Raw genomic sequence first — 217,865 nt, 5'->3', positions numbered from 1 at the left:
TCACAGGTGAATGAAGTCCATGAAAAAGCTTTTGTAACATTGAAGATTTTTTAAACCCAGCTGAAACATAACTGAAAATCCACAAGAGGGAGATGCTTGCTAAGTCGCCAGAAGAAAACTCCCACGAGGGACCAGAGAGAGCTTTAGGAGGAGTCAATGGGTTGGCCTGGACTCAGGTTGGGAGGGAGCAGGTGTATATAGTGCCTGGGGGCTGGAGGGGGGACTACAGTTGAAAGGAAAAGCAAGCTGGGCTCCGCGTCTCTGACGGCGAAGAGTGTGTCCCTTCTAAAACCACGGGGGAAAGGTACGAGGGTGTTTCCAAAAAGGTAGCCCCTCCGAGCTACCTCCTGGTAGTTTCGGAAGAAATGGGGTTGGTTGTCTTTGAAGGCACTTCCGCTTAGCAACCCCACGCGGTTGCTAGGGAGGGGCAGTAGTGGGGATGACCCGGAAGTGGTGGTGTCCCTTTCTCTTTGCCTGCTTTAAGTTTGTCCTATCAGGAGCGCCAGGGTGCTCTGCGCCGGGCCGAGGGTGGGGCCAGCGCTAGTGGTTCCGGCTCGGCTCTTACAGCCCTCCGCTCCTCGCTTTCCCCCTCCCCTCCCGCCCCTCTCCTCCCTCCCGCTCCTGGGAAAGAGAGAAGCCACCCCTGCGGGTGGCTGGAGAAGCACTCGGCGCCTCCGGGAGGGTACCGCGCCCGCCCAATCTGAGCCTCGGAGCACTGCCGGACCAGGTACTCACTCCGGCTTCGATGGGGTCCGGGAGGCTGGAACCTGAGAGTGTGTGTGTCTGTAGGGACTGGTCGGGGGGCCGTTCTCCGGGTTGGGGAGGGGGCCGCGGAGATCCTGGGTGGGGCGCAGGCCGGCGTGTGTTTCTGTGGCGGGTTGCGGGGGTGGAATGGAGGGTTTGGGCGAGACCGCTTGGGGGAGTTTCGGGTGGCCAGCTCCAGGTTGCGGGGGAGGCGCCCCTTCGGATGCAGAAGACTTCGGCTGAAGTGGACCGGGAGTTTGCCACCTGGAGGATTCGCTCTGAAAGGGGGAGCATCCTCCCGGGCCAGAAGGGGAGAATGGACCTTGTTCGAGTGGTTGGGGCAGTCCCTTGCTTCCCCTGCCTACCCTTCTGAGACAGAGCAACGGGTTGTGGGGGTTGTGAGTCGGCTGGGCACCACGGGGAGCCGCCCTTGGCGGAGCTAGGGCAGAAGAGTGGGTAAGGAGACCTCCCTCCACCCAACTTCCGTGTGCTTCCCCCACTTCTTCCTTTACTGCACTCTCGCCCCAGAGTCCTACCGGAGCTGTACCCATCAAGTGGGCAAGCATCACAGAGTAAAAAAGAGGGTGAGGTTCTTTGCCCTTAAATGATACTTGAGATATTTGGAAAGTGCCAGAATGGCACATTCAGCCAGGTCTCCCAGTTCGATGTTAAATCTCGTATAAATTGTCTTCGAAAAGTGCAACACGGAAAAGCATCAAACTACAGGCTAGTCGGTCATAGCTTTGTTTGGTAGATATGCATGTTTATAAAAAATAGGCTGGGGGGGGACCATATAGATGTAGAGGTCTAGGCGAGACATGTTGAGGCAAGCCTCCTTTTCCAATCTCTTTCTTACCTGTCAGTATGCCTGTCCTAGTTTAAATGAAGCAGAAAGATCCTCTTCATTTATATTTTAATTAGCGACTGAATTGTAGGTACTGTGTGGTGATAGATGGCTCAGAATAGATACATGAACGTTCATAGAGACAAGATCCTCAGCTTTTGAGCCTGTCTCTTAATCTTTTAAGGAGATAATTGTGGTCAAGTGGAAGTATTGGCTTTGAGATAGGTAAATCTGGGATTGAACCCAGACTGTGCCACTGGCTAGTTGTTGACCTTGGGCAAGTCATGGGACCTACTGGAGATTTAGTTTCTTCCTAAGTAAAATGAGTTAAAATTTTTACCAATATTGTAAGTGTGTGTGTGTGTGTGTGTGTGTGTATTGTATTTAAATAACAGTCCACTCTAGGGGCACCTGGATGGCTCAGTGGCTCTTGATCTCAGCTCAGGTCTTGATCTCAGGATGGAGATCAAGCCCGGAGTGGGACTCCACTCACGTGGAGTCTTCTTTTTTTTTTTTTTTTTTTTTTTTTAAAGATTTTATTTATTATTTATTTGACAGAGAGAAATCACAAGTAGGCAGAGAGGCAAGCAGAGAGAGAGAAGGAAGCAGGCTCCCCGCCGAGCGGAAAGCCCGATGCGGGGCTTGAACCCAGGACCTGGGATCATGACCTGAGCCGAAGGCAGCGGCTTAACCCACTGAGCCACCCAGGCGCCCCACGTGGAGTCTTCTTAAAAGAAAAAATTAAGTAACAGTGCACTTTAAATGGAAGTGCCTTCATTTTTTAAAAAAATAGTCAGTCTGCAGTCCCTTTCCACAGTGTTTTGTTTTTGTTTTTGTTTTTGTTTTTTTTTTAAGATTGTATCTATTTGTCAGAGGGAGAGAGAGGGTGCATAAGTAAGGGGAACAGCAGGCAGAGGGAGAAGCAGACTCCCGCTGAGCAAGGAGCCCCATGTGGGACTCCTCCCAGAACCCTGGGATCATGACTGGAGCTGAAGGCAGCTGCTTAACGACCAAGCCACCAGGTGTCCCTAAATGTACGCACCTTCTTTTTTTTTTTTTTTTTTAAAGATTTTATTTTTTCATTTGAGAGACCGAGAGACACAGAGAGCACACAAGTAGGGTTGAGGCAGTGGGAGAGGGAGAAGCAGGCTCTTTACTGAACAGGATGCCTGATGCGGCCCGATCCCAGAACCTGGAGATCATGACTTAAGCCAAAGGCAGACGTCCAACCATCTGAGCCACCCAGGCACCGCTGTAAACACCTTCTAATTGAAAGATCAGTTATTATTAATCTCCACAGTCAACATAGCCCAGGATGGGAAGGGAACTGGATAATATTGCAAAAACATATGTATACAATAGGACTTTCAGTGGCTTCTAGAAATTTACCATAAGTGGCGTGAAATTCAGTTATTAGTAGGTGCTTTAAACTCTACAAAAGAGAGAACAATATGTGCATTTATTGAAGTGACCATTGTTTCAAAGGTTTTTCTCGGATTTGTAGTTTGTATAGTGTAGATTGATTAAAAGAATTTAAATAGTAATGTATATATATTTTCTTTTAAGTTTTTAATTCCAGTTAACATACAGTGTTATATTAGTTTCAGGTGTGCAATATAGTAATTCATGACTTCCACTCATATAACTTATATAAAGTTTAATTAACTTCATATGTCTCTTAAGAGAATTAAAATTGGGGCATAAAATAGAAAGTAGTTGTAATAGATTAACATCAACATCAGTAGCATGACTCATCTTAATTAGGCTTAAACTATTAGCAATACTTACAGAATTTTTTTTTTAAAGATTTTATTTATTTATTTGAGAGAGTACAAGCTGGAGAGAGACGCAGAGGGAGAGGGATAAGCAGACTCCCTCCTAAGCAGGGAACCGGATGTGAGGCCCCTGGGATCATGACCTGAACCAAAAGCAGATGCTTAACCAACTGAGTCACCTAGGTGTTGCTACTTGCAGAATTCTTTTGTATAAAATTCTGTAAAACAAATGAAAATGGAATGAATTTCTGCTTTTAAATCATTCATGATGAGAATATAGAACTAAATCTAAGAATAATAAGTTTTTATATTCATTCTATAAATTATTTTTTAAAAAGATTTTATTTTTATTTATTTATTTATTTATTTGACAGAGAGAGAGAGAGAGAGAGAGAGAGATCACAAGTAGGCAGAGAGGAGGCAGAGAGGGGAGAAGCAGGCTCACTACCAAGCAGAGAGCCTAATGCGGGGCTTGATCCCAGGAACCCATACCATAACCTAAGCCTAAGGCAGAGGCTTAACCCACTGAGTCACCCAGGCGCCCCTCATTTTATAAATTTAAAATGATACAGTTATATGTAACCTATTATGTCAGATTATCAACTAATAGTGTTTGCTTTTTTATGTAACTTGTAGCCAGTAATTTTTAATTTTTAAATATACTTCATACTCAAAATATAAGTCATGGGCGCCTGGGTGGCTCAGTGGGTTAAGCCTCTGCCTTCGGCTCAGGTTGTGATCTCAGGGTCCTGGGATCAAGCCCCGCATCAGGCTCTCTGCTCAGCAGGGACTCTCTCTCTCCCTCCCTCTCTGCCTACTTGTGATCTCTCTCTCTGTCAAATAAATAAATAAAATCTTTTAAAGAAAAGTCAAATAACTTTAATAAGATTTTTTTCTGTCAAAAGTGGGAATAAAGTTTGTAATTCAGTATCGCTTTTTAGGGAGGTTTATAGGTTTTGCATATTTTGAAAGAAATTTCAAATATATTTCTTTCCCATATTTCTGTCTTTTACACAGAGTTGAACTTTCTTTTTTTAAATAAAACTATCCAACTATATTGCATGCTCTTTGAGGTAGAGATACTATGTTAAATTTTATTCACCACCGCAGCTGCTTAAAACAGGCACCAAGTAAATATTGGTCAAATTAATAAATGGGTATATTTTGAATTTTTTTTTTAAAGATTTATTTATTTATTTGACAGAGATCACAAGTAGGCAGAGAGGCAGGCTGAGCAGAGAGCCCGATGTGAGGCTTGATCCCAGGACCCTGGAATCGTGACCTGAGCCGAAGGCAGAGGCTTGAACCCATTGAGCCACCCAGGTGTCCCTATATTTTGAATTATTAAAGAATATTATTGGGGCGCCTGGGTGGCTCAGTGGGTTAAGCCGCTGCCTTCGGCTCAGGTCATGATCTCAGGGTCCTGGGATCGAGCCCCGCATCGGGCTCTCTGCTCTGCGGGGAGCCTGCTTCCTCCTCTCTCTCTACCTGCCTCTCTACCTGCTTGTGATCTCTCTCTGTCAAATAAATAAATAAAATCCTTAAAAAAAAAAAGAATATTATTATTATTATTTTTTAAAGATTTTATTTATTTATTTGACAGACAGATGCCACAAGTAGGCAGAGAGGCAGGCAGAGAGAGAGGAGGAAGCAGGTGCCCCACCAAGCAGCGAGCCCGATGCGGGGCTCGATCCCAGGACCCCGAGATCATGACCAGAGCTGAAGGCAACTGAGCCACCCAGGCGCCCCAAAGAATATTTTTAAAGAGTTGAAATTATATTTTTGCTACACTTAAACAGATTTTTTGGTAAGATTATTCAGGTTTCTAAATGGCTTTTCTAAGAGTATAAAGTTGTTTTTTTTTTTTTTTTTTTTGTATAAACCCTTCAGTGTATACGTAAGCTTTTAGCTGTGTTTCTCTGGATCATCATTTTTAATCGTCTTTTGGACCTTAAAATTGAGGCTGTATTATCTTGCTTTGGTAAAGCTATCAGAAGCTCCCATTTCCCCCCTATATTCTGATAGAACTTTATTACTAAATTAAATTTACTTTGGGATATGAGGTAGGATACTAGCTGTTAGAGGAAAAATGTCTACCTAAATAGTAGGCAGCATTAGAGACCATTGGGGCACTTTTCTCAGTGACCTTTTCCACTCAAAGTATGTGGCCCTTCTAGGGATCTTTGCAGTTGTTAGTTTTGGAATTTGTTTGTCAGGAAATCTAAAAATGACTAAATGTTTCTTTACTATTGCATCTCTTGAATGATAAAAAAAAAATTTAGGAAAAATTGGAAGATTTATATACCATATGCTGGAAACATATAAGGAACAAAGTACAGTTAATTTTACTGTGTTGCCAAATTGGTAGTGAAAGAGTTACTGTGGAAATGTTTAAAAAATGCCAAGTAGTGCTTTATTCAAACCAAATGAGTAGTCTTCCAGAGCTTGTTGCTTTTTTACAAGTATATTGCTTTCTGAAGATATGATTTGGTCTCTATTAAGGATAAATAATCACTGTAACTGTATAAAGAAGAAAAAGGCTGATATCACAGACAGATTTTAATATCATCAGTCTTGGTAGAAATTGCTTTTCAGTGGCTTTAGATAAGGAAGTAGATTTTCATGAAAGAACTTCAGAATTTGTGGCATGATAGTTTTTCTCTTTTTAACATCTAAGTTATCTGTACTCATTTCTGCCTAATTAGAAACTTTGAGAAGCTGGGAGGGTAAAAAAATGAAATTACTTCAGAATTACAATTTTAAGTTTTTGTGGATTACTTATTTGGAGAGCTAAATTGGATCTTGACATTATTGGGATTGTGTTCAAGATGGACTCAGGAAAAAAATCAGATGCCATCTGTTTCAGATTCCTTATTCCCTCACCCCTTCATGTTTTATGGCTTTGAATTCATCAGATTATTTTAAAAAAATAAAGATCCTCAGTAGATTTAGATTATGTAATTTCGGCTGTATCAGTGAACATGTAACTAAAAGAACTTGAATTTTTATATTTTATATTGTTACACAGACAACGGCTAAAAGTAAGTCATTTTAAACTATATGAACATTAGGGAGTCATCTTTGTCATCATTCACTTAAACCATTTTTGTCAACACTTGTTGCTGGAAGTTGCTTTAAAAATGGATTATGGAGGGGCGCCTGGCTGGATCAGTGGGTTAAGCCGCTGTCTTTGGCACAGGTCATGGTCTCAGGGTCCTGGGATGGAGCCCCGCATCGGGCTCTGCTCAGCAGGGAGCCTGCTTCCCTTCCTCTTTCTCTGCCTGCCTCTCTGCCTACTTGTGATCTCTCTCTCTCTCTAAATAAATAAAATCTTTAAAAAAAGGAAAAAAAAAAGGATTATGGAGATACAGAATAAATCTTTTATTCTCTCGTGTTATATCTAGAAGAGAAGCTTTTGCTGAGGATTTTTTGTATTTAGTGGTAAGTCCACTTAAATTTAATCTTTCAGTAGGGAGTTTTGCCTTACCATATGCCATTTGCTATTATTTTCATCTAAATGGCACCATATAGTTCATAGGCCACATACTTGGATTTTTCAGTTTGGATCTTAGTAAATCCTGAGAATAGGCTTTTGGGTTTACTGAGCTGGAAAAGACCATTATTTGTTCAGGTTACAGTAGTTGGCACCTGGCATAGACTAGAAACACTCAGGCATCTTTGAGAAACTATAAAATACTACTAGCGTGGTCTCTTAGAAATGGACTGAAGAGAGAGCAATCTGGATAGAAGAGCACCATGCTTTGTCTGCAGCAGAAATGTTCTGATATTATAGGAAGACTAATGGCCTGTCCTGATACTCCTGTAGTCTCTTCCTCACCAGAAGCTCCAAGTGGGCAGTGTAGTTGTGGCAAGGGCTGGGGTGTCAGGGATGGGAATTGTTCTTTAATAATTGCTCACCCATCACAATGGAGGCATACACATACTGGGGAAAGGAATATTCTCTTGGATTTTGCCTTGGCCAGAGAAGCTGAGTGAACAGGTAGCCTTTGCCTTTGCCACCAAAGACAACTTGGTGCTACACCTCTGGGTGCTGGGTAAGCCTGTCAAAATGCTATAGTTTCTTCATTAAAATGACATATAAAATTTCCAAGGAATAATATAGCATTGGATGCACACTGATTTCTGTAGTTTACGTTTTCTAATGTAGAAAAAGGGGTGTTGAGGACTTATGGGCCTCTGAATGAAAGTACTGTACATTTACATTTTTCTTGTTTATACATATATATATATACACACACACGTACATACACATATACATATATGTATGTAGATACACACATATACATATATACATATACTGATACATATTGTCTGCTGGCATTAATGAGTGGTGTGAAAATGTTTTTTAAGTTTTTTGGTGTGTGTGTGTGTGTGTGTGTAGTGTCCATGGTAATCACCAGATTTCATTTTAGTTCTTCAGGCTGAATTGCTAACCATAGCTGTGGTCAAGCAGCTTCTTAGCTGGATTTTTTTCCATTTCTTAGATGTTACTCTTTCATGTAGGTGGTAGTGAGCAGGGGTATGACTAATGCCAGGAAAAAGGCAAGGGGTTTAAAGTTAATTATTTAAAAAATTTAAATAGATTTAAATTTGATTTAATTTAATTTCTTTCACTGTTCTCAAATTTCTGTAGCCTAAAGTAATAATATCTCCTATCCACAGATACCTGTTGTTTTTTTTTTTGAAGATTTTAAAATTTATTTTATTTGACAGATAGAGATCACAAGTAGGCAGAGGCAGGCAGAGATAGAGAGGAGGAAGCAGGCTCCCTGCCGAGCAGAGAACCCGATGTGGGGCTCGATCCCAGGATCCTGGGATCATGACCTGAGCCGAAGGCAGAGGCTTTAACCCACTGATCCACCCAGGCGCCCCCCAGTTTTTTGTTTTTTTTTTTTTAATTAAGACTTTATTTTTTTTAACAGTTTTAAATTTACAGAATAATTGAGCAGGTAGAATTCCATATTTCCATATCCACAAAACTACATCCCATCCATTTCCCCAATTATTAACATCTTGTGTTAGTATGATACATTAGTTACAATTAATGTATAATATTGATACATTATTATTAACTGTAACACACTATTTCTTATTAAGGTTTACTCTTTGTGTTGTATGTATTTAAGGTTTATCCATGTCTTTTTGTGGCTTGATAGCTCCTATAGGTAAATGCCTAGGAGCTTGATTGGTGGATTATATGGTAAACATATATTTAATTTTTTTTTTAAGATTTTATTTATTTATTTGACAGAGAGAGATCACAAGTAGATGGAGAGGCAGGCAGAGAGAGAGGAGGAAGCAGGCTCCCTGCTGAGCAGAGAGCCCGATGCGGGACTCGATCCCAGGACCCTGAGATCATGACCTGAGCCGAAGGCAGCGGCTTAACCCACTGAGCCACCCAGGCGCCCCATATATTTAATTTTATAGGAAACTGCCAAACTGTCTTCCAAAGTGGTTTTATCATTTTGCATTCCCATCAGCAATGAATGAGTATTCCTATTGCTCTACATCCTTGCCAGAATTGGTATGATCAGTTTTTTGTACTTTAGCCATTCCAATATGTGTTTTATTTTTATTTTATTTTTTTAAGATTTATTTATTTATTTATTTGACAGAGAGAGAAATCACAAGTAGGCAAAAGTAGGCAGAGAGGCAGGCAGAGAGAGAGGGAGAAGCAGGCTCCCTGTTGAGCAGAGAGCCTGATGTGGGGCTCCATCCCAGGGTCCTGGGATCATGACCTGAGTTGAAGGCAGAAGCTTAACCCACTGAGCCACCCAGGTGCCCTGTCTGATACGTGTTTTAATTTGCAGTTTCCTAATGACATAAAATGTTGAGCACCATGCTTATTGGCCATCTTCATATCTTCTTTGGTGAGGTGACTGTTCACTCTTCTGTCCGTTAAATTGGGTTGTTTTTTTCTTATTGTTGAGTTTTAACTGTTGTTTAATTTGGATACACATTTTTATCAGATACGGTTTTTTTTTCTTTGTAGACACAATACATCAAACATTTATTTAGCACCAATTATACAAGGAAGAATTCTCTTTAAGAAAATTGAAAACAATGTAGTGAGTGATAAGATGTTTCTCCTACCTCTCTTTACACACAAGTACGTACACGTGTACAGGATATAATTAATTTTTATAGTTCTCTAAACAGAAAGATGGAACTGTTTCCATAAATAAGATTTAATTTTAAAAGCAATCATAAGCCTTAAGGGTTGTATTAGGGAAAATCCATGCTCCTTAAACTGTTGAAATAAGACTATTGCCAGTTCCCATCTAAAGGGATCCATACTCCATATTAAGTTCCACACAATTGGTTGGTCTATCACAGAGTCCCCAATTTAATTTTTTCTTCTAAAGCAACAAGATGGGGGCATCTGGGTGGCTCATTCAGTTGGTTAAGAATCAGATACGGTTTTTTGCAAATATTTTTATAGATGTTGTTTTTTGCAAATTTTTTTTTTTTTTAAAGATTTTTATTTATTTATTTGTCAGAGAGAGAGAGGGAGAGAGAGCGAGCACAGGCGGACAGAATGGCAGGCAGAGGCAGAGGGAGAAGCAGGCTCCCTGCTGAGCAAGGAGCCCGATGTGGGACTCGATCCCAAGACGATGGGATCATGACCTGAGCCGAAGGCAGCTGCTTAACCAACTGAGCCACCCAGGCGTCCCGCAAATGTTTTTTTTTTTCCAATCTGTGGTTTGTCTCTTTATTCTCTTGTCTTTCGTAGTATAAAAGTTTTAAATTCTAATGAAGTCCACCTTATCAACTTTTCTTTCATTGAGTATGAGCATCTAAAAACTCATTGCCAAACTCAAGGTTATATACATTTGTTCTATGTGATCTTCAAGAGTTTTTATAGTTTTACATTTTACACTAAATTCTCAGGTCAGTTTTTTAAAAAGATCCATTTTGAGGGCACCTGGGAGGCTCAGTTGGTTAGGTGGCTGCCTTCGGCTTAGGTGGTGATCCTAGGGTCCTAGAATTGAGTCCCACGTCAGGCTCCCTGCTTCTCCCTCTGTCTCTGTTGCTCCCCTTGCTTGTGCTCTCCTGTTCTCTTTCTCCGTCAAATATATAAATCTTTAAAAAAAAAACAACAAAAAAGATCCATTTTGAGCTAATTTTTATGAAAGGTTTAAGGACCGTGTGTCTGTTGATATTTTTGCACAAGAATGTTCAATTGTTTTATAAAAGTGTTTCTACTCAAAAAATGTTAATGTGGTATTTTTAAGAAAGACTTTTTCTAAAGATTTTATTTTTAAGTAATCTCTGTACCCAGTGTGGGTCTCCAGCTTACAACCCCGAGATCAAGAGTTGCATGCTCTATTGACAGAGCCAGCCAGGTGCCCCCTAAAAAGATTTTATTTTATTTTTTAAGGATTTACTTATTTATTCAAGAAAGAGAGCATGTACATGTGTAGTAAGCAAGGCTAGGGGCAGAAGGAGGGAGAGAAGGAGAGAATCCTCAAGCATACTCCCCGCTGAACACAGAGGCCTACTTGGGGCTCCATCCCATGACCCTGAGATCATGACCTGAGCTGAAACCAAGAGTCTGATGCTTAACCGACTGAGCCACCTAGGTGCCCCCAAAGACTATTGTTTAAGGGCAGTTTAGGTTCACAACAAAATTGAAAGGAAGAAAACAGATTTCCCATAAACTTTCTGCACTATATGTGTATGGCCTCCCCCATCCTCTCCACCAGAGTGGTACATTTGTTACAGTTGATGAACAAATTGACACATTTAATGAACTCTATTGACACATCATAATCACCGGAAGTCCATAGTAGCTTAGGGTTCATTCTTTGTTTTATACAATCTATGGGTTTGTAAAAGTGTATACTATCCATCATTTAATATACAGAGTGTTTTCATTTTCCTAGAAATCCTCTGTGCTCTGCCAGTTCAAGCTTCCCTTTTGCCCCGAGCCCCTGGGTGCATTTTTTTTTTTTAAGAAATAAAAATGAGGGCGCCTGGGTGGCTCAGTGGGTTAAGCCACTGCCTTCGGCTCAGGTCATGATCTCGGGGTCCTGGGATCGAGTCCCGCATCGGGCTCTCTGCTCAGCAGGGAGCCTGCTTCCCTCTCTCTCTCTCTCTCTCTCTGCCTGCCTCTCCGTCTACTTGTGATCTCTCTCTGTCAAATAAATAAATAAAATCTTAAAAAAAAAAAAAAAAAAAAAAAAAGAAATAAAAATGAGGGGCGCCTGGGTGGCTCAGTGGGTTAAGCCTCTGCCTTCGGCTCAGGTCATGATCTCAGGGTCCTGGGATCGAGTCCCGCATCGGGCTCTCTGCTCAGCAGGGAGCCTGCTTCCCTCTCTCTCTCTCTCTGCCTGCCTCTCTACTTGTGATCTCTCTCTGTCAAATAAATAAATAAAATCTTTAAAAAAAAAAAAGAAATAAAAATGAATAAAATAATGTGGGAGTGGTTTTGAAAAGAGATTTTCCTTACATTCTCAGATGTAATTAGAAGCATTGTTCAGAGTCTGAATTTCCCTTTCAAAAAGATTATGTTAGATCATTAGGTGTTAATCGACAGGTGCTTAATTCTTTGAGATATGTAATTGGGCATTAAGAAGTGTGAGCTAAATGTGGTCCTGGCCATATGACAGTTGCATGTGATAACGGGTCTTGAGGGAGATCTAAATTCAGAATTTTTGAACTATTACTAAAGTTAAAGTCCTTTGCCACTTGCCTTTTATTGTTGTGCAGGGAATTATGTAGATTTCTTGATGCCCTTTCGGTTTTTGCTTCTTTCTGTTATACTTGTTGAAGACTATCCAGATGCTTGAGCAGGCAAAGATCGTAGTTGCCTAATTATTTTTAGTTTGCACTCAGAGGGAATAGCTGTTCTTTTTTTTTTTTTTTTTTTTTAAAGATTTTATTTATTTATTTGACAGAGAGAGATCACAAGTAGACGGAGAGGCAGGCAGAGAGAGAGAGAGGGAAGCAGGCCCCTCGCTGAGCAGAGAGCCCGACGCTGGACTCGATCCCAGGACCCCGAGATCATGACCCGAGCCGAAGGCAGCGGCTCAACCCACTGAGCCACCCAGGCGCCCCGGGAATAGCTGTTCTAAACGTAATAAAATGCTTTCCTGAGACACTCTTTCTTATATAGCCTAAGTAGTAATTGTTAGCTAGAATCCACTTTTATTTGGTTTTATTAACTATCCTTTCCTGCACTTCTAGGGCACCTTCTATTTTTCTAGAACATCTTAACCTTAATTGGTATTTTGACCTCCAAATATTCTGGCCATCTAAGGTATGATGTAAAAACTGTTTAGTAGGGGCTAAACATGGGTTAAAGCCTCTGCCTTCAGCTCAGGTCATGATCCCAGGGTCCTGGGATCAAGCCCCGCATCAGGCTCTCTGCTCAGCAGGGAGTCTGCTTCCTCCTCTCTCTCTCTCTCTGCCTGTCTCTCTGCTTACTTGTGATCTCTGTCAAATCTTACAATCTTAAAAAAAAAAAAAAAACTGTTTAGTAACTCCATGTTTGGTGGGTTTTATTTGCTTTTTCACCTAGTTAGTTAACAATAGACACAAGGAATGGTCTGTTTGTGTGAAAGCATTTAGGTTTTCCAGAGATAGATACTTTCCAAATCTATCAGTGTGTAAGCTTACTTTCTCTTTAATGGGATTCATCTGGTTAATGCTTGTGTTTCTTGAGTTCCATAGATTATGGAATCATAAAGCTAAAAGAAAACATAGAGATGGTCTAGGTAGACCCTTTGGTTTTACAACTGAGATTACTGAAGTGTAGAGAGGCTAAGTGATGTACTCAAGATGGAATAGCAAATGAGTGAGACTGGAACCCAGATCTCCTGACTCCCAGTCCAGTCCTGCTTCTCTTATAAGAACTCATTCATTTTAGCTTATGGAGAAATCATGATTTTATAAGAGGTACATTTTCCAGAAAATTTAAGTGGACTATTAAGCTACAGTTACATGGGATGCCTAGGTGGCTCAGTGGGTTAAGCCTCTGCCTTCAGCTCAGGTCATGATCTCAGGGTCCTGGGATCGAGCCCCACATCGGGCTCTCTGCTGAGCAGAGAGCCTGCTCCCCCCCCCCACTTGTGATCTCTCTCTGTCAAAATAAAATAAATAAAAATTAAAAAAAAAAACTACAGTTACAGCAGTAAACCTAATTTCTGATGTGTCGAGTGAGTTATTGTGTATTTCTTGTAAAGTGCCAGGTGTCACTTGGTCTTTAGTTACAAGCAAATTTGTCATTTTTCACATTCTAGATAGAAATTGGCTAATTAAAAATAATGAAGATATTATAGCCTATATTTTGTAAGCACACATTCCACTGCATTAAAATGAATCTTAACGTATTTTTTTTTTTGCACAGTGGAAATAATCTGTTAATATTTAATGTCGGAAAGCAACAGTAGAATTCTGCTTTATATGGTGGTGTATTTATAAAACTGGAGTGGAGTGTTACGTAAAACTAAAAGTACGGATTAATTTAATATGCATCTGGTGAATTCAGGGCTTGAAGGATGCACATCTGTTGAGAAAACAAATCATAGAACTATTCAGAGCTTCAGCATCTTTAAATATGTGTGCTTTGATTCTCTTTAACTGTTTTGAAACAGTCTTTAATGGATTTCGACAAGGCTATTTGCTCTAAGGAAGCAACTGTGAAGTGATTTATGATGCTATTAATCATTTTATTATTTCCCACAGCATTTTGATAATTAGTATTTTTCTTTTAAATTTAGTTATTGGGCATGGAAGGAGTTAAATGATCACCATAACAAAATAAGCTTGTTGTAGAACTGTATTTAAAAAAAAAAAAAGAGGAACCATAGTTTGGATAAATTAGAAATACTTTAATATTCTAATTCTAATATTCTAACTTGAATCCATTATCAAATGAAGAAATAACCACAGAGTTCCTACAGTGTATTCATCATGCTAGGGCTGTAGAAATACAGAAATTGAAGATAAGATTATTTATCAAGTTGGAGAAACAAGACTTAAAATGGTAGGGTGACAGTAGTACAATCCAATAAGTAAATGAGTGCAAACTTGTTAATATAATCTGGGAATACTGTAGGGATTTTAAGGGGAGAACATTCAGTTCATAGTCCTGATGGGAAGGAGATTGAAGGTAAAGTAGTGGATCTCAGCTCTGCAGCTCTTTAGAATCCCTTGGGGGAAACTTTTCCCAGGATCATTTGAATCAGAATCTTGGGAAGGTGCTTCCATAGTTTGTGAAAAAGCTTTTCCATTGTAGTGTGCAGGGAGTGCTGGGAACCACAAGCTTAAGAGAGGTAGGATTTAAGTAAGCAAGGAACTGTTTGCAGGCAGCTAAACTAAGCAGTGAGGGAGACCTGGGCACAGCCCGTGAAAAGATTAATCCAATCAAAGCTGTGTGTGCCACTTAGAGAGTAGGCAAAAATAAGCTTAAGGAGGCAGAATGGGGCCATACAAGAGTAGTACTTCTCAGAGTGTGGTTCCTCAAGCAGTGTTAGCATCACCTGGACATTTATTATAAATACAGATTTTGAGGCCTGCTGTAGATCTACTGAATTGGAAACTAAGGGTGGGTTCCACCAATCTGTTTGAACAAACACTTCAGATGATTCTGATGTACACTAAAGTTTGAGAAACAGTTCTTAAGAGGATAATGAATGTCAGGTGGAGGAAGTTAGATTTGATGTTGGCATTAAGTAGAGACCCATAAAGGTTTTGTAAGCTGGGGAGTTAACAGCATGCATTTGTATGTCTGGTAAATGCAGATGAAGGTAAATCTGATGGCGATGTGCAGTCCTTTGGACTCCTAAAAGATAGGAATGAAGAAAGCCAGGTGAGGCACAGACATAATCTAATGGATATAATCAAGCAGCCATGAGGGTTTCTTCTAGGGAATTATTAGTGAAAACACAGAATAGTAATAATAGTGATGGTAGTTTGAGTATTTATGAAATGGTCAGTATGTTAAATGCTTTGACCATATTATCTCACTTTTTTTCTCATAATATGCTCCTGAAGTGTGGCCATTACTACAATTTTACAGATTGAGCAATCAGGCCAAGAATGGAAGCTACTTCTGAAGTTCATGTTGCTGGTAAGGGGTAGACACGGGATGTCAAGTTCAAGTATCTCTACCTCTAAAGCCTCTTATTTTTTATTTTTTTAAAAAGATTTTATTTATTTATTTGACAGAGAAATCACAAGTAGGCAGAGCAGAAGGCAGAGGGAGAGGAAGAAGTGGCTCCCCGCTGAGCAGAGAGCCGGATACAGGGCTCTATCCCAGAACCCTGGGATCATGACCTGAGCCAAAGGCAGAGGCTTAACCAACTGAGCCACCCAGGCGCCCCTAAAGCCTCTTTTTAAACAAACAGCTAGTAATATCTGGAGACCAAGAAATAAAACTGACTCAAAAAATTTTTAATCCTAGGTGACAGATAGCAAGGGGAAGTCACTGTCAGAAGGGAAATAGTGCTCACAGTAGGTAACAGGGCAAGTCAGACTGTTGGGTCCCCAGTGTTGGGTACAAGACCACTTGAATCTATTTTGTAAAAGTGATTGTGAAAGATAACCAGTGGAAATCTTTGTATTGTGATTTTTAGATATAAAATTTGAAGTAATTTGTGGTAGCTGAGTTTTCAGGTTTTGACCTTTTTGTTCATGGTGACTAAATTAGAAGAGCCACCTCATCTAGCTTTTAAAAATACCTTTTATTAGATTTCAGAGTGTATAAGTCCATGAATAAATTATGCTTGAGAAGCTTTGTATAATACTGCTTTTCTCTCTCTAAAGAGATACTGTGATTTAGAAAAATGTCAAGAGCATATTTTCTTTTTTAAAGATTTTATTTATTATTTATTTGAGAGAGAGAGAGCGAGCGCACAGGCAGCGGGGAGGGGCAGAGGGAGAAGGAGAAGCAGACTCCCCACTGAGCAGGGAGCCTGATGCAGGGCTTGATCCCAGGACTCTGAGATCTGACCTGAGCCAAAGGCAGCTGCTTGACCCACTGAGCCACCCAGACACCCCTGTTAGGAGCATCTTAATCTTAAAATGGTGTGGGGGTTTTGTTTTGGTTTGTTTTTGTTGTTTTTTAAATTCAAGTTGGTTAACATAGAGTGTAGTATTCGATTCAGGAGTAGAGTTTAGTGATTCATCACCTATGTGAAACACTCAGTGCTCATCCCAACAAGTGCCCTCATTAATCCCTACCCCCCATCCACCTCCCCTACAGCAACCCTCAGTTTGTCTCTAATGGTTTGCCTCCTTTTTGTTTGTATTGTCTTTTTCCTTCCCTCCCCTGTGTTCATCTGTTTTGTTTCTTAAATTCCACATATGGGTGAAATCATGGTGTTTGTCTTTCTCTGACATATTTCGCTTAGGATCATACACTCTGGTTCCATCCATGTTGTTGCAGTTGCAAGATTTCATTCTTTTTGTTGGCTGAGTAATTTTCTGTTTATACACACACACACACACACACACACTCTCTCTCTCCCCCCCCCCCCCCCACATCTTCTTTATCCATTTTATCCATTCATCTGTTGAAGGACATTTGGGTTCTCTCCATAATTTGGGTGTTGTTGATAGTGCTGCTATAAACATTAGGGTGCGTATACCCCTTCGAATCAGCATTTAATCTTAAAAAGATTTAAGAAAAACTTCAATGTTGGAGTCCTTGGCTGGCTCAGTCAGAAGAGCATGCTGCTCTTGATCTTGAGGTCATGAGTTTGAGCCCCACATTGCGTGTAGAGATTACTAAAAAAAAATAAACTTAGAAAAATATTTCAGTGTTATTTTGTTTTAGTTTGGAAGTAGTAAGTAGTAGAGTAGCTTGACCTGTTTGGATAATTGTTTTCTTTTTTTTTTTTTTTTTTTAAAGATTTTATTTATTTATTTGACAGAGAGAGATCACAAGTAGATGGAGAGGCAGGCAGAGAGAGAGAGAGGGAAGCAGGCACCCTGCTGAGCAGAGAGCCCGATGCAGGACTTGATCCCAGGACCTGAGATCATGACCTGAGCCGAAGGCAGCGGCTTAATCCACTGAGCCACCCAGGCGCCCCATGGATAATTGTTTTCATAAGACATTATCAGTTCTAGCACCCTCTTATTTTACATACTGAGGTAAAATTCACATGGCATAAAATTAAGTATTTTGAAGTGTATAATTTGTGGCATTTAGTATGTTCATGATATTTTGCAAGTATAACCTTTATCTAGTTCCAAAACATTTCATCATCCCCAAAGGAAAAACCCCAAATCTATTAAGCAGGTCCTCCTTGTTCCTCTTTCTCCATAGCCCCTGGAGAACACTAATCTGTCATTCTATCTCTCTGGATTTATCTTTTCTAGGTATGTCATATCATATAAGTGGAATTATGTAACATGTGATATTTTATATAACATGTGATGTTTTGTGTCTGCTTCTTTCACTTAGGATGTTTTCTAGGTCCATTCATGTTGTAATATGTATCAGTACTTCATTTTTATTTATTATTATTATTATTATTTTTAAAAGTCTTTTTTTTTTAAGATTTTATTTATTTATTTGACAGAGATCACAAGTAGGCAGAGAGGCAGGCAAAGAGAGAGGGGGAGGCAGGCTCCCTGCTGAGCAGAGAGCCCAATGTGGGGCTCCATCCCAAGACCCCGGGATCATGACCTGAGCCGAAGGCAGATGCTTTAACCCACTGAGCCACCCAGGTGCCCCTCATTTTTATTTTTAAGGCTGAAAAATATTCTATAGTATGGATATACCACATTTGTGTGTTCATCAATTCATAGTGTTTTTGGTTGTTTCCATCTTTTGATTATTATAAATAGTGCTTCTATGAACCTTCATATACAAGTTTTTGTTCAGATACAGGTTTTCATTTCTTTTGGGTATGTAGCTAGTAATGGAATTGCTGGGCCATGTGGTAATTTTATATTTTACTTTTTTTTTTTCCTTTGTTAAGTTTATTTTTAATTTATTTTTGTGGTCTCTATGCCAAGTACGAGGCTTGAACTCATGACCCTGAGATCAAGAGTCGCATGCTCTACAGACTGAGGCAACCAGGCCCCCTATATTTTACTTTTTGAGTAAAGTGCACCGTTTTATTTATTTATTTATTTATTAAGGTTTTATTTTATTTATTTAGAGAGAGCTTGTGTGCATGAATACATGAGGGGCAGAGGGAGAAGGAGAGAGAGAATCTGAATCAGACTCACTGCTGATCATGGAACCCAAGGCGGGGGGTCTTGATTCCATGACCCTGAGACTATGACCCAAGCTGAAATCAAGAGTTGAACGCCCAGCTGACTGAGCCACCCAGGCATCTAGGCTGCACCGTTTTAGATTCTTACCAGCAGTGTTCAAAGGTTTTAATTTTTCTACATTCTCACCAACAGCTGTTATTTTGTACCTGTTTTGTTTTGTTTTGCAATTACAGCCACCCTAGTGGGTATAAGGGGTACCTCCTGAGATTTTGATTTGCATTTCCCTAATAGCTAGTGATGTTGAACATCTTTTCTTGTGCTTTATTGGCCATTTGCATATACTTTTTTGGTAAAGTGTCTGTTCAAGTTCTTTGCCCATTTTTCTTTAAATTTGATAGAAAGTTTTCACTGTATTTGTTTATAATTGGTCAGATTTCACATTTTAAGTGGTATTTCCATTAAATGTAGCTCACCTCAAGGTGCCATATTTCCAGGTGATTAATGATTCCACAGATTAACATGGTTCCTTTTCTTCCATACTTTTTTTTTTAATTTAAGTTCAAATTAGTTAACATATAGTATAGTATTGGTTTTAGGAGTAGAATTTAGTGATTCATCACTTACATATAACACCCAGTGCTCATCCCATTCACATAGAGTGAAATCATATGGTATGTGTCTTTGAGTAACTTTTTTGACTTAGCATCATACACTCTAGTTCTATGCATATTGTGGCAAGTGGCAAGATTTCATTCTTTTTGATGGCTGAATAATATTCCGTGTGTGTGTGTGTGTGTGTGTGTGTGCGCGCGCGCGCGCGCGCACGTGCATACGCACATATATATACACTTAAAATGTGAAATCTGACCAATTATAAAAACTTTCTATCAAAAGGAAAAATGGGCAAAGAACTTGAATAGATACTTCACCAAAAAAAGATATTCAAATGGCCAATAAAGCACAAGAAAAGATGCTCAACGTCACTAGTTATTAGGGAAATGCAAATCCAGGAGTGTGTGTGTATGTGTGTATGTGTGTGTATACACACACACATACACCATGTCTTCTTTATCTGTTCATCAGTTGATGGACATTTGGGCTTTTTCCATAATTCGACTATTGTTGATGGCTGCTCTGAACACTGAGGTACATGTGTCCCTTCAAATCAACATTTTTATATCCTTTGGATAAAAAACTACTATTACATTTGCTGGGTCATAGCGTAGTTCTGTCTTTAGCTTTTTGAGGAATGTCCATTCTGTTGTCCACAGTGACTGCATCGGTTTGCATTTCTACCAACAGTGCAAGAGAGTTCTTTTTCTGCATCCTCACAAACACCTGTTGTTTTCTGTGTTGTTAATTTTAGCCATTCTGACAGGTGTGAGGTGGTAGGTATCATAGTTTTGATTTGTATTTCCCTGATCATGAGTGATGTTGAGCATCTTCACATGTGTCTGTTGGCCACCTGGATGTCTTTTTTGGAAACCTTTATTTGCTTTTTAAAAAAAAAGTTTTGACGGGGCACCTAGCTGGTTCAGTCAGTGGAACATGTAACTCTTATCTTGGGGTTGTAAGCTCAAGCCCCATGTTAGCTGTAGAGGTTACTTAAAAATAAAATCTTGGGGCACCTAGGTGGCACAGTTGGTTAAATGTCTGACTCTTGGTTTAGGCTCAGGTCACGATCTCAGGGTTGTGTGATCAAGCCCCACGTTGGGCTCCATCCTCAGGCTGGAGTCTGCTTGGGTTTCTCTTTCCATTTCCCTTTCTCCCTCCCTGCTTGCTCATTTACTCTCTCTCAAATAAATCTTTTTAAAAATTTTTTTAAAAAATTAAAAATTTGTGGCATATGTACATAGAGAATATTCCATTTTAACCATTTTAAAATGTACAGTTTTTTTGCTTTAAGTATATTCACATTGTTGTGTGACACATCACCGCTATCACCAGACTATTTTGTTTTCCCCAACTAAATGCTATTGAACATGGGTGTACAAATATCTGAATTCCTGACTTCACTTCTTTGGACATAAACTCAGAAGTAGAGCTGCTGGGTTATGTGGTGATTCTGGGTTTAACTCTTTTGAGGAAGCAAACATGGTTTTCTACAGCTGCTGTATCATTTCACATTCCCAGCAACAGTACACAGGATTCTAATTTCTCCACATCCTGGCCAACAGTTATTTTCTTTCTTTTTTTTTTTTTCCCCTTTTATTTTTTTAGTATAGCCTTGGTATTAGGTATGAAGTTGTATCTTGTGGTTTTGGTTTGCATTTCCTTAGTGATTAGTGATGTTGAGCATCACTTTGTGTGCTTTTTGGTTATTTGTGTATTTTCTAAGAGTGTGATACTTTTAGCTCTTATATTTTGGTCTTTGATCTACTTTGAGTTGTACATTGTGAGGTTAAGGGCCAGCTCCATTCTTTTGCAGGTGGGTGTCCAGTTGTCCCAGTATTATTTGTCCTTTGTTTCCCCAGTGAATGCTCTTGGCATTCTTGTTGAAAATCAGTTCCTTATAGATGTATGGGCTTATTTCTGGACTCTTTTATTCTCTTGATCTGTATATGTATCTTAATGCCAGTACCACACTGTTCTGATTATTAAGCTTTGTGGTAGTTTTAGAATCATAAAGTATAAGCCCTCCAATTTTATTTTTCAAGATTTTCCAAGGTTGTATTTTGGCTGTTTGTTGTCCCTTACAACTGTGTATGAATTTTAAAATATTTTTAGTGGTTGCCCTATGGTTTACATTATACATTTATAACTAATCTAAGTCCACATCCAAGTAATACTAGATTGCTTCATGATTCATACAAGTATCTAAAAACAGGATTCCCATTTCCTCGTTCCTGTTTCTCATAACATTTTTTTCCCCTCATAACATTTTTGTGACTTAATTATCCAAGCTATAGTTACCAAATAAATTGTTGCTGTTATTTTGGACCAATACTTACCTATTAGATCTGTTAAGAAAAAGAAAAAAAAATTATTTTACCTTCACTTATTCCTTCTCAAATGGTCTTCTTTCTGTTGATCCAAGGTTTTGATCTATGTCCTCTTCCTTCTGAAGAACTTTTTTTTTTATATTTCTTGCAAGGCAGGTCTACTGATGACAAATCCCCTCTATTGTTGTTTGGGAAAGCCTTTATTTCTCCTCCACTGTTGAAGGATAATTGCACTGATAGAGAATTCTAGGTTGGTTTTTTGCTTTCATCACTTCATTTTTTTACTTTTATTTTTTATTTATGTATTTGATTAATTTCAATTTTTTTAAAAAGATATTTTAAAAATTTATTTATTTGACATACAGAGATCACAAGTAGGCAGAGGGGCAGGCAGAGAGAGAGGAGGAAGCAGGCTCCCTGCCGAGCAGAGAGCCCGACATGACGCGGGGCTCTATCCCAGGACCCTGGGATCATGACCTGAGCCGAAGGCAGAGGCTTTAACCCACTGAGCCACCCAGGCGACCCTAGTTATTTTTTTAATGTTTGGTAGAATTTACCAGTGAAGTCATGTAGTCCTGGACTTTTCTGGGTGGGAAGTTTGACTAGTGATTTAGTCTTTACTTGTTGCAGGTCTATTCAGATTTCTATTTCTTCTGGAATGAGTTTTGTTACTTCGTGTGTTTATAGGACCATGTCCATTTCATCTGCATTATCTGATTTGTTGGTGTGCAATTACTGGTGGTTTCCTTTTATAACCCCTCTGTTTTTAAGGTCTGTAGCCTTGTCACCACTTTCATCTGTGAAGTTAGTATTTTGAGTCTTCTTTTTTTCATAGTCAGTCTGATTAAAAGTTTGCCAGTTTCGTTGATCTTTTCAAAGAAATAGCTTTTGGTTTTGTTTCTGTTGTTTATTTTCTTTTTTACCTTCACTTGAATCTTTATTATGTCTTTTCTTTTGTTAGCTTTGGATTTAGCTTATTCTTTTTCTAGTTCTTTAAGGTGTATTCTTTAAGGTGTAAACTTCAGAGTATCAATTTGGGATCTTGTTTAATGGAGCATTTTTATGTATAAATTTACCTCTTCACACTGCTTTCACTATACGTCATAAGTTTTGGTATGTTGTGTCTTTGTTTTAATTTGTCTCAGGTTATTTTCTAATTTTTCTTGTAATTTCTTTTTTTTTTCCTTTTTTTGGTTATCTCTTCTTTGAACCATTTGTTGTTTAAGATTATGTTGTTAAGTTTTTACTGTTTATGGATTTTCCAATTTTTCTTCTGTTAATTGATACCAGTGTCATTCTGTTATCATAAATGATACTTTGTATGCTTTCAGTCTTTTAAAATTTATTGAGAATTGTTTTGTGTTCTAATGTATTATCTCTCCTGGAGAATGTTCCATGTACACTGGAGAAAAATATGTATTCTGCTTTGTTGAGTGGAGGGTCTATGCATGTCTGTTAGGGATATAGTTTATAATATTGTGCACATACTCTATATCCTTATTTGTCTTCTCTCTGATTGTTCTCTCCATTGTTGAAAGTGGAGTGTGAAAGTCTGTAATTGTTATGGTAGAATTGTCAGCATCTCCCTTCAGTTCTGTCAGTTTTTGCTTCCTATATTTTGTGACTCTGTTATTAGACATGCTTGTAATTGTGAGGTCTGTTTTCATCCTTTTACTTTTAACCATTGTGTCTTTTGATATAAATTGAGGGTTGTGTAAATAGCATTTAGTTGGGATTGTTCTCCATTATGCCAATCTCTACCTTTTAATGGGAGAATTTAACCTATTTACATTTAAAGTAACTGAAAAGGAAGGCGTTATTTCTGGTATTTAGGACTCATTTCTGCTATTTAGCTATTTGTTTTCTGTTTTATATATATATATATATATTTTTTGTTTCTCAGGTCCTTTATTATTGCCTTCATTTCCAGTTAGTTTTGTATTGCTTTGTTCTCCTCTCTTTTTTTTGTAAAGGTTTTCCTTAATATTACTCTGGGGATTATAGTTACATCTCAATCTTGGGACAATCAAGCTTGAACTTGAATATCAGCTTAGTTGCAGCAGGTATACAGAAACTTTGCTCCTGTATAGCTCTGCCCCCTCCCCATTTTATTGTTAGAATTACAACTTATACATTGTGTTGTCTTTATACATGTGTTCCTGTTAAAGAGGTGTTTAGTTATAAATGCATATTATTACTTTGGGCATTTTTCTTTCAAATTACTGAAGCCAAAACAGAATTAAAAACCACTGATGCTGGGCACCTGGATGGCTCAGTAGATTAAGTGGCTGCCTTCAGCTCAGGTCATGATCCTAGAGTCCTGGGATCAAGCCCCACATTGGGCTTCCTGCTCAGTGGGGAGTCTGCTTCTCTTTCTCCCTCTGCCTGCTGCTCTGTCTCTTTGTGTGCATGTGCTTTCTCTCTCTCTCTCTCTGTCAAATACATAAAATCTTTAAAAAACCTTTGATGCAATAATACTGGTTTGTATATATATTTATATAGCTATCTCTTATTCTTTATTTCTTTATATGATTTTAAAGGTACTATCGAGTATCCTTTCATTTTGGCCCAAAGAACCCTCTATTAAATTTCTTGTAAAGTGGCTCTTCTTTTTTGTTGTTGGGGTTTTTTTGTTATTGTTGTTGTTTTCAAGATTTTATTTATTTATTTGACAGAGAGAGAGACAGCAAGAGAGGGAACACAAGCAGGGGGAGTGGGAGAGGGAAAAGCAGGCCTCCTGCTGAGCAGGGAGCCCAATGCAAGCCGATCCCAGGACCCTGGGATGGTGACCTGAGTTGAAGGCAGATGCTTAATGACTGAGCCACCCAGGCACCCCTAGAGTAGTTCTTCTTGTGTTGAAACTTTTACCTTTTGTTTTTCTGGGAGCATCTTTAATTTTTTTTCATTTTTGAAGAAAAGTTTTGCTGGATATAGAATTTTTGGTTAACTGTTACTTTCAACACTTGAAATAAGTTACCCACTGCTTTCTGGCCTCCATGATTTCTTTTTTTAATAAGATTTTATTTATTTATTTATTTGCCAGAGAGATAGAGAGCACAAGTAGGCAGAGTAGCAGGCAGAGGGAGAAGGAGAAGTAGACTTCCTAACAAGTAGGGAGCCCAATGCCGGGGTTGATCCCAGAACCCGGGGATTATGACCTGAGCCAAAGGCAGACACCTAACTGACTGAGCCACCAGATGTACCTCAGTTACTATACTTTGAGGTCCTGAATTTCAATTTGATTCTTTTCTTTTTACCCTTCCCCTCAATTTGATTTTTTTTTTTAATAATTTATATTTCTTTACTGATGTTTTCTTCTTGGTGAGATACTTTTTTCTTGTTTTCCTTTCATTCTTTCTGGTTTCCTTTGCCTGGGTTTCCTCAGGGACATTTTCTTTCCTTTTTTTTAATTTAATTTAATTTTATTTATTTATTTGACAGAGAGAGAGAGAGACCACAAGTAGGCAGAGAGGCAGGGAGAGAAGTGGGGGAAGCAGGCTCCCTGCTGAGCAGAGAGCCTGATGTGGGACTTGATCCCATGACCCTGAGATCATGACCTGAGTGGAAGGCAGAGGCTTAACCCACTGAGCCACCCAGGCGTCCCATCAGGGACATTTTCTATATTAATTTCTTTATTCCTGTGAATGAGCCAGACTAGTTTTTCTTTGCGTGCCTCATAATTTTTTTGTTGAGAATTGTACATTCTGGATATTATTGTGGAGTACCTCTAGACATCAGATATCCTTCTTGTCACTGCTCATTGTGGGTTGTTACTTTTTGTTTTGTTGTTTTGTGTCTTTTCTAAACTATTTTTGTAAAGTATGTATTCTTAGTCATGTGTGATCCTTGGAGTCTATGTTTCATTATCTTAGTCTTCAACTAACATTTTGACCATATTTCCTTGAATACCTGTAGCCCAAAACAGGAAATAATACTCTTTCAGTTTTGACTAAATGGTTCTGTGTTTGAATATTCCTTCAACACTAAGCCAGGCTACTTACAACCCTGCCTTATCCTTCACTACCGTTTGTGTGGAGCCTGGCGGTGAGGTAGGGGTGAAAATTTAGGGTCTTTTTTTTTTTAAAGATTTTATTTATTAATTTGACAGAGAGAGAGAGAGGGAATACAAGCAGGAGGAGTGGGAGAGGAAGAAGCAGGCCTCCTGCTTACCAGGAAGCTGACATAGGGCTCGATCCCAGAACCCTGGGGTCATGATCTGAGCTGAAGGCAGAGGCTTAATGACTGAGCCACCTAGCCACCCCAACTAGGGTCTTCTTTCTGTGCATATATCCAGACTTGGGCGTATATGTATCGTTTTAGAATCCTTTTTATGTCTGAGAGCTTACAAAGCTCATTTCTCCCTACCTACCTCCTTTTTCAGTCTCTCCCTTCCCTGTTTTCTCTTACCCAGACTGCTTGACCTGGAAGTGCTCCAAGTCAGGCAGAACAAAGGCAAAGTCCTTGTGCCAGTCCTCCAGGAAGCTGCCAGTCAGGTCCTAACTTTCAGTCACAGTTCTTGGAGACTAAGGTTTGTATTGCTCCCTTGGGACTATCAGCCTGTACCAGGAGTGCAACTGCCATGCTCACTGCCCCTGCTGAACTAGAGAGTAGTTGCGTGTGAGGCAGGTGATTTAAAACCCCGTAACATTTTATTTATTTATTTATTTATTTTATTTCTTTTCCGCATAACAAAATTCATTGTTTTCACACCACACCCAGTGTTCCGTGCAATACGTGCCCTCCTTAATACCCACCACCTGGCTACCCTAACCTCCCACCCACCCCCCCGTCCCTTCAAAACCCTCAGATTGTTTTTCAGAGTCCATAGTCTCTCATGGTTCACCTCCCCTTCCAATTTTCCTCAACTCCCTTCTCCTCTCCATCTCCCCATGTCCTCCATGTTATTTGTTATGCTCCACAAATAAGTGAAACCATGTGATACTTGACTCTCTCTGCTTGACTTATTTCACTCAGCATAATCTCTTCCAGTCCCGTCCATGTTGCTACAAAAGTTGGGTATTCATCCTTTCTAATGGAGGCATAATACTCCATAGTGTATATGGACCACATCTTCCTTATCCATTTGTCCGTTGAAGGGCATCTTGGTTCTTTCCACAGTTTGGCGACCCTGGCCATTGCTGCTATAAACATTGGGGTACAGATGGCCTTTCTTTTCACTACATCTGTATCTTTGGGGTAAATACCTAGTAATGCAATTGCAGGGTCATAGGGAAGCTCTATTTTTAATTTCTTAAGGAATCTCCACACTCTTCTCCAAAGTGGCTGCACTAACTTGCATTCCCACCAACAGTGGAAGAGGGTTCCCCTTTCTCCACATCCTCTCCAACACACGTTGTTTCCTGTCTTGCTAATTTTGGCCATTCTAACTGGTGTAAGATGGTATCTCAATGTGGTTTTAATTTGAATCTCCCTGATGGCTAGTGATGATGAACATTTTTTCATGTGTCTGATAGCCATTTGTATGTCTTCATTGGAGAAGTGTCTGTTCATATCTTCTGCCCATTTTTTGATATGACTATCTGTTTTGTGTGTGTTGAGTTTGAGAAGTTCTTTGTAGATCCTGGATATCAACCTTTTGTCTGTACTGCCATTTGCAAAAATCTTCTCCCATTCAGTGGGTTGCCTCTTTGTTTTGTTGACTGTTTCCTTTGCTGTGCAGAAGCTTTTGATCTTGATGAAGTCCCAAAAGTTCATTTTCGCTTTTGTTTCCTTTGCCTTTGGAGACATATCTTGAAAGAAGTTGCTGTGGCTGATATCGAAGAGGTTACTGCCTATGTTCTCCTCTAGGATTCTGATGGATTCCTGTCTCGCTTGAGGTCTTTTATCCATTTTGAGTTTATCTTTATGTACGGTGTAAGAGAATGGTCGAGTTTCATTCTTCTACATATAGCTGTCCAATTTTCCCAGCACCATTTATTGAAGAGACTTTTTTCCACTGTATATTTTTTCCTGCTTTGTCGAAGATTATTTGACCATAGAGTTGAGGGTCCATATCTGGGCTCTCTACTCTGTTCCACTGGTCTATGTGTCTGTTTTTATGCCAGTACCATGCTGTCTTGGTGATCACAGCTTTGTAGTAAAGCTTGAAAACAGGTAACGTGATGCCGCCAGTTTTATTTTTGTTTTTCAACATTTCCTTAGCAATTCGGGGTCTCTTCTGATTCCATACAAATTTTAGGATTATTTTCTCCAGCTCTTTGAAAAATACTGGTGGAATTTTGATTGGAATGGCATTAAAAATATAGATTGCTCTAGGCAGTATAGACATTTTAACAATGTTTATTCTTCCAATCCAAGAGCATGGAATGGTCTTCCATCTTTTTGAGTATTCTTCAATTTCCTTCATGAGGTTTCTGTAGTTCCTCGAGTATAGATCCTTTACCTCTTTGGTTAGGTTTATTCCCAGGTATCTTATGGTTCTTGGTGCTATAGTAAATGGAATCGATTCTCTAATTTCCCTTTCTGTCTTTTCATTGTTAGTGTATAAGAAAGCCACTGATTTCTGTACATTGACTTTGTATCCTGCCACGTTACTGAATTGCTGTATGAGTTCTAGTAGTTTGGGGGTGGAGTCTTTTGGGTTTTCCATATAAAGAATCATGTCATCTGCAAAGAGAGAGAGTTTGACTTCTTCATTGCCAGTTTGGATACCTTTTATTTCTCTTTGTTGTCTGATTGCTGTTGCTAGAACTTCTAATACTATGTTGAACAAGAGTGGTGAGAGTGGGCATCCTTGTCGTGTTCCTGATCTCAACGGGAAGGTTGTGAGCTTTTTCCCATTGAGGATGATATTTGGTGTGGGTCTTTCATAGATAGATTTGATGAAGTTCAGGAATGTTCCCTCTATCCCTATACTTTGAAGCGTTTTGATCAGGAACGGATGCTGGATTTTGTCAAATGCTTTTCTGCATCAATTGAGAGGACCATGTGGTTCTTCTCTCTTCTCTTATTGATTTGTTCTATCACATTGATTGATTTGTGAATGTTGAACCATCCTTGTAACCCAGGGATGAATCCCACCTGGTCATGGTGGATAATCTTTTTAATTGTAACACTTTAAAAAAAAAAAGATTTTATTTATTTTTTGAGAGAGAGAGAGCGTTGCGTGTGAGCAGGTGGGGGAAGGACTGAGAGAGAGAGGAAGAAGCAGACTCCTGCTGAGCAGGGACACCAACACCCCCTCCGCCGCCCCCGATGCAGGACTTGATGCAGGACTCGACCCCAGGATGCTGGATCATAAGCTTAGCTGAAGGCAGACACCTATCCGACCTGGCCACCCAGGAGCATCCCCTGTAACACTCTTTTATTGCAATGTCACGGGTTCTTTCTTTGCTAATCTTCTCTTGGTTGTTATGAGTTTTGGGGTTACATTCAAGGTTCTGCAAAAGTTGATTCTGACAGTTTTTTTTTTTTTTAAAGATTTTATTTATTTATTTGACAGACAGAGATCACAAGTAGACAGAGAAGCAGGCAGAGAGAGAGAGAGGGAAGCAGACTCCCTGCTGAGCAGAGAGCCAGATGCGGGGCTCGATCCCAGGACCCTGAGATCATGACCTGAGCCGAAGGCAGCAGCTCAACCCACTGAGCCACCCAGGCGCCCCGATTCTGACAGTTTTTACCAGGTTATTTGTTGCTTGTTTTTGTGGAGAGATGGGGCCCAGAGAGTTCCCTACTCTGCTATTTTTGATGATGTTCTCCCTCCGCTCCCTTCGGTTTTTAGTTTTCCTACTGAATCTCTTCAGAGCATCCAACTTAACTTTTATAACATTTTTTCAAGGAGTACATAAAGGGTTTACTGCATAAAGGGTCATGTATAGTTTAAAGACTAAAAGTGAACACTGCATACACATCACTCAAATAAAGAAATAGGACATTACCAGTACCTAAGAAGACTCTTATGTGCACCTTTCTTTTTCTGACCTTCTAGGAAACACTATTCTGAATTTTGTGTTATTTAGTTATGCAAATAGGTAGGAAAGTATAACTAGAAGAAAAATCAGTCAATAGAAATAGACCTAGAAATGATGAGATGATAGAATTAGTACAGAAGATCTTTAAAAACATTAGTAAAAAGTTGAAGGATTTGGGGCGCCTGGGTGGCTCAGTGGGTTAGAGCCTCTGCCTTTGGCTCAGGTCATGATCCCAGGGTCCTGGGATCAGCCCTGCATGGGGTTCTCTGCTCAGCAGGGAGCCTGATTCCCCCCACCCGCCATGCCTCTTTGCCTACTTGTGATCTCTGTCTGTCAAATAAATAAATAAAATCTTAAAAAAAAAAAAGTTGAAGGATTTAAAGGTAGATGGGAAAATACTGAGGAGAGAATGGATATAAGAACCAAATAAAACTTTTCAAGTTAATAGATACCTGAATTTTTGCTTTTTTTAAAAAGATTTTATTTATTTATTTGACAGACAGAGATTACAAGTAATTAGAGAGGCAGGCAGAGAGAGAGGAGGAAGTAGGCTCCCAGCTGAGCAGAGAGCCTGATGTGGGGGCTCGATCCCAGGACTCTGAGATCATGACCTGAGCCGAAGGCAAAGGGTTTAACCCATTGAGCCACCCAGGCGCCCTGCTTTTTTTTTTTTTTTTTTTTTTTAAGATTTTATTTATTTATTTGACAGAGAGAGAGATCACAGGTAGGCAGAGAGGCAGGCAGAGAGAGAGGAAGGGAAGCAGGCTTCCCACTGAGCAGAGAGCCCGATGCAGGACTTGATCCCAGGACCCCGAGATCATGACCCAAGCCGAAGGCAGAGGTTTTAAACCACTGAGCCACCCAGACGCCCCTATTAAGTGTTTTCAATATGACTTATAAAATGAAGAGTGTCATAATACTGCTTTTTCAGATAATAAAAGATGAAAATACTAAGATCTGAAAAATGAGCATGTAACCAAGATGATTGTTTTTATATATTTTTTAAAGATTTTATTTATTTATTTGACAGCAAGAGCAGCAGCAAGAGAGGGAACACAAGCAGAAGGATTGGGAGAGGGAGGGGGAAAGCAGCGTTTCCGTGGAGCAGAGAGCCCAATGTGGGGCTTGATCCCAAGACCCTGGGATCAGGACCTCACCTGAAGGCAGGCAGACGCTTAATACCTGAGCCACCCAGGCACTCCTGGTTTTTTTGTTTTGTTTTGTTATCATTTTATTTATTTGTCAGGGAGAGCTTGACCACAAATGGGGAGGGGGCAGGCAGAGGGAGAAATATGGGACTCGATCCTAGGACCCTCGGATCATGACCAGACCCAAAGGCAGATGCTTAACCAATGGAGCCACCCAGGCATCCCACCAAGATAATCATCTTGAATGATGTAAGGACTAATATGATTAAAATAAGAGCTCAGTATTTACTGTAGAAATATTTGAGAATGATTCAATATAAATTGTATTTCATGAAGTATTTATTTAATATAAATTAAATGTTATGACTTAACATATCTTAATTAATGTATGATAAGTGCTAAATAACATTTCTATTATATAAATACTTAAGCATTAATCTTTTTTCTAAAACTGCACATTTTCAAGCATTTTGTAGGTAAGTCTGTGCTGTATCCTTCTTGTTAGGACGGTACTGACAGCATAAACCTCTTTATGCACTCAGCCATGATTAAACTAAGGTTTACATCCTTAGTATTAAAATACCACAGTCCAGGGCACCTGGGTGGCTCAGTGGGTTAAAGCCTCTGCCTTCAGCTCAGGTCATGATCCCAGTGTCCTGGGATCGAGCCCCGCATTGGGCTCTCTGCTCAACAGGGAGCCTGCTTCCCCTTCTCTCTCTCTCTCTGTCTGCCTTTCTGCCTACTTGTCATCTCTGTCTGTCAAATAAATAAATAAAATCTTTAATAAAAAAAAAATACCACAGTCCAGTTACTAATCATATTTTTAATCTTTCTAAGTTGCCAGTCGTACCAGGACTGATCAGGGCCGTTGGGATTTGTCTTAATGTGGAGCAGGTTAGGACAATGAATTCCTTTTCTTTAGTTAAAAAATTTAAGTTTTAATTCTTTTTTTCCCAACATTTTATAATTTACTTTTGAATAAGTCTCAATTTATGGTTGCGAAGGTTTAGAAGTATTAACTTGGGTCACTGGCTTATATATGATTAGAATTCAGAATTTTTAGCCTTTGGTTCGATTCTTATCTTCAGTTTCTGTATATGACATGTTCTTCCATGTTTACGAGAGTGTGTGCCATTGGTTTTCTTGCATTAATTTTCTTTTGGTACTAAAATATTTTAAGGTATTGAGTTGGTTATTCAGAACCATCAAGTATTTTTATATTTGGGGGGAAGCTGAACATTGAGTCCAGTTGATCCTTTATATTAAAAATATTATTTATTCTCCACATTGTTATACAATCCTGTGTCCAGGACTTCCAATTACAGGGTTGAGAGGATTTAATTTTGTCTTTGAGTAGCGTGACCAGATAGTTCAAATCTCTGACTAGAGAATAGTCTCTCGTGTGCCCAAGAGGAAGTAAATGTATGCTGTGCATGAAAGTTTTAGTTTTGTTTTTTTTTTTAAAGATTTTATTTATTCATTTGAAAGAGAGAGGCAGAGAAAGCTCAAGCAGGGAGCAGGGGGAGAGGGAGAAGCAGGCACTCCACTGAGCAGGGAGCCTGATGCGGGGCTTGATCCCAAGACCTTGGGATCATGACCCGAGCCGAAGACAGCGGCTTAACCCACTGAGCCACCCAGGTGCCCCAAAAGTTTTAGTTTTTAAATGATCAAAGACCTCTACTGGACGCAGGTCACTCTGCAACTTAAAGCAATTTTTGGAGGACTACAATATATATAACATTAGCATACATAGGATTGCTAGTTTTATAATATTCTGCATCCAATGTAATTTAATTGCAATATCATAATAAAGTATAACAGATAAAATATTGTTAACTTTGACATAATGTGTACTTCTAATTAGTAACTACTTGGTTTTGTGGTGACAGTGTCATTAATCTCTTGGATTAATTGTGTGTGTGTGTGTGTGTTTTGCAAATGTTTTTAATTTAAACAGTATTAATAAGACTTTCTGTTACTGTAAGTTGTTTACAGAGGTATTCTTTTAACACAGTATAAGTGCTTTGTAAGGGTGATTTTAATCTGGATAGAAATTGGGCAGTTTGGTGTGTATTCCTGTAAATTCTTTTTCTTTATATATGCTAGCATGTGTATATATATTCAGTTCCCTTGTTTGTTTTAAAGATTTTTATTTATTTGAGAGACAGAGAATGAGCACAAGCAGGGGAAGGTGCAGAGGAGGAGGGAAAAGCAGATTCCCTGCTGAGCAGGGAGCCTAAGGTGGGGCTCTGTCACTCTGGTATCGTGACCTGAGTGGAAGGCAGATGCTTAACTGACTGAGCCACCCAGGTACCCCTTCAGTTCTCTTGTTACAAAATATGCTGTACTATTTATTGTTTTCCTACTTAAAAATTTTTTCTTAGCATTATCTCAATATTTTGTCACAATTTTGAGAATATGGACAAGGTATTTGGTTTGATTTATGTTTTAAAATAATTTATGTGAGGGGTATGTGGGTGGCTCAGTCAGTTAAGCATCTGACTCTTGATTTGGGCTCAGGTCATGATCTCAGGGTCATAGGATTGAGCCCTGCATTGAGCTCTGTGGTCAGCATAGAGTCTGTTCTTCTCCTTCTGCTCCCTCCTGCTTGTGCTCTCTCTCTCTCTAAAATAAATTAAATCTTAAAATAAAATAAAATAATTTATGTGGTTATTTCATATGGGAGCATTGTAAAAAAATTTGAACAGTATAGGAAAGTTATAAAGAATAAAATAAAACCACATGTAATACCTTCTAGATAGTAATCATTATTAGCAGTAAAATTATCTTTCTAATTTGTTCTGATTGTATGAGTATATATAAAATGCATGTTTTAAATAAAATTTGAAAAAAAATTTGGATTATATAGGTTAGTGTTCTTTTTTCACTTAACATTGAAAAAAATTATTCCATATCATCAGATAGTTACGTAATGGCTATAGAACACAGAAGTCATTTACACCTTTATTATTTCTGAGGTTATTTCAGATACTTGCTTCTATGTATCCTGAAATAAACATTTTTATTATTTCTCTAGGACACTTATTTCTTTAGGGCTTAATAGATGAACATTATTATTTATTCCTTGCTATTCAATAAGTGAACATTTTACCAGATGGTCTTCCAGAGAGGTGATGCAGTCCTTTTAACAAGGCATGAGAGTCTGTTTCTCTAGATTTGGATAACATTGGGTAACAAGATTTTTTTTTTTATCTTTACCATTTTTATACATGAAAAATATTTTTGTATAATGTCTTGAATGTGTACTTCATATGTGTAATAGAACAGTGCTTTGTGGCCTTTGGAAATTGTATATATTTAGCAACTAACTGTAAAGTAAAAAGTAAAATAAAATTTATGTAAAAATAAATTGGTACAGTTTGAGTCATATCAATATTGTATTAATTTCTGAAATGTTAGAGGACAATGAAAATTGCAAAGGACCTGTTTTTTCTAGTTTATATTGTCATGTGTGTAAGACTTGGTAGAGTGCTGATGAATCCACCTTGAGTTTTTTTTTTTTTTTAAGATTTTATTTATTTATTTGACAGAGAGAGATCACAAGTAGGCAGAGAGGCATGCAGAGAGGAGGAAGCAGGCTCCCTGCTGAGCAGAGAGCCCGATGCGGGGCTCCATCCCAGGACCCTGGGATCATGACCTGAGCCGAAGGCAGAGGCTTTAACCTACTGAGCCACCCAGGCACCCCTCACCTTGAATTTTGATGTGGTGCAGTTGTTATGTGAGGGTTGTTGGCTGATAGCTACTAAGAATCATCTCCACCCATAGCTAGAAATGGTCTTTGGAAGGTAGTTTGTTAAGAAAATTATTGGTGGATTAGAATCATGATCAGTGGCTAATCTAACAAAGAGCAAATTGCTTTAGAGGCATTTTATTTGACATTTTGATTGTAGATTCTTCCTATTTATTTGTATTAGGAATGTACCCAAAGGACTCTTGATTAGAAATTTTTGGGGGGTGCCTGGGTGGCTCAGTCAGTTAAGCTTTGGACTCTCGATTTTTGCCTCAGGTTATGATCTCAGGGTCATGAGCTCAAGCCCCATGTCAGGCTATGTGCTCAGTGCAGAGTCTGCTTTTCCCTGTCTTTCTGCTCCTTCCCCTGCTCATGCTCTCTCTCTCTCTAAAGTAAATAAATAAAATCTTTCAAAAAATTGGTTTTTTATTAGGGTACCTGGGTGGCTCAGCTGGTTAAGTGCCCAACTCTTGGTTTTGGTTCAGGTGTGATCTTACGGATCCTGAGATTGAGCTCCCTGTTGAGCTCTGAGCTCAGTGGGGAGTCAGCTTGAAGATTGTCTCCCTCTGCTTCTTCCCCCACTGCATGCTCACTCTGTCTCAAATAAGTAAATCTTTAAAAAAAGAAATTATTTTTTATTAACTTCATTGTTTGTATTTATGCACATAAAACAGTATTTCTTTTTCCTTTTGCTTTAATGTTTTAAAAATATTACAATTCATAACTTAAAGACATTAGTTGCATTGATGTTCAGATTAGTCTGTGTGTGAGAACATGTGTGAAAACAACCTAAACATAAGGAAATTTTTAATGAATTAAAGAAAAATGATGACTTTCAGTACACAAATTGTGTCTTTACCCACTGCTCCTGAATCTGCTCTGTTTGACTTAATTATGAAATGAACTGGCCCTTGTTTAATCCAATCACAGTTTCTTTGTTTAAAAAAATTTTTAAGTAATCTCTACAACTAATGTGAGACTCAGACTCACGACCCTGAGATTAAGAATTGGATGCTCTGCCTGTTGAGCCAGGCAGGTGCCCCTGTCCAATCTTATACCCATAGAAACTCTTGTAGTTTTATTTTCCAAGGAATATCATATATGCAGAACTGAGAACTTGAGAGTAGGTTAGGAAGTCTGTATTATAAAAGCCTGAGTCCTAAAACTCATGTGTTTTTCTTCAGAGTATACTTTTGAAGCTTCTAAGAGCATACTCGCTTGACTTTACTAAGTCACCTGACTTTACTATTGAGTTTGGTTGTAGTGCATACCAAATTAAAGGTGCTGCTAGAACTGAACACACTCTGGAAGATGTGACTTTTGATACAAAAAAAAGAGAAAAATATATAGTTTTAAAACTTAGTAGCCTGGGGCCATTTAGTATAGTAACAGCATTTGACCTCATACACTTCATTAGTGCGGAATGACATAATTGTTCAAAGAAGAATACTTTGGTTGTTCTCAGTCATCAAAAAGGTTGAATTCACATAATGTCATGTGTTTGGCTGCCTAAAGAGTCCATGTGTGAGTCCGTTTCATGCTCTGAAATAATTATAACTTGCCTTTTTTTCTCTTCCTTTCCAATATTTATATCTTACTTCTTTTTGACTTGGCTAGGGCCATTGTTTAAGTTATTTTTGCAGTGGCTTCTATTTAATTGTAAAGTATATATGTCTAAATTGAGCTTTAGGATTTAAAAGGATAAGCTTCCAATTTTCTAGTAAATTCATGCATTGAAGACATAATTTCTTAATGATTAGCTGAGTGAGGGATTATTCTACTTAAAGATATTTACATCTGTATATATTTTAAAAGATTTTATTTATTTATTTATTTATTTATTTATCGGAGAGAGAGAGAGCGAGCGAGCGCACAAGAAGGCAGAGTGGCAGGCAGAGACAGAGAGAGAAACAGGCTCCCCCCGAGCAAGGAGCCCGATGTGGGACTTGATCCCAGGACCCTGGGATCATGACCTGAGCTGAAGGCAGCAGCTTAACCGACTGAGCCACCCAGGTATCCCGTTATATATATTTTAGAAGTACTTGGTTAGAAGGAATTGTGGTTGGTAGGGGCATGAATAGATAAAGAGGTAGGACAAGATCTGCTAATTATAGAAAAGATTAAAAAGTTTAAGGTAGGTATGAAAGATAGTTGGGGAAGAGAAAACAATTTGAAGATAAATGTGTTAATAATTTAATCTTGGAATTTCATTAAAAGGAAATTTTTCATTTTTTTGTTTTAATGTCACATTGACCCTAGGAATTTTATAAATAATCAGATATTATCTTTTAGTGTTTAAGACTGAAGATTTTATGTAACCGATTAAAATTATTTAATATTAATAGGTAGTAAAAAAGGAAAAAGGGCAAGTAAAACTCACTTATCCTTGGAGTAACAGCATTTTTTCTGTTCAAGGATTATAAAACATTGTTTTAGACATGAACTTTTATGCAGCCAAATGTACGAAATTATGTGTTTTACTACACTGTCTTGATAATTGAATTTGGCCCAGACTCATGGGAATCCTGTAGGCGTGTGTATGTTTGACTTCTGTGCAAGCTACTAGAGAAGGGTTGGTTTTAATTAAAGCTTCATAAAGCAGTGGCAAAATATGGATTTTTTAGGTGTTTGTTGTTTGCTTCTTTGTCGTGAGCCTACCTATTGTTTCTTTTCCCATTTTGCCTTTCTTGCCTTTAAAGAAACACCCTTCTTGCTCATGGCTTTTAAAATTTCAGAGTGAAACCAATATGTACATATCTTACTTTATTTATTATTATTATTATTTTCTTTAAAAAAGATTTTATTTATTTGACAGAGAGAGAGAGAGAGTACAAGCAGGGGGAGCAGCAGAGGGAGAAGCAAACTTGATTGATGTGGGACTCAATCCCAGGACCCTGGGATTATGACCTGAGCCGAAGGCAGCCACTTAACTGACTGAGCCACCCAGGAGCCCTATTTTTTATTATTATTATTTTTTTATGTTTCTTACTTTAATGGTACTGAATACAGAGCAGCACTTTTTCTCCTTTGAGGTGACTGGCAGGCATTTCCTCCTCTGCTTCTCTCAAACATTATCTTTTGAGTATTTTCACTGGGTTTTCATTTGAGGGTTTATTTCCCAGTCAGAGGTTACTACTACTACAGGTAGATCCTCTCAGAAGACTTAATGGATTATTATGAATTCAGTATGGAGTCAGAGGAAGGAAAGGAGAAATTTCTGGGTCTCTCTGCAATAGGAATAAAATAAATATAAACTGTCAAACAAGCCAGGACAAATTCAAGTTCTTTTCAGGGTTTTGTTGTTTGGTATGGAGGCTCAAGAAGAACAGGAGAAACTTCTTGGCTCTCTCTGTGGATATGAGAGGTTATGGTTGTATTTTGTCTACTCATTTTCCTTACTTTAACCACTTACCTTTGCTCTGAAGGTGTTTACAGAAAGCATAGGGATGAGGGGGAAAGAGCTCTCTTTGTGGCTTGTCTCACATCTCTGATCAATTTTTTTAATTTTAATTTTTGTTTATTTTTGCTTTTTTTAACTAAGTTCTGTGTCCAACGTGGGTCTTGAACCCAAGACCCTGAATCAAGATCTCATGCTCTACCATGAGCTAGCGAGGTGCCCTCATCTCTGATCAGTTTTGTTGTTCTTTTCTGTGGTGGTCATTCTTATTTTAGCAGTAAAGAAATTGAGGCATTGTCAAAGGTTACCGTTTCCCTATATTCTCTGTCCATTGTTTATCATTGAACCCTTTTGTGAATCTGTGTGTTTTCCCCACCTTTGAGTTATGAAGCCATCCTAACTTCCTTCTTTATAGAGGAGATGCTTTGAAATAGTCATTTACCAGTTTGTGATTTTGGCTTTTCTTCATTGGCAGATTGTAATACTGGGGCTGCTTTGACCATAAAATACATTTCTGGCTGATCTGACAGCCACAAAGAGTGAGGTGTCTTTCTCTAGCTTTGAAATAAAAAAATGCAGCTTGACGGATTTTTTGCTAGCTGTTGCTTAAGTTTGGTTGCCTGTAGAAATTTACCAACATCCTGAAACAATTACGTGAGAGAATGGCTGATAGCACTAAGTAGCATATTTGTATGAATAATTTTTCAACCAGATGTTGAAAAGGGGAGCTAATTAGTTTAAAGTGATGGTGATATTCATTTTATTGCATAATTAATATAATGGAAAATAATTAAAAATGAAAAGAAAGTGAGAACGTCACAATTCTAACAGAATTCTAACACAGAATAAGTCACTTTTATTTTCTATTCTTGCACTTGTATTTGTTGTAAGTATACTATATTTAATTTTTATTATTTGGTAATATCATAAATACATATGTATAATCTATAAGGCCATGTTTAAAAATTTTTTTAGTTTTATTTATTGAATTTTGGTGCCCAACATGGGGCTCAAACTCACAACCCCAAGATCAAGAATTATATGCTTCTCCAAATGAGCCAGCCAGGTGCCCCTGTAAAGCCATGATTCAAAAATTAGAGATAGGGGGAAGTTTTAGGGGTCTTAGAAATGGATGGTAGGAGAGCTTGGGTGGCTCAGGCAGTTAAGCATCTGACTCTTGGATTGTCTCAGGTCCAGATCTCATGACTCATTAGATTGAGCCCCACCTATTGCTCCAAGCTCAGGAGGAGTCTGCTTCCATATTCTCTCCCTCTGGCCTTCTCCCCTATTAGTGCATGTGCCCTCTCTCTTTTTTCCTCTCTCTCTCTTTCAAATAAATTAAAAGGAAAGAAAAGAAAGAAAGATGGGATGCCTGGGTGGCTCAGTTAAGCACCTCTCTTCTACTCGGGTTGTGATCCCAGGGTCCTGGGATCCAGCCCCACATCTGGCTCCTTGCTCAGAGGGGAGCCTGCTATTCCCTCTCCCTCTGCCTGCCCTGCCTGCTTTTGTGCATCCTCTCTCTGTGTCAAATAAGTAAAATCTTAGAAAAGAAAAGAAAGAAACAAAGAAAGGGATAGTAAAGACTGGGAGGTAGGGTCACCTAGGTGGCTCAGTTGGTTAAGTGGCTGCCTTCCTCTCAGGTCATGATCTCAGGGTCCAGGTATTGAACCCTATGTCAGGCTCCCTGCTCAGTGGGGAGTCTGCTTCTCCTTCTCTGACACCCCCCCCCACACTTGTGCTGTCTCTCTCTCAAATAAAGTCTTTTTTTAAAGAAGACTGGAAGGTAATACTTTCCTATAGTTACTTGATACAGGACACCCCTTAAAAAGGAACTTTGAAGGAGTGAAGAAAGATAAGGATATTAAATATACAAGGAAGGTGTTTCAGAATTTCAGAACTACTGGTGTAACATAATCTTATATTTACTATCAGCTTAGAATAAATATTGCATTTACCTTATTTCCAATGATAAGGGAGACTATATATTTTTCCCCAAGATACACTATCTTTAAAAGAAAATAAAATCTTTCTACCATAAAACACCTAAAAATGATGGATTTTTTTGTTTATTTTATTTTTTAAGATTTTATTTATTTATTGGACAGAAAGAGATATAGCGAGAGAGGAATACAAACGGGGGAGGGAGTGGGAGCGGGAGAAGGAGGCTTCCCGCTGAGCAGGGAGTCCAATGCAGGGCTTGATCCCAGGACCCTGGGATCATGACCTGAGCCAATGGCAGATGCTTAGCTGACTGAGCCACCCAGGTGTCCCTATTTTATTTTTTAAAAGATTTTATTTATTTGTTTTTCAGTGGGGAGGGGGCAGGTAGAGGGAGAAGCAGTCTCCCCACTGAGCAAGGAGCCTGTTTCGGGACTCAGTCCCAAGACCTTGGGATCATGACCCCAGCCGAAGGCAAACGCTTAACCAACTGAGCCACCCAAGTGTCCCGGACTTTTTTTTTTTTTTTTTAAACCAAACAAATGAACAAAAACCTCAAAGTTGATCTAGCAAAAAAGATTAAAAAATGAAACAAATCAAAACACAAGAGAGCCCAAATTCAAAGAAGTGTAGAAGCATTTGATGACTGCTGCCCTGAAGTCATCTATTTGTTCCACATGACTTATACTTTCAGTTTTTAAGAGGTACGCATGGCGGGGGGGCATCTGGGTGGCTCAGTGGGTTAAAGCCTCTGCCTTCGGCTCAGGTCATGATCCCAGGGTCCTGGGATCGAGCCCCCTATCGGGCTCTCTGCTCAGTGAGGGGTCTGCTTCCGCCCCACTCCTCTGCCTGCCTCTCTGCCTACTTGTGATCTCTGTCTGTCAAATAAATAAATAAAATCTTTAAAAAAAAAGAGAGATACGCATGGGACTCAGGAGACAAAAGAATAGAAGCCATGCCTTATAGGAAGTCAGGCCAGAGATCCACCTTCCTAAAATGAGAATCCACAAAAAGCTATATACCCACTGTGAAAGGGAAGAAGCAGAAAAAAATCACCCTAGCAAGGAGAGGAAACTTATCCTTCTTAGCTTTGTCTATAAATAGAGGGAGAAAAAAGTTTTCCCTGAATGTTTATAATTAGAAACATGCCCTCATAGAGAGGTTTGGGACCCCACTACCTGTGTAACTTTAAAAAAAAAAAAAAAAAAATCTCTGAACTGAGACTCATTTTGAGTGATTACAGCTTGGTGTTATGCCCAGGCAAAGATAGAAATGAATACAAATTCTTTCTGGAGGAGTATCCTCTCAAAGACTTCCAAGAATCACCAAATGTAACATTCCAGAGAGTGCGAACTCCCTTACACAAAGCACATGAGGAGATAATTCACCAAGAGCAAAACAAAACACCTAAATCAGACCCACAGAAACTTCAAATAGTGTCATTACTAGACATTTATAAAAATAAATGTGCTTAATGTATCTGAAGAAACAAATGGAAGAATTGAAATTAAGATTCAGGAACAAAGGATTGTCCAAAATAATTAGAATCCAGAAACAAAAATATATATAATAATTAAAATGAAAAATTCAAGGACGGGCTTAACAGCATATTGGATTGAAAAGAGAATTAGTGAGGTAGAAGAGAGATTTGAAGAAATAATTAGGAATGTTATACAGGGAGAAAAAAGAGAAAATATCAATAAGGTGGAGACATGGAAGAAGAATTGAAAAGTACATTTGTACTTTTGTACATGAATGTACATTTATGGTAAGCAGAATAACTGGCCCTCAAAGATATTCATATCCTAATCCCTAGAACCTATGCATATGTTACCTTCAATGGCAGAAGGGACTGGCAAATAATTAAATGATTAAATCAAGGATTTTTAGATGGGGAGATTATCCTGGATTATCCAGTGAGCCCATTGTAATCACAGCATTCCTTATAAGGAAAAACAGTAGGCAGGAGAGCCAGAGAGAGATTTGAAGATACTACATCCTTTGCTCTGAAAAGTAGAAGAAGGAGCTATGAGCCAAGGAATACAGGTGGTCTCTAGGGGTTCGAAAAAGACAACAGATTCTTCCTTAGAACCTCTTCCAGGAACATAGCCCTGTCAACACCTTGAGTTTAACCTAGTGAGACCCAATTTTACTTCTTACCTCTGTTGTTCTAGGCCACTGAGTTTGTGGTAATTTGTTATAGCAGCAATAAAAAAAATAAACATCTAATCAAAATTCTACATGTAGACAGATGAGAGAAGGATAAGAAACTTATAACTTTAAACTTTAAATTATATGTGCATTTAAAAGTTTCCAGAGCAGCGCCTGAGAGAATAAAAATAGAAGGCAAATGGAATGGTAGAGGGGGACCTCAAATAATGTAGAAAAAGAGGAGAAAGGAACAAAAGGGTAGGACAAAGGTCTGGTAGAACTAATATGGTACAAATAAGGCCAAATAAACCACTAATCATAATGAATATAAATAGATCAAATGCGGGGTGCCTGGGTGGGTCAGTTGTTAAGCCTCTGCCTTCAGCTCAGGTCATAATCCTGGCTTCCTGGAATCGAGCCCTACATCGGGCTTCCTGCTTCTCCCTCTCCTACTCCCCCTACTCGTGTTCCTTCTCTTGTTGTGTCTCTCTCCATCAAATAAATAAATAAAATCTTAAAAAAAGGATCAAATGCTGTACATAAAAGACAAAGTTTGTCAGATTATATGTAGAAGCCAAAACCAACATGTGGTTTTTTGGTGGTGGTGGTTGTTGTTGTTTTTTTAAGATTTTATTTTTTTATTTGAAAGAGAGAGAATGAGAAAGACAGCATGAGATGGGGAGGTCAGAGGGAGAAGCAGACTCCCCACTGAGCAGGGAGCCTGATGCAGGATTGGATCCCAGGACTCCAGGATCATGACCTGAGCTGAAGACAATTGCTTAACCAACTGAGCCATGCAGGCGCCCCCAACATATGGTTTCTAAGAGATTAAAATATTGGGATAGGGGCAGTTGGAAGGTAAAGGGAATGCAAATGTTATACCTGGCAAAGTAATAACCAAAAGAAATTGGTGGTTATATTAATAAAATAAAATTACTTCAGGCAAAGGAGTACTACTTTAGTGTTTCAAATGAGAATTCGTTTTTGACACAGAAACTAACAATGGCTTAAAGAAAGCAGGTATTTATTTTTCCCCCACATGAAAGAGCCTAGAAGTTGACATTTCTAGGGCTGATCATGGAAGTTTCATTTTATCATCAAGGTCTCAGAATACTTACTCTTGTGTTTTTTGTACTGCCATCTTTTAGCCTGTGGTTAACCTTGTGGTCCAAGATGGCTGATGGCTGCTTCCGGCACCAATTCTCACAGATTCCATGCAGAAGGAAGGATGGGGGTTGGGTATGGAGCCCATGAAAGCTATTAGGCCATCTCTCTCTCTCTCTTTTTTTTTTTTTTTTTAAAGATTTTATTTATTTATTTGACAGAGAGATCACAAGTAGGCAGAGAGGCAGGCAGAGAGAGAGGAGGAAGCAGGCTCCCTACTGAGCAGAGAGCCCGATGTGGGGCTGGATCTCAGAACCCTGGGATCATGACCTGAGCCAAAGGCAGAGGCTTAACCCACTGAGCCACCCAGGCGCCCCTATTAGGCCATCTCTTAAATGTCGTTCATGGAAGCCTACTTAGCTCTTCACTGCAAGACTTATGAAATGTGGTTTAGGTGAGCATATTGATGCCTAGAGTAAACTTGGATTTTACTTACTGAGGAAAGAAGAAAGATTCAGTATTGGTACAGGTCACCAACAGTCTCTGCCACATTATATAAAGACTGTGTTTACTAGAAGTTACTGGTTGTTAACTTTATTTTTACCATATAACAAAGGATCAACATACATAAACCAAAAATGACAATTACAAGGATAAATGTACAAATTTACCATCATAATAGTTTTTAACTCCAAACAAAAATATTTAGTAAGGAGATAGAAGACTTGAACAACCCCATGAATAAGCTTGAGTTACTGGGTGAATATAGAACATTGTATTCAAATTTTAAAGAATTAGTACCATAGCATTGCTACTATGTGCATATATAGTACTTTGTGGAATCCACAATTTCAGATAATGCAGCAGATAATTAACCTTAAAAAGTGCCCGGGCACCTGGGTGGCTCAGTAGGTTAGGCCTCTGTCTTTGACTCAGGTCATGATCTCAGGGTCCTGGGATTGAGTCCTGCATCGGGACTCTCTGTTTGGCAGGGAGCCTGCTTCCTCTACTCTCTCTCTCTCTCTCTGACTACTTGTGATCTCTCTCTCTGTCAAGTAAATAAATAAAATCTTTAAAAAAAAAATGCCCCTGGAAATCTCAACAGATTTCAAAGATTGTGTGTCATTCAGACCATTTTTTCTCATGACACTCACTGCAAGCTAAATTAGGACTTAGTTTTTAGAAAGATAACTTTTTTTTTTTAAAGATTTTATTTATTTGACAGAGACAGAGGGAGAGCACAAGCAGGGGTAGCAGCAGGCAGAGGGAGAGGGAGAAGCAGGGCTCCATCCCAGGACCCTGGGATCATGACCTGAACTGAAGGCAGATGCTTAACTGACTGAGCCACCCAGGTACCCCTAGAAAGGTAACTTTAAAAAATGTTTGAAAATTTGTAAATACACTTGTAAATAACTGAGGTTCCAGAAGAAGTTATGTTGGAGGTTTAAGAATACTTAAAACTTGGGGCACCTGGGTGGCTCAGTGGGTTAAGCCGCTGCCTTCAGCTCAGGTCATGATCTCAGGGTCCTGGGATCTAGTCCTGCATCGGGCTCTCTGCTTGGTGGGGAGCCTGCTTCCCCTTCTCTCTCTCTGCCTGCTTGTGATACCTCTCTCTGTCAAATAAAATAAAATAAAATAAAATAAAATAAAAAGAATACTTAAAACTCAGTAATAATGAAAATGCCGTATCAAAATTTGTGGTTAACTCTTGGTGGCTCTTGACCATAGCACTTAGGTTTCTTAAATATCCCATGAGAGCATGAAGACAGTGCATATGCGGGCAATGGTAATTAAGAGAGGAAAAGAACCTCACAGATTGGGAACTGTCAGTGGCTTTTCAGGTCTTAATGTTAGTGTACAATGCCTTGTGCAATTTGACCTTCAACAGTTGTGAGCTTTCTTTGTTTTAATTTTAATAACATAATTACAGTTCCCTGATCAGACTAGATCAGAGTTACCTGGAAGATTTGTTAAAACGCAGATTGCTGGGCCCTACCTCCAGAGTTTCTGATTTAATGGATCTGGGCTGGGGCCCCAAAATTTCTATTTATAACAAATTCCCAGGTGATGTTGATGCTCCTGACCAAGGGACCATGCTTTGAGAACAGCTGTGTTAAAGGCTGCATTCTTTTGGCTCCATTTGTGTGTGTGTGTGTGTGTACATTTTTTTTTTTTACCCCTGCAATGCCTTTCTCTCCCTTGGTATACTTTTTCAGGAACTCTTAGTCTCCCCCGCTGCTTTCCTGCCCCCACAGTTAAATCTCACTCTTTAAAGTATTTTTAACCACTAAATTATTAGATGTTCCTTGTCTATACTTCCTTATACTGCCGAATACCTCTCACATATCTGTAAGAGCCCTTGTCATATTTATTAAAGCCATTAAAATCTGTATTTTGTGTTTATATCCAGTGTATATCCTCATACCTGGTAATAGAAAGCAGTAAGTTAATACTTAATAATAAATAAGTGAGCTTTTGCCATTCATATTTTGATTGAATATAGGTTAATATATATATAATATATATAACCTATATATTATAGGTTTATATATATAATATATATATATATATATATGATGATTATGGAGATTTATCCAATACTGTGTGTAGCACAGTGTTAAAATTCTGTGTTGTATATTTAGAAATATATTGGTAAAATACACTTTGGAAGGTCACCTGAATTTGGAAAGGTTTCTTTTGTCTTCCTGCTATTTCATGTCTTGACTGGAACAAAAGGGCACAGGAATAAAGATGGTGAAATGAGGAACTACTTGCAATGGATTTAATAAGGAAGGATAAAGTAAGAACTAGGCCAGTGGGTCTTCCTTGATTCATTGTATCAGTTCAATCTGAAAGCAGGGTCACTAGGAGATTATATATATATATGTGTGTGTGTGTATACATATATATTTTTTTAAGATTTTATTTATTTATTTGTTAGAGAGAGATGAGTACGCAAACACGGGGAGTGGCAGGCAGAGGGAGAAGGAAGCAGGCTCCCTGCCGAGCAAGGAGCCCAATAACACACCAACCAGAGCTGAAGGCGGAGGCTTAACTGACTGAGCCACCCACGCGTCCCTATATGTATATATTTTTTAAAGATTTTTATTTATTGGGGCCCTGGGTAGCTCAGCCAGTGGTTAGTTGGGTGTCTGCCTTCAGCTTAGGTTGTGATCCTGGGGTTCCAGGATCGAGCCCCGCATCGGGCTCCCTGCTCAGTAGGGAGCCTGCTTCTCTCTCTCCCTCTGCTGCTCCCCCTGCTTATGCTTTCTCTTGCTCTCTCTCCCACTCTGTCATTAATAAATGAATAAAATCTTTAAAAAAAGATAATATATATTTTCTTGGGGCTAGAAATATTTGTTTGCTTTTTTTTTTAAAGATTTTCTTGTTTTTAAGTAATTTCTGCACCCAGTGTGCAGCTCAGATTCACAATCCTGAGATCAAGAGTTGCATGCTCCATGGACTGAGCTAGCCAGACGTGCCCCCCAATTTTTGATTTTATAAAGAACAGCAAATGCATGAAATTTTTAACTGCTGTTTGTTATCAACATTAGAGAAATGTTGATAACAAATATTATGGTAGCATAATGGATCTCAATCTAACTGCATATTTTATTTATTTTATTTTATTTTAAAGATTTTATTTATTTGATATATATAGAGAGATATCAAGTAGATAGAGAAGCAGGCAGAGAGAGAGGGGAAAGCAGGCTCCCCACTGATCAGAGAGCCCGATGCGGGGCTCGATCCCAGGACCCTGAGATCATGACCTGAGCTGAAGGCAGAGGCTTAACCCACTGAGCCACCCAGGCGCCCCTAGCTGCATATTTTTTTTTTTCAAAGATTTTATTTATTTATTTGACAGAGAGAGAGATCACAAGTCGGCAGAGAGGCAGGCAGAGAGAGAGGAGGAAGCAGGCTCCCCGCCGAGCAGAGAGCCCGATGCGGGGCTCGATCCCAGGATCCTGAGATCATGACCTGAGCCGAAGGCAGCGGCTTAACCCACTGAGCCACCCAGGCGCCCCCTTAGCTGCATATTTTAAAAAGTTTTAGTGTCCTACCCATCTTTATCCTATTAAATCAGGATATTAAGGGGGGTGTGGTTCCTGGTTTCATTAGTGACTGCTATGCAGCCACAACTGAGAACCGCTGTTTTTTGTTTTTTTTGTTTTTGTTTAATTTTTTATTATTATTATTATTTTTATTTTTTATAAACATATATTTTTATCCCCAGGGGTACAGGTCTGCGAATCGCCAGGTTTACACACTTCACAGCACTCACCATAGCACATACCCTCCCCAATATTCATAACCCCACCCCCCCCTCCCAACCCCCCTCCCCCCATCAACCCTCAGTTTGTTTTGTGAGATTAAGAGTCACTTATGGTTTGTCTCCCTCCCAATCCCATCTTGTTTCATTTACTCTTCTCCTACCCCCTTAACCCCCCATGTTGCATCTCCTCTCCCTCATATCAGGGAGATCATATGATAGTTGTCTTTCTCCAATTGACTTATTTCGCTAAGCATGATACCCTCTAGTTCCATCCACGTCGTCGCAAATGGCAAGATTTCATTTCTTTTGATGGCTGCATAGTATTCCATTGTGTATATATACCACATCTTCTTTATCCATTCATCTGTAGATGGACATCTAGGTTCTTTCCATAGTTTGGCTATTGTAGACATTGCTGCTATAAACATTCGGGTGCACGTGCCCCTTCGGATCACTACGTTTGTATCTTTAGGGTAAATACCCAGCAGTGCAATTGCTGGGTCATAGGGTAGTTCTATTTTCAACATTTTGAGGAACCTCCATGCTGTTTTCCAGAGTGGTTGCACCAGCTTGCATTCCCACCAACAGTGTAGGAGGGTTCCCCTTTCTCTGCATCCTCGCCAGCATCTGTCATTTCCTGACTTGTTAAGAGAACCGCTGTTTTATGGCAATAAGGGATTCAAAGGAAATACTCAAAATAAAAAGTAGGGACCTATTAAGTGTGTTTGAGATTGGTCCATATTTATTTTGCATAGTACTATCTGATGAATTATAAATATGAATTATGAATAGTGAAATTGTATTTGATCAAAGTATCCTTCTGTGTAGTGACATGTTTTGACTCTAAATGTAAACGAAATTATATGAGCTGTAGCACAGCTCATGGAGAATGGTGTCTGGAGGATATCTGTGAATTAGCAAAAGGTGATTAGAGCCAGCAGTCTCACTTAATGAAACTATCTTCTTTCATCCTGTCCTCTTACTTGTATTTTGTTGTTGTTGTTGTTTTTTAAAGATTATTTATTTATTTATTTATTTGACAGAGAGATCACAAGTAGACAGAGAGGCAGTCAGAGAGAGAGAGAGAGGGAAGCAGGCTCCCTGTTTTGTTTTTGTTTTAAGTAGGCTCCATACCCAGCGTCGAGCTCAATGTTGGGCTTGAACTCACCAGCCAGAGATCAAGACCTGAGCTAAAATCAAGAGGCAGAGAGGCCCAATAGACTGAGCCAACCAGGCTCCCCAATTCATCCAGTTCTTTTCTCTTTTTTTAAAGATTTGCTTATTTGAGAGAGAGAGAGCATAGATGCAAGTTGGGGGAGGAGCAGAGCTAGAGGGAGAGAGAGACTCTCAAGCAGACATCCTGCTGAGTGCAGAGCCCAGTGCAGGGCTCAATCTCACAACTCTGAAGTCATGACCTGAGCTGAAATAAGAGATCAGTTTAACCACTAAGGGCACCCTCATCCTGGGTTGTTTTTTTTTTTTTTAAGGTTTTATTTATTTATTTGACAGACAGGGATCACAAGTAGGCAGAAAGGCAGGCAGAAAGAGAGGAAGGGAAGCAGGCTCCCTGCTGAGCAGAGAGCCCGATGTGGGGCTCGATCTCAGGACCCTGGAATCATGACCTGAGCCGAAGACAGAGGATTTAACCCACTGAGCCACCCAGGCGCCCCCCTTCATCCTGTTCTTTTAAAACTAAGAAACGATATCAGCATTTTTCTGACACAAAATGATCATCTGCTATTGATATTTCAGCCTTTTAGTCTTCATTCAGCTTTATGTTTTAGATACTTGAAGGCTTAATCTGAATTAACAGGTCTGATTTTTTTTTTAAATTAAAATTTTTTTTAAAGAATTTTTTATTTGACACACAGAGATCACAAGTAGGCAGAGAGGCAGGTAGAGAGAGAGGAGGAAGGAGGCTCCCTGCCAAGCAGAGAGCCGGATGCAGGACTCGATCCCAGGACCCTGAGATTATGACCTGAGCCGAAGGCAGAATCTTAACCCACTAAGCCACCCAGGCGCCCCAACAGATCTGATTTTAAGAGCAGTGCAAGTGCAAAGTGGAGATAAAGGTTAGTTAGCCTTCAAAGCAACTTATAGATTAAGGGCTTTGTGTGTCATAGATACTATCAAGAAAGTGAAAAAATGAACTACAAAATGGAAAAAAATACTTGCAAGTATTTTCTGCTAAGGGATTAATAACAGAATGTTTGCATGATCCCTAAAACTCAATGACAACAAAAAACTGTTCAAGAATGGCACCTGGGTTCACAGTTCAAGCCACCTGGGTGGCTCAGTCAGTTAAGCATTTGCCTTCAGCTCAGGTAATGATCCTAGGATCCTGGGATCGAGCCCCACATCAGGCTCCCTGCTCCATGGGGAGCCTGCTTCTCTCTCTCCCTCTAATACTTCCCATTTGTAATCTCTCTCTCTCTCTCACTGTCAAATAAAAAAATAAAATTAAAGAAAAAATGGGTATAGAACTTGAGTAGACATTTCTCCAGATAAGATATACAAATAAACACTTGTAAACACTTGAAAAGATACTCAAAATTGTTAGTCTTTAGGGAAATACAAATCAGAACTAGAATGAGATACCACTTCATACTTATTAGAATGACTATTTTTGTTTTAAGATTTTTTTTTATTTTATTTGGAAGCAAGAGAGAGAGAGAGAGCACGAGCAGGGTGAGGGGCAGAGGGAGAAGCAGGCTCCCCACTAAGCAGGGAGCCCGACGTGGGACTCGATCATGTCCTGAGCCAAAGGCAGACACCCAACTGACTGAGCCACCCAGGCGCCCCTAGTCTGACTATTATTAAAAAAAAATTCAAGGGGCACCTGAGTGGCTCAATGGGTTAAAGCCTCTGCCTTCAGCTCAGGTCATGATCCCAGGGTCCTGGGATCGAGCCCTGCGTCGGGCCCTCCAGTCAGCAGGGAGCCTGCTTCCCTTCCTCTCTCTCTGCCTGCCTCACTGCCTACTTATGATCTCTGTCTGTCAAATAAATAAATAAAATCTTAAAAAAATAATAATAAATAAATAAAAGTTATATTTTCATTTTCATTTGGGTAGATGGTTTCTAGTTTGATGCATCTTTATTATTTTTATCTTGAAAAAAAATTTTTTTAAAGATTTTATTTATTTATTTGAAACAGAGAGAGAGGGGCGCCTGGGTGGCTCAGTGGGTTAAAGCCTCTGCCTTCGGCTCAGGTCATGATCCCAGGGTCCTGGGATCAAGCCCCACATCGGGCTCTCTGCTCGGCGGGGAGCCTGCTTCCCTCCTCTCTCTGCCTGCCTCTCTGCCTACTTGTGATTTCTGTCAAATAAATAAATAAAATCTTAAAAAAAAAAAAAGAAACAGAGAGAGAGATCACAAGTATGCAGAGAGACAGGCATAGAGAGAGAGGAGAAAGTAGGCTCCCCGCTGAGCAGAGAGCCTGATGCGGGCCTTGATCCCAGAACCCTGAGATCATGACCTGAGCCGAAGGCAGAGGTTTAACCCACTGAGCCACCCAGGCACCCTATCTTGAAATTTTTTTAATGTATCAAAGTATATGCACTATAGGCAGTTTGTAATGGTCAGCTATTCAGTAGAATTTTATATAGAAATATCTTTTTAAGTCCAAGATTGTGTAGCTTTAACCTTCTTTAAACAGTTTTTTCATATTTGGAAAAGGAAGAGGATAGTTGTGGTCGTTCAGTTTCTGCAGTATTTTTCCTATTTACTAGCCATTCTGAAAGTCTTTCAACTAAAACTGAAGAGAAAGTTTTAATCCCTTTTGTCTGTTATCTTCTAAAGATATTTATGGCTGTCTAGTTAAAGATACAGAACTAAGGAGGAAAACATGGTGGCTTGTATCACCAATGAACCAACCTTTCTGTTCAAGTGCCATCTGCATCTAATTCTTTTTGTTCTAAGTACAGATTGCAACACATATCCTAACCAGCTTCTTCATGCACTTTGACACTGGCCGTAAGGAGGATTTGAGTTATCTTTTCCTAAAACCCGGAAAAAACTACTCAGTATAATTCCTTGTGAAAATTTTTGTAAAGGAAGAACTGAAGAGCATTAGCTCTTGCCCTCAAAAGCATAGAAGTCAAAGCAGTATTAATGTCAATAAAACTTATTAATAATTTTGCCTATTTGAAACTGTGAATGTAACAAGAAGTTTTAAGTTACAATTATGGTGACATGTAAGCATTGTTTTGTTTTATTTTCTTGAAGATTGTTAGACAGAATGAGTGGGAAGGGCGGAGGGAGAGGGAGAGAGACTCTCAAGCAGACTCCCCACTGAATGCAAACCCTGACATAGGGTTGGATCTCACAACTCTGAGTCTGACACTTAACTGACTGTGCCATGCCGGTGCCTCTAAGCATTGTTATTTTTTAATTGAAATATGATTGATATACAATATCTTACTAGTTTCAGGTATACATCATAGTGATTTGATATTATTATACATTATGAAGTGATCCCCACAATAAGTTTAGTTACCATCTGTACCATGCAAAGTTATTGCAATATTATTGACTGTATTCCCTCTACTGTACATTGTAAGTGCTATTTTTTTAAAAGATTTTATTTATTTATTTGAGAGAGAGAGAGAGAGCATGAGAGGGGAGAGGGTCAGAGGAAGAAGCAGACTCCCACGGAGCCTGATGGGGGACTCGATCCTGGAACTCCAGGATCATGACCTGAGCCGAAGGCAGTCGCTTAACCAACTGAGCCACACAGGCGCCCCTATAAGCGCTATTTTTGATTTAATTTAGTAGTAACTGAGTGAGGGACATAGTTATTTTAATTAATTATCCAATAGTCAGAAAAAAGATGTTCAGACCGAGAGTGGCATAGATCACAAATTCAAACCAGCTCTGGAATTTTACTTTTCACTAGCTGTTTTCCCTTGGGAAATTAATTATCAAACTAATTTTTGTTTTGATTTTCTTTGTTATGGGGATGACCTGCTTTGTGATGGGAGAAGGGGCTAAAAGGAGGGAATTAACCCAATTATTGATTTTTTTTTTTTACCTATTTGAATAGCTACATTGTGTAAATTATGAAGCTCTTAGTGTTCTTATAATTTCTTTTATTTCTTTTAAAGCTCTTACAACACAGATTTTTTAAAATTCAATTCATTAAAATAAACATCCTAGGATGCCTGGATTTAGGCAACATGATTAAATTCTGTTTAATTGAAGATTATGAAGAACTTTAAAATTTTCTAAAACTTGCTTTATTTTGAACAATTTACTATGCATAAGTTATTGTGTGACATCATAAAGAAGAAAAGGGTTTTTGCCTATAAGAGGCTTATAGTATTTTGGAAGAACTAATTTGTTTTTCTTTTTAAGATTTTTATTTATTCATTTAAGAGAGAGAGCACAAGCATGGAGGAGGGGCAGAGGAAGAGGGGGAAGCATGCTCCCCACTGAGCAGGGAGCTTGATGTGTGGTCTTGATCCCAGGACCGTGAGATCATTACCTGAGCCGAAGGCAGTCGCTTAACTGACTGAGCCATCCAGGAACCCCTGATGATTTTTTTTTAAATCATTTAAAAACATACTGCTGATATCCCTGATATTATAGGGAATAGAGTGGGATCTTCCTCTGATGATGGAAATGGTGAATATTATAAATCTTTTACTCTGTAGGAATTCTGAGCATATTTAGTGACATGTAAGTATTGAGTGCATGTTGAATTTATACTAATTATAGTAGTCCTGGCTTTAAAACAAGAAAGAAAGAAGAAAGTGTGTAGAGGATGGGTTATAGATTTTATGTATATTGTGGTTTTGCTGTTTCTTAAATTTTTTGTAATTAGAATAATTACAAAATTATTTTTGTAATTGTGGAATTGTGAAATGGAGGGCTAGGGTTTAGTAAATTGAGGGTACCTGTCAAGTAAATTTCAGTTAATTAAAAACAGTCACTTAGTTAAACATTTATTTACTCTGCTGTGTTCTGTACAGCAGAAGCTGCTTGACGCTGTAGGCAGCTAAGACAGCAGTGCCTGGTTCCATAGAGTTCCACAGTTTATTAAGCAGACAGGTAATGATAGCCACAGTCTATAGCATAGTGATAAATAGATGTATAATTAAGGATGATATCACTCATTTGTGCATCATAAATTTATTGAGCAACTATTTTGTCTTAAGCCTAGTGTTCGCACTGGAAGTACAGTGAAAACAAAGATTTGCTTCTACATTGAAGAAGCTTACAGGCAGGTTTTAAGTAGGCTTTATTTTGTTCTTATCCTTAAGCTTTTGAATGAAGTAACTAAAACAAGACAGGAAACAGCAGGAGTAAGTTGACTCTCTACTGGGGGAACTCAAATCAGATGTTTGTATAAAAATCTAGTATTTCCTTGATCAACAGAAAAATTTGAAATTCTAATTTTTCCTGTCAATATTGCAGGGACTCTAGTATTAAGCTTGTGATAGGGTGTTTTTTAAAAAGTAGTAATTAGGTGAAAAGTTACATTAAAGTTTAAAAATCAAAATCCTCAATCAAAAGAAAATGTTAATGGAGGAAACACAATAGTTCTTTGGTAGTTAGATAGGGATGAGGCAATCAAGGGAGAAATCAATCCAATAACTATTTGGGTTGTCATCAAGCCTGCTTGTTAGCGTCCTGTAACATGTTATGCTGACTGTTCCTATATTACCACACTGCAGTTATCAAAGCCTTATTTAAATTTTTTTTTTAAATTGTAAGAAAAATGAGGATTCAGGATCTTTGTCACTCTGTATGCCAGTGGGAGGTGTTTGCGGCTTTTCAATACTGGCTTCATCATGACAGTTTTATTATTTATTTTTCCTTCAGTAGAGAAGAAAAACCATCTGCTCAATGACAGTTACTGTGTTTTTGTTTTTTTAGCATAACTTACCTTAAAAAAGATTGTGTAGTATGGTAGAAAAGAAACCGTTTTCACCACATTACTGAAAGATATTTTTTTTTCTATTCGTCTGTGTTGGTTTACTGTTCTCACACAGGATGTGTTCTGAGTACTTGAAACAGATGTTCATTTCTTTGTAGATTGTTTTAACAAAGTAATTATTGTAGAATAAAAATAAGCCAATAATCTGAATCTTTGTATTAAGTCTTCTGGAAATACCATTAGGGAAACTGGTGATGAAAATAATAGTGTGATCTTACCCTAAATTAGAGAAAAACAGGTAATTCTAGGAGTGAACTTTTTGGTAAAGATAATTGTAATACTGTTATCTGTTAACATAGATAAAAGATTTCAGTAGTTCATGCTTTGTTGGTATCATTGCCTTAGTTTTAAATTAAAACTGCCTATTTCTAGGTTCTTGAATGTGATGGTCTTAGAAAATAGTACTCCTGTGTTTTACTCCTGAGATGTACATGCTAGAATTTCTTTATTCCCAGGTAGTTTAGCTCATGTTTAAAGCTGAGTGTATAATCTCTGAAAATAAAGATGAATTTCCCAGTCCTGTAATAGGAAATTTAAAAGGTTGATAAATCAGTATAAATTGTGTTTATCAGAAAAACTGGTTTTGCTGTATGTAAGTCAATAGTCATTGGTTGATAATGTTTACATAACTTTGTTTTTTAAAAGATTTGTTTATTTTAGAGAGAGAGTCGGGGGGAAGGGTCAGAGGGAGAGAATCCTAAAGCAGACTCTGTGCTGAGCTCAGATTCCTACAGAGGGCTGGATCTCATGACCTGAGTCAGAACCAAGAGCTGGTGGCTCAACTGAGTGAGCCACCCAGGCACCCCAATTTTTACATAGCTTTAAAAAGTAAACATAAAAGTAAAATCTGCTTATGACATTATTTATGTAATATTTTTGTAAACTGTATCTTAAAACCCAGTAAAACTGGGGCACCTGGGTGGTGCACTCAGCTGAGCATCCTACCATTGGCTTTTGGTTCAGGTCTGATCTCAAGGTCTTGGGATTGAGCCCCCATCAGACTCCATGCTCAGTGCAGAGTCTGCCTGGGACTCCCTCTGCCTCCCCCCGCCCCCGAAATGAATAAATCTTTAGAAAGGAACAGTAAAACTAACTGAAAACTGAGGTACAGATGTTTTTATTCATGTTGAATGAGGTAAGGTGAGATGTGATAGGATGGCACATAACATGATGGGAAACAGTTTTGGAATTAGGCACATCTGAATTTGAGTTATCTTTCTGCCATTTCTTAGCTGTGGTGATATTTGGCAAATTACTTAATGTCTTTAAACTTTACTTCTCCCATGGGTCAGGTAACCCATGTGAAGTGTCTCATATGGTACCTAGTCTGCAACAGGCACTCAACAGATATTCTTAATACTGGAAAAATTCAGAACTGTGAAATAAATCCTAAAGTTTGTGGTAGCGAAAGGTAGTTGAAATTTTGAGGTTTCAGAAACCTTTATTTAAAGTATTCAAAGGGGGCGCCTGGGTGGCTCAGTGGGTTAAGCCTCTGCCTTCGGCTCAGGTCATGATCTCAGGGTCCTGGGATCGAGCCCCAAACTGGGCTCTCTGCTTGGCGGGGAGCCTGCTTCCTCCTCTCTCTCTGCCTACTTGTGATCTCTCTTTGTGTCAAATAAATGGATAAAATCTTAAAAAAAAAAAAAAAAGTATTCAAGGGGTGCCTGCCTGAATGACTCAGTTGGTTGAGCTTCTGACTCTTGATTTCAGCCCAGGTCATGACCTCAGGGCTCTGGAATCCAGCCCCAAGTTGGGCTCTGTGCTCAGCGGGGAGTCTGCTTTAGGATTTCTCTCTCCCTCTCTCCTCTGTCCCTCCCCAATTCCTGTGTGTGTGTGTGTGTATTCACGTATATGCACACACTCTTTCAAATCTTAGGGTAGTCATGAATCTAATTCTTCCTAATTTTATTTATTTTTTTAAATTTTATTTATTTGAGAGAAAGAGTGTATGCAGTAGGGAGGGAGAGAGAAAGAGCAACCTGAGCAGAAGGCGGACACTTAACCCTTAACCGACTGAGCCATCTAGGTGTCCCCAATTCTTCCAAACTTTAATTAATTTTTCATAGAAATGGTTAAAGTCTTTTATGATTCTAGTACTATAGTTTTTCTTGCTCTGAGATAATCCATTATAATATGAAAATTATTTAGTGCTAATAGTTGTCAAGATTGTGAATTGTCTCTTAGTCTTAACTCCTCACACTGACCTTTGCTAATTAATGAAATTCAGTTAGCTTTACTGAAAATAATGAAAGGGGAAGTTTATTGATGATCATATATATTTGTAGGATTAAAATAGAAGCTTGCTATGCTGCATCTAAGTTATATAATGTAACTATAGCCATATCCCAGTGAACGTAAAATATCATTGAAAGACCACTTGAACTCATGTTTTTCCATTCTCCTTAAAATAAATACTTTTATTTTACTGTAGCTTACCTATAGAGAAAGATTATAGGAAAAAGTATCAGTCGTTCCAGATATCACAAAAATTGAAAGGACAAAAAGTATTCTGTACTAAATTTTGTATTAATCAAGTTCTTATGGTTAAGATACTTTTATAAATTCAAAATGTGCCCTACCTAACACGTTATAAAGCATTGGACTGTATAATAATAAATTGTACCTTACATATTAGGCCAGTAGCATCTTCTTGAGAAAACTTGAATGTACGTGAAGATGTACTCATATTTCCTAAAAGAATACATTTTCTTGTGATAATCTTTTGTATTTGTTGTGCCAGTCAGTGATGAATTTTTTTTTTTAAAGATTTTATTTATCTCTTTGACAAAGAGTGAGAGAACACAAGCAGGGGGAGCAGCAGAGGGAGAAGGAGAAGTAGGCTCCCTGCTGAGCAGAGAGCCCATCGTGGGGCTCAATCACAGGACCCTGGGACCATGACCTGAGCCAAAGGCAGACCCTTAACCAACTGAGCTACGTAGGTGCCCCCAGTTAGTGATGAATCTTAATCACTGAAGTAGTTGGGTGGGGTTCATTTTAATCTCAGGCTATAAGAGTATGCTGTCTTAGGGCAATCATATACTTCATGTAAGTTTTGGTAATCAATATAGTGTTTATAAAGAATTCTTGAGTCAGGCTGCCAAGTATGCTGGCTCCATTTCTTCCTAGTTTTATGAATCTTAGGTACTTTACTTGGTTTCCTCATCTGTGAAATGAAGATGGTGGTAAAGATATTACTGTTTCATAGGATTATAGAAAGATTTAATGAATTAATATATTTAAATCACTTAAAAAGTGTCTGGCATATAAAAGCCCAATAAATTTTAGATAGTATAGTTGTCTCTGTTCTACATTGTGACAGATGTAAACTATCCCTAGGTTTTTCATTATGTCCTGTAAAGTATATGCAGAGATTAATAAAATCTGAGATAGAGTGGCTTTGTATTAAGAATATAGAAAGTAGCACCTGGGTAGCTCAGTCAGTAAAGCATCAGGTCGTGATCCTGGGGTCCTGAGATTGAGCCCCATATTGGGGCTCCCTGCTCAGTGGGGAGTCTGCTTCTCCCTCTGCACCCCCCCACTCATGCTTTCTCTCGCTCTCTCTCCAACCCTCTCTCTCTGTGTCAAATAAATAAGTACAATCCTTTAAAAAAATGTATATATATATAGAAAGAAACTATTCCTTTGGCACTATCATGTAAGCTATAAAATGAGAGAACAAACAGATAATGGCCCTTTGAAGAGGGGGATAAATATAACTTTAAACATTCTAATTAGATGGATGAAGTTGCCTATGTGTTTAGCCATTGATTAAGAAATAGTTATTTGTAACTGGACAAGAGTTAGATAAAAATAGAGTAGTATTTGTATTTATAATGCTGTCAGATTTTCAACAGCAGCCCTTGAAGTTCCCAGTAAATACAGTACAAAATGAAGACTCATTCATGATAAAAGCAAGCAGAAGATAGTAGTGTAATGCCTTTCATATTGCTATGATTAAAGTGCAGCCCTATCTTAAACTTTAGAGTAACTGAGTTTTAAACCGGTGTTTCCAGGTACCAAGTAAGAGTATGGTATGTACCTAAGATGAAAAGTAGCTCAGCACCTTTAGGAGAAAGAATCAGATTCCATTGTACCTCGTTCATACATGAAACTGAGAAAGAGAAAGCTGAATATGGGAACACTCCTGTTATAATCCTTTATGCTCCATGAGAGAAGGAAAACATGTTCTAGAATAAGGATTTCAGAAGGTGGAAGATAGTTACTATTTAGGGTAATTGAGTTTACAAATACAATGAAATGTTACATAAGATCTAATTAGAGGTGAGATTTGTTACTGCCTTGTGTGGCTTATCAATAAGTTAATGGGAAATACAGGAAGGGAATTCAGGTTTTCTGTGTATAGCCATTAAAACTCCAGTCTCCCATGGAGTGCCTGGGTGGCTCAGTGGGTTAAGCCTGTGCCTTCAGCTCAGGTCATGGTATCAGGGTCCTGGGATTGATCCCCACATCTGACTCTCTGCTCAGTGAGGGCCTGCTTCCTGCCACCCCCTAATCCCCTGCCTCTCTGTCTAATTGTGATCTCTCTCTCTGTCAAATAAATAAATAAAATCTTAAAAAAAAAAAAAAAAGGCCACTCCAGTCCCCTCCTTCCTCCCTATTGGCTGCTTTGCTTGCTCAAGGAAAGTTTAATGATATGATCATTTCCTAATAAGAAAACTTTACCAATATTAGTATTGTCTTTGACTAGATGATTTTTTTTTTTAAGATTTTATTTATTTATTTGACAGAGAGAGATCACAAGTAGACGGAGAGGCAGGCAGAGAGAGAGAGAGAGGAGGAAGCAGGCTTCCCGCTGAGCAGAGAGCCCGATGTGGGACTCGATCCCAGGACCCTGAGATCATGACCTGAGCCGAAGGCAGCGGCTTAACCCACTGAGCCACCCAGGTGCCCCTGACTAGATGATTTTTTTTTTTTTTAAAGATTTTATTTATCTATTTGACAGAGAGAAATCACAAGTAAGCAGAGAGGCAGGCAGAGAGAGAGGAGGAAGCAGGCTCCCTGCCGAGCAGAAAGCCCGATGTGGGGCTCGAACCCAGGACCTGGGATCATGACCTGAGCCGAAGGCAGCGGCTTAACCCACTGAGCCACCCAGGCGCCCCTGACTAGATGATTTTAAATGAAATTTGCAATGTCTGTGGCTATAACCCATCTCAGTATCAGAAACAGCTACATTCATCATCAGCCCATGGACTTGTAATTTTTTTTTAAAAGATTTTATTTATTTGACAGACAGAGATCACAAGCAGGCAAAGAGGCAGGTGGAGAGAGAGGAAGGGAAGCAGGCTCCCTACTGAGCAGAGAGCCCGATGCGGGGCTCGATCCCAGGATCTTGGGATCATGACCTGAGCCGAAGGCAGAGGCTTTAACCCATGAGCCACCCAGGTGCCCCTGGACTTGTAATTTTATATATGATAGCCTTTTCCCTTTATAAAGCCATCTGTTTGTCATATAAAGGTTTGTCATATAAATGCATGTCATATAAATGCATATAAACACATCTGTTTTTCATATAAATGGTATAAATGTCATACCATTATCTAATGTGGAATAAACTTTTGTTTTGAAAACTGCTTATTTTCTGAGAATAATACCGAAATTGTTCTCATTTGGATGTGAAATTAAGAAATGTGGATATTCCCTTGAATAAGAAACAAATGAATTAAATTGATCTAGTTAATAGCACTAGCCATGATATTCTGAACTATTTGGTAGAAAGTGTTATCATTATTTCAGACTTCCACTTTTCATAAGATTTGTTGTTTTTTTTTTTTGCTAGAGTGAATAGGTACTTTTTAGTTTAAACGGGATACCTTTGTTCTTTGAGTACCCATCCTTGTTTTTGGCAACATAGATTATTTATGCTAAAGACTTTAAAAGCTGTATTTCACTTGAACAGCTTTAGACGAGAGGTTGCAAATGGGTGTTTTGGATATTTAAAATTTTTAAAAATTAATTGCCAACATATAAAAATAGGGAAATATTAAAGATTTTATTTATATATTTGAAAGAGAGCAGGTGTGGTGGGGAGGGGCAGAAGGAAAGGAACAAGCAGACTCCCTGCTGAGCAGGGAGCCTGAGGGGTGAGCACAGGACTGGATGCAGGAGCTTCGTGGCGGGGGTGAAGGGGGGTGGGGGGTGAGGGGGGGACTTGATCCCAGGACCCTGAAATCATGACCTGAACTGAAGTCAGATGCTTTATCAACTGAGCCCCCCAGGCGCCTCTGAAATTGGGGAGATTTTATTGACATTTCAGTGACTAATAACAACTCCTGAAAAATCAGTGCTGGCAGCATTGGGTCTATATTCTTACATGGTAGACATCAACAGGGGCTGAGACATAGCTATGCTTTAGATGGGATGCCTGCTATTCACTTTACCACCATATACCTTTGAAGTCGTCATGAGTCGTTATGTTTGCTATCTGGTTCTTCTGAGCATTGCAGCCTTTGCATCAGTGAGTTTGTTTCTTGATGCATGCCTGTTTAATGGAATCATCTTGAGAATGATAAAAAGCCTTGGTGTGCTTAGGCCATCATTCAGTTTTGTTCTGTTTTAAACCTTTTAGACTAGGAGTATTATCCTTTTATGATTTTAATTCATTCAAGGGAAGGGTGTACATTTTATGTCTGTAACTTAAATAAAAGAAGATTAGCATGAGAAATTAAGGTAACTTTGAGAAAAACTTCCAATAATTTAACATCCAAATAAGTACTGCTTTCTTAAAGTAATCACGCTGGTTTTTTCTAAAAGTGCTTTACTCAAAATGTATTTGGGGGGGAAAAAGGGGTGGTATATTTCTTTTGAATATTATCAGATGTCACATTTTTATCCTTAGAGATTAGATACATTTTAGTAATACCTGAAAAGTATATATAATTTGAGGAAAGCCTGGGTGGCTAGTGGGTTAAAGCCTCTGCCTTCAGCTCAGGTCATGATCCCAGAGAGCCTGCTTCCCCCTCTCTCTCTGCCTGCTGCTCTGCCTACTTGTGATCTCTCTCTGTCAAATAAATAAATAAAATCTTAAAAAAAAAAGAAAAGTATATGTAATTTTGAGAAGTAGTGTGTGTGTGTGTGTGTGTATATATATATATATATATATAATTTGAGAAAAGTATATATAATTTGAGAAGTATATATATAATATATATAATGTGATAAAGTTTATGAAGTAACAAGAAGTCAGGCAGCTCAATCTAATGGATGACAATCTGGATAAAGCCAGATTTTATCCAGCTTCACAGTAAATTTGAAGATTCGTTCAAAGTAAGTAGTTATCCAGGAAATAAGATGTTATAACTATAGGTTTATACCCATTAACCTTCAGCTTTAACTCTCCTTACTGAAAGAATAGAGTATAATGAATTAACAACAATAACAAAACAGTAAGAAGACAAAAGTAATGAAGAAAACTTTATAAGGGTGATGAAAACAGAGATAATGCCTAATTTATGCCTCAGGTTTCAAGGAATGCCTTTCAGGAATAATATACTTTGAACCAGATTGAAAGAAATTCAGTTGTGACTATTCTTTCCAGAAGAACCATGCATTGTTGTCAGAACCATATAAAGTTTGAAAAGCCATACTAATATGTCATAGGAAAGAGAAGGTTAGGTACATGTATTTGGACGCCACAACAGCGAAGTGATAAACTATATATAATTTATTTATAATATTTATAAAAATATATAAATACATATTTTTGCCCTCTCTGATTAAACCTTTCAATATCACAGTTGGCTTCTACATGAAGAAGTCCTTACCAAATTTCTTTTTTAAGATATTATTTATTTATTTGAGAGAGAGCAAGAGAGCACGAGGAGGGGCAGAGGGAGAAGCAGACTCCCCGCTGAGCAAGGAGCCAGCCCAATGTGGAGCTTGATCCCAGGACCCTGGGATTATGACCTGAGCTGAAGGCGGACGCTTAACTGACTGAGACACCTAGGCATCCCAAGAATTCCACTTTAAATAGGTATAAGTGCTTTTACTTTTCACAGTCCTTACCAAATTTATTATGAACAAGGTTTAGAGATGAAGCCAAAAGCAGAAGGTACAGTCTCCTTTTCTCAGTATATGACAGGATAGTTCCTTTAGGTCGAGGTCCCTTACCATTCCTGTTAGGTTGATGAAATGAATGAGCCAACTAAGGAAGCTCTAAGTATTTACCAGGTGACTGAACTCAAGAAAAGTCAGTTGTACTAATTGTGGGCTAAATTTGATAATCTCCCAAGTTCAAAATTTATTTTATTTATTAATTATCAGTTTTAAAGATTTTATTTTTAGTAGTCCCTACACCCAACATGGGGCTTGAACTCACAACCCTGAGATCAAGAGTTGCATATTCCACCAACTGAGTCAGCCAGGCGGCCCCCAATTTTATTTATTTTTTATTTATTTATTTATTTATTTTTTTAATTTGACAGAGAGAGTTCACAAGTAGGCAGAGAGGCAGTCAGAGAGAGAGGAGGAAGTAGGCTCCCTGCTGAGCAGAGAGCCTGATGCAGGGCTCGATCCCAGGACCCTGAGACCATGACGTGAGGTGAAAGCAGAGGCTTTACCCACTGAGCCACCCAGGCGCCCCCCCTCAAATTATTTTAAAACAGAAATGTGCTTTAGATGAGTTGTATGGTATATAAATTATATCTCAGTAAAGCTTCAATTAAAAAATGCAAATGAGATCCCATGGAGAAATTCTGCCACAAAAAGGGGTCATAAATATAGTGTTCAAGTGATGAAGAGCATTGGTGTGGGAAACAGAAGGAATTTTAAGTTATTCAAGGGAGGAAGAATTAGGCTGGCTTCCTAGTTAAAAAAAAAAAAAATTTGTGGACGCATTTAAAAAACACCACACACTTTCATTTTTTTATTGTTTCAGGAGGACAGTTGTGAAGCCAGTGCACTTTCGATTCAGTGGGGCTGAATGGGTGAGTAAGTGAGTGCAGGGTTTTTTGGTACATGCGGCAGATGAAAGACCAGAGTCAAACCCTGGCTGGGTTTGACTGTGACCTAGTTAGTGAATATAACCCTCTGAGCTTCAATTTCCTCATCTATGGCAAGGAATAATTGGCTTTTATCAGGGCAGATAAGTCTAAGTTCATTTCACTGAAGAGGTCACATAGCACCCAAAGTTAATCATTTTAAAAATGTAAATATCACTTGGCAGATACAAATCAAAACCACCATCGGTGAGAATGGCTAAAGTTAACAAGTCACAAAACAGCAGATGTTGGTGAGGATATGGAGAAAGGGGAACCCTCTTACACTGTAGGTGGGAATGCAGACTGATGCAGTTGCTCTGGAAAAGAGTATGAAAGTTCCTCAAAAAGTTAAAAATAGAATTACCCTACCACCCAGCAGTTGTACTGCTAGCTATTTATCCAAAGGATGCTAACAGTGATTTGAAGGGGCACATGCACTCCACTGTTTATAAGCAGCAATGTCCACAGTCGCCAAAATATGGAGAAATCAGATGTCCATCAAGAGATGAATGGATAAAGAAGATGTGTGTGTATATACATATTCTTACACACACACACACACACACACACACACACACACACACACAGGAATATTATTCAACCATGAAAAAGAATGAAATCTTGCCATTTGCAATGATGTGGGTGGAACTAGATGGTATTATGCTAAGTGAAATAGGTTAGTCAGAGAAAGACAAATACCATATGATTTCACTCGTAGGTAGAATTTAAGAACCAAAACATATGAATGTAGGGGAAGGGAAGGAAATATAAAATAAGATGAAAACAAAGGGAGACAAACCGTAGAGACTGTTAACTATAGGAATCTGAGAGTTGCTGGTGGGGGGAGGTGGGTAATTGGGTGATGGGCATTAAGGAGGGTACTTGATGGAATGAGCACTGGGTGTTCTATGCAACTGATGAATCACTAAATTCCACCCCTGAAACTAATAATGCAGCACATGTTAACTAATTTAAGTTTAAATATAAAATAAAAATAAATGTAAATGTCTTTTGTAAACCCTAAATCCCTTTACATATAAATGTCATTCCACTGCTTTAAATGTTTAAATGGCTTCTTCTTGCTGTATCAGTATCTATAAAAATCCTGAATGATGGATTCCTGCTGTGTCTTCACCTTGAGAACTTGTTGGTCTTCTTCCACCAAGTCTTTTTTTGTTGTTTTTTTTTTTAAGATTTTATTTATTTATTTGAAAGACAGAGATCACAAGTAGGCAGAAAGGCAGGCAGAGAGGAAGGGAAGCAGATTCCCTGCTGAGCAGAGAGCCCGATGCGGGGCTCAATCCCAGGACCCCGGGATCATGACCCGAGCCAAAGGCAGAGGCTCCAACCCACTGAGCCACCCAGGTGCCCCACCACCAAGTCTTTTTTTATGGGCTGTTCCTCTCTCTGGGGACTCTGTTCCTAGCTCTAGATAAGGTTGTCTCCTTCTCATCCTTGAGGACACTGTTTAAGTGTGGCTTCTAATAATGGCTTTAATCTCCCTCTATCTAAAACTCTCCCTTTTGACTTCCTCATAATCTTTATTTCAGTAGATCTTTGTTTTCTTTGTATTTCTTTTATTCCACCTCTTAGAACTATAAGTTCTATGAGCACAGGAACTACATATATGTTGATGTCACCATTATATCCCTGGTGACTATCTTAGTTTTAGGCATTCACTACATGTTTGTTGGTTGAATTAAGAACTCCACTTTGTTTTTTTGGTGTTTTTTTTTTTCTTTTTGTTCTTTGTTTTTAAAGATTTTATTTATTTGACAGGGAGAGAAAGAGAGAGAGAAAGAGCACAAGCAGGGGGAGTGGCAGGGAGAGGGAGGAGCAGGCTCCCCACTGAGCAAGGAGCCCCATGTGGGATCAAGACCTGAGATGAAGACAGGCTTAACGGACTGAGCCACCCAGGCTTCCCAAGAATTCCACTTTGTTTGTTTCTTTTTAAACAGTTTATTTATTTATTTGACAGAGATCACAAGTAGGCAGAGAGTCAGACAGAGAGAGGAAGGGAAGCAGGCTCCCGACCTAGCAGAGAGCCCAATACGGGGCTCGGCTCAATCCCAGGACCCTGGGATCATGACCCGAGCCTCAGGCAGAGGCTTTAACCCACTGAGCCACCCAGGCGCCCCCCAAGATTTCCACTTTGAATAGATATAAGTGCTTTTCCTTTTCAACACCTAGAAATTATGCAGACTCCTTCAGTAATGGCTATTAATCCCTTAAAGTTCTTTTATGTAGAAATAATATTTTTAAATGTGTATGAACAAACGTGTGTATGTCTGCTTTAAGACTTCATTTTTTATATCAGTTTTAGGTTCACAGTAAAATAAAGAAAAAGATATAGAGATTTACCCTTCATATATCCCCCAAACATGCATAGCTCTCCCATTATCAACACCCCCCACCCATCGATACATTTGTTATAATTGATGAACCTACATTGACAAATCATAATCACCCAAAGCTTGTGGTTTACATTAGGGTTCACTCGAGGTGTTGTACGTTCTGTGGTTTCAGAAAAATGTATAATGACATATATCCACCATTATAGTATCATACAGAGTAGTTTCACCGTCTTAACAAATGCCCTACTGAAAGAGTACATGCGAGGGACATGTAACACAGAATTGAGTCAGGAAAGGTTTTCCAGAGAAAGGGACATTTAGGGTAAAGGCTTAAAAGGAGCATAAGTTAATTTAAGGAGTCCAGGCTGAGGGTCTTTGAGAAGAAATGAGTTAAGTTTGGTGTTCATTAACATTCACTGCAAGGGAAGTATTGAAGTGAAATGAAGCTGGAGAGGTTAGGAAGTGCCAGATCAGGAAGGACTTTAAGCCACTTAAGAGATTTTACCTTTTCTCTAAGGCTATTGAGAAGCCATTGAAAGTTTGAGTTGGAAGATAACATATCAGGCCGGCCTTTTAAGAAAGTTCCCTTAGGCTGCAGTGGTGTGTAAATTGCTGTGGAGACCCACTAGTTGAGAGGGGAAACCCGGAGCAAGGAGTTCAGTTGTGAGATTGTGTTCCATACCTCTGGGAGGATTGTTTCTTTGCCACAGTGGTACTAAATCAACATGGAGAAAACTTCTAGATTTGAGTGTTAAGAGTTAAAACTGACAGTTCTTTTGTCTCTTGTTTAGGTCATGAGGTCGATGGTTAGTAGTATTGTGCTTTGAGATGAGATCCAAGAGAAGAAAGTAGGTTTCAAATTTTCTTGGGGAGGAGAGGGTAGTGGGAGAAATGGGAGCCAAGAGATGTGTTCAGTTGAAACTGTTCAGTTTGAAGTATCAGCATTTTTTATGTTTAGGTAGAAAAATTAAGTATACTTCTGACCATATAGATCTCAACCTCTGGAGAAGGGCTGGAAATGTAAATTAGGATGTATCAGCATGTAAATGAACATATGTTACGGATGCTTAGAATAATGCAGCAGTGCCTGGGAACAGTATCTTTTACATAATAAATGCTTAATACATTTATGTTGAATGCATGCATGACTGGAATCCATGAAGTTGTATTGAGTGAGAAGAGAGGCTTGACCCAGTATTCAGAGGAAATGAAACCATTTAAGGACAGGCTGAGTAAAGGAGCAGTTAGGGCACCTGGGTGGTTCACGGGGTTGAAGGTCTGACTCTTGATCTCAGCTCAGGTCTTGATCTCAGTTTAGGTCTTGATCTCAGGGTAGTGAGTTCAAGTCTTGTGTTCAGCTCCAAGCCCAGGAGCCTACCTTAAAAAAAAAAGGATCAGTCAGAGTTCTAGAAAGACAGAAGAGAGTGACAGCATGAACTCAAAGGGGAAAAAATTGTTTAAAATAAGAGCAAAAGGCCACCCACCAGTGCAAGGAGATGAAAAAGATAAGGACTGAACGGTGTTCCTCCGATTTAACCTCAAGGGTGCGGTTTACCTGCGGAAAAGAAAGGTAAAAATGGTTTGGGGGGATAGGATTAAAAACCCTATTATACAGTGTTCAGTAATAAGGAAATAGAAACTGTGAGTGAGGACAACTCTTCAGTTTGGTTGTGAAGGGCCCATGGGAGAGAGGATGGTAGCTGGACCAGAGATAATGATCAAGGTTTGGGTGTTGTGTCTTGTATTTTTAATGGGAATGTTTTGAACATGTTTGGTGCTCATTGTAGGGGATCAGGAGAGAGGAAGAGAATAAAGGTATAGGTGAGAGAGATGATATAGTAAAATTTATAAGTTACTTGCCTTGGGTGAGAGGACTACCTATTCTGTATGAGATAGGAAGAAGGTAATGTAAAGATAGGTAACTTTGCAGACATGTTTCTGCTGGTTTGTGTTAGAAAATTGAGAGAATTTTTATCTAATGATTTTTTCAAAATAACTAAAATAATACATGCTTATTTAAAATTATAGTTGACCTTTGATTAGTGTGGGGGTTAGGGATGCCAGCCCTCCAGTGCAGCTGAGAATCTGCTTATAACTCTTGACTTCTCAAAAACTACTGCTAGTCTGTTGTTGACAAGGAGCCTCACTAATAACATAGTCAACACAGATTTGTGTGTTGTATGTATTATATACTGTATTCTTAAAGTAAGCCAGAGAAAAGAAAATATTAAAATCATAAGGAAGAGATATGTTTATAACATTATACTGTATTTATAAAAAACAATCCTTTGTAAGTAGACCTGTGCTATTCAAGGGTTGACTGTATTATTATTAACTAAAGCCCATAGTTTACATTAGAATCCAATCCTTGTGTTATATATTTTATGGGTTTTGACAAGCACATAATTATATGTATCTACCATTACAGTATTTTATAGATTAGTTTCATTGCTCCAAAAATCCCCTCTGCCTTTTCATCCCTTTCTCCCTTTGTCTCCCTGAGTATGTAGCAATTACTGTTCTTTTTACTGCCTCCATATTTTTTCCTTTTCCAGAATGTCATATCTTGGAATCATATAGTATATAATATTTTCAGATTGGCTTCCTTCACTTAGTGACTGTTCTTTGAGGGCTGCTCTATTTCTTTTCATGGCTTAATACTTCATTTATTTTTATTGCTGAATAATATTCCTTTGCATGGCTGTATCATAGTTTATCCATTCATTTATTGAAAGATACCTTGAATGGTTCCACTTTTTGGCGATTTCAGATAAAAACATTTACTCTGTTTAGCTGCTGTAAACATTATGTGAAGGTTTTTGTATGGCCTTTAAGTTGTCAGTTCTTTTGAATAAATACCAAGGACTACTGGATCATATGGTAAAAATATGTTTAGCTTTGTAAGAAGCTGCCAAACTGCCTCCCACTGTGGCTGTACCATTTTGCATTCCAACCAACAATGAATTAGAGTTCTTGTTGCTCCATATCCTCACCAGCATTTGGTGTTGACAGTGTTTTGTACTTTCCATTCTAATAGTGTAGTGGTACCTTATTTGAATTTGCAATTCCTTAATGGCATATGATGTTGAGCATCTTTTCATTTTTGTGATCTGTATGTCTTTGTGAGGTGTTTGTTCAGATTCTTTGCCCATTTTCTTTTTTCTTTTTTTAAATTAAGTTCTACACCAAAGGTGGGGCTTGAACCCGGAACCCTGAGATTAAGAGTCACATGCTCTACCATCTGAGCCAGCCAGCCAGGTGCCCCCGTTTGCTCATTTTTTAATTGGGTTTATTTTGTTGTTCATTTTCAAGTTTTTTTGTGTTTATTTTATTTTATTTTATTTTATTTTTTAAATTTTGGGTTAAGAGTCCTTTTTCAGGTATTTGTTTTGTGAATATTTCGCCAAGTCTGTAGCTTGTCTTTTCATTCTTTTAACAATGACTTTTGCAGTGCAGAAGTTTTTTTAATTTAATTTTTAAAATTATTTTTTATTATTTTTTATTTTTTATTTTTTTAAAAGATTTTATTTATTTCTTTGTCAGAGAGAGAGAGGGAGAGAGAGCGAGCACAGGCAGACAGAATGGCAGGCAGAGGCAGAGGGAGAAGCAGGCTCCCCGACGAGCAAGGAGCCCGATATGGGACTCGATCCCAGGACGCTGGGATCATGACCCGAGCCAAAGGCAGCTGCTTAACCAACTGAGCCACCCAGGCATCCCTTTATTTTTTAATTTTTGAAGTTTTTAATTTTAATTAAGTCCAGCTTACCAATTTTTCTTTCATGGATTGCACTTTTGGTGGTGGACCTGAGAAATCATTGCCAAACCCAAGGTCACTTAGATTTTCTCTATTATACCTTCTAGTAGTTTTATAGTTTTGTGTTTTCCATTTAGAGCTATCCTTCATTTTGAGTTAATTTTTGTGATAGGTGTGAGGTCTGTGTCTAGATTCACTTTTTTGCATGTAGTATCCATTTTTTCCAGCACCATTTTTTTTTTAAAGATTTTATTTATTTATTTGACAGAGATCACAAGTAGGCAGAGAGGCAGGCAGAGAGAGAGGAGGAAGCAGGCTCCCTGCTGAGCAGAGAGCCCGATGTGGGACTCGATCCCAGGACGCTGGGATCATGACCTGAGCCAAAGGCAGAGGCTTTAACCCACTGAGCCACCCAGGTGCCCCCCAGCACCATTTTTAGAAGAGATAATCCTCCACTATATTGCCTTTGCTCCTTTGTCAAATATCAGTTTGATTATATTTGTATGGGCCTATTTCTGGGCCTTCTGGTATGTTCCATTGATCTATTTGTGTATTCTTTTACCTGTACCACACTGTCTTGATTACAGTAGCTTTATAGTGAGTCTTAAAGTTGAGTAGTGTTAGTCCTCCGACTTTTTTCTTCTCCTTGAAATATGTGTTGGCTGTTCAGGTTCTTTTCCTTTTCTTTTTTTCTTTCTAAGATTTTATTTATTTATTTTTGAGAGAGAGAGAGAGAGAAAGGGAGATGAGTGGGGGAGCGGGGCAAAGGAGAAGCGGTCTCCCCACTGAGCAAGAAGTTTGATGCGGGACTCTCCTTCTGGCCTACTGCACGTCACCAGTGTATCCTTAGAATGAGTCTGTACAGTCTCATCTGGTACCCAGGCTTTTGTGGCTGTTGCCTGGGGTTGCACCCCCATGGTTGCCTGGCTCTGGTGGCTGCAGGGCTTGTGTTTATGAGTCCCACAGGACTATAACAAACAATTTTTAACTGACTATAGCCCTGAGGGCTCAGTGCAGAGGGAGCAGATTAAAAAGCTCTGCTCTCAGTCTCCCTGAAAGATCTACTCTCATTCTTTAAAAGCTGCTGCCTGAAGGTCCAGCTTCTTATTAGTCTTCATCTAAATGCTGACTTAAGTCCTCCCATTTGGTTTTGTTGTTGTTGTTGTTATTTTTAAAGATTTTATTTATTTATTTGTCAGAGAGAGAGAGAGAGCGCGCGCACAAGCAGGCAGAGTGGCAGGCAGAGGCACAGGGAGAAGCAGGCTCCCCGCTGAGCATGGGCCCCCCCCCCCATGCCTGACTCTATCCCAGGACCCCAGTCTCATGACCTGACCTGAAGGCAGCCACTTAACTGACTGAACCACCCAGGCATCCCAGGTCCTCCCATTTGGGTCATTGACATGTGTTGGCACATCCTTAGTTACCGGGCACCATTAAGAACAAAGGTGGCTTTGGACAATCACAAAGATTTGAGAAACAGCCAGGACCTAGGACCTGGCTGAGCAGTAAGGTTTATCTACAGGAGACTACTGGGAGAGGTGGTTGTCTTATCCAGTACACAGAAACCAACAGAGTCGAGGAGAATGAAGAAACAGAGGAATATTTTCTGAACAAAAGAACAAGATAAAACTTGAGAAACAGAGATAAGTGATTTACTTGATAAAGTCTTAAAAATAATGGTCATAATGTCAGTCACTGAGGTCAGAAATCCTTTAGAATTAAAGGAGTGATAAAGAATTTTCCAGACAAGCAAAAATTGAAGGAGTTCATCACCACTAGACCAGCCTTAAAAGAAATGTTAAAGGGACTTTTTCAAGCTGAAACTAAAGCATGGTAATTACTAACAGGAAAACATGAGTGTATAAATCTCACTGGTAAAGTTAAATATATAGTTAAATTCAACATTCTCTAATATTGTAATGGTGGTGGGTAAATCACTTATAAATCTAGTATGAAGGTTAAAAGAGATAAGTAGTAAAAATAACAAGCTACAATAATTTCTTAACGGGTATACAAGGTAAAAAGATGTAAATTGTGCCATAGAAAACATAAAATGAGGGTGTGTGTAAAAATATAGAGCTTTAGTGAAAATTTAAGTTGTTATCAGCTTAAAATAGACTGTTGTAAATGTATCTTATATAAGCCTCATTGCAACTACAAAACTGAAACTTATAAGATACACAAAAGAGAAAGTGAAAGGAATCTAAGCACACACTAAATAAAATCATTGAATCATAAAGGAAGAGACAAAGGGAACAAGAAAAGAAGAAAGGAACTATAAAACAGCTAGAAAAATAGTTAACAAAATGGTAATAGTAAGTCCATATATATCAATAATGATTTTAGATATAAATGTACTAAATTTCTCCAGTCAAAAGACATAAAGTTGGTTAATGGATGAAAAGATAAGACCCAACTATATGCTGACTACAGGAGATATCTGCTTTAAGGACACACACAGACTGAAAGTTAAGAGATGTTAAAAGATACTCCATACAAATTGAAACCAAAAGAAAGCAGTGGTAGCTATACTTACATCAGACAAAATGGGCTTTAAGACAAATTCTCTAATAAGAACAAGGTCATTATAATGGTAATGTTGTCAGTCCAACATGATGTCAGTCCAACAAGATGATATAACTTTTGCAAATATTTATGCACCCAAAATAGGAGCTCTTAAATATATATAAAGTAAATAATAATAGGGAGAAATAGATGGCAACACAATAATGATAGGGGACTTCAGTACCCCACTTTCAATAGTGGATGGATCATTCAGACAGATATTCAGTAAGTAAACATTGGACTTCAAAGTATACGCTAGACCAGACGGACTTAACAGACATTTACACAGTGTTCCACTTGACAGCAGAATACCCATTCTTTTTAACATACACAGAATATCTCCAGGATAGATAATATGTTAGGTCACAAAACAAGACTTAATAAACTTAAGAAGACTAAAAGCATATCAAGCATCTTCTCTTTTCTTTTCTTTTTTAGATTTTATTTATTTATTTGACAGAGAAAGCAGGAGAGAGCATGAGCCATGGGGAGAGGCAGAGAGAGAGGGAGAAGCAGACTCCTCATTGAGCAGGGATCCCAAAACGGGGCTGGATCCAGAACCCCTGTGAGCCACCTAGGCGCCGCTCAAGCATCTTTTCTGACAACAATGGCATGAAAGTAAAAATCAATTACAAGGAAAAACGGAAAATTCAGAAGTATGTGGAGATTAAACAGCATTCTACTGAACAACCAATGGGTCAAAGAAGAAATCAGCATAGAGGGGCGCCTGGGTGGCTCAGTGGGTTAAAGCCTCTGCCTTCGGCTCGGGTCATGATCTCAGAGTCCTGGGATCGAGCCCCACATCGGGCTCTCTGCTCGGCAGGGAGCCTGCTTCCTCCTCTCTCTCTGCCTGCCTCTCTGCCTACTTGTGATCTCTGTCTGTCAAATAAATAAATAAAATCTTAAAAAAAAAAAAAAAAATCAGCATAGTATTGGAAGTCCTTGCCAGAGCAATTAGTAAAAAAAAAAGAAATCAAGGGGTGCCTGGATGGCTCAGTTGATTAAGTGTCTTACTCTTTTTTTTTTTTTAAGATTTTATTTATTTATTTGACAGAGATCACAAGTAGGCAGAGAAACAGGCAGAGAGAGGAGGAAGCAGGCTCCCTGCTGAGCAAAGAGCCCGATGCAGGGCTGGATCTGAGGACCCTGGGATCATGACCTGAGCCGAAGGCTTTAACCCACTGAGCCACCCAGGCGCCCCTAAGTGTCTTACTCTTGATCTCAGCTCAGGGTTTGATCGAAGGTTGTGAATTCAACCCCTCCATTGAGCCCCATGCTAGGCATGGAGCCTACTTAAAGAAAGAAAGAAACCAAAAGGCATCTAAATTGGAAATGAAGAAGTAAAATTATCACTGTTTGTGGATGATGTGATATATATAGAAACCCTAAAGTCTCTATCAAAAAACTAATAGAACTGGGACGCCTGGGTGGCTCAGTGGGTTAAAGCCTCTGCCTTCAGCTCAGGTCATGATCCCAGGGTCCTGGGATCGAGCCCCACATAGGGCTCTCTCTGCTCAATGGGGAGTCTGCTTCTCCTCTCTCTCTCTCTCTCTCTCTGCCTACTTGTGATCTTTGTCTGTCAAATAAATAAATAATAAAAAAGAATCTTAAAAAAAAAAAACTATTAGAACTAATGAACAAATTCAGTAAAGTTGCAGAATACAAATAGATGTACAAAAATCTGCATTTGTATGCACTAATGAACTGTCAGAAAATGGGAATTTTAAAAATCCCGTTTATAATTGTATCAAAAGAACAAAATACCTGGTAATAAGTTTAATCAGGGAGGTAAAACTGAAAACTGAGATATTGATGAAAGAAATTGAAGAAGATACAAATAAATGGAAAGATAGTCTGTTCTCATGGTTTGGAAGCATTAATATTGTTAAAATGTGCATACTGCCCAAAGTGATCTACAATTTTTCAGTTCAAGGCAGTCTGTATCAAAATTCCAATGACAGGGGTGCCTGGGTGGCTCAGTGGGCTAAAGCCTCTGCCTTCAGCTCAGGTCATGATCCCGGGGTCCTGGGATCAAGCCCCGCATCGGGCTCTCTGTTCATCAGGGAGCCTGCTTCCTCCCCTCTCTCTCTGCCTGCCTCTCTGCCTACTTGTGATCTCTGTCTGTGAAATAAATAAAATCTTAAAAAAAAAAAAATTCCAATGACATTTTTCACAGAAAAATGAGTATGAAAGAGTATGAGTAGAAAGAAAAAATCCTAAAATTAGTATGGAACTGCAAAATAACCCAAATAGTCTAAGCCATCTTTTTTTTTTTTTAAGATTTTATTTATTTTTGCAAGAGAGAGAGAAAGTGTATGCACACACAAGTAGGGGGAGGGGCAGATGGAAAAGCAGACTTCCCACTGAGCAGGGAGCCCTATGTGGGACTCAATCCCAGGACCCTGGGATCATGACCTTAGCTGAAGGCAGACATTTTAACCAGCTGAGCCACCTAGGTACCCTAGTCTAAGCAATCTTGACAAAGAACAAAACTGGAAATATCACACGGATTTTGGACCATAAGACAAAATTATAGTAATCAAAGCAGTATGGTATTGGGATAAAAACAGACACATTGATCAATGGAACAGAATAAATGGTCAATTAATTTACAACAAAGGAGCCAAGAATATACAATAGAAAAGGGATAGTGTTTTCAATAAGTGGTGATGGAGAGCACCTGGGTGGCTCAGTGGGTTAATAAGCCTCTGCCTTTGGCTCAGGTCATGATCTCAGGGTCCTGGGATCGAGTCCCACATTGGGCTCTCTGCTAGGCAAGGAGCCTGCATCCTCCTCCCTCTCTCTCTCTCTATGCTTGCCTCTCTGCCTGCTTGTGATATCTCTCTGTCAAATAAATAAAATCTTAAAATAAAATATATTAAAAAAGTGGTGATGGGAAAACTGGACCCCTGTCATATATCACCAGAATGAACTCAAAATTGATTATAGACTTTAATGTAAGACCTGAAACCACAAAACTCCTAGAAGAAAACACAAAGCATAAGCAATTTGGTACTAGTCTTGGCAATGATTTTTTAAAATTTTGACAGCAAAAACAAAGACGACAAAAGCAAAACTGAAGTGGAATTACATCAAACTAAAAACCTTTTTTTCCCCTTTATTTATTTAGTGAGAGAGAATGTGTATAGGAGTTGGGGTGGGGGTGGTGGAAGGGGAGAGGGAGGGAGGTAGAGGGAGAGAAAGAGAGAGAGAGAATCCCAAGCCGACTCCATGCAGAGCCTGATGCGGGGCTTGATCTCACAACGCTAAGATCATGACCTGTGTGAAAATCAAGAGCTTCTGTATAACAAAGGGAGTCATCAATAAAATGAATAGACAAGCTCTGAATGGGATAAAATATTTGCAAATCCTGTAGCTGATAAGTGGTTAATACCTAAAATATATAAACAATTCAAGTCAATAGGAAAAACATCTAATTAAAAATGGGCAGAGGAACTGAAAAGACATTTTTCAAAGAAGACATACAGGTGGCCAACATGGATATGGAAAGCTGATCAACATTATTAATCATCAGGGAAATGCAAATCAAAACCACAATGAGTAACACTTCACACCTGTTAAAATGACTGCTGTCAAAATGATAAGAAATACCAAGTGTTGGTGAGGATGTGGAGAAAAGGGAATCCTTGTACACTGTTGGTGGAAATGTAAATTGGTATAGACACTGGGGAAGACAGTAGGGATGTTCCTCAAGAAATTAAAAATAAGAGTTATATGTATCCCCATGTTCATAGCAGCATTATGTGCAATAGCCAAAACATGGAAACAACCTAAATGCCCATCAAAAGATAAATGAATAAACAAGATGTGGTGTATGTGTGTAACATACACACACACCCACACACACCCACAAAGATATTATTCAGCTATAAAAATAAATGAAATCCTGCCATTTGTGACAACATGCGACTTGAGGGCATTATGCTAAGTGAAATAAGACAGAGAAAGACAAAATACTGTATGACCCCACATACATGGAATCTAAAAAACCTGAACTCAGAGCAACAGATTGGAGTTGCCTGAGGCAGGAGGCAGGGGTAATAGGTATAGGGGGGTTGTGAAGGTAGTTGAAAGGTACAGTAGTCCCCCACCTTACCTGTGATAGATAAGTTCCAAGACCCCCAATGGATGCCTGGAATCATGGATAGTACTGTACCCTATATATACTGTTTTTTCTTAAATTTTTAAAATATTTTATATATATATTTTATAATATATATATTATTTTTTATAATTTATATATTTATATATGTATAAATATATTTATATATATATTTCTAATACATATATTACATACCTGTTTTTACTTTTATCAGTTAGGCACAGTAGGAGATTAACAACAACTGACAAGTAGAACAGTTATAACAATATACTATAATAGATGATCTTACTCTCCTATATTCCCCTTTTTATTATTATTATTTTTTTTTAAGATTTTATTTATTTGAGAGAGAGTGCACAAGCAGGGGGAGTGGTAGAGGGAGAGGGAGAAGCAGGCTCTCCACTGAGCAGGGAGCTTGATGTGAGGCTCCATCCTGGCTGCCCGGATCATGACTCAAGCCAAACCCACCCAAGCACCCCTCCCCTTCTTATTCTTGTGATGTTATGAGCTGGTCAGGTGCTTTACATGATGAGATGAAGTGGAGTGACACAGGCATTGTGACGTAGCCCTAGGCTTCTATTGACTTTCTGATGATACAGCAGAAGGAAGATTACCTGCTCCCGGATGGAAGTTTACCATAGGTAACTGAAACTGGTTAAAGGAGACACGAGGATACTTCTGTACAAACTTGGAGTTAGAAGATAATTAAGTTCTGGGGATGTAATGTACTGCATGGTGACTATAGTTAATACTGTATTTTATATTTGAAATTGTTGAGAGTGTGATCTTAAATAAAACTGAAAAGTAATCAGATGAGAATAGACTGAACAGAGGGTAGGGTGGTAAGAATAGGAAACATTTGGGAGACATTAATAATTGGAATCGGTGGAAAAGAGAAACAGTAATAGTATCAGGACCTGATACTAAACATTGTTCTTCCCTTTAACAATAACACTCCTGAAATGTATTACGACTAAAATAAATCAATTTTGGTCATTTGTTAGATTAATTAAAGTGATATTTTTAGTGTCCTTTTTTCTTTTAAGCTAAAATGAGTTATAAGACTTTTATTTGTCCTTACTTTGTCTTTTAATTTTTTTATTCTGTAATTTTTTATAGTATTTTAGCACACACACACACACAAGCATATGCACACATGCAGATACCATTTTTACTGAATATTTACTCAGTACCTTCTTTCAGTATGATACCACTCTTGAAACTTATCCTGTGTTCTATTTTTTTTTTTTTTTTAAGATTTTGTTTATTTGAAAGAGCATGGGCAGAGGGAGAAGCAAACTCCCCAATGAGCAGGGAGGCTGACTGAGCATGGAGCCCAAGTTGGGGCTCAGTCCCAGGACTGAGATCATGACCTCACGGCAGACGCTTAACTGACTGAGCCACCCAGGTGCCCCAACTTATCCTGTGTTCTAAACATCAGGTTAGGCTTGATGTCATTCTTTGAGGAGCTTACAGTGGGAATTTCAGAGATTGTGGTATTCCCTGTTGGCCACTTAACAGGAGGGGAATTTTGCTTTGGGCTCTGGGAAGAATTTTCATCCTTACCAAGAAACAGATACATGATGAGAAAGTCTTTTTGCTCTTGCCCTTTCCTTTTTTTTTTTTAAGATTTTATTTATTTATTTGACAGAGAGGGAACACAAGCAGGGGGAGTGGGAGAGGGAGAAGCAGTGGGAGAGGGAGAACACAAGCAGTGGGAGAGGGAGCAGGGAGCCCCATGTGAGGCCCATGACCTGACCCTAAAGCAGATGGTTTAATGACTGAACCACCCAGGTGCCCCTGCCCTTTGGTTTTTGTTTTGGATACTGGAGTGAGAAATGATGTCTGAAGCTGAAACTTGTGACCGAGAGGCTGTAAGCCTTTGCACCAAAGCCGGTAGATGGAGGAACAGCAGAAAAGTGTGGTCACTTCAGAGACTCTTTAAACATTCACTTACCATATGATCTAGCAATCCTATACCTCTAAGCAATTTCATCGTAATTTATATCAGAAGAGAGAGACTTAGAAGGCTTGAGTATCTCTTGTCTTGACTATCAACAAAGACTGTGTATGTTTTGACTTTAAAATTTAAATATTTACATGCCTCGTTTTGCTGGTGCCAATATATGAGAATCTGAAATAAACTGTAATTCAGTGATTTATTTTCTCTTAACAGACTCACAGCTGTAGTTCTTTAAACATTTTCTTTGGTGGTTTTATAATATGACTTAATTTTTTTTAGACTTCATACAGCTTCTCAAAATACTCTTACGTAAAGCAATAAGATCACTTTAGTCATTTCATTCATGATAGAGGACCATGCCTGTCTCTTCCACAAAGAGACTTTCTTGCCTTTATAAGAGAGTGACTTCGAGCCAGATGACCCCTTGGTTTTAGCCTATTTCTTTTGGATGTTGCCTCAGGGTGATAGGTACCAGAAAAGTTTCTCCCATTTCAATGTGATAGAATGCCCTAAGATGTCTTCTAGGTATCTTCTAGGAAAACTTTTCACTGACCACTGTTGAAGATAGCCATATTCTTCAACTGTGTCATAAACCAGCAGATTTGGCATCAGTTCCCTACCTATAGTTTGATGAATTGGATTTTTTCATTTTACTGTTAGCAATAATTCTTTAACCTACTGGAGAATTCTTATAATTTCCCAGTCAAGAAAGTTGTGCATGTAAATCTGTTTTTATTCAGTAAGTGTGGCTTTATTGATGAAGTGATGCCTTCTGGGAAGTGGTAAACCAGTTCCTGAAATGAATTATAACTTTTGATTATAAAGATGTTTGCAGTGTTATACTTGAAAAAATATATTTCCTCTTAATTCAGGCATGCTTAAATTCATAGAAACTATTAGAATTAAGCTTCCTTTTTTCCCCCAAGGTTTTATTTGACAGATAGAGAACACAAGCAAGGGGAGTGTCAGGCAGAGGGAGAGGGAGAAACAGGCTCCCTGCTGAACAGAGAGCCCAATGTGGGACTCAACCCCAGGACCCTGGGATCATGACCTGAGCCAAAGGCAGATGCTTAGCTGAGTGAGCCACCCAGGTTCCCCTAGAATTTAGCAAGTTAAGAACTTGCTGGCATGATTCTAAAAATCTATCATAGCATTTACATGTTTAATAAGTTACAAGTAGTTGCAAAATGGCTTGTTTACTAGAAAAAGAAACATTTTATTGCATTTATATATCTCTCCCTCTGTCATTTTTTATTAACATATAGTTGACATACAGTATTTGTTCCAGGTGTACAACATAGTGATTCAGCAATTACTTGCATTATGAAATGCAATTACTTGCATTGTGAAATGCTCACCACACTGTTACCATCTGTCACCATATGAAGTTACTACAATATTATTGACTACATTCCTTATGCTATACTTTTCATCCTTGTTGACCTACTTATTTTATAACTGGAAGTTTGTACCTCTTAATTTCCTTCACCTATTTTGCTCATCCCTTGAATCTCCCTCCCCTATGGACCAGTTTGTTCTCTGTATTTATGAATCTGTTTATTTGTTTATTTGTTCATTTGTTTTGTTTTTTAGATTGCACATATAAGTGAAGTAATATGGTATTTGTCTTTCTCTGCCTTATTTCACTTAATATAACAGCTTCTAGTTCCATACATGTTGTCACAAACTGGCAAGATTCCATTCTTTTTTTTTCTTTTAAGATTTTATTTATTTATTTGACAGAGATCACAAGAGGCAGAGAGGCAGGCAGATAGAGGAGGAAGCAGGCTCCCTGCTGAGCAGAGAGCCCAATGCCAGGCTCAGTCCCAGGATGCTGGGATCATGACCTGAGCCGAAGGCAGAGGCTTTAACCCACTGAGCCACCCAGGCGCCCCAAGATTCCATTCTTTTAAATAACTTATATTTCATTACACACACACACACCCCACCCATCTTCTTTACCCATTCACCTATCGATGGAAACTTAGGTTGCTTCCACATCTTGGCTATTGTAAATAATGCTACAGTAGACATGGGGTATATGTATCTTTCTGAATTAGTGTTTTTGTTTTCTTCAGGTAAATACCCAGAAGTGGATTACTGGGTCATATGGTATTTCTGTTTTTAATTTTTTTTTTTTTTTTTTTAAAGATTTTATTTATTTATTTGACAGAGAGAGATCACAAGTAGACAGAGAGGCAGGCAGAGAGAGAGAGGGAAGCAGGCTTCTCGCTGAGCAGAGAGCCCGATGCGGGACTCGATCCCAGGACCCTGAGATCATGACCTGAGCCGAAGGCAGCGGCTTAACCCACTGAGCCACCCAGGCGCCCTGTTTTTAATTTTTAAAGGAATCTCCATACTGTTTTCCAGAGTTGCTACACCCATTTACATTCCCACAAACAGTATATAGGGGTTTCTTTTTCTCCACATTCTTGCCAGTGTTTGTTGGCATATCTTTTTTTTTAAGATTTTATTTTATTTTTTAAGGATTTTATTTATTTGAGATAAGAAAAGAGAGAGCACACAAGCAGGGGGAAGGGAGAGGGGGAAAGGAAGAAGCAGACTCCCTGCTGATCAGGGAGCTTGACCTGGGCTTGATCCTGGGACCCCAGATTCATGACCTGAGCCAACGGCAGATGCTTAACCAACTGAGCCACCCGGGTGCCCCAGATTTTATTTTTAAGTAATCTCTACACTGAACGTGAGTCTTGAACTCATAACCCTGAGATCAAGAGTTGCATGCTCTACTGATTGAGCCAACCAAGTGGCCCATTCTTGTCTTTTTGGTACTGGGTATTCTGACTGCTGTGAGGGGATATCTCATTGTGGTTTTGATTTGCATTTCCCTGATTAGTGATATTGAGCCTCTTTTCATATGTCTGCTTGTCTTCTTTGGAAAAATGTCTGTTCAGGTTTTCTGCCCATTATTTAATCAGGGTATTTTGTTTTTAGGCATTGATTTATATGAGTTCTTCAAATATTTTGGGTATTAACCCTTATTGGTTATATCATTTGTAAATATCTAATGTCATTCAGTAGATTACCTTTTTGTTTTGTTGATGGTTTCCTTTGTTGTGGAAAAGCTTTTCAATTTAGTCCCAATAGTTTATTTTTGCTTTTGTTTCCTTCATCTAAGGAGACAGATCCAGAAAAATACTGCTGAAGGCTGATACCCAAAAGTTTACTGCCTCCCTGTGTGTATGTGTGTGTTTTGTTCGCTTTTAGGAGTTCTCTGGTTTCAAGTCTTACATTTAAGATCTTTAATCTGTTTTGAGTTTATTTTTGTGTATGGTGAAAAAAAGTGGAATTTCCCCCTTTTTCCAGTAAAAAAGAAAAAGGACAAATCATATAGTTTGTCTTTTGCTGCTATCTTTGGAAGTCTTTTTTTTTTTTTAAGGTTTTATTTATTTATTTGAGAGAGAGAGAGTGAGAGCATGAGAGGGGAGAAGGTCAGAGGGAGAAGCAGACTCCCTCTGGAGCTGGGAGCCCAATGCGGGACTCGATCCTGGGACTCCAGGATCATGAGCTGAGCTGAAGGGAGTTGCTTAACCAGCTGAGCCACCCAGGTACCCTGGAAGTCATTTTTAAAAAATAAAGTTAAAGTATAACTTGATGTTTACCTTGGATGTTCATTTTGACCTGGTTCTTTTTTTTTTTTTCCCTTTAAAGATTTATTTATTTATTTAATTTATTTATTATGAACCCCAGGATCATGACCTGAGCTGAAGGCAGACACTTAACCTACTGAGCCACCAGGCGCCCCCTATTTGACCTGATTCTTTTTTTTTAAAAGATATTTATTTATTTATGTATGTATTTATTTATTTGACAGAGAGAGATCACAAGTAGGCAGAGAGGTAAGCAGAGAGAGGAGGAAGCAGGCTCCCCACTGAGCAGAGAGCCCAATTCGGGGCTCGATCCCAGGACCCTGAGATCATGACCTGAGCCAAAGGCAGAGGCTTTAACCCACTGAGCCACCCAGGCACCCCTGACCTGATTCTTGAGCTAACTTTCTCATATGTTATCTGCTACTAATTGAAAATAAATCATTTAATATCCTTGTGAAATAGAAAGCGTGACTATCCTGTCTTAACACTAATGACTTGAAACCATACCAGCTTCTTTCTAGTTGAATTCTAAGAGGTTTTTTTTTTTTTTAAGATTTTTATTTATTTATTTGACAGAGAGAGAGATCACAAGTAGGCAGAGAGGCAGGCAGACAGAGAGGGGGAAGTAGGCTCCCCTCTGAGCAGAGAGCCCGATGCGGAGCTCGATCCCAGGACCCTGAGATCATGACCCGAGCCGAAGGCAGGGGCTTAACCCACTGAGCCACCCAGGTGCCCCGAATTCTAAGAGTTTTTAGGGTTAATCAGGATTCTCTTGTACCATTTTGTGTAAATATTTGGTTATGTCATTGAAAATCTGTTTTCTATTAAGCAAGACCATTATAATTGTTATTCATTATTTGTTTTTGTTTTTGTTTTTTTTTTAGATTTTATTTATTTATTTGACAGAGAGAGATCACAAGTAGACAGAGAGGCAGGCAGAGAGAGAGAGAGAGAGGGAAGCAGGCTCCCTGCTGAGCAGAGAGCCCGATGCGGGACTCGATCCCAGGACCCTGAGATCATGACCTGAGCCGAAGGCAGCGGCTTAAACCACTGAGCCACCCAGGCGCCCCTCATTATTTGTTAATTACCAATTATATGTAAGAAACTAAAGGAGATATGATAAGATCCCTAACTTAAAAGGCTTATAATCAAATGGAATATTGAAGTACATATCAATATAATCTGGTACATGGTAAGTTGCAAATGTTTACATAGTATACACAGTGGTGCTCCAAGTGTTAATGATGAATTGGTTATAAAAGGTTTCATAAGGGCCATAGGATGTGAGTCAGGCCTTTAAGACAGAAGAGGCCATTCTAGATATAAGGGCCAACAATGGATGCTCCTTGTGGTAACTTTAAAAAAAATTAATTTTTAATTAACATATAATGTATTATTTGTTTCAGGGGTACAGGTATGTGACTCATCAGTCTTACATAAAACACAGCGCTCACCACAAAACATACCCTCCCCAGTGTCCATCACCCAGCCAACCCCTTCCCTCCACCCCGCTCCACTCCAGCAACCTTCAGTTGTTTATAGAGATTAAGAGTCTCTTATGGTTTGCCTCCCTCTCTGGTTCATCTTGTTTCATTTTTCCCTCTCTTCCCCTGTGATCCTCTGCTTTGTTTCTCAAATTCCACGTATCAGTGAGATCGTATGATAATTGTCTTTCTCTGATTGACTTATTTCACTTAGCCTAATACCATCTAGTTCCATCCCCATCATTGCAAATGTCAATATTTCTTTTTTGATGGCTGCATAATATTCCGGTGTGTGTACATGCATAATATAAATATATATATATAAATAATATAATTTTTTAATACAAGAATTTAAATAGGGAGTTTAATAGTAAAGGAATTCAAATGACAAGCTAAAGAGTTTGCAGTAGGGAAGTAGAAAATATGTTTTTCTATACATACATGCAAGTGTACATGGATAATGATGTATGTGATTACTTCACGTAATGTTTCATGAGTTTAAGTGCAATGGAGAAAGTTAGTGACAAGTATAAAAATAACCTCCATCTGTTAGAGTGAACACATATGAAAAGTATGAAGAGCAATAGATAAGGAAGTACACTTTTCCAAATCTTATAAATGAAACTATTACACTAGTGATAATTTATTAAAATTTGGTAGTTAGTTGAATAGCTCAAAATTGTCTGGATAGGCTAAGATCCATCTTTTTCCTGTCTTCAGAGAAATTTATAAGGCAAGAAAATCTAGCCTGACAGTTTCTCATACAAAGACACATACTTGCACCAGTTAAGACAGAACTATCTAAAACATTTTAAGTTTTATTTCCCTTCTCTTACTAATACTGTTTGAAGGACTTTTAGTAAACAACAAAGATAATTGGAGGATATTAAATACAGTTGCAAAGCTTCAGTCTAGGACTGCTTAGTATCACTAGGGTTTTGGAAAGTTTTTTATAGAACTTGTTTGTTTCATCAGTAACTTGGATTGGATTGTGTTGTTGCTGTCAGTGCTTGATAATGGTGGGGATGGAGGAGGTGGGACGGAAAGGAAATTCATTTGTGATAGGTTCTGTACAAAATTGAAGGAAGAGCTTTTAATTGTCCACAGTTTATTTAACTAGACTTAACCCCACTTTTTCTTTCTGTTGGCCAGTGATGAAAAATGGAGCAAATAGCTTTCTTGTGGGTCATATATCCAGTACTAGAAGATAGCATTTATGTATGTGTATATATATGTACTTAAATACGTATATTATGTATGTATGTAAGTTGGTTCCACTCCCAGTGTGGAGGCCAACAGAGGGCTTGGACTCATGATCCTGAAATCAAGAATTGGATTCTTAACCTACTGTGGCACCTAGGCACCCCAGAGATAGAATTTTATATTAAAGGCTTGCATGTTCCCTTAGCTGCCATGGTCTGCAGCTTACCGAGCTTATGCTACCAGATGAATAACTAGTCCAGATGGCTAAACTGTTGGAGAGTATAAAACCAAAACCCATTTCAGGAAGCTATCCACTTTGTTCATTTTTGGATAAGATCCATTCTAATTAGTGGTAACTTTCTGAATTTGTTTTAAAATTTAATTTTTAACTCTTATGTTTCTTGATTTTTACCTAGGTTACCAAATACCCTCCTATGTTTGAGATCCACAGACTACATGCCCTACAAGAACAAATCAATGATTTTTCATCTCCTGGAGATACATTAGAAACATAAATATGGTGTCAAAAGATCTCCTTACTTTTCTCTGACTACGGTTTATTTGGACGTACTTTTGTATTGAAGAGAATTATACGGACTGAGGCTACTTGTGCAGAGACTCTGTCGTGTAAAATCATGGACCATCCTAGTAGGGAGAAGGATGAAAGACAACGGACAACTAAACCCATGGCACAAAGGAGTACACACTGTCCCCGACCATCTGGCACCTCAACGTCCTCTGGGGTTCTTATGGTGGGACCCAACTTCAGGGTTGGCAAGAAGATAGGGTGTGGGAACTTCGGAGAGCTCAGATTAGGTAAGGACTTGGTTTTATCAGTGACTTACAACAATGACAGCTTTGGTGTGTTTAAGATAAGCAGTTATAATTTCATGAGAAATTTTCTTAAGGAGGACTTGTTATTAGAAGAACTAAAGAATTTGTGAAGGGAAATATAGTCATTATCAGTTATAATTGTATCCAAGGTTCATCTCTGTGTATGATAGGCTTTTAAATTTACCACGAATTCTGAGATTTTATGAGGTAGGGAGCACTATATACAGATATCAATAAAATGAAAATTCTGATTTAGTTGGTCTGAGAGGTAAACCTAAGTTCTTTTTAACAAACTTCAGGTGACCTAGATGTTGTTGGTCCTTGAACCACACCCTAAGAAGGGAGTAAGGTCTTGCTTTAATTCTGACTCTACCCTTGATAAGGAATAAATCCTTAATGAGTAATACCCAGACTTAGTCTATAAGGATATACTTCCTGTTCAGAGAGGCTTTCCAACTGATACTATGTTTGCATTTCTTCCTGGAAATACCAACATCAGGATTGAGCTAGAACTCCAGGGAGAAATTACGCGATTTTATTTCCCAACCAGGGAAATGGATTTTTTAATTTCAAGTATGAATTTGTGAGTATGATGATGAAAAATGACAAAACCAACCAGTTTGAAGATGTGAAATTGGGAAGAAGATACAGTAGGTATTTATAAATTTTTCAGTGGCCCTTCCTGGATGAATTGGGAAGAGAAAATGAAAGATCTTATATGAAGTTGGACATCAGCTTGGAGAATGTAAAGAGGTTCCTTTTTAGGCTAAAGTGTTTGCTTTTTCTCCATAGCTGTTATGGGTATGGATGATTATAAAGACCCATTGTAAGAGACTCTGCCCCTTGAGGGAACAGGAGAACAGGAGTGTGGAAGGGTAACATGATTATTGTTTGTCACCTTTTCTTCTTCTGTTCTGCAGAAGAAGGGAAAAATGTCTCTGGTCCCCCATAGAGAGAATCAGGGAAGCATCACTGCACTAGTGAGAGATCACTGGGTGCACAGTTCAGTTTAAGGATGCTGAGTATGAATTTATTTTTACTGGTAGAAGGCCAGCAGCCTGGAATTTTAAGACCTGACTAGTGTAATGGAAGGCGCTTTATATTTAGCGATGTTCGAGTTAGCAAATCTAGCAGATGCTACTGAGAATAGGAGTAAGATGTGTAATTTCACACTGCTTGAGTTCCTAGCAACTACTGAGTTGTTTTAGCAGCTAGTTTCGTGAATATTCATTTATGTCATGGATTGACTTAGCTCTAACATCACAGTAGTAACTTGAATTAAATAGAGTATGACATAAGCATCCACAGAATTACTACTGAGAAGCAGTTTGATGCATATGAATTCTTGCTTTCTCAGAACATCATAAAATTGTTTGATTTCTCTAAAGGTAAAGGAAAACTTCATGGGGTGCCTGGGTGGCTCAGGTCATGATCTCAGAGTCCTGGGATCGAGCCCCGCATCGGGCTCTCTGCTCAGCGGGGAGCCTGCTTCCTCCTCTCTCTCTGCCTGCCTCTCTGCCTGCTTGTGATCTCTCTGTCAAATAAATAAATAAAATCTTAAAAAAAAAAAAAAGGTAAAGGAAAACTTCAGTCAGTAAAAACTGGAAATCTGTCTTATTTAATTATTTGTATTAGATGATCTTTAAGTTTACATGGAAATAGAAAAACTTAGTGAGTTAATAGGATAAATTTGTACCCATATGTATTTCAGAGTCCTTACGTGAATTTAGGATAGTTTTGGTAGTTCTCATTTTGGCCCTGTAATCTGTAGAAAGACTTCTCTTTCTTTTGAAGTGGTTTTAGTCTTTTGTGCTTATCAAGTTTTCATTAGCCCTCGGACCATATTGTCATGACATTGTATGTAGGAATACTTTTTTATCAACAGAAACCAGAAAACAAACTTCCAGAATCATTTGACATCTTCCTAACAACAGGGTATGCTATATACTCCATTCCACTGTTCTTTGGGTGTGATTTTCGTAAGTAGGAGATTGTGCAGACAACAGATGATATAAACTAGAAATTGCAAACTCAAGACAGGTACAGATGGGCCTTCAGCAAGGCTGACACTTACAAGGCCATGCTTTCTTTTCCACATTCATTTCTTTATCTAGCCACACTGTCTCTCTGGCCCTCACACAGCCAAATGCATTCATGCTTTCAGAGCTTTTGTACTTAAAGTTCCTTCTACTACAGAATTCTTCTCCCAAATTTTGCTTAGGTGGTTGTTTCTCATCCTTCAGGCTTTACCTTTTCTTTCCTTCTCAGAGAAACCTTCAGTGATTTCTTCCCCACCTCCATTTAAAATGGCACATTTCTCTCCTAGCTATAAAGCCAAACACTTTGTTTTATTTAGTTTTTTAAAAGATTTTATTTATTCACTTGACAGACAGAGAGCACAAGTAGGCAGAGAGGCAGGCAGAGAGAGGGGGGTAAGCAGGTTCCCTGCTGAGCAGAGAGCCCGATATGGGGCTCGATCCCAGGACCCTGGGATCATGACCTGAGCCGAAGGCAGAGGCTTAACCCACTGAGCCATCCAGGCGTCCCCAAACACTTTATTTTAGTCATCACATTGATCACTACCTGAAATGATTTATTTGTGTTTATTTACCTGCTAATTGTCTCTCCTTACTTGAATATAACCCCCTTGGAGGGTGGGGATTCTGTGTTATTTACTGTTGTTAGTCTGTGGATTGGATAGATAGATAGCCAGATGAACAGGAAGAGAGGGAAAAAAAACAAACAAACATAGCCTCCTTCAGGCTCCTGGTATGTGGGGGTGGGGGTAATGGTAGGTAGTGGCCTTAGTACCGCTGATTTAGGAGACCTCTGGATTCCAGGTAGAGAAACAAAGAAGATAATGCAGTGTTAGTACATTTTGGTTCTCTGCAAAACTGTTTCTACCCCATCATTCATTTAACAAACATTTTTCTTTTAAGATTTTATTATTTATTTGAGAGAGGGTGAGAGATTGAGCATGAGCAGAGGGAGAGGGAGAAGCAGGATCTCTGCTAAGCAGGGGGCCTGACATGGGGCTTGATCCCAGGAGCCCGAGATCATATCCTGAGCCGAAGGCAAACAGTTAACCGACTAAGCCACCCAGGTGCACCGTAACAAACATTTCTTGAATAATTACTAACTTACTAGACTTTGGGAAAGATAGAAAGAATAACAAAATGTAGTTTCTATCCTCCAGAATCTGTCTCACAGTCTACTGGTAGAAAGAAAAAAATTATAACACGAAGTGATAACTATTATAATATATTAAAAACTGCTTTAGCAGAGGTTAATGAAGATTTCAGAAAGGAAGCATTATTTGAGAATAGGACAAGACTTCCACTGGTGGGCACAAGGAAGAAGGGCTCTCCAGCAGTAGGAACACGAAACATTATGAGAGTAGCAAATGGTTAACCCAGCAACATGACTGGGTTAATGGATGTGAAGTAAAAGAAGTAATAGATGACTCCATCAGGGAGGTTGGGGCCAGATTGTGAAGTGTTTAGATGGTACTAAAGCATTTGGACTTTATCCTGTAGGTAGTGGAGTAGAATCATCAAGGGTTTTACAACCAAGAGTGGCATGATCTGGTTTGTATTCTAGATGGAAAAATAATTCAGGTAGTTGTAAGATTAGATCAGATAAGAAAGAGATCGACATCTTGTGAATTTTGCTCTAATTGTAAAACTTGTCACATTGTATTATCTTCCCCCATGTCTCTGCATCAAGATTAGCTTGATGGTAGTACTTTGCTTCATTAATCTTTATATTCTCAGCTTCTTTTTACTGCATATGGCATATAATAGATATTTAAGAAATGTTAATGGGTACTTACGAAATGTTTGTTTGGCTTTACAGTCTGAGTCAGAAATGGCCAGACCTGCCTTAGCTTTTAGCTCTGAAAATGGCAGTGAGATGGAGAGGAAGAGATGAATTAGGGAGAAATTTCAGGAGTAGATTGTAGGCAGGATTTGACCCCCAGTATTTGAGGGAAAGCTTTCAAAGATGACTGAATTTGCCAGCTTGGAGAGACCAAGGGAATGAGGAAACTTTTAATGGCAATAGGAAATACAGGATTAGAGTTGGTGATAGGGAAGACAGGTAGTTAATACACTGACTTTGAGGAGTGTGCAGCACATAAGCAAAAATGTGAATCTGAGACTAAGAAAATTTTAGGCTTGAGGTAGGGATAAGGAGGTCATCACTATGTCGGTGTTAATGGACACACAGTCACAGATGATGAGATGATACTTTATGGAGTTTGTATGAGTGGAAGAAAGGTGCATTTAAGGAATGCTGGAAGAGGAAGGGCTTGAAGAGTAGTGAGGTTGAAAAGTCAGAAGAGTTTTTTCAAATTTTACTTTAGAAGTTTCTCCAGGGGTGTCTGGGTAGCTCAGTTGGTGGAGCATGCAACTCTTGATCTAAGGGTTGTGAGTTCAAGCCCCATGGTGGATATAGAGATTACTTAAAAGTAAAATCTTTAAAAAAAAATGTTTATCCAAAGATAACCATTAATTTAATTTAATTTTCTAGAATGTATATCAGGACATATTTTAGAAATGTAATCAAACTGTAGTATAAATGTGTTTTTATCACTTAATATAGCACGGATTTCTTTTTTCAGTTTAAATACAGATCATTCTTGGGGTGCCTGGTGCCTCAGTTGGTTAAGCGTCTACCTTCTGCTCAGATCATTATCCCAGGATCCTGAGATTGAGCCCTACATCTGGCTCTCTGCTCAGCAGAGAGCCTGCTTCCCTTTCTCCCTCTGCTGCTCCCCCTGCTTGTGCTCTGTGCCTCTCTCTCTGTGAAATAAATAAATAAATCTTTTTAAAAAATAAAAAATACAGATTATTCTTTTTTTGAGATAGAGAGCACGCATGTGAAATGGCAGGGGAGCAGAGAGAGCGAGCTCCATGCCCAGCGCAAAGCCCTGTACCAGCTCCATCTCAAGACCCTGAGATCACCACCGGAGCCGAAACCAAGTGTCAGACGCTTAACCAGCTGAGCCACCCAGGCATCCCTAGATCATTCATTTTTAATGTCTGTAGTTATTCTGTAATTTAGCCCATTTATATCTACATATTAATTGTTTCTGTCTTTTCATATTATGAAGGATGATTGTGAATAAAAGGTTGGAGGATACAGTGGAGTGGAGATACATGTGCAAGCTGTTTTTTATTAATTGAGAAATATGGGTCTGCTTTGAGGCCTTTTTAAAAAAAATTTTTGAGTATTCTGAATCAGTCCTGGAAAGAATCATGTAAACATTAAGTTGTGACTGATTCTCTTCCTCCAGAATTAAGAAAACGTTGTCTACATTTAATATAGTCTACAAGTAAATGGCTAATGGCTTGTTTTTCTTTTTAGTTGTAAGAATAAGTAGATGATACTTCTTACCCTTCCTAATATGTGCCTATGTTAGACTAGACAGTGTTGCATATAATTTTAATAATCTTCATATTATCCTTGTGAAATAGGAAATTGCTAGAGAATTTTTTTACTTGCAAATAAGAAAATGGAGGCACAAGGAATTCTTTTTATTTTATTTATTTATTTGTTTGTTTGTTTGTTTGTTTTTGCTGTTTTTCATCTTTGGTACCTGATGAAATACACAAAAGTACATCATTAACACAGAAGAATGTTTTTGACAAAAGTAAATTGGCCAAGGGTAGCAACTTGTCCTTTGACACCCTCCTCCCTGGCTTCTAAAATAAGATACTTATTTCTGTGACTAAAATAGGGTGTACATGACAACATCTTTGCATATTGTTCTTTCCTTAACTGAATTACTTATCTGTCATTAATGAAGTTAATTGGAATTTTAACTTCATCTTTTACCAGCCAGTTCTGTATTTGGCAGTTATGGTCATTAACAGTTTACAGATGCATATTTTCTAAAACCCTTCATTTCATATTGTGTCCCACGAGGCCTTAGAGCCCTTATTTCCCACTGTGAGAGAATGGGAAATGAAGAATGAGAAGATAGGACTCTCGCCTATATACTGAGTTTTCAATAAGATTATGTTTAAAAGATACCAATCTGCTGAGTTAAAATTTTTAAGATTGGGGACGCCTGGGTGGCTCGGTTGGTTAAGCGACTCTCTTGGGCTCAGGTCATGATCCTGGAGTCCTAGGATCTAGTCCCATATTAGGCTCCCTGCTCAGCAGGGAGTCTGCTTCTCCCTCTGACCCTCCCACTTCTCATGCTCATTCTCTCACACTTTCTCTCTCAAATAAATAAATAAGTCTTTAAAAAAAAATTTAAGATTGTATTTATTTATTTATTTGAGAGAGAGCACTTACGAGCAAGGGTGAAGGGGCAGAGGGAGAGGAAGAAAGAGTCTTAATCAACCTCTGCACTTGAGTGCAGAGTCCCACATGGGGCTCAACCCCACAATGCCCAGGTCATGACCCGGGCCGAAAAAACGAGCTGGACACTTAACCGACTGCACCACCCATGTACCCCTTTGCTGTATTAAAATTTTTTTGAAAATCATTTATCTGAAAGAATATAGGCTTAAGATAAAATTTAAAAGTGTTTATTCTTTAGTTGAAAGTGAAGGCATTATAAATTGAAATATTACTTTTTTATTCATAGTTTCTTAATAAATCTATTAATTAATCTATTTTGAACAAATGGAACTAAGTCTGAATCAGCCCAAAACTATGCTACCAATGAAACAGAAACAACTGTGTTGTGTTTTTACAGCATTGTTAAGGTTTTCCTATACATTTGCAAACTTGTAGCATCTTTGGATGGAACAAACTAAAACAAAGTTAGAAGTCATGTCATTACTCTCTTTCCCAAGTGGTTAGAGTCTTGGAGTCATAATTGCCTTTCGAAGTTTTTTCCCCCTTTTTTAAGATGAGAGTAATAATATCTTTACAGATTTGTTAGGAGCTATAATTCCCGTAATATATATAATCACATAATACAGTGGCTGATACATAGTGAGCATTTATATACATAACACAAATATTGTTTAAACTTTTGTTTTAATTTTTCCCAACCTTGTATGAAGATTTTCAAATTTTTACTAAAAAGTAAAATGGATAGGATGGTGATTATCCATAATATACTATTACCTAGATTTGCCAGTTGTTAATATTTTGTCCCATATGCTTTATATCTTTGGGGATGTGTGTGTACATTTGTGTGTGTGTGTGTGAGTGTATGAATGTGTGTCTGTGCTTGCACCATTCAAAGTAAGTTGCAGACCTGACAAAATACCTTCCCCTCTCAGGGATGTTTATGGCCCCACTTCACAGGTGTGTAACAGATTATATCCTTTGTTTTGCTTCCACGGTATGTTGTGGAGGGCTTTAATTTAAAATTATGATTCTAGAATCAAATAAGGCATTTTCATTTTTTTGAAAAAACTACGAAAAAAAAAAAAAAAAGGGGGCGCCTGGGTGGCTCAGTGGGTTGAGCCGCTGCCTTCGGCTCAGGTCATGATCCCAGGTCCTGGGTTCAAGCCCCACATCGGGCTCTCTGCTCAGCAGGGAGCCTGCTTCCTCCTCTCTCTCTGCCTGCCGCTCTGCCTACTTGTGATTTCTCTCTGTCAAATAAATAAAGAAAGAAAGAAAGAAAGAAAGAAAGAAAGAAAGAAAGAAAGAAAGAAAGAAAAAACTACGAATAAATATAAAATTCTTGTTCTTAGTAATATGATAGTTTTAATTTCTTTTGAAATTACACCCAGTTGGTTCTAACTCAAGCAGAGGTTGTAGAATTAAACAGCTTTAACAGATCTTGAGGAAGAATTCTTTTTTTGGTCAGCATAATCCATCAAAAATGGTACGAGTCAAGCATTTCAACCATATTCGCTGACACACAGTCTGCATCACATTAATACAACAATTTTAGAAGTGTCGCAGATAGGATTCTTGCAGGATTATTCATCTTGGCTGGTTTATCAGGAAAATTAAATGGTGAAGTTTTGAGGATTGCTGAAACCACCCTGGAACTGTGTGAGCAGGATTATGAAATGAAGATGATTTTGGATTTGATTATGAGGAGAGTTCAGAATCAATATTTACTTGATGCCATCATGCATCCTAAGGAGAAAACTGTGTGAACTTAGACTTTTCCAAAAAGGCAAGGCTTTTATCAAAGGAAGTGGAGTTTACTGCCAGTCATAGTGGACTCTCATTGAGTAGATCATGTTAGATTAATCCAGTTTTTTCCTGAGTTGGGGTTATTAGGGCAAGAAAATGCTATAGACATATATATTTTTTTCTGTTTTTTTTTTTTTTTAAAGATTTTATTTATTTGACAGAGAGAGAAATCACAAATAGGCAGAGAGGCAGGCAGAGAGAGAGAGGAGGAAGCAGGCTCCCTGCAGAGCAGAGAGCCCGACGTGAGGCTCGATCCCAGGACCCTGGGATCATGACCTGAGCCGAAGGCAGAGGCTTTAACCACTGAGCCACCCAGGCGCCCCAAGACATACATATTTTTATGATCTAATTTTTTAAGTGTTATTTTTAAAGTAATCTCTACACCCAGTGTGGGGCTCAAACTCACAACCCTGAGATCCAGAATCACACACTCTACCAGTTGAGCCAGTCAGACGCCCCTTTTATAATCTGATTTTAATGAAAACAATCATATGGCATAGGTTGTGAAATCCTGATCTCTATAGGCAAGCATTTCAACTCTTTTAACAGTGTCCTCTAGATAACCTCCTTTCTTCTAAGTGTTATTAAAGATTGTTTTTTATTTTTCTGGTGTACACCATCCCAGTCACTCCCCACCTTCTCCCAACATACTTATGTTATACTTTTCATTTAAACTATTTTTCTACATTTATAGTGTTACAGTTGTGAAAATACTGTTCACAACTGAGCTATGAGAGCACTATTATTATATTTTCTTTCACGTATATCTTCATCCCCCTTCCCTCAGAATTAAAAATTACTGATATTTGATTTTTAAAGAATTTTCTTAGTTATCCACATATCTTTCATTAATTCTTCTCAAGTTTCCAATGGAATTGTAAACTTTCTATCAATATCATTAGGCAGTCTTAGCATTAAGATTCCTCCTCTATTGTATGTCTGCTTTCTCAGGTCTTGTCTGTTTAGTACTTCTGAAGGTTGATGTCTTCAGTCTGCTGTTTTCTCACCTACTTATGTCTGTCTGGTTTTTTTGGTCGTTTCAATGGGGTTTTAGAGAGGACTAGAGCTAAATGCCTCTTTTTTTAGCTACCATGTTAAGTCAGCTCTCTCTGTGTGTCATACATTTTTATTCAGCAAGGCATTTATTTGACAGACTTTGAGATATCCTAGTGACATATAAAAATGTGAGCTAGCTGCTAAGATAGTTAAGTAGATTTGTAGTTGTTTTAACCACCATCAACAAAGAGCATTTGTTAGTGGATTGTTGTCATCATGAATGCTATATAAATTCCAGACCGACAAAAGTAAGAGTTACTTAAGTTTTTGGCCTGTAAGGAACCTTAGCATTGCCTAGTCCAACCTTCATCATTTTAAAGATGAGAGAGACTGGAGACTAAATGACTTGGTCAAGGTAAAATAAACTAGTTTGCCACACAATTGCAACCAGAGCCCAGATCTGGGACATCCCAAACAGTTTGTTTCCATTCTGTACTATGTAATCTCACCACCTGTCACTTACTTACATGGGTGGTTAAAATACCATGTGAGATAAAAAAAATTAAAAGGGCATTAGAATAAATATCTCATTCCAAAGATGATAGTCATTGGCACTTAGTACAATTACCTGTTACTAGGAAAAGAAATATAAAGTATAAAATGGTAGCCAAAAATCTTCACTTTAAGTAACATTATTTAGTTTCTCTGGTGGACCATTCCCAACTTTAATCTTCAGGGATTTTTCTGGGAGGTGAAGAAGGAAAACATTGGCTAATTAATTAATTATTATTTTTATTTTTAATTTTTAATTTTTTTGCAAAGTGTGTATTTTAGAATTTAGAGTAAAATCAAAGTGGAGGAGGACATTGTAAATTATTCTACCCTGAGCTTTTTATTTGAATAAGGTTCAGGGGGAAGTGAGGCTAGAGATGTCAGCAGTCCATTCTTGACTAAATCTGGGCCATGATGTAGATTTTGCACTTTTATTCCGTAGGTAGCAAAAAAAACCTGGAAAGGCATTATATGTCATCTTTCCCCCTTGCTGGAGACCATAAATTAATAACTTCTGATCTCATTTTTCCATCCCACACACAAAAATTAATTTTTCTTAAAAAATTGAAAAGCATTTATTTTTTATATTTTTAAGGTTTTATTGATTTGTTGATTTATTGATTGATTTTTTAAAAAAGATTTTATTTATTTATTTGACAGATCACAAGTAGGCAGAGAGGCAGGCAGAGAGAGAGAGGGAGAAGTAGGCACCCTGCCGAGCAGAGAGCCCCATGTGGGGCTCAATCCCAAGACCCTGAGATCACGACCTAGGCCAAAGGCAGAGGCTTAACCCACTGAGCCACCCAGGTGCCCCGATTTATTGACTTATTGATTTGAGAGAGCACACACACAAGTGGGGGGAGGGGGAGGGACAAGCACATTCTGTCCTGAGCACGTAGCCCAATGTGGGGCTTGATCCATAACACTGAGATCATGACCTGAGTGAAATTGAAATTTGGACTCTTAACCAGCTGAGCCATCCAAGCATCCCTAATTTTTTTGTATTGTTAAAAAACACAGAACAATTTTTTTTTTAAATCCAGTAATACTGGTACGTAAAGAATAATTAAAGAGTTTTCTCAAGTTTGGATGGTTTTGCTTCAACAGTAAGTGCTTTGTGATTTTAAGTAATTCTGTGTTCCTATGATTAAAGGGCTCTCTTGGGTAGTTTAGAATAATGTTTCTGCCATGAAACTAGAAGTTCAGATGTCTTTTTGGGGTGGTAATGCTACTTTTTCTATTTTTATTTTATAAACTACTTCAGGGATTAATTAATCTAAATAATTTTTAAAAATCTAAGTAATAGGGCCACCTGGGTGGCTCAGTGGGTTAAGCCTCTGCCTTCGGCTCACGTCATGATCTCAGGGTCCTGGGATCGAGTCCCGCATCGGGCTCTCCGCTCAGTGGAGAACCTGCTTCCTCCTCTATCTCTCTCTCTGCCTGCCTCTCTGCCTGCTTGTGATCTCTCTCTCTCTCTGTGAAATAAATAAATAAAATCTTTTTAAAAAAAATCTAAGTAATAATTAGATGGTTTGGATTTGAGCATCCAGAAATTCCAAATCATGAAGTTTTGTATTGTTTTTGTTTTGGTAGACAGAATTGTAACATCACAAAAAAATAGAGCAAAGTCTTTATTCTGTCAAATGTATATGTATGTACATATAGGGAGTATATACATATGTATGCTAAACAAATTTGGAGATGCTTTGGGATTCTGCTTTTTTATTTACTAAATTGCTAAAGTGATTTTCATGATTTTAAGTTTAATGGCTATATTTTTTTCATCAAGTGCATTACCACAACTGTTACTGTATAATTGGGCTTCTGGTTACTTGTAGATTTTATTATTATTATAAGTAAATAAGTGGGGCGCCTGGGTGGCTCAGTGGGTTTAGCCTCTGCCTTCGGCTCAGGTCATGGTCTCAGGTCCTGGGATCGAGCCACGCATCGAGCTCTCTGCTCAGCAGAGCCTGCTTCCCCCTCTTTTTCTCTGCCTGCCTCTCTGTTACTTGTGATCTCTGTCAAATAAATAAAATCTTTAAAAAAAAAAAAAGCAAATAAGCATTTTCATAAAGATAGATTAACAGCAGAAATATAACATCATCCTCTATAGCTTACTGGGTAAAATTAGTTTTATATATATTGCGCAGGAAATTTATACATCAATGATACAAGTGCAGTTTTCTACAGATACTCTAAAATATCTCTATATTCAGGATATTTGATTATTTTTTCACAAAAATTTACGAAGAGTATGTTAAGGTAAATTAGAATTATAAATTATATTTGCCGAAATTTTTAGCTGTGTTACAGTAAAACTGCATATGGTATCATTTTTCTTTACAAGTTCTAGTTCTCTGGAACAAAGCTGAAGACTAGCAAACAAACCGAAACAACAATAAAAATTTTAAAATGTCTTAGCAGCTAAAATAGGTGTCTTAGAATCTATGTACCCAAAAGTTTCTATATTTTAGAACGATAGTCTTTTCCTTAAAGCTTCTGTCTTCATATTTTATACGCATTTCTAACAAGCTTTATTTTCTTAGTCTCTCATAGAGTAGATACACAGGAGAAGGGTATTATATATATCAAGAAGTAATCACTAGCAGACTGATAGCAAGGGAGGGGACAGAGTACACAAAATAGCAGTCTAGGCAGCCTTATATACTTCATTAACCTTCAAGGGTATCATTCATGTGACAATATAACTATTACTTATCTTGATCAGATTCATTAAAAAAAAGGATATTCTGTCTTTTAAAAAAATTTTTAGGGGTGCCCAGGTGGCTCAGTTGGTTAAGCATCTGACTCAGTTTCAGCTCAGGTCATAATCTCATGGGTTGTGAGATCGAACCCCATTTCAGGCTTTGTGCTCGTTGGTGAGTCTGCTTGAGATTCTTTCTTCTGCATCTGCCCCTCTCCCCACTTGTGTGCTCTCTTTCTCTAAGATAAATAAATCTTAAAAAATTATTTTAATTGAGGTAAAATTGCCATATAACAGTTTCAGGTATACAACATAATGATTTGATATTTTTGTATATACTGCAGAATGATCATCAAAGTAAGTTCAGTTAACATCTGTCATCCTACATAGTTAACAAATTTTTTTTCCTATGATGAGAACTTGTAAAATCTACTTTCTGAACAAATTATAAATAAGCAACTGTAGTCACCATGCTATACATTACATCCCCATTACTTACTTATTTTGTAATTGGAGATATGTAAAAATATGGAACACTTTACAGATTTATATGTCATCCTTGCACAGGGATTTTGCTAATCTTAGTGTATCATTCCAACTGTGGTACATGTGCTGCCAAAATGAGCACCAGATACTCTTTATGAAGCCTGAAACCTCAGAAACATTTTCATTTTAAGTGATTTTAGTTTTTAACTTTTACTGAAGGAGTGTCACTAATCTAGAAAATTCATTTATATGAAAGAGTTCCCTAGTTAGAGTTTAAGAGATACTAATACTTTTTTTTTCTTTTTTAAAGATTTTGTTTATTAGAGAGAGGGAGTGTATGATCAGGGGAAAGGTCAGAAGGGGACAGAGAGGCAGAAAATCTCAAGCGGACTCTGCACTGAGTGTGGAGCCTGATGTGGAGCAGGATCTTATGACCCTGAGGTCATGACCTGAGCTGAAATCAAAAGTCAAGATGCTTAACCAACTGAGTCACCCAGGCTCCCCCTAATACTTCTCTAATGAAAAGAAATAATATGCTTCTAGGAATGGGTCATGGGAGAAGAGGTCCAAATTATTATTAAGCAAAAGTATCTGTGTTTAATCTGAAAATGAAGTTAAGAAAATAGTTCTATTTACAATATAATCAAAAGAGAATAAATTTAACAAAATGGGTATAGAACTTATACTCTTGAGAGCTATAAAATGCCGAAAGAAATTAAAGAAGACCTAAATACATGGAAAGACATTAATGTTCAGGGAGCAAACTTAATATTGTTAAGATGGTAGTACTCCCCAAATTGATCTCCAGTTCAACACAATCCCTGTCTGAATTCTAGCCGGCTTCTTTGTAGAAATTGACAGGCTGATCATGAAATTCATAAGGAGTTGCAAGGTATGCCTAAGAGCCAAATCAGTTTTGAAAAGCAAGAACAGAGTTGAATGACTCACACTTTTTTATTTTGAAACTTCCTACAAAGCAACAGCGATCTAATAGCAGTGGTACTTGTATTAGAACAGACGTAGTAGAGCAATGGGAACAGAATTGAGAATCAGATATGAATCTGTGGTCCATTGCTTTTCGACCAGTGGGCAAAGTATAATTTTTTCAACAGATAGTGCTAGGACAGCTGGATAGTTGAACCTGTACCTCATACCATATACAAATATTAACCCAAAATGGGTCAGCTAAATGTAAGAATCCAAACTATATAAAACCCTTAGAAATGTAAGGCAAAATCTTCACGCCCTCAGATTTGATGGTGGATTCTTAGATAAGATAATATATTCTTAGATAAGTCAATTCTTAGATAATAGACTGTTTTTACCGGATGATTAAGTTCAAATCATTGACAATTCATGGTTTTAGGTTTTCTAGAGTCAGTTGCTTTACCTTGAACTCTGTTTGTAGTTGTCTTTTTTCACTCAATCCTTTTGCTTTTCAAAGGACCACCTAGACTTTTTTTTCTTCCTGAATGCCTGAAATGTCTGACTATTGCTATAGTCTTCTCCTTGTCCCTGGGTCTCCATTTGGTCTTTTAATTTTCCACAGTTGTATTATAGAGGTTTTCCAATAGCAAGTAATCTGCCTGTTTTGAAGGACTACTACAAACCTACTAGGGATTCATAATGAAATATTTATTAATAAAATAGAGTACCAGGGATTTGCTTCAAAATAATTTACTTACTGAAATTGGGTAAGGTTACATGGGATAATCATTATATAACTTTAAAATTTTACATAATAAAATAAATAAAAGTACTTCAGTATTTTTCTACTGCAGAGTATCGTGCCTTTTGGAGTGATTCATTCCAGTTTTTTTTTCTTACCACGGTGATATGGACAGTTTTACACATTTGCTTAATAAAACCTAGGCCTCTGTAAGTAGTCACAGGCTTACCTTCTTGAAATGGGGTATATGGGTCTTTCTTTGACCCCATTTATAAAAGGTACTGCCCCACCCTCTTTTACCTTACTCTCCTGAGCCTCATTCCGGATTTTGAGCTGCTAGAAAGCCCTCATTTTTCTGACTAACAGATTGATCATAAAATTGTAATTAATGGTTTAGGAAAGTTAGTGAAGCAAAGCCTATCACTGACTCAACTTGAGATCATTGAAACTACTTTTCAGAAGGCTTTTATTTGAAAAATTTTCATTTATATATGTATTCTAGTTAAATTCCAGTTAACATACAGTGTGATATTAGTTATAGGTGTACAGTACAGTGATTAATACTTCCATACACCACCTGCTGCTCATCACAGCAACTGAACTCCTTAATCCCATATTTAATCACATATTTCACCCATCCCACCACCCACCTCCACTGGTAACCATCAGTTCTCTATAGTTAAGAGTCTGTTTCTTGGTCCCCCCAACCTTTTCTCTTTGCTTGTTTGTTTTGTTTCTTAAGTTCTACATATGAGTGAGACCACATGGTATTTGTCTTTCTCTGACTGACTTATGTCGCTTAGCATAGCAATAACGTTGTTTCATCCATGTTATTGCAAATGGCAAGAGTTCATTCTTTTTTATGGCCGAGTAATATCCCATTATATGTGTATGTATATACCACTTCTTTTTTTAAATTTTATTTTCTTTATTTGATAGAGTGTGAGAATACAAGCAGGGGGAGCATCAGAGGGAGAGAGAGAAGCAGGCTCTCCACTGAACAGGGATCCCTTTGCAGGGCTCAATCCTAGGACCTTGGGGTCACTACCCAAGCCAAAGGCAGACACTTAACTGACTGAGCCACTAGGCCCCCCATACCACATCTTTATCCATTCATCAATGGACATTTGGGCTGTTTACATAATTTGACTATTGTAGATAATGCTTTATAAACATCGGGGTACGTGTATCTTTTTGAATTAGTATTTTTGTATTCTTTGGATAAGTAGCTAGTGGTATGATTGCTGGATCATAGGGTGGTTTTACTTTTAACTTTTTGAGGTACCTCCTGATATTTTCCAGGAGAGCTGTAGCAGCTTGCATTCCCATCAACAGTATGAGGGTTCTCCTTCACATCCTCGTCAACATCTGTTGTTTCCTGTGCTGTTGATTTTAGCCATTCTGACAGGGGTGAGGTGGTATCTCATTGTAGTTTTGATTTGTGTTTCTCTGATTATGAGTGATGTGGAGCATCTTTTCATGTGTCTGTTCGCCATTTGGATGTCTTCTTTGAAGAAATGTCTGTTCATTTCTTTTTTTTTTTTTAAAGATTTTATTTATTTATTTGACAGAGACAGATCACAAGCAGTCAGAGAGGCAGGCAGAGAGAGAGGAGGAAGCAGGCTCCCTGTTGAGCAGAGAGCCCGATGCGGGGCTCTATCCCAGGACCCTGAGATCATGACCTGAGCCGAAGGCAGCGGCTTAACCCACTGAGCGACCCAGGCGCCCCTGTCTGTTCATTTCTTCTGCCCATTTTTTAATTGGATTATTCATTTTTTGGGTGTTGAGATTGATAAGTTCTTTATAGATTTTGGATACTACCCCTTTATCAGAGACGTCATTTGCAAATATCTTCTCCCATTCTGTAGGCTGCATTTTGGTTTTGTTGTTTCCTTCACTGTGCAGAAGCGTTTTACTTTGGTGAAGTCCTAATTTTATAGTTGCATTTGTTTCTCTTGCCTCTAGAGACATATCTAGAAAGAAGTTACTATGGCTCCTGTCACAGAGGTTACTGCCTGTATTCTTTTCTAAGATTTTTATGGTTTCAAGTCTCACATTTAGGTCTTTAATCCATTTTGAATTGATTTTTGTGTATGGTGTAAGAAAGTGGTCCAGTTTCATTCTTTTGCACGTTGCTACTGAATTTCCCTACACCATTTGTTGAAGAGACTGTGTTTTTCCCATTAGATATTCTTTCCAGCTTTGTCAAAGGTTAATTGATGACATAGTTGTGGTTTCATTTCTGGGTTCTCTATTCTGTTTCTTTGATCTATGTGTCTGTTTTTGTGCTGGTACCATACTGTTTTGATTACTACAGCTTTGTAATTTAATTTGAAGTCTAGAGTTGTGATGCTTCCAGCTTTACTTTTCTTTTTCTTTTTTTGCTTTGGCTATTCGGGGTCTTTTGTGGTTCCATATAAATTTTAGGATTATTTGTTCTAGCTCTGTGAAAAATGCTGACGGTATTTTGATAAGGATTGCATTAAAGGTGCGAATAGCTTTGCATAGTATAGACATTTTGACAATATTTGTTCTTCCAATCCATGAGGATGGAATGTTTTTCCATTTCTTTGTGTTGTCTTCAGTTTCTTTCATCCGTGTCTTATAGTTTTCAGAGTGCAGGTCTTTTACGTCTTTGGTTAGGTTTATTCCTAAGTATCTTGTTGTTTTGGTTGAATTCATGACCTTGAGATCAAGACTTGCACACTCTGCCACTTGAGTGAGCCACGTGTCGCTGGAAGGCTTTTATTGATGGCTTTTATTTTTTTTACTATGACCCACACTAAATAAATTATATTGTGATCCAGTGCATACGCAATTTAATATGTATGTATATCTGCAACAAACATTTCATGAAATCATATCCTTGCTAAGTGTGGTATATTGTATTTTTTTATTTTACACTGTTTTTCTTCAAAGAACATGTTGGTCAGGACCCCATGTATTTATTTATGTCACACTCCACTAATGGATCATGTCCTGCAGTTGAGAAGACATTTTAATATTGTCTAAAATAGACATCTTTAAAATAAAATAAATAAAATAGACATATTTTTGCATAGTACTAATAAACATGCTCTGTGCTGTCAAAAGTGTCAAGCAAGATGTAGTAAGTTTTTTAATAATATACTACTGAAACTGACAAGTAAGTCCTTCAGAAAATTTAGCACAAAGAGAAATTTTATTTTTGCTGTTAACTGCTAACCATTTGGGAAATATTTCTGCACATTATACTAATATAGTAGAATTAAGTTAATAAAAATGAAAACGACTTGTGGCTTTTTTCTTTAAAGTTGTAGTGCCGTTTTGTTATCTTCTTACCCCTAATCATACTGCCTGCTTAAAAAGATATTCTCTGGGTGCTGAAGGCATTAGGCCAGTCTCTCCTCTTTACCCTAAATAGACATGGTAACCAATCTGAGTTACATAAAAGTGGTTTCTTGTTTTAACACAAAAGTACCCCAAGTTCGTTTGGCTGGATTTTTATTTTTTTATTTTTTTTACAAGTTCTAGGTAGTAATTTATAAATGTACTACTTTCACTTTAGGGCAAGAAAATGTGACAGCTGGAGATCTAACTAAACTGGGAACCTGAGGCTGTATGTTCCTTTATCAGTGTGACTCTGAGAACTGAGACCTGCTGGTTCTTTGAAATAATGCTGTGTCTGATGAAGCTTACGGTAAATGTTGTCTCTGTAGGTGACTTACTGCAATAGGAAGTCTTCATGCAGTGGGTTTTATGGGCAGCATCACATCGAGGACTGCTGCTTCAAAAGGGCTGAGCTTAGATGTAAAGCTCCAGAAGCTGCTATGTAATGCAGTTTCATTTCCATTAACAATAAAAGAACTCAGAGCCAGGAAGTGAGCGTGGGAAGCATTGTGGATTTTGTGCAACAGATTCTAAAAGCTTTGAGTGCTTGGGATTGTGCCATCTCATCGATGGTACTTTGCTGTCCATTAAACTGCCTGCCTTTCTCACAGTTATTGATAATGTTTTAAATGTATATACTTAATAAATACATTTCAGCTGCAGCAGTCATTCATTCTAAATGGCCAGGATTTTAACCCTCTATTTTTGTAAGTCTTCCAGAGCAACATTTTTGAATATGTACATCATTGAGGAGGATAGTGGCTGAGTGATTGTCTAGCTTTCCACATGGCTGCATTTTGTGTTGGCCTGTTCAGTCTTAATGATGCCCTCTGGCAGAGGAATTCATTTGACTGATGCATAGCTCAAGAGAATTATCCAGTCACCTCCATTACCTCTTAGGAATAAGGATAATTGCTTTGTAAGAGGGTGACATGTGTTCAGTTCTTTTGGTGCCCCCAGAGAAGGTTAGCAAACACAAGCAATATTTTGTGATGTATCAGCCATCACATTTTTTGTTAACATAGGCTGTCTCATTCATTATGTTTCTGTGATTATATTTTTTATATAGGTATGAAAGTTGAAGCTGAGAGATGTTTCGTAATTGTCTTGTTACTTTTAGATTTAGTGGGAACTTGGAAGGAGGCATCATCATGGTAGAGTGGAAGGGTGCTTCCTCTCTTGGTTCTCTTTCTGTTCTCCACTAATGGAGACATCATTTTTGACCCTTCTCTTTTCCTTATCTCCCACTTTTACATATAATCCAAAGATTATTAGTTTTTTTCTTTGAAATGCCTTAATTATAAATCATATTTTTAAGTCATTTTCTGCCAGGAAATATTGGCTCATACCCTGCAAAAAAATAAAAATTAGGTTTATTTAGCACCTAGCAGCTTGTAAAGAAGTTTCACATATTCTAACTCATGTAATGCTCATAATCATACTAGGTGTGGTAGATGTTATTTTTTAAGTGTTCTGTTACCAAAGCTTCCCCTTCATCATCTCTCTAAGTATTCTCCTCTCTTTTACTTTATACTTTGGGGCCAGATTAATAATTAGTATTTCACCATTATGCTTTTTCTCTTAGCACAAGACCTTTGTTGGTTTCACAGCAAGCTGAATAAGGAAGTCAAAACTCCTGTATTTGCATTTAGGATTATCCATATCTGATTGTAAACTAGACTTCTTTTTTCTTTTTTTATCCTAGAACTTTCTCAGAAGAACCTTCTCTGTATGTTAAGTTAATTTGGTTCATTGCAGCTAGCATCTGTTACCTATTATATATCAAATACTGTGTTTGTTGCTAGGGATAAGAAGTTGAGTTGAACATTCCTTTTGACCTTTTAAGTCATAAAACCGCAAAGAACCAAAAAAAGAAATGTGGGACAGAAGAGGAAAACATGTGAGAAATGTTAACAAGGGGTGCCTGGGTGGCTCAGTGGGTTAAAGCCTCTGCCTTCGGCTCAGGTCATGATCCCAGGGTCCTGGGATCGAACCCCGCATTGGGCTCTCTGCTCAGCAGGGAGCCTGCTTCCTCCTCTCTTTCTGCCTGCCTCTCTGCCTACTTGTGATCTCTATCTGTCAAATAAATAAATAAATAAATCTTAAAAAAAAAAGAAATGTTAACAAAATTTTGGAAGCTGGAAAGCAGGTAGTCAAGTGGTAACTGACTTAGCAGTCCAGAGAAAGCCGATGATTGAAAGGTTAAGCCAGTTTGTAATACAAAATACACCAGTTAAGCTCAAGAATTGGAGACACTAGGAACTCAGAAAGCAAGGATGCTAGAGTAAAAAAAGAACTTAGTGGCAAGTCTATAGAAGTTGGATGGCTAAATCACCTCTTTCCCTGGCAACATGTGGCTCACAAGAGATGGAAGTGAAATACATTGTGAAAGCTGGGCCACCCAGATGAACATAGGGAAAATGAGAAACAGTTTCCCCACTGATTGCTGATTGGTGAGACCACTGTGGCCTCTGGAAGAAGCATATCCATAAATGCTTGGAATTTCCTTAAACTCTTGCATTTTTTTTTTTTAATGAAATCTGTGCAATTTCTGTAATAACTTTTTAACTATACAAAATATTTTCCCCAAATCTTCAAAGAAAAGTGAAGATCTAGGAAAATTTTGTTTTATTTTATATCTAATGGCCTGACACCTCTCCACATATACATGGTTGTATATACCTTAGAGTAAGAAGCTGGCATTCAGGGTTATTCACCTGTCCCTGTTGGATCTTTCTGGCTTTACTTCTCACCATTTCTCTCCATATACTTGTGCTTCATTCATATTGGCTTACCCAGAGTATATCGGATTCTGCACAATTTCTATCATGTTTCCACCTCACTATTCAAATTAGTATTTTATTATATACCCTTTATTGTCTCCTCTGTGAGCCTTCCCTCAAATGCCTCTTGTGGTGGAATGCTTTACCCTCCCTCATCCAATCTCCTATATTGACTTGTTCATATTTTTCTTATAACTCATCACATTATGTGATTAATTTAATAATTGAGCCACCTGTGTTAAGGCCCTATATGAGGACCTAGAATACAGTCTCTGCAGGGTGAGAACTGAGTGTTAGATGTCTGATATCTGCATAGGCTGGGTATTAAATGTACAAATGCTTTCCCCTACCTTTGGTCTCTTATTTTTCTTTCCTTTTTTTTAAAGATTCTATTTATCTTTTCTTCTTTTTAAAAAAGATTTGTTTATTTGGGTGCCTGGGTTGCTCAGTCATTAAGTGTCTGCCTTTGGTTCAGGTCATGATCCCAGGGTCTGGGATCGAGTCTTGCATCGGGCTCCTTGCTCCGAGGGGAGCCTGCTTCTCCCTCTTCCACTCCCCCTGCTTGGGTTCCCTCTCTTGCTCTCTCTGTCAAATAAATAAATAAAATCTTCAAAAAAAAAAGATTTATTTATTTTATTTATTTTTTTTAAAGATTTTTTTATTTATTCATTTGACAGATAGAGATCACAAGTAGGTAGAGAGACAGGCAGAGAGAGAGGAGGAAGCAGGCTCCCTGCTGAGCAGAGAGCCCAATGCGGGGCTCGATCCCAGGACCCTGGGATCATGACCTGAGCCGAAGGCAGAGGCTTTAACCCACTGAGCCACCCAGGCGCCCCAGATTTATTTATTTTAGATCGAGCAAGCAAGCACTGAGGGTGAGGGGCAGAAGGAGCAGGAGAGAGAATCTTAAGCAGACTCCGCACTGAGCATGGAGCCCGATGCAGGGCTTGATCTCACAACACTGATACTACCACCTGAGCTGAAACCAAGAATTGGAGGCTTAACCAGCGGCATTGCCCATGCACCTGTGGTCTCTTATTTTCTAGTTCATCATTTATGCTTCCTCACAAATGGTTATTCATAATCACAGATCTGATCATGTCACTACCCTACAAAAATTTTTGGTTTTAAACTTTAAGATGGCATTGAGGATTTTTCCTGTGTGGCCTGAGCCTTACTTTTCTAGTTTCCTTTGTTACCCTAACCACTCTTTCCCTATTCCTGCTCCGTCCTGATGCTCATGATGCAACTTATAGTTCATCGACTCCCAGACCACCTTTCATTGTTAGACTACATCTACTTCATCGCTTTTTTGTTTTTTCATACAGTTTCTTTGCCTTGGGATGCCTTTTCCCCTTTTTCATCTATTAAAATCCAACTCATTTTTTAAGACTTTAGCCAGGGGGTGTGGATGGGGGAAGTAGATGGGGACAAGAAAGAAAAGAATATCTTCTCCAAGAAATCCTAAACTGCCTTCTCTCTTTTCTTGCTCACAGATCAGAATCTAGGTTTATTACTCTTACATGTACACCATCACCTTACTTCACTTAAGCGTTGTATCTGTGGAATTGAAGATCTGTTAGGTTAAGCATGTACTTCAAAGGTTAAGTTAATTCTTTGACAGTAAGGGCATGTTGTACTTTAAATGTGTAAGGTGTGAATTTTGGTGCCTCTACTCCCCATAGGAATTCTTACTGTTAAAATAACTGGCTGGGCAGGGCGTAGAAAGGGTGTGTCCAATTCATAAAGACTCTTAAACATGTTTACAATTTTTTTAAAAGATTTTATTCATTTATTTGACAGAGATCACAAGTAGGCAGAGAGAGAGGAGGAAACAGGCTCCCCGCTGAGCAGAGAGCCCGATGCGGGACTCGATCCCATGACCCTGGGATCACAACCTGAGCTAAAGGCAGAACTTTAACCCACTGAGCCACCCAGGTGCCCCCATGTTTACAAGTTTAAACTTGACCATTTTCCTCTAAGTGATACTAAATTTTTAGGGTCAGCCTTGTGCCAAAGTTGTTTTTGGGTCATAATAGCAGTGCTTATACTGTGCCAGGAAGAGCTATCCTGAAAAATCTTTATGCAGTATTGTATCTGGTGTGGGAGAAGTCTGTGGCCAAGTTGGAGTTTTTTTTGTTTTTGTTTTTTAAAGGTTATTTATATGTTTTGAGAGAAAGAGACCAAGTGCAAGCATGAGCAGGGGGAGGAGCAGAGGGAGAGGGAGAAGCAGACTCCCTGCTGAGCAGAGAGCCCAACACGGGCTCAGTCCCAGGACCCTGGGATCATGACCTGAGCCTAAGGCAGAGGCTTAACCCACTGAGCCACCCAGGTGCCACCCCTGCTTTTGGAGAAAATAAAATTTAATTTTGTACATGTAGAGAATCCATACAGATATGAGATGCCTGCCCAAGTTGGGGTTTTAATCTGCCTCTATTGGCTGTTTCTACTTCAACTATCTGCTCCCAGTTATTAGTATCCTTTTCACAGTTGCATCAAATACATTTTTAAAAATGTTTTTGGTAAGAGGATTAATCAGAAACACAAATTAACTTTTAGAAGCTTAATGCAATTAATATATAGAGAAAAAATACCTATTTTCTACTTTTGCTTCTAAAAAAAGAAGTTCATCTTAAAATTGTTTCTTAGGTATTTCTCTGGCAATCTCTGAGTCCTCTTTATTATGTTATTTGCAGACAAAAGTTATTCCTAAATTAATGTGCTCTTTGACACATAAAGGTGCTTGGCAACCTGATAGCAGTATTAAAAATATAATGATATGATTTGCAAAGGGCCATCTGTTGTCTAAATCCTGGTTAAAATAGGAACTTCTATTGCAAGTAGCTTTTTGTTCATTATAAAAACAAAAAAATCAAAATAGTAAGAAACAGTCATTTTAAAACCTTAATGTACATCTTTCTATATCCTTTTCCGTGCATATATATTCAACTGTGTACATATATGTGTGTGTGTATGTATAAATATAACATTTACTTCCACGTATTATTTAAATAGTAGTTACACTATATGTGCCAGTAACTTTTCATTAGTCAAGGTTTTGGGTGTCTTTGAGATGTGCAGAACATGGTCTTAAGCACCATAGGACATTGAGAGAATCACCAGATAAAATTCTTACCCTCAAGATATTTATAATCTAGCTGATTAAGATAGGACAGATCTATAAGAAGAAATGTGAAGTCCAATGCCATAACTAAACACTCAGGAGGAATTAAAATTAGCCTTCAAGAATCAGTAGAGATGGGTTGGTGAGGGTGGTTAAGTACCCAGTGTGGAGCACAGGCTTACCAAGTGGTTAATTGCTGCTTTCATCCTCATCCTCCTTCCAGGCACTTTAGACGTCTAGGAGAATATTGGTTCCATTTATATAGGTGGAGAAGTCAGGAGGAAAAGTCGTTAATATTGCAAGAAGAACTTTGAGATGTCTAAGTGTTGTCCAGGTGGAGAGCTGTTTTCTGCTCATAAAGAGCTAGAGTTCTGGTGAAGAATCACAGCAGCTTTGAGAATCATCTACTGAGATGAGTCTTCCAAAAGGAGAATGGGCAGTAATTGGTTTTATTTCACACTGTCCTTTTTGCCAAGGTGACACTGAATATCATGACAAATAATATATAATCCCCATTTGTTAGTGAGTTTAAAAAATTGAGAGGTTTGTGTTTATTGTGCCAAAAGTTAAAATGTGTGTTTTTGATATTCTGGCGTTTCTTGGTTTGCTTCATAGTTTAATAGTTGGGAAATAATAAATAACAAAATGTGTGTATGAGAGAGAAAAGAAATTTGTTTTCTTTTTTTTAAGTTCTCATGCCTAACTTAAATTTCCAAATCCTCAAGTGGTTTCTATTCTTGTCTTACTGGGTCTCATTATCTCTGTTTAGCTTTTCACTTATAAATCATGTTTCATATATGTGAGTAGCATTGGGAATATGACCTTTCTCATGACCCTGTACGCTAAGATTTTGCTTTGCATTTCCCAAAATAAATGTCACTAAAACATATACATTCTGTTTTCCCCTAGGTAAAAATCTCTACACCAATGAATATGTAGCTATCAAACTGGTGAGTAAAATTTATATTTGCGGTAATTATGTTTTGGTGCTCTCACCCTCACATATTTTTTTACAGGGAATAGTTGTAAGTATTCACAAAAATATTAATTTTTTCTCCTTTGCATATGTTCCCACATAGTCACTTTCCTTCAACCATATATAGTGTTACAGTGATGAATCACTATATACTGTGTAGTGCTGTGTAGTTAGATGTTGCTAACTCTAGTTTCAGCAGCAATGAATCAAAAAATAGTTATTAAAAAATAGCTGGAAGAAAGACACTGGAAGATTTGTAATTTCTGTGAATTTTGTAACTTTCACAGTGCTATTTTAAAAGATAAAACCACTGGAAATTTTCATTTCCTTTTGCATGACTGTGACTAATTCATTTTTTAAATGTAAGGTATTTATTAATATACTTAGTATTAGAGAACCAAATCTGATCATCAGATCATGGCCTTAAAAACTGTCAAATGTGAAAATCTTGTATTCACATTTGAAACAAAAAGTTGACTTGGTTTTGTCAATACTAATCTTATAAATAATTAAAGTGGTCATTAAGGATAACATCCTGTTTTAAAAAATATGTTATTTTTGAGGAAGGGTAATTTTAGAAGAAAATTCTTTATCTTATATTTAAGGTCAATACAAAATCATTTCTAGTCATATGAGATGTCAGATGACTAGTTTCTATGTTACTGTGTAAATGTTTGTCTTCCTACGAAGTTTCCCAGGATTTACAGGCAGTTTGGGGCTTTATTAGTTGAAGACAGAGGAGTTAATGATTGAAGGAAGTATGGTGTGATAATTGTGATAATGCTGTTCTTTTCTAACAAATTGCACTTAACCACATCCACACCTGCTCTGTGTGTTGATTGAGCTTGTCAGTTTATCGAAAAGTCAGAGTTGTCTTTTGAAGACAATTATCAGACAGTTACCAGATCGGTTTCTCTACAAAGACATGGACAGGAAGCAGGGCTCAGAGCAGGTAGCTGCTAGGGAACCAAGTGTTTTCTTATGTTTGTTGACTTGGAACTCTTGTTGGAGAAAGGGGAGCAGGAAGACAGGTAATACATGTAACAGTGCAGGCCAAATATTTTCTCAGATTGAATATCAAAGGAGTAACCGTATTTTTTATTTATAGGAATTTGGTTTTGTAGAAGTGTTCCCTAGTTCATCTGTTTTTGTTTTTGTTTTTGTTTTTGTTTTTGTTTTTAATTTTTCTGTTTTACTGCTTCAGTAAGTTGGACTAGTAACCGGAGAAAGCAGCTCCTGAAACACTTTAAAATACTGTCTCAATGCTATATATCTTTCTTATTTTCCCTTTATTTATCAAGACTCCTCTAGAGGCTTTTTGTGAGGGACAGTCTCTTCTATCTAGATTTCTTCTTCCAAGTTCATACTAGTTAACCTCATTAGATAAACTTATTACATATTGTTCACATGATGGATTGCTGCATTTCACTTGTAGTTTATTGAACTTTATTCTACTTTGTATGGTCAAGAGTGAAAGCTAAAAATAGACTTCATATCATCTAGTATGATGTGTCTCAGGAGCTCATTCTCTTTCAAATAAATCTTAAATAAAGGCTTTTTATAGGATAACAATCTTGCCTATGGGCCTCCTCTCTTGCTGTTGGGCTGTGTTCTCCATGGGAGATATGAGGGCAGTAATTGAGCTCTTTTCATTGTAACAGCAAAATTTGCCTTAAGCATTATAGTCCTACAAGGTAGCCGTCTGCTGTTGGTTTAGGATTTCAGGCAGACATGTATGTTCCAGAATAACCGTGATTCTGGCAAATAGCCAGCCCTCTGTGGAAATGTAATCAGCATCTGGCACAGAAATATAAGGAAGCCCTGCTGGTACTGTTTTCTTTCTACTTTGTTTGGATCTTCACTGTGGGCTTTTGTTTCTTAGATTTCTAGGAACCTTTTTAAAAAATCATATACAACATAAAATAGTATAATGAACCCTTCCTTTACCCCATCACCGAGATTTCTCAGGTTCTTTTTAACAGAAGTTTTCTAACAATTGTTAAAAAAGAAAAAAATTTCTCTCCATGCTCCTAATCTTGCCACCTTCCATAAGACGTAGACTGAGTGTTTATAATGTACTTTCTTTATAGTGCTTCCAGAAGAGCACCTTGAAGCTCTAATTGTCTGAGCAGGCTTCAGCTGTATGCTTAAGGGGTTGGCCAAAGGGTATAAGTCCTTTCATCTGTGATAAAGAGCTCCTCATGTCTGAATATATGTGACATCTATGTCCACTTTCAGCCTTGTAACTCTAAAGAACTTTTGTGTTTTTTTAATCTGTTAGCTTAGTTACCCCTCATCAGATTGAGTATTTCCGATCAAGGTGTCCACGGTGAAGTTTTAGAGTTTTGTGTTTGAAGAAGGCTTTTTCATTCATTGCTCCTTGTGGTTTGTCAGAATCCCAAAGACTTTCTCCAGTAAAAAACCTCCAGAAAGATCAATCTCTGGTTCCATATTAATTTGTTGTCCTGTTTCTGTTTGGATCCTTGTGAATTATTAGGGATTTTTCTGAAGGACACATTCCATCACTGGCTGCTTTACTGGTGCTACAGTAGAAGATCTAAAGCCAAATGGAGACTCTCAACAGTGATCCTTCTCTGTTTGAAGAGATAAATGAATAAAGAAGTGACTTTACAGTGTAATTAGTCTTATGTACTTTTTCTTTTGACTACAAGAATCTTGAGAAACTTGAAGTTCAACTCTGATGATTGCTGATTTTATAATCAAAGAAGGATATGAGTTCTTTCATGGAGCTCATTAGGGATATGAACTATTTCAGCCTTCCCAGAAGCAAAGGGATAGAGTAGATAACTTCAAGGAAATTTCTGAATTCTATGATTTATGGATTCTATATCTTAAGAAAAATGTAGAAAACAAGTGGGTTCAGGAAGAGCCTTCAAAGATGATCAAAGAACTGAAAAATAGGACCAGTGAGGAAAGGTTAAAGGAATTGAAATTACTTTGCCTGAATAAAGAAAGTCTAAGAAATGATTGAATAGTTTTGTTATTTGAAGATAGTTGTTATAGTATTCACTGGTTATTGAGGAGCTATTTCATTTTTGTCGGGGACAGAAAAGAAGTTTCAGTTGTGGACATTTAAACTACATATAAAGACCTTTGAAATCATGAAATGTATTTAACATCAGGATGAATTATCAAGGGAAACTATGGGATCTCCTTCTTTTGAGCCGGTCTTAAAAAAAGGACAAGTAACCATTCACTAGAGAAAGGACAGTTTTTTGCACAAATGTTGTTAGGAAAACCCGATATCCACATGCATTGAAGCTGAACCCTTACCTTACATCAGACATAAAAAAGTAACTCAAAATGGATCAAAGATCTAAATATAAGAGCCAAAACTATAAATCTCTTAGAAGAAAATTTAGGGCAAAAGCTTCATGACATTGGATTTGGCGGTGATTTTTTAGATGACATAAAAAGCACAAGCAAGGAAGGAGATTGATTGGACTTTGTAAAAATTAACTTTTTTGTATTAAAGGACTCTGAATACAGTGAGAAGGTAACCCATGGAATGGGAGAGAAAATTTAAAAATCATGTATCTGTTAGAATTGTATCTAGAATTTTCCATTTTAACCCATTTTTAAGTGTGTTGCTCTGTGGCATTAAGTACATTCACAGTGGTGTGCATCCATTGCCACCATCCTTCCCTAGAACTTTTTCATCTTCCTCAGCTGAAATTCTGTATTAAATACTGACTGTCCATCTCCTCCCTCATAGCCCCTGGCAACCACCACTTAACTTTCTGCCTCTATAAATTTGACTACTCTAGGTACCTCATATTAGTGAATCATGTAGTATTTGACCTTTTGTGTCTGGCTTAGTTTGCTTAGCATAATGTCTTCAGGGTTCATCCATGTTGTAGTATGTATCCAGATGTCTTTCATTTTCATGGTTGAATAATATTGTGTGTGTGCACGTAGCACATACGTGTGCTTGTGTGTAACAAAATGTAATCACGTTTTGTTTCTTCGGGTGTTGCTAGGTACTTGGGTCACTTCCACCTTTTGATTATTGTAAATAATGTTGCTATGAACATGGGCATTTAAATATCAGTTTGAGTCCCTGCTTTCAGTTTTTTCAGGTATGTATGCAAAAGTAGAATTGCTGGATCATATGGTAATTCTTTGTTTAATTTTTGGAGGAACTTCCATATTGTTTTCCATAATAGCTGTACCATTTCACATCCCCACCAGCAATGCACAGGGGGTCCAATTTCTCTACATCCTCATGAACACTTATTTTCTATGGTTTTGATAATAGCTATCCTAATGGGTATGTAGATCTACTTTCCAGGGTAATGTTTGATTTTCTTGTTAACTAGTTGCCCAGTGTACTGTCAGTTCAGAACTGTTAACCAGCTAGTTCTTAAAATTCAATGTAGAGCAAAATGGTAGTTTGGCTGTTTTATCCCCAGGGTCTTAAAAACACTATTTTTGCAAATTTGAACATCATATTGATTAAGGGTACATATTTTATTTTACTTTTGTTAAGATACATATTTTAATTACATTTACAATCTTTAATTTTCTTGAGTGTAAAAATACATGTGCATATAATGCTCCTCCAGGATTATTCATAATAATGAAAACTGAAAACAGTCAAAACATCCAAAAGTTTTCATATATGTGTACACACACAATACACACATACAGGGAAATACTACAGCCATTAAAATTTATATAAAGCTTTACTCAGTTGGTAGGGCATATGACTCTTGATCTCAAGGTCATGAGTTCAGTCCCTACCTGGGGCATGGAGCCTATTTAAAAAAACGTATATATATATATGAAGCTATTTACTGCCATAGGAAGATGTCATCATTATGTTGTTGCATTTAAAGACACAGAAGAAAAATATAGTATCTCATTCATTTTAAATATATTTTCAAGTCTCTATTATATCTAAATATATGTGTAAATATTTAGAAGGACATTCACCAAAATGTTAATAGTGCTTTTCTTTAAAATGATAGGATCCCAGATTACTTTTAGTCTCTTCCTAATTTTTGTATATTTGAAATTTTTTTCTGAGCATGTATCATTTTTCTAAAAAATAATACTGTTTATCACCCAAAATTCATAATAAAACAGGCAGGGAATACATGCTGGTCTTTAATTAAAAGGTTTGGCATCTGGTTTCCTATTAGAATACATTTCAGGAGAATATTTCATGGTGAGGGAGCTATCCTTGAATTATGTCTCACACAGTATTTGTACTTAAATATCCGTGAAGGGATTGTATATACTTCAGCTTCATCTTCCCCTAGCTGTGCTTTCAAAGAGAAATTGTGGTAAGAAAATGCTATCATATATGGATATCATCTCTAAAATATTAAGTGGTTTTAGCCCTGGTTTACTTTGAAAACCTAGGAATGGAAAAATCTTATTTGTCTACATCTGATCACAATTTCTCTTCTTGGGTTTCAGGAACCAATAAAATCACGTGCTCCACAGCTTCATTTAGAGTACAGGTTTTATAAACAGCTCGGCAGTGCAGGTAAGTCAAGTCTGTTTTCTCCATGTCCTTAGTTAGCATATAGCTTAGCTGAAAGCCCAGAAGTTTGCAGATTTCCTTGTCCAGTTGACCTTTTTTTACCAGACCGTATATCTCCCCTGTTTGCTGAGTAGATAAATAAACATAGTTAACTAAAGCTACATATTCTCTGGCTCCTTGAAGGGACAGGTGATTGGGGATCTGTGCCATGAGCATGCCCACAAATCAGCCTTTGAATGCTTTCACCCACCTGAAATACACATTGTGTATTGATTTTGATTGATTACACATGAGGTATTGATTTTTGGTAGTTTCCTTCTCTTTTCATTTCTTGATACTAAAAGAAAGGAAGAGGGTTTGGTAACTTGCAAGCAGTATTTTGTCATACTGAGACTATATATCTGTTTTAAAGATAACTACTAAATACTAAAATACATGTTCGAAATAACATAACACTGTCATTTTATCCATTGTTCTCTTAATTTGGAAGACCTATCTTACGCTATTGTATTAATCTGTGACCTTTGAAGATTTTTTAATTAGATTTATAATTTTTTAAAATATACCTGTTTTTTTACCTAAAAGCTCTAATTTCTGAAATATCTTACTGGCTTCCAGAAAAATATATTGACTGTGCAAATGTTACCAACCCTATAGAGGTTATATCTATAGAATACCTCTTGCAAAAGACAAAATTGTTCAGCACTAGTTTCATTGTTTGACATTGTCAACATTCCTTTACTGTATGCTTTCTTCAGTCTGACAGTTTTATGTGATTGAAACATGTTTTTATTTCAAGTACAACTATTGGAAATACTGCTGTAGGAATTTGAATTTCACTTCCTAGATTATGTAGAATTATTTAAGAACCATACAGTGTTATTCAACTGGTCTTATATCTGGCTGTGGCAGTAATCAGCGATAGTCATGACCTAGTAGGGCCAAGATAGGCATCTGTCTTTCATTGAACCTGAATGGGTTCTTGATCATAATAGCCTCTCAGCGTATGTTTGTTTATTGATTATATCCTTAAATATGGAATGTTCCAGGCATAGGATTTAAGATAGGATTTAAGATTGAACCTGAGTTCACAGAGCATTTGTGTAACTTGATTCTTGTCTTGCCAGAACTAAACTTTTAAAGTTGACTGTTACGTTGTTCCTGTTTTTATAAATTTTAGGGTGACAATTATCATAGCTCATTTTTAATTAAATATGTTTATACATGTTTCACAAATCTAAGGCTCAAGTAAAAACATGCTAGATCCAGCCCACCTTAGAAGTTTGAGGGGGCCTGTGGAAGGGGACCAGGCCAGTCTGCAGGATTTCCTCTGTAAGCCCTTCCCAGTAGACCCATCCGACAGGCCAATCTTCCCTTTTCAATATGTAGTGAAAAATTTCATGAACCTGTTATGTAGGAATAGCATCTGTGCTCTTCCTGAATACAGGAGAATATTGCAGATCCTTAAGTTTTGACATTGTTCATGCACTGGAAATGATTAAATAGGGAGAGAATTGGAGGAAAGGGGACTTCAAAAAAATTGCCTTTCGGGACGTCTGAGTGGCTCAGTCGGTTAAGCCACTGTCTACGGCTCAGGTCATGATCCCAGAGTCCCACATCCGGCTCTTTGCTCAGCAGGGAGCCTGCTTCTCTCTCCACCTCTGCCTGCTTATGTGTGCTCTCTCTAGATCTCTCTCTCTCTCTCTCTCTCTCTGACAAACAAATAAAAAAATAAATAAAATCTTTAAAAAAAATTGCCTTTCACTTAAGGCAGGAAGCAACCTCTGAGACTAGTGGGGATAGCAAGAGCGCTGTTTGAGTTGTCAGGCCAGTTATTGGCCATCATTGGTCTCCCTCCCAATACTTCTGGCAATCATCTCAAAGTCACAAAGCCTTCTAGGTCTTATATAAAGTTCAGTCCTGATACCTGACTCCTTTTCTGCTTTTTGAGATTAACTGCTCTTAAAAGTAGCTGTGGTGGATATCATCTTTTTAATATTCTTGCCTGCAGCTAACAAGGTAGCCAGAAGCTTTTCTAAGATAGGAGGAGCTTCAGAATCTGTTACAGTTTCTACCAAGTGTAAGAAATTCTCCTAGGGTATTTTTAACAAATGATCATCCATCTCTGCTTGATTACTACTAACTGTAGAGTTTACCCCTCTTCTAGATAGTTCAGTATTGGAAAGCCCAGGCCATTAGAAGTGCTTTATATGAGGCGAAAATTTGCCTTTATTTCCATGCAGCACAGTTCAGCTCTCTTGTACCAGCTCAGAGGCATCATAGCTGGTATATGCTGCCCCCTTCACCACTCATCCCAAGTCCTCTTTCAAGCCAAATGTCTTTAGTTCCTTCAGTCTTTCTATATACATGTTTTATAGATGCTTCACTATCACCTCTGTCTAGCATGAATATATACTCTCACTCACTTTCTTTCCTTCCCTCTCTCCCTCCCTCCCTCTCCTAGTTTTGTTATGAATGAGCCTCATAAAACAGCACCACTAACTCTTGAGTATGGAGATAATGGCATTATTATCTTCCTTGGTCTGGACACAATATTGCTCTTAATTTAGATTAGCTATCTTGACAACCATTTCACTGGTTGACTTTTATGCTTTTACGGTGTTTTACTCTGCTGAAACCTTTACATCTTTTTCGTGTAAGTTGCCATCATCCCAGACTTTCTGCATTTTGTGGTTATGTAATTGATTTTGAGCACCTAAACATCTTAAAGGCCATACTGGGATTTTTTTCAATCCTGATTCTGTTCCTAGTGATCCTGTATTGAACGTTCTTTAACTGTGATTACATATTCCACCCTCCGGCCCTGCAATGAGACCGTAAGTTCTGGAGAGCAAGGCTTGTATCTTCTGCTTCCTTGTGTCTCAAGTTTATCTCAAGGCCCAACATAGTTCATTCACATGATAGGCAGCTAGGAAGTATTTTGGTGAAAGAAAAAAAGTTAGGAAGATTTGATAAGCATGCCTTTTTAGATTTTTGCCAAGTTATTAATAAAAATATTTCCTGGGGATGGCCGAAAAAGGAAATTTATTTTGAAAGTAAATCATTTGACAAGAAAGTAGACAAGTTTTCACCATGTCTTATTATAAATGTGAGCATGAACATCCAGTCCTTACAAGTGAACGTTTCTCTTCCTATTTTTCTAGAGTGAGTTCCAGCTGCAAATGTGACTCATCAGTAGTTAATATTTAAACAGCCAGAGCTTATATGCCACTCTCTTCAGAACCAAGGTGATGTGGCATTGTAAATAAACAATGTTTCATGTTGCAGACAGTGATCAAAATAATGTAATCATTTTTACTCACTAGCTTTTGTCTGTCATTATTCATCACAGGCCAGTGATTTGTAAAATATTTGGGTATCATGACAAAGAATACTTGAAAAAGCCCTGTGTGACTTATATTTATTCAAGGAATTAATAAGTGCTTATAAAATGGATGCAGGGTACCTGGGTGGCGCAGTCTGTTAAGTGTCCCACTCTTGGTTTCAGCTCAGATCGTGATCCTTGAGGTCCTGGGATCAAGCCCCGTGTTTGGCTCTGTGCTCAGCACGGAGACTGCTTGGGTTTCTCTCTCCTTCTCCCTCTGCTTCTCACCCCACCCTATCAGCGCTCATTCACTCTGTCTCTCAAATAAATAAATCTTTTTAAAAAAAGGATGAAGTTTTTTGAGAGGAATGAGTGCTTATGAATTTAAAGAATTCTGACCAGGGTGTGTAACTTTAAATTCCTGAAATAGGAACTTTTGTGTTGGCTTGAGAGTATGACCATTTCTTCCTTAAGTATGCAGATCTTAATTATTACCTTAAGTTTTTGACCCCCATATTGCCCTGACCGTATGATGTGGAAATTCATATCAGTTCCCTATCTATGGGAAGATGGAATGGTAGCACTGGATGATTGTGAACATGGTTTAAGTTGGAACTCTTCCTGATTGTCCATTCTTTTCCTTGTCTAATCTCTGACACCTTCCATTCCATTCCATTCTGTCTCTTGTGGACAGTGATACTTCATGCTTTGTTTGCTGATTGTAGCTTTGCCATCAAGAAATTTCTAGGCCTGGGGCGCCTGGGTGGCTCAGTGGGTTAAGCCACTGCCTTCGGCTCAGGTCATGATCTCGGAGTCCTGGGATCGAGTCCCGCATCGGGCTCTCTGCTCAGCAGGGAGCCTGCTTCCTCCTGTCTCTCTGCCTGCTTGTGATCTCTCTCTGTCAAATAAATAAATAAAATCTTAAAAAAAAAAAAAAAAGAAATTTCAAGGCCTGATTATTACTATGACAGTTGATATCTCCAAAATAATCAGGGAAGAAAGTAAAGAGGGCATTGAGGGCCCTGAAACTGAGAATGATGATTCTGATCTTTGTTATAGCTCTCAATTTTTCTTTTTTCATTCACCACAGAAACTAAATTATAAAATATTAAAGGATATTTTGAAAGGAAGTGGTGAAAGAACCATGCTTTTATCACCCTAACTGAGCTACATTTCATTTGAGTATCTCTTCTTTTCATATGCAGGCATATTTCATAGTTAATCTTAGTTTCATGTAACTACGTCTTCTCTCACTTAGCATTATAGCATTTGTCATGATGCTGCAGTCTTCATGTTTCTGATCATTGTATAATAGCCCATCAGCCTCATAAGCTATAATGTAGGCACCAATTTTAATGGTCTGTCAGATATTTAGATTGTTTTTATTTGAGGAAATCATTTCCCCTATTGATTTCTGATATCCCAGTATTGTAACTCAAAACTCTTATTTGTTCTTCCATTTACCCCCATATGATCATGATTTTCAAGGATTTAAAGAGCTAGTAAGTTAGGTTGATTCCAAATGACTTAAAACAAAATTTACTGAAAAAAAATTATAAGAAGGATATATTCTGGCTTTGTATAACAATTAGAACAGAATGAAAATAATCTAAATGTCATCAGTATAGATCTGGATAAATAAATGATGATATATTTATACTGGGGAATTAGCTATTAAAAATAATGTAGAGGGGCAACTGGGTGGCTCAGTCATTTGAGCATCTATCTGCCTTTGGCTCGGGTCATGATGCCAGGGTCCTGGGATGGAGCCCCACATCAGGATCCCTGCTTAGCGGTGAGTCTGCTTCTCCATCTCCCTCTGCCTCTCTCCCAGCTTGTACTCTCTCTCTCTCTCTCTCTCTCTCAAGTAAATAAATAAAATCTTTTAAAAATAAATAAATAGGTGGGCGCCTGGGTGGCTCAGTGGTTAAAGCCTCTGCCTTCGGCTCAGGTCATGATCCCAGGGTCCTGGGATCGAGCCTCACATTGGGCTCTCTGCTCGGCAGGGAGCCTGCCTCCTCCTCCTCCTCTCTCTCTCAGCCTGCCTCTCTGCCTACTTGTGATCTTTCTGTCAAATAAATAAAAATCTTAAAAATAAATAAATAAATAAATAAATAAATAAATAGGGATGCCTGGGTGGGTCAGTCAGTTAAGTGTCTGCCTTCGGCTCAGGTCATGATCCCAGGGTTCTGGGATCGAGTTCCGCATCAGACTCCTTCCTCGGTGGGGAGCCTGCTTCTCTCTCTCCCTCTGCCTGCCGCTCTGTGTGCTTGTGCTCTCTGTCAAATAAATAAATAAAATCTCAAATAAATAAATAATAAAAAGAGGGTAGAATCCTATGTATTGATATGGAAAGATGCCCCAATATGTTTTTTAAGTGAAAAGGTTTGCAAAACAGTATATTGTCATATTTATATAGTGTAAGAAATACGTATATAATACAGGTTTGTCCAACAGGAGCGTAGAAAATATCTGATTAGATATACAAAAATAATGATTACCTTTGAAGAGTATGCTTAGAAATGGGAAGTGGTGCCACTTTTAAGTTTTTACATTAATCCTTTAGTATTTTTGTATTTTTTTTTGCCCTAATCATGTATCATTATTATTACTATTATTATTATTACTATTATAACAACTAGTTTCTTAAAAGACGACAGCAGTGGATTTATGGTCTCCCTCCTTCCTCTTATATTGCCAAGCAACCTGTTTATGTCCCCATTTATCTTGAGCCATGTGTTCATAGTTTCAGGCATAAGTTCAACAAGTGATAATAAAGTGCCACAATATCTTGTTTCCTTTCTTTCCAAACACCTTCTTGTAGGAAGAAAAACAAATTATGAACTGGAATAAGCTGTCTTACACAGTCAGATTTCCTGTCTTTTAGGGGAAGGACAGTATTCAGGCGGCCGTTGAAGGGGTCTGCATTCTGGATGTTGTGAGGGAGATTTGTGCATGGGGTAGAAAGTTAGAATACATGACTTTTTAAAGAACTATTTGAACTATAAGATTGAATACAAAATGTTTTAAAAACCACATGTTACTCTACGAGAAACATCCTGGTGCAGGTATTTTATACTTGGTATCTTAGTCAGCTTCAGAAGACATAAAATTATTTATTTAAGTTAATTACATTATAAATTAACCCTGGCAAAGTGGATTCCCAATGACCAAGTGAATCAAAATGGGAATTTAGTCTAGTGTTTTCACGTAATTGGATCACTGTGGGTGGGGTAGATTTTTCTTTGCGCATTGTTGTTGAACTCATGGCATCTGAGGTTACTGGAGAATTTCCAAAGTTATTAGAAAGAAAACAGTATTTTTTAAATGTGAAGCTGCAACTATATGTAAGGACTATGAAAAAGTACTCTTTTCCTCGCTGTTGGAAAATGCTTTCTTCAGTTTTGTCTAATTTTTGTTTCATTCCTTCTTAAATCACTGCGTTCTGATTTTTCAAAGCACAAAGGGGTTTGGCATTGAGCACAGTTGTGCTTTTCTTTTCATATGTAGTTTCTATGGATTGTTTGGAATATATAAGAGTAGGAGTGAGGGTTTAAAGATCTACTCTGGATTCCCTGGAACTTGCTTGCCCTCCTAGTTGCTTTAGCATTTGTTTGGTACAGTGGGCCAGCATCAAAGAGAGAAGAGCAGGATTTAATCATGGTAATTAAAACCTGTAAGCTTTGCAGTCAGCAGGCGAAAGTAACCATCTTTCTTACTTTCTTTTTATTTTTTTGTTCTTCATCAGTGTTATGTTAATTGTGTTACAGTCACTATGGGTAAGTCCCAAACTCATTTTCCTGTTTGAGGGATTGTTCCCTGCGTTCTCAGGGTCGTTTTACTTAGGAGAGTATATATATCATCAATTTTAAAATTCCCTAGCCCACTAATCCTTTATCCAGTACACCTCCCACTTTTGCTGGTATCCTAACACAAAGGAATAGGACTTGGTGGATGACAGGTTTGAGGCAGAGGTGGCCAAAACCAGAGGCCTAATTAGAAGGCCTAAACGTGAGAGAGGGGACAGTATGAGCCTGAAGGTTCATAGCTACGTATGGACTGGCCACATGGTAAAGGCCTAGTATATGTTTGGTAAATAAATAAAAGATGAGTAAACCAGAACCAAGCATGGCAGCTGAAGTGACAGGAGAGGAAGGGAGGGAGAGGAAATATGCATAAGCAAGGGCAGGAATAAATGAAAGAGGATGGGGGAGGAAGGAATAGGCAAAGGTCAAGAAAATGGAACTTAGATAAAGAAATGAGAATGTAAGTAGATAAAATACGGTGGAGGCCTCTGACTTAGCCAGGAGGAAGCATAAAGTTGCCTTCTCCTAACTGTTCTCAGAGTTAACAGTTTCTTGGGAACAGTGGTTTTGAATAATAACTTTGGCCTTTTTAGTAAAAGTACTAGAGTAGGTTATGGTAAATTCTTGCCGGTTCACTTGGCATTTGGAAAGGCCTCCACTGTAATGTAGACCGACACTACAATGATTTTTTGCTTCTGGAGCCTTCTTAATTGTATTGAGAGATCCTAAAGGTGGTGGAGGAATTCCTCTTGCTCTGGTTAAACACTTAATTCCACTTCTAACCAGCAACTTGCCTGGGTAAAATTCTCAAGGACTCTGGGAATAAATGTCATGTCATAGTTGATCTAAGCCTCACCTGCCATGGCTCGGCTATTCAGCAGCTATTCTAATCTGCTAATGACCATTCTGTTTTGGATCTCTTGTAAAGGAGATGCTAATCCTCATATTTAAAAAGACAACAAGAGGGGCACCTGGGTGGCTCAGTGGGTTAAAGCCTCTGCTTTCGGCTCAGGTCATGATCCCAGGGTCCTGGGATTGAGCCCCGCATGGGGCTCTCTGCTCAGCGGGGAGCCTGCTTCCCTTCCCCTCTCTCTGCCTGCCTCTGCCTACTTGTGATCTCTGTCAAATAAATAAATAAATAAATAAAATCTTAAAAAAAAACAACAACAACAAGATACTGAAATTTCACAATGTAATAAAACCCAGCAATGTCTTATTGGGCAGAGAAAGTAAGTAAACTTAAGTATACTTCATATGGTTCTTTCATTTTTCTTATTTTTGAGCACAGGGGAGTTTATTAACTTACTTACCTAGGGTCACACAATAGGCAAACCTGAGCTAGGGATGTTTTTTAATTTTAAATTTTTTTTTTAAAGATTTCATCTGTTTATTTGACAGAGAGAGAGAGCACAAGGAGGCAGAGCAGCAGGCAGAGGGAGAGGAAGAAGCAGGCTCTCTGCTGAGCAGGGAGCCTGACTCAGGGCTCGATTCCAGGACCCTGGGATCATGACCTGAGCCGAAGGCAGCCATTTAACCTGTTGAGCCACCCAGGCGCCCCTAGGAATGTTTTTAATATAGATAATTTTCTTGTGTGTATACATACACATTTCCCCAGCAGATCCCTGGGGCCTTCCACCCATTATCCCTTACCTAATTTTAATAGATTGGTAGATGATAGTCCTAGAAGTGTTTAATTGAAGCAAAGGCCCAGGGGTGCCTGGGTGGCTCAGTGGGTTAAAGCCTCTGCCTTCGGCTCAGGTCATGTCTCAGGGGTCCTGGGATCAAGCCCCTCATTGGGCTCTCTGCTCAGTGGGGAGCCTGCTTCCCCCGCCTCTCTGCCTGCTTGTGATCTCTGTCTGTCAAATAAATAAATAAAATCTTAAAAAAAAAAAATAGAAAGGCCCAGAACATCTCCCCAGTGAAAAAGTAGTTTTTCCTGTTTCACATGGTACCCTCAAACTTTATGCCTTAGAAGGCTGATTTGTTACCTCCAAAACCTTTATGGCCGTCGGCAACTAGATTTTGAGATATTTGTTGGGCAGCTAGGTTTTGAGATATTTCTTTCCAAAGTAATCATTTATGTTGAATGCATATGCCTTGTATACAGCTGAGAAGCCCAGAGCTAGTCCTGTGCAATCCACTTCACTCACTGAAACCTTTATGCTGTGAATAAAGACAGTGTTCACAGAGCTGATCAGACTTTGCAGTTTTGAAATTTCTAGGAGGGAATGCCTTCATATGTCATCAGACAAGATAGGAGGTGCTAGTTGGTACCAGCAAAAGAGCTTTGAATCTAGGCAACTATAAAATTAATAGGAATGTAGTTCTCCTTCAACAGAGGAATAAAGCATAGATCTGAAGAAAATCATCGGCAAGTGTGAGATTAACAAAACCTTCCTATAATGTTGTGAACTTCCTTAGGGGAGTATATTATAAACCCGCTGAGCAAACACAGGAAAATTTAAAGTAAGAACAGCTGAGGAGATACTGCAAAGATGGGAATTTTACTTAAAATAGAAGTGAATCATGTAACAAGAGTAGCTGTGAACAAGTAACATACCTCAATACAGCACTTAAGGAATTTAAAAGAAACTTTTCGGTTTTCCCATTGGGTAGAAAGTTTTCATAAGAGAAGAAAGGACAAAATAGTGAACTTGATAAAAAGAAGTGGAATCTGGACCTTTCTTGTCATGTATGTTTTTCAGAAGTCTCTCTTCCAGGAATATTGTGGAGGAGGGAGACACATACCACTAAATACAGGGAAAACTGATCTTAATGAGTATAAATGGACAGCTCTGAAATTACACTTTGAGTAGGCAATGCGAGTAAGTGGAAACAGCTAAGAATTGCAACGAGGAGTAAAGTTTAGCCTAGTTGTTCCCTCTGTCTTTTTTGTTTTTGTTTTTTTTGTGTGTGTTTTTTTAGAAAAATACTTATTTACTTGAGAGAGTGAGAGAGCACTTGCACGGTTGGAGGGGCGGGGGAAGGACAGAGAGGGGCAGAGGGATAGGGAGAGAGAAACTCGAGCAGACTCCTCACTGAGTGCAGGGCCTGTCAGTGGTCTCCATCCCACGACCCATGAGCTCACGACCTGAGTCAGACACCCAACTGACTGTGCCCCTTCCCACCGTTTATTTCACTCCATGCTAACCATGTACCCCTCCTGTGCCTCAGTTTCCTTATGCATACAACAGGAAACCCTGTTTCTCACAGTTTGAAGACCTTCTGGGGTTGAATGAGGTGATGTCTATAAAGGCCTTGTATTCTTAAGGGAAGGGTGCTATATAAGTACACGGTGGTTATTGTTTTACTTCGAAGCTGAAGGTCTGACTTGCCTGTAGAAATGGAAATATCCTATTAACATTTCTCATAGCCTTAAAAATCTCAGAATGAAGAGAGAGATAACAGTTTCATCTTTGGAGAACTTTTTGCTGGATTCTCCAGCAGTTGCAACTTCATATTTCTCCGCTCTTCTGATTCAGTAGAGGAGAATTCCAGCTACAGTGAACCCATCATATCTGTGATCTTGAGGGTAGTGTTTGTTTCTCTCAGAGGAGCTGACTATGGTCATATTGAAATACAGTTACCCTCACTTAAGCCTCCTTCGTGAGAACAAACACTTCTACTTGCACAACTCTGCAGCCTTTCATGCCAGTTTGTAGGGGACACTTGGCCACAGCGGTCTCGAAATACCTGTGAAAAGAACCCCCCCCCCAAAAAAGATCACATTACCATAACTGTTTTTGTTCTGTAAAACCAAACTGAAGCTATTATGCAAGAACCAGGCCAACTGGTTCAGTTAATGTTTGGTCCTTATCATAACTGGGTGAATTTATGAATTTGCAAAGGAAGTGGTATTACTAGTGCTGAACTAGGGAAACATCACAAGGCAGGTTTATTAAGGATCTGTCGGACTGTTAGTGACTATGAATGCCCGTAGAAAAGGAAGGCTTCCTATAATTGGGCTCCATCCTGCCCCCAGTTTGGAAAACGAGATTTCTTATGAAGCCAGGTAGTAAAAAGGAACAGATGATAAATACTTGAGGCTTCGTGGGCCGTCAGTCTCTCCTGTTAACTATTCATCTCTTTTCCCACAGCACAGAAGCAGCCATAAATGATAAGCAAACAAATGTACCGTATTCCAATAAAGCTCTATTCATGGACACTGAAATTAGAAAATTTTGAGAGAGAAAGCACAAGCAGGAGGAAGGGGAGAGAAAAATAGACTCTCCTCCTAGCAGGGAGGCTGTTGCGGAGCTTGATCCCAGGACCCTGAGATCATGACCTGAGCCAAAGGCAGATGCTTAACTGACTGAACCACCCAGGTGCCCCTGAAATTAGAATTTTATGTAGTTTTTGTGTATCGCAAAATATCAGTCTTTAAATTGATTCAAATATATTTTCAAATGAAGAGTCCTTACTTCATTCTCTAATTATACAAAAGTATCCAGGCCAGGTTATATGTAACTTACGGACATAGTTTGCTGATCCGTGTTCTGGCACAGCAGTGACCAAAACTTCTTACTCCTTTTTATCATTCCATTCAGTTTGCAGAACATAGAAATAACCTCAAATAATTCTAGGCCACCTTGAGGCACTGTAATGAGGGGACTTAGAGGCATCTCTCTCCCACTCTGTGGATTTTTCACAGTGCAATATGCTACCGGGTTGTGAGCTTTTTAAGAGCAAGAAACACTTTTTGGTTCATTATACTCTCACTTGCATGTCACTTGATCTAAAGGAGAGGCTCAGCAAATGTCTGTTAAATTGATGAAATCTCAGTATATAAGCTCTCTGAACAGTTTTTGGCTGGCAGTACAATCACCCACTTAAGTTGGAGCTTCTTACCTTCGTGTGTACTGTCCTCTCCAAACTCAGCCTCTTCTTTATTTGCTTGTGCCAATAATTGTTAACTCTGTTAAGGAAGCAGAATAGAGATATGGATGAGTAATTGAAGATATTAGAATGAAGTCCCCCAAATTATTTCTGCAAATATTTGGTATGTAGTTAGAGACATTTATATTCATTACTGCCTACAAACAGAGTATCTAAGAACTCCATGGTAAGAGTTTTGGAATTGAAGCCCATGGAAGGTAGGAATTATGTGTAGTTCTCATCAGTATAGTGGCTATAACATTGCAAGTCTGCAGACGTAATTGGCCCATCAGCAGCTGGAGAATTATTTGGACATAATCACATGAACCAGTGGTCATATCTTGTCAACTTTTTGCTTGGCTCCACTTTCAACAGGTACAGTTCAGAAAAGACAGCCTAGATCTCTTAACTCTGCCACCTAAAAAAGAAAGTAACTTTAGAGGATGAATTTGCAATTATCTATGTACAGCTTGCCCAAAGGAAAATAAAAGTTTTTCACTTAAAAAATTATTTTGTAAGTTCTGGAGAAAACTCCTATCATTTTAAATATTTAGAAAAATATTTAAAAGAGGTGGGCCTGGGTTGCTCAGTTGATTAAGCATCCGAGTCTTGGTCTTGGCTCAGGTCATGATCTCAGGGTTGTGAGATCAAGTCCTGAGTCAGGCTCTGCACTCAACACAGAGTCTGCTTGAGATTCTTTCCCCTCCTCCTTCTGTCTCCCCATCCGTTCTTTCTGCATGTGTCTGTGTGCTCTCTCAAATAAATAAATAATTAAATAAAATCTTAAAAAAAAATTTTTTTAATAAAAAATATATAAAGAAAAGATAAAAGTTTTGGTCACTGCCATGCTGAGTCTCTCTATTCACAGCTACTATTACTATATATATTTCCTTAGTCTTTTTTATTTATGTATTTTTTCATTAAGATTTCTCTGATGTTGGGATGCCTGGGTGGCTCATTGGTTAAGCAGCTGCCTTCAGCTCAGGTCATGATCCCAGCGTCCTGGGATCGAGTCCCACATCGGGCTCCTTGCTTGGCGGGGAGCCTGCTTCTCCCTCTGCCTCTGCCTGCCATTCTGTCCGCCTGTGCTCGCTCTCTCTCTCTCTCTCTGACAAATAAATGAATAAAATCTTAAAAAAAAAGATTTCTCTGATGTAAGGATAAGTATTTATCAAATGGGAAGGAATAAATTTCAAATAGTACTGAGTTTCTTTTAGCCTTTTTTTTACATTTTAATTATAGCATAGTTAACAGTGTTACATTAGTTTCAGTTGTACAGTATGGTGACTCAGCAATTCTATGCGTTACTCAGTGCTCATCATCTTTCTCCCCATCAACTATTTCACCCATCCCCCCACCCACCTTCCCTCTGGTAACTTTCTGTTTGTTCTCTAGAGTTAAGAGTCTGTTTCTTGGTTTGTCTCTATTTTCTCTTTGTTCTTTTGTTTTATTCCTTAAATTACACATATGAGTGCAGTCATGTGGTATTTGTCTTTCTCTGACTTATTTCACTTACTAGGTTTATTATTTAATATAGATTTAAGAGATAAGATACTAAAAGGATGAAATGAATTAAATGTCAAGTTGAATAGTATGACTGAAAAATAATTCTAGGGACCTGGCAGGCTCAGTCAGTAGAACATGAAACTCTTGATCTCAGGGCTGTGAGATTGAGCTCCATGCTGGGTATAGAGATTATTTTTAAAAATAAATAAATAAAAAATTTTAAAAAATTGTAATACTGAAAATATTGAAAACAGTTCTAGGGAATAATAAAACATGTTAAAGAATAAGTTGGCATGGGGCGCCTGGGTGGCTCAGTGGGTTAAAGCCTCTGCCTTCGGCTCAGGTCATGATCCCAGGGTCCTGGGATCGAGCCCCGCATCAGGCTCTCTGCTCAGCAGGGAGCCTGCTTCCCTTCCTCTCTCTGCCTGCCTCTCTGCCTACCTGTGATCTCTGTCTGTCAAATAAATAAATAAAATCTTAAAAAAAAAAAGAAGAAGTTGGCAAGGGCTCATCTGTGTGCTAATTTGCTTATTTCCTGTATGGAGACACTGTCACTTTGGGGACTTAGTACCTAATTTGAGGCTATAGACTTTGTTCAAAATCCTAAATTACCTCTTAGAACACTATATTTCAGTTCACTTGGCTGCTAGGATAGTCTAATAATCAGTCAAGTAACTAGATGACCATCAGCTGCCACAGCTTACATCTAACTAGGTATTTTATTTTAAATACTAGGATTTCAGGACCACCTGTGTGGCTGAGTCAGTTAAGTGCCTCCCTTTGGCTCAGGTCATGATGCCAGGGTCATGGGATGGAGCCCCTACTTGAGTTCTCTCTGTCAAATAAATAAATAAAATCTTGGGGCACCTGGGTGGCTCAGTGGGTTAAGCATCTGCCTTAGGCTCAGGTCACGATCTCAGGGTCCTGGGATCGAGCCCTGCATCAGGCTCCCTGCTCATCGGGGAGCCTAATCCCCGCGCCCCCCCGCCCCGGCCGCCTGCCTCTCTGCCAACTTGTGATCTCTGTCAAATAAATAAATAAAATCTTTAAAAATAAAAAGAAAAGAAAAAATAAATAAAATCTTAAATAGACTAATAAAATGCTAGGATTTCAAGGGTGACAGTTTTTCTAAGGAAACCAACTGTTAAAAACAGGAGTCATATGTGAGGTTAGGAGCTAAAGTTAGCACACAGGTGAGAATCACACACCAAGTTAGCCTTGAAAAAATCCCTGAATTGCCTGTAGAGTGTCTAGTCCAACTGGATTTGTGTATATATGATCATAATCAGTAAGTATGTATTGCAGAGTATGGGTATATACTATATAGTATATACAGTGCTTCATCTGCAAGATATTTAATGGTAGTTTTTAATTTAAACTTTGGCCAAATATGTATCATTAAATTTGAGTAAATAAATTTGGTTCTTACGCCATTCCACATTCCACTGGGTGGCTCAGTCTGTTGAGTGTCAGCCTTCAGCTCTTTTTGTGGTCTTGGGGTCCTGGGTTTGAGCCTCGAGTCAGGCTCCCTGCTCGGCGGGGATTCTGATTCTCCCTCTCCTACCCACTCGTGCTCTCTCTCACAGTCTATGTCTCTCTCTCAAATAAATAAAATCTTAAGAAACAAAAACAAAAAAACCTTTTAAACTTTGGCAAATATATATCATTAAATTTGAGTAAATAAATTTGGTTCTTATGCCATTCCACATTCCACTCTTTCTTCATTTTATTTTTATGAAAGCCTTGACCTAGCAACTATGCTAGCTGTTCGCTTCTCTGTTTTCTACCTCTAAGTTCCCTAAGGGCAGAGTCTGTGTCTTTTTATTTTTTCACTCCCTAATGTGTCTAGTGTAGTGTTTTGCACATAGTGAGTGTTTAGGAAATGATGGTTAAAGAGGAGGAAAATGAGCAGTTGTGTGTGTGTTGGTCAACACTAGTTTGGTTATCATTAACAGTCTATTCTGGTTAGCTTAGACCCAGAATGAAATTTACTGGAAGATGATAGAGATGTGTCTTGGAACCAAGGAAGGAAATATAATACAGGTCTCACTAGGGATTGGCACAAAGTACTTGAAAGCCTCTAGAAACCTGGACAATTACTCTTTGTCTCTAGCTTTCTGTCCAACTCTTATGGACTCTGACACTTTGACTCTCCTTCTCAGGGCCATAAAGTCTCTTGCCTCAGTGTATGCTAGCCCTCTTCATTTTCTCCATGTTACCAGCTTTCTCTGTCCCTCCTCACATTTGGTAGAAGGCCTTTCACTGAGTCCCTATTGATTTAAGTGCCAGCAGAGATTAACTGCAGCCCTGTGTCCTGATTGCAAGTTCCTGGGTAAGGAGCGGCTGACTTAGCCTATAACAACTTTCCAGTCCTGGCCTACATACCTTATTCGGGGGTACAGAATCATGCAGACCACCATTCCGCAGAGAAAAGGTTCTCTTAAGAGTGTGGCTTCAGAACGGTTGATAGTGTGATAAGAGAAGGGAGACCGTGCTTTTCTTTCTCTTCATTTAACACTTGCTAAAGAAGCAAAATGTTTTGCCCTAAGACATTTCAACATCTTGAGATTTTCTAAGAAGGGAGTCTGAAGACAGCAACCGTGTGTTGTCCTGGCATAGGGCAGTTCGTATTCCCAGAAAGAGAACTGCCTATTTCACAATTGTGTCTGTGTTTATTATACTTATCATACTCTTATTGGAAAAGAGTAACCCTCAGAGGGAAACCTGCTTTAGGCCTTTGTTAACAGAGGCAGACTTTCTTATACTTTGCAGTGGTCTGGAATAATGCATTGAAATTTAAAGCTACATCTGCCCAGCTTAGGGACCTGCTCCTTTCAACATCAGTGGCTTCTTTCAGCATGAGTGTTTTGTTTGTTTGAAATAAGTTAACATTAGGACAGTAGCAGAGCCTCATATTAAAAACAAACGGAAAAGTCCTGTCCATTGGGTAAAGAGATGAGGGTGTGTGTGTGAAAATATCTGAGCCTCTGAATATACTTTGCAGAAGGAATAACCCTGGTGTCACTGTTGTTCCTCTGAGGGAGCAGAACCTAAATATAAAAGTGTCCTTGAGTTGGTGACTCAGCAGCAAGAACCTGAGATTGGTGTATGAAAAGCATCTCTGTGTCACAGCGTATGAAATGAACTTTAGACAAGGAAACATGTGGTGTGGTCATCATCTTTTCCTTTTAAAGTGTGTGTACATGGATGTATGCTTCCAAATCTACCTTCGTTGTCTAGAAAACATTTAAAAAGGACATTTAAATGCCTTCCTTGATGGTATAGCGTAAGTCCAATCTGTTGCTCATGCTTAATTTTATGAAGGAAAATATAGAAAGGGTTGTTTTCATGTACTGGGCTTGGAAGGGTGTAATTCACATACTTAGTACTAATAATTGCTAGTCTTTAATAGAGATTTACTGCTGATAGTTCTATGAATTTCATTCTTCCAAGGATCATGAACTAAACTTTTATTAACTAGCCTCACTGGTTAACCAAAAAAGGGAACAAGGGGAACTGATATTTCTGACTAGGTAGGATACACTTCTTGACTAGGATAAATTGTATTGTTTTGTGTCCTTTGTGTGTGTTTTTCATAGTTTAGAGCATTAGGACATTTCTTTCTTTTTTTTTTTTTATGTTATGTTAGTCACCATACAGTACATCATTAGTTTTTGATGTAGTGCTCCATGATTCTTTGTGTATAACATCCAGTGTTCCATGCAATACTTAATACCCATCACTGGCCTATCTCCCCTGCCCCCCCACCCCAAAAACCCTTAGATTGTTTCCCTGGAGTCCATAGTCTCCCCCTTCATTTTTCCCTTCCTTCTCCTAATGTCCTCCATGCTATTCCTTATGTTTCACAAATAAGTGAAACCATATGATAATGGACATTTCTCATATTATGGCTAACAGTGTACTCTGTGGTATAGTGAAAATTAAACAGAAAAGTTCGTATGTAATGCTGTAAGAGACTTGCTTATCTGTTAGAGTCAAACCCCATGTGGCCCTACTTCTTAAAACTCTAAAATAACTCTAAGTCACATGAAGCATATTGAGTAATTACCTTTAATTACATACATAAAATTTGTCCCTCTCCCTCCTGGGGCAGGGAACTTCTATTTTAAACATGTTACTGGTGAAGACTTGGGCAAATAATTTCTTTAATTGCAAACAGAGTGTTGTGAGTTTATTATAGAAATTGGCCTGCGTACCACCTCACAGTAACACAGAGTACTAACACCTTTTGGTGCATTGTTTTTGCAAAGTGCAAAACTGCTAGAGCTACTTGCTCAGTCTGAACTGAATTTGTTACTTGGCTTTTGTCTTCTTTTAAGAAACTTGATGCAAACTAGAAGGCAGTGTTCCAAAAATAGACCGAATTAACTTATATGTAAGTGGAATGGACTGGAGAATTGTGATTAGTTGCAGAAAACTGGTGTTGCGCTTATACAGGTAAAGGTTGGGGGAAAGTCGATCACCAAAGCCTGTCAGTGGGAGTGGCTTATAAACTGACCCAGAACCTAAAGTTTTAGATGCCATTTTCTCCTTTCATTATAGCTCATACTTCATGTGTCTGTCTTTATTCACACCTCTCTAACTATATGTACCTGCATGTTACTCTTCCTTTGGTGTCCTCGTGGCCATTCTTTGGTCATTTAGAATGACTTAGTGATTGCCCATAGAGAATGCTTTTTTAAGGAGGGCAAAGGCAGGAGAAGTTTCAGCCCAAACTAAGGGCTAGAGTAAGCTCAGTGACCATCTTGAGACTGGCCACAGCCCTCAGATGTTCTCCCCTCCTAACTCAGTTTACCAAGGTTAACTATTAAGAAGGAAGATAACATTTCGCAGCATCCTCAAAGCTGTAGAGTACTATGGAATCAAAGAGATGAGTCACTGAAGTGATATACTCCTTTCAAGGTGGAAGCATGTATCCACTGTTTTGTATTAAAACCAAACAAATTCCTTCCCAATGTCTGTCAGTGTCATTGGTGAGAGAGAATATTTTTTTTTAAGTTCCAATAGCAGACCACATAAAGATAGATACATCCTTGCACCTCCTTTCAAAATAGTAATCCAATTACTAATGAAGCCCTTTAGTATTTGTAGAATAATACTTACCTGTAAGCATGCTTAAGATGAAAGCCATCAAAAACCCCAGTTTTGGGGCGCCTGGGTGGCTCAGTGGGTTAAGCCGCTGCCTTCGGCTCAGGTCATGATCTCAGAGTCCTGGGATCGAGCCCCACATCGGGCTTTCTGCTCAGCAGGGAGCCTGCTTCCTCCTCTCTCTCTGCCTGCCTCTCTGCCTGCTTGTGATCTCTCTCTCTGTCAAATAAATAAATAAATAATCTTTAAAAAAAAAAAAACAAAAAAACAGTTTTTAACATTTGTGACCAATTAATATTGTCATCTTCTTTGAACAAATTGTAAGCAAGTATTTTATATTCCTCCCACTTAAAAGAAGAATTTGTCAGCTCTATATACACCTCTGTACTCTTGTGCTTTCAACAATCTGACACAATTTTATTTTTCCCTACATTTTCCTCTTTATTTTTTTTTTAAGATTTTAAAATTTATTTTAGAGAGACAGCAACAGAGACAGAAAGGGGGGTGGGCATGGGGAGGAAGGGGCAGGGAGAGTCCCAAGCAGATTCTCCACCGAGCTCAGAGCTGGAAGCTGGGCTTGATCCCACACCCCAAGATCACAACCCCAGGGAAAACCAAGAGTCAGACACCCAAATGACTGCCACACTCAGGCGCCCCACATTTTCCTCTTTCTTTATACTTCATATTGCTTTAATTTCATCATTCCTAACCAGCCTGTAGTGGTCTTGTGCTAATAATTACTTTAGTCATGATGCAAGGAGATAAAAGCTAAGCATCAGCTGTGTCCATAGCCCTGTGCTGAATAATTGAGGGCCACAGGGTTATGAAGCACATGGTCTCTGCCCTTCAGGAGACTAGAGGAAAAGAAAATGTAATGTTTGCTGAGCTTCTGGTACTTTTTTTATAAGGTATTGTGCTATATACTCTCAGGGAGCTCCCTAAGGTGTGTGAATAACTATAATGCAAACAAAAAGAGTGGAATGTTAGTTTTTTGTTTTTTTTTTTAAGGTACATATAAAATAAGATGGAAATTCTGAAGGGAGAAATGGCTACTAATTATGGAAGATAGGGAAAGCTTTATAGAGAGGGTGATAGCCAGGGGCTGAACTTTAAAAAAAAAAAAAAAAAAAAAAAGAGCTATGATTTTCTTGGACATGTTCTAATAGAAGAATAAGGGAAGCCTTCCAGAGTAAGGAAAGCCTTCCAAGTGCAAAATAAGCTAAGGCCTTGAGGCAGCTCCATGTCTGTTCATATGTTTATTAAAGAGGTATTCATTGAGCATCCCACTTGGGTCAAGTACAGTTGGAAGTTAAGCCCTGGGGATACAGTGGTGAACAAGAATAGGCCCTGCCCTTAACTATCTGCTAAAAGGTTGGGGCGCCTGGGTGGCTCAGTGGGTTGAAGCTTCTGCCTTTGGCTCAGGTCATGATCCCAGGGTTCTGGGATTGAGACCCACATCGGGCTCTCTGCTCAGCAGGGAGCCTGCTTCCTCCTCTCTCTTTGCCTGCCTCTCTGCCTACTTGCGATCTCTGTCAAATAAATAAATGAAACCTTTTAAGAAAAACAACAACAAAAAAAACTATCTCCTAAAAGGGAGACAACCCAGTGAGCAGAAACAGCAGTTCTAGAGAGTTGAGAGGAAGGAGCGAATTGTGGGCTGGAGAAGTGAAGGCTCCTTGGTCAGGGTCATGCAGATTGCTGAGTATAGAACCTCTTTTCTGCACCATTTCTGTACATAAGCCTCATTTATATCTTTCAAAACTCCTTACAGAGCTGAGCCACTAGACATATGTGCCTGTGAAGCATCTGAATTAGCACTATAGCTAATCCAAATACATTGGAAGTGTAAAATAAACCGAATTTCCAAGATTTAGCCCTCCTCCCCCTCCCAAAGGATGTAAAATATTTTCGTAATTTTTAAATTCATTATGTGCTAGAGTGTTGATGTTTTGGATGTGTATTAAATAAAGTATTTTATTAAACTTAATTCCACCTATTTCCTTTAATTTTAAAGTATGGCTTCTAGAAAATTTAAAAATAAATTTGTGGTTCTCTTTCTTGGCTTGCATTATATTTCTGTTCATGCTACTATAATGTAATGGTGTGTTCTTCAAATACTTCCGGTGAAACTATTTTTAAAAATATACTAAGGCGGTATGGGTATATAATACTCAGATAAAATCCTTATTTTTCTTCTTTATTCCTGTGATCTTTTTTAAAAAAAATTTTTTAAAGACTTTATTTATTTGAGAAAGAGCGTGACAGAGAAAGCATTTGGGGGCAGGGCTTAGAGGGAGAAGCAGACTCCCTACTGAGCATACAGGACTGGATCCTGGGACTCTGGAATCATGACCTGAGCTGAAGACAGACAAACTGACTGAGCCACCCAGATGCCTTTTTTTTTTTTTTTTTAAGATTTTTATTCCTATGATTTTTTTCATTTACTCCAATATCTCTGCCTTTTCAACTTTATTAATAACCTCTGCCATAATTTTTAGAGACATTTGTTAAACCAACTGGTGGTTCAGAATTAGAATAAACTCCAGGAGAGAGAGCAAATACTCTAGTTTTTCTCATTTCAGAGAGCTTGACATCTCTGCTTTTAGCTACATCTATGATTGTTGCTCCCTCAACTGGCAGGATTCATTCTTTCCACTCCAGCCTAATCAACCCTAAACGAATTGGCCTTTGGCCCCTGCTCTGTGAAGCCTTTTCCACCCCTTGTTCACTGTACCCATAGCACTCTGTTCTTACTTATGATGTTTGATGAATGGACAGACTGACCACCAGACTCTTTGAACTTAATTGAATTTGAAACTGGACACAGAACACTGTAGTACTTATTCCTCAGATTTGCTGAAAATAAGTAAAATAAATGAGTTCACTTTGCTTCCTTGAAAGTCTTCATGCTTCCTCAGTGACCAGAATTATAAGGCCATCTTGAATGTTCCATCAGGTCACATGTGTTCTGACTGGAGAAATATATGGGTAAAGGCTCAAATGAGAAAAGAATGGCAGGCTGTTCCATTTACTGGTTGTTTTGTGGTAAGCCACTTAACCTCTGTGTTTCCGTTCCGAAAATGAGGGTAACACTTGGTCCTTTACTCTCCCAGGGCTATTTGGATGCTTAAGGAAGGGTGTTACAATATTAACAGAGCTCAGTAATAGGGGGCACTCTGCTTCTGTGCTATGATTAGACTGTGTGCCTTAGTAGGTTTTGTTTTGTTTTTTTAATCAGAGAACTTCTGGGAACAATTTGTTAAATGGGCCCAAAGTTAATGAAAACAAATGCTTATCTGCTTTTTATACTTTGTGTGTTATTCTAAGTGTTTGCCAAGTTGCCTTCTGAATTCCTAAATGATGTGTTCAATTTATTAATAGACTTCATTTAAAGATTGACTCCTTCATAATTGTATTAGGAAAATACCACTTTTGCACTCTTTTTTTTTTTTAAAGATTTTTAATTTATTTATTTGACAGAGCGAGATCACAAGCAGGCAGAGAGGCAGGCAGAGAGAGAGGAGGAAGCAGGCTCCCTGCTGAGCAGAAAGCCCAATGTGGGGCTCGATCCCAGGACTCTGAGATCATGACCTGAGCCGAAGGCAGCGGCTTAACCCACTGAGCCACCCAGGCGCCCCCACTTTTGCACTCTTGATGTAATCTTACCTGTGCTTTCATAAGGGAAGTATTACTTTCTTTATTACTTGAGTTCATAATGTATCAACATCATCAATATCTTACGATTGTCCATTAGATTCATATACAAGCCATGTTTTACTGAATCTTTATAAGATCAGTTAATCTCCTATCAAGGCAATGCATCCCAGTAGAACTTATTGCCAGTGTAGATGTCTGTGAACTTAGAGCACATGGGTACATGTGATATAGTGAGAGAGCCTAAGACTTGGAGGCAGAAGTTGGGGGTTTAGGTCTTGGTTGTACCACTCCATTATATGACCTGAGCAAGTCACTTCAGATCAGTTACCTTACCTATAAAATGAGAATAGTAATACCTATATGTACTTGCTAGGATTAAATGGGAGAACCTGCATAAAAACACTTCCATCAACGATAAAGCAGTTTAGGGCCAGTAGACTTTTATAATAGAGGTATGCTTTGAGGGAAATTTTCCATGGTAGCATTGAACAAATAATGGGGTGTCTTGACTTTGAAATATCAATGGTAACTTGGATAAAAAACTAGAGATGCCTTCAGATATCTGTGGCTAAGAATAAGGAGGTAACCTGGAGCTGGAGCTTTGGGATAATAGATAAAGGCAGGTTCTGAAAGCAGTTTTAAATAGTCCATGGGCCTCCATACGTAAGTAATATGACTTGTGTTTAAAGCAGGCCCAGGACTGGAGACACACCAGGAACCCACAGGATTTAGACCTCTTGGCAATTTGGCGATATAAAGTGAAATGTTAAATACTCATGCTTTTTGACTCAGCATTTTCTCTTAAAGGAATTTACCCTCGAGGTACATATTTGCACTCATGCCCAAAAATGTGGGCACAAGGATTTTTGCCATCTTACATGCATATTTGTCTAGACTCTTTAATTTTCAGATGATAGAGTTCTAGCTCACTTGGGGAGTGAGGGTAGCAAGGAGAGGGGAGAAATTTTTTGGCTCACAGAACTGGTAAGTCCAGCGATATTCATACCTCAGGCAATCCGGATCCAGGACCAACACTGTCCTTGATCCTCAGGTTATGTGACATATTTGTCTGTCTCTGTTTCTCTCAGCTCTGCTTTCTCTGTGTTTCATTCCCAGGTAGGTAGTCTATGTCTGTGTCTGTGTGTGTGTGTGTGTGTGTGTGTGTGTGTGTGTGTGTGTGTGTGTATGCCTGTTTTCATGTGTCTAGTGTCTAAAAGCTCCAGGCTAAGCTCCTTCCAGTTTAGCGGTGGGGGTGGGGTGGGAAGGAATTGTTCCTCCTTCTCTGTAGGTCCACAGTGTCCTTGAGTTGACTCTCACGGTACAAACATGAGTCAAGCACCCATCCTTGACCCAGTTCCCCAGGGCAGGGAGATAGATTACTCTGATTTACCTGGCTTGAGTTATATCCTTGGGGAGGCAGTGGGAAATGAGTTGACCCCACTTTAACCACATGAAGTCGTATCTAGGAAATGGTGCTTCCACACTAGGAGAGTCAAGTGTTGTTATCACAGGAAGGAAGAAAAGTGTGCAGGCCAGGCAAAAGCAGGATCTGTTCACTCTAACAACAGATAATATAGATAACAACCTAAATGTCCATCAGTACTAAGAAAAACTTAAATATGGGTGGGATACTATGGATCTGTTAAAATGAATGAGATGTACCCATGAGATGACAAGAAAAGATGTCTTCTATATAATTAAAAATGAAGTTGCGGAAAAGTATTCTTAGTTATGTGAATTTGTCTAATCTGTTATGGATGTGAACATTTTTTCTTCATATATTTCTGTACTGCTTTTGGTTTGCTGTTATATTTGATTGTTTGAATGTGTGCGTCTGTGTGTGTGTGTGTATATATATATATACATAATATATACATGTATATACATAATATACCTATTATGTATATATAAAAGTTATGTGTTTGTGTAATATATATTATGTATGTGTGTAATACATATTACAGAAACACATTGCTTTTATAATTTAAAAAATAATGCCCAAGTGACCCCTGTTCTGGATCAGGGGCTGGAATTGACAAAGCTCTAGAACTATAGAGAGATAGATATATGATAGGAAACCTGAAAGGGTGGTATTTATGGAGCTGATACAAAAGTAATGGGAACCCAGGGAATGGATAGGATAGATTAAGCTGCTTATGTAATACAGCAGGGGATTTATATCCTAGAAGAGTGACAGAGTTGCTACAGAAGGTAAATGTTAATCAAAAGGGCATGTGGTTTGGAAGAGGTAGGATGGGAACAATAGAAAGTAACTTCGGCAGCCACATAAATCTGGAGAGCGGCGAATCTGGAGTCGAGAGATCTGTTTGTGTTACTTGGGCACTCTTTTACCTAGGAAAGGTCACACAACATCTCTTAGGGTCTCCATCTCATATGTAAAGTGGAGTTTATTAGTATTTTCCTCTTTTCTTCACAGGATGACTGTGAGGTTCAAGTGAAATGGAAAAGGGCTACTTAAGTAAAGGAAAGACCATGTAATTCCAAGTTAGCCTGGACCAAAGTAAAGAACTTGTCTATAAATGAATGGAGTGAGAAAATAAAGGGATAGGAAGATGTCATCAGACTGCCTTTGCACATTAGACAAATCAGATGACTCATAATGTTGGTCATTTAACCTGTTTGGATGGGCAGGTGCTTTTTTGAGAGCGGGGAAGACATGGACCATTGTTTATGTGTAGCTTTTGGTGCTGTTAACTAAAATGAATAGTTTTACATAGGTTCCCAAAAGGAACAGCAAGGTAAAACTGTAAAACTGCAGATACATGTACAACCATCATGGAAGAATATACAGAAGAGAGCCAATGTAGAGATACTACAACTCTTCATTACTGGAATCTTCATAGTGGTGGCTTGCCCAACAAAGCATTCTTTTAAAAAATGTCATTCCTATGAAAAACAAACAAGAACTACTCAGAAGTATCAACTGTGTTAGCATGTCCTGCACGTTTAAAATCTGATGAAGTTGTTTTGTTCTGTATATATACATTTTAGCATTTTGAGGTATAGGTATTATGCATTCCAGATAGAAAACTCAAGTGGCATTTCACTGAATTGTTTTTATTTATTTACTTAATATTTATCCTGCTCTTATCTGCCATATGTTTGGGCCAATGCTAGGCTCTGACATGCAAACATAATTAACACATGGTAGTAGTCACTGCATTCAGACAGTCTTCTGTTAGTAAGGAAGACAGACACATGGACAAAATGTGTAAGGGGAGTGGGGCAGGATTGTCTAGAAGGAGTTCACTGTTCTTGAGTGACCTCATTTTTTTTCTTTCATTCCTTTTAAGTGCTTGCTAGAATGTTCTTAACTTTGTAGTTATTATTGCTCAGGTGTGTATTAAGAATTTGATATCTCTTTTTAGCTTTTGAAACTCAATAGATATTCTGCATTTATAACTTAATCACAGAAACTGTGAATGCAATACTAAAGAAAGTAGAAGTTTTTCAGAGACTGGGTTTTTATCCGGTAAGTTTTTACCAGTTCTGAGCTGAGTCTTTTTGGAAAGACAGAAGATCCCCCCACCCCCACCCAACCCCAATACACAGCACACTTTTAAATGGTTTTTATCTTAGATGCTATCTATTACAGAAGAAATCTCTTCTCCCACCTTTGGCTTTCTTTCCTGGCTCCTTTGGATAAATAAAACTTTGACCGTGCTTTGAGGCTTAAGGCCTTGGTAGGGGTGTGTGTGTGTGTGTGTGTGTGTGTGTGTAAAATAGAGAAACTGTAAAAGCTCAATTTTTTTGGCTCAGAAAGGTGAGCTTATTTGTCTTCTCTTGCCTTTCCTCACCTTCTCTTCTCCCACCATACAGATTTGAGCTCACGTTAGCAGCATATGTCTAGCAATACTCAAATTCCCAAGCAGCCTGTGAACAAGATGATTATAAAACATTTTTCATTACAGGACAAAGTAATCCTGTTGCTTAATTCTGGGTCTAGCTGTTTTGTTGTTGTTGTTGTTGTTGTTGTTTTTAAGCTGGCATTTTGAGTAGATTCATATGTGAACTTGTTCATACTGTAAGGAGGCATTTTTCAGAGTCAGAGAAATGAGAAAAGGGAAACACATGTATTGTTTCATATCTTTGTGATGCATTGTTTTCATAGAGTTACTTTCTGAGTTTTAAAGGCTATGCTTTTATTTTCCCCCTTTACTTCTTCCTATGGAATATAATCCTGTTTATTTCCCTATTCTTTCTGCTTTCTTGTTAGGTGGACTTGTTTAATATTACCATTAATCCTGATGATAACTTCACATGTAAACAGTATTTCCATAATCTCTCACAAATACTAAAGAACATTATTAGTAGTTGTGCTAGAAGGTACTACTATGGGACAATTAAGTGTTGGAGAAACACTGTCCTGTTTTCTGTAAGAATTTAAAAATCCAGCTGTATAAACAAAAAGAAAAGAAGGGAATTGCCAAGGTCATTATGTCCTTAAAGGTTTTCTCTGGTCCTGACTTTAGATGACAGTCATCACCAACATATACTTATTTTCTATGGAAATATTAATATATGTGTTTTTTTAATCCAGATACTAATGTGGGTATGGGACTTACTTGAACTTGCTTCACAGATAGATAATTTAGTTTTTCAAAAAGAATGAAAGGCTAATTATTAGGCAATAATGTGATCAAATTGCCAAAAGCTTTGAGGTGGTTCTATTTCAGTTCTCAGCCTGATGTGCTTTTTAAAAATATCTCTACTTAGAGTAGTTACTGTTCATAATGCATTATGGAATCTTTTTAGCTAACAGCTTGGATGATAAAGAAGCCATTATCCTTGATTTGGTGTGTTTAACCCAAGTTAAATTTATGACAGACTGAAAATTAGCTGTCATGTGGTAAACCTCACTTCCTGTTCTGTGCAACTTGATATGTGTGTGAGCTGTGTGTCCAGCACGATTTTTTTTTAAGATTTTATTTACTTATTTGACAAGAGAGAGATCACAAGCAGGTAGAGCAGCAGGCAGAGGGGGCGGGGGTGGGGGGGGAAGCAGGCTCCCCGCTGAGCAGAGAGCATTCAGGTGCCCCTGTCCAGCAGGATTTATAAGAATGTGTTATTGATGGATGGGAAAGCTGTCTTAAAGTACTCTGCAAAAATGTACAAGATAGGGGCACCTGGGTGGCTCAGTGGGTTAAGCCTCTGCCTTCGGCTCGGGTTGTGGTCTCAGGGTCCTGGGATCAAGCCCCGCATGGGGCGCTCTGCTCGGCGGGGAGCCTGCTCCCTCCTCCCTCTGCCTGCCTCTCTGCCTACTTGTGATCTCTGTCAAATAAATAAATAAAACCTTTTAAAAAAATGTACAAGATAATATGTACAGGGTACATATAACCTTGCAGTTTTGGTTTATAAGAGATTTAACCTGTGGCTAAATAGCATATGATGAAATCCATTGGAAATTTTTTAGGAGAAGAAAACTCAGAATTTACTTCTTTAATTTCCAGGCTTTTATGCAGTTGACCAGTTTAGGAGGGAGATCTTAATTAGTGCTTGATTTCCAGAGCAGATGAGAGATTATGAAACTACTTAGCTTCTGAAATACCATGGATCAAAAAATTCAGTGCATATCTGCCTTGCCCATCTCTCCCACTTTGTTCCCATTACCTCACACTTACTTCTAGGAAGTACCTTATTGCATTTAAGGCTCTGACCTCATCCCTTGTCTTCTTAAAGGGTTCACAGCATCATGTTTATGGATTAAAAATTTCTTAAGCTCTGAATTCAACATGGCTCTGTTGAAGAACAGTGAAATAGAATATACAGTATTTCTCATTGAAATTCAGCCCAGGATAAGTCGTTACTGTGTGCTAATCTCTGATCAAAGAGATAGACTTTAAAAAAAGAGAGAGAGAGAGACTTTCTTAGTGGGCTTATATCTGTGTCTTTAACCACCAACATTGGCCACTTTATGGGCAGTCATGTGAAACACTGGCACAGAATGGAACTTGAGTGGGTATCTTTCTGTACAGATAGTTCTAATAAATTATGGCTACATCTCCCAAAGAGACTTTCATATTTGGCACATTTTCTGTAATACCTAAGAAGTTAAACAGACAAGTCTTTTATGGTTTTTTTTTTTTTTTGAAGATTTTATTTATTTATTTGACACAGAGACAGAGCATGCACATGCACAAGCAGGGGGATGGGCAGAGGGAGAGGAAGAAGTAGACTCCCTGATGAGCAGGGAGCCCGATGTGGGGCTCATCCCAGGCCCCCAGGATCATGACTGGAGCGGGTAGCAGACATTTAACTGACTGAGGCGCCCCTGGAGATGTTTCTAACAGACACATTTCTAGTCGACTACCACTACCAGCTTACATTCTAATTTGACCCAAACATATTCTGTATAACATGGAGGCATGCCTCATTCATATGGGTTCTATGGCTTTACAAAGAGGAACCTAGAAGGTAGCTAGAAGGAATTCCTAGCTATTGTCAGAATTTTGGTTTTAAAAGGAAACCAGTCTAAATGCTTCCCTCCTCTTTATAGATGACAAAACAGACATGAAGGAATTTTCAGGGTTGGTAGCAGAATAGATCAAAGACTGACTTGAGCCCTTTCTACAGTAGCATCTTGGACTTAGTCCATCTTTGAGAAAAGCTTCAAGCTACTCAGTAATCTAGAAGTTGTCCTGAGTATCCAAAGCCTGCCAGAGTATTGTTCGGTCTCGGTATTTAATACAAGGAGCAATAATGCAGCCAGCAGGAACTCCTCACATCTTTGAAGGTATAGGTGGAATTATGAGTGATAGAACTCATACACAGAAATTATAGACATCATCCAGAATGCTTTTGTGACTTCTTTGTAAACATGGAAATGTCTGACAAGAGATGCCTAGATGTGTTACTAAAGATTGTCAAGAACAAGATGATTATTTGTCTCATTTAAACTGATCCTTAAGTATTGGCAGCAAGTATAGAAAATTATGTCAGTATTATATTTCTAAGCAGGCCTGACTTTTAGCTTGTACTTCAGAAGGAGGATATTGTGCCCAGATTTGCAATTTAACCAACTAAAAGAATAATATGTTTATTAATTAGGATTAGATTTGGCTATGAGAGAAAATCCAAATAACAGTTCAGTCGAGGTAGAGATTGATTTTTCTTTTGGATTAGAGTCCAGAGGGAAGGGAAGTCCAGCACTGGTTACTTCACAGCCATCAGGGACTCATGTTTTCTTTTTTGTTCCGTTCATTCTTGGCACTATCTGATATCCTCAAGGTGTCTAGTGGTTCTAGATGGCTTCTGGAGCTTGAGCCATTGTCAAGGGCGGGGGACTACTTCCAATTTGAGTTGGCTACCATGAAAGAGCTTTTCTAGAACCATCTGCTTCTGTTTCACTAGCATTCCTGTTATCAAGGGAGGTTGAAAAGTTAGAACTGGGCAGATTGCTATTCTCAATAATTAGAAATTTTGTTATTAAGTAAGAAAGAGATCGTAGACACTGGACAGGCCACTAACAGATCTGCCACAATCTGTTTTGAAGAATATAATATTTACATTAGGAAAATCAAATTTTAGTGACATCAAAAACTATTATATAGGATGTAAATTTGAAAAATCCCCAAACTACTACCGTCTACCATATGTCTGGTTAATAAAAGCAATGACTGTCTATGGTGGTGTTCTGCTTTGGATTTTTCAGCAGGACTTATTGGGAACAGCTATGAGGTTTTGCATATTTTAAATAAAACTGAAAAATGAGTTCAGAACAACAGAGGAAAAAAAGACACTTCAAATTAAATCTTGTTTCCTTTTAGAGATAGGGAGAATCAAAACAACCACAAGGACAACTGAGTGGATATTTATGGAGCTGGCAGGAGCAGAGTATACTACATTCGATGATATGAGCTAGGGATGAACATATCAGAACACTTGAGTTGCTTCGTACGTAGATGGAACAAGAGACTCTGTAGCAGCAGTACATGCAAGAGGCATGAAATAGATGTCAGAGCAATGAAGCGTCCCCACTCCAGATAGACAAGATTTATGCTGGGGACAAGGTTGGGCATACTGGGCTAGAGGTTTAAGTAGTAGGTATTGTCTAAGTCCATTTGGGCTGCTGTAACAAAGTACCACAGATCGGGTGGCTTATGAAGTCAGAAATGTCTTTCTCACAGTTCCAGTGACCGGAAGTCCAAGATCAGGGTGCCATAATGGTCAGGTTCTGATGGAGACCTTCTTCTGACTTTTTGCTGTGTCCTCACACAGTAGAAGGCGTTAAGGAGCACTGTAGGTTCTCTTGTATAAGGCACTACTCTTAGTCACAAGGTTTCTGCCCTCATGATCTAATCACTTCCCAAAGCCCCCCCCCCTTAAAACCATCACATTGGGCATTAGGTTTCCAACATAGGAATTTGAGGATGGGGGTGGGGGGGACATAAGCATTCAGATTATGGCAGAGAGAATTCCCTCTGCTTGTATCGCGCCGGTACATAGAAAGAGAATGGAGAGATGGAGAGAATTTTGTTGTCTAAAAAACTTGTAGGCAGAAGCAACTGCAGACCATGGTATATATAAACATGTAAGATGGAAGTGCTTCTGCTCTATGAGACCAGATTTTTAAAATGTTCTGTAGTCTTCGTTCGTATCCACCACTCACATGGTGCCATTTAACACTTATTTACTGAATGCCTCATATTTACAATACACTTTAGAGAGGAAATTCATTCACAAGTTGCCACTTAGGTGAGAAAGTCTAGATTTTGGCATCTTAGAGCTATGAATTTCAAATCTGGGGAAAGCCCAGCTTTTTTTTTTTTTTTTTTTCCCTTCCTTTTCCTTTCAGAATTACTTACAGTAACCAAACCCTGTGTTGTTGGCTTTGCCCCAGCTGATAGAAAACAGGAAAGTACAGAGACTCCCTGTGAGAAGAGGGTCAGGCTGCACCCTCTGTGACCTCAACCCTTCAATCTGAGTTCTCCTTGGGGCAACAGCTGCAGACAGCCCATATGGCATTGGCAGTGAGCATAGGGAGCGCAGATGAAACCAGCTAATGCGCCAGGGCCAGGTGGGCTGGCTTTGAGCGCAGTGAGCTGTCTTTTGAACCTTTTATGACAGTGCACTTTCGGGCCTCCTTGGGGGAGAATAGTTTATGCTCTGATCCAGTTAATGGATCAGGGACCATTCTCTGTCTTATACAGCAGTGGAAATACCTTTGTCACTCTGGTATAAAATAGCTGCTTATTTGAGGCCATTGTGCAGTGGCTCGCCTTTCCTGCCCATTATTAGTTCCCTTTGAAGCTGCTCTACTCAGTTTAGGTTATCCAGGAGGGACTATGAAAGAAAATGGAAATCTTACAAATTGTGCTTTCTGTATTTCTACTCAGTGCTGATGGAGCTATCTCACATTTTGGGTTTTGTGTCCCCCACTCTGTACCCCTTTTCCCCTCTGCTTGCAGGTGAAGGTCTTCCACAGGTGTATTACTTCGGACCATGTGGGAAATATAATGCCATGGTGCTGGAGCTCCTTGGCCCTAGCTTGGAGGATTTGTTTGACCTCTGTGACCGAACTTTTACTTTGAAGACGGTGTTAATGATAGCCATCCAGTTGGTAAGTTGGCATTGCTATTCTGCGGAAAGATAGATCCCCCAGCTACACCCTTGTGACCCTTTTAGTGCTTTCCTGGCTGTAGTAACACCTAGTGAACGCACACTCAGAGGCTTGATTGCATTCTAGGAAGCAGGCCGGGCAAAAAGGGTTAACCCAGAGAAGTCACACTGCATCTTCTGTCCTCTCTATTTTAAGAATTTGCACCTTGGAGCAATACCCTGCCCTTAACTGAAGTGGAAGCATTATAATTTAGATTGAGGAGAAGAAGGATGATTAGGTGAAATTGTACAAATGCAAGTAATTTTCTTGATGTTTAATTTATAGGTTCTAAACATATGGCTGTAAGGTTCTATCCTCTCCCCTCACCCTTGCATCCAAGAAAGGATTGGTGATGTAACCCACTGCCCTAACAATCAGATTCCAGAGTGCTGTGACCAAGAACCTGTCTTAGTTCTCTGGCCTCTAGTTCTCACAGAGACTGGCAGAGCTGAAGAGACAGCTCTCTCAATTCCAGCCAAATTGCATACCAGTTCCAGTTCAAGAGTTAAGGCAGTTCTCAACTTTGAGGAGTTTGTCACCCTCTCAGAGGAAGGATGCAAATGGTCTTTAATGGTCTGAAATGGTGATGGTCTCACCCACTTTACAGTAAAAGCTTCGAAATGTGTTTAAAAAAAAATTGACCTTGACCTTGACTTTTGAGTCCAAAATTCAAATGCTTGAGCTTCCCTTTCTATGCTAAGTAGAGAAGTGTCATAGATAGAAATAAAACTTAACGCAATTTGAAATGATTTTTTTAAAGATTATTTATTTTAGAGACAGAGAGGGGACGGAAGGGCAGAGGGAGAGGGAGACTCCTCAAGCAGTCTCCCCTCTGAGCACAACGTGGGGCTTGATCCCAGGACCCTGAGATCATGACCTAAGTGGAAATCAAGAGTTGGCTACTGAACCAACTGAGCCACCCAGGTGCCTCTGAAGTAATTTTATGATTATTATTTTGGGCTTTATTTACTTTCACATAAAAACTGCACTTCTACCTCCGCTGCTGATTAGCTCTGGGAAATCAGTCCAGTACTAACTTCTCTGGACCTTACTTCTCATATTTTTGCAACATAAAGAATTAGGTTGGGGAGTCGTGTCTGATTGAGGATAGGAAGGTGTGGGCAGGAGGTGAATGTGGCAGTGGCACCTGTCTTCACAGGGCATTAACCTATTCTGATATCCTGGCTGGGGATACCTCTCACCTCTCAAATGTGTGCTTTCTGCAGTCAGATGCTCTACCCCTGAGCTATACCCTCTTTGCTTCAAATGTGTGCTTTCTGAAGTAGCCTAAAAACACCTAATTCTCTTCATCATTTATAAATTATAACATTATGAGATAAAACTGTATATTATCATTTTAGCTGAACAGTGCTATCCCACTTGCATTTATCTCGATTTTTTTTTTGTTTTTGGTTTTTTTTTTAAGATTTTATTTATTTATTTGAGAGAGAGCATGAGAGGAGAGAGGTCAGCAGGAGAAGCAGACTCCCCACTGAGCAGGGAGCCCGATGTGGGACTCGATCCTGAGACTCCAGGATCATGACCTGAGCCAAAGGCAGTCACTCAACCAACTGACCCACCCAGACGCCCCGATATTTGTTATGTATATATTTGTATCTATTTTCTGGTTTATAAGAGTGAAGTATCAATATTTTCTAGTTTATAAGAGTGAAGTGAAAAAGAAATGAGTTTTATTTTCATTTCAGTAGTTAAAACGTTGGACTGATAAAAGAAAATGTTTTGATGTTTTTTTCCCCCAATAAACTTCTTTAGGATGTTTTCATTGATATGTTTTCTCTTTTAGCTTTCTCGAATGGAGTATGTGCACTCAAAGAATCTCATTTACCGAGATGTGAAGCCAGAGAACTTCCTGATTGGCCGACAAGGCAATAAGAAAGAGCATGTTATACACATTATAGACTTTGGACTAGCCAAGGAGTACATTGACCCTGAAACCAAAAAACACATACCTTACAGGGAGCACAAAAGTTTAACTGGAACTGCAAGATATATGTCTATCAACACGCATCTTGGCAAAGGTGTGTTTATTTTCTGCTCCATGAAATGGGCAGGTCTTTAAAATAAATTTTTTTTTAAAAAGATTTTATTTATTTGACAGAGAGATTGAGAGACCAAGAGAGGAAACACAAGCAGTGGGGAGCTGGAGAGGAAGAAGCAGGCTCCTCTCTGAGCAGGGAGCCTGACACAGGGCTCCATCCCAGGACCCTGGGATCATGTCCTGAGCTGAAGGCAGACCCTTAACGACTAAGCCACCCAGGCACCCCCTTAAAATAACTTTTTAAAAAAAATTTTTTTAAGGATTTTATTTATTTATTTGACAGAGAGATCACAAGTAGGCAGAGAGGCAGGCAGAGAGAGGGGGAAGCAGGCTTCCTGCTGAACAGAGAGCCCTATGTGGGGCTTGATCCCGGGGCTTGATCCCAGGACCCTGAGATCACGACCGGAGCCAAAGGCTCAACCCATTGAGCCCCCCAGGTGCCCCTTAAAATAACTTTTTATTCCAATAATACTTTTGTCCCCATTGTGCGTTACAACTTGTGATTCTTATTGCTTCACAAGGCAAGTGATTTTTATACTTGAAAAACTAAGGTGGTAAGTTAGTGACTTTCCTAAGTATCCTGTTAACAACTTAAACATTTTTAATTCTTTATACTGTTTCCAAATGCTTAGTTTCTCAGCAGTGTGGGCACTTGAATTTTTGTGTTAAGATGGTAGCATTTTAGTTAAGTCTGATGATGAATTTGGCGTTTACGTATGAATGACTGCCTATACGACAGTCCTGAAAGGACCTGTATGAATCTTGCATTGTATTCAGGATAGATAATTGGCACAAATATTGCTAAAAGCGCTAATGAAGGCAGAAGGCCTTACTTGTAAGAGGAACTAAACCAGGGGAGAATACTTAAAGAGAAGTCTAAGGAACAGTGGGAAGGCCAAATAGACAAGGCCCTGGGCCCCTCACTAGCTTCTCCAGAAAAGCTTCCCTTTTTATCTATTTTATATATGGGCTTCCATGGAAGATTATGTTTGAAGAAAAGGTTCCAAAGTGATTGAAAAAAATGTTTGAAAATCACTACTCTTGAGAGTAGACATGTAAACAATATTATCAGATTCTATCTCCTAGACATAGCTAATTATAGTGGGTGTTTAAATATTAATGAATTTTTGTACACTAAGAAGTGTTTTAAAGACTAAATGGCTACAAAGTTGGCTTGTTGAGTAAACTGTGTGGTATTCAGATGAGGATTCTGGTGTTAGGAGTAAAAATCATATTACAAAGTGATACAACTTGAATTGAAATCATGAATGCTGTCAGGATTTTTTTAGTAACCATATGGAAATCTTCAATTAACTAAGTATAATTTTTTTCTTAATATTTTATTTATTTATTTGACAGAGAGAGCGAGAGCAAGAGAGGAAACCCATGCCAGGAGAGAGGGAGAGGGAGAAGCAGGTTTCCCACTGAGCAGGGAGCCTGATGTGGGACTCAATCCCAGAACCCTGGGATCATGACCTGAGCTGAAGGCAGACACTTAACGACTGAGCCACCCAGGCGCTCCTAAATGTAATATTTTAAAATTAGACCAGAAGGTCCCCTGCCACTTACTATCTGTGTCATTTTGGAGAAGTTACTTAATCTTCCTGGAACTTATCTGTAAAATGAGAGTAATATTTCACAAGGGTGTGTTTGTGGGTTGAATGAGTAATATACGTAACACAGGTCTCTTGCATAGTGTTCAATATTCCCTCTTCCTTCCTTTTTACTAAGAGACAGACTGTTGTAAATAGTAAAGTCATGATTATTTGGTTTAACTGACAGACTCTAGAAGTTGTTTCAATGCCTGCTTACTAGGCACAGCAATTTGTGTCTGATTTTATTATTCTTGTCAGGAAAGGCAAGAAGAGATAAGGGATGGCTATCTGTGTTATGTTTGTATGAGGTGCAGGGTAATGGTTAAAATGAAGGGATACAGGGGCTCCTGGGTAGCTCAGTCAGTTAAGCGTCTGCCTTCGGCTTGGGTCATGATCCCAGGGTCCTGGGGTCGAGCCCCACATCGGGCTCCCTGCTCAGCAGGAAGCCTCTTCTCCCTCTCCCACTCCTGCTGCTTGAGTTCCTTCTCTTGCTGTGTATCTCTGTTAAATAAATAATCTTTTTTTTTTTTAATTAAAAAAAAAAAAAGAAGGGATGCAAATCCTGGCTTCTGCACTTAAAGCTATGTGATTTGGGTCCAGTAACCTTCTTCCCTTGGCCTCAGTTATCTCATCTATGAAATGGGTATGATAGTAATGCCTTATACTGTAGGATTCTGAGAGATAAAGTATATAAAGTGTTTAGCATAATGCCTCATGATAGCAAAGTCTCTAAATGATAGTTATTTGACAAAGTAAGTTTTAAGCATGTATGGCCATTAGACTGGGTTCTTTCATCTCTTGGTGTGGCCATTCCTGCTGGAACTTTGAGTTTTTCTCTAAACTTGAATTTCCTGAGTTCCAGAGTTTTCCAGGTCACATTGAACCTGTCACTGTATTTTGTCCTCTCCATAGTACAGAGAATACATATAAATGGCTGTCACATGCCCTTTAAACTCTGGTCAGGGTCTCAAAGCAGAAAGGTCTCCATAGGAACTTGAATCCTGATTTTTAATAATACAGAAAAAGAGAAGGGTGTCTTCAAATGACTTGGAGAGAATTGCCTATTAATTTTGTGAGGGAGAACAAGGGAAGAATCCTCCTAAACCTGACATTACCTTGTCAGATTAGCCACCTCCTGCTGATTAAGGTAGCCAATTTTGATTTTATATTCTTTAATGATTGAAATTAGGGTGAGAACACTGGGTCACCTAGCCCCTTTCCTCCAGTAAAGAATATTTGACCTAAAATCAGGGATGTCACACATGTAAAACCAAATGTCTTTCTGCATTGTTGAGAGCAGGCTTTTATGGTGTGGAAGAATTCTGTGTCCTTCTGGCCCTAGGACAGCCCCAGGACACTTAAAACCTTTCTTCTTTGAAAGGGAGAATTACCCTTCATGAAAAAAGATGAGGGCATGTGGAAATGCTGGATTCAATGAATGTGGAGTTTTCAAAGAAGTATGGAAACAAAGCATGACTCTGGTTTTCACTTTTTTTTTTTTTGGAAAGGCTTAAATTATCGTAGATTAATTACTAATCTCTCAAATTGCCACAGATTAATGACTTTAGAATTTTAGAACTGGAAAATGACTTTTCAGATTATCTAAATCAACCAGTGTATTTTCAAATGAGGACTGGGGCCCAAAGTAGGTGACTTAGCCATGCTTAATTTCACATGGATCAAATTAACGGAAAGAGTGGGCCAGACTCAGGTGCTATTGCTCTTCCTATTATTCCATATTCCACAGCTGCTGTTCATGGTGCTCAGTATTTGGAAAACCACTTTATTAGTTATGCCAGTGGGTTTACATGTGTTTTCTGTTTGTTTGTTTGTTTTGATGTTTAAAAAACCAAAACCATTTTATAATGGGCTTTGCTGTGGAGAGAAGTTGGGCTTTTTTTCTGAAGTTCTGATCAGTATTGAAAATGTGGAGAGTTTTGCCCTCTAGTGTTCAACTAGCAAAAGTGCAACCATTTGTCCAGTGAATTTTTATCACAGAGGGGCCTCTTGATAGAGGAAGCAGATGTAAAAATGGAAAGGCAATGAGTAGGTGTGATACAGTATGAGAAACTGCAGGGTGTGGTTCCTCTGTCTGCCGTGCTTTGTGGGAGGCCTCAACTCACCCTGCTTGTACTTTCTTTTTTGTTGTGTGTCTTTAGGTTCGGTTAACAAACTCTTTTCGTCTAACAGCTTTTTGTTTTCTATTATATATAAAATTTGTTGTAAACCTCAGGCAAGCATGTAGACAAAAGCTTCTCTTGGCCTTGCTATTTAATTCTTTTAAAGATTATTTCAATTGATGTGCATCCACTCAATTTTATGTTATTTATCTCTCTTGTCAGGGTGCCTCCCTTTCCCATTAGCGACCACCTTGCCAAAAAACGTTTTCAAACCATGATTTAGAAAGTTGCCTTTTCTTTCCCCATATGCCTGTAGAGATCTATTCACTCCTTTTCATGCACATTTCCCATAACTGGAGGCAGTTCTTAAACATGTTGTACTTTTGTATTTTGAGCTGAGTAGCTTTCCCTGCCTTTTAGATTTTCTTTTCTGTACAAAGAAAGCATAATGGAGCCTAGAGTAACCCCTTAGTCTTTTCTCTCTAATTTCTTATGATAAAGCCCTAAACTTGATTCTGAGAAGTAAATACATTAGATGTCTGAGGTGAGTCATAATTGACAAATAAGGAGTAGAGGCATGTACTACTTCTATTCAGTCTGACAACCCAAGAATACATAAGGATGTTTTCTGAGATGACATAACAGTTTTTTGTTAAGCATTCTTTGGTTCTTTACCATCTTAGTCTTTCCAGTGAAAAAGAAAGAAAAACCTAGCAACTTGTTTTATATGGTAAGTGCCCAGAATGTGGGGATCCTGTTTTATATGCCCATAATAGGCACCTTAAGTAATACATTTTAAATTTTTCTTAAGGTGTCTATGGAACATGGTACAAATGGATTGGAGCTGAGAGAGCATACATCCATGTTTGTTTATGTCAAACTAAATTTTAAGTGTTAATTTTTATGATGAAATAAAAGCACTCAACAGGTATCCCAGGCATTCTGCAGCTTGTGTCTTTGCAGGCCTAGCCAGAATGGACCATTTAAAAGTTTCAGCTGCTTAATCTACTTCTCACTTTCCATGATGGTCACCCAAAGGGTAACTGTAGCCCATATACTGGAAATAACATTTCATTTTAATTGTCTTACTTTCAGGAAGGTGACAGCACCTTCCTGGTGACTGAGAGTGGTTACCCACCAGTCAGTGATTCGGATTTGGTTTTAGTTTAGGATTTGCTCCTTTCCCTTGCTATTTACTTGCCCATGACAGCAAAGGAAGTACACAGTGTTTTTTGGTTTTGATCTAAAATACTATTCCTGGTTTAGATATACAAAGAATGAATAAGCAGAGCCTTTCCAGAGACAGAAGGGCTTCTCAAGGGATTACTTGGTTTTGAACCCCTTTCTGCTTTAATAACTGCAAACATAATGTGTGATCTGTCTTCCCTTTTAGAGCAAAGCCGGCGGGATGATTTGGAAGCCCTAGGCCATATGTTCATGTATTTCCTTCGAGGCAGCCTACCCTGGCAAGGACTCAAGGTATCCTTGAAAGTGCTCAGCGGAGGGCTTTGTTTCAATACTCAGTTGTTAATGGATGGGTTGCTGACTCGATGTCTGTAAGAAGATGGGCTGGCAACAGAGATAAGAAGCAGGGACTGGCAACATCAGTCTACATATCGTAAATGCTCCCCAGGGCTTTGGGAGCTCTGTTTTGCCTACATTTGTCTTTTCCCCTTCTGAATCCTCCTTCCTTGTTTTGGGGTTTCCCATAATCTCTTCCCTTGTTCCCTCCCAGCCTTGGCAGTGCTGCTTTTCTCTGTGTCACTTTCCTCCTCCACTACCATTATGTAGCAGGAAGAGTGTTCCCAGTGTGCTGGGGAATTTCTGGAACAAATTGATGACAGCAGCTGCTACACATTTTACCAACAAGGCCAGCAGGGCTGGGTGTGCCCCTAAAGAGAACTGGAAAATATTTGTTCATCCTCTGTAAGCTAAGGACCCACCTGAATTAAAATAAAAATCCAGGCTTAATGTTGCTGTTCATGTGTTTTGTTCAGTAAATCCCTATGCCGACGATAGTTGTTCCTTATGAAGCATATAGTTTAAATAGCCTTCCTTAGGTAGGTATTGGTAGAGTGCATTTGTGTTCAAGTTAATTATTGATAATAATCATAACCACTGTAATTACTTTGTGCCTTTGGCTGGTTGGAGCAGATAACCCATTTTAAGTCTCATTAGATAGTTAAATGTGAGACATATTTTTGAGTTGTAATTTATTTCAACATGTTAGTATGGACAGAAAATCAGTAGCTTTGGGTACTTCTATGCCCCGAGCCTCCTACCTCTCTCCCTCCAGAAGGGCAGAAGGATCCACTCACTATGCTTTCTAGGCTGTTGTCCTGAAAAGTAAAGCTTTGCCCTTAAATTCCTCTTCTAACACCTCCTAGCCTTCTGGTCATATATATCTTGTCATTGATACTGATAGTTATCAGAGTGTCACATTCTGTTTGCTCATCACATAGCCAAAGCAGTGCCAAAGCAGTGTTACTGTTTGAAATGTTCTCACGATCCATGAATCATTTTAGTGGCAGTCGTAGATCTAAAATTTCTCCAACTTACCTTAGAACACTGTTGCTTAAAGCTGAGTGTAGCAGGCTAGGGAGAGCCTCATGAGATCCCCTTGAGACCATGTTGTTGATCCAAGCTCCAGGAGCCTGTCTATAATTCGGAGCAAACCAGACTTGGCTGCTTTGAGCCACTGACCTGTATAAAACCTGTCTGTTAGCCATGCCTCTGTCATAGATAACACTTTTCCCTCTGGAAGCACATTGTAGAAAGGCATATTTTTCTACTACTTGTTATTTTTTTCTCTTCAGCTTCACAGTAAATATTCTGTGGAGCCAACTATCTGTCTGCCCCCGCTTAGATTCTTAGATTCGCAGTTTTTGTTTTTGTTTTAAATCTTATCATAGAACTGATCTAAGAAGGGGAAGGCTGAATCACTTTTGAACCCCTTTGGCTATGGGAGATTACTAAGCTTCTGAGATTTTGAAAATACCACTATGTAATATTTTTACTTTCTTCTAGCTACTCGTCTCATTACATTGGATGGTGTTTATCTGAGACTACTAAACATACTTACAAGGAAAACCTTCCAGAACAGAGCAGATATTAAATACATCATCTCTACTACCTTTCTTATTTATTAGAAAGAAGACTGAGCCTAGCAAATCCTGCCAATTTGATTGAAACAACCATTGCCTCCCCAAACATATTGCCCCACTCATACTTGGGACCTCTTTCCAAATAACTTTCTTTCTCTTCTCTACAGGCTGATACATTAAAAGAGAGATATCAAAAAATTGGTGACACCAAAAGGAATACTCCCATTGAAGCTCTCTGTGAAAACTTTCCAGGTAGGATGCTAAAAGGATGCTCCAGCCACTGTGCCTGAAGCTTTGAAGTAGGTGGAGACCATGACTTGGTATCTCTAGATGAGGGTGCTCGCTCACATTTCCTTTTATTGTCATTTAGACCAAGATAGGTTTTATCACTTTCATTTGGGTCATAAAGAAAACACCAGATATTCTTGGCTTGGTCCAGAGCTTCTCGCCATGGGAAGCATTCAGCTCGTGAACATGGCCTTTCACCTCTTTTCTACAGAAGAGATGGCAACCTACCTGCGATATGTCAGGCGATTAGACTTCTTTGAAAAACCTGACTATGAGTATTTACGGACACTCTTCACAGACCTCTTTGAAAGGAAAGGCTACACCTTCGACTATGCCTACGATTGGGTCGGGAGGCCTATTGTAAGTATTCAGTTTTACCTCCTCACCTCAGACCAGCGCTGCCTCACCACTTGACGTGCCAGACTTTCTGGTTAAGTCCATGAGAAAAACATTCCTTTGACTGTAGACTTCACATTTGCCAGCCTTTTCAGGGTGATGCCATAGGTAGCAGTTGGGAAGTAAGAGCAACTCCTTCCTATGTTTTTAAGATTATGCCCCGTATGTCCTAAGGTATCAGAACTGAAGCCAGTTCTGAAGAAGAACTTTCAGTTGAGTGATCCAGACGGTGGTGCTATGTAAGCTGTGAAAGTCTTGAGTTCTGGAGGAGTGGAACCCAGAACTTTAGGAAACTCTTGAATTGGCTCTCTTGGCCAGGGGTCCACAGTGCCTGAGAGCATGCTAACACATCGCTGTAGGATGTTTTCCTTATTTTCCAAGGTAAACTACTCCCCAGTGAGCTCTTGAGGACAAGCGGCCTCCCTTTTGCAGATAAATAAAAGAAGACTGGAAACTGCCCTTGTTGGCTAAAAATAATAATCACTACTCTTTTATTAGAATTAGAATGATGCTCACCTTTGTGGAGGCATTAGCTTGGACCTGTTTTCCATTTGACTTTCTGTTCTGTCTTTCCAGCCTACTCCAGTAGGGTCAGTTCACGTAGATTCCGGCGCGTCTGCAATAACTCGAGAAAGCCACACGCACAGGGACCGGCCATCACAGCCGCCTCTGCGAAATCAGGTACGTGTTGGGCCTTCCTTATTTCAGACATTCTCCCTCTTCTTGGCTAATACTAAAACCGAAATTCTTCAGCTTCTCTGCTTCGGTGCATATACTGAAATTAAAGACAAAGAACTTGCCATTTCTCAGTGGTGTGCGGCGTTCCAGCATTCCTCGGGGCTAGGCAATGGTGCTGAGATGTGGCCAGGCAACTTACATGAAGTATCCAGTCTAGAGAATTGGGCTTGTCCAAGTCTGTTGGCTGAAAGGGGAGTCTGCCACAGGCCTGAAAAAAGCTGAACATACAGGGTGAACAGGGTAGCCCGTTTTGGGTCTCAGCTGCATGCAGTCCAATGTGGCACTCTTGCCAATGCTGAGGGGGTTTTTTGCAGATTAAGAAGAGTGGGTAATTTGGACTTCCAGCTGACCTAGGCATAAAGTGGCACCTCTCTCCCCTCTCTGCCCCTGCCCCTAAGTTAATTCTAGAGCTGGCCAAGATCTGAGGTGAACCTAAATGAAGACTCAGCTTTGCTTTAGGCCACTCCACAGAAAGCCATGTCATCCATCCTTCAGTGTTAATATTGTTTGAGAAACTAGTGCTCTATATGAGAGGCTTTTCTCGGCCTAAAGGCAAGAGGCAGACACATAAAAATCAACAGATTTGACAACATTGAAAGAAAGGCGTCACTTACTGGGAAGTAAAAATTACGACTTTCATCTTTATATCATATTCAGTTGACTTTTGAATAACACATGTTTGAATTGTGTGGTCTACTTACATGCGGATTTTTTTTTTTAAAGATTTTATTCATTTATTTGACAGACAGAAATCACAAGTAGGCAGAGAGGCAGGCAGAGAGAGAGGAAGGGAAGCAGGCTCCCCGCTGAACAGAGAGCCAGACGTGGGGCTCGATCCCAGGACCCCGGGATCATGACCCAGGCCAAAGGCAGAGGCTTAACCCACCAAGCCACCCAGGCGCCCCACATGCGGATTTTTTTTTCAGTAACTATAGTGCAGTACTGTAAATGTATTTTCTCTCACGATTTTCCTAGTAACATTTTTTTTTCTCTAGTTTTATTGTAAGTACAGTATATAGTACATATAACACAAAACATGTTTGTTGACTGTGTTATTGGTAAGGCTTCTGGTCAACAGGAGCCTATCAGCAGTTACGTGGGGAGTCAAAGTTATATGGGGATTTTCAACTTCACGTTGGCCCGTGTTCCTTTTTTTTTTTTTTTTAAAGATTTTATTTATTTACTTGACAGACAGAGATCACAAGTAGGCAGAGAGGCAGACAGATAGAGAGATAGGGGGAAGCAGGCTCCCCGCAGAGCACAGAGCCCGATGTGGGGCTCGATCCCAGGACACTGGGACCATGACCTGAGCTGAAGGCAGAGGCCTTAACCCACTGAGCCACCCAGGTGCCCCTTGGCCCGTGTTCCTAACCCCATTGTTGTTCAAGGGTCAGCTGTATATTGCTAAGAGAAAACTTCAGGACCCCAGTAGATAAACAAGCAAAGGATACTAAACAGATATGCGCGCGCACACACACACACACACACACACACACACACAGACATTATCACCTATCAAATTAGTTTGTTCTCCTTACCCTTGACCTCACTTTTTAATATTCACACATATTTTTATAATAAAATGCAAAAACACTTTCTCAGATGTACATATGGAAACACATAGATTCAAAATAGCATATAGAAGTACAAACACATATGTGTACAGTGACGTACACATACAAATAATGGATAGACTCACCGTAAGTACATATGCTTAGCAAAATGTGTGGCTTGGTAAGGAAAAAAAAGTATAAAGGAAGGAAATCTGTGTCTTAGTAACTAAAAGACAGAGTAGACAGGCAAAAAGATGGGGTTTAGCAAATTGTGTACACTAGTTGGGTCCATAGTTATATGCTTTTTATTTTTTTTAAAGATTTCATTTATTTATTTGACAGAGATCACAAGCAGGCAGAGAGGCAGGCAGAGAGAGCGGGAGGCAGGCTCCCCGCTGAGCAGAGAGCCCTACACGGGGCTTGATCCCAGGACCCTGAGATCACGACCTGAGTCGAAGGCAGAGGCCCAACCCACTGAGCCACCCAGGCACCCCCGTAGTTACATGCTTTAACCAAAGTAGTTGGCTAAGAATTATAATTTGTCTGACTTCTGATTTGACAACAGAATATTGTTGACTTCTGCGATTGTTCTCCCTGGACCTCCCTTGTTAAAAGTGTAGCTGAGTGCACAGTTAAACTCTCTACTGTCCTACATTGCTCTGGACTTTGCAAATTGTTAAAATTTTCTAGAAGGTAATTGGATGACGTTACTGTTCTCTCTGATAGAAAAATCTTACTTCTGGGAATCAATCGTAACAGAACAACCCAAAATACAGATTAAGTTATGTGCATAAAATTGTTGCAATGCGATTTTAAACAAAGTTTGAGAAATTGCCCACCTATATAATTATAAGGGAATGGTTATGGATCTAGCTCAGGTCTTTTATCAGATAAACTGGGTTATAGTAAAGTGAGTTGCAGTGCATTTATTCAGTGGAATATTATGTAGCCACTTAAAACAATATTTAAGAAAACTTGTAGCAACCTGAAAATGTTTATAGTTTGTAGAGTGAAGAAATCAGAGAACAAATTAGAAATACATAGTGATTTCCCTGAGGGAAAGGGAAAATGAAAAAATCAGCGAGACGAGATAATGCCAACGTATTAACAGAAGTAGTGTTGAAACTGATAATATTGTGGTTAATATTTTTCCATACTATTCTGTGATGAAGTTATATTACCTTATAATGAAAAATGCATTTAAATAGAAAAGGTTTGGAAAGAAAAAGATAATTTAAGTAGTCAGTGAAGTCAGCATAATCAGCATATCTGCCCACTCATGTTTTCAGAATATTTCAAACTAAAATAGGTATTTCCTTTAGTTTCCCTTGTCTTTCCTGCTTCAGTGAATTCTTAATCAACATTGTTGTTTTGAGTGGATTTTAAAAGAGGGGTGCCTGGGTGGCTCAGTGGGTTAAAGCCTCTGTCTTCAGGATCCTGGGATTGAGCCCCGCATCCGGCTCTCTGCTCAGCGGGGAGCCTGCTTCCCCCATCTTTCTGCCTGCCTCTCTGCCTACTTGTGATCTCTCTCTGTCAAATAAATAAATAAAATCTTTAAAAAAAAAAAGTGTGGGAAAAAAAGATGTTGAAAACCTAGATCGCTAAGGTGAAAAATATGGTCATACCTGGTAGCTGAGTAAAAATACAGTAATTTTCAGTGTACTTTTTTTTTTTAAAGATTTTATTTATTTATTTGACAGACAGAGATCACAAGTAGGCAGAGAGGCAGGCAGAGAGAGAGGAGGAAGCAGGCTCCCCGCTGAGCAGAGAGCCCGATGCGGGGCTCGATCCCAGGACCTTGGGATCATGACCTGAGCTGAAGGCAGAAGCTTTAACCCACTGAGCCACCCAGGCGCCCCAATTTTCAGTGTACTTTTAAGTGAAGGGTGTAATTAGGAAATCTCATCTGCAAAGCAATAATAAGCTTCTTTTTGAGTAATTGATTCTTGAAATTCTCTCCCCCTGCCAAAGGGTTTTTAGTATCCCATGGCTGCTAAGGGACTGAAAGTCCCCGCATTAATGCAATTTTTTTTTAATAGATTTTATTTATTTATTTGACAGAGAGGTCACAAGCAGGCAGAGAGGCAGGCAGAGAGAGAGGAGGAAGCAGGCTCCTTGCTGAGCAGAGAGCCCGATGCGGGGCTCGATCCCAGGACCCTGAGATCATGACCTGAGCCGAAGGCAGCGGCTTAACCCACTGAGCCACCCAGGCACCCCATAATGCAATTTTTATACCTCCACTCCCAGCAGGATTCTGAATCCTTCTGGGTAGAATTCTTTCTGTTCTGTGCCCCGTGGGCAAATATATTTCCGGTGTCTCTTCTACCTTTACACTGTGTCTATGTGGTCTCATTGCTTTTGTTCCATCTTTAGGGTTGTGTTGTTATATTTTGGGGGTTTTGTTCTTTTATTTTTTAAGAAAAATTGCGGTCACATAGGTCCCTTATATGACTCTAGGAATTGAAAGCGGTGTGTGTTCTTTTTTAGGCTGATTCTTTTCAATTTTGAAATCAGCTAAAGAAGAAAGTAGTCTCTCTTTGAGAGATATTGACAAGTATTATTCTCACTTGAGGGGCGGCTAACTTTTTTTTCAACAACTTTGACTAAATACGTCTAGCTGAGAACCCGCTCCGTGAAAGTATGTCCTAGGGCTACCAAAATAAGTAGGGAATCCTTGCCCTCAAAAAACTGACAAGCAAATATGCCAAGTAGCCAGAAAACTATAACCCAAGGCAGAACAGAGAAGTATCCCAAGTTTCAAATTCCCATCATCAGACTTTGGAATAAGGAGACATTTCATCTAGTCTGAGCATGACAGAGTTTCATGAAAGAAACTGCATTTGAAGTGTTCTTGGAAGAGTAACGTGGGAATGAAAGAGGCATTCCAAGCAAAAAGGAAAAATGAGCAACAAGTTGTCAGGTTCATTTTGCTAAAATACATGGTATGAATAAAGGGAGACAAGGCTAGGAAAATATCTTGGAGCCATTTGATGAAGTTCCTGGAAAGCTGGGCTGGAGACTTGGTATTTAATTTCAGAAAGGAATAGGTACTAAAGGTTAGTGAACAGAGGGCTGATAAGACCAAAACTTCCTTTTAGCAGTCTTTTGGCATAGAAGGTGATTATAGCCTGGCAGCTACCTTGAAGACAATAAAAGTACAGGGCATCCCCTTCAGAGGTAAAGGGGCCTGGATGGGCTATTGTTGTGAAAATGAAATAGAACTGAGAAATGATAAAAGGTTATGATCTACCAGACTTGGCAGCCCACACGCGTGTCAAGGTTGAAGGAGAAGGATGAGTCAGCGCTGTTGTGGAGATTCTTGAAGCCCTGATAATTTGGAGGCAGGTGGTACGATTACTAGAAATAGGAAAGTTGAAGGAGAAACTTAACTTGGAGTTTGAATTAAGTTATCTTGAGTTTCAAATACTAGGAGTGTGTATATTCTAGCTGAAGACGGCTAGCAGGCAGAGGAGGGCTCTCAAAAACAAACAAAACAATAGTGACATATTTGGAAATCAGAACATGGAGAGGACATTGATGTTAGTGCCAGCAGAACCTCCTTATTCTGGGTAAATCTGCTCTTCAGTTGTGGAAGAGTGATCCTAGGGATTAACAGGCTCTGTTTAGTCCCATACTTAGAGTAGGAAGAGAAAGAAAAGGAGCTCAGTACTTGGTTTTAGCTTAGCCCAAAGACTTTGGCCATAGGACATTTAACCTTTGGTGGGGGTGGGGGGCGGCGCTTAGCTTTCTCTGTTGTAAGCCTATAAGTAAGGGTAGAGATTTTTATTGTTTTGTTCACTGCTGTCTCCCTAACACCTAAAATAATGTGTGGAGTAGACACTTGATAAATAGTTGTTTGAATGAATAAATCTGTCAGATGAGGAGCATAGATGAAGTCAGATGTTCATTTAAAATACAGATTTTTATTTAACATTGCATGAAAAATAAATTGTAAGCTTTTCTTCCTGCTTGTTTTCTGTTTCCACAAAAAGCCATTCTGCCTCCGTTGGCAGCCAGAGTAGGGCTACATTGTCTACTGAAGGAGAACGGTGTGCAAAAAACACAGCAGGTCATGCTGCAGAGTAAGCTCAGGCAATTGTATTAGTTCTCATTACAGTGAGAATTTTCCGGGAAAATTTGCTTTGCTGTTCTAAATTGTAGGTGTATCAAATTGAGTACTGTTTGGTTCTCAGTAATAGATCCCAAATACAGTTCCCAAAGAACGGTATTTAAATTCATCTATATCGGATCTTTTACAACTATGTTAGTATCAGATGCTTAAGAACAATCTTTTTTAATAAAAGTGTCACCCAGCTAGACAACTATAATTAAACCATGAGTTTGGATAGAATAAATACTAAGAAAGCTAGATCTATTCAGGAAGTTCCCAGTGGAACCTTCTGTCATTTTCCCCTTGGTATTTCTGAGATCCAAAGATGGCAAATCTTGCCATGGCTGTGGCTCTTCTTTAAAGAATTCTGCATTACCATCCATCAGGAAGGGGGTAAAAAATAGTTCTGCCTCTTTCTACCTGGCAAAGCTTCCCTTTGCATTCTCTGATCAAGTGCGATCAGGAAGTAAGTCTTGCCATTATCCGGAGAGCTAGTATTAAAGTGCAGTATATTGCACTGTTGAAGGCTTTATTCAGTGTGTTTGCTCAACATGCTAAATATAGAATATTGTATTGACTAGGATGTGCATGCAGCAGTGTGCTTCCTGTTCTTTCTCAATCTAAGCCCGTGACAGTCCTTACTCTGGTAAATGCTATACACATGTTACCGTGGTTCAGCAATTTTGATAGTTACGTAGCTTTTCTGCTGGCATATGAAGAAGGGGCACTTGACCTAGAAGACTAGGGAGAACGCATCTGTTTTGAGGTTAGAAAGAGTCAGACTAGCCATCTAGAACTATTAAACTCTGCCAGATATGGCATCCTAGTATGATAATATTGAATAGTACTTACTTATTTTTATATATACAGGATATGTTTAAGGGAAAGAACTTACTTTTTATCATTTTCTATGAGGTGAACTGTTTACTTAAAAATTCTCAAGTTTCTGCTTCCTCCTCTATCTGCCTCTCTGCCTACTTGTGATCTCTGTCTGTCAAATAAATAAATAAAATCTTTGAAAAAAGGGGGGGGCGCGCCTGGGTGGCTCAGTGGGTAAAAGCCTCTGCCTTCGGCTCAGGTCATGATCCCAGGGTCCTGGGATCAAGCCCCGCATCAGGCTCTCTGCTCAGCGGGGAGTCTGCTTCCTCCTCTCTCTCTCTCTACCTGCCTCTCTGCCTACCTGTGATCTCTGTCTGTCAAATAAATAAATAAAATCTTTAAAAAAAAATTCTCAAGTTTGACTAGGCAAGGAAATATGAATCAAATGTCAAAGAAAAGTTGATCCCTCATCCTTCTAGAAGAACCATATTCAAACTACTTCAGTATCTTTTAAACACACAAGAAATGAACAATAAAACTCAGAAGGATCAAATCATGTTGAATTCTGAAGATGTGCCCCCAGTGAAAGAGTTGGTTCAGGGACACCTGGCTGGCTTAGTCAGTAGAGCATGCAATTCTTGTTCTTAGGGGTGAGAGTTCGAGCTCCGTGTTGGATTTGGAGATTACTTAAAAATAAAATCTTAAAAAAAAAAAAAGAGTGGTTCAGATTTGTTTGTTTGTATCTAGACTCCAAGAGATTAGATTTAAGGAATGTATAGCCTTAGAAAAGTATGTGTGGCTTAGTGTTGACATGCTTACTGAAAAAAGCTTGTTTTAAGCATAGCTTTTCCAAAGGGCAGATTAAGCCAGATTGCTAACTAGCCAAGATGGGCAGAGATCTTCCTAAAATGAATATCTTCATATATTCTTTTGAAAGTCCAGCGGCTTTAGAAAAAACAAAAGCTGATTAATTCTCCATTGCTTTCCTTTGACAGAGTACTGCTTCAGGTTCAGCAAGGTTCACAGTTTGCTAGTTGAAGGGGCAGATGAGTATGCTCAGAGAGAATTTGACTCCCTCTGACCTGTGTGTAATTTCCTAACTTGCTACCTGCCATTTAGCAGGAATTTGTGTGTAGAGATTGCATACTTTCCCTGTCACCCTCCCGCATAGAGCTGTCTTCAGAATGGGGCTGTCCTTCCTCATTTCTGGGGCACCTACCCCAAGGGGGACATTGAAACAAGGAAGTGTAAGACTGAAATACAAACCTTACCTTACCTTCTCTCATTCTGTCACTGAGTTGCTGCCACTCACTTCTGCTCTAATTCTCTATTCTGTATTAAAAGTTTTCTTTGTGCATTCTTCAATGTTGTGTATTTCAGCAGATATCCTGTGTTCTGAGGCACTTCCTTTGTAGCAAGGAGGTTCTGGAGAAGTCCTCCCTAGTGAAGTCATCCTTATCTGGCTGGGAGAGGAGGGGTGGGGTGTCTTAAACCCTTTGGAATAAGAATAGGGCAGGGTCTGAGTAGAGTTTCAGACTCTGATTCCAGGTTCCTCTGATTTTTCCCAGAGCATCACAAAATTGATACTATTAGCTCTGGGTCTGCGTAGTATTGAACTTGGGAATAATCCCTTCTTACATTGTTATCAGTGATTCTCAAACATCCCTGATATTTGATATCTAGTTTGTAGAATACAGGAAGGCATTGTTTGGCCACATGACAGGTTGCACAGAATAATCCCTGTCTGGCATAGAAATTGGTTCTATTTCATGAGCTTAACAGAAGGAAGTTTTAAATTTTGTTAAAGTATACACTTCAGCCACCTTCCCAGCTTTTAAAAATTTCGTATCTAAGGTCTAATATGCTCCAAAAAAAAATTCTTGAGATGCTTCCTGCCCCATTCTTTCTACTTCTGTCTTACCCCTACTACCTTAAAAAAAAAATTTTTTTTTTTAAATCTTGGGAGTGTGGTAAGACAGAATGTAACCTAGTGTATTCATTACTAACTTTTTGGTACTATTTGGTCTCTATTCTAGTTAATTACAGTTGAAGACTATAATTATGTAATGAGGCCTAGAAGACTGACATGGGAGGCCAAAATGTTTTATATAGGTGGCATCTTGTAAAATACTTTGGGAGGCATAAAGTGACATGGAGAAATTTCCTTATAAATGTAATTAGTAGGGCGCCTGGGTGGCTCAGTGGGTTAAAGCCTCTGCCTTCGGCTCAGGTCATGATCCCGGTCCTGGGATCGAGGCCCACATCAGGCTCTCTGCTCAGCGGGGAGCCTGCATCCTCCTCTCTCTCTGCCTGCCTCTCTGCCTACTTGTGATCTCTCTCTCTGTGTCAAATAAATAAATAAAATCTTTTTTAAAAAAATAATAAATGTAATTAGTAAACCTTTCGAAGAATATAAAGAATAGGATTCAGTGATTTATGTTCTACAACAGGAAATGTTCGCCTCCCTTTTGCTTGAGAATAGGAGCTTTATATCCAATATAAATTGGAAATAATATCTAAGCCATAGATGGGAGTGGTACCTCAGGTATTTCCAGACTGTATTTTCCTGCCCTCTTGTTAGTGTCCTTTTCCCCACTGTCTGTCCATTAATCCTGGCCAAGTGACTGCTGGGAGACATTCATTTCCTCTGCCCTAAGCACAGGTGGTAGTTTTGACTTTTTACACCAGGCTCCTCTAAGTTTCCCCTTAAGTAATTTTTGTTAGCTTTGTCTTTGATTTATGCCATGCGGGATCGCTGCTGTTTTATTTCCACATTCACCTACTGGATAGTAAACCCAGCATTTCCACACAGGTAATGCAATTATAGCAGAAGATTTTAAAGCGTTCCCCCAAGGAATTCCCACTACTTGAGATTCCTGCTCCTGCCTTTGGGGATTTTCACACTCCATGTGGACCTTTGCCTTTCAAGTAATGCAGAGAGATTGACCTTGTTGAGTGACTCTTCTGTCCATGGAAGCTCCTGATCGCCTGTTAGATAGACTTGTGTACATGAGTGGTCTTTGAAGAGTAAAGAGTTTACATGCCAATATCCTCTACTGGTTTGCTTAGTATGACTATATCCTGTGCTGATTATGCCCAGTCATAACTCTGTGTACACAGCCTTGCCTAGAAAACCTTTCAGGTACACTAGCAGCATACTGTAGTTGTCGACATTCCTCCGTTTCTCTAGTTCCTGGGCACTCAGTTGCTTTCTAAAACTGGCCAATGACCCTTTTTACCATATCAGCTTCCATACACCATTCCTAGCCCGTAAATTCTAGAAGAGAATAGCCATAGGATAATATTAGGATGAAGAGTAATTCCCAGTGTGATAAACCACCAACCCCAGGTTCACATCTGTCTCTTGGTTTTGTAGCTTCCAGTAGATATAGAAGGCATTGGAGGGCAGTAGAATGGTGCACTGTGTTCTTCGTTTGCCATTGTTTTTCTCTTTTTAAATAACACACTGCTTTGAAAACGGAAATGGAGTGTGGCTTTTAAGCCTTTGGGAAGTGTCTTGGTATTTCCAAAATCTACACAAAAATGTTAATTCCTCCAACTAATTTTGTATTTAACTAGAATGAATATAAATAGGTACACAGTCCTGTGAATCAGACAGTGGCATCAAACCAGACTTTTGATGCATGTTTCAGTAAAAATGGAAATAATAGTTGATCTGCTGTCCAGATTTTGTTGTTTAAAAGCATATGAGTGTTTTATGTACATTTCTTTCCATTTTCAGCTTTATTTGCCTTAAAAACAAGTTCAAAACAGAGAGCATTCATGCAAGAAGTAATCACACTGAATATGTATCTTGGAACTCAAAACAACCCCAAATGGCATATAAATGTCTGGATATTGCTCGAACATTTAAATGTTTTGAAAACTGACAGTTCTTCATAGTTGTTTAGGAGCTTAAATATCCTACTTAAATATTACAAAAAGTAAAGTCCTAGAGGAACTAAAGAAGCTATCACTAATGGATAATAGTTACAGGTATTACTTATAATATTAGAACAGATTTATTCTCATGGCACCTGGCTAGTTAGTTGGTAGAGTATGCAACTCTTGATCTTGGGGTTGTGAGTTTGAGCCCCATGTTGGGTATAGAGATGGCTTAGAAAAATAAACAATAAACTAGATTTATTATCAAATCTCTAGTAGTAAAATGATAGGAGATTAGGTGCTCTGAGGATATGGATACTGTCATTAAGTTTATGAAAGTTGTGGTTATCTTATAAACCATAGCCTTATGTTGGAAAATGAAACATCTGAACTTCTGTTGACAAAATAATCAGAGCGGTGGGGTTTTTTTGGGTAGCTTTGATTCTCAAATGTGACTGGCGAACTCAGATGTGACTTAGAGAGCCAAGCCCCTCTTTTGTTAGAGAATGTAGCAAGTGAGTTAATACAGCTGCCTCCGTACAGAATATACTCATTCCCTGAGGAATATCAGAAAACATGGCCAGGATTCTTTACACTGCTGTTACCCATGTGGCTTCATAATTTGTTAATAAAAATGAGGTTGTAGCTGATACATGAGGCTCAGGTTTTGTTTTGCTTTGCTTTGCTTTTTTAATGGAAGAAGCCCTTTTGGTGACTTACAGATGAGCTTTAAACAGCTCTTATCCATAAGATGCAGAAGAGGGAGATTGAATATGAGCCTCAGACCACGACTTCTTTCCTTTCCTTTTTTTATAAAATACAACATTGGTAGTTGTGAACATCTCTAAGATTTCTTACATCCTTGCTGGTTTTCATGCAGAGCAGCAATATCACATCCCAACCCCTGCTGTTGTTTATATCAGCAGCAATTAAAATTTGATTTACTAATCCCTCACTGCTGCCTCTCCAACTCCTCATTTTTCATTTTGTAGAGCCTTAGGACTGTTACAGCTGAGCATCATGATGTTAACACCTCCTCAGCCATCTGGTACAGGGGAAGAGGCACCTAAACAGATTCTTCAGAACAAAAATCACAAATGAGCAAGATCAGAATAGTATGAGATCTAAAAAACAGGTAAAGAAGGAATGAAGAGAGCCTGAATGACAGCAGAACTGAAAGCAGAACCCAAAAAGGTTTTGGATTGGAAGCTCTCCTTTTGCTGGGGAAAGATCTGCCTTTTGCTTTCTAGAAGAAAGCAATTCATAGTAGTCCTGTCTAAAACTATTTCTAATTCCGGACTAGAGGCCAATAACTAGGGGAATCAGGAAAACACTGTAGCCTCACCACCCCCCAACTTTTCATATTTCTTGACCCATGAGCCTGTTTTGAAGATACACTTTTTTCATTCTCCTAGATAAGAAAGCATATTCCAGCCACCGCCACTGCTCGTTTTATCTTAGTCGAAAGTCCTGCAGAGGTTTATGTTGAGAGTGGCGAGCTCCCTGTTTAAGGAACAGCCAGCCATATTACCTTGATTCCTAATGGTAGGAATTTTCTGGATCGACTACTGTCCATTTAGGTAGATCTTTAATCAGTGAAATGATTTGTAAGTATGATTGTTGCTTTGTCCAACAATATTAACATTCGGAATTCGGTCTGCTTAGTAGCTACTGAATTTTACTAATATGGAAGCTAAAATTCATTCCAGCTTTTGGTGGTGGTGTCCTGCCCCGCCCCCCTCCCCCAACCCTGCCCTGCCTTTTGGTGATTATCGTTTTTCTGTGTCTGGGTGAGGATGGTGTGCTGTAGACTGTCATGTATTGGCTCATTAGGCTGAAATGAATCTAGCCAAGCTAACTTCTTCCTCAGTGCTTTGCAGCAGTTGTTAGTTTAAAATCCAAAACGAAAACAAAACCCTCAGGGGCACTAATGTACTTGATTTTGTTATTGCTTGCTGTTGCTTCACCTTTCCTTCCATATCTTGCTCTCATGCTTCCTAATGCCTGAGCAGACTGCATCGTCAGAGCGCCGAGGAGAGTGGGAAATCCAGCCCAGCCGGCAGACCAATACCTCATACCTGACGTCTCACTTGGCTGCAGACCGCCATGGGGGATCAGTGCAGGTACTTACTGCCTTTATTGCCCTTTCCTGGCCTTCTCAGCTTGGCTGGTGGAATGTTGACTTGCTTCTGAAACTTTGGTTCCTTCAGAAACGAAACTTGCTACAAGGTTGAGCTGCTTCTATAGTTAACTGAATATCTGTGTGCTGATTTCTGCCAAATGGACTTGTAAGAACCACTTGTTGACATGATTGTTGGTTGTTGTCATTGACTAAGAAACATCTGTATGATTTCTGATACTGATTTCTGGGTAAACTAATCCTATTACCTTGATCTACTCATGATAAACGATAAAAATAATGTCAAGGTAGAGGTATGTTAGTGTCAAGTATGTGAATTTTGAAGACTTGAAATGTGCAAAATAAGTAGATTTTGGATAAAGGACTGCATATGTAGCTCATTCCATGGTCGTTTGTGCCTTATTAGCACATAAGGTGAGAGTGTTAATTGGTCCAAGTCAAGCATTTCTGAGTGGGGTTACCAAGAAGTTGGGCTCTTTCCTTTTTGGGCTTTATTCCTCTGTAATAAGTGTGGTCTCAGTGAATTATTTCTGATTTCATTTGGACTGTTGTGAAGCTTTGTTGTGTCTAGTACTTAAAAACATTTGTGTCTCTTTTCTTCCATGTCACTGTTTTAATAATCTTAATCCAAATGTGTCTCTCAGACCATTAAGTGACACCACCATTTGGGGCACACAAGTAAACCCAGAGCCACCAAATCAAATAAAGGGATAGACAAACCTTTTGCATGTAGAAATTCATCTTAATAGGCTTGATTGTCTAGAATATGTTTTTACATGGAGTGATTCACAGAAGATTGTGTTATTTACAAGAAGTCAGGAGACAGCTATGGTTCTGTTAAAAACAAAAAACAAAAAAAACCTTCACGGGAACATCTAGGTAAAAATGATGGATTGAACACACAGATCTGCTCTCACGTCCTCCTGAAACAGCACTAAAAGAATGATAAAGGGATTTTTTTGAAAGGCGTGAATCTATACAAGTTTGGAGAAAACAGAAGAAGCAACAGCAACAAAATGTTAGATGCTGGGCAATTATTCAGTGACTTAGCAGTCCCAAGAAAACTGAATCCTGAGCCAAGAAGGCATGTTTTCACTGGGTAATACCTTAAAGACTCAGAAGTTGGCCTTCTATAAGGAGAAGTCGGTGTGTAGGGCCATGTGCTAAAATAAAGAAGAGTGGTTAAAAGTCTGTTTCCTAAGAAGCCAGAGGTCCCTAGATGCTCTCCCCATTCCCAACAAAACCAAAGATTTATTCTTTGCTAAGGACAAAATAGGGGTTCTATAAATTGGGGGATGTCACATTTGGGGATGGGGAGCTATATTGAAGAAAAGGGACAGTAAATGAATGTGTGATCTATACTTTAAAGTCCCACCCCTATACTTCTTGCAGTCTCCCACTTTTTTTTTTTTTCGTTTTTACTTTTTTATATATAGAGAGACTGAGGATGGGTGAGGGAGGGGAGGAAGGAGAGAGAATCTCAGGCAGACTCCCTGCTGAGCATGGAGCTCAGTGCTTAACTGAGCCACCCAGACACCCTGAGACAGAGAGACTCTCAAGCAGGCTCCATGCCCAGTGCAGAGCCTGACACAGGGCTTGATCTTATGACCATGGGATCATAACCTGAGTTAGGTGCCCCAGGATGCTATTTTAAAAAGGAACATTCTAAGAGCAAATCAAGGAAAAAGGAAAGAGCACGTGCTCTTGGAGATTAAAAACATAAGAAAAATTAAAACTCAAGAGTTTGGAAGAGAAAATTTTAAGGAAGTCTCCCATAAAGTAGAAAAGAGAGGTTAAAATGGTAGAAAACATTTTTGAAAAAATAAACAATAGAACTACCATGTGACCCAGTAATTCCACTTTTGAATATTTATCCAAAGAAAATGAAAACACTAATTCAAAAAGATATATGCACCCCTCTGTTTACTGAAACATTATGTACGGTAGCCAAGATAGGGAAGCAACTTAAGTGTCCATTGATAGATGAACAGATAAGAAGATGTGGTGTATGTGTGCACACGCATGTGCAGTATTACTTGGCCTTAAAAATGAAGTGTCAACATAGGTGGACTAGAGGCTTTTGTGATAAGTGCAGTAAGTCAAGCTGAGAAAAAAAAATACCATATGATTTTGTTTATCTATGGAACCAAAAAAACAAATGAACAAGAAACTGACTTATAAATATGAGAACAAATTGGTAGTTGTCAGAGGGTAAACAAAAGAGGTGAAGAGGATTAAGAGGAGGTACAAACTTCCCATTGGAAAATAAATAAATTGGGGCACCTGGCGGTCTCAGTCGGTTAAGCGTCTGACTCTTGATTTGGGCTCAGGTCATGATCTTGAGGTCCTGAAATCAAGCCCCACATCAGGCTCTGTGCTGGATGCGGAGTCTGCTTAAGATGCTCTCTCTCCCTCCCCACCCCCAGACCCCCGCTCACTTTCTCTCTTCAAAAAAAGAAAGGAACAAGTCACAGGGATAAAAAGTATAGCACAGGGAATATAGTTAATGATGTAATGACTTTGGGGGCACTTGGCTGGCTCAGTGGATAGAGCATGCAACTCTCAGTGTCAGGGTTCTAAATTTGAGCTACACGTTGGACATAGAGATTACTTGGAAAAAAATTTTTTTAATGAAATAACTTTGGTGACAAAAGGTAACTACACTTATTGTCCTGAGCATTTTATAATGTATATCATTGTTAAATCATTATGTTGTATACCTGAGACTAATATATGTCAACTCTACTTCAATTAAACATTTTAAAAGATAAGATTTAGGGGTGCCTGGGTGGCTCAGTGGGTTAAGCCACTGCCTTCGGCTCGGGTCATGATCTCAGGGTCCTGGGATCGAGTCCCACATCGGGCTCTCTGCTCAGCAGGGAGCCTGCTTCCCTCCCTCTCTCTCTCTCTCTCTGCCTGCCTCTCCGTCTACTTGTGATCTCTCTCTGTCAAATAAATAAATTTAAAAAAAATCTTTAAAAAAAAAGATAAGATTTAAAAAATGAAATTGTAGAAAACAAAAAAATGATTAACTCTAGGGAGAATAAGAAATTATACAGGGAAGGAAAGAAGCATAGTATATACTCCATGGCACAGCTGTAAATAGTTAATGTAAAACTAAGAATTGATCTTGTCAGAATTACAGTATAACTATAATGGAAGACTAGAAGGATGGAAAATGTGAATATAATGCCTAAAAATGAAGGATCAACATGCATGTTACTCAGAGATAATGGAGGTAAAAAACAAAATAATCAGTTTTAAAGGAGAGGAAATAGTGGAGTTGGGGAAAGACTGCTATTTTCCTAATGATCCTTGTAGAAATAATTTTTTTAAAGATTTTATTCATTTATTTGAGAGAGAGAGTGTGCACACTAGTGTGGTGGGTAGGAGCAGAGGGAGAGATCGATGCAGGGCTCGATCCCTGGACCCCAAGATCATGACCTGACTCAAAGGCAGAAGCTTAATGGACTGAGCCACTCAGGTGTCCCCTCCCCCTGAATCCTTGCAGAAACAATTTACGTACATATACATACATAACAATTTTCATCTATCACATTTGCAGAAATCTATAAGTTTAATAGATTTCTGGTATTGTTGAAATCGGAGTTACAACTATTTTAGAGGATTATTTGGAACTGTCTTTTAAAATCTTAAATATTGGGGCACCTGGGTGGCTTAGTGGGTTAAAGCCTCTGCCTTCAGCTCAGGTCATGATCCCAGGGTCCTGGGATTGAGGCCCGCATCGGGCTTTCTGCTCAGCAGGGAGCCTGCATCCTCCTCTCTCTCACTCTCTCTCTCTCTCTCTGCCTGCCTTTCTGCCTACTTGTGATCTCTGTCTGTCAAATAAATAAATGAATAAAATGTTTAGGGAAAAAAAAAAAGGAAAGAAAAAGTCTTTAAAAAAAAAATAGGGGTGCCTGGGTGTCTCAGTGGGTTAAAACCTCTGCCTTCGGCTCAGGTCATGATCCCAGAATCCTGGGATCGAGCCCTGCATCGGGTTCTCTGCTTAGCAGGGAGCCTGCTTCCTACTTTATCTCTGCCTGCCTCTCTGCCTACTTGTGATATCTGTCTGTCAAATAAATAAATAAATCTTTAAAAGAAATAAAATCTTAACTATCTACAGTTTTTGATTCAGTAAATCCAGTTTCAGATAAATATTCCTCAGAAATGCACAGATACTGAAGACACATATTCCAGAACAATGCTGCCAAAGGAAATGAGTCATATGTGATTTTAAATTTTCTAGTAATCACGTTTAAAAGTTAAAAATAAACAGTGAAACTAACTTTAATAATATATTTAATCCAGTTTAAAATACTTCAGCACATAGTATTAAAAATAGTTATGAGAGGGGTGCCTGGCTGGCACAGTCAGTGGAGTGTGCAACTCTTGATCTCGGGGTTGCAAGTTCGAGCCCCATATTAGGTGTAGAGACTACTTAAAAATAAAATCTTGAGGGGCGCCTGGGTGGCTCAGTGGGTTAAGCCGCTGCCTTCGGCTCAGGTCATGATCCCAGGTCCTGGGTTCGAGCCCCACATCGGGCTCTCTGCTCAGCAGGGAGCCTGCTTCCTCCTCTCTCTCTGCCTGCCTCTCTGCTTACTTGTGATTTCTCTCTGTCAAATAAATAAATAAAATCTTTAAAAAAAAATCTTGAAAAAATTGATGAGATATTTTACTTTTTTTTTTTAAATGGAGTGTTTGAAATCTAGTGTGTATTTTACTCTTAAAAAACATCTCAGTTTGAACTAGCTACATTTTTAGTACTCAGCAGCCACATGTGGCTAGTAGCTACTGTTATGGATGCTACAGTTCTAGAATGTATGTTGCCACTTGTTACCAGAAAATCTGATGCAACTAACTTTTTAGTAGTCGACCATATACTAAAAAATAAAGCAAAATTTGGCATTAACAAAACAAACATAATACTTGCATACAGTGGATGGAGATCTCTAGGTCCTGTGGAAAAGGTCTAAGATATTTCATGGAAAAAGCAAGTTGTAGGAGCGCCTGGGTGGCTGAGTCGTTTAGGGTCTGCCTCCTGCTCAGGTCATGATCCCAGGTTCCTGGAATCGAGCCCTGCGTCAGGCTTCCTGCTCAGCGGGAAGCCTGCTTCTCCTCTCCCACTCCCCCTGCCTGTGTTCCCTCTCTCGCTGTCAAATAAAAATCTCTTAAAAAAATAAAAACCGGGGTGCCTGGGTGGCTCAGCGGGTTAGGCCGCTGCCTTCAGCTCAGGTCATGATCTCAGGGTCCTGGGATCGAGCCCCGCATCGGGCTCTCTGCTCAGTGGGGAGCCTGCTTCTTCCTCTCTCTCTGCCTGCCTCTCTGCCTACTTGTGATCTCTCTCTGTCAAATGAATAAATAAAATCTTTAAAATAAAAATAAAAATAAAAATAAAAACCAAGTTGTAAAACAATATATGAAATTTGGCCCTATTTTTATTTTCACACATAGATGTAAATATATATATATAAACATATTTTATATATTATGTATTTGTATATAATATATAAATATGTATATAATATATTAATATACAATATATTGTTTATATTGTACATTATTAACATATATTTTATATACTGTATATAAGTATATACATATATATATGGGGGATAACATACACATATGTTAGTGTATACAGAAGAAAAGAAAGAAACAATGTAGAGTAGGGGAGGACAGATTACAACCAGTGGGCCAAATCCCACCTTCTGCCTGTTTTTATGAAGTTTTATTAGAACATAAGCATACTCATTTGTTTATATATTGTGGATGTCTGCTTTCATGCTCAGAGTTGAGTAGTTTCCACAGACTGTATAGCCTAAAGTATTTACTACTTGTTATGTAAATACTTTGTACAACCTTGTTCTCAAGGAAGATATACTGAATTTCCCACTAGTCATGTCCATGTGATGTTATCTCTGGAAACTTGTACTTTTTATGTAGTCTTTTTTAATATTCTAATTTTTTACAGTAAACATGCTTTTTCATTAGGGAAAAATGTAAAGATTAAATATTTTAAAAGGAAAATACCTCCATAATCAAGCACATCTGGACAGTTTACTAGATTTGTGTTCCTGGAACACAGAGGTGCTCATTTGGACAGTGCTTCCTAATTGTCCATTGTGAGGGGTTGTCTTTAAAATTGGAGTTAATTAGAGTCTCTGGCGGCACTTTTGGAAAATGCAGCCTCCCTCTACCCCCTATAAACTTAGTTCTGCAAGCATCCTTGACACTTGGGTAGGGGATAGGCACGTGTACAGTTTCCCTAAGATTACATTAAGCTCTGGTGCTCCTCAGGATATCTGCCTCTCTCATTGTAGCCACAGTTTGTGTATACTCATAAAGGCTATGCTTTTTGCAAACCAAATCAGCCATACTTTCCTAACACAACAGATGACACGTATTTTCAAGTCGTCTCATTTCCCAAAGATAATGTGGTCAGACCATGCTTAGCCTACCTGAATGACCAACAGAGCACATGGTAGGAAATACAGAGCACCAAGATGAGAAGAGTTTGCTTTAGTAAGGCACGTAGACACTCCCATTCTAACCTGTTTAATAGGCAGACCCCCCTGCCCCACCCCCATGGTTCCCATTCTGCTACTGTTGTCACAAGTCCTCCACATGTGGAAGATCTAAATTCAAGAAGGCAGTATAGTTTTTTCTTTCAAAAAGATGACCCCAGGGCGTCTGGGTGGCTCAGTGGGTTAAGCCACTGCCTTTGGCTCAGGTCATGATCTCGGGGTCCTGGGATCGAGTCCCGCATCGGGCTCTCTGCTCAGCAGGGAGCCTGCTTCCCTCTCTCTCTCTCTCTGCCTGCCTCTGTCTGCTTGTGGTCTCTCTCTGTCAAATAAATAAATAAAATCTTTAAAAAAAAAAAAAAATGACCCCGAAGTTGTTTAAATTAAAATATATAGGAAATACCTAGAAAGTTTCAGGACCAGGCAAAGACATGAGACTTAAGAATGACATTCAACTATCTATTTTTTTTTTTAAGATTTTATTTATTTATTTGACAGAGAGAACTCACAAGTAGGCAGAGAGGCAGGCAGAGAGAGAGGAGGAAGCAGGCTCCCTGCTGAGCAGAAAGCCCGATGCGGGGCTCAAACCCAGGACCTGGGATCATGACCTGAGCCGAAGGCAGCGGCTTAACCCACTGAGCCACCCAGGCACCCCTCAACTATCTATTTTTAAGATTATATTTATTTATTTGACAGACAGAGATCACAAGCAGGCAGAGAGAGAGGAGGAAGCAGGCTTCCTGCTGAGCAGAGAGTCCGATGCGGGGCTCGATCCCAGGATCATGACCTAAGCCGAAGGCAGAGGCTTTAACCCACTGAGCCACCCAGGCACCCCAAGAATGACATTCAACTATTAACTAATATTTACTTTGCTCAAATCTTTATAATTTTTAATTCCAATTCTTGCTGAGGTCAATAATATGCCCATTTTACAGACAGGGAAGCTAAAGTACAGAACTACCACATATGTTAGTTGTGAGAAGGAGGATTGAAATGTTGACTGTCCACTAAAGTATTGCTTCCTTTGGTATATAACTCTTATTTTTCTTCATGGTCATGTTTTGAAAAATGGGGTTTAGTAACTCAAATTTTTTACTTAAAATATTAACTTATTAAAAGAGATGTTACTAATATTAAGGACTAAAGTTTAAAATAGCACTTTACCTTAATCTTGTTCATTTAGTCCTTTAAGATATTTGCGATATAGCCAGAGGAATGTTGGATCAATTTTAATAGTGACTACAACAAAATAACTTTCAACATTCCAGGTATACAAATAAACTTATTTTTCTATGAAATTATACTAAAAATTCAGCAAAAAGGGTATAAAAATGATACTGCTTAAAATACTAATAATTTGGGCACCTGGGTGGCTCAGTTGGGTGGCTGCCTCTGGCTCATCCCACATCGGGCTCCCTACTTAGCAGAGAGTCTGCTTCTCCCTCTGCCCTTCAGCCTACTTGTGCTCTATCTCAAATAAATAAAATATATTTTTAAAATACTGATAATTCATGGGCGCCTGGGTGGCTCAGTGGGTTGGGCCGCTGCCTTCGGCTCGGGTCATGGTCTCAGGGTCCTGGGATCGAGTCCCACATCGGGCTCTCTGCTCGGCAAGAAGCCTGCTTCCCTCTCTCTCTCTCTCTCTGCCTGCCTCTCCGTCTACTTGTGATCTCTCTCTGTCAAATAAATAAATAAAATCTTTAAAAAAAAAAAAAAATAAAATAAAATAAAATACTGATAATTCATTACATCCAGAAGGGTGCTTTGGGTTTTTTTTTTTTTTTATTGTTTTGGGGGGGGTTGGGGTTTTGTTTTTTGTTTTTCTTTTTTTTTTTTTTTTAAGATTTTATTTATTTATTTGACAGACAGAAATCACAAGTAGGCAGAGAGGCAGGCAGAGAGAGAGAGGGAGAAGCAGGCTTCCCGCCGAGGAGAGAGCCCGATGCGGGGCTCGATCCCAGGACCCTGGGATCATGACCTGAGCCGAAGGCAGAGGCTTTAACCCACTTAACCACCCAGGCGCTCCTGTTTTTTGTTTTTCTTAATTTTCCTCAGCATCCTTGTATTTAACTGCCATAGTATTTATGAGGTAGATAGGACCAGAGCTGTCAGCCTGGTCTTCTAGAACTAGAAATCAGGACTCACAGAGGAGGCTGGAGCGAGGCCTGGAGTCCAGCTCTCTGGTCACCTATAGGAGCATTTACTGCCCATCTAGGCAAGCAGTTCAGTGGTTTGCCATGCTGTCCCTCCAGCCTCTGATGTGGATGTTCTTAAGACCTAGATGAGTAGGATATTTTAGGCATAGTTAGGTTAAAAGTTAGACACCAGATGATCAGGTTCCCATTTGTGCCTGACTGATTTGAGACCAGACACTTATTGATACAGACAGGATTTCCAGTCCGTAAAATGGAAATACCTGCACTTCCTTAGATTGCCCAAGGACATTGCTTATGGGCCAAGTGGCAATTCGTAGCAGAGAGGAATTAGAGAGCCTACAACCTGTGAAACACTGTGGACAGGAGCCATGACCCAAAGTCATCAAGCAGCTGGCAGTGGTGACTCTTGCTGACTCCTGCTTTGTCTCAGTAGAAGCCAAGACATTTTCTTTAACATCTTGTCCAGTTCCTGGACTGAGAGTTCACTGAGAAACTTACAGTGTTTTCTCCTCTAGCCCTTGTGCTGGCAGAATGAATTTACCAGCATGCTCTCCAGCGTGCAGCCAGAATGTGCCCCAGGAAATAAATGTAGGCTAAGGAAGTTAACGGGACAGCATTCGCATGAGGAGCTGTGCTTCTCTAATCTGTAAATCTTCACTCATATTTCGGTTTTGCTGCTTATTGCCCTATGTTCTTATCTTGAAATTTTCAAATTTATGTAGTAGTTAATGGTGGTGGTGGTAATGGTGGTCAAATGAACCCATGTGTATCCTTAACATAGATGAATGATTATTAAGATTTTGCCACGTCTTTCATTCTGTGGTGGTGATGTGTGTGGGGGGGTGGTGTGCTAAAGTATCTGAAAGTAGTCTGTAAACTTCATTGCATTTTATCTCACAATACTTTAGTCCACATGTCCTAAGAACAAAAATATTCTCTCATGTAACCAATACCGTCATTGTATCTAAGAAATTGAATAATAATTCCATAATATCTAATTTTCAGTCCTTATCACATTTCCAGTTGTGCCCCAGATTAATTTTATAGGGTACAGGACCTAATCGAGGTATGCATTGGCATTTAGTTCTTATGCCCCGTTAGTTTCTTTCAATCTCTTATTTGCTTAATTTCTTTTAGTCTGTAACACTTAGCCCTGTGTTAAAATTTTCAGAGAAGTCTTTTTTGAAGAGTCCAGGCTTGCTGTCCTATAGAAAGTCCCATATTTTGGGTTTGTCTGTTTTTGTTTTTGTTTTTGTCCATCATACTTAGATTCAGATAAAACTTTTTTTTTTGGAAGACTATTACATAGGTAATGTTATATAATATTTATTATGTCATGTCAGGAGATAAATAAGGTTGAGTGGTTCCATTAATGAGAGATGGTAAATTTGATCAGATCCCTTAGGTAAGTCCAAATTGAATGTTGTAGTTTTCTTTGACTAACCATATAGCATTGTTTCAATTATTTTAAGCATGTATTATAAGAAAAATAAATATTTCTGGTTTAGAGATAATGGTAAGTAGAGACTACTGCTAAGTACTCTTTACCTTGTGTGCCCTTTATTCTTCATGTAAGTACCCCAAAGAACCCTTACTCAACACATTTCCTTCTGCCTTCCTTTTCATGACTATTCTTGAAATTTTTTTCAAATAAGCTGCTGGTGAGGACCCCAGATCAAGAGGGAGAAAAGAATAAACATTTATGGAGGGAGAATAACAGTAGTATGAACACTTCCTGAGCCATTACCATGTACCATGGCATGGGGCTGAAGACTTGGTGTACATTGTCTGCACAGTAACCCTGTTAGGGGTAAGCTGCATTGTTTCCCCATTGAACTTAGGAAGCTCAGGCACAGAAAGATTGCAGATCTTGCCCAAGGACCCACAGCAAGTAAGTGGTGGAGCTAGGGTTCTCACCCAGGGCTGACTAACCCTGGAGCCCATATCTTAGTTACTGTGTGTGCTCTGCTACCGTGTCGGGTGCCAGGTATCCTCCCAAACGCCATCTGGTGCATTTGCTTGTGTAATTCTCACATCAGCCTATAAGAAACTGTCTCAAGTAGATGAAGTTACTTACCCAAGGGCATGTGATATCCGAACCATTTATCCTATTTTGTGGTTCTCTCCCATGTTTCAGCCAAGGTCTTTAACAGCAGAGTGGTTTGTCCAGCGGGGTCCCTTTTCCCACTTCCCAGCACCCACATAAGCAGGAATCATGTGCTGGAAATGAAACCAAGTGACAGAAGCAGCTGCACAAGCAAGAGAAGCCTGATCGGGTCCACATTAACCAGATGACAGGAGTGAGAGCCTTCAGTTACAATTTGGGGACCATCAGTGAGAAATGGGATGATCGTGAACCTAAAATAAAGGTTGTTGAAATAACACTGGTCTTCCAAAGGAAAGCGTTTCCTTACCGTCTGCCCTCTCAGCAGAGAGGATGCGGCACTCTTGTTGTTTGAGTAACTTCAAACCAGTGGTCAAAGCCGTGAAGAAATTCCTGAAGGAAAGTGTGATTGCTTATAGTTTCTGATGCCCACTATTGATTTCCTTTTTAGAATTTTTTTTTCAACATCATCCCTGAGTCTATTTATAATTCTAGCATAAGAAACTGAGAGTAGTAGAATTAAAGCAAGTTAACATGACCTCTTTCACAGGCTTTTTGTGAAGATTAAATTTACACACACAGTGTAACAGAGTGCTGACACAGAGTACGCATTCAGTGTGGAAGCTACTGTTACATGATTACGTCATTGCATTTTGTATTCTCACATGATACGGTCCTGGGAACCTGACCTAAATGAGGACATTTGGCCCCTCAGCTCAGGAAGACAAGCATTCCAGACACTGCCTGGTTAGTACCTAAGTTAGAGACTAGATCTCCCCTAGGGACCCTCTCTGGTACTGGCAGGAGGCTCCTATTGCCATGGTGTCCATCACACTCCATCTTTCTGTTTCAGGTGGTTAGCTCAACCAACGGAGAGCTGAATGTCGATGACCCCACGGGAGCCCACTCCAATGCACCAATCACAGCTCACGCCGAGGTGGAGGTAGTCGAGGAAGCTAAGTACGTTCATCTTTCATGGGGGCTCTCATGTCCTAGGTTGAAAAGTCTTCTCTGTCTTTTCCTTTCTATGTGCTGCTCATCTCAGACTGGATTCCTCATGCTTGTGTCCTTAGCTTTCTTCCTTTGACTGTTTTATTTTTTTGCATGGTACCTTAAGGCTGCTTCTGCCCTTCTTTAGCTGTGATTTCTGGGAAGATCATCACATTTTTCTAGTCCACATGGGGCAAAAGACCTAGTGAACTAAAAGAATCGTGGTATAAGAAGCTAAAATGGATAGTAGTCATGAGCCTCTTGGGTCCCTCAAGCTTCTTGCTCCCTGTGGGATACAGAGAAAAATCTGCTTATCTGAAGTCATGGACCATACTGAACAGCATTTGATGCCTGGTTCTTGGCTAAGAACTCTGCATGTATAGTCCTGGAGCAAGAGTTTTAGGGCCAATTGTGTTCTCACTTAAATGATTCTGGAATCAGAGAGACTCTGTTAAGTCAGGCAAGATTTCTCTACCTGTGAGGAAGAGTTTTGAGAGGAGAGGAAATCACACTGTTGGGGAGGGGTGAGTCCACTCCCTTTTCTGCTTCTCTTGCCTGTGAATGTGTTGCCCTACCATACCACCAGCCCCTTGGTGCTCTCTGCATGGCGTGTGGTTAAACTCTTAGCATAGGGGGTAGAAGGGGGAGTAACTGCCACGTCTACTGCTAAAGCAGTGTTTCTATCACTTTTTTCCCTTTTTGCCCCATCCCAAATTCCAATCCAGGCCGAAACTCCAAGAAGACATGAGGTAGGGAGAGAGAAGTCCTTTACAAATCAGTAACCGCTGCCGAGCCTGACACGGATGACCTTTCTTAGAAACCCTTCGAGAACATTCAGTCTATCCCAGTATCTCGTTCTCAGAAGCAGACAACATACGAATAGTGACACTGTGTCCCAGGTGCTCTCTTGAGCGCCAGGTGACCTCAGTACCCACCAGAACATGCTTACACCTCTGGGTGTAAAGTGGTGGGAGGCCAGTCGAGACCTGCATTCTCTCTTTGGGCTACACTTTGCATGCTTGTCCCCTGCCCACTCCTCTGCTCCCCCGCCCATCCGTATGACAAACTCACTTTGCTTCCAAGAGGTCCTTTCCTCAGAAAGCCAGGATTTGGGGATTCCTTCCCAGTAGGTAAAGAACAACTCAAGGATGACTTGGACTCTCTCTTGTCAAGTCCCTGCTGACTGCAGGCAGCTTCAGATGCTCCTCTCCTGGTTTCTGGAGAGCCCTTATGAGCAAGGAAGGCAGGGGCAGTTTTTAATGCCAGGGAGAGACCATTTTTAGTAAGGAAACATGCTCTCTGGTCTCAGAGACTTTGGAGATTTTAATAGTACTCACAGTTTTTCCAGCTTCTGTGACAAAACTTCATTCTCTGAAATAAACAGTATAGTACTTCCTATCCTCTGGGTTCTCAACCTTGGCTGCACTTTGGAATCACCTGGGGTGTGTTAGAAAATATGTATTTCTGAATCCTGTTCCCACAGATTCTGCTTTTATCTGGGATTATGGCCTTAGCATCAGGAAATTTTAAAGTTCAGATGATTTGAATGTGTGGCCAAGGTTAAGAATCAGGACATTAAGCATGTTCTGATTTAAACACTGTCTGGCCTTGAAAGATGGGTATACCCATTCCCACCCCCACCTCACTCCCAGTTCATGTTGTGGCTATTACTTTGGAGGCCAGGCATTTAGTTCTGGATTTAATAGTGTACTTTGAATGCCAAGATTGAATGGGCTTTCGTCTTCTGGTGTGTACTGTATAGGTTTATCTTTTGAACCCATTCTCTCATTTCGTTTTGGTAAATGTGTACACTGATTGTGTATGTGACTGTGGTGTTTGTGTCCTGTGTGTAAAAGAGGGGGCTGTTCACACAAAGAGATTGCAATGCAGTGAATTCTGTTCTGGAATATTCTAAACTCTAAGATGTGATGAAGAGTGTTTAAAGTCCCCCCATTTAGTAAAAAGGACTGCTGTGCCTCTTTGCCACTAGTTCCAGGTTTGGGCCTTCAGAAATGTGTGGAAACCAGGGGGGAGCAGTTGTCTTTGACCAAATGTCATCCAAAAGCTCAAAGCTTAGGGCATTTTGTGTGCTGATTCCCCCAGTGATTTCGTGAGCTACCAATCCATCTTGCCCAGGGAACTGTCAGCACAACCATGTGTGTTTCTTCTTGGCCATCTCTGTGTTTTGGAGGGAGGGGGTAGCCGTGAATCCACCTGCTCGATCATTTTCATGGGAAGAAGTCACAGCTAGAGAAGCACGAGACGTCCCAAACAACCCCTCATTGCACGCAGCTGTGGTGCCATTTGTCCATGCAGCCTGCTTGTGGGAAAAAGAGGGCTGTTGCCTCTGTTAAGATTCACCCAGGGACTGGGGAGATACGTGAAACCTTCCCTTCCAAGCTTTTGAGCTTGGGTTCCTCACCCAGCTTGTTTTGTGTAAAGGAGGAGAGACATAACAGGGTCTTGGTTTTTGTTCTGTTTACGAAATGAATATCTAACTGCCCTTTTCTTCTGGTTATAGGACACATGTCCTTGTTTAAATATGATTGGAAGGGTGGTGAGGAAGACAGCTTTTTGGTTGATTTTTGTTAGGGTAAAAATAGGAGTTTTTGGTTAGCTACCAAATATAACTTAGCAGTTTCTCCTGGGAATTAACAAGAATGGGATGTAGGCCCTTCTCCTGGCAGTTATACCTTAGTCCAGAGCAGTGACCCTTCTTGCTCTGCTTCATTTCCTACTAAAATAAAGGGTGGCTGAAGCCTTTCCCCCCTCCTCTAGGGGGAGAGCTAACTGCCAGCTGCTTTGGTCAGGCATGTTGGAACTCTGGAAAGGCTAAGGACTTCTCTTTCCCTCAGAATAGTTGGGAGGTCAGCCTAACATTATACAGTAAAGCTTTGTGTGGGAACCAAAATGGCTCACTTGGTGCTTGATTCAATTCTTAGAGGCAGAATTGTTTCTTCTTTCTCCTGCTACCTTTCTGGAAATTGCCCAGGAAAACCCACTCTGGGGTTCTTTCTGTTTTACCTTTCCCCTCACTGAGATACCCAGCTCCCTCCTCTATGCTTCTGTCAGGCACCTGCCCCCTCCTCCTTAGCGTGGGGGCCAAGTGGCCTGGGCGTACTCACCGTACCTCAACAGAGGAGGAAACGAAACACAGACACATACTGCATGTTTGCATGGCTCACAGGGAGTCGCTTCCATCTCACCTCTGTGGACTAATATCTCTCTTTCTCTCTTCCTTTCTGTGTTTTTCTCTTTACACACTCTGTAGCTGCCTGAAAATGCTCAACCTGTGGTGAGTCCCTCTCTCCAGTCCACATGCTAGGGGAGCGGACCAGACTGGGCTGGGATTGGCAAAACCAAACAAAATGTCTTAGGAACACTGAATGGCTTCCATATGCCTCCTTGTGCCATAACCACCCAGACTGGGGAACTAGATCCACAAGGTGGGGATGGGGCAGGCCTACACCCAGGAATTAATCTGTTCCTTCTTTCCTTTCAAACCCATCTCATCGCTGTCGTCTCCTGTCAAAACAATATCCCAAAGTATCCAGAATTACCTTTCTATTTTTAGCTGAGTGAATTGTCTCCCAAACTAATAGATCAGAGATAATCAGACAGAGAGGGACAGGAGCAGGAGGACAAGGTTACTAATCAGTTGTTTAGATTATCATTCACAATGTCAGTTGTTGCCAGATAATCTCACATTCTATAGCTTGGTCCCTCACCTGGAAATTGGCTGCTTTGCAAAAAATCTGTGACTTTCCTTTTTGATTCAGCTGGTTCTTTCGTCTGTAGAATGAGTCTCTCAAAAAGTGCTCCTTCTTGGGGGGAGAAATGGACATTTTGTTGTTGTTTTGGTTTTCTTTTTGTTTGTTTGCTTTTCGTTTATTGTCTTTTTCTTCTTTTTTTTCCCTGTCAGAGTACATTTAGTAGGTCAAGGGCTGACTCAGTTAATGCAATATTGAAGCCTCTTTTTTCCAACTCCTGGAGAAGGTTCCTTGAATGCATTCTTAGGAACAATAGGAGCTACGTGGAAGGGGAAGCCCTAAAGAGTCCACGTTCAGTGAGGCACATTCTTGCTACAGGAAAGAGCCCTCTCTCCAGCTTTCTTCTTAGCTGCTGCCTGTGGCCTTCCAGATGCTCCTGAGCGAGTTGGTCTGTTGTGGTCTGGAATGAGAACCCCCCCACATCGTCTGCATGCATGGGGTCGTGTTCTACATGGTGATAACAGTCTGCTGGACTCTGTGATCACCTTGTTTCTATTTGTCTTCAGGGACTGGGTTGGACACCAGTTTCTGAACCCCAGGTGGTCTAAGCCAAGTTGCCTACAGGGACAGGGCTATGTGGAAGATAACAAATGGGTTTAATGGAAATAGACTTTGTAGTCTTATGGTACTGAGGAGCACATTTGGCCTGTTTAATCTAACAAACATGTCTGTGTAAATCTGACATTGTCATAGTCTATTTTTTCCTGTGAGATGTCAGTCGCATAATTCTGAATGTAAATACAGAGCCTGCTGTGTGCTTATCCAACTCTGCTTGGAAGTCTAGGGGTTCCCCAAAGCTTAGGTACCATCTGGCTTAGGTACTCCAAAAAGTTTAGGTGCCACCTAGCTGTAGAGATAAGACATATATACTTGAAAGGACAAGTAGTTCTCCAGGACACTTGTTGTTGTCCCCCAAGTGGTCACTATGGACAGGAAGACTTCACGGATATGGTGGGGCCTGAGCTAGGCATTAGAGCAAGGGAAGAATGTAAAAGAACACTCAAGAAGAGATGGGTGACAAAGGGGTAGCAGACGGGGAAAGGGCCAGGATGTAGCAAGAGTGCAGTAAGGGCGAGGTAGTGGCTCACAGGTCTGGAGAAAGAGCACGTGGTGGCTTGGGACCAAGGAGAATAGACTGATTCTGACTCCAGCATGTTAAGAACTTCTGGTCATCCAATCAAAGAATCAACTGGAAGAAAACCTACGACATAAGAAGGGTTCATCACGCACCTTCCTTCTCTTCAGAGAATAAGATGTCTGTATGGAATTAGTCAGTGGGCTTGGTCTGGGGTCTGACCCAGTTTAACAGGCCCTGTTGCCAATAGTAACCACAGAAACTCGAGGGTCGAAGAACAGATTGTGGGGCCTGTTTCCTTGGGGTTAGAATTAAGAAAAGCTTCTGCTACTGCTGAAGCATTAACTATAGTAACTAGCAAAAATTCATCCAGGCCTGAAAATCACAGCTCACATTCCCCTCCGGTCAGGCAAATTCAGCACAGCACATCAGGTTATGATGTGCTTGTAAGCAGATGTTAATTCTTAGGATTTGCCTAGAAGGAGGTAAAATGAAATAGTATAATTTGAAATGGACCAAAATAGTATTTTGGACTTCATTGTGATTGTTCTTATTAAAAACACAAAATCCTCATTTTAGCACCCCCCCCAAAAAAAGAAGAATAGAAATTGACTTAAATGTTAATGATGTCTCTGAAAATCATGGTTAACAGGGAACAGGTAGCTCTGTTGAAGTACTGGTGCTCTCATGAAATTTAATTTGCCTTGTTTAATGTTAATTTCAGGACCTTCAACTTGGAAATGTCCATTTTCTAAAACATATATAATAGAAAAAGACCATTTTTTTTTTTTTTAAGCCTTCTCCAGGGAGAAGACCGTCTTAAATAATTGAAAGCATTGGTCATTTTTATTTAAAAGAATTTATTCAGTCTGCAAATACACCTGCCGTTTGTTTAGGGACTATATTCACACCCATTAACAGTATTTCATGGGGCACCTGGCGGGCTCAATTGGAAGAGCATGTGGTGCTTGCTTTTGGGGTCATGAGTTTGAGCCCATGCTGGGGGTAGAGATTACATAAATAAATTAACTTAAAATAGTATTTCACAAAAGTCATTAATACCCTCAGAAAAGCTTTTTTAAGACCTCCTTAAGGTCACGTTTGATACCTATAGATATGGTTAAAGGTTATCATTACCTGTATAAATGTCTGTTTCTGCATTCTAAGAGACCTCCAATTTTTTAATAACCTGTCCTTTGGGTGTCGAAGTACCAAGGGGTCAGACTGAAAACGGAATGAATCTTAGCTACAACAGAGAATTTTGGGGCATGAGAAGTAAGCAACAGTTTTTCATTTTCATATGAATGGCCCTGGCATTAAACCCAGAGGGATTTAAGCAGGAGAACCAGAGACTTTTCTCCAAAAAGCTTTCCTTTCAAGGGTCAAGTTTGCAACTTGACTCCCCCCTCCACCATCTGGCATCTTTGACTCATCCACACCTTCTGGCCCTCCCATCCTCATTTCCCACACGTCGGCTTCCTGGGAAAGACCTGTCTCTTGCACCAGCCATGCTACCGCCCTCATCACCCCCTCCTGGACTTAGTCACTGCCTCAGTGAGAGCTGTTCCCCATTCCAGTGACAGGAGTAAGGAGGCGATGCTGGGGCTCAGGGCTGTGCTGGAGCCGTGGCTGTTGCCCAAGGGAGCAGCACGTGGAGGGTAGGGGAGGGGAGCAGGCCCTGACCTCCACCCTACACAAGGGCCAGCCCTCTAGCCCTGTCTGGTGCCGCAGCAGCAGGCTCAGGAGCTAAGCTGAGGACCCTGCAGCCATTCACTTGCCGAGGGTCAGAGCCTGGGCTGTGGTACCAGTCCCCTCCAAGCAGACAGTGGGCTGTGCTGATTTCAGTCAGAGGATCTGGGCTCACAGTTCTCACTAGATTTGGGCCTCCTCCTGCCTGCTCGGGTTGGGTGAGGGTGGAGATGAGGCTGCGGGATGGAGAGAATCCAGAATCCTGCACTGGCAGCATCATGAAGTCCCTCTAGAGTTGCAGTCAGATTTTGTGGGGGATTTGTCTGCCTCAGTTTAGCTCCATACCCGCTGGCTACTGCAGCTGCATGAAATCATTTTGCTCTCTGTCTTTGGCAGCCCTGAGAACCCCCAGCCTTGTTCTAGATAAAGATGAGCACTGTGGGCTGAGTGGGAGACTGGGAAACAAGCCTCCTTCCTCCTCCTCCCAAAGATGCCTGTTTTGGCCCTGCCTAGCCTATAGCCTCTGGATGATGAGGTTTGGTGGCTACAGATTGAAATGAAGCAGCTGTTCCCTTTGGCTCTCCTGGCAGACACTGCCCACTGCTTCCAGTGTGTGCACCACAGACTCGGGTGGCCCTGTGGGTGGGTGCCAGAGGGGAAAGCCATCCCCCCCACCTCAGTAAGCAGAAGCAGGCAGAAGCTGTCGGAAGCTGCAGGCCTCCCGCACTGACTTGCGCTGTTCCTTGTGCTCCAGGTGCTGCTGTTTCTTTAAGAGGAAAAGGAAGAAGACTGCCCAGCGCCACAAGTGACCAGTGCCTCCCAGGAGTCCTCAGGCCCTGGGGACTCTAACTTGATTGCACCTGCAGCTCCTGCCACTTTTCACTGGAAGGGACTCCTCTGTGGGGGAGGGTAGAGATCCAAACCAAAAAGAAGAAAACAGATGCCCCCAGAAGGAGCCAGTGCGGGCAGCCAGGGCCCAGTAGGTCATTGGCCACCCCGCCTGCCTAAAGCTCTGAGCAGGTCCCAGAGCTGCTGCTCCTCCACTGATTGCCCTTGGGGGGCTGCCTGGTTGACTCTCCTTCCTATTGTTTACAGTGAAGGTGTCATTCACAAAAACTCAAGGACTACTATTACTATTCTCTTCCCTCCCCGGTAGTTTACTCCTGGTTCTTGCCCAACCCTCAACCCTCTCCAGCAGAGAAGCTAGTGAGTTACAGGCTTTGTCTGCTGAAGGCTCTCCAGAGGCGGGGGGTGTGGCCAAGGAGGCAGGGGGAAGAGGCAGGCCTGGGCAGGAGAAGAACCTTCTTCAGCTACCAGGGTGCCTGGCAGTATGTGGCTCCCTCCTCCTCTGTGCCTGCACAGCCCCCAGCCCCAGCTGGCCACGGGGTGCAGGTTCCTCCCTCCCCTGCTCCCTCCTATGAAGTTACACTGTTGGACAAGCTGTGAGAAATCTGCAGTCTACTGTCCCCGCGTGCTGGCATTCTTCGCTCTCTTGACAAGCGAACTCTGTTCTCCAGATGGTAGTAGGACAATACAAATTGTTCTGAGCAAAGGAAAAAAAAACTGACTTTATTGCACTTTTAGTTTTTGTTTTTGTTTTGTTTTTTAACAAAAAATATGGCAGATGCATATTGTGTCTGGTTATATTGGGAGTTTTACTGTTTTTGTTTTGAGGGGGATGGGGCCAGCCAAGCCATTCAGAGAGAACATGGGTCCAGAGGACATGCTCAGTGGGAAAAGTTGGGTCTGCAGCACCCAGAAGAGAAGAAGCCAAACTCTGTGTCATTCTGAGTCAACGCTCAGGTTGGCAAGGAAACATACTTGAATACTCATTCATCTTCTCAACTGCTGAAGAATGTCCCTACCAGAGCCTCTTGACCTCATCAGCCTACAGTTTGGACACCCTTGCTCTCCGGCACATGGGATGATCCAGCCAAGCCAGACTGTGACCAGAAGGAGATGCTTGACAAAAAAATTGGAAATAATTAGTTTCCTCCACTGCCAGGGACTTCCACCTAAATAGCCATGTGACTTCCATAGTAACTTGGGGGACAGATTAGTGATGAAAGAGCCACTGCCATATTGCCACTAGTGGACAAGAAGAGGAGGAACGTGAGCCTGCCTTCCAACTGCCAGAGAACCTCAGGATTTGGTATCATAGGGCCAGGAAATAAAATCGGCGTGTACTGTCTGCCCCAATAGCTGAGTGATAGCTTTTGGGCTGGCCTGCCTTACTAGAAAGCACCCACAGATCTTCTCCCAGCAGGTCCACAGCAGCAGGCTGAGGACTGAGCATGTGGGGCTGTCGTGAACAGGAGGATAAGATTGGTTGGTACTGGAAAATTCCAGGGGAAAGGATATTGAAATGAAAGGTCTGAAATTATCTTCTCAACTGGATGTAGACTCCTTCCAAATAAGATGGCCACGTATCAAGAGCATATTTTCCCCAGTCCACTGTCGTCGGCCTTCCCATGTGAGGTAGTCAGCGAACCTACTACCGTGAAGGGTCTTGGTTCTTCATTCACTGCTTGGAAAGTCATCAATATGTGGAGTTAATCTCATTGTGCTCAATTTTCATTTGAGCTCAGCGGATTTGCAAACAGTGATCTCATTCCAGATGTGATAGAGGAGAAAGAATCACGTCAGGGAACAAGGCCTTGTGTCTGGGAGTAGGGAGAGCTAACCATGGAGGACCAGAGGCTGGCGGTTTGGGGAACACAGAAATCAGTGCCTCTGGCTTGAGGTGGAGGGCCATCTTTTGGACTGGAGGATGTGGGGATACTTTCTGGTAGTTGGCATGTCCTGACAAGTCCCTTGATGCATCTCACATGGAGCAAAAATAGCAGTCGCATGGATCAGAGTTTCTGGGCTTTAGCCGTTCCATTGGGCCTTGGCTAGGAAGTATCACTTTACTGGCTCCAGACCCGCTCAGCTCATGTGTAGATCGTGATCTTTCATTTCTTTAAAAGAAATTTTCCTGTATACAGAACAGAGTGACTGGGAGACACAGTGTCACATCCCTTTTCCACAAGGATTTTGACTATTGCTTCCTCGATATTACCTAGTGGTTAAGGCACCATCATGGAAACTTATTTCTTAATTGGCATTTGGGCAACTTGAACTTCCTGTATAGTATCTTTAACTTCCTTATCCCTTGTCTCTCTCTCAAAGGAGGGCAAGGGAAAGTGGTGACAAAGCCTCTAGCATCCTGGCACTCCATACCCACTAAGTGCCTCCCCACCTCTGCTTCCACAAAAAAGCAAAGGCAGTGACCAGCTTGGCTCAGGGCAGGCCCCCCTGCAGCTGGGTTTGTGACTTTATTTTGGGCTTAAATGTTTTTAAAGGCTAGCTCTTGAGGGGTTTAAACCTAAGCAGTTATGGGGGTTCCTTCCTAATGCACTGTTCTTTCTCTGTCCCCCCCCCACATCTCTTACTAGGTATGTGATTTTCATAACAAAGGCCATTAGCACTCCAAGGTGGTCCCAGACCCCAGAGAAATTCTATTGCGATCTTCCTGAAAAATAAAAAGACTACCTAAGGAATAATTTGGCCATCAGTACCATCCCCACCAGCACATCAGGGCTCCCTCCTCCACCCGTTTGCTATATTTGCTTAGCGCTGTGCCTCAGCCAGGCCCCCGAGGCTGGGCACCCCCTCCACCCACCAGCCACCCCAGTCCACTCACTGCAGTTTTTTGAGCTTTCTCCATTTCTCAACATGGTGCCTAGGGATCTTTTCTTTGGGATTGTTGCGGTTGCTTCTGAGTTAGCAGTAAGTACTAACAGCATCTGTTCATTAAAAAACCCTTACTACATGCCACCAGGAGTTCTCCCAAGCCCTGCGGCCCCTCTGGCATTGTGTCCTGAGCAGATTGAGGGAGGCAGGCCAGCGATCCAGCCAGGCATAAACGGTCCTTCTGTATGCCCAGAGGATGACCGGCGTCTGCGCAGTCGGGCGTTGCAAGGGTTGAACCCTTGCCGCACACACGTGCCATTTCCCGGGGATCTCACTCTGGACTCCTCTGCAAGGGCAGGCAGTGTGCCAGCAGCCACTATGCTCTCGTGACCGCCTTAATGAACATTCTGCTGTACTGGGTCTGTCTAGGAGTAAACAGAGTCTAAGAAGGTACAAGTCAAGGGACTCGGCTGACCTCCAGTTCAAGTTCCATTTCACTCTGACCCGCAGGGGCAACAGGAGATGGCAGGATCCTGGAGTTTTCAGTAGTGGTGTCGATTTATCTGTTTATGTCCATGAACTCCGATTACAAAGAAAACAGCCCCCGCCAGAAGCCAGAAGAGGGTCCATCGCCTCTTTATCCCAACGTAGTTCACTGGAAGTGTATGCTGATGGTGCATATTCAGTGTTGATTCTCAGTGCGAGTAACCATCTTTAATGTCAGAAATACGCAGTGATGGTAATGTATGTCGGAGTGGTTACTAAAGATCATAGCCTTAAATTTTTCATATGCAAAAGAAGAATTTATCCCCCCCTCCCCCCGCCCAGTGAGCAAGCATGGCCTGCGTTTCTCAAAAACAGCCCAGAAAGCATCTCAAAGGAACGTATTCTTCTAATGCATCTCTCCCAATTCCACCTGCTTCGTGTGTGTCCCAGTCACCTCTTCCATTTTCATATTTAAGCCAGTTTTCCATCCCCAGTGAGTTGCCCTGACAATATCCTCTCCAGTGTCAGCCACGTTAGGGCTAGAGTCCCTCAGATTGGGAGCTTAGGGAACCATCTGGCCAACATTGCCTTTGCCAGTCCACTGCCACCCTCCCCACACTGCCCCAAGCTGGGTGGATGAATTCCAGCAACCCTTAGGGAGCCAGCGTCACATGGCACCCCATCTGGATTGGCCATATGAGCAACAGGCACTTGTCTCTGGGGTTCTTGCTTTTGCCAACTTCAGACCTCTGGGAAAGCCCTGTCTAGAGATTGATGGCCAGTGACTCCCAGTCTTCCCTGTGATGGGTCGGCAGGAATCGAAATGAGATCCCTCTAGTTTTGTTGTCTTGCTTGGGGGCTGGGGTGGGGGGGAGGGGTGGCTTCGTTTCTGAATCTTAAAAAAAGGAAACCACGGCCCTTGTGAGGGTTTACAGAGTTTTGAGCAGTTTTTAGCCACAAATAAGGAATCTTGAAAGTCTTCAATCAATTAAGCAGTCTTAAAAACAGGTTTCTCATAACTACTTTTGCAGGTGACTGAGTGCAAAAGAATAGGTTTCTCCATTGTATTCAAAATAGTAAGTAGGTTCCCTGGATATAGACAGTAGTAGTTGACAGATTTCCTTAAAAAGCAACCAGGAAGTCCACCCCAGTATTTGTAGATCAGCTTACAAAGGAAAAAGTGAACGTGTACTCCATATATTTTTAGTTTTGTTACCAAACTTGATGTTATAAAGAAACCTCGTTCTGTGGACAGAATTTCTTTTGTTACTTTCCTCCTCTTTGTCCTCACAATCATATTTCCAGTGCCATCACCACCTTCAGTGTCTCAGAGCAGAGGGTTATCCATGGTAATAAGTGGGGGTGCAGTGCACTCATCCCGGTAACACACGAGGACAGCTGCCTGACTGCCCCTTCCCTGCAAACCCCCCTCTTTCAGGGCAGGTGAGACATTTTCAGTGTTCCTCTTCATGAGCTCCAGACCAAATCCCAGGCCAGCCCTTGCACCGAAAGCTTTCTTTAAGAGGTTTGTCAATCTGTTAGGAATGTCTCAGGAAAAATGAGCCATTTCTTTGGGGGGAAATACACTTACAAATGGGTGTATATGTGGTTGCACTTGTATGCCTGTGTGTGTGTGTGTGTGTGTGTGTGTGTGCACGCGCATTCGTGCACATTCTCATCTGTGCAGTTCACTTCCATAAAGACTTACAGCCCAGGCCGCTGGGAACATGTGTTACTGCATATTCTCAGAAGTAAACAACTAACAAGTGAGCTTCTCGAATTAGTGTCACAGGAAGCTGGCTCTGGGAATGAGCCCCATTTATCGAGCAGAAGAGTAAACAGCAGAAAAGATAAGAGATGAAACCAAAAATATAACCACCCCCCCAATGGAAAGTAATGTTGATTCATCAATTCCCATTGGATATATTACATGCTCTAATTTATTATATTATTATTTTGTCTGTTTCTTTAATCTTTGCCCATTGTACTTTAAAAAAGATGTTGGGATTTGATTGCAATTTTTTTAAGACTAGATGATGTATAAATCAGCTGTGGAAATCAGTTTTAATTGCTGTGTGGATGTGTCTGATTATTGTTAAATTTTTTTTTCTTTTTGTTTTATTTTAGATATGTGATGTTTCATAAACCCTGGCACTGGTCGCATAGCTCAGCTGTGAAAATGAAACTTGTAGTATTTTTAAACATGAATGTCAATTTCAAGTGTATTTGAATGGTTCCTCCAGGGAGAGATTTATACACCATTGGGAGAAGCTCCTCTGCAGAGGAAGTAGCCTTCTTTGGGGAAAACAAAAAACAAAAAACCAACAACGGAAAATGGGTCTTGATATGTTATCTCAGAGTAGCCCATTTCCTAGGGCACCATGGAAAACACAAATGTGATCTTTAAGTATACCTCTTCCCCAATTTGGGGAAGAAAGGACTCAGTTTGCACCCTTTTTGTATGTAAAATAAAATGTCTTACCTTTCTTGACTAATTTTCTTTGGTTTGTTGGTTGGTTGGTTTGTCTGGTTTTAATTTCCCCTGGTTGGTTTGTAACAAAGAATCCAGCTGAGATTAATTTAGATATGACTCAAGGCTGATGAATGAAAATAAGGCGTGGTACTTTGGCATTTTTGCTTCATTCCTTTGGGTTGAACATTGCTCTGTCCTGTCAGTCACTTGAAATATTCCTGGCAGAACTTGGACATTCATGACTCACATTCTGGTTCCAGAATCCCTGTGGTTCTTAGGTAGTAGAACATCTTAGGTAGTAGAACATCAGGAAGTTAAGATAGCTTTGTTATTCTGCTCTACTAATTAACCATCTATACAGATAGAGGATAAAACTATGATGTGCAATTATAAAATCACAAGTGTGTGTATGTTATGTATATATAGCCACAGATCAACTGTCATTCGGCATGATTGGCTAGTTACAATTTTTGTTACTAAACAACTACTTAATGATTTGTTTTTTCAGTGGTAGGTAAGTAAGCAGAAGACATGTTTTAAGATCATCATGAGAGGAAAAACTTCACATTTAGAACATTTTATCCATCAGGCTTTTTTTTTTTCTTTTCTTTTCCATAGTGGTGGGGGAGGTACAGAGGAGGCTGCTTTTATGCTGTTTTAGCATTAGCTCGTCATATGGAGAAGGGTACTTTGAAAACATAAATTTGGTAAACATTTTTCCCAGTAGCTATGGTTAGCATCAGACCAGTCAGTGGCAAAAGAGGCCTGACCAAAAAAACGATGGGGGGTGGGTGTATGGGAAGATCAATCCTGTCAGTGCAAGTTTTACCTAGAAGAACCTTTACCAGATTGAGGTGGTCTGAATTGAGGTGTGAAGATTAGAAACAGCAAATGTCACGTGTGTTTATCTGAGACACCTATGGAAGCTTTGCACCTTGGCCACATTGAACTTGGCGTTAGCAAGGACAAGTTAATGCCAGCAGCCATGCATAAATTCCAGCTTGGCCCAGACCTCATAAAGAGACCAAATTGCAGGTTCAGCTAATTGAAACAGAACAATTCCTACCTATAATTCAGGCTGTGAAGACCTAGAATTTCCCAATTAATCTTTGAAAACTGGTTTAAAGACATTTAATAATGTCATAGGTCTAAATTTTAGAAAGATGTGTAGAAATTTAGACATTTATTTAGATCCCGGATTATTAAATTTATAATAATCCCAGATTATTAAATTTAGATTATTTTAATTATAGATTATTTATTATAATTATAGATTATTAATTAGTTAATAATTTAGATTATTAAATTTAATTATTAGATTATTAAATTTAGAAATTTATTTAGAAATAAAAATTTTATTTTTCTGGGTGAGACTCCCAGTGATAAAGTATGTATGTGGTAGAGAGGATCAAGTGTGAGAGCATCTGACAACTATCCCTGACCTGGAGGTGTCAAGAAAACTGAACCTGAGGTCATTTCATATATATATATATATATATATATATATATATATATATATATATATATATAAGATTATATATATAATCATATATCTATGATTTTCCACCTCCCTGTTAATGATGCTATTGCAATCAATATTTGTTGGACACTTAGCCCTGCAGGAGTGTTGGGGGAGATGTACACAAAAGTGCAACACATGCAACACAGTTCGTTGCTCAAAAAAAAGTGGTTAGTTGGCAGCGCCTGGGTAGCTCAGTCAGGTGAGTGTCTTACTCTTGATCTCAGCTCAGGTCTTGATCTCAGGGTCGGAAGTCCAAGCCTGTATTGGGCTCTATGCTGGGTGTGGAGCCTACTTCAAAACAAAACAAAACCAAACAGTTTACCTGGAAAAATAGGTAAAGAAAGGAAGTTAAGAACCAGAGTATACAAAAATAGTGTGCTCTGACTCATACATACAGCAATAAGCACACTAAAACCAGAGAAAACAGGTACTAAAGTGACAGGGACTAAGTCAAAAAGGAAAGGTTCTGAAGCAAGACAAGTAGAAGGCGCAGTATAAAGTAAAAATCTGGGTTAGCAGAAGTATGCTCCGAATTTTGGGAAGCTACAATACTTTTTTTTTTTTTAAAGACTTTATTTATTTATTTGACAGAGATCACAAGTAGGCAGAGAGGCAGGCAGAGAGAGAGAGGAGGAGGCAGGTTCCCTGCTGAGCAGAGAGCCGATGTGGGGCTCGATCCCAGGACACTGGGACCATGACCTCAGCCGAAGGCAGAGGCTTTAACCCACTGAGCCACCCAGGCGCCCCTGGGAAGCTACCATACTTAAACCCAAGCTAGTGGTGGCTAATGCTTGACTGGCCCAAGTGGGAAAATATCAAACCTTCTTTCCTTCCAGTCCCCGGCCCTTCTAACATAACTAACCCTCCAGACAACTTCCCTCCGCGAAGGCAAGGCTGGTCACGGGAGTGGCCGCTCTGCATGCTGGGGTTTGTAGTCTCCTCAGAGACCCAATCCGCGTGCTCTTCGGGGCGGTGCTGCCTTCCGGGATCCTCTTCCTGTTGGTGGGCCCTGGCGAGGTGGGGACCCAATGGGGCCACAGAAACGTGGCAGCCACCCACGAGCCCGCGTCTTGGCCGGCCCTGCTGGCGAGCCGGGCCACGCCCCCCGCAAGGCCCTACTACCCGGCGCCAATCCAGAGGGGGAAAATAGGGAAGACCTCCTGCCAGGAGACTGGCAGGAGCCCCGGTTTCCCCCCTCAGTCGCTCTCGGTGGTGGCGCCGGTGCTCTCGCCGACGCGTCCCCACCCTCTTCCGGCCCTTGGCTGCCGGGGCCGCGCTCTCTTTGCCGGTGGATGCTGCGCCTCTCTGAGCGGAACATGAAGGTCCTCTTTGCCGCCGCCCTCATCGTGGGGTCCGTCTTCTTCCTGCTGTTGCCAGGACCCTCCACGGCCGACGAGAAGAAGAAGGGGCCCAAAGTCACCGTCAAGGTCCGTCCTCCCCTCTTCTGACCTGCCTGGCGAAGCCCACCCCCCGTCGCCGGCGTTCTGGCCTCGCAGCCGCAAGTCACCGGTGTCCGAGGCATATATAAGCTCCCGGAGCTCAGGCTTGGGCGTCCTTGGCTTTGGCTCAGGCCCTGCCTAGGTTCCTGGCTGTGGTCTCGTGGCGTCCGGGCTTTTCTGCTCATTCAGACCAGAGACTGCCCGGCCCTCCCCGACACACCAGCCCCTGCTTTGACCCAGGAGTGGGCGCCCGGCATGTGCAGCCGGGGCTGACACTGTCAGCCTCAGAGCAGTCTTTGCGAATACCGTTCAGCGCTGGGAAAATAGTCAAGGATCACGTCTGGCAAACTGTGAATCCTTTTCTTTACTCCAGCCAGATGTTACCCACTTGGAATTACGAAGCACAGCAGTCTCGTTCAGACTTGCATGATGCTAAGTTAAATTCCCCTCTACGGTTTTTTGATGATTATTTCTAGAATCTGCGCTCATTTATGTAGACTAAAGGTTGTTTGCTACCCTATAGTCTAAAGGGAGTGCAAACAGACATTTTCTGGGAGAAGTGTCTGGAGCCTTAATTACATTCTCATAGGGTTTTTGTTACCACCGTAATCCGGTTCAGAACCACTGTTCTCAAGATAGGGCTCTTTTCTGTACGACCTTCACGGTAGCTTCTTGGGCCCTGGCTTCTCTGGCAAGACCCCTTCAGAAAGGCTGAGTTTGAAATGGTCTTCTTCCTCAGGTGTACTTTGATCTGCGAATTGGAGATGAAGATATAGGCCGGGTAGTCATTGGTCTCTTTGGAAAGACAGTTCCAAAAACAGTGGATAATTTTGTGGCCCTAGCCACGGGAGAGGTAAGTGGCTGGAACAGAGGTAGTTGAACTCAAGTGAAGTTGGCACGTAAAGCTGGCAGCGAACTGAAGTGCAGAGAGTGGCCCATCTACAGCGGTAACCCTCACCGAGTACCAGCAGCTGACTGCTGTCCTGCGGCTCTAGGAACCTGGTATTGTCGTATCTTCTGGAGGTTTTAAACTAAATCCAGAAATATGGATTTTTTTTTTTTTTTTTTTTTGAGAAAAAAATTTTTTTTAAGTTTTTTTTTTTTTTTAAGATTTATTTATTTGTTAGAGATACAGTGAGAGAGGGAACACAAGCAGGAGGAGTGGGAGAGGGAGAAGCAGGCTCCCCATTGAGCAGGGAGCCTGATATGGGGCTTCATCCCAGGACCCTGGTATCATGACCCGAGCTGAAGGCAGATGCTTAACAACTGAGCCACCCAGGCTCCCAGACAAAAAAAAAATTTAAGACATTGCAGTAATCAAGGAAAACATATCTGTGGAAACTAGTTTGTGGCCTGTGCACCAGAACTTTCTCTTAAGGGTAAGGGGCCCAGAGCTTCCCAGGTTTTTAAAGAAACAGGAGTGCCCTGTTTAAGAAAGTTTGTATTCCTCTTAACTCTAGAGAACAAACAGGTGGTGGGGATTAAGAATACACTTACCAAAAAAAAAAAAAAAAAAAAAAAAGAATACACTTACCGGGCACCTGGGTGGCTCAGTGGGTTAAGCCGCTGCCTTCAGCTCAGGTCATGATCTTGGAGTCCTGGGATCGAGTCCCGCATCGGGCTCTCTGCTCAGCAGGGAGCCTGCTTCCTCCTGCCTCTCTGCCTGCTTGTGATCTCTCTCTGTCAAATAAATAAATCTTTAAAAAAAAAAAAAAAGAATACACTTACCAAGGGGCACCTGGGTGGCTCAGTGGGTTAAGCCTCTGCCTTTAGCTCAGGTCATGATCTCAGCATCCTGGGATTGAGCCCCACATCGGGTTCTCTGCTCAGCGGGGGAGCCTGCTTCCCCCTCTCTCTCTGCCTGCCTTTCTGCCTACTTGTGATCACACGCTCTCTCTCTGTCAAATAAATAAATAAAAATCTTAGAAAAGAAAAAAGGACTGCTGCAAAATATTAAAAAAAAAAAAGAGTACATTTACCAGGATGAGCACTGAGTGATGTATAGCATTGTTAGTCACTGTATTGTACACCTGAAACTAATATAATGGGGTATCTTAATATACTGGAATCAGAATAAAAAATTACCAAAGGAAAAAATGTCTGTATTCCAACCCTGCAGTGACTCAGCAGGTAACTGTTGTTTTTTGGCCCATCTTGCATCTGTTCTTAAAATTAGAGGAAAATGAGGGGGGAAAGGTGGAGACATGTGAAGTAGAATTGTATAAAGGCTGAGGAGTGTGCAGTCTTAGCCTCTCCTGGATCTGTGTGCTGTGTGCCTGGCCTGTTGGTCACTGCTCACTTGGCACGTTGAATGATGAATCTGGTCAGTGGTGTCTCTTTGGGAGGTGGAGCTGTGGGCTGGGTTCATGGAGGGTCTAGTATCTGCCTGGTGTCACATGCCACCTCTCACCTTCTCCTTCCCTTTTTTAGAAAGGATTTGGCTACAAAAACAGCAAATTCCATCGTGTGATCAAGGACTTCATGATCCAGGGTGGAGACTTTACCCGGGGAGATGGCACTGGAGGTAACCTCGGGCCCTCTGGGCACCAGGCTCTCTTGGTGCAGCCTTTAAGCTGGGAGGGCTGGATTGTGCTGGGCAGACGAGCCTCCTCCTCTCCCAGCTCCAGAAGCAGGACTAGCACCCGCATGGGGACCAGCTGTGGCCTTCTTTGTACAGGGACCCCAGGACAAAGGGGAAGAGTGGTGGGGGGTCGTGTGGCTCTCACCCCTGCCGGTCAGGGCCCACAGCCTTGGTGACTTTTCTTGAGGTACCCCCTGGGGGTGGGGAGCAAAGTGAAACACGTGGGTCAGTGACTCTAGGTCAGGCTCTTGCTGGGTTGTTCACCGTCTAGGTGGGAGGAGCCAGGGGAACAGGACATGGAAGCTATGGAACAGTACGGAATGTGAGTGATGGCCATCGGCAACAGTGCCTGAGACGGAGCAGACGCCATACAAAGCACTGTATGCTTGGGGTCAGACACATTTGGGTGAGGTCTGCTGTCCTCGTGCTTTGTGACCTCAGGCAAGTGAGTCCTCTGAGCTTCACCTTCCTCTTGTGTAGAGTGGGAAGAGCTGGGGTGCTGCAGGGTAGCTGCCTGGCACGTGGTAAGTCAGCCACTGCCAGGTGCTGGCAAGCAGAAGAGTCGTTCCGGCCAAGCTAGTCAGTAGTGTCCTCTTGCTTGTGAGGGAGTATCTGGGCAGGGTCCTGGTCGGGGAGAAATTGGACAAAGAGGCGGGGCTAAGATGAACCCACTGCTGTTCTGTGCAGGAGCTTGGCTGAAGGTAGGGTTCGGAGATGGAGAGCACGCATCACACGGGGAGCCCATGCTGGGCTGTGGCCAGGCCCGGGAGCCTGGCCTTGTCCTCTGTGGAGGGAGGATCCACGGAGAGCTTGAACAGGAGGAAGACCTAGGCACAAAGGAGTTTGAGGGAGGATAATGGGGCCGTGTTTCTGTGTGTAAACTGCTCGTGACTGTTCTCCGGCGTACACCGTTCCCACTCTGAGCATTAGTCACTACTGCAGTGGGGGTGGCAGGAGAGGAAGGACGAGTAGATAATGCAGGTGGGAGCTGCATGGACAGTGGGCAAAGGAAAAGTTGTCAAAAGAATAACTGAAGTCTGGAGGGAAAAATGATGAACTATATTGAGTTTAAAACGAAGAGTTCTTCCATATGAGTTAGGAAAGTGATCAGAGCCATGGAGGGAGCTGTGGGGGGTTTCTGGCAGAAACCCTGCAGGTGCCGGAGATTTACAAGGAAGACTCTCATGGAGAGGAGACTCTGAGCCAGCACTTGACCCAGGAGTTGCCACAAATAGGTACAGGTTTTGTACATGAGTTTGAAAGATGTTGGGTAAAACTAAATGAAGCTCGTTACTGGGTTTTTCCAGGACCTATAGTCACTAATGCACACTGTGAATCTCCTGAGAGGAGACAGGGAGAAAGTAGGGGGCAGGATTTCTCCTGAAAGCAGCTCTGGGAACTTAGGTATGAGGATTTCTGAAATGGTGTCAGGGTCTGCCCAGCTCCCTTCGTCATGTACCTGGGCCTCAGATCCTTTGTGGATAGACACACTATACACATCAACACCCAGCTTTTATTTTGTGTTCAGTGGTAAGAGGCACTTGATTATCCAGAACCCAAGTGGCAGCCCCTCCCCACTCATCTCCGTTATCTTCTGTGTTGTGAGAAAGAAAAGCTGATCAGCCACAGCTGTCCTTTTCTTTGCTTCTGCAAAGCACCTCTCTATACCAGAGTACTTCAGTTCCTGTGGCAGACCTCTCCGGCCATCGCCAAGAGTAGCTGTTGATCTTTGCCTTATTTAAAAGCCACTCAGTTATGTTCTCAAAGTAACCAATGGAATAAGCTGTTCACTAAATCAGTCTGGCCTCATGCCCCACTTGGTCTGTCAGCATGGTTTGGCTCTGAGACCAGAGGGAAGGAAGTGAACAGCTTTTATGTCCTTCTAATCCACTGGAGCCTGGCCTGACCAAAGACAGGTTGAGTCCCTGGAATCCTCACCCCAAAGATGTGCTTGATTTGGGCCAGCTCAGCTCCTTGCTCTACTCTTTCTTCCCAGGAAAGAGCATCTATGGTGAACGCTTCCCCGATGAGAACTTCAAGCTGAAACACTACGGGCCTGGCTGGGTGAGCATGGCCAATGCAGGCAAAGACACCAATGGCTCCCAATTCTTTATCACAACGGTTAAGACAGCCTGGCTAGATGGCAAGCACGTGGTGTTCGGCAAAGTTCTGGAAGGCATGGTGAGTTTGGGGGACAGGGGCTAAACCTGGGTGGCCTTTCCCAGGAAATGGGGAAAACTACACCATGTAGTTTATCCCTTTCCCAGTAGGGACCCATAAATTGCCAGTGTTCCTATGTCCAAATCTGGAGGGAATCAGGAACTACCCTATGTGTCTCTGCCCCCAAGTTCTCAATTTTTGTGGCCTGCACAGGGACAGGAGCCTCTATTTCACTTGCTCATTGAGAGGCTGGCACTACCCCCTGTTGTGCAGAACCCAGCCGAACACACTATCATCCCGGAGAGGCCACTGGGTACCCACTCCCCAGCCACCCTCCTCCTCTTCTCCCTTAGCTCTGTCTAGTCCCGCTGCAGAGGATTAAAACTACTCTCATGTTATAGCTAGGCTCTCCCCGGCTAGGATTCCATTACGATTTGGGGGGCCCCAAGGTTTGCCTGCTCTTTGTCCCATGGGGGCAGATTTTCCTGGCCAGATTCTGGGGCTTTTCTCCTTTGAGGGGTGGACCTCCTGACTCAGCTCTGCTCTACCTTCCCAGGAGGTAGTACGGAAGGTGGAGAGCACCAAGACCGACAGTCGGGACAAGCCCCTGAAGGATGTGACGATTGCAGACTGTGGCAAGATCGAGGTGGAGAAGCCCTTCGCCATCGCCAAGGAGTAGGGCCCCCAGGACCTCTTCCCTTTGAGCCACCATCTGTGCGGCCCTGTTGCCTTCCCCTGGGTGGAGACCGGCTGCCGCAGGGTTCCGTGCTGCACTGGCCCCAGTGCTGGCCTCTGACAGAGTGGACCCCTCCCCGAACATTCCGCAGGCCTACCTACCGGCCTGGTTTTGTAACAAAGTCCTACCAATGCTGACCAATTAAAAAAAAATGTTTTTTTTTTTTTATAATCACTGTGTGGGCTGGATTCTTGAGCCTGCGACAGCTGCTGAAGTCCCTGTCCCAGAATGTCTGGGATCCTGTGGCAGGGGGTGCTGTCCCCTGTTCGGGGGCTCTGGTCTGAACCCTCCTTCCCAGATAACTACTCACAAATAGCAACCAGAAACTTTTTGCTCCTTGCTTCTAACCTTTGCCATTAAGGTGCCACTTTTTGTCCCCTGCCCTCTTCTGGTATAGGGGAAGAAATACACCTCTTCCTTTTCATTGCCTGCCTCTAAATGGACTTCTCCCTTTATTCCTTATCCCCTGTTGTCCCTGCCCTGACACCTAGGGTGGGTAAGTCCTGGGTCTGGGCCAGGAGGGACCCCGCCTCCTCTGAGAAGGGGGCACATACACTGAGGCATGTGCCTGTCCTGGCAGGTGGCCCATAGGCCTCTGGGCTGGTCAGGGCATCGTTGGCAAAGGAGCAGGATGACAAGATGCCTCTGGCTGAGCTTCAGCTGGCCTGTTGCTGAAGCCGTAGAGGCCCTGGAGTACGCCATTCACCACCACATTGGGCAGAGGCTCTGTGGGACAGAAAGAAAATAGGAGCAAGGGGACTGGAAGGGAAGAAAAGATGAAGGGCCGGCCTGGCCTCAGGTCTGTAGTTACGTAGGCTCGTGAGCTCCTGAACCCATAGGCTCAGCCCCCTCCTCAGGAATAGAGGTCCCTGCCAAGGCCCTAGAAAAGCTGGCCATCCCAAATGAGGCCTTGGCATGTCCTGCTTACATTCTGTTCATATTAGCTTGGTAAAGCCAGGCTGGTGAGGAATGGAGACCAGGAGTGCCAAGTTTATCTCCCCACGTCTGCTTTCTCGAGGAAAACAAAGCAGGCCACAGCAGCAGCAAGACAGGTATGGCCCCAAAGGCAGGCAGTAGGCCCAAGATGCTGCCTTGAAGTCCTGAGCTGAAAATGGCAGGTTCACCCTGGATTCCCATCCTGGCATCTAGGCCGTACAAGCAGATTATAGGTCTGAGCCCCCACCCCTCACCTGAGGATGGGCTGCAAATGTAGGGATCCGTGTAGAAGCTGATGACAGGCCGGTGGTGCAGCTGGGAGCTAGGAGGGAAGAGTCCAGAACAGTGAGGGAGAGGCAGGGGAGAGACTAGGGATCCCAAAAGGAAAAGGTGGGTTGTAAGTGGGTTCAGGAGGCATCAACAGAAACCAGGATGGTGGTTGGGGGCGGGGGTGGGGTGGGGTGGAGGGGAGTCCGCAGTTGGGAAGATAGGCCCGACAGCCTCAGGCCGCCTCCTGGCGCACGGCCACTAGGGGGCGGCAGGGGCTTTGACTTGCCTGCTGTCGTTAGGCAGGAACTCCCCCAGGGCTCTGAAAAGAGGAGACGCACTGTGAACTGCGGTGGCGGGGGGGGGGGGGGGGGGGGGGGGGGGGGGGGGGGGTTAGGGGGGAGGCAGGCGCGCGCGTGAGGAAGGGGTGGAGACACGCAAGCCCAGCACTTCGCCTCCCAGGGGACCACTGCTTCTATTTGTAACAAGCTCAGTTCCGGAGGTGGCTGGGGCAACCAAGACTGTCCAGAAAATAGCCACTCTATTCCCCACCCCCCCAAGAAAGCTAATGAGGGAGGTCACGTCTCAAAGAAGAAACAGGCCCATGCCTGACAGCTGTAAGAAGAAAAAGGACTTGGCCTCTATAACCTTTCCTCAAAGATAAATAATAAGGCGCACCTGGGTGGCTCAGTTGGTTAAGCAACTGCCTTTGGTTGGGGTCATGATCCCTGCCTTCAAGTGGGGCTTCCAGCTCCCATCTCTACCGGGAGTCAGCTCCTCCCTCTGACCTCCCCTCTCATACTCTCTCTGAAATAAATAATCTAAAAATAATAAATAAGTAAAACCTTTCTTCACCTGCTTGCTGCAAAGAGACCCTGTGCCCCCAGCTCTGGGGCCCCTCTCTCTTGCCTGGCCATGGACCCCAGAGGCACTCACCCCCAGCTGCTGGCCTTAGAGTGTGCGGGGAAGTGCCGAAGATTCAGGAATTCCAGTAACTCCTTGGGCACATCCTGGTTCAGGTACAGGACACCCTGGAGGGATCAGAGGGAACCTGTAATCAGACCCTGCTGTGTAACATACAGAGCCCAGTGCAAAATGGAGGGGGTGGGGGTTCTAAAATGACCAAGAATTTCAAGAACGAGCAGAGCATTAAACCAAGCTCGGGTACCTTTTGAGCACTGGGCCTTGGGTGACTCCATAGGTCCTAAGCCCAGGAAGCCAACGTGGCCTGGAATCTGACATCACTGTGTGGGGAAGAGGGAGAAGGGTCCCCACCCAAATCCTCAGTATTAACGGTAGCCCAGGCTCTCACCCTGGAGGAAAGCAAGAACTAGCTTTCATTGAGCAGAAACCACCTGCCTCTGTGTTACCTCATCCTGTTCTCTCAACACAGAGAGAGCTGTTTGGACCCATGACTGTTCAGAAAATTGAGGCTTGGGGTCGTACACAGCATGCTGGAGAGTGGGTCCCCTTCACTCCCTGTGGTGTGTACCCGCACACCACCCTCCCACCCCGGTCCACACCACTGGTCCAGCAGGCTGGGGGTTAACAGAGCGAGCCCCCTGCACACCTGGATATAGGCCTCCAAGCCCTGCCGCCGCTGCTCCAATCCTCTGCTCCTCCAGTTAGGCAGGCGTTTTGAGGGGAAGTCGGGCACTTTGTACAGTTTCTTGATCTGCCAGGAGGTTACCGCGGTGCCATCACAGCATTCTGCTTGAGCCCTCAAGCTCACTGCGCCCAAGAGTCTCCCCCGGTCCTCCCTGCCCCCACTTCCAGACTTCAGGCTCTACCCCGGGACAGACCGTAGTGAGTGATGGTTGGGACAGGACCCAGTCTTCCCCCATCCCCCCGCCCCAAACGCCCGAGGGATGGCCCGCCACGCGATTGGCAGTGACGGTACAAGTTGGGCCCTGCCCCTCTGCGTCCACTCCGAGGCCCGAAGGGAGGTCTGTGCCCAGGACCAGAGGGAGCGGGGTAATGTGGGTGGCAGAGGCTGGGGCCGCAGTTCGTCCGCCCGTCTCCCAGGAGCTGGATAGGAGCCGGGCCGGGGTCGGTCGGTCGGCGGCGCAACCTCACCCGCTTGTGCAGCGCGTGGAACTCGCTGTAGCGCCTCTGCACGATGTGCCTGCGCCCGCGGCACAGCACTTCCACTCGGAACACCTGGCGGGCGCGGGCGGGCGGCCAGGTGCGCGTGAGGCCCAGCGGGTCAACAGGACCCGCGGCCGTAACTCACCCACCCTCCCGCGCTCAAAGGCACAAAGCGGCCTAGGAGCCCCGCCAATCTCCGGGGACCCTCCCACGCTGCCCACACACTTGGGGAGATGGGGAGAATGCACCCGCCCCTCTGCTACGTGCAGTCCCCCGTGAACCCAGACCGTCGTCCACAGAGCTGCCAAATCCAAGCGGCCCGAGACCCTCGGCTGGCGGTCTCTGGACCGCCTGACCCGCCGCGCTCGGATGCTCCAGCCCGGGCGCGGGATCCCCACTACGCGTGGCGCGGGGAAACGCCGCGGGTCCCATACCCCTTCCCAGCCAGTGTCCCTGCTCACCATGTGGCCTTTCTCTGGGCTCTGCCTGGGATCCTCGGGTCCCACCGACGGGATGTGAACTTCCAGCATCCGCACCCCGGCTCCAGCCCCTCCGAGCGGGAAGCAGCAAGCAAGACCCGTCCCAGCTCAAACCGCAGACCCCAGCGGGCCTGGCCTGGGCCCGCCCCCTCGGTCAGGCCCCGCCCCAAATTGGCCCCGCCCCGGGCGTTCCCTCGCGCTGCCGGGTCCTGCGAGGGGCCGATTAGGCACCGCGCGTAGAAGGCGGGGACCAAGCACCGCCCCCTGAGCCTAGTGGGCCGCAGGTGGGGACCCTTCATCGGACAATTATCAATTGTCAATATTTACTGAGTAGCCGCTGACTGCCAGGAATTCTGATGAGCCAAAATTTCATCTACACTTTATTGAGCGCCTAGTAACGACTAGGGTCTGTGGACGCTGGACAGGGAGGGATGCAAGGCCCAAACCTTGGCGCCTACCTTGGGGGCCAATCAAGGATGTTTTTTGCGTCCTCACACCCATTCCCGGGACCAGGCTGCCCCTCATCCCCTTCCCGCCACTTTTCACCTGGACCCTGGGAACAAGACCTCACCTGGGAAGGCTTGGACAATCTGGCTTTGATGTCTGCCTCTCCCAGCATCCATGAGCCCTTACATTCATTTATTTTTTTCATCCATTCATTTATCTTTCAGCCCCAATCTGCTTCAGGTCCAATTTGCCGGGAAGAAGCAGTTTTGGGCCCTGGGCTCTGCTTTGGGGGACAGATAGCTTGGCTTTCCTGAACTGTGTAGACCTGTTCTCATCTACAAAATTGGGATTATAGGGCTCCCTCAGGAGAGTGTATAAAAACTTAGATGATCCCTGTTAAGCCCTCAGCAGAGCAGGTGTTGAGAAGATGACAGCTTGTGGGCTTGTCCTGAAGGCAGAGGTGGGTGGTGTCTTTGTACAGGGCAACAGACAGGGAAGAGGGACTGTGAGAGAGAGCACTAGGCTGTTCTTGCTCATCCCCTCAGACAAGGCCTTCCTGGGTATGGGGCAGGATTTAATCCAGAAATCTCTCACCCTTGGGCTAAAAAGGGCCTTTGCTCCCCCACGGAGCGCCCTACACTTCAGCCCTAAGGGAGCTGTCCCATTCAGCAGAGTCCCATTCAGGACTCCTCTGACTTCTCCCAACAAAGGTCTGGGCAGGCTGGAGGACTTGTGGTGGGAAGGAGGAAGCAAGAGCACCTGTCTTAGGGGTGGAGGCTGGTGATTGGGGGACCACTGACTCACTTCCTCCCCTGCTAGTGCAGAGGGGCATCTCAGCTGGAGCAGAAAGTCTCCCCCCACCCCCCACCCTCAACTCTGCTCTCAGAGAGAGGCTGAGAGGATGACCCCAAAGGGAGCAAGCAGGTCTCACCAATATTATGTACCACACGTTCTTCTCCCAAATTCCATCACACAAGAGCCCCAGAATCAGGAAGCTGAAACTTCCCGCAAGGGAAATGACCCATTATGAACAGAAGTGGTGGGGTTTCATTTCTTCCCTTGCACTTTGGAGCACCATCACTCAGAGACCCTGTTCTCTGTGTCTACTTACCAGGGAATCCTCTCCCAGGACCCTAGGACCTCTAAACTTCTTGGTCACCTGTCCTAATGACCGCCCTCTGTCTCTGATCCTACCACCCAGAAAATAGCTACATTTCCTAATGGACCTCCCTGTTTTTCCTTGCCTCCCTTTCTCATATAAGGTCCATTCTCTAATTAGAACAAACCACCATCAAGGCATTGTTTCAAGCCTTCAGAAGGCTTCCCGTTATACTGAGAACAAAACCCACCCTCCCTACCACAGTCTACAGAGTTCTCAGTGACCCAGCCCTGCCTCCATCTCTCATCTCATTTCCTCTCCTTCCTCTTCATGTACCAGCTCCAGCCACAGTGACCTTCCAGTTCTTCAAATCCAACAAGTTCTTTCCTGCCTCAGGGCCTTTGCGCTTGCTGTTTTCTCTCCCTGGAACACTCTTCCCTGACTCCTTACCTACCTGGTGGGCTTAGCCTAAAAATTGCAATTCTTAGCCTTAAACCTCCTCAAAGAGACCTTCCTTCCTGACCACTTACCTGACCACTATCCTATCACCCTGTCTTCCATTATATAATGTTTGGTTTTTGTGTGCCTCCCTGGTTCTCCCGACTTTGCCCCAGGCTTTCATTGCCATCGGGCCAGGGACCTGGTCTTGTCAGAGTTTGCTGCCATGGTGCCAAGAATGTAGGAGATACTCAAAAAACATTTGTGGGGTGAAAGCCTCCATGAGGGGCGCCTGGGTGGCTCAGTGGGTTAAAGCCTCTGCCTTCGGCTCAGGTCATGATCCCAGGGTCCTGGGATCGAGCCCCACATCAGGCTCTCTGCTTAGCAGGGAGCCTGCTTCCTCCTCTCTCTCTCTCTGCCTGCCTGTCTACTTGTGATCTGTCTGCCAAATAAATAAATAAAATCTTAAAAAAAAAAAAAAGAAAGAAAGAAAGCCTCCATGAATGAATGGAGAAGAGGATGTTGGGAAGAGGCTGGGAGCAGAGGGAAGGCCTGGAAGAGAGGCAGGAGGGAGGAGTTAGAGGAAGGCCTGGGGGGTTACCTTCAGAGCTGGACACCTCTCTCTCCCCGCAGATTGTCATCCACCTTATTTATTTGCTTAATTTTCAGGTGTTCCTGAGAAACCTCAAATTGATGGAGTTTCATCACCAGTTTACAGGGAGATTAGTTAGAGGCAACTGACTTGTAAAATATCTGGTAGTAAACCGGCAGCTCCTAATTCCACCGTGTTCCATACATGAGTGAAGATCCAGATGAATAAAGACAAGATCTTTGGCCTGGAGATATTTTAGGATGTCTCTGGAGAGATCAGTTCTGGAGAATATTTTCCTGTAAAGAAGCATACATGACATACTGTGGACTCCAAAGCCCATTTTACAGTCAAGGGAAAAGCTTATTTTCTGTAGACTTTAAGCACAGGCCAGCTCGGTAGATGAGCACGGAGTTAAGTTCCTCACACTCTATGAGGGGTGTGTGGACCTTCAAAGTGGCTGCTGTTTTTAGAATGAGTTTAACTGCACCAGCATCTTTGTCTTTTCTCCATCACTCTCTAACACATGAATTTCATTTCCAAGTTTCTGGGAGAAATGGGCTTAAAAGCCCTGGTTTCTTGGCCCCAGTATTTCCAGATCAGATCACAGAGCAGTGGTTCTCCCGCCTCCAAAGGCAGCATCAGCATCATCACCTACAAGGCCTGTTGAATCGCAAAGAGGGCTCTGAGCCCAGTTTTCTGAGATCGTGGGCGGTTCCCACAACTGCCCAGAGCGCTGCGGCTGCTCCTGGGTTGGCGGCCACGTTGTAGGCACCAGTCTCTTGCCTCCCACACCGGGCCCCTGGGGAGGAGGGTCACCGCCAAGCAGGAGGCATCGAGGGCCCCGGGCACAAGCGTCCCCTCCCCGGCCCCTTCTGGGGACGGCGCAGGTGGGCTGTACTGCAGCTGCCGCCCCGGCTGGGCCCTGGCTCTCCGCGGCCCTTCGCAGCCGGCACACAAAGCCCCTTTCACGGATCCGGCTTCTGCAGAGCCGCCGCTGCTCAGGAGCTGGCTAAGCCCTTTAAGAAAACAAACAGCTCCTGGGCTGGTGGGCGCCACAGGGCACAGAGGCTGAATTCTTCCCTCCAGGCGGCCGGAGGAGGCGGACTAGCCCGAGGGGGCCCAGCCCCCACAACCCCGGCCTCCAGATCACTTCACCCCGGAGGCTCTGGTCACCTGGACAAGCTCAGACAGCTCCCTGCCTCAAGGTCCTTATCTGCACAGCGGAGCGTTGGGTGTGGGCTGAAAGACATCGTGCTTCCAAAACATTTAGCTGGGGCCTGGCACATAGTAAATTAATGTTAGCTCTTATTATTTACTGAATTATACGAATTTGCTGTTTTTGTAGGTTACAACATTAGGATACGGGCAATTACATAGGGTTCATCCTAATACATTGCTGATTCAACTTTGAAACAACACAAATAAGCTTTACTCTTCCTCTTTCAGTATCCTGAGATTGCAAGGTTAAGTTAAAAAATGAGTTTTTAACTACTCAGTGATCAGAATTTTCCTGATTTGGGGGCGCCTGGGTGGCTCAGTCAGTTAAGCCTCTGCCTTCAACTCAGATCAAGATCCCAGCGTCCTGGGATGCAGCCCTGTATATCAGGGCTCCCTGCTCAGTGGGGAGTCAGCTTCTCCATCTCTCTCTGCTCCTCCCCCTGCTTGTGCTCTCTGTGTGCCAAATAAATAATAAAATCTTAAAAAAAAATTCCTGATTTTTGCTGATATTGTACAACCAAAAAACGGCAGAATAAATTGGGAGCAGAGGTTGATGTAAAAATCAGCAACGATCCCGTTCATCCTTATGGCCTCCCAGTTCTTACTAACTGCCTAACAGGTACATTTTTTTTTCTTAAAGAATTATTTTAAGATTTTATTTATTTGAGAGCGAGAAAGAGAACATGAGTGGAGTCAGAGGGAGAGGGAGAAGAAGACTCCCACCCAAGCAGAGGCCCGATGGAGCTCAGGCCGGGGTGGTGTTGGATCCCGGGACTCTGGGATCATGGTCTGAGCCTGTCAGATGCTTAACCGACTGAGCCACCCAGGCACCCCCCTAATGGGTACATCTTTAATAAAACAAAACACCATACCTTTATGTTTTGCATACTGGACTTTGGTGTAGATGTCTAAAAAAATAGTAGTGCTGCTGAAACATCTTAAATTATAGAGGAGTCTAAACTCTCCGTTTTACAGGTGAGGAAATGGAGGTGTGAAGAAGGGGAAGCCAGCCCTGGAATTGGTTGTGTTAGGAGAGCACCTTTCACCAGCGAGCATGTCCTGCCACAGCCCCGAAAGCAAAGTTTGACTGAGGGTAGCTGCTTCTCGGGGGACACAAAGGCTCTAGCCCTGGGGTTCCAGCCAACAGTGTCACTACTAGGCATCCCTTTCCCCTGTCCAGATGACAAGGACAGCTCAGTTGCATCAGACACCACCCAGGTTTGGAGGGGACACTGGCAGAGGCCTCGAAGGCCGCACAGCTTCCCAGGGAGATTGTTCTGGTGCTACAGCAACTCCCAACACCCCTTACTTAGAATGATTACGTCAGGGGACCAACCAGTCGGCCCCTCTGGTGTGCCCAGTGCTCAGGTTCCAGAATGAAGATGGGCTCAGGAATCCTCAGGTCACAGGGGTTTCTTGTGAAGAGTTGTGGGTCCAAGCACTGAGGCCAAGAGGAAAGCCAGACCAAAGGCTGGGAGGGACCGCAGCCTGAGGCCCTGAGGTCTGGGGCTGAGATGCTCTCACCTTCCACTCTAGCTCTGGGTGCTGTCTGTGGTTTCTCAGCAAGTGGAGGTTTTCGTCTCTGCTACTAATGGTCCCCGGGGTACTCACCCAAGCTGCTGCCCTGTGTTCCAGCTTCTGCTCCTGCTCCCCAAATGGGCCACACGCTGTGCACGGTCTGGGGAGAAACTACTTCACAGAGGTCAGAGAAGTTCATATGCCTACAAAAGTCAGGTGGGCAACATGTCCTTAACAGGTCTATTGTGTGGCTTCCTTTGGTCTTTAAAAGAACAACTTAGTTCATTATTGTCTAGGTTCCTCCTGTCCATCCCTGCCTAGAACATGGGCGACATGGTGTGGCAGACAAGCTGAGTCAAGCAGATTGGGTTTAGGTCTTCCTTCTGAGCATGGGGGGCGGGACCGAGGAGGGGGACATGGAGGTGGTGGTGGTGAGCCTGAGCAAGCTGCTTCTGGTCTCAAAGCCTCAGTCTTTTAATGCAGAGAGTGATGCCCATCTGGAAGTTCCTGATGCTAGATTAGAGATGTTCAAGTGGTGGGTATTATGGAGGGCATGTATTGCATGGAGCACTGGGTGTGGTGCATAAACAATGAATGCTGGAACACTGAAAACAAATACAATATGATGAAAAAAAAAGATGTTTCAAAGCCCAAAGACACAGAGTAGGCCTTTAACACGTGACATTTATCATCAGGCTCCACGGTGGGAAGAGATTACCCTGCCCCAACTCGGGTTCCTGCCTCCCCAGGTGCCTTATCATTATTTCTGGTGAGGCTGCCAGGAGACTTGCTGGTTGGGCCCCTGTGGTCACCACCACTGCCACTCAAAATGGAAGAGGAAGAAGCTAAGAGCTCTGAAGCTAGGAGGGGGCAGTCATTTGGAAACAATGGTTACATCCCTGGAGGGAAAGGTGTCCTAACTCAGATGGGATAGTGGTTTTCTGTGGTTTTTCTGGACACAAAGTGCATCCGATGGAGGCTGAGCAGCTGGCTCCCTCCAGGCAGCCTTGAGGGTGAGGGGTGCTTTCTGCTCCCGAGGTCTGGTCATCCCAGCCAGAGGGGCATTCCCATAATAGACAAGGACAAAGGGGAGGAATCCTGTCTAGGGCAAGCATGGGGCAGGTGGTGATTATCCCGGAGCCTGGAGGCACCCCCTCCTTAAGCACCATTCCTGCCAAACCCAAATCAGGTTAATTTCTGGGTCTCTTCAAAAACCCCAAGATCTGGACCTACAAGCTCATAAAACAATAATTGCCAGAGATGAATGGCAGCCATTGCCCCCTTAGGCTGCCTTTGTGGGTGAACATGGAGATGGGTAGGAACAACACAGTCCCATGATCTTAAGGAGTTCCGAGCCCCAGAGGCTAATGAGAACATCTCAGATTGATTAGATCTCAGATCATCTACTGCACATAAGAGTGAGAAAGAGCAGAGGTTTAAGAGGATGACAACGGGCTACAAAGGAGGTAGAGCTGCCCTTCCAGTTTGGGGTAGAGTGGCGAGTGGGTCAAGGAAAGCTTCCTGGAGAATGTACATATAAAGTAGGCTTGGAAGGATGCGCTGAGTTGTTTTCCCATAATGAAAACACTTTATTTAATTTTTATGATTATAAAAGTAATACATAGAAATTTCAAGCAACACAAAATGGTATAAAAATTTTAAATAATGCAAAATTCCATCCCGCTAGGCAACTGTAGATAACCGTTCAATCAACATCCTTCTCAAATACATATAATTTTGTATAAAGGTAGATGATACTATACATGTAATTCTATAACCTACTTTTTTCACTTAAAAATGTTTTTCTTGTCAATGGATATAGCTATGTATCATCTCCAATGACTATATAGTATCCAAATGTACCATAATTCAGTTAATCCCTTCCTGCTGTATTTTTAGATTGATTTCGGTTTTTACAACCGTAAATAATGCTAAGATGGGCACCTTTACACAGTCATCTTCACGGACTTGGTTTCTAGATGTGTCTATGGGAATCCCCCAAGAATGTTCTGACACATTCGCCTGTGCCCTCCATCTCTACCTAATTATACTCCCATTCAGACAGGTGTAATTCTGAGACTGAAGAGGGGGATGGGAGCGGAGACAGGGGGCATCGGGTACAAAGCCCACCATTAATAAAAGGCTCCTGGGGCTGCATGGAAGTGCCAAAGGAAAGAGCTTGTTTGGAGGCGGTTTCTGTGAGGTGTTGGTATTGTTGTGAAGCACTAGGAGATAAACAGGAAAGGTGAGCGGTGGCCTCTCACGGAAGGCTGTGAATGCCAGGTGGGAGAACCCGCAGTTGGAGACGACTCAACATTCAGCTATTTGGCATCTATTTTGAGCCCAAATCTTTGTTGGGGACCATGGAATTACAAAGACTTACCACTTCAGAGAGCGGACTATTTGGCAGAGAAAGCCATCATCAACCACACATCCGGCGTCGTAAGACACTGGCAGATGACATACACACTACCCCCCCACCCTAGCCAGAAGACAGGGGTGAGTGACCTTACACTCCTAAGGCTCATCTCAGGCCCAACTCTCTGCAAGCGCAGAGAATCTGAGCCAGTGTCTCCAAAGATAAAGCGTTCCGTTTAAGTGCATGCCAATTGCCGCAAAGGTCTGCCCTTCTTTGCTGTGGGAGGGATCATCCTCTTCCTCTTCCCTCCTGTTTCCCTAGGCTGCTGTGGGGAAATCCCACCACCTTGAGCCTGATGCCCCTCACAAGCCATGGTTTCCACTCCCATGTGGGCTCCCAGCATGTTCAGCAATGGACACTCATTCCATCACCGTGCTCTCTCCTCCACCAGATCCCAGTCCCATCCTTAACAGATTTTATCATCATCTCCCTGTTTTTCAACTTTGAGCTGCAAAGGCATTCTTTATGTTCTTTAGGGTTCCCAGCTACAGATGCACTCAGGATGCAAGTCTATTTAATCTTTTTTTAAATTTTAAGTAGACTCCATGTCCAACATGGGGCTTGAACTCACAACCCTAAGGATCGCATGCTCCACCAGCTGAGCCAGCCAGGTGCCCCAGAATGCAAGTCTTCTGGAAAGAGCTCAAAGTTACAAATAGCTATGTGTGACACTATCATTCGTACTTCTCACTTATTCTATCACTATCCATATTGAATGTGGGGTCCCTCTAGCTCAAAGTCCTCATCCTTGAGACTCTGGAGCCCAGAGATTCTTAGGGGGAATAACACAAGGAGAAATGGGGGAAATGTACACTTACCTCCACAATTCTCTAAACCACTTGACTCAAAGTAGGAAAACAAAATATCCCTATTTGAGAATGCTGTAATTATCAGGCAGATAATAATCAGGCAGGTAAATATTCAGAGATATTTACTCTATGGCCCACTGTATCTTTCTTCCCCACACCTCCTCGCCTCCTTGAATGGCAGTGAGGCTCCTTACTCTGTGCATTTTCTCCCAGACATGGCTTTGATGGTGAATCCCTTTCTCTCTTCTGAATTTATTAACATGCTATGTGTGACCCACTTTTAAATTAAGGCTCCTTTCACGCCCTCTCTCTCCCACCTCTCAGCATGGGCCTCCCTTCCCATTTGGAGGAGCCTCTTACACTATAGGACATGGTCAGCACCTACTGTCCTCCCTGTTCTGCTCCCATCTGTTCCAAACCTACTTGGCCTCCTGTGTTACCTGTGTCATGAAGGGCTTTACCGTACCCCCAAATCCCAGCCAGAAACCTGCAGGTCTGGCTAGTACTGCCCTCCCTCGGGCCTCTCATCATCTCAGTGACCAGATGCTGGGTCCATGTCCACCTCCTGAGCCTCTCCCCAGAGCTCCAAGACCACTCCTTCTGCCCTCAGCAATCTGCTTGGTTGGGATGAGCCTGGCTGCTCCCCTTGCTTCCGGTCTCACACCTTCTAATGTGACCACGTTATCTGTTATTTCCTGCTTTAGTCCCTTCTGTGGCTCCCCACACTTCAGGATAACATTCCACGCACCTCGCAAGTCGTACTTGCAAGTCGTACCAAGTAGTGCAGTCTGCTTCCTGCTCATCACTCTCTGCAGGCTGCCCATGGACTTGACTCTGGCCATGCTGAGCCACTTGCATTTCCCTAGATGTGTCTACTTCCCACTGTCAGGAGACAAGGAGGCAGAATGGTCCCAGCAGAAAGGGCGAACACCTCTTCACCTTTAAGACACAGTTCAAGCATCCTCTTCTCTACAGATTTCTTCTTCCCGACTCCCCAGATAGAATGACTCCTTTTGTACACTTGTGCTGGCCTTTCGGCTCAGTACGCCTAACCTGCCTTTGCAATTTCCATGTCTGCAAGCTGTATACAGAAATGCAGGGGCCCTGTCAGCCTTGGATGCCAGAGGCTGATGAGGAAGTTCTGAAATCAGAGAATCTATCCCAAGGAAATGATAAAAATAGCCGTCATCAAGATGATCATTGGATCACTGGATAACAAAGCAAGGAGAAAGTTTTAAAATTAAATTTCTTTAGAAGAGACTTAGCAAACACAGAAAAGGGAGACTAGGATAAACCCAATGGGGCTAAACTGGAAGTATCCCTGAGAGTTCATGATTTCTAGTATCTAATTCTTTATGCCATCTCTCTCTCTCTCACTATTGCTGTACATCTTTATCCTTCCTTATTTTCTTGCTCTGGCCACCAAGGGCCTAGAAGCAATGACACTGCAGGAGCAATGAGCACTCTTAGCACCTAGACCTTGGTTTCTAAATATAAGCCTCCATCAAAAGAAATCAAGACTCCATGGAGAAATGGCTGATTCCAGGGCTCCGGCAAGGAAGATACAAGAGAAGCAGAAACATTTTATGACTCTAGAAAGTAACAAAAGTGTTCAGAAATGAAGGAGACAGGTTAAAAAGGCACAGGACCCTCCCAGAAATCAGGGATGATTTGAGAATCAAAGCAATGGCTTGCAACTCTGAAAAAAATAGGAATCCATTCATCCATCCTGATAAACACATAGATGATTAAGTCGGGAGAAAGGATGCTTTTCTGTAGTAGAGTGCCAATCAGGAAATACAGATTATGGACTTAGAAAAGCTTGGGTGGCAGTGGGTTAAAGCCTCTGCCTTCAGCTCAGGTCAAGATCTTAGGGTCCTTGGATGGAGCCCCGCATCAGGCTCTGTGCTCAGCAGGGAACCTGCTTCAGCCCCTTCTCTGCCTACTTGTGATCTCTCTGTCAAATAAATAAATAAAATCTTAAAAAAAAAAAAAAAGCACAACGGACAAGGAACAAAGTATTTACAGGATCTCAAAGTATCTCCTCACAAATTCCTTGTTAATTACGAAAGGGAAAATAGTTAACCAAGGGATCAGAGTTACTTCAGCTCAAAGGGACATCATATGCCAACTTAAAATTCACTGAGGATGCACCACTTCTGTGATGTTC

General features: G+C 40.5%; 3 protein-coding genes and 1 non-coding gene across 22 annotated transcripts; 2 read left to right on the top strand and 2 right to left on the bottom strand.

Annotated features, from left to right (window-relative positions):
* Positions 1-602: 602 nt before the first annotated feature.
* On the top strand, positions 603-194,583 carry CSNK1G1 (casein kinase 1 gamma 1). 17 transcript variants are annotated; one of them, XM_047735794.1, is made up of 14 exons: positions 603-727; positions 63,024-63,072; positions 84,597-84,996; positions 109,722-109,762; positions 115,234-115,303; positions 147,007-147,158; positions 149,002-149,236; positions 154,365-154,450; positions 156,243-156,327; positions 156,446-156,723; positions 157,336-157,440; positions 169,878-169,988; positions 181,643-181,749; positions 189,068-194,583. In XM_047735794.1, exons 3-14 carry the CDS (start codon positions 84,816-84,818, stop codon positions 189,120-189,122), a joined length of 1,506 nt encoding a protein of 501 aa, XP_047591750.1. In that variant the 5' UTR covers positions 603-727; positions 63,024-63,072; positions 84,597-84,815; the 3' UTR covers positions 189,123-194,583. The 17 variants fall into 17 exon arrangements, 13 of the variants coding, with proteins under 13 accessions (XP_047591750.1, XP_047591751.1, XP_047591747.1 ...); XM_047735795.1 differs by having other exon boundaries at positions 63,024-63,076; XM_047735789.1 differs by lacking the exon at positions 603-727 and adding an exon at positions 7,369-7,418.
* LOC125105782 (U6 spliceosomal RNA) lies at positions 97,904-98,009 on the bottom strand. Its single transcript, XR_007129044.1, has one exon. It is a non-coding gene; the product is annotated as a U6 spliceosomal RNA (small nuclear RNA).
* Positions 194,584-197,669: 3,086 nt separating the features above from the next.
* Positions 197,670-203,548, top strand: PPIB (peptidylprolyl isomerase B). Its single transcript, XM_047738093.1, has 5 exons — positions 197,670-197,896; positions 198,648-198,761; positions 200,339-200,432; positions 202,486-202,670; positions 203,206-203,548. Exons 1-5 carry the CDS (start codon positions 197,762-197,764, stop codon positions 203,326-203,328), a joined length of 651 nt encoding a protein of 216 aa, XP_047594049.1. The 5' UTR covers positions 197,670-197,761; the 3' UTR covers positions 203,329-203,548.
* Positions 202,006-208,974, bottom strand: SNX22 (sorting nexin 22). 3 transcript variants are annotated; one of them, XM_047738094.1, is made up of 7 exons: positions 207,138-208,974; positions 206,665-206,748; positions 206,159-206,263; positions 205,525-205,619; positions 204,878-204,910; positions 204,576-204,643; positions 202,006-204,111 (listed from the first exon to the last, which is right to left on the bottom strand). In XM_047738094.1, exons 1-7 carry the CDS (start codon positions 207,204-207,206, stop codon positions 203,990-203,992), a joined length of 576 nt encoding a protein of 191 aa, XP_047594050.1. In that variant the 5' UTR covers positions 207,207-208,974; the 3' UTR covers positions 202,006-203,989. The 3 variants fall into 3 exon arrangements, with proteins under 3 accessions (XP_047594050.1, XP_047594051.1, XP_047594052.1); XM_047738095.1 differs by lacking the exon at positions 204,878-204,910; XM_047738096.1 differs by lacking the exon at positions 206,665-206,748.
* Positions 208,975-217,865: the final 8,891 nt, after the last annotated feature.

This window comes from Lutra lutra, chromosome 7 (assembly GCF_902655055.1).
Source record: "Lutra lutra chromosome 7, mLutLut1.2, whole genome shotgun sequence".
Classification (NCBI taxonomy): domain Eukaryota; kingdom Metazoa; phylum Chordata; class Mammalia; order Carnivora; family Mustelidae; genus Lutra; species Lutra lutra.
The sequence above is the reverse complement of the archived record's forward strand: the minus strand, read 5'-3'. Positions and strand labels throughout refer to the sequence as shown.

Excerpts from the sequence above, each read along its gene's own strand:
- CSNK1G1 (XM_047735794.1), top strand. The coding sequence starts at position 84,816 with ATGGACCATCCTAGTAGGGAGAAGGATGAAAGACAACGGACAACTAAA. Across the intron at positions 84,997-109,721 it reads CTTCGGAGAGCTCAGATTAG|GTAAAAATCTCTACACCAAT; the intron begins GTAAGGACTTGG and ends GTTTTCCCCTAG. Across the intron at positions 149,237-154,364 it reads CAACACGCATCTTGGCAAAG|AGCAAAGCCGGCGGGATGAT; the intron begins GTGTGTTTATTT and ends CTTCCCTTTTAG.
- PPIB (XM_047738093.1), top strand. The coding sequence starts at position 197,762 with ATGCTGCGCCTCTCTGAGCGGAACATGAAGGTCCTCTTTGCCGCCGCC. Across the intron at positions 197,897-198,647 it reads GGCCCAAAGTCACCGTCAAG|GTGTACTTTGATCTGCGAAT; the intron begins GTCCGTCCTCCC and ends CTTCTTCCTCAG. Across the intron at positions 200,433-202,485 it reads CCGGGGAGATGGCACTGGAG|GAAAGAGCATCTATGGTGAA; the intron begins GTAACCTCGGGC and ends CTTTCTTCCCAG.
- SNX22 (XM_047738094.1), bottom strand. The coding sequence starts at position 207,206 with ATGCTGGAAGTTCACATCCCGTCGGTGGGACCCGAGGATCCCAGGCAG. Across the intron at positions 205,620-206,158 it reads GCTTGGAGGCCTATATCCAG|GGTGTCCTGTACCTGAACCA; the intron begins GTGTGCAGGGGG and ends TGATCCCTCCAG. Across the intron at positions 204,911-205,524 it reads TCTAAGGCCAGCAGCTGGGG|AGCCCTGGGGGAGTTCCTGC; the intron begins GTGAGTGCCTCT and ends TCCTCTTTTCAG.